General features: G+C 36.9%; 10 protein-coding genes and 1 non-coding gene across 27 annotated transcripts; 5 read left to right on the top strand and 6 right to left on the bottom strand.

Annotated features, from left to right (window-relative positions):
* Positions 1 to 21,821: 21,821 nt before the first annotated feature.
* LOC120632859 (brachyurin-like) lies at positions 21,822 to 28,503 on the bottom strand (the record flags this gene model as incomplete). Its single annotated transcript, XM_039902897.1, has 5 exons — positions 21,822 to 22,181; positions 23,316 to 23,512; positions 24,257 to 24,355; positions 25,147 to 25,414; positions 28,267 to 28,503. Coding segments are annotated over 5 exons (915 nt in total), but the record flags the coding sequence as incomplete, so codon positions are not given.
* A 68,746-nt stretch (positions 28,504 to 97,249) lies between these two features.
* Positions 97,250 to 117,149, bottom strand: LOC120632553 (MATH and LRR domain-containing protein PFE0570w-like). 9 transcript variants are annotated; one of them, XM_039902420.1, is made up of 4 exons: positions 116,883 to 117,144; positions 108,531 to 108,644; positions 101,541 to 103,163; positions 97,250 to 100,382 (listed from the first exon to the last, which is right to left on the bottom strand). In XM_039902420.1, exons 2-4 carry the CDS (start codon positions 108,640 to 108,642, stop codon positions 100,057 to 100,059), a joined length of 2,061 nt encoding a protein of 686 aa, XP_039758354.1. In that variant the 5' UTR covers positions 108,643 to 108,644; positions 116,883 to 117,144; the 3' UTR covers positions 97,250 to 100,056. The 9 variants fall into 9 exon arrangements, with proteins under 9 accessions (XP_039758354.1, XP_039758355.1, XP_039758356.1 ...); XM_039902421.1 differs by having other exon boundaries at positions 101,715 to 103,163; positions 116,883 to 117,143; XM_039902422.1 differs by having other exon boundaries at positions 101,901 to 103,163; positions 116,883 to 117,142.
* A 9,998-nt stretch (positions 117,150 to 127,147) lies between these two features.
* On the bottom strand, positions 127,148 to 148,325 carry LOC120632800 (cytochrome P450 6j1-like). 2 transcript variants are annotated; one of them, XM_039902809.1, is made up of 9 exons: positions 147,892 to 148,325; positions 144,221 to 144,419; positions 140,950 to 141,585; positions 139,998 to 140,116; positions 138,683 to 138,778; positions 135,052 to 135,267; positions 133,751 to 133,890; positions 132,745 to 132,853; positions 127,148 to 128,312 (listed from the first exon to the last, which is right to left on the bottom strand). In XM_039902809.1, the coding sequence occupies exons 1-9, from the start codon at positions 148,181 to 148,183 to the stop codon at positions 128,143 to 128,145; spliced, it is 1,977 nt and encodes a 658-aa protein (XP_039758743.1). In that variant the 5' UTR covers positions 148,184 to 148,325; the 3' UTR covers positions 127,148 to 128,142. The 2 variants fall into 2 exon arrangements, with proteins under 2 accessions (XP_039758743.1, XP_039758745.1); XM_039902811.1 differs by lacking the exon at positions 147,892 to 148,325 and adding an exon at positions 145,694 to 145,784.
* Positions 148,326 to 158,430: 10,105 nt separating this feature from the next.
* Positions 158,431 to 167,461, bottom strand: LOC120632704 (trypsin-like). The gene is made up of 8 exons (XM_039902677.1): positions 167,405 to 167,461; positions 165,732 to 165,753; positions 164,355 to 164,505; positions 163,553 to 163,710; positions 160,881 to 160,967; positions 159,676 to 159,767; positions 159,299 to 159,374; positions 158,431 to 158,571 (listed from the first exon to the last, which is right to left on the bottom strand). Exons 1-8 carry the CDS (start codon positions 167,450 to 167,452, stop codon positions 158,510 to 158,512), a joined length of 696 nt encoding a protein of 231 aa, XP_039758611.1. The 5' UTR covers positions 167,453 to 167,461; the 3' UTR covers positions 158,431 to 158,509.
* A 1,867-nt stretch (positions 167,462 to 169,328) lies between these two features.
* On the top strand, positions 169,329 to 185,570 carry LOC120632681 (A-kinase anchor protein 17A-like). 4 transcript variants are annotated; one of them, XM_039902643.1, is made up of 9 exons: positions 169,329 to 169,353; positions 169,639 to 170,453; positions 171,363 to 171,570; positions 172,999 to 173,152; positions 174,639 to 174,788; positions 176,527 to 176,607; positions 179,596 to 179,740; positions 182,694 to 182,909; positions 185,298 to 185,570. In XM_039902643.1, the coding sequence occupies exons 2-9, from the start codon at positions 169,687 to 169,689 to the stop codon at positions 185,551 to 185,553; spliced, it is 1,977 nt and encodes a 658-aa protein (XP_039758577.1). In that variant the 5' UTR covers positions 169,329 to 169,353; positions 169,639 to 169,686; the 3' UTR covers positions 185,554 to 185,570. The 4 variants fall into 4 exon arrangements, with proteins under 4 accessions (XP_039758577.1, XP_039758575.1, XP_039758574.1 ...); XM_039902642.1 differs by having other exon boundaries at positions 169,337 to 169,362; XM_039902641.1 differs by having other exon boundaries at positions 169,329 to 170,453; positions 182,694 to 182,903.
* On the top strand, positions 175,535 to 175,653 carry LOC120632928. The gene has a single exon (XR_005659161.1). It is a non-coding gene; the product is annotated as a 5S ribosomal RNA (ribosomal RNA).
* Positions 185,571 to 187,634: 2,064 nt separating the features above from the next.
* Positions 187,635 to 219,309, bottom strand: LOC120632482. Of its 2 annotated transcripts, XM_039902268.1 has the most exons (7): positions 217,796 to 219,309; positions 207,801 to 208,069; positions 206,113 to 206,217; positions 203,184 to 203,269; positions 200,803 to 200,923; positions 194,298 to 194,476; positions 187,635 to 193,725 (listed from the first exon to the last, which is right to left on the bottom strand). In XM_039902268.1, the coding sequence occupies exons 1-7, from the start codon at positions 218,748 to 218,750 to the stop codon at positions 193,500 to 193,502; spliced, it is 1,941 nt and encodes a 646-aa protein (XP_039758202.1). In that variant the 5' UTR covers positions 218,751 to 219,309; the 3' UTR covers positions 187,635 to 193,499. The 2 variants fall into 2 exon arrangements, with proteins under 2 accessions (XP_039758202.1, XP_039758200.1); XM_039902266.1 differs by lacking the exons at positions 187,635 to 193,725; positions 194,298 to 194,476 and adding an exon at positions 199,086 to 200,237.
* Positions 219,310 to 222,553: 3,244 nt separating this feature from the next.
* LOC120632629 (zinc finger protein 26-like) lies at positions 222,554 to 236,614 on the top strand. The gene is made up of 13 exons (XM_039902573.1): positions 222,554 to 222,893; positions 223,920 to 224,054; positions 224,373 to 224,717; positions 224,898 to 225,083; positions 226,543 to 226,680; positions 227,512 to 227,639; positions 228,121 to 228,195; positions 229,267 to 229,399; positions 230,730 to 230,863; positions 231,883 to 232,024; positions 233,541 to 233,660; positions 234,661 to 234,858; positions 236,027 to 236,614. The coding sequence occupies exons 1-13, from the start codon at positions 222,786 to 222,788 to the stop codon at positions 236,219 to 236,221; spliced, it is 2,037 nt and encodes a 678-aa protein (XP_039758507.1). The 5' UTR covers positions 222,554 to 222,785; the 3' UTR covers positions 236,222 to 236,614.
* A 1,641-nt stretch (positions 236,615 to 238,255) lies between these two features.
* On the top strand, positions 238,256 to 250,562 carry LOC120632492 (omega-amidase NIT2). 3 transcript variants are annotated; one of them, XM_039902299.1, is made up of 6 exons: positions 238,256 to 238,523; positions 245,798 to 245,944; positions 246,412 to 246,584; positions 248,157 to 248,325; positions 248,635 to 248,868; positions 249,299 to 250,562. In XM_039902299.1, exons 1-6 carry the CDS (start codon positions 238,457 to 238,459, stop codon positions 249,391 to 249,393), a joined length of 885 nt encoding a protein of 294 aa, XP_039758233.1. In that variant the 5' UTR covers positions 238,256 to 238,456; the 3' UTR covers positions 249,394 to 250,562. The 3 variants fall into 3 exon arrangements, with proteins under 3 accessions (XP_039758233.1, XP_039758232.1, XP_039758234.1); XM_039902298.1 differs by having other exon boundaries at positions 238,257 to 238,523; positions 246,400 to 246,584; XM_039902300.1 differs by having other exon boundaries at positions 238,258 to 238,416; positions 246,400 to 246,584.
* Positions 250,563 to 250,651: 89 nt separating this feature from the next.
* Positions 250,652 to 261,962, bottom strand: LOC120632491 (D-amino-acid oxidase). Of its 2 annotated transcripts, XM_039902296.1 has the most exons (8): positions 261,792 to 261,962; positions 259,549 to 259,652; positions 258,281 to 258,484; positions 257,041 to 257,266; positions 256,311 to 256,375; positions 254,200 to 254,317; positions 252,162 to 252,270; positions 250,652 to 250,825 (listed from the first exon to the last, which is right to left on the bottom strand). In XM_039902296.1, exons 1-8 carry the CDS (start codon positions 261,873 to 261,875, stop codon positions 250,725 to 250,727), a joined length of 1,011 nt encoding a protein of 336 aa, XP_039758230.1. In that variant the 5' UTR covers positions 261,876 to 261,962; the 3' UTR covers positions 250,652 to 250,724. The 2 variants fall into 2 exon arrangements, with proteins under 2 accessions (XP_039758230.1, XP_039758231.1); XM_039902297.1 differs by lacking the exon at positions 252,162 to 252,270 and having other exon boundaries at positions 250,682 to 250,825.
* Positions 261,963 to 263,020: 1,058 nt separating this feature from the next.
* Positions 263,021 to 283,208, top strand: LOC120632490 (general transcription and DNA repair factor IIH helicase subunit XPD). The gene is made up of 19 exons (XM_039902295.1): positions 263,021 to 263,103; positions 263,180 to 263,279; positions 265,043 to 265,140; positions 265,814 to 265,970; positions 266,641 to 266,743; positions 267,344 to 267,474; positions 267,848 to 268,068; positions 268,910 to 269,043; positions 269,818 to 269,934; positions 270,557 to 270,797; positions 272,765 to 272,832; positions 273,504 to 273,607; positions 274,723 to 274,821; positions 276,093 to 276,180; positions 276,905 to 276,996; positions 278,212 to 278,388; positions 279,786 to 279,856; positions 280,216 to 280,354; positions 281,363 to 283,208. Exons 1-19 carry the CDS (start codon positions 263,099 to 263,101, stop codon positions 281,498 to 281,500), a joined length of 2,283 nt encoding a protein of 760 aa, XP_039758229.1. The 5' UTR covers positions 263,021 to 263,098; the 3' UTR covers positions 281,501 to 283,208.
* The last annotated feature ends 5,150 nt before the right edge of the window (positions 283,209 to 288,358 follow it).

Below are 288,358 nucleotides of genomic sequence, written 5' to 3'. Positions count from 1 at the left end.
GGCGGTCTTATCGCTTTAAGCGATCTCCTCCAGACAACCCTTTATGGTAGAGAATTAAGTTAGGGAGAACGCGATAGATAACAGGTAAATAATTTACTACTTAGAAGCCGATAATGTCTACTATCTATCGTAGTTATATTAAACCCATACACCTATGGATTCTACACTACATCGTACCGGAACGCTAAAACGCTTAGCGGCACGTCAAGGGTACTAGCCACGGCTACAGCCACCATACCTGAGAATCAAAAATAACCGGGACCTCCCACTTATAAAACAGCACTTACCCCTTCGCCAGAGGTTGTCAAAAAATGCCAAAATAAAATAACCACTCTTCGATATTGAAGAATACACGTCATGTTTGGGACGAAGCTTCATAACATGGGGAGAGGATAAACAAGCAGAACACGACTGGTTCAAGTACACTTGCACCGTGTGGAGCCGGCCTAGACGATTCCTCACTCGTTGTCCTTGGCATGATGGATTGTTAGGCACAGTGACAAATTCCAACGAGCCTCGGCTTTACGACCGAGGGGTTTTTTGTCGTAATTTGTGATCGGTATTATGTTGACAACAATGTAATAAATGTCCATGCCCTACCGCGAATAAAAAAGATGTCTGCTGAGATATTTCAGAAGATTTTGGGGCGGGCATTTCTTATAATTTATGTACTCTATGGTAAGTAAGATGTTAAATAAAATGGCTTGGCAAGAAAGATCACATTAATCAATTTGGTAAAAGGATAACTATGCAGATTTAAATGTTGCTTGATCGATGTATCCTCCCGATGGTTAATCATAAGATCTATAAGACTGATAAGGCATATACTAATTTCGGCATCGAAAGTAGGAGAGCCGTAGTTTAATTGGTTAAAGCGCTCAGACCACGGTCTCTGGCAACCGCGCTCTGTCATATCAGGGGGAGAGGACGCGGGACCCTGCTTCTACGACTTCTCCATGTCACTTCTTAAGGTAGCCAGCTCCTCCCGAAGGCTGGCCATTTCAGCTTGCAGGCGGGCATTGTCCGCCTGCAATTGCCATGTTTCCTCCGATATGGTGCGTGAACTCAAGACCTCTATTGCCTCTTTGACGGAAGATGCCGCGTTCTTGATTTCGCGCACAAATGTCCCCTTCAAGTTTGTGGACTTGGTGGCGATCGATGTTATCAGCGCCACTGCATCCAACGTTTTTTTTTGTATTTGGGCCGCTGACATATCTTCCGTCATATAATATCATTAAAAAAAACCTTAGAATGCTGCTGAGCTTCGCCGGACAAGCTCTGTCACAAAATGCTCTACTACTTTACTCTACTCGGATTATATAAGCTGTATTCCGGAAACACAGTTGGCCTTCTATACTCCTAATTACAAAATGAAATATGTCTTACGCCAAATGTCATCTCATCTCATACAAGTTGAGAACATATATATGGACGTTTTCGCTTAATGCGTTGCAAGTTTAACGAGCGGCTGTATTTGGCGTGCTATGTTAAACTATTGACATTGCATATAGATGTCATATATTATAGCTTTATTATGTATTTTGACCGCATCAAAATTAAAGATATAATAAAGTAGCCAGTTATGGGACTGCAAATAGAAGTGAAATCTTTATGCAATCTAAATTCAAATTCAAAAATAACCAATTCATCAGAAGTTCTTATGAATCGATGAACATATAATATGTTACCATTGCTGTGTGATGATGGTGACAGCTACATAGGTTAAAATAAAACTATAGCTAGGAGGGTTCCACAAGCTCCGAAAGAAGAGCCCATAACAAACTTATCCAAAATATGTATTAGGTTAGGTTAGTTATAAGTTAATATATATAGTTATTTATTGATGTGAAACATTTATAGGCGAGGGTAAACCTGATTGTTGGCGTGGCGTCACAGGCCGTGGAGACGCATCGCCACGCTATATGATTAATTGTATTTCGTATGTAACAATAAAAATGAATATTAATTTTGTAAAAAAAACAGTCATTATTAACCGACTTACAAAAAGGAGTGGTCATCCATTTGGTTGTATTTTTTTTATTTGTGAAACAAATTTGTAATGCTTTATCTTTTCATTTTGCAATAACCTACAGAAAACAATTTCGATGTTTCACATCTGCCAGCGTCCCGTGACGGCTCACACATTTTTTTTATTTAGCTATTAGTTAGTTAGTAGTCTATATAATATAAAAATGTTATGTTGCCGAATGCGAGAAAAAGCACTCGCTGACATATGTAATGTATTCTTTGTTTTGTTTGTCATTTCTCAACGATCCATAAAAATGTGCCACAGCGAAGCGTGGCAGTGTACAACTGATGAGTTATAAAAATTAATATCTAAGCTTTTTTATCGTTCATTTGATCCTTAATCGGATGTTGGTGACGCCAACCCATAAGTCTACAACCTTAAATCGCTCCTGACGGCTAAAGTTTTCATTAAAAAAATATGCAGTATATCATTTTATCTTCTCATAATACACTCTGGACTCAAGTGGAGTCTTATATATGGTTCTTTGATTTCGTTTGGATACACACCAACGATCAATCAATCTAAACTGATTGAAAACTGCTGAGTTTCTTGCGGCTTCTTCTCGGTAGAATCTGCCTTCCGAAACGATGGTAGAGTCACTACACACAGACAGACTTGACGTTACAAAAGTGCTTATATTAATATAAGCACTTTTGAAAAAAAATTAATTTTGAATTTTTAATTTAAAATTATTTTTTTAATTTGAATTAATAGTCTATAACAGTCCAACGCTGGGCTCAAGGCCTCTCCCAGCCGATGGTTATGCCGATGATGGTTATGTATTCACCAAACTGGGCAGACGGGTTGTTGGTCGCAGTAGACGTTAGTGGTAGCACAGAGAAGGCTGCTGCCGGGTCTGCGTTATATTTCCTTAGTCGCCTCGTACGACACCGATAGGAAGAGGAAGGGTTCAGACAACTGTGTTCTGATCTGCCGTCACTACATAGCGTACACCCCAACTCTATATTATTTTGCAATCTAGACAGATTGTTTCTTTCAAAGTCACTGTCAATGTACAGATGTGAGATAACCTTAAACTAACTAGATCTATAAACTTTAACGTGTGACACGGCCGTTGACTTCAGCTTTACAACTATTTTTACTATTGTCAAACTGGGCAATGACCTTTTTATTGGACACTAAAGCTTTTATTAGTTGTCGGGGTACTAAATACTATAGAAAACTTTAATAAAACTACAGAGGTGAAGTAAGTGTCTGCTAACGTCTGCATATGGACAAAATTTATTTCTAGGAGCTTTAACCAATTAGCCTGGAGAAATGCAGCGATGCAGTTTGAGCTTCATATTATCTTAATTATTTTCTCCTGAGATATACACTCTTACTAATTGTTTAATTAAACTTTAAACTAGGTAAGTATTTAATATCAAAAGCCTCCAAGATTATAAACTAAGATTTTCGTAGTTAAACATCATTTCTTAAAATAGTTCATCGGCTACATACCAAGATAATATTATGGAATTTGTCGATGCATCGTACGTCGATAAGATCTAACTCAGTCCCGTTGTAAGCACGATCCATGCAACTGAGTCGAAATATCCACAAATCCCATAATATTATCGTGGTATGTACCTCCAAATTGTATACGCTGTGTCGCTAATAGGAGGAGCGTTATTTATTATATACTTGACGGCGCGTCATAGTTTAGAGTGAATACGGCCTGTCAAAGTCACTCTAGCGGAGCGTCGCGTTTATGGTAGCGGGGAAAAGGATCGCCATCTTGGTTTTTATCGAGAGGCGGGAAGAACCAGCGCGCCGTTTTTGCGACGAATCGCTGTTTGTTAACTTAAACAAATTACTTTATACAAGTCTTTATTGAAATACTGATAAGTAGTAATAAAGATTGGAATAATTATTATTGTGATATAATACTTACTAGAGAAATATAGTAATTTTGTGTTTGTACTGACACGCGTTGTTATTTTAAAAGAAGAGTTGTTAATTTACAATGAGTTTAGAAGAAGGCCCTTCTGCGCTTCTACTTATACTTAAAAAAATAAAAATTCATTAATATAACAAATTAAGCCAGCGTTGCGTTCCATTTTTGTTTACTTAAGAATTACAAGTATCCTATTGACTGCGCCAGTTTGTAATTCTGGATAGCCCATATATACCATCACTGTCATTACTGTCACAGCTACATAACACAACATGTGTTTTGTAGCTTCGGTGTATATTAAATTACGTTAAAAACCATGAAATGTTGTTTTTCTGGAAACTAAGGTTTAATAATGCAAAATAATTATTTTACAGTTATTTAATGTCATCTGTTCTAAGTTTCTAAATGATTTGTGCGCCAGAAAAAAACCCACAAAACCCAGGTGGGTACCTCTGTTAATAGAATCTAACAATGTCGCATAGACCTATATACCGTGTTAAGTGAAGCCCATAAATTCATGGGAATCGCTGTACAATCCAAGAGGGTGTTTCGAATATTTTTTGCGTCCCGTTCGGAGCGCGCCCCAGATGCGTTTTATTCTTGTTTGACTTTTTGCACAATTGTATACCGTCGATACAGCTTTATGGTCGGTTTTATGAGAGAAGTTTGGTAATAATATACATGGCAATTTTTTATACCATGGGGGTAATGGAATGGATCCGGGTAGAAGCGCAAGTAGTATACTATTTGCATGCACTATATTATCTCTTCCCTTTTTCTTTGACTTGACAATTTGATATACTCCACACCAAACAGATGAAGAATTGAAACTTAACAATTGTTAACTTAACAGTTTGCTCAATATCTCATTGTCAATGTACCCTACATTGCAGAAGATCTACGCACATTTTGCTCCGATATCAGAGCATCCTCGGGTGATGTTGAATTAACAATGAGGTATTGAGTAAACTGTTAAGTTAACAATTGTTAAGTTCGACGAAGATTTGTCAAATTATTTAACGTTCCGTTACGATACCATGTAGAAACGGACTAAGGTCAAACCCCTTAAAGATTGCTCCGCTACCACCTTACACTACATTATCACTTAGGTAACACTAGGAGAGATTGCATTCAAGTTTTTTTGTATTCTACTACAAATTAGCCCTTGACTGCAATCTCACTGATGGTGAGTAATGATGCAGATAAAGATGATTAGGGGCCAACCTGTTAGTTAACCATACGTTATTCAACATCTTAAGGGAACGTTAAATCGCTTAGCCTACCCGCCTAATCGCTAACTAGCTACGGCCGCAGCCTCCCACCAGAAAGACCAGAGCAAAACACAGAAAATATAAATTCCCAAATTGCCCCTGCCGGAAATCGAACTCGGAACCACCGGTTTAAAACCACAGCGCTCATCACCAAAAAAAAAGTCTGCTGAAAGTTGTTCTACTAGTCCATTGAATAAAATCCCTCGCAAGCTCTTACATATCCTACACAGCTAGCATGTGTGGGAAAAGACAAAACAATTCTTCTGCCACAGTTTTATTATGTGTGTATATAATATCCAATTAGTATACGAGTTGGAGTATTACAGGTGTATATAATATCCAATTAGTATACGAGTTGGAACGTTCATAGCCCAGTGGGTTTGACTCCGACTTCACTTTCGGGGGGCCGAGTTCGAAATCTAGCACACACCTGTAATTTTTCTAAGTTATGAGCGTTTTAAGCAATTAAAATATCACTTGCTTTGACGGTGAAGCAAAACATCTTGAGGAAACCTGCATGGAGTTCTCCACAATTTAAGGAGAGCACTGTCGCCTGTAATACAGGTTTTTACCTAAATCAGGGACAGTAGATTTTAAATGGCACCAATACATACATTTATTGAGTGTGAGGCACGCATTTGTTTGTATAAATATTATAATAACTACTTTACATTTTAAAAACTGTATGTACCTACATTCTTGTGAATAAATTATTATTATTATTATTATTATAATGTTCTCGATGGTGTGTGAAGTTCACCAATCCTCACGGGGCCAGCGTGGTGGACTGCCTTAACCCCTTCGTATTATGGGAAGAGACTAGTGCCTTATAGTGGGTCGGTAATCGGTTGATATAAACTTATTAGGGTAAACTTTTCCCTTCCCCTGTCGCCGTGCTGTCAGTGGATATAATCGGGGAATACGTTTTTATCTCCAGCACGACTAACATGGGCAGGAGACAATTTATTTACAGCCTTATCAACTCTCAGAGCACTGGCGCACAAATGAAAATAACATCCAAATAATATATATGTAATAATAAACGTGGGTAAACTTCTCCTATTCCTGAGAGTTGGAGGCCGACATGTTACTTATATCCCCTGTCAGGGGATATAATCGGGGGATATAATTTTTGTCTGCTGCCTAAGCTAACCTAGCTGGGGACTTTACCCGTAACGTTTACACACCCTCAAAAAACCCTTTCTCGGCCGTTTACCAATGAATTTTTCATGAACTCAATTTAAAGCAACAAGTATAATAAATAAGGGGACATTCCGAAAAATAAAATAAACGTGCATTTAATATTTACGATCAATCCCGGGCCCGCGACGCGCTATTTGTTTTGCTTAGTTATCCCGCAGGCATTCTGATTAACTTACCATCATCCTATTAATATAACGATGTATAGGCTCTTTGTCATAGTTGAGCAGTTTCTAGAGCATAGATACACGCAGCTACTCATATTCGGGTTTGTGGGCTTTAACGATTTTATCGAATTGTGTTATACTCAACTACCGGAGAGCGATGATAGCCTAGAGGGTAGTACTTCGATTTCACTTTTGGGGTCCGAGTTCGAATCTCAGCACGTTTCTAACTTTTCTGAGTAAAGTACGTTTTAAGGAATTAAAATATAACTTGCTTCAGCAGTGAAGGAAAACAGCGTGAGGAAACCTGCATGCCTGAGAGTTCTCCAAAATGTTCTCAAAGGTGTGTGGAGTACACCAAACCACACTGGGCCAGCGTGGCGGACTACGGCCTTCCCCTTCTCATTGTGGGGGGAGATCCGTACCATATAATGGGACGATATGATTTACTGAATTCGTCGTTTTATATGTGACGGAGTTCAAAGGTAACTGAATTAACAACACAAAATCCTCATTCAGCTTTTATTTTATGCAGCGCACATCTCACTTTACACCCGCGGAATGTTGCTTGCTCACACACTTTTTCCCATTTTATGGTGAATGTTTAGAACCCTAAAGGTAAAATTATTGCTGTCAACTGCTAAATGATATGTTGGTTCAAGAAACCATTCTAAAGTGAAGTGGTTTTTGATGCTTCAATATAAGTCGTGTACACGGATTCTGTATGTTATTAATTCTGTGGTAACTAGTATAAAAATAACTTGGTAACATCCTCCTTTTTCGATTGAGATGTGATTAAAAATATAACCTACGCACTACGGACTTTCAGATCGAAGCATACGCATAAAAATGGGTCTATTTCAAACTAATTTGATAAACCAGTAGGTTCTTGCTCTCCGAGGACCGGGCATACTTCTATATTACAATGAAATGCTTCTTTGGTCACATATTATTTTCAACTACAGATCACGAGGCCCTGGGTTCGATTCCCGAGGCCGGAAAAAAAATGTTAGGTATTTCTTTTCTGTTTAAAATTCTCAGTACCAGCCATGATTTAAGCCATAACCCCATCTAACATCACTAAAATGTGATAATAATCGGTAAACCCACCAACCCACATTTAAGCAACGTGGTGGGTCTATACCCTAAAACGTTATTTTCTAGGCCTATGCTATTACAATAGGCTAATAATGATTGTATAAGATTTTGGAAATATTATGATAGTATTTTCGCAAGGAAAATAAGAACTTGCATAAACCACGAGATACTTCTGTTTATGAGCAATCAAAATTAACTGGTTCGTTACTCTTTACTGCTGCTCCGAGCGACCGAGATAAAGTGGCCATAAATTAAGCAAAACATTAGTAAACCCAGTACTTTATTTTTTTATTTCTTAGCTTGCTTTACTGGCTTCTTAGTAAGTTTTTAGCTTTTCATGTTGCACCGTATCACCGTATTTTATTTCTGGCTAACATAGCACAATCTATCATATTCATTATCACCTCGAAAGCTTTTTTTAGAATAGAAAATCAAAATTCAAAAATTCTTTATCGCATTCATACGTTCTTACGTATTTACGTTCATATATGTCCACTACAGTTGCATTAACAGTCAGGCAAATCCTTTGAAATCAATTAGGTACATTGATTGCAAAGGATTAATGACTGGTAAATAATAAAAGTACGCAAGCAATATACGAATACAATACTTTGATTTTGATACTAAATTGCCACTGATTAGGACTTCGGCTTCACTTCCGCGTTCAAATCCCAACATGTACATTTTATTTTTATTTATTTAAACATCTTTATTGCGTAATAAAGGAGAAATTACAAATATACTTTTAAAAAAAATTTAAAGCATAATCCTTATCACTAAAAGTGATCTCTGCCAGGTAACCTTAACGATAGTACACAATAATACATGAGAGACGGGAAATCGCAATTAAAATAAACAATACATACATTTACACACTTAAGTACATACTACTAATAACTAATATAATAAATTATTAAAAGAGAAAAATAAAATAAGATATAAACACAAAGACAATAATAAATGTTTATTATAATATATATTATTTAATATAGATACATAAGTACACATATACGAACAACAAATTTTTCTAAGTAATATGTATTTATCACTTGCGTTTTTGCAACGGTGAAGGAAAACATCGCTAGGAAACCCGAGAGTTCTCTATAATGTTCCCAAAGGCGCGTGAAGTCCACCCATCTATATCTGGCCCAGTGCCAGCGTGGCTTATTACGGCCTAAACCCTTCTCATAGTGGAAGCAGACCCGCGCCCTGTAGTGGGCTAGTAATCGGTTGATATGATAACGATGATACTCTGTATTTACACGCTGTAAAAACTTTAACCCCGCAAAAGCCGCACGCTAGCTAAGCTACCGCGCGATTGGTGAAAAACTGAATTTCACGTCGATGAGCTAGAACTGTAGCTTTAGTTTGCCATAACAACAAATTTCTATATTAAGTTGTTAACATTATAACGTAGTCGGTCACGTAAACCTTCCACAAGTCCGCAGTATAAACTACAAGATAATGCTAACTGTTTACGAGCAATCAAAATGAATTGTTTCGTTACTATACCTGCTGTTTCACACGGCCGAGATATTCTCTGTTTACTGCTATTCTAACTAGTGTAGTTTAACAGAGATAAAGCGACGTTAAATTTGGCGCCTAAGTTAAACCCACGATTTTTATGCTCCACTGTAACTTCAGTTTGGAGAGGTGGTGTGACCAAATTTCCTACAAGCTTTCAAATTCGAAATTCAAATTCAAAATTATTTTATTTCAACTAGGCCTAGTTTATAAGCACTTTTGTAACGTCAAGTCAGTCTGTTTGTAGTGGTTTATACCACCGGTTCGGAAGGCAGATTAAAAATACATAAATACAAGTGGATTATAAAATATGTCTTAAAATATTTTACAAACTTATTAATAAGGTTATAATGTTTAAAATAAAATTAAAATTTTAAACATGAAAGTCCAAAAGATTAGTTTGAAGGGCCCAATTATTCGGTAATATAACATTAAATTGATAAGTCATTTGAAAAGCAGATGTTAAACGATTATAATAATGAGCCTTTATTAAGATGTGGTTTGATTTTAGTTGGTGGTTGGATTATTACTAAGTTCACTTTATTTAAAACAATTGATTTAAAATATTTAATTTTCCTTTATCAAACTGCCTCGGCAACCCCATCTGTTTGCCCTTTAACGTAGGATTATTACGGGATTATAAAAAAAACGTAAGCTCATCCGAATTTGCGTGTAAAAGCTACGAGGTATACAAATGAGTTTTAACACCCACAACACGTACAAGAAGTCAAACGGCTAGCCGTTCCAAAGCCACGTGGCGACATGTTCTCCCGGAAGAAACATCGATAGAGAATGTGTATGGGATTTTAAAATTAGTTATTCATTCAAGGGAAACTGTATTTTTAACAAATTACTGAATGTCTCTCAACAAGTTCAAACAAAAATGTAAGCTTATGAAAAAGCCTATTATATTATTAAGGATTACTTATCTGATGAAAAAGCTTGGGTGTGAAATGTCATAGATTCTTTAAATATAAACTGACTCTGATATAGTGATAACAAAATAAAATAACCTGGCTAGGTTGTTGTGGTTGTGGGCTCTTCTTAGACCAGGGCGCGTTTGGGACCCTCCTAGCTATAGTTTTAAGTTAACTAATGCAGCTATCACTATCAGTAACATTAGAGGTAACATGTGAAATGTATGAACGCTTCTTAAGTGCCTGTAATAGGCCTACACGAATAAAAAATATGTGAATTTGTATTTCTTATATTTAATTAAAATTATATCTCAATTAATATCTATTATTATGAATTCATTTGTAAAAAAAAATATATTTTGTAAAGTACGAAAAAAAAAATTATATTATTATATATTAAAAAGCAGGAATAATGACTAAGGTATTTGCTTGTAATAGGTGTAAATGAAAACCGAAATAATACTTCACAGGATTTAGAGGTACATTATGTACTGTCTGTGACTCATCTGTGAAACCGAAAACCTAATAGTTTTTGAGTACATCACTGCCATAGTTTCTACTGAAAGAAATCATATACAGCCACACGGAAAATTAAAACCATGTAACTCTTTTCTCTTTAAAAGGTACGCGTCGCGTAACGTAGGTACTATGCGCGTGTCGGTCTTTTATCTACAATAGGTTTGTCATAAGTAAACACTTCGAATGTTTTGGTGGTTCGTTATGGTGTAAACTTATGCATCCTTTAATATTATTTCGTAATTCTGTTACACGTTGTATAAACAAGCTTTGTCAACCGCAGCACGTAACAGCTGTCAGATGTTACGGAACAGCCATTCTAAGCCACGCGGCGACATGTTCGCCGGGAGGAAACGTCAATATTGCAGTTCGTTGACGGCTTTATCTCCATTGTTCTACGTCCACACGTCGCTGATCGAACAAGGAAACAGAGATATATTGTTCGCGTTTGTTGTCGCGATGCATTATCTGGCAATATAAAATATGAATCAAATGGCTTTCTATTCAAAGCTGCTTGCACATTGCCGCGAGAAATGCAAACGCCGCAAGAGTTATACTTCTTAAGACCTTGTCCTCTGTAACGACAGGTGGAACGACAATATGTAACATAACTGGTAGCCTTTATGCTTGCAAAATTGATGGGATAAGTTAAATGTCGTGTTCTAACCGCCGCCATTTTAACATTTTATGATAATAACTAAGAAAACCCGCATTTTATATCACAATAAAGTGGCGTGAAAGGTCTCATCTCTGAATCTAAATGTCTTATGGAACAGCTTGCTGCCGAGTACATGGCATCCGAGGACAGCGACGTGAACGTAGTGTGAAAAAGCTAGTATGTTTATGTAAAAGCTTTGCCGACCGCAGCACGTAACAGCTTTCCCAGGTAACGGAATAACCATTCTAAGCTACGCAACGAGAATGGGTTAAGGTCGCAACACCTAGTTGTTACAATAATTTGGTCGCCACTTGCGGCTCTTGCAAGTGGCGAGAAGCTTTCGCTTGGTTGTTGGATCAAGGGTCGGATACAGACAGTAGTCCTTGAAACAGCGCGTATTGTGAGGAGGTTCCTCACTCTGGAGCCCTGAACGCCGGTTGCTTGGACATTCAAAAGCCCCGAAAGCGGAGGGTGGATGTTTTTCTTATAAATTTTTAATAGTGTTTTTTAAGCATTGTTAAGAATTAAAAAAAAAGAAAATCTATAAATGATGGGAAATAAAAAATTTGGTCGCCACTTGCGGCTCTTGCGGCAGTCTGCGTTCAGCTCACTATAGTTGAAAGGCAAATACTATTGACAGCTTTATAAATTGCGATTTCCCAGGAGGAGAATAACGATGCAGTTCAAAATGGTAAATCGGAAATAAAAATAATCTGACCTTATAAACAAAAGGTTCAGTATTCGGTTCCCAAGGGACTGACATTTTTGATGCATTCTTGGAGTCATCATAAATTAAATTTTGTACTTTTTTCTCTATGGTAGGTACCAACACTTGGAGAAAAAAAAATTAAAAACACCAATACACCCAGTAATGTAATAAATAACTAAGATAAAAGTACGTAAGTTTTGACGACCTCCCTGGCGCAACGGTGAGCGTTGTGAATTTAAGTAGGAGGTCCCGTATTCGATTCCTGGCAATCCGCAATTTGGGAATTTCTGAATTTCTCTGGTCTGGTCTGGTGGCCGTACCACCCTACTGACAAAGACGTGCCGCTAAGCGATTTAGTATTCCGGTGCGATGTTGCTTAAAAACCGGTTAGGGGTATGACTACCATACTCCCTAACAGGTTAGTTAGCCAGCTACTATATTAGACTGCATCGTCACTTACCACCAGGTAAGATTGCAGTCAAGAGCTAACTTTTAATGGATAAAAAAAAAACTTTAAATTTACGTTAGGAGTAACTTTTACATTATTCTCTTTCGAGAATCAATAATCTCACACTAATATTATTTTTTCGCTTATAAGAACAACATCCTTACTAATGTTATAAATGAGAAAGTGTGTTTTATTTGTTTGTTTGTCCTTCCTTCACGCCCAAACCAAATAATTTGATTTTTGGCATAGAGTTAGTTGAAAGGACAGATAGTAACATAGGCTACTTTTTATCCCACAGGAAAAAAAACGAAATAAGCGGGAGAAGAATGCGGGCAACAATTATTAGATAATAATCTACAATGAGGTCAGGTAACGGGTCGAACAAAATTTAAAAAAATAACTAGTTCGAGTAATAAAAGAATTTTTTTTCCATTTGATTTTACTAGCTGTTGCCCGCGACTTCGTCTGCGTTTGATTTTGTTTTTCTTGTGGCATTAAATTTAGTAGTATCGCTAAGCCTTAAATGAAGAGTTCTGTCCTCTATCTCCTACCACATTCAGATCTACACAAAGTTTGGAGAAAATTAAACACATTATAACCACCATAGTACAAAAATTATTATTTAAATCGTTTATAATTTGTAGGAGTTATGGTGTAAAATGTTCAAACACTTTCAGACTTTAACTTTTTTTGACTTGATAGTATTATTATAGTAAGTAGGAATTAGTGTACGATCATATATATTTTTTGCATGCCATCTAAGGCGGATTGTTTGTCCCTATATTTTGTGTACCTACCAACAATTTAATACCAATCTGCAAATAAAAGATTTGATTTGATTTTTTCATCCCCTCTCCCAAAGGAACCGAACTTAATGTCGGGATAAAAAGTCCTATATTATTTCTGACACTTCCAAGAATATGTGTACAAAGTTTCATGAGGATCGGTTGAGTAGTTTTTGCGTGTACGCGTAACAAACAAACTTACATTCACATTTATAATATTAGTAGGGATTGATATTCTAAGCACACAAGTGACTTGAGTGACTAAAATAGATTAAAAATTCGATATAAGTTACTGTGTGACAAAAAAGAGTTAGAATTTTGTAGACCAGTGTAATAGATAGTTCGATTTCTCAGTACTCAGCCCCTTAAATACAAAATTGACAAGGCATTTCGCTATTCAGTTTAATAAGTATACTAAAGGAGTTTCCCTCAGAAATGTAAAAGGAAACCGCGAGAGTTACAAAGCAACTGAGTGTGGCCGGCAGCTTTGATTGTATCTTATTTGTATTCCCGGGCAGGCGGCGCGGTGCGCTGCAAGAGTTTGCAAACTGTTTCTTTTACACTAATAAAATGCTATACCTACCAATTTAAATGTGAATGAATGTATAAGTACAATATAATGTTGCTTACGGGCTATTTTATTGCACAGTTATAATGTGGGGACTGATGCTTTACCTAGGTAGAACCTGTATCTCAAGCCACCGGGCCCTTTCTCCAGGATAATGTTTATGACATTGTTTGATTCTGTAGCTAAAAAGCGTGTTGGAAAGGCATGTCTATATTTTATTAAGCCGCGGGATAGATAGCAGAAAAAATATCAAATGCGGCCTTACGAAATTGAGGTCGAAGTTCTAAAAAAAAAATCAAAAATACTTTATTGCACACAAGAAAAAATAAATAAAAGATACAAAAACAACAAAGGTATAAGTCAATTAAATTTGTGTAACAAAGGCGGCCTTATCACTTGTAGTGATTTCTTCCAGGCAACCATTATGAGGAATTGGCTCACATATGAATCCTTATAGCAGTGCGCAAAACTCTAAGAATATACATACATATTAATAATTACAAAAACAGTACATATATAAAATAAAATAAAATACTATATGGTAAAATAAATAATACTAAAACTATATATAATAATGTTATCGGTACAGAGAGTAAATGTGGAATATAATAATCGTACTTACAGTGTTATATAATAATTCTTTAGACGAGTCTTAATAATACTGTGTTATTTAGCGTAACGAATGTCACGTGGAAGATCATTCCACAATTTAACTGCCTTGATAGTAAATGACTCATTGTAACAGTGCGTACGGCTGATTGGCACTTCCAGCTTATTGTCACTCTGAGAACGGAGAGTAAGTGAAAGAATTGAAATAGCACCAAGAAATGTAAAGTACTAGGATAACAAAAACTACTAGGATAACACCGCATTTAGCAGTTATCATTACCGGCCCACTACAGCGCGCAACTCTCCTCTTAGAATGAGAAGGGTTTAGGCCGTAGTCCACGCTGGTGGTTATTAGTCCGCTTTTTAGCTACAGAATTAAACAATGTCATAAATATTGGAGTTGTCTCCGAAAAAGTTCAAAGTTTGTATTAAACGTAAGCTTATAGAAGAGTCCTATTATAGTCAACGATAAAAATGCTTAGGTGTAAATTATTGCTCTAACCAGGTTCTTTAATAATTTTTAAAGGACAATGTGAGATAGTGATAACAAAAAAAAATAACAGCCGGCTAAGTTTGTTGTGGGCTTCTTCTTAGACCAGGGCGCGTTTGGAACCCTCGTGGCTTTAGTTTTAAGTTGACGAATTTATTTATCGCCATCAACACACTCCTATGTCATATTTCAGGTAATGTACGCATCAAAAGTGCCATCTATGTGCCTATTTGAATAAGGAAATATTTGACTTTGACTATTTGGTATACTTCACACACCTTTGAGAACGTTATGTAGAAATCTCAGGGATGCAGGTTTCCTCGCGATGTTTTCCTTCACCGTTGAAGCAAGTGATATTTTAATTACTTAAAGCGCACAAAACTTCATAAAGTTAGACGTGCGTGTTGCGATTCGAACTCAGATCCCCGAAAGTGAAGTCGAGCTCCTACCCAATGCGCTATCGGGATTACAATTTGGAAATTTATAATTTTTTCTCTGGTTTGGCCTGGTGGGAGGTTTCTGCCGTGGTTAGTTACCACTCTACCGACAAAGACTTACAAGACAGAGTGAACCAGTTATTGTTTCAGTCACGGGCTTACTTACTTGTAGTGGAATAAAAAAATTAGCATGTTTAAATTAAAAAGTAAATATAGTACGACAATACACACATCGCCATCTAGCCCCAAAGCTATGGCTAAGATGACTAATATTTTTTAAATAATATTACAGATAAACACCAAGGCACTGAAAAACAGACATGTTCATCACACAAAGATTTTCCAGTTATGGGAATCGAACCTACAGCGTTGGACTCAGAAAGCAGGCTGCCCATTGCGCCAATCGGCCGTCGGTTTTAAGTTCGTTGAGAACAAAAATATCGGCAACATATCCGATATACATTTTTAATTCGTGGCAGTACAAAGAAAGTTCTAGAAGCGCGGAGTACTAACTAACGAGCTATAACTCTGAGCAAGTTGTACAGAACAACTATATCTATTTGGAAGCATTCCAAACGAAGGATATTCATCAATTAAGCTTTAGGGGATCCGCAACTATCTTCAAAAAGGCCTCTGCGCACTACTAATTTTGCTTTATGGTTCGCACCAAAAGCAGAATAAATAAATAAATATACTACGACAATACACACATCGCCATCTAGCCCCAAAGTAAGCGTAGCTTGTGTTATGGGTACTAAGATAGCTGATTAATATATTTTTTATGAATATAATACACCAAAAGCAGAATACACACATCGCCATCTAGCCCCAAAGTAAGCGCGGCTTGTGTTATGGGTACTAAGATAGCTGATAAATATTTTTTTTATGAATATAATACATCAAAAGCAGAATACACACATCGCCATCTAGCCCCAAAGTAAGCGTAGCTTGTGTTATGGGTACTAAGATAGCTGATAAATATTTTTTTTATGAATATAATACATCAAAAGCAGAATACACACATCGCCATCTAGTCCCAAAGTAAGCGTAGCTTGTGTTATGGGTACTAAGATAGATGATTAATATTTTTTTTATGAATATAATACACCAAAAGCAGAATACACACATCGCCATCTAGCCCCCAAAGTAAGCGCGGCTTGTGTTATGGATACGTATATGGATTAATATTTTATATGAATATGATACACATTCATAATCATCACACATACAATGTGTGAAAGGATAATCCAGCGTCGGAGCGAAACTTGCGTAGAGACATACATGTACATTTCTGAAGAATTGTTTGATTTAGAGTGTAACTATTAAAGAAATTTTAAAATGTGCAAATTCAAAATTAATTTATTTCAAGTAGGCCTAGTTATAGGCACTTTTGAAACGTCAGCGCTGTACAGAGTTTCCTGGTGTTCTGGGATTAGACGAAATTAAGTATTTTGTATGTGCTTTATTAACGGTATTTGCCCCTTGATAACCTCTTTTACTGGTATAGGTATAACCTTTCACTAATTTTATAATCTGCATAATGCATTTAAAAAATTTCGGAACTGACCGGATTTGCACCTGCGACTCCCTGGCAATCGCGGCCTGAGCGCTTTAACCACTAACATACCGCTTTTCTACTACCGATCGATACCGAAATAAATGTAGACCTTTTTTATATCAGTCTTATTGCGACTGTAGCGCCATCTTGTAGGAAAGTTAAAGATCTCTCCGTAAGGTTTCATAATTTCTTAAATAATACTGGCACATGATCATCCAGAGGCTAAGACCCCTCCTTGTTGGGGCATAATAACTCAAGACTTTAAGAGCGTCAGAAGCGACGAGTTCAACCAGTCTAGCCCAGTGAGGATTGGTTTTTTTGATTTGAGAACATTTCTTACAGGCATGCAGGTTTCCTTCACCTTTGAAGCAATTGATAATTCAATTGATTAAACGCACAAGAGGTACGTGCTGGGATTCGAACCCGGTCCCCCGAAAGTGAAACCGAAGTCCTAACCATTGGGCTATCACCGCTCTTCTGTTAATTCAGATCGTAGAAATAGCGAATAGTAGTGCGCGCTTATCCTAAACGGTTGAACGATCACGTTTTTAGAATAACTATTACTCAATCAAGTTAAATGGCCCATCCGAAGGGATGTCGATGTTTTAGGCTTCGATAGTTATATAAGTGAGTACATACTTGATGATATTCATAACATGCCCATTCTTAGATCAGTAACAAGATAACAAGAAAATGAGTAGAATTATTAACATCGATATTTGCATTTTTTTAATTGTAGTACTGCTATTTGTGACAACTCGTCCGGGGAAGTACCGTACCGTAATGCATATTTCTGCATATTGGATAGAAGCATACGATACTTTGCGGAAATCCATAATATATTATGAAAATTTAGCTTAATTTTCATAATAGCCTATTTCAGCAGCCAGATGTAGTGGACTGGGATCGCGAGTGCCGCCCAGCTGTTTAGCCTCGCGAGAGAAAAGGAAAATGATCAAAAACTGACGGCCAACATTCACTAGTTGGAGAGGCACCTAAAGAAGAAGAAGTTCCGGTTGAAAGAGCGTGGTTGCCGGCGTAATCAAATGTCACATGAGGCTGCCCCTCTGGTTTAACGACACGGAGCGGCACTTTGTGGGGCGTGGTCTTTTTTATCGTAGTGAACATAGTTACATAATTGTAAGGTGATAACTACGTTTACAGTGTGTGCGTGTAACCTTTATGCGCGATTGAAGTAAAACTTTTATTATTATTTATTGGTGAAAGAGTAAAAATGTTCCTGGGACTTCGCCATTTCATTTAATATTCACTATTTAATTTTATATTCAATTCAAAATTCATTAATAACACTTTCACATTTTATAAATATTTTCATTCGTTAAATAGAATAATTGAGAGTAGAAAATTGAAGGTTAGATCAGCACATGTCAAAATAACCTTGTCATTGGGTATAATAGAATGTCACAATCGTAAGAAAATTTATTAATAATTTATTTATTACAAAAGTAATAAATAAACGAGTATATTTAAAGATTTTCAAAAAACATTGCAATTTAATTTTTTTTTAAATTGTTGAATTTTTATTCACCTTGCTATACACAATTGATTCTTTTGATAATATTGCAAATAAATAATCCTTATTGATTATGATATCGACCACTGGTGGCGTATAAGTCAAGAAGCGTCGAGTATATTATGGCTTTTATCTGTGCCAACTGGGCACAAGGTACTTCGCCAATGTCTTGTAGATGGAGAAGGCACGAAGGAGTGATCGGTGAAACGAATAAAAAGTTAATTATGAATATGTACTAAGAAAGAAATAGTTGTTATTAGCTTGTTAGTTCTTAACCTAAGATATCACAGACAACACAAATATGAATATGCTATAGCACGGAACTTTATATTAGTAATAAGATTAAAGTATAATGATACTTTAATTTTATAACTTACATTAAGGACTGAAAACAAACGTTAACAAACATTTAAAACTCAAGGGACTTTGGAAGGAAGGACGTCATATAGAGGATAGGTAAGTTTGGGGCACGATCAATCCAAATTATTATTTTCAAATAGCGCAAACTACACAGACGTCTGATATAACCGTTACTTCCGTCAGAAAAAATCTTAGTTCCTCCCTAGTCGCGCCTAAAGAAGTTTTACTTCAAAATATATGTATGAACGCTTCGTAAGTGCCTGTGATATGAATAAAGAATTTATGAATTTCAATTCGAATTTGCAACACTGACTCTTACACTACAATGTATCTAGCGGGCTATTCCTTTGTTCCCGCAAGACTGCAGTTACTTTAACTGCCCGCCATTATTTACTACACGGCAAACTAGTCGATCTAGTACCCACTACGTTGGTGTTTCAGAGAACAGTTTCGTAGTGTTTTACACTTTATATTATGACCTTAAAGTGATATCCCGGTTTCGATACCTAACGCTCATAAAGGGGGGCACAGATATTTGTTATCCTTACACACACACACACACAAACTAATGAACGGTTTACAGAAACCCCATTCAGCCATTATTGCATGCAGCGCATTGTGTCCAAACATCGTTCCAACCCGCATTATCGTAGTGGATTATGCTCTAAAATCCGGTGTACTAAGAGAAAGAAGATGATCTTGAGAGAAGGGGCCTGTATCCAGCTGTAGGACTTATAGCCAAAGTTCAAACAAAAGGTTAGTATGACTCTACCACTATGATCCAGAGAAGAAGCCTTATGAAAATTAAACTTCATTTACTATACTCCGCGAAAAGCAGGAGAATCTGTATGGAGTTATTTATAATTTCTGCAATCCTTATACTCCACACCAAACAGATCTTCGGCAATATTATAAATTATGCCATACAGATTCTCCTGTTTAACGCGGAGTACAGCAAATTAAGCTTTATTTTCATAATATATCATGGAATTCCGCAAAGTAACGCCAGTTTCTATCCAATATACAGAAGGAGCCGTCAAAACGCAGTCAGTCTGGTTCTTCGTTTTAAATAATGAGCAGATGAAAGCAGTTTAATTTTCTTCTATGCGACTTAATCAGTAAGATCCAAAAATGTAATCCACCCATCCATATAAACCACACTGAATTCTTGTGCTTATCCTTTTTTAAAGATTGTATAGATTGTTGTATGGTATAATGTGTTACTTCACAAACCTTTTGTTTTCTAAAATAATATAAATAATGATATATCTCGAATATAATTAGTATCATAATATGCGCATTCGTCCACCCTTTGTCCGGGTACAACAACAAAACGACAGCAGTTATCCCAACTATTATATATAATTCCTTCGAGCATTCACAAAAGCCACGACGATTATGTTCCATCGTTTCAGAACATTTGACCTGGCTTTGTTAGTTGATACCAAATGTAATACACCTAATAAGATTTTTAATACGATTATCTATTTCGAGTTTTCTGTATCGAAATGTTTCGATTATGAAATTGACAGCTATATCGAAAGCGTCATTTCCACAGGGTACTAAGATAACTGATGAATATTTTTATTTAATAATACATAATTTTTTTTTATCCTATACAGATAAACACCCAGAAACTGAAAAACATTCATGTTCATCACACATGCATCTGTCTTTGAGTTGTCTGAACATGGAATTAAAAATTATGATTATTGGTCAAATTTGAGCATCAGATTTTCAAAAGTATTTCTATGTATGTCTATGTATGTATGTATGTATGTCATTGATTTTACGAAAAAAATCATTGCTCTTGAGGCATTCTCTTGGGACATCTCCCAAATAGGGAAATATTTTTGTATGGAGAATCTAAATAAAAGAAGTGATAAAAATATTTATTTTAATGAGAATTAACTTGATAATATAAAATGTGCATTATAAATATAGTATCCAGTTTATACCGATGTGCAAGTTGTGTGTGATAACACTGTAAAGTTTAATCAAAATTCGTTCAGTAGTTCTCGCATTTATAATTTTTAGTTGGGATAGAATGGAAAATACGATCGAGACTTTATGTATCTATTCTTCGCTTTCTATTTTCCACAGTTTCCATTCCACAACCGTTAATTGATGACAAACCCAAATAACAGAAACTGCCAAAGCCAGTGTGGACCATACAACAAAACTTACTCAATAGTAATTAACAAATAAATCACAGCCGACCCTCTATTCCTAATTACCGGTCAAGGGCCATTAAGGATACCAAATTGTTTACTTTACTAACGATACTTTAATTCACTTACGAATATTTCGTCGTATCCTACGAAACAACGCGTAAAATAGTTTTCAAAAGCGACGTTTTTATACCTATCTTAAAATAAAATCTGGTGACTTGAGCTGGCACTTATTTCGCCCAACGGCTAAGTCTTGCAATTCAAAGAGGCAATAGCGCCAGCATTTTGGGTACCATGCCCATAAGTGAAAACTTAGACGGCTTAATTTTTTTTAATGTTAAGGTTAGTTTTAATTATGATTATTTTTAGCAAATCATTCTTCACACAGTGGTATTATAATAAATAATTGTAGATACAAATAAAGAAAAATTAAAAATGAAAAGATTTTATTGAATACAATTCAAGATATAATAAAAAAATACGTTAATGACAGTCAAGGCTATGCCTAACTAAGTAACTGATTTCCAAAGAAGATTCCAGGCATACATTTACCTTTCACCAATCAATCTTCACTATTCAACTTATATAACCTAACTTGTCTATGGTTCTTGCTGCAAGGTGTTTGTATTATCATATTTTTATTTTTCGTAAGGATGAATGGTTATAAAAAAAACCGAATTCATATTTTTTTCAACTACCAAGTGTCAGTTTACGAGTCCCCTAAACTTTACGATTCGACGAATCGATGTCGTAACTTTATGATGACTAACGTCTATAGTCATAACATAAGAGTTCGTGAAGCGTTTTTTTTCTCTAGGAATCACTGAAATCATTAGGTATCCGATTGAGGCTTTTCCTAGGTTTAGTAAAAATGGACATTCGACATGGATAAAGTGCATTTAATTTAACAAATCGTTATCAACAACCAAATATTCCCGCTCTTCTCCCTAGCCTTAGAACAAGATTCATTCGCTCGCAATCGAGAAATCATTTTTTAGTACGGAAATTTGTTACTTTAAAAGGGCATAGATTTAGTTTCTTTCTCGCACGCAAAAACAATTCCTGAAATGATGTAGAACTGTGTAGAGTAAAACAGAATATAATGTTTAAAAATGCAGTAGTAGTTATTTGGTTAAGAGATTGGACTGTATCCAGGTTAGGAACGATGTCACCCGGGTATACACCGACGGGTATCCGGATTGGCAAGCGTCTGCTAAACCAAACGACACTATGCCGACCTGAAACAAAAAATAGTTATCAACTTACATTATAACATATAACTGCAAGAGATGTGCATAATCTCTTTGGTCACTATACAACTGTAATAGCAGCTATAGAGATCACCCATGAGATGGACGGACCAAGTGAAGGCCTCAGTCGAGGCCCCCTACATGAATGCGCAAGAAAGAACCGTTAGGGAAGAGTGGCGACGGATTGTAAAGCGAGCCGCAACACCCAGATGACGACCTCGACCAGTCTGTCAAGACTGTAACGACTAAAAAGAAGAATAGCAGCTAAAAATATTCAGGTTGTTAAAATTTAACTAAAACTGTTATAAAATTTGACTTTGCACAAGAGCATAAAAGAAGGCCTCTAAATTAAAATAAATTAAATTTGTAAAAAAAAAGGTGATGTATTTTATAACTTTAAAATGCATATAAATTATTGGAACCGGAAAAACCCGTGTCGTGTCGGTAATCGCGACCAGAGGATCAAGCCAAGAGTGATCAAGAGATCTCGGGTCGGATTAAGTTGTCGGTCTGTGCACCTGCAACTATGTTTGCACACTCAATAACGCACTATGATATCTCCCGCGTAGTTGAAAGTCTCTCTGGTGATCGACCACCGTGGCGTGGTCAGGGAAACAATTTTGTTTTTATTTGGTTTAAATTATTTGCTGGTAATATCTAAATTATCTTTTAATTCCTTCAATGTAGGTCTCTTACAGGCGCACCTAAAAGAGTCGAATTGTATTCGTATTGATGTTGAATTTTTTTTTTTTCCTTTACTCTTTTTTGTGTTAGTTTAGCTAGTTTTGTTCTATAGTATATATTGTCAACATCTTTAATATTATTTTATATATATTTTAAGTATTTGTTTTTAATTTATTCTAAATGTATGTTTTTGTTCGCGGTGCTAGATTCGTCAAGTTACGTCACAACTTGATGGATCTTACAGCTTATAAGTACTCTCATGTCTCTCTTAATCGTTTTTTCTTCTTCTAACCGACAATATGGTTTTGTATTCGTAAGTTGTGGCAGTCTTTAAGTGGGTCTACAATATTACATTTATATGTTTTTTCATTTTTAGTTTTTTAAGAGTTGTTGTTGTAACCTGTGGATTGTCCCTTAAATAAATAAATAAATACTCACCAAAGTTCGTTTATTTTTCCTCATTACAGTCAGTGGGCCTCCGGAGTCACCATCACAAGTACCGACTTTACCAGCGCCATTGGTGCACATATGGCTCGCATGTAGAGGAATATCGAAGCTCTTCTGGCAGGCGGTATTCGAGATGATATTCAGGTTTATGTGATGCAAAGATGTTGTGCTCGGAAAACCGTTTTGCGCTAAAAAAAAAACAAATAATTATATAGTAATTTACGTAAAATGCATCAATTATAAAACTTTCCATTCATACAATGAATATATTACATCACAGGAGTTACAATATATTGCATCTTTGCAGGAGACTGTGATGTACATAATTTGTACGTCACAGTCTCCTGCAAAGTTGGTACTTTCTACTAAAACTAAAACCTTCTACTAAAACTATTGACTGTTTTTTATGTGTGTAGCAAGAACTTACTATTAAAATAACTGGAATGGCATCAAGACCGGTCTTAGATATGATCTTAGTATTTTATCATTTTACTTAAGTACATTTTGTCAGATTGTCGTTAATTGAAAATGATCTTTTCAAAGAGGCGCAACATAGTAGCCCACTAAAGGTGTCCATGAATCCCTGCCATCTCAGGAACATCGTCAACAAACCTAAGTTGAGTGATCTACTCGCCATTGGATTTGATGACGGGTCTGTTCCCATCCATAATAATATGAATTGAAGTAGGAGGTCCTGGGTTCGATTCCCGATAGGGGCAATTTTGGAATTTTCTATTTTCTCTGTTCTGGTCTGGTGAGTTTGGTCGTGGCTAGTTACCACCCTACCGGCAGTCAAGGTCAAATAAAGGTGAGATTGTAGTGAAAAAAAACAACACTATACCTTCAAACAGTACTGTAACCACACAGAGGTCAGTGTTCCATAATCCTATTATAATGTAAAGTATAATTAATTAAAACACAAATATACATACCATCTCTCGTCTTGCCGTACCCTGTGGCCACAGCTTGCAATCCAGCAAAATTCTCATTCGCGTCAGCAGTTGTTGGCAGTGAAACTGCTTGGATGCTACCTGCGTGATAAAAATGATGAAAAATTCAAAATGTTCTATGCCAAAGAGAAATAATGATGCAGTGTACCGTACGTATTGAAAGGTGATGGGGAAATGAAAAGCTGAACGGTCATTCCAGGCAAACAAAGAAATTATTCGATCAAAATGTAATTAAACACAAAAAAAAATTGTGTCGATACCCTAGCTGCACATTCAGGGCACCTCGTCAATGGTGGGTGCGGCTGCTACCTGTGCCGAGCCGCGCAGTTTTATTTATGCGCCTTTTGGAATAGAGACTTTGGGACCGTGGAACTGAGGGCTTGAGTTATTTTTTAAAGAATTGTCAAAAAGTGTTGACTAGTCTACCGGTGATCCTAGAGCAGGTAGTTATCTTGACCAAAGAATAAGTTTGGCCTTATCATGAAAACTAAGCTTAATTTGTTATACTCTTTATGGAAATATACCCTCTAAGCACATTTCATTGTACATGTACGGTAAATTGCCGAAGATCTGTTTGGTGTGTAGAATAAGGATTGAAAAAAATATAAATTACACCATACAGATTCTCCTGCTTTTCGCGGAGTATAGCAAATTAAGCTTAATTTTCATAATATATCATGGAATTCCGCAAAGTAACGCCTGCGTCTGTCCAATATTAGTTTGGCCATTAAAAGGCCAATGCTGCCAGCATCTTAGACACTATGTTTCGCTGCAGAGATTTCGAGTACGTTTTAAATTTTATCTAGTTTTATTTTTGTATATTAAACACCAAAACTTTCTTATAGTTAAAATTCTAGTTAACTAATACTTACTGCTATAAGTGACTTTGGATATCTTAACCATAGCAATATCATTGGTAATGTCCTTCGTGTTCCAGTTAGGGTGGACGGTAACATCGTTGGTGATGATCCTGGTACCACCAGTGAATATCTTGACAGAGCCCAGAACTATGGTGAACTGCTTAGCCTTGGTCTGGCCATCCCACCAACAATGGGCTGCTGTTACGACTTTCGTGTTGGAGATGAGGGCTCCTCCACATAGCGATGTTTGGCCAGTAGCGAGGGTTATAACAATGCCAGCCTGGGGGAGGAAGAGTTTTTGGGTATGATTATGGCAGATTCACAATATAATATTTGTAAGACAGAACATTACTCTTTATAAACGAAAAGTAGATATAATCAACTACCTAACTTGAAATGGACATAAGTAAGTGACATCTGGCATAGCGAAAGGTACAGAAGTCATTATTCAGAAGTCATTGGAATGGATTACGGCCAGACCCCTCCTATTCTATTATTTGACGGATTGGCTCAATGGGCAGCGTTAGTCCAAGGCTGTGGGTTAGATTCCCACAATTGGAAAATGTTTGTGTGATGAATATGAGTCTATCATAGTCTGATGTTTATCAGTCTCTGGGTGTTTATCATTGTATTATAAGTATCTATGTACATTCATAAAAATATTCATCATTTTTTAATATTGGATAGAAGCAGACGCGGCGCTACTTGGCGGAATTCCATGTTATAAAGTAAAATCTGAATTGTATAATTTATAATTTCTTCAATCTTTATACTCCACACCAAACAGATCTTCGACAATGTACCATCTACGCAAGTTTTGCTCCGAAACCGGAGCATCCTCAGAAGATGTTGACTTAACAATGAATAATTGTTAAGTGAAAAATCCCGGCAACTGGGTTTCGTGCCACGTATAATTTGGGTACCTTCAAGGCGAGAGTGAATGAATAGGCTTTTTCTAGGCAAGCGTGCCCCAACCTAGATCTCATCATTGCTTACGAGCATGATTGACGTCAAGCGCTGGCCTATCGTTAATAATAAAAAAAAAACCGCCAAGTGTATCACCTTTTAGACCTTTCCTTCACCCACCTTATCTATCTAAATTACACCATACAGATTCTCCTACTTTTCGCGGAATAGGTATAGCAAATTAAGCTTCATTTTCATAATAAATATTCATCAGTTATCTTAGTACCCATAACACAAGCTACGCTTACTTTGGGGCTAAGTGGCGATGTGTGTATTGTCATAGTATATTTATTTATTTATCTAAGAGGAGACCCGTACTCTGTAGTGGGCGGGTAATGAATTGATACTGATGATGAATTAATTATAGCATTACAACCTGTAACTACTCGCTCCTCGTCACAGGCATACTGCACAGTTGTCGATTACCGCCCATTAATTATCTCAAATTAATTGAGATTAGATGTGAACCGCTTATGTATAACTAGATTATCTTAAGTCAATATTGCCACGCCTCATTAAGTGAAAATTAATAGGGGCCGCACATATAACTTATCGAATGCAGTTAAGCAGACAAAATACAGTACAGCATTTGTAATTACAGGCAGACAACTTAACACTTACGCCTGAGGTTGATGGACACAGGACGGCATGTTAATAATATAATAATAATTCATTTATTGCATAACCTGTGTACATATAATGGTCTTATGAGCGAAAAGTCTGGGGCTTACAGTTTGCCATTTCAGCCGTGCAATATTATTTAAGCAGTGAGCTTTCAAATAGTTACAAATTAAAAAATTAAAATAGAATCGTGTTAAAGCATAAGTCATATTTTAACTAAAACAGAAAATTATATATAGTATATAGTTTAAATATTGTCAGTTGTTATAATAAATCTAATTTTCAAAACGTTTTGTTGCAGAACGTGTTCTTTGCATGTCCTGCGTGTGTTCTCTCTCTCTCGCTCTCTCTGTCTCTACAAATGTTGCTCTGATTACAGTCGATGGTTTTCTACTAAACATCAGGTGTGTGTTATGTTATTACTATAAAAAAAATCTATAGTTTAACCGTTCGTGAGTAAAATTCGTTAATTAACTTAATATAAGGTACTATTTTCTATACCTATGAGAACGTGTTTGCTTAAAATTCTCAGAACTCCAAAAAGAAAGATGAGCGTGCCGGGGAAAAAACCCTATCAGTGCACTTTTTTCTAAAAATTCTTATTAAATAAATAAACTACAACAATACACACACCGCCATGTAGCCGCAAAGTAAGCGTAGTTTGCGGTATGGGTACTAAGATGACTGACGAATATTTTTAGTATAATATACAATATACATAAATACTTATAGTACAGATAAACACCCAGACACTGAAAAACATACATGCTCATCACACAAAAATTTTTCTGTGGGAATCGAACCCACGGCCTTGGACTCCGAAAGCAGGGTCGTTGCCCACTGCGCCAGTCAGTATTTTTCTTTTTTCGAATGAGTTTAAATCTTATTCTGTAGCATCAGAAAAGATTTGCACACTGTCGTTGACAGTAGATTGTGTAGGAGTGCATTTAATTATTGTAAAACAACTTATTCTGACCCACAATTATAGCAAATAAATTATTAATATTACTAATTTTGTCTTGATTCAGCGCAGATAAAACATTTATTTATCCTATTATTATACTTTTGTCAACGAAGTCCACTACTGCACTTTTGGCTTAATTCGGCACAGAGATGTTATTTAAAGGCACATCATTTAACCAATAATAAACATGATATGATTCCTAAGGTAGTTTTGGACCTACTAATGCATAAGTTTAAAAAATATGTCAAAACACTTACAGCGAGGTTAATATACAATTGATGAATTTCTTAATGACAAGGTTGCTTGGAAGAATCCGGCTCCGCTTTCATATCTCCCAATATAGAAAAATGAATGTTAAAATGTAAAATGTAAATTGTTGATGTTGGAAAAGAGCAACCGCTGAGTTTCTTGCCGGCTTCTTCTCGGTAGAATCTGCCTTGTAGAATCGGTGGTAGAGTCACTACAAACAGACAGATTTGACTTTTCAAAAGTGCTTATATTAGGCCTACTTGAAATAAATAAATTTGGAATTTACATAATTTTTTTTCAATAATGAATCTGAAATCAACTAGAAAACTTACTTGGTACGGGTACAAAGTTGTAGAAGTTACTTCTTTGCCCCCTACAATTCTTGTAATGTATCCTTCCTCACTCATTAGCTTGTAAGCCCTGGATATCCCAACAGCTTTGTGGTAACCCTGATCGTTATATATGTCGCCATTAATTACCACAACGAATATAAAATTTATTAGAAACCAAATTATCCAACGCATTGCAATAATAGCTCTTATAATGTACTGGATTATATTAGTGTGTAGTATTTATTTATAAACACAGTTTATTTGATTTTAATAAGTTAATTTAATGAATCATAGATAAAACGGTGATCGCGATTAGATATCGTGATTGTTGGAAAATATTATAAGTTTTTTACACACTGCTATTTTCAGTGCTAAGTACTTATTAATCATAATCATTTATTTGCAAAAAACATGCAAATTTTAACTTAAAAATAATTATAAATATTCAGAATTACATTACGGGAATTATATAACTTAATTCAATTACAATGCCTATTTATTTATAGATGTTTTATAAATATAACCTAAAATAAACTATTTAAAACTAAATAAAATGTCCGAAACTATATAATAACAATTCATTTAATTTAGGCCTTAAGTACCAGCAAAGTAGGTACTCATCTACGGAATAATAAAATGTTTCAATAAGATATTGTTGATCAGTCAGCTCTTCCGGTAATTTATTGTAAATCTTAGGTGCAATTTTAAAAATACTTTTGCCAAACTGCGCAGATGAATGTTAAAAAAAAAATCCTGTGCAATTTATTCACACACGGCGGAAGTGTAACTTCTGAAAAGTAGGCTTTGAGAGATTGAGGTGGATGTAGAGTATCAGAACTATTAGGATAAATGTAAGGTTTATTATTTAGTTTCCATGGTAACTAGTATAGGTAAAGAAATGTATAATGTTTTCTATCTCACTCTGTCCTATACATTTATGTGTTTGTTTGAAAAACACAGATAAAATAGTATGTATATTTCTGTCTCATTCTTTGCCGGCTTTATCGTGCACATTTTTGTATTTGTGTCTCTTACCTGTCGTTTTTTCCGTTGCATCCGGTTTGAAATCACAACGATTCTAAAGAAGTTTCACTTCAAAAATTTCGCCTCCTTACACTCTCAGAGAACCTTAAAGTGTTATAAGTATTATAAGTGTGCCGTGTGATGATAGCAGATCAGAATGCAGTTGTCACTTCCCCTCCTTTTAACGTGGGTCTCGTACGAGGCGACTAAGGGAATATAACAGAGAACGGACACCATAGTCTTCGGTGTTTCTACTATGTGCAATCACCAACCCATCTGCCCAGCGTGGTGATTATTGGCAAACCCTTTAATTGGAGAAAGGCCTTTGGCGCAGTGGGCAGCGACCCTGCTCTCCGAATCCAAGGTTGTGGGTTCGATTCCCACTACTGGAAAATACTTGTGTGATGAACAAGAATTCAATGTCTGGATGTTTATTATATTATAAGTATTTATGTATAATATTAAAAAAAAAAATCATCAGTCATCTTAGTTTCTACCCATAATGCAAGCTAAGCTATGTGTGTTGTATGTATTGTCGTAATACATTTATTTATTGATTATGCACACTGCCCATAACAAGCTGCTATGAATAAGAAATATCCTGCCAAAACTAGTTAGTATTTTTTTTTTATAATCTTTGAATGAAAATAATTAAGTCCCATTAACACTAAACGGCTAAAAAGTGGTCGCTTATGCCGTTTACACCTTCCGGCTTTTCCGAGATAACGCCCCGTCAGCTTGTTAATACCTTTTATGCCGACCCCTAAAAAAATCGTGAGCATCTGACCACGATAATGTCTATTTAGATAGGCGAAATGCGAGGTCGGTTCCGCTTCGTAATAGAAAGAGTGAATGGGAAGGCTTTTAGGAGTAAAAGGCTCCACTAAATAGGAATGGAAAAGAGGAGAAATTGGAAGTAATTTGTTACATCGTTTTGCTTTTGTGTCTACAAGCTAAATAACCATTATACAGTTCTCAAAGTGTACATACTAATGGCAAAATATTGAACATATCCTTACTGTTATATTATATCATCAATAAATAAGCCTATAAGAGTCTACTAGTGGTATATAAGAATCTACTGGAGTCACTGAGCAGACGGGTTTGGTGATCGTGTGAAGAGGCCTGTTGACATCGGGAGTCTGATCTGCCATTCTATATATACAACGTGTAACCGAATTACGAAATAATATGCATGCATAAGCAAATTTCTGAAGGAATCACCTTGTAAAAATATTAAATCAAAAGAAGCATTTTTCCACACAATAGAATTCGAAACATTCTAAGTGTTTACTTATGACAACCCTATTGATAATAAAAGACTGACACAAGCATAGTACATACGCCTAAAAGCCTACCCAATAAAGTGACACGCGTCACATGATTTTATTTTTGCATTTGATGACATGGCTGTATCAGATTTCTTTCAGTAGAAACTATGGCCGTGCTTTACTCAAAAACTATAAGTTTTCGGTGACACAGATAATTCGACAGCGACAGTACATAATGTACCTTCAAAGTCTGTGAATTATTATTTCGGTTTTCATTTACATGTTAATAGGTTAGATTATATAGTGTATGCTTACATATATAGGTTACAGTTAATAAAACATATAAGCGTAGTACGTGGCCTCTAATTTATTTATGATAAATGCCCAGACAAAAAAAAACATATTCATCACACAAACATTTTCCAGTTGTGGGAATCGAACCCACGGCCTTGGACTCAGAAAGCAGGGTCGCTGCCCACTGCACAAATCGGCCGCCAAACTAAATTTTTAAATCAATATTATATTAAAAATTAACATTAAGTAAGCTGTGATAGCACAGTGAGTAGGAGCTTTACTTCACTTTCGGGGGGCCGGATTCGAATCCCAGCTTATCTAACTTTTCTAAGTTATGTGCGTTTTAAGTAATTAAAATAATACTTGCTTCAACGGTGAAGGAAAACATCGTGAGGAAACCTGCATGCCTTAGAGTTCTACATAATGTTCTCAAAGTGTTTTCTTAATGACAAGGTTGCTTGGAAGCATCCGGCTCCGCTTGAAAAATGTAAAATGTAAATTGTTGATGTTGGAAAAGAGCAACTGCTGAGTTTCTTGCCGGCTTCTTCTCGGTAGAATCTGCCTTCCGAACCGGTGGTAGAGTCACTACAAACAGACAGACTTGACGTTTTAAAAGTGCTTATATTAGGCCTACTTGAAATAAATGAATTTTGAATTTTAAGAGGTGTGTAGAGTCCACCAATCCGCACTGGGCCAGCGTGGTGGACTACGGCTTTAACCCCTTTTCATTGTGGGAGGAGACCCGTGCCCTGTAATGGGTTGATATGAAGATGATTATTTTAAAGTCAAACAACTTAGACGTAACGTATGGTATTCTATACGAAATGCCTTTGTTAAAACTACAATTATCTCATGCAAAAAGCTAAATTAGTAAGCTACATAGTTAAGTAGAGTTATACAGATAGTAATACTTCCCAGGAGCTAGGTATTGGCTGCAATTATTCGAGGGCACGTAAAACTTAACCCATCTTTTCCCGCATATCTCCGCAACTGCAATCGAAGTCCCATTATTGGAGTGGTAATTGCAAAAAGTTTTCCCCGGACCGTGGGACGAAGCATTTCTTTGCGGCTTGATTAATTTGTCGCACGAGCGAAAGTTAATGTGAAAAAACCGCCTTGTAGACTAATAGCTTATTTACAAAACTAATTAGAAAAAGACGTATTTTAAAAGTACTAGGATTTCACCAAAAAATAGTAATATGATCATGGATCTTCACTGACACGTTATCAATAACGGTAAATAAATTAAAGCTTCAAACTTTGATTGGTAGAAACATTAATACATCATCCGCAGCATACGAACATCCCACTGATGGGCACAGGCCATTTTACTCATGACAAAGCATAGACCCATAACGCTGCTCCAACGCGGGTTGGTGAGTTTTAACGGCTAATACCACTAACTGATAATAACCGGCACCGACGGCTTTACGTCCTCCCCGAGGCACGGGGGCTGACACCGCCAACTAACTCTTTAATAGGAAATACACAACATCTTATAATCTGGCTCGACCCGGGATTCCAACCCAGGACCTCGCGATCCGTAGTTAAACATGCTAATCACCAGACCAACGAGGTCTAAATAAATAATAATAAATAAATAAATAAATATATTACGACAATTCACACATCGTCATCTAGCCCCAAAGTAAGCGTGGCTTGTGTTATGGATAATTAGATGACTGATGAATATTTTTATGAATAATATACATAAATACTTATAATATACATATAAACACCCAGAAACTGAAAAACATTCATGCTCATCACACAAACATTTTCCAGTTGTGGGAATCGAACCCACGGCCTTGGACTCAGAAGAGCACGGTCGCTGCCCACTGCGCCAATTGGCCGTCAACTCATACTCGTACGATAGAAATTTCTCAAGGCAATTTCTCTCCTGTCTCCTGCATATTTTTTAATTCAAGAGCGATCTAAAGACAAGTGTTTTTAAATGATATTCTATTCAGAAGCTACGCTTACTTTGGGGCGAAATGGCGATGTGTGCATTGTAGTAGTACAGTAATTTATTATTTATTTATTTAAATATCACTAATACGAGTGAAATCTATAGAGATATACCAAAGTAAAAAATAGTAGATTAAAAGAAAAATAGATATTTCATGTATATTTAAGTATTTGCATAACATCAAGATCATGACAACCAATGGAGATCCACTGCTGGACCTAGGTATTTTGTAGGGAGTTTTAAATACCACAGTCCTGTGCCAGCGGCTTCTTACGGTCATTAGGCTTCCTACGACTTGTTTGATGACAGCTGTCAACTTCGGTTGGTCAAAGCTGCGTTTACCGGTGCGAGGCCGCCATTCCAGCACCTTTGCTCCAAACGTCAATTGGTCCTCCGAACTAAGCTTTGAATTTCGAAAGATATTTTGACTTCTATTTGCTTTCAGTTTGTAGCTTTTAGTTGCGCCTGTAGCTTTTTAGAAATGGGCATAGGCACCGCGGGAAAATTTCCAATCTCACGGGATATCAGAAATTCTACGTAGACGAAGTTTCTGGCCTCCGCAGGCATTCTTAGTACCAATCGCTATAGTAAAAGTAAAAATTGCTATTCTCAAAATAAAACGAACATTTCATCAAAGCGTAGCTATCAAACTAAAAACAGGGTTTTATAATCTTAGTATTTTTACCCACACTTAAATAAATATAAAAGTTCTAGCGATTTAACAGTCGCTATAAGACTGATTATAAATGCATATATATCGGCATCTACGGAACCGTAGCTTAGTGGTAAAAGCGCTCAGGCAATTACCAAAGAGTCGCAGGTTCGAATCCGGTCGGTTCCGATTTTTTTTATATGCAATTTAAATGTATAAAATTAAAAACAGGATGTTAGAATACCTACTCATTACAATGCTAGCACAAGAAACAATGATTTCTGGAATTCATAATAAATTCCAAAAGGAATAATGGCCGCAAGCAATACCTTTGCACCATTTATTTGTAAACCATTTGTTCGTTTAATGAAGTACTTCGTTCCCCTCGGACCCTTTGAAATGGCCATCAAAGGGAGACCTTTAATACAAATCACTAATAGAGTCCAAAACTTGAAATTACCTTCATCGTACCTTTGACACGAACACTTTGGATTTCATTTATTTTGACAAGCTGGGCGGCGCAGCTGTATTTTTAAGGGGTAGTATTAAGGGGTAACCAGCGAATATGAATGTATATTAATGGTATCGTAATTAGTGAAAAGGGCTTATTTCTTTGGCCGTTATAAAAAACGACAATAAACGCGGGCCACAGCTAGTGGTACGCATTTTTTGAAAAATAAACCCTAATAAGTGTTTAATAGTGGTGATTTTACTTATCAAATATATACTCGCTAAGTCGCTACGTAAGCGCTAACGCCCCGACGCTATATAATATATATGTAATGATATAGACATTTAGACGTACCTGTGTGTCTGTTTGTGTATGTGCGTGTTTGTGTGAATGTGTGTAAATGTGAGTGCGCGGAATCGGAATCGGAATCGCATATCCCGAACGGATGAAGCGATTCCGATTTTGTTTTTTTTTTGGTTTGAAAGGTGTACCGGGAGTATTTCTAACTATAATTTTTGAAAAATCGTTCCAAGATGGCCGCCACAACAAAACGGCGGTTTCACAACTACCTTAATATGGGTATCAAATGCAAGGCTTGACTAGTAAAATACTATACAATATGATGAATTTTATTTTGTTTTCACAACTCCCTCAAATTGGTATCAAATGAAAGGGCTAGTAGAATAGTGTACACTATATTTAAAGCAGGGTTTTTTTTTATTAATTTCTAAGTTGTATATTATTTTAAATAAATCATTCAGCTGCCTTAGTCTCATATTAGGCCTCAAAGACCCTCTCGAAATAGTTTTCAAAGCTAAACCTTTGAAACAAATAAATTGGGACAAAGGTATCCATGGAAATAGAAACAAATTAACTTCATCGCTTATACGACACGAAAACTTGAAATTCAATTTGAATTTGTTAGTGATCTCTATTTTACAAATGGAAATAAACTAGAACTGGGGATGGATGTTTTCTAAACCTCCTGCAAAAAAACGTGGTGTTATACGTTTGAACGCTTTGTTATTAGTGTGATTTTTAATAAGAAAACCATAGAATTATTTAAACATAGATGTATAATAGCGGATATAGCCTAGTGGTTAGATGGTGTGGATGACGTTGGACCCCGGACTCTAAATTTACGTAATTAAATTTAACTTGCTTTAAGGGTGAAGGCAAACATCAATAGGAAACCTGCATGTCCGGGAGGTCTCCATAGCGTACGTAGATCAGTTTTTGAAGTATGTACTTCAAAAATTGATTGATTGATTGAGTATCAACTCCATTTAACTACTCGCCTATAGGGACACATTCAAATAAATTCCAAGGCTTACCAAAACAAAGTGCAAAAATAAACTCTCATCAGATAAGTAACCCAATACTAAACCATCAACATGCCGGCAACGAGATAGCGAAGCCCGTGCCCGGACGGGTCTGAATTGCTTTTATTTACCGGTTTCTGATAACAGAGATTTTGTTACCCAAATGTTACTGCAGTATTTAGGAACTTTTTACTCAATTTTTGTACGGTAATCTGTCGGTTAATAGCGGTTTTTTGTGTGATCGTTTATTGGGTTCATTGACCGCTCGTGCTTGATCAAGAGACGACCTTCCTGGCGCAGCAGTATGCTCTGTGGTTTTAAGTGGGAGGTCCCTGGTTTAATCCCGGGCTGGGACAATTTAGGAATTTATATGTTCTGAAATTTTATCTGGTTTGGTCCGTTGGGAGGCTTCAGCCGAAACTTGTTACCAGCCTACCAAGAAAGACTTGGTGCTAAACGATTCAGCTTTCCGGACCGATGCCGCGTACAAACCGTTTAGGTTTATAAGGGATTTAATGTAGTATATTTTAAAAATAGATAATAGGAAATAATAAATGTATACTAATACTATGTTATATAATATTTAATAATCGCCTTATTTCAATTTATTTTCATGACATACCACAGTAATTTTTAACATAATTATATGAAAAAACAATTGGCTTAGCAATTATTTAATATTAAAATAGATTTATTAACATGACGATCTTTAATAGTAACTAATTATTCTGACACCTGATGTATATTTCTACTAACACTAATTAGAATCCTGAAATGACAGACATGTATATATCGTGACAGGACTATGTAAAGGCATGGATGCAAAAAAAATAATAATAATAAAACTACCATACCCCTGACAGCTTAGCCCGTTACCATCTTAGATTGCATCATCACTTACCGACCAGTATTTGGGATTTCTTGATTGATTGATTCTAAGTTACAAAAGAAAGTTTAGGATTCGATGACAAAATCAACAAAACTAATTCCGAGTGAAATAAGAAAAATGGTTGGTTGCAATTTTGGATCAAAGTAATCGGTCAAATTATTTCCGGCGTTCCGAATTTCAATTTCGCATTAATTCCAATTTTCGCGCTCCATCAATCGTGATCCGGACTAAGGAGGTAATTTTTCTTTTGACGACCTACTTAGGAAATTCTTAATGGAATTATAAATATCTTCTCGTTGTAATAAAATGAGGACATTTTTTAATTCCCTTCGACAACGCTGCAAAATAATTAAGGACTTCAAAAGTAAATATATATCAGGATTTCCATCTAGATTGCGTAGAATTTAGTCGCCTTAGGCCGTAGTTCGGCTTCGACCCGCCCCATCATGTCATATGCAAGCATGGCATTCGCCCTCTCTCTCTGCATAAAAGACATTCCAGATACTCCAAAACGACTTAATGCGCAACGCCACCAGGTGCCGTTCGTGTGCAACGTCAATATCCACAAAGTTCTCAAACTCCCAACTATCGCTCAATACTTCCAAAAACTCTCGAAAACTTATTTAGAGAAGTCTATCGGACATCCCAACCCTCTCATGGTTGCGGCTTCTTTTTACTCACTCTACCTTAGCGCCACTGACAACAAGAGGATGCCAAAACATATCCTTTACTATCCTGATGATCAGATCAGCACGTACCACTGACTTACAACGCTAACGCTCCGGACACACAATCAACTTCTGCACTCCATCTTCACCGGCGACGACGAGGTCCCAGACTTCTGACGTCATCAGGACGTGGGCTCGCACCACGGCCTCAGAGGCGTGTGGAGTAATCACCGTCTGAAATCCCGTCACTCCAATCCTCGCCTAGCCTCAGGTGAAGCTCACATGAGGCGCCCACAGGCCGACAATACCTTCGCTTCTTCGCCCTAGGCTTAAAACTCTTCCTGGCAGAGCCCGTGTTACACTGTTAAAATCATAGTTTATTTTTTATTTTATTTATTTATTAGGGACACTAACAATGAATGTAAGAATGAATATACTTTTATTGCACACCACAAAAAGTACATAGAAAAAAATAGAAAAGTATAACAAAACAACATATATAATTTGGCGGCCTTACAATATACAATATAGATATATACCATTTACAGTAATAAATCTTCAATTTCAAGGTTAATCAGCTACACACAATCAGAAAAAAAGGCTTCGGCTTTCCTTTCGTGAGGACCGAGTTCGATCCCCGGCACGCAACACTGACTTTTCGGAGTTATGTGCGTTTTTAATTTCAGTAATTTAATTATCAAATCCTTAAACGGTGATGGACATCGTGAGGAAACCTGCGTGCTTGAAAGTTTCTCCATAATGTTATCAACGGTGTGTGAGGTCTACCAATCAGCACTTGGCCAGCGAGGTAGACTACAGTTTCCCTTCTCTTTCTGAGAGGAGAGCTATGCCAAGTAGTGGGCCGGTAATGAGCTGATGATGATGACGACCTTAGTTTACTACGCTGGCCAAGTGTTGGTAGGATTCACACGCTTTTCCAAACATTACCGAGAACTCTCAAGCTTACAAGATTCCTCAGTATATAAGTTACACTTTTCAGAGCATATTGTCAAACATTTTATACGTGCAGCTTGTGGGTGTCATATACACAGAGGGCTTATAACGACCTACATACGTAGGTACAATACAATAATGACTTCAGATTATTATTGGGGCTGCCGCGCTTCTGCAGTGAATCACAAACGTTTGCGGAGAATCACGTTGATGACTTCTACGCAATCATGAGAAAAAGATCTGCATCAATGATGAGCAGAATACGTGGAAGCTCCAACAATATTTTAAAAATATTAACCAATAAATGGGAAAATCCCTTTATGGAGCACCGGGTTGGTACACACTCACACACCAGGTGCTCAAGAGGGTATTTACCTTAGTTAGGGGATTCTAATTTTTTATTATTTATATGTTTGGCCAATTTTAGTTTATAATATTGTAAATAAGATAATTGTTGTTGTTGTAGCTATGGATTTTTATCTGAACTAATTGTATTATTATTATTATTTTTATTTTATTTTCGTAAAGTGTAATAAAGCCACTGATAATGCTAAAAACAAACACTAAAAAGTTAAAATTTAACTCACTTTTCGCATAAGAAAAGGCCGAAGTACAAACCACTAAGCTATGAACTCACCGCACTTACACACCAAAGAAATGTAAGAAAAAAAACACTCAAAGCGTTTCAAAGCACCATAGAAATGAATTTTACAAAATGAAAATGAAATCCTAAAAAACAATCTAACCAAGCACGCGGGGAAATGTAAATGAGTGGTCATAAACTTGCTTTGAGTTGCCTGCACTGACGAGAGTGCTTCGCGAATGAGCAGTTGAAAAACGACACTTCTGTGCTAATAAGGATATAGAATAACCAGAAGCAACTTTAATAATCTTCAACCTGCAATGCCCGGTAATGGCCAAATGCAGGGCACGGGACTCCTCCCACAATAAATACAACGGACGGTTCCGGCCAGCCCAGTACTGAGAAAGGCCCAGGAACAGAAGAAGAAGAAGAACCCTTCTTCCTCATTCTGAGAGGAGATTATGATGAATTGATATGGATGCGATGATAGCCCAATGGGTAGGACTTCTTCTTCACTTTCGAGGGGCCGAGTTCCCAGGACACACCTCTAACTTTTCAAAGTTATGTGCGTTTTAAGTAATTAAAATATCACTTGTTTTAACGGTGCTGGAAACCATTGCGAGGAAACATGCATGCCTGAGAGTTCTACATAGTGTTCTCAAAGGTGTGTGGAGTCCACCAATCCGCACTGGGCCAGCGTGGTGGATTACGGCCCTCACCTCTTCTCATTGTGAGAGGAGATCTGTGTCCTGTAGTGGGCCGGTAATTTGTTGTTGATGATGATGATGAAGCGAGTAAAAGGCAATTTACATGTTGACACATCCAGATTCCTTAGTGTCTGGTTCCCAGTTTTTTAATAAGGCAACACCACGCCCCCCGCGCGTGTGACGTCTACAAAAGCCGCGTGTGCGTTTCGTCTTTCCGACAACTAATTAAAATTTAGGGTCGAATCCTTTTCGTAAACAAAACATATTTCTACCAGAAATGTAAGAAATTTTGTTCCAAAAGTCGAAAATATGTTTTGCAGTCCTGAATGAAATACATGTATGTTTTCTATCTTTATAAGTAAAAGTAGGTTTAAAAAAAGGAAGGAGGTTTAAAAAGAGGAGGAGGTTTTCAATTCGACTCTATATTCTTGTTTTTTTTTTTATATACTAGGGAAACGATAACACCGCGAATTATAATCCGATTTAGATGATCATCGACTTAAAAATGTTGTAGAAAATATTTTTTTAGCTAAAAAACTATCGGTATATATTTTTTTAGTTGTTCAACAGAGTCGGTTAGTTATGTCTAAAACTTTTTTTCCACGCTTTTTGTTGAATCACACCGATTAGCTGAATAAGCAGTTAGAGGCTAGTGGTTAGGGCTTCGGGCTTTCCTTCTGTCGAAGGGCCGTGGAAGGAAGGAAACCCTCCCAACAGATCAGACCAGAGAAAATTCAGAAATAGTAAATTCCCAAATTGCCCCTGCCTAGAATCTAACCTGGAACCTCCAGCTTAAAACCACAGCGCTCACCACTACGCCTGGGTGAATGATCATGACTATAAATATATATATATATATATTATAGCTGTTTATGTTCACGCGGCTGCACAAAGGATCGTAACGTTGTATTGTTAAAACATATTATGAGGTTTAGACACCTTACTCATACACGTATGTAATTTTTTAATTTCCTACGTATTTTAATTTCTTGTTATGAGCATGGTTTATGCATATAGGATTATTCCACTATAGCCTTGGACTGCAATCCCACCTGCTGTTCAGTGACGGTACAATCCAAAGGAGGACGAGCTAACCTGTACAGCTATATCAAACGTAATATAACGTAATCTGTTTTAACGCGACATCGTAGTATTATTTTAATGGGCAGTTTATTTGGCAACCTTTAATGTTCTTACAATAAGGATTATAATACTGAGACAAAATGTCATATTATTAAAATAACAAACACTACTTTAAGCGACGGCAGTCAGGTGGCTGACCAGAGAAACTTAGAAAAAAATCAATTTTCAAACTGCCTCAGCAGCGAATCACGGCCCTCCCTTTATTTACAAGACCTTAGACCAAAGTGTTATCTGCACACTTTAACCATTCTTTTTTTGTTTTTTTCTGATTGTGTGTAGCTGATCAAGCCTAATGATTTTAACAGCCTAACGCTGGTTTGTTGGCGTTCCTTGGAATGGGGCTCTGCGAGGAACCGTTTGAACCCTAGAAGAAGAAGAGAAGGGATCGTCGGCCTGAGGACGTCGATTGGGGTGAAAGTTTTTCGAACGGTGATTAGTCCGCACGCCTCCGAGGCCGTGGTGTGAGCCCACGTCCGGATGACGTCAGAAGTCAGGGACTTCGTCTTCGCCGGCGAAGACGCTGTGCAGAGGTTTATTGTGTGTCCTGATAGGAAACATTGTTAGTAGTAATCTAATCTGAACATCAGGGTCGTGAAGGATATGTTTAGGGCTCCTCTTGTTGAGAGTTGGGCTAAGGTTGGGTGAGTAAAAGGAAGCCGCAACTATGAGAGGATGTCGGAGAGTCTTCTCAAAGTAAATATTCGACAGTTTTTTTTAAATTTTGAGTGATAGTGGGGAGTTTAGATCTCTGAGGTTTTAAGTGATAGTGGGGAATTTGAGATCTCTGAGGTAGCGTTGCGCATGAAGCGGTTTTGGAGTGTCCGGAATCTTATATGCGGAGGGAGGACGAAACACGAAGGCGACGCTCGCATATGGCGTGATTGGGATAACTGCACCAGTGAGGTCAACATCATCAATAGCTTATAACTAACTTACTATCACTGCTGGCCAAAACGCCTCTCCCAGCGGAAAGGTTTGCTCATAATCACCACAGTGTTCAGACGGGTTGGCGATCCCAGTAGATGGCAAAATGATGAGAAAAACCCTAAAAAAAAAAAAGAAAAATCCTTATATAATATTAAGGATTACTTAAACGATGGGCGTGAATTTCTCTAGCTTCATAGCTAAATAAATTTACTGTGAAATGGTGATAAAAAAAAATTTACCCGGCTAAGTTTGTTGTGGGCTCTTCTTAGACCAGGGCGCGTTTGGAACCCTCGTAGCTTTAGGTTTAAGTTGGCGAACGAAGTAATCACCATCACCCTTACAATTATGTTAACATGTATGCATAAACGCTTCATAAGTGCCTGTGATAGGCCTACGTGAATAAAGAAATTTTGAATTTGAATTTGAATTCGGTAGTAGTAGCAAAGACAACGCTGCTACCCGTTCTACGCTACTTTTTAGTCACCTCGTACAACACCCGCGGAAAGAGGGTGGTGACTTGTCTGATGTCGGTATAAATAAAGTTAAATATAACGATAAATCATGTTATGTATACCATAATAATCCACCCTCAATGCGTACGTACCCAGAGGGTATACCCCTTTAGGTTAGATTCTAATGATGTCATGTTATAATTTAATAAGAAAATTACGTGAACAAAATCCTTATCTTATTATATTATATCTATGTTCGATGTTATATTCTCTGATAACAATATACCTAGAGGATAAATTCTACTATCTCAAATTGCAAATCTAATCTGTAATCTTTTCTATTTAATCTAAAATTTAATCTCTATTACTAGTAGTGAAGCAGTAGGTACCCGCGAGATCGTCAGCGCAATTTTTTTCATCAACCACGAGAAACTATAGTATACTATATATATAATAGTGAAAGCTCAGAAGGGTAATTTGGAATAATACTCTGATAAAATTTCATTAAATCATTTTATTATTTATCTCCTATTTATCACACATTAATCACATTAATTATTCACAGTAATATATTTTATGTCCACGTCCGAACGTGATCACAGCCGAGAATAGACTGCCGTCCACCACCATCATTCAATGCCAACAAGTCTCATCAGTATGTACCTATACATAAATCGGTATCACTACCTGTCAATGTACGTCATGAAACGTATGCAACAAGGGTATATTGACATGGCTACACTTATTATTTCAGGAGGTACATTGACAGACATTAATCATATTTGAAATTGCTAACTGTCAATGCACGTCATGAAACGTATGCAACAAGGGTATATTGACATGGTTACACTTATTATTTCATAGGTACATTGACAGACACTAATTATATTTGAAATAGCTAACAGTCGGCCTTTCCTGACCGTATTCACGTCTCGTGAAACAACCGGGTAGGTATCACATTTACAATTTAAAATAACTTCTACTCTAACTAGATTTCATTACATTTAAATTATTCAACTGGTCTTTTCATATTTCCAGTAAATCAGTTTAGTGACCCCTTCATGTTCACATCAACTGCATTATTACTTGAGTGACCCTTTAATGTTCACATCAGCTACACAATTACTTGAGTGACCCCTTCATGTTCACATCAAGGACATCATTACTTGAGTGACCCCTTCATGTTCACATCAAGGACATCATTACTTGAGTGACCCCTTCATGTTCACATCAACAACATCATTACTTGAGTGACCCCTTCATGTTCACATCAGCTACACAATTACTTGAGTGACCCCTTCATGTTCACAACAAGTAAAATGAAACTTGAGGTATAATTAATAAATAAGTTATTCCAGGATAATCAATCACTTATCTCAAATTATATTATACCACTTAATGGATAACCATTATATTCTAATGGAAACCAACCTCGTTGATATGATACTATCAATCAAAACCTTTATAATCAGTAACTCATTATTAGTTCTTAACTCATAAGTCACAAGTTTACAATCAAAGTAGATTAAACAGACATTGGTTACATCTATAATCTGATAATTATATAATTCATAATACACAGTCTTTACATAATCATACTATTTGATTAATTACAACACCACTAAATTCAATCGCCTTAACTAACAATTATTAACCTAACAACAATATAAAGAGTAATAATGTATAATCTTAATCGTAGGGAGGGAAGACATTCAAAGATGTTTTTTTTTTTTTTTTTTGTATAAAGACTCAATTATCAGACATATTCGAGTGATCAGTAGAATCTTCACTGTTTCTATTAAAAACTAACCAAGTGTGAATTTTATCCACAGGGAATGTGCCTTTAAAACTCCTGTTACCTTTTCGAGATAGCGGGGTGTCTTCTACTATATACCTATCGTTTGGGAGGACTTCAGTTATTCGATAAGGACCACGGATTTTAGAAATTAAATTTCTACTTCCACCAGTTGATGGAACATCCCTTTCGACTCTTACTAAATCACCTAAATTAAACTGAGCTTTAGTTCTTTTCTTGTCATAACGTTCCTTTTGCTTACATTGATTTTTAGTGACATATTCAGATATCTCGTCCCTAACGGTTTTTAAACTATCGGTTCGTACATTTCTCAAACCATCGATTCGATCGTTATTGTTATGTATTTCATCCACGCTAATCGTGCCCTCATCAAGAATATTTAGCAAAGAGTCAGAAGTTCCTACAAGGTTTGTTCCAAAAAGTGCTTGAGCTGGCGTTTTCCCTATACCTTTGTTAAGCGTATTATTTAGGCCCCATTGTATTTCAGACACGCATTCATCCCACAGAGATTCAGATTTACCGTGATTGCTAGCTGAGAGAGCCGCTAACACTGTCCTGTTATACCGCTCAACCTGGCCATTGGCACGAGGTGTCGCAATTGCATTTAAAATGTGTTTTACACCAAGCTGTCTCAAGAATTCTTGAAAACGTTTAGATGTGAAAGAAGTACCTCGATCTGATATTAATCGTTTTGGAACACCAAAAGTGTGGAAATAAGTTTTGATGGCCCTAATGGAATGACCTGACTTAGTACTTTTAACGGGAAATAACATAATAAATTTGGTGTAAGCATCAATGATTAGTAGTAAATAAGAATTTCTTTTTTTACTACGTACAAATGGACCTAAGTGGTCAACGTGTACAGTATGGAAAGGACACTCAACCTTTTGTATTGGATGTAATTCGCCAGCCTTTTTACCGGACGGTATTTTATGGTGCGCGCATTCTAAGCACGAGTCTATGTATTTTTTTATAAACCGTCTCATTTTAGCAAACCAATACTGTCTCCGAATTTTATCAAACGTTTTATCAAAACCGAAATGCCCTATGTTGTCATGGTTGGCTTTAAGGATTTGCCAGCGAACCCCTTTGGGAACTACCCAACGTTCTCCGTCGCTAGTGTTCCTATATAGTAACCCACGTTTTACGATAAAGTTATTTTTCAGTTCTGCAAGATTTTTAGTTTCGGGGTCATTTAAAATATTTACGATACGCTGTAATTCCGGATCACTTTGCTGCACTGTTACTATCCAATTTGAATCTATGTTCAAAATATCCAAAACTTCTTTATCTGCTATGGGATTCCGACTGAGAGCATCGACGTGACCCATAGTAGCACCTGGTTTGTAAATAATATTAAAATCATATTCTTGCATTGTTCCCCACCATCTAGCAACCCTAGGTAACATATCCTTTTTCTCAAACGTAGCGCGGAGAGAATTGCAGTCTGTAACAACCGTGAATGGTACCCCTAACAAATACACCCTAAAGCGTTGCATCGAAGCTACCACAGCTAACGTTTCCAAATCATAGGAAGTGAAGCGACTCTCTTCTGGGGATGTCTGTCTGCTATAATAAGCGACAGCACTGAAAGGGGACTCTTTATTTGGTCTCTGAAGTAATATACCCGCTATTCCATTCTTTGATGCATCCGTATGCAATTGGGTTTCATATTCAGGATTGTAGAATGTTAGTACCGGTCGTTGAACTAATTCTCGTTTTAATGTTTGAAACGCGTTTGATTCACTATCACCCCATTGCCACTTAACATCTTTTTTTAGAAGTCTAGTTAAAGGTTGGGCAATCATTGAAAACCCTCTGATAAACCTCCTGAAAAAGCTAGCAAGCCCGAGAAACTGTCTTAGTTTATGTTGATCGGTTGGTACAGGGAAATTCTCTACGGCTGCAATTTTATTTTTGCCTGGTCTAATACCATTTTCACAAACTTCAAAACCTAAGTAATCTATGGACTCTTTAAAGAAATTACATTTTGAAAGTTTGAGTGTTAACCCAGCTTTACGAAATAGTTCTAATGTACTAATTAAACGCTGAAAACCTTCCTCTATAGTTTTTGATGGAATAATAACATCATCCATATATGCGAAGGCTTCTTTAAACCTAGCGTTTCCTAAAATGTTATTAATTGCTCTTTGAAAGGTAGACGGCGCATTGGCTAAACCGAATGGCATTCTGTTAAATTCAAAATGCCCATCAGGCGTAATGAAAGCGGTAAGATACTTTGAGGTTTCGGACATAGGGATCTGATAATAACCAGAGGCAAGATCTAATGTAGTATAGTACTTATAACCGGACAAATTGTCTAATTGATCGTCTATTCGCGGTAAAGGATAATGCTCTTTAATGGTTTTCTTATTTAAATTCCTAAAATCAACGCATAGCCGATAATCTCCAGTTTTCTTTTTAACTAATAAAATAGGGGAAGCATATTCTGATTTAGAGTCTCTTATGATTCCAGACTCTTTTAGATCATTAACCATATCCCGGACTACTTCTCGCTCCGAATAAGATAGGCGGTAAGGTCGGTATACTACTGGTGTAAAGTCTTTTAGATTAATGTTCATTTCCACCCCTGCTACACAACCTAGTTCTTTAACTTGGAAAGCGAAACAATCCCTATATTGATTCAACAGACTAGCTAATTCTTCTGTCTTATCAAAACTTTCACTGGTATTAATCATTTTCTTTGTAATAATAGCTGGGGGAGATTTAGTGTCAGTTCCGATTCTATTTATTAGTAAAGTTTTAATTTCTTTACATGGTTGAGCTCGAACCAATAAGGTGTTTTTTTGTAACTCAACGCCTGATTGGTCAAGGCTCTTTACAATCAATTTACCCTTACCGTTTTGCAGTTTAGTAATGCACTCTATTAATTGATATTTTTTTTGCTGATTAACGCTTGACTCCACCAATATGTCCCCATTATGCACAGGTACAGAATGAACATTAATCTCTGTAAGATCTTTGACTGTCACCAATTCGGAAACAAATACCAGAATTTTATCTTTTAGTTGTGTACATTTATCTAACAATTTCAATTCATTTTTAGTTTTGTATACTACGACGTGATCTTGTTCCGTAAATGTTTGTCCGATTAATAAGGATTCGCGCAAATAACTGTCAGGTACGATGAGCACATCTACTTGAGCACTAACAGAATCTACTTTTATAGAAAGTGAGCATTTACCTAAACAATTTACTAGAGAGTTACCGAACCCTCTCAAAACTGGCAAATCATTAGTCGACCAAGTTGTACCTAAACATTTAGCAACGGATTCTTTGAGCATCGTACACTGGCTTCCAAAGTCAATAAAGCAATTTAAATCACGACCCTCAACAACAGCGTTTTTATAGTACTTTTCGTCACTGTTTTGATTTTGATATACACACGAAACAGATTTATTATTCGTGGTATCAGAGCGAGTTGAACTACCCTTAGTTTTGATAGCACAGTTGCTACCTACATGACCTATCCTGTGACAAATTTCACACTTTTTAATGGGTTGTTTACATCTAAAATATGGATGGCCTTCCTCCCCACAATTATAACACCTAGGAACACTACTCTGACCTATTTGCTTAACACGTTTATCTGAAGTACTCGCTTGCAAGGTTATGTTTGATTTTTCTAGTCGTTTATTAGCTTTGACATTTCTTAAATATACTAACAATTTATCAGGTTCTCTGAACTGAGCTGCTTCTGCGCTAGTTCGGACGGACCTGTCTTCAATTCCAAATAAGATACAGTCAATTGCATCTTTTCCACTTATTTTACATCTATTTAATAGAACCATTTTATCGTAAAAATATTCTTCTAATGAATCATTAAAACGTGCCTTGCAAGCAAGCATTTCCGTTAACAACTGTCCGAAGTTTTCTTCACTTGGGAATGCTAAAGCTAATTTATTTTCCCATTCTGACCATGAAAATTTTACACTTGGTAACCCTTGATACCATCGTTGAGCCAATCCTACTAACTTGGGTAACGCATAGTAAGCTATTTGTTTGTCTGTCCATCCATAAATGGAAGCGCATTCGTTAACTTTTGAGATCCACGTGTGAATTGTTTGATTTCGTTTGGATGGATCAAACTCAGGAATCGCATTCATCACGGGAAAGCGTTCACTATTATTGTCCCTTTTTAGACTTTGCATAAACTCAAGAAGTGTAGAAATAATTGCATTCTCTGACGTACCTGCTGTACCAGAAGTACCGTCATTGGAGCGACTAATTGACGGCGACGGCGTCAGACTTGCGTTCAATGTGTGTGTGCCACCCCGAACCCTTCGGCGGCAACTATTCTCTTGAAATCTTCCGCTCCGTCGCGATCGCTTACGCGGCGTTGCTCTCCTGTGACGCCTCGACCGGCTGCTCGATCTGCTACGCGAGCGCGAAGACTCTGAACTGGTCTCGGGGATGACCAGGCGTTTGCGAGACCTTGACTTGTTTTCCATATTTCACTGTTATTTGGGCGTAGTCCTTAACCAGGATGACGATAAACGTATCTTCCCGGCAATCCCACTTCTGAGCTGAAAGCTCAGAAGGGTAATTTGGAATAATACTCTGATAAAATTTCATTAAATCATTTTATTATTTATCTCCTATTTATCACACATTAATCACATTAATTATTCACAGTAATATATTTTATGTCCACGTCCGAACGTGATCACAGCCGAGAATAGACTGCCGTCCACCACCATCATTCAATGCCAACAAGTCTCATCAGTATGTACCTATACATAAATCGGTATCACTACCTGTCAATGTACGTCATGAAACGTATGCAACAAGGGTATATTGACATGGCTACACTTATTATTTCATGAGGTACATTGACAGACATTAATCATATTTGAAATTGCTAACTGTCAATGCACGTCATGAAACGTATGCAACAAGGGTATATTGACATGGTTACACTTATTATTTCATAGGTACATTGACAGACACTAATTATATTTGAAATATCTAACAATAGCATAGACTTTTTTTACAAAAAAAAAACGAGTTCTGATACTACTAAACTATGTGTTTACAATAAGCTTCCAGTCGCGAAAATATATGCAACTTATGTCCATACAAACTTTGACACAAAAAAAACCGACGTTGATAGTACAACTGTACAGCAAGAAATAAACCAACATTTTAAAGTAAAATGTAGAAAGTTACTAAATACATTTTGTAAACCTTTCTATATAGAAGTAAGGAAAGTACCAATAGTTTGTTAATAATAATAAATGCAACCGGATTACTGAAAACCTCCTCCTTTTTTGTAAGACGGTTAAAAATTAGGGTCTTAACCATTGTTTTGATGACCGATAGGCGCAGTGGGAATTGACCCTGCTTTCAGAGTCTAAGGCTGTGGGTTCGATTCCCACAACTGAAAATATTTGAACATGAATGATATACAATCTCTGGGTGTATCCGTATATTATAATTTTTTATGTATATTATTTATAAAAATATTTATCAGTCACGTGAGTACGGATAACACAACCTACGCTTACTTTGGGGATAGATGGCGATGTTTGTATTGTGGATATATATATATTTATTTACGCGCTAAATACAACTGCGTTATTAATTACGAGTGTATAGACGTGATGTTAACTTTATTCTGAGAGTAATTAAAATAACTGTTTCAATCCGATAACTGGTTGAAAATGATGAAGATAGTGAGATGACGTTTATATAATATAAAATGTAAATTACGTAACAGCAGATGAGTACCACTGAAAGTTTTGATGTAAGTATTTTCGTGTATAGCTTCGCAAATGAATCGTAAAAAGCAACAGTGGATCAGCATCCGGAGCAGACAGCCAACGATCTTGTAACTGCGGCGCTTTTGATATTTGTTCAGGCCACTGATATAGCGTGAAATACGCTCTTAACACCGCTCGCTCGATAATCATAACAAATATTAAAAATGCTTTTTGCTTACACTTATTTGAAAAGACGATATCGGTGACCAACATGTATTATATTATTATATGAAAATTAATCTTAATTTACTATGCAAAAAGCAGGAGAATCTGTATTGTGTAATTTATAATTTCTTCAATCGTTACACTGCACATCAAACTGATCTTCGGTTACGGATCTCTACGCACTTTTCTCTCCGAAACCGGAACATCCTCAGGAGATGTTGACTTAACAGTAAAAAATTGTTAATACAATGATTACGTAATTTAAAACGGTATTTAATGCAATTAAATATTATCAAACATAATTTCTGATTTGATCACGTAACATTGCTCTTTCCATCTAATGAGTGACTCTGAATTCGTAAGTCATTACTCTAAACACGCGTTATTAAAAGACTCTGTCTGTTGAAAACAGCTAGTAAAAAAAAAAAAGGTCTTAAGCCGCTATAAAGTAACATTTCATGGCCCCAACGAGTCCTTCGGAACACGTTTCTGATAGTGTATATACAAATATACAGCTTCAGCTCCAGATAAGAGATGTTCTATAACCATTTGTATAGTATACTAGCTGTTTACTGCGGTTTCACCTGTTTTCTGAAGTTCATAGCATAATACTATATTGGCCACGCGAGTACCTTACTCATAGACGTAAAACACCTACCCCTACGCCTCGTAATATTCACTTTGCATTATCTCCTAAGCCATGTAACCGAATACCATACTGCAAAAGGGCATGTTTCATCTACATAAGTTTGTTTTGACAGTAAACTTTTTTTTGTAAGGATTAATATATCAAGACTAAAAAGACGATTGAATATTTAGATATTTTTATAACATAGGTATATGGTTTTCCGTACTTATTTTAAAGCTACTTATTTTCGTAGAGCATAAAATTTCTGTATTTTATTCCGTCATTTAGGCAGATCCAGCAGATCGCAAATGTTTTTCCTTCTGGCTTGATTGACAAATATTTCAAGTAATGTATGTTACTCTTGTCAAAATAGCTTTCTCGTGGTAAAGGATTTTTTATGTACGGTTCAGTAGTTTCATAGTTCATCGCATATAAATAAACGGATAGACAAACAACTCTTTCCTCTTAATAATATCAGTTAGTCAAGAGAAAGTTGCCCGGACTCGAACGACTATAGAATGGACCCGTTAATGGTAAATTCACAACCAGTCTAGACTTTACTACTTTGATATCGATATCAGAGTTATAAATATGATGGACGGAAGGAAAACACTTTACACATTTGGAAATACAGTCAAGTGCAAAAGTTTTGTTACATAAAATTTCCAATGCTCCCGTGGAAAACGATTTGATTTCGGAAAATTTTAATGGAGGAAGCGGTCCCCATTGGGTAGGACTTCGACTTCACATTCGTAAGGCAGAGTTCGAATCCCAGTACATACCTTTAACTTTTCTAAGTTATGTGCGTTTTATGGAATTACAATATCACATCGAAGCAATGGTGAAGGAAAACTTGCTAAGAAAACTTGCTTTCCTAAGAGTTCTCCATGAAATTCTCAAAGGCGTTTGATGTCTACCAATCTGCATTTGGCCAGCATTGTTGACTACGGCCACAGCGCTGGCCAAATGGCCCATCTCATTCTGACATTGGACCCGTGCTTTGTAGTTGGCCAAAAACTATAATCACTTTTAACCAATGAGAAATTATAACCAACCCCCTTCAGAAAATATGAAATACATAACAGTTTCGTTACTTTTTCTTCCTGCTGAAAGTTGCCTCTTATCGCCTGTGCCCGCATACATTATCGCGCTTAATCCACGAGGCGTGCGTTCAATCCAAGAAGCTGCAGCCCAACGAGGCATCCACGTCTCCCTCGCTGCGTCCTTGCACACGCCGCGCGGTATGCTAATGTCATGCATTTTTATTCATTGGGAAAATTTTAATATTGCGAAATAATGATACGCTACCATCTCGCCGATATATACGAGGCTCCCGGTTTCATATATCAGATGAATATGGTCTAACATTATGACAATATTTGGTATCAACTTTGAGCTCTTTTGTGAACTTTTACGTCTTACAGCAATATTTCTTTTAATCTTTCATCAGTCTTTAATGTCATGAATCAAAAATCAACCACCAGTTAAGTTAAGACAAATAGTACAACTGAATCAAGACGGAGATCTCCAAGGGCCGGACGTTGGAGATGAACCTATGAAAGCGCGAACTCACAACGCTGAAACAACAAACAAACAGTTTCCTTTACCGATTTTATTTGTTAATCTCTAGAGAGTATTTTCAACTTTACGGGGACTTAGATAACGAAACCTGATTTTTATAGTAACGAATTTTATCATGCGCTATTGACACTGATTGTGTCTGACAGGTAAAGGACAAATTCGAACCTGAACTGTCGGTCAACTCCAGTTACCGAATCGGATAAAAGTTCTTTAACCTCGTTTTACCTACACTTGGAGGAAATATTACATATTTACCTATTTTAAAATAAATATCCGATTTTTTTTTTCCGATATAGCTTTACATCAAACCTGTATTATAGTGCAAAAGTGTGTGCGCAAACATACTCGTAGGTGAACTCTTTATTCCGTAACTCTCATAACCAGATGGGACGGCAGCTCCGACAAGACCAGTAAGGAGTTAAGCGTACGACCGACAGCTTAACGTACTAAATACTATTCATTGACCCGACCGGTGAAACGAACCCGAACATGCTAAACACTAGTCGAACGAGGCAGGCATAGAAAAAACAACAACAACAATAACAACAGTACATAGAAAATGTAGAGGCTCTGTATTCCTAATTTACAATCTTTAAAAATGTTTATTATTATTATTAAATTCTTTATTGCACACACAAAAACAAAATACAAAGAAACACATATACAAATAAAAAATTATAAAAAACTAGTTTAGGTGTGCAAAGGCGGTCTTATCGCTAAAACGATCTCTCCCAGACAACCTTTGGCGATAGTAGTTTTGTAAGGAAAGTTTATTAGTTGGATGCAAAGGAATTTCCCTTCAGTAAATTGCCTGTAACCGCACGTGAGGCATACATTATCGCACTCATTGCGCGAGGCGAGCTCTGTACACGTTGAGCTCCAACCGAGCGAGGCATTCGCGTCTCCCTTGCCGCGTCCCTGCGCACGGTGCGCCGCATGCTAATGTGCATGCATTTTTATTCCTTGGGGAATTTTAATATTGCGAAATAATCTTACCTACTAACCATGCTTGGTCCCGGAATTCTTATATCTTGTGAATAAGGCTCTCGATTTCGCTTACATTTAATATAACTTTTTACATCCATAATCTCACTCTTATTAAATAAATAAATATACTACGACAATACACACATCGCCATCTAGCCCCAAAGTAAGCATAGCTTGTGTTATGGGTACTAAGACTGATGAATATTTTTATGAATAATATACATAAATACTTAGAATAAACATATAAACACCCACCCACTGAAAAACATTAATGCTCATCACACAAAACATTTTCCAGTAGTGGGAATCGAACCCACGGCCTTGGGCTCAGAAAGCAGGGTCGCTACAAACTGCGCCAATCGGCCGTCAAATCATGCATTCTAATATAAATTTCGGTTCGATTCGGATGGAAATTGAAAATCAGAGACACTCAATTAAAAGATGTTTGGAGAATAAAAGTAAAGATAAGAGAAGGTCAATTATAAAAATTCGAAAATAGTGAATCCAAAACTGTCGTTTGATAGATACGCTAGGTATCTTCCGCCAACGACAATTTTACTATTAGTTATACTATAACCTTGAGGCGGACTCTTGGATGTTGGAGTCCCAAAGTGTATTTATTTATTTATTCGTAATCAACAACAGGCTGGTGGAAACTGTCCAAACAGTCGGGTCCAAATTCTACAAGGCCCACCGTAGAAACAAGGCCAATAGGTTCTCAACCAATACACTCAAGCTTATGACGGAGAGGCAAGAGATGAGACTACAGTCTATAGCAGACGCGTCCGCTTACCGGCGGATTAATAGGCAGATCTCTAAATCACAGACTCGTGATATGCGGCACTTCAATACAGAGCGTATTAAAAATGCCATCGAGCAAAACAGAGGCTCTAAAGTGTTCGCTAGAGATCTGTCTATCGGTCAGAGCCAGTTGATGCGACTGAAGACCAATAATGGTAGTCTTGTCTCTTCCAAACCTGAGATCTTGGGTGAGGTTGAGAACTTTTATGGACAGTTGTACACCACAGTACAGACGCCTGTTGAAGATTTGGCTAAGGATCCTAGAGCCAAATTAACTCGACATTATACCGAAGATATCCCAGACGTCAGCCTATACGAGATTAGTGTGGCTCTCAAGCAGCTTAAAAATGGCAAGGCGCCGGGTGATGACGGAATAACGGCAGAACTCCTGAAGGCAGGTGGAAAACCGATACTGAAAGTCCTTCAGCGATTGTTTGATTCCGTTATTCACCAAGGCACAACGCCAGAGGCATGGCACAGGAGTGTGGTGGTTCTGTTCTTCAAAAAAGGTGATAATACCTTGTTGAAGAATTACAGACCCATCTCGCTGCTGAGTCATATCTACAAGCTGTTTTCGAGAGTCATTACGAATCGTCTCGCTCGTAGGTTTGATGACTTCCAGCCTCCCGAACAAGCCGGTTTCCGTAAGGGCTTTAGTACCATAGACCACATTCATACGCTGCGGCAGGTTATACAGAAGACTGAAGAGTATAACCGGCCACTTTGCTTAGCGTTTGTGGACTATGAAAAAGCCTTTGATTCGGTGGAAACTTGGGCTGTGTTTAGGTCACTGCAGAGATGCCGAATTGACTACCGGTATATCCAAGTGTTGCAGTGTTTGTACAAAAACGCCACTATGTCAGTTCGTATACAGGATCAGACTACGAGACCAATCCAATTGCAGCGAGGCGTGCGACAGGGAGATGTTATCTCCCCGAAACTATTTACCGCTGCGTTGGAGGACGTCTTTAAGCTTCTGGAATGGAACGGACTTGGCATCAACATTAACGGCGAGTACATCACTCAACTTCGGTTTGCCGACGATGTAGTCATAATGGCAGAGACTCTGGGAGACCTAAATACGATGCTCGATGGCCTCAGCAGAGCTTCTCAACAGGTTAGCCTACGAATGAACATGAGCAAGACGAAGATTATGTCTAATGCTCATGTTCCGCTTCAACCAGTAATCGTTGAGAACACTGCACTCGAAATTGTTGACGAATACGTATACCTAGGACACACGATCCAGTTAGGTAGGTCCAATTTCGAGAAGGAGGTGAACCGCCGAATCCAACTCGGATGGGCAGCGTTCGGGAAACTCCGTGCCATCTTTTCGTCAGAAATCCCTCAGTGCCTGAAGACGAAAGTCTTCGAACAGTGCGTGTTGCCAGTGATGACCTATGGCTCTGAAACATGGTCGTTAACTATGGGCCTCATAAGAAGGCTTAGAGTCACTCAGCGGGCGATGGAGAGAGCTATGCTCGGAGTATCTCTACGCGATCGAATCAGAAATGTGGAGATTCGTAGAAGAACCAAAGTTACCGACATAGCTCAACGAGTCGCGAAGCTTAAGTGGCAATGGGCCGGGCACATAGTTCGGAGAAAGGATGGACGTTGGGGTCCCAAGGTGCTGGAATGGCAGCCCCGTACTGGTAAGCGCAGCGTTGGTCGACCCCCAACGAGGTGGACAGACGACATTAAGCGCGTCGCAGGTAGCCGTTGGATCCAAGCGGCTCAGAATCGTGGAACTTGGAACTCCCTACAAAAGACCTATGTCCAGCAGTGGACGTCTATCGGTTGATGTGATGAATCAACAGCGTTACAATAAAAATATATTTATAAATACTTTTACTTAAATCTAAGGCCACAAAGATTACATAAACATAGCATTTTGAAATAGTCTCGGATTTAACATAAAAATAATTAAGTATTTGAATTAATACATATTTAAAAGAGTTAATAACATAAAAGTGTGAACACAAGGCGTAAAGAAACAAAGAAAACTATTAAGGCTAATCTAATAATAAACTAATAAAAATTTATTCGTCGCAGCATTTGAAAAAGCACATATTTGTGTGTGCGTGCGTACTTGCGTGCGTGCGTGCGTGTGTGTGAATGTGTGTCTGTGTGTGTACACGGAGAGTAAGTTATATAACAAGAGCACACTTGAGTTCATAGCGATAATTTTATAGTATTTAGAATATAGAGAAGAAAATATCATCCTAAAAAAGATAGAAAAAATAGAAAGTATGTCACTTAACATATTAGCAACTGATATCTTCCAGATTTCTTTCTCGTTAGCTGGATGCAAACCATCACCTGCAGAAAATTGCCACTTGCCGCATGTCCTGCATACATTATCGCGAACATTCTGCGAGGCGAGCCGCGAGTCGCTACAGCGAGGCGAGGCATCCGTGTCTCTTTCGCCGCGGGCTCGCACGTCTCGCATAACACAATGACATGAATTTGTTTCCTTTAGAAGGTGTACAGGTCCACTACAGGGCACGGGTCAATTCTCAGAATAAAAAAGGCTTAGGCCGTAGTTTACCACGTACAGATCGGTAGACTTCACACGCTGTTGAGAACATTATGGAGAACACTCAGGCATGCAGGAATCATCACCGTTTAAAGTGACATTTTAAATTTATCATCATATCAACCCATTACCGGCCCACACGGCACGGGTCTCCTCCCACAATGGGAAGGGGTTAAGGCCATAGTCCACCACGCTGGCGCAGTGCGGATTGGTGGACTCCACGCACCCTTAGGAACATTATGGAGAACTATCAGGCATGCAGGTTTCCTCACGATGTTTTCCTTCACTGTCGAAGCTAGAGATATTTTAATTGCTTAAAACGCACATAACTTAGAAGAGTTATATGCGCGTGCTGGGATTCGAACTCGGTCCCACGAAAGTGAAATCGAAGTCCTACACACTGGGCTATCACCGATTCACTTTTGTATTTACAAATATAATATTTGTCCGGATTATTTTGTATGTAACAGTCGCAAAACTCAAAAGTAGTTGATGAAATGTCTCTTTTAGCTGTTTTGGTCCAGAAGCCTCTATCCTTTATATGAAGCCAAACCTCAGATGCAATGGTTGGGATTGCAAGAGAGTCAGAACTGTGTTGTACCGAAGACGGGCTTCACAGAGTTGTACGTATGAGTATTTCACAATATTAGAATTCCCCAAGGAATAAAAATGCATTACATTAGCATGCGGTCCGTCTGCGACTATCCCTACTGTGATAAGATACGACATGAGCGCATCTCTTATTTTATAGCAGAACTAGCTGTTACCCGTGGCTTCGTGCGTGTTTTTTTTGTTCGTCTTTCTTCTCCTCAGAGTGTACTAGTAAACTTCAGAAGCCTTTGATTTATGGAGAACTCTCAAACAGGTTTATATATGCAGCAGTGGAGCTTTTTGACGTGACAACGTCTTATAATTCGATGGAGCCGGCTGCACGCACAAAAAACCATGACGTATGCGGCGTTACCTCGCTCTGAGGCGTTCCATTCAAAGCTTGAAGTGCAAGCGAGAGCGCGGAACGAGCGACAAAGAGGCACAGTCGGCCTCCGCGTTCGACATGTGTCTCTCTCCTACTTGAGTGAGCGATGCGTCCGCGTGGACAGCTTGACCGCGTGGACAGGATGAAGTGCAGTGAAAAGTGAATGTGGTGTCAATTGTTTATAGCAACGATAATATCTATCAAACAAATAAAATTAAAATTTTCTTTTGAAAAATGCAACCATTCCATCAGTATTTTCTTACGACGTTGTCACGTTCAACTATCATCAGTAAGCCGACTTTACAGACAACCAATTTTTTTGGAGCAGAGCTCATTCTGTAAAGTACTACCACCATGTTTAATTCGGTAATGAAGTAGCACAGCTGTGATCCGGCGTGAAGGGCGTGGTCGGTGTAATTAAAAGCTTATGAGGCTCAATACCAACGCCTCAGGTTTGTGGACATGGCGGCATATTATTGGACGTGTTCCTTGCATGCCCTGCGCTGCTGGAAAACCATCGTCTATAAACAGAGCTGTTTATAGACGATGGTTTTCCACTCACCATCAGTTGTTCCATCTGCTTGGTCTGTCAATTGCAATAAACGGTAACCTTTTCGCTACATAAGAGAAGGGAAAACGCAATTAGGTACAACAAAACAATACATAAATTTTACACTCAAAAGTACAAACTATAAATAAATAATTAAGATAATGCATATTACTTGACGGACGATTGGCGCGGTGGGCAGCGATCTTGCTTTCTGAGTCGAAGGTTGTGCGTTCGATTTCCACAACTGGAAAATCTTTGTGTGATGAACATGAATATTTTTCAGTATCTGAGTGTTAATTTTATTATAAGTATTTATTTAAAATATTCATAATGAAAATTATCAGTCATCTTAGTATCCATAACACAAGCTACGCTTACTTTGGGGCTAGATGTGTTGTGTGTATTGTCGTTGTATAATAATTTTTATTTATTTGTGTATAAAGTTAAATATATATGTTAATATAATAATATATATAATAACATATTTATAATGACAAATAGTTATACCTAACCTGATTTAGAGCGACGAATATCATCAGTTTGTGTATACTACGGCGTTTTTATGATACTAGTAACCAATGAAAAATAAAATCATCTATAAATAATAAATAATATATTATATTTATATTTATATTTACATATATATATATATATTATTTATATATTTGTATAATTTTAAATATTATTTATTGCACCACCTACCTCTTTTTATGTTTTTTCCTTTTACGCCATTGGTTGCCAGGAAGAAATCGCTATGTAGCGATAAGGCCACCAAATTGTACTCTCTTGATATGTATTTATATCTCTGTAACTACTTTTTTTCTTTGGTGTACAATAAAAGTGTATTTATTCATTCAGTGTATTCATTCAATATTAATGACCGTTTATTCATTGGCGATGTATGTATAGGCGCTGAGCGATGTCCTCTAGACGAGTCTATAGCTTTGGTATTAAAAAACTTTATATGGGGCCTCATGTTTTCTGAAATATAAAGGGTAGCGTAAAAAATAGTTACTAATATATCAAAGTATAAACGATGTTTCAAGAAAACGTGATCGTACATCACCCATCAGCGCTGCACACGACGTAAGAGCTGCTTCACACGAAACCTTAGTTACTACACGTTTTTTTAAATAAAGATAACAATTTAATCTGGTACTGGTAGCCTAAGTAGTTTTTAGGGGATAGCAGTTACATAAAACCATTCCCCGCTATCGGTTATTCGTGGCATCGTAGAACTCTTATATTTATAAGCAAACAACTCGCAAAGGCGCTACCAGTATATCATCTTCATTCTTCGACCCTGCTTTCTGAGTCCAAGGCCTTGGGTTAGATTCCCACAGCTGGAAAATGTTTGTTTGGTGAAAATTAATGTTTGTCAGTGTATGTGTGTTTATATGAATATTATAAGTATTTATGTATATTATTGATTAAAATATTCATCAGTCATCTAAGTGCACAAGCTACGTTATGGGCTAGATGGCGATGTGTGCATTTTCGTACTATATCATACAACGGGTAAAAGAGCCGACAATGAATATTTATAGTTGCCAACAAAATTGGGTTGTGACCATTTCCACATTAGCGTTAAGGCCGCCAAATTGTACGTTCTACCTTATTGTGCTGTTGTATCTCTGTAAATGTTCTCTGTGGTGTACAATAAAATTGTATTCATTCATTCCACATTACCAAACTAGATGGCACCACAAGAATATCATATTCATATTTATATCATACCTTGGAGGCTTGGAAGGTCACTTCTGTGGGATGCAACTTGTGTTGATACTCTAGCTGCATCTCACATGCAGGCCACTTCGTCAATGGTAGGTGCGGCTGCTTCCAGTGCCGAGCAGGCCAAGAGGCGTAAATATGAAAACCTGGATAGCAGCTTCATTTTTGTGCCTTTTGGAGTAGAGACTTTGGGACCGTGGGGTCCGGAGGCAAGAGCCCTTTTCAAAGAATTATCGAAAAGGGTTATCGAGTCTACCGGTGATCCTAGAGCGGGCAGTTACCTTGGCCAACGAATTAGTTTGGCCATCCAAAGGGGCAATGCTGCCAGCATCTTAGGAACTGTGCCTCGCTGCGGTGGTTTCAAGGACGTTTTAGATTTTATTTAGTTTTTAAATAGTTTATTTTAGGTTATAGTTATGTATTAATAAAAATTATATTTTAGAGTTAAAAGAAATACAAACATAATTAAATAATTTATTCACTAAAAATAAATAAACTATTTGCCTTCGTAAATATGACCACATTTCAGAATTTCGCGACAAACTAGAGTGGCTTTCAATTCGCCTTCACAGGAATACTCATATTCTGTCTCTCTCATATTGTGTTATGTTCGATCCAGCTACTCCTCCATATCAGAAATAACGGTTTGAGTTTCTCAGTGATTCTAACTGTCGCTCTCTCCGTTCTGAAGATAACCTTATCCTAAAATTCCTACCCATAGTACTTCTTTCTATTCTAAATCCGTTTCAGTTGAAGCTGTTCTGCTATGGAACTTTCTCCCCTTTCAAATTAGGCGCGCGCAGTCACTAAAAATTTTCAAGAGACGTCTTAAAAAGTATTTTATGCCACCCTAATTAGTATTTTTTTTTTGCTTCTGAGTCATTCTTGGAGATGTCTCTTATAAAGTTCAAAGTTTGTATTAAACGATAAGCTTATAGAAAAGTCCTATTATAGTATAAATGACTACGTAATCGATAAAAAAGTTTGGGTGTGAATTATTGCTCTAACCTAGTTAGCTCTTCTAATAATTTTAAATGACATTGTGAGATGGTGATAAAAAAAATATCCGGCTAAGTTCGTTGTGGGCTTCTTCTTAGACCAGGACGCATTTGGAACCCTCGTAGCTTTAGTTTTAAGTTAACGAATGTCGTTATCGCCATCATGTCACTACCGTGTAATTCTTATGTACGCATCAAAAGTGCCACCTATGGGCCTACTTGAATAAAGATATTTTTGACTTTCACTTTGACATTTTCCCCGGTTGCCTGTTAGAGATCGCTTTTAGCGATAAGGCCGCCCATTGATTGTACCTGTGTGTTATATTTAGTGTTTGTTTTGTTTATTACTTCATTCTGTCAGTTTAGGTAGGTCAGGTACAATAAAGTGTATTTTCATTTCATTTCAAGAATCTACATCTACACGCTATCGAAGTTTTCACAAATGAGGGATAAATCGAAACGTCTAAAGATAAATAGTTGGACCTCAACACAAGCTTGGAAGAGGATCTTCCTATTGTTTATAGTCGAGCGCATCACATAATGCCTGCGCTGTCGCTTCCATACTCAAATATAGTTAAATCAAATAAAAGTCCATACTTGAAACTTTTCTTTGAACAAAACTACTAATATATTCCGCTTGAACTTCAGCGGGTTTCAGCCAGTCTGAAACGGCTCTAACCGGATAAGCCCCGAGATTAATGACGGAGCATTTATCCGGCGGCTTGCGGGAAAATTTCTGTTTACGCAAACTCCGCTAAAGTCGGATAACCCGTTTTATTGATTCATCCAACCGCCGATGTTGCCTTGATTTACGTTACTTGCAGTCTATTTATTTAGTCCGAGGGAAAATATTTGTAAATATACCATTGACTTAGGCTGGCCTCAGACAGCCGGAATGTCTCTCGGAATTCATAATCCGAATTCATATTTTGAAAGCCCGGAATTCCAAAGAATGTTTTTTTTTGTGTTTTTGAAGTAAAACTTCTTTAGGCGCGACTAGGGAGTAACTTAGATTTTTTTCTGACGGAAGTAACACTTAAATCAGACGTCTGTGTAGTTTCCGATGGCCGATATCATAATCCATTAGGATTATTTATTTCCAATATTTTCAAACGGATCTACTTTGAATTGCAAAGTTTTTTGAAAATCTCTAAATATACTTGTTTATCTATTACTTTTTTAATAAATAAATTATTAATAAATTGTCTGACGATTTTGACATTCTATAATATTCAATGATAAGGTTATATTGACATGTGCTGATCTAATCTTCAATTTTCTACTCTCAATTATTCTATTTAACAAATGAAAATATTTATAAAGTGTGAAATAGAATATAAAATGAAATAGTAAATATTAAATTAAATAACGGAGTCCCGGAACATTTTACTCTTTCATTAATAAATAATAATAAAAGTTTTACTTCAATCGCGCGTAAAGGTAACACGCGCACACTTTTTTGTTTTGTTGTTAAGTAGATTATACTATACTATAAACGAACTATATTCAATTAGTATAAAAACTTTGTTCTGACGTTCGAATCCGAAATTTTAACGTGTATTCCTCTATTTTCGACCGAAAGCTTAAGGACTTTAAGGACTTTTGTAGAAACATTTATGCTTTTTTTTTGTTGTTATTGACGGACCTAGCAGATGGTCCAACTGATGATCCTAGATGATCCTCACGTGTCTGATATAACACCAACACAACACAGCATTGCAACAATGCTGCTTAAAGGCAGAAAGCATGGCGATTGTACTTCCCCGGACGAGCTCTGTCACAAAAAAACTAACTACTAAAACGAAGAAGTATTGCTGTGAGGTATATATATAAGCGATGGCTTTCCACTTATCATCAAGGTTATCTACTTGCTCCTTTAGTTATATAAAAAAAGCATGACCTTAAATTTTCAAACAATTCGTGTTTTCTATTTCGGTTAAAAATAGAAAAGTCGCCTGAAAATCAATAAAAAGCCTATCCTTAAGTTTTTTTAACTCGTACTAGAGATTTTATTCATTTTATATCATTAGAAATATGAGTGGGGCCGACTGCCGCTGTGGGCAACGACCCTGCTTTCTGAGTCCATGCCGTGGGTTCAATTCCCACATAAATAAATGTTTGTGTGTTGATAATAAACGTTTTTCAGTTTCTGGGTTTTTATCTGTATATTATAAGCATTTCTGTATATTTTTCATCTGTCATCTTAGTACCCATAACACAAGCTATGCTTACTTTGGAGCTAGATGGCGATGTGTGTATTGTCATAGTATATTTATTAATTTAAAAAAAAATTGCACTTTATGCTCGCTCGTAGTCACTACCCGGTAGTTTGACACCAATAGGGAGAATGATGAAGAATTGCCACCGTATTCTGAGATGGGAAAGTATTGTCAAACAATGCAAATTTTATTTTTATTGTTACAGAGACGCTGTAAGCTAAAAGTGGAGGCTTTCTTATTACTTTTTTCCTCATATTTCCATTCCGGAAAAGGGGCGAGACAAAAGTATGAAAATTTCGCCTTTGGAAATTCAGTGGATTATTTCCGATTGTATCCGCGTCCTCATGAATGCGTAACGAACTTATTCCGACAAACAAGACGTGGTGAAATGTAGTCTAATCATTTAGATTTTTCCAATTATGTAAACAATTGTTAGGAGGAAATTTTCTCTTTTGTGAAAGCTCAGGACTGAAAAATCCTTAATTCAAATAGGCTTGTTTTGTACACTTCTACCTCAAACGTTACATATAAAACGTGTAACCGAATATCGTAATATTGTTGAAGATTGCATAAGTATATTTCATAAGGAATCACCCTGTAAAAATGCGGCGTATATTTAAGACTCAGTGCCCAGGGCCGGTAAGATTGACCGTCCCAGAATCATCATCATGATATCAACCCATTACCGGACCACGACAGGGCACAAGGTCTCCTCCCACAATTAGAAGGGGTTAATGCTGTAGTCCACCACACTGGCCCATTGTGGATTGGTGGACTCCACACACCTTTAAGAAAATTATGGAGCTCTGAGGCATTCAATCACGATGCTTTCCTTCGCCATTGAAGCAAGTGTTATTTTAAACTTAGAAATGTTAGTGGTGCGTGCTGGGATTCGAACTCGGTCTCTCGAAAGTGAAGTCGAAGTCCTACCCACTAGGCTATCACCGCTTCATAATTTCCCATAAATTAATGAAAAAAAAAAATCCAACAGTTTTTTATATGATGATAATGAAAGAAGGAACCAAATAGGCAAAATATAAAGAAAGAAACTGAAACATCATTTAAACATATTATTATATACTAGAAGTGCTTCGTCCTCAGTATTTTTCGCTATACCCTATATCCCTATTTCTCCACTAATATTATAAATGCAAAAGTATCTAGTAATATATAATCACACCCCCACCACACTGTGTATATACACATACACACATGCACACACTCATATTAAATCGTTTAAGTACAATCAGTTATATTTAAAAAAAAAAATCTTTTGGATGTTTTTATGTAAGTGTGTAATGTAAGAAAAAAAAACTAGAGCATTCAATTGAATTTAATTGAAAAGGTTTTTAGGTTTTTATTTTATTCATCTCAGTAGTTTTAATTTCACTCAACTCAGTCTTGCACTATAGCAGTATTATCGAATTTGGGTTTCACGACACATTACCTTATGTTCGCCTTATTTTGTACTATTTATAATTTACTGTGTTAATGTTAATTTAAATGAACTTATTATAATTATTTAAAAAAAAAGTGTAGTGCAGAGGTTATAGTTACAACAGAATTACTCTTTAGCTCTAGCCGAAAGAGATCGCTGTATGGTCTCACAAATTGTACCTTCCTTCTTTTGTATTTGCATTTTTTTCCTGTGTTTTGTATAATAAAAGTATATTCATTCACTCATTCCCCGGGCGAGCTACTTCAAAATAATTAACATTAATTCTTAATGAAGAAATATATTAGATTTTCAAACGCTACTCGATATCATGTTATAAATTAAGTTTATTGCATGTCCCGTACGGTGTAGATTAATGTAAATAAATGTGCAGTTAACTATAAACTACTAACTCTATTGCGTTTTAATGCCTGCATTTCCTAGAGGAAATTAGAAATTGTCTTGTTACAGCCTTGATGCTACTTAAAAATAAAACAAGTTAATTATATGTTCGGTACAAAGTACATGAGAAAGCGGTTTTTATGTTGTTGTGCTAGTAAATGTATTTATTTTAAATAAAAATACATTAATGTTTACATCTCGCTTACATTATGCTAATCTTAATTATTGAAGATTTTTGCGCTCGAGATCGTTCCACTAGCTAGCTACCAATGGCGTGCATAGAAGGTATGCACAGGGTATGCAGATGATGTAAAATGAAGAAAATCTCCAGTACGAGTTATAAATACCTAAGGGTAGGCTTTTTATAGCTCTTACAATGCCTATGCTTTAGTTTTTTTAAACTCCTACTGGAGATTTTCTTGATTTTATATCATCTGCATATCCGGTGCATACCCTCTATGCATGCCACTCCTAGCTACTTAAAGTTCGAAAAAAAGGAAGACTATATTCTATAATGGTAATGGAACTTATACGTATGTATTGTTTCGGTATTGCAACTTACTACGAAAATGGACTTAACGTTACGTTTAATGTATTTAATGTTTTTTTAGTCCGTTATAGCACCGGTATAAACAGTATGTTTTTCTCAAATCTTATTTCTATCACTCTTATTATATTCTGTATAAAATAAAACACTGATAAGAAATATTCGATTTTAGAACAGAATAGAAAATTATAGGTTTATTTTCCAGAACAACACAAACAGACTTACGTACGGAGTAACTTAAAATTTAATGTTCAATTATTATTAATAGGCTTAAGTCTATGTGTCGTGAAGAGGTTCTGACTAAGCTTAATATTGCGGATACGAATGTAGCCACAACGTTCTGTCAGTACCTACTGAATTAAAGAAAAATTAGATATTAGAAGAAAAACAAATAGAAAGAAATTTTTGTAATGGAGTCGTCTAGTTCATCATAAATTTTATTTTTTTATTAATGTGTTTTAACCTACACTTCGAGGAAATACAGTATAAATCAGTAAAGTAAAAACTTTAAAACAACCAAAATACTTAGCCATGTTCATTTAAATATTTATGTTTTTTTATCGCTAATTTTTAATGATAAACTTACTTCGAATTTTCGCGACCACCATTTTGTTATGGTTAAGAATAAAAAGATATGTATGTTATCCTTTTATTGGTGTGAAGAACTAAATAAATTAATTATTGTTCAAAGTCTTACTTCTTGTCTAGTCTTATTGTAAAAAATCCGGAACCTCAGCTAAATGATGTCCATTTTTTTACTAATCCCTACGCCAACTTGGTTATGCTACTCTTGGGCGAACCATGTTGAAAGCAATCCTGCGCGTAGGCTTCCCGCTTCTCACTTAGACCAAACACCAAAGCATCAGCCCTCACCATGAAATAAGGCGTATAAATTAAGGAAGGGCTGATGATTTAAGACTGCTTAAAGTCGTTTCCTTAATGAAGTAAAATTTTTGGTACTTATCATTGATATACTTAAGTCAGGATAATCTTTTAGATACTTATTCTGTTTCCAGCGGTTCCCCGTAAACTTTTTCATGGATAACGTTTAAGCTAATAGAAACTTCCATGTAATGTTGTACCCAATGTACCCCTTCGCACCGTGTCTGTCGCCGCCCGCGCCATTACTTCATTTGCTCGGCATCTGAGAATCGTGGCTACTATTATGAAAATTAAGCTTAATTTGCTATACTCCGCAAACAGCAGGAGACTCTGTATGGTGTAATTTATAATTTCTTCAATCTTCATACTCTGTGCCATGTACCCTTTACGCACGTTTCGCCCCGAAACCGGAGCGTCCTCATGAGACTGACTTTACAATGATAATTGTTCATTATAAAGTCAACATCTCCTTAGGATGCTCATGGAATTCCGTAAAGTAACGCCTGCTTATATCCAATTTATATGGCTACTCTATGGCTAAGCCAAAATTATGCTATTTGACTTTGACTTTTAATTCACCGAAATGTGACCCGAAATATTAAACTTTAAGAAACTACATTTCCAGAAAACCGTGTATCTTCGTTCGTTTCAAAATCACGTTGCTGATTAATCGTTTATTTAGACGTCGCGTCGACTGTAATGATTTACTTAAAATTTTACGTGTATATCGCTTATTTATTTTTAATTAGACTGTTTCGAGCTAACGTCCCACGAAACACGCTCTCGACGCTTTTGCTTCTTACCTCTGGATTAATATTGTTAACATTTAAATGGCGAATCAAATAAAAATAAATAAAAATAATCATAGGGGAGTTTTCGTCCTTTCTTACATGAATTTGCCCATACGCTATCCAGCAGAATCGGTATGCCTTCGTTTTCACCAGTTCACGAGCAAGAAAATAAAGTAATAAAAATCCTTTATTTCTATACACTATTGGTAATACAAGATTTTTAACTAAATGTTTATCAATTAATATTAACAATATGGCAAATGGCCGCAAACTCAGCCGCTGATTTTCAGTCTGCACCAGTATCAAACAACAACCGCGACGCCCGTTGTGTTATTACTATAAGAGCTCGTTCCCACTTGTCGGGTGTCGGATCCGTATATTAATCGGAGATTCCAGTGGCAGACTATTTTATATGAAGCTATTCATACCTGTCGGAAACCGATTTTGTGTCGGCGCCGACAAGAAATGTCGGGTGTTTTGCCAGCCCTCTACGCCCTGAAAACAATCGTGTCGGATCTCGCCCGCCTATGAGTACGAATGTCGCTATTCACATTTGTCAGCATTATATTTTTGTTTATGTTAACGTTGTGGTATACAATTTATTACTAAATAAATAAATAAAGCGTCCCTGCACTACCTGTTTCATATGCCCAGCCTCAATACCAAGTGCTTCTGTCAGCACTTGGTATTACATTGGTTATTGGTATACACGCAGTGGCGTGGACTTCATGCATGCACAAAAGCACTGTATACCCTAATATTAATATAAAACGGACGGAACGAACGGACGGACGGACGGAAAGAGGCGGATTTTTGCCATTTGATGCAATCTTCCTGCTGTATGCATACCCTAGTAAATAAATCAGTGCACGCCACTGTATTTATTTATAGGTCTCCTCTCCACGAAGTGATTTAAGAATATTAGTTTATTCTATCTGTATTCTGTTTATTTTAGTAACTTCTAATACAAGGTTCCAGTAAGTCGCAGTATGTTATTATCAAAGCTGTTTAGTAAAGCGTGAGTTGCCGCCTGTTGCCGCAATGCACACATTTCCTGGGAGCCCTTCGAGTGGAAAATACAGAGCGTTTACTATAGCGCTTCCGCTAAATTGGCGTCTTTATCTGCAAATGTTCTAGCACTTTATGAAACCTCGTAACCTAAGCTCTTTAGAGGATTTTGTATGTAAGTAAAAATAAAAAAAGTAATAGCAGAGGTTTTTGTGACAAAGCTCGTCCGGGGAAACAATATCGCCAGACTTATTTCTGCCGCTAAGCCGCATGACGACCGATTGGCGCAGTTTGCAGCGACGCTTGCTTTCTGAGCCCAAGGCCGTGGGTTCGAGTTTGCTACTGGAAAAGGTTTGTGTGATGAGCATGAATGTTTTTCAGTGTGTGGATGTTTATATGTATATTCTAAGTATTTATGTATATAATTCATTCATAAAAATATTCATCAACTATCTCAGTACCCATAACACACGCTTACTTTGGGGCTAGATGGCGATGTGTGTATTGTCGTAGTATATTAATTTATTATTTTATATATTGTGTCAATGTTGTGTTCCGGTCTGAAGGGCGTGGTTGCTGGCAGTGGCGTGCACTGGGTTTCTTGCCAGGGTATGCATGCAGCAGGAAAATTGCATAAAACGACAAAAATCCACCTGTTTATACGAGTTATATGTAAATTTTTGGGTAGGCAGTGCTTTTGTACATGTATGAGTACACGCCACTGGTTGCTGGGGTAATTACAGGCACATGAGGCTTAACACCTACGCCTCATATTGATAGACACAGGGCGGCATGTTGCATTACGCGCTCTTGCATGCCCTGTGAAGTGTTGCCCTGATTAAAGGCGGTGGTTTTCCACTTACCATCAGGTGGGCCATCGGCTTGGTCCGTCAATCATTGCTATAAAAAAAGTTTAGTTTAGTATCCATTTAGCTAAATTTTTATTAGCATCCTACATCTATAATTAAGGCTTTTGTCCATCAATCTGAGAAGTCCGTGTTAAGCCTCTAAGTACATTAAACCAATACCCCGAATCGGTTTCTACACGGCATCGTACCGGAACGCTATGCATCGTACCGAAACGCTTAAATGCTTTGCAGTACGTATTGGTTCGTAGGATTGTAAAAAAATATTACTTATCTATGTAATTGAGTATTATGTAAGTGCATAATATATATCATAAATATCTATTATAAATTTATATCGGTGTTTCTGTAGTTAATATGTAAATTTATGTGTGTTCATGTAAGTTTATTTTATTTTTTGTAAAATCCTTTATGCACTTCCACTTTCCACTTTTTTATCTGCTTCGTACGCTCAGGTTGCCTTTAAAAGATCACTTTTAGTGGTAAGGCCGCCTTTGCACCTAGCACTGTGTACTATTACTGTTTTCCTTGTATTTTTCCTATTGTGTATTGTTGCAAGTTTTTCTATTTTATTCTATTCTATTCTATTGTGTTATCAGACACAGCCGAAGCTTCTTATCAGACCAGATGACAAAAAAAACGAACTTATAATTTCCTTTCTTGTCTCTACAGATGGTCGAATACTGGACCTCCACCCATTAGGCGACACTCACGTCGTCAAAACTGCTAATAGCTTAACATAGTATATGCTAAATATAATTCTGCCCAGCTCATATGAAATACAACTACATTCCAATTTGATCCGGGGACGGTTCAAATACCAGCCCTTAACTTGAATTGGTTACTCCGCCACACATATACGCTTACCAATTAAAATTCACGCACATTCTCATTACGATCGAAATCGAGGCCGTTTCGCCGTCTATTTGTATAACATTTCTAGAACAAATACCTACGTACTGTATTACGTGGTTCTACCGCGGTGTGAGTATCATACAGTTTGGAAACAGTCACGCTTCGCAGACCACTGGTGACCTTTTTAGTTTCATCGAGCCCTAAGCCTTAAACCCTTTATTTATTCCCCCATTGATGACGGTATAGTTTTGATTTTATGGTATAACTATTCAGCTGCAATAAACATACTATACTTTGATTTGCCGTCTATTTGTATAACATTTCTAGAACAAATACCTACGTACTGTATTGAGTGGTTCTACAGCGGTGTGGGTATCATACAGTTTAGAGTCATGGTTCGCAAACAACTGGTGACCCGTGTCGTTGCATCGGGCCCTTAGGCTTAAACCCTGTATTCATCCCCCCATTGATGACGGTATAATTATGATTTGAAAGTATAACTAAGCTGAAATTAACAAATACACTTTGATCTTAGCCAAAAGGCCGAGAAGCGGTAAATAAATATACTACGACAATACACACATCGCCATCTAGCCCCAAAGAAAGCTTAGCTTGTGTTATGTGTAATAAGATGACAAATGAATACTTTTATGAATATACATAAAATACTTATTATTTACAGATAAACAACCAGACACTGAAAAAACCTTTATGTTTTATCACACAAACATTTTCCAGCTTTGGGAATCGAACCCATAGCCTTGGACTGAGAAAGCAGGGTCGCTGCCCACTGCACCAATCGGCTGTCTTAATCGTCAGCAATACACGATCACAAAAAAAACCGATGCATCCTTGAAATCTAAAAAAAAATTGCCTCGCCTCTCCAAAACGAGTTAGTTAAAACGTCACAACTGACAAGATTTATCCATCCATTATAAACGAAATACCACTATACTCTAATCGAAATCACGAATAGCAATAAAGCCCGCCATTAACCCAACCAACTCCACCATAGAATATCAATTAAAATCTAAGTATCATTACGATCGGAATTGTGGTCATTCAGATGTCTATTTGAATACAATTGTAGAACACATACCTAATGTATGTAAGGGTAGTATTACAAGAAAATGCCGCGATTTAATAATCATACCGTTGTGAAATACATCTCGAAGCTTGTATCTCTTGACTGGCGAATAGCATTCAGTCTGGTGAGATCTAGATCTGAAATTTCCAGCGAACGAAAAAACATAGAAGCATAACTACTGCGTAAATAGCCCAACGAAAACATAGCCTCGGTGGGAGTGGCTTATGAAGTGTTCCCCGCGTGCGTTTATTTAACTAGTCACAATGCTGACAGATTAACTGAGGGCCAATGACGGTTGATCCCGTGCTGCATAAAATACAGTATAACCAATCATGTATTATGCAATTTAAGTCATTGAGCGTGCGCCTATGGACTGATTGGTACTCATTTCGAATGACAATTTGTTAGAAAAAGTGATATTTATATTTTTTTCGTTCGCTTGAAATTTCTAGTTTTGAAATTATTTCTTTTTTTTTTCTTTATTTCAACTTGTTAACACTAGCCCCAATAATTTCGCATCCCAAATTAGTACCTTCCCTACCGTCTTAACTGGAACTTTTTGTCTTGAAATAAAAACAAATTTTGGAATGAATGATGGATGAAAACGCTCTCGTTGTGGCACAATAAAATATGATTTGGAGTTGTTCTAAAGAGTGGATGAACAGATTCCTCAAAATCTGGCAACACATTGATTGAAGTCACTTAAAGGTTGGATAATTAATTATTTAGCATTCATTTTTCTATATTGTGAAAGATGAAAATCGAGATGAATGCATTTCATTAAGTAGTAACCACCCTTTCGACAATGTCATGACGCCAAGCGATGTAACTTCTGCATTATCCCTAACAGGTTAGCCTGCTACCATTATCACTTACCACCACGTGAGATTGTAGTTAAGGACTAACTTGTGGAATTAAAAAATAAGTCGATTGTACTGTACGATAGCCAGACCGTTAATGTTAATACATACTCGTGAACAAATACAAATACCTATCCGACAGAATCCACAAATTTGCAATGTAATTCACTATTGATTACAAAACGAGGAATTTCATGTAATTGAGTCATTATTTGACGTTAATGCTATAGGTGATAATATTATGTCATTTGGAGTACATTGGACGTTAATTAAAGCCGATAACCAACCAAACGTGTCAAGTATAAACTTATATTTGCTATACTTTGACAATTTAGCCGCTCCGCTTTCATCTCAGACAAGATAAAACAATGATTGTTACATTTTAAAATGATGTTGGTAAAGAGCAACTGCTGAGTGTTACGCCCGCTTCTTCTCGGTAGAATCTGCCTTCTCGGTAGAAACAGACATCCTTGACGTTTCAAAAGTTTTCATATAAGGTCTACTTGAAATAAATGAATATTGAATTATGAATTTCGTTTCAAATTCTATTTGAATAAAGGAAGGACGTTTATTCGACCATGTTTCACACAGCTGCTGTTTTGGTTGTCACTGCGTATTTTGAAGTAGAAACTTATTTAGGCGCGCTGAAAACATACTGGACGAACAAAATACATGGAAACTGTGTCGACATCACCGAACGCTTTACATGATTTTTATTTGTACATATATTGTAGGCTGAGTTCGAAAAACCACGGTCCTGGGCCGCTTGCCTCCAGCGGCTCCCAGCGACTCGCCTGATGTCATTTGTCCACCTCGTTGGGGGCCGACCTACGCTGCGTTTACTGGTGTGGGGTCGCCATTCCAGCACCTTAAGACCACAACTACCATCGGTTCTCCGAGCTATGTGCCCTGCCTATTGCCACTTCAGCGTCGCGACTCGCTGAGCTATGTTGGTAAATCTAGTTCTCCTACGGATCTCCTCATTTTTGATTTGATAACATAGAGATACTCCTAGCATAGCACTCTCCATCGCTGTTTCTTATGAGGCTCATAGTTCCGTCGTCCCAAGTATTTGTATTTAATCCAATAAAACAAAGCAGTAACACAGGTAGAGGCCGCACTTGAGATTTTAATCGGAACGTGGTCGAATTTTTTGGCACCGCTTCTTAAAAAGTTGTTGGAGTGTTTCCAATTTAACTAAAGTTTTCTCTAAGGCAAATACAAATTTTATGTAGTTTCGCCTACTCTCAGAGTTCGGTATGGGAGATAAATGTCCGCTCCTCTGATTGAATGCGGGGGACTCTGCCAAGTGCCTCGTAAATATGGATGTATCTCCAGATTAATACGGATAAACCGCAATGCTACAGATAAACCCTATTATAAAATGCCTTTAAACGAGCAGTAAAAACGCAAAGCAAGGCTTACAGACCTGCACGCCAGGATGAATTAGAGTCTCCGAAAATTATTGCTTTTATTTATTTAATTTATAATAGTGTAAAAGGGTATAACAGTCCAATTATAGATAGATAAATAAAATATCCAATAATAATAGATAAAAGTACAATTTCCCCGCATGCCTAAATGACCTAACTCATAGTTATTCGGAACTGGACATATTTCACACCCCGCCGCTTCAGCTCCAAATGCAAATTAAAATGCTATGAGAGAGTAGGTAATCTAATATATTAATTATATGTTCGAATGTTTTGTTTTTTTTTTTAATTATTATTGAATTTTCTGTTATTTTTATTATTATTTTTTTTTTATTCTTAATTTAAATAGCTTATTTTTGTTTTAATTTAATTAAATTTTTTGTAATTATTACTTGTTGTTACATTCTTTTAATATCCCCGGAGAGACGAATTGGGGAACTGTAATGTCTTAACGGGGTGCGTTGCTAAATAAATAAATAAATAAAATAAATAAATATTGATAAAGCTAGAATTTACAATGACTGGAAATAATTAAAAAAGAACTAACTGAGTTTGCAGGTCCTAAAACAGTTCAAATCGCTGAGCATCCACTGATATAGTCAAACCGTTATTTGCTGGCGATCATTGTTTGTTCAATTATTGAAATGAGCGGCAAAACGATAGCGACGGCCTTTAAGTTTTCACGTGTGTATGCGGCCTAAATTGGCAAACACGCTGTATTCGGCTTTAGAAATATCAATTTGACATAGATTTTAATTGAAATACATTTTTAAAATTGTTTTTATTGATCAAGCAAGCAACACTGGAAGGGTTTCTTTTCTATACGCCGATCTTCTATCCTTTTTTGATGATTAATAAATTCCAAATCAAGTTTAAAAAAATGGTATGGATCACTTTTTTTAGATAGTTTCTTCTTAGTCGTTACAGTCTTGACAGACTGGTCGTGGTCGACGGTCGTCATCTGGGTGTTGCGGCTCGCTTGACGGTTGCCTTTCTTCGTTCATGTAGAGGAGCTTCGATTGTGGCGTTCACTTGGTCCGTCCATCTCATCGGTGATCTACCGCGTGCTCTGGTACCTTCTACTTTCCCTTAAACCACAAGACGCTCAATGGACACGTCATTACGCCTGGATACGTGACCGACGAAACTAAGAATTCGCGCTTTAACTGCAGAAGATAGGCGCTGTTTGATGTTGAGTTCGTCAAGAATTGATTCATTAGTACGGAACATGTTCCACGTCACTCACAACACTCTCCTTCAGCACCACATCTCAAGAGCATCTATTCTTTTCTTCTCAGTGTCCCTCAGGGTCCACGTCTCCGAAGCCTAGAAAAATATGGGGAATACCAGTGCTTTAACTAGCCGGATCTTTGTGGGTTTTGTTATATTACGATTCCTTCATATTCTTTGCAACTTGCCCATAACTGATCTAAACATTGCCATTCGTCGCTTGATCTCGTCAATGCAGCCACCATTATTGGAGATCTGCGCACCTAAATAGAAGTACGATTGAACTACATCACAGTTCGCAATTTGTGTTACTTCCGGCGTGTTGTTGTTGTTGTTGTTGTTAGATAGAAATTAATGTTAATTAATATTTACAAAAAATATGTTTTGTAACTTTGCTAAACTATCTAAAACAAATGGTTTCAAATAAGCAAATCCTAACTTATATTATAAATGAGAATTTAAGTTAAAAATGCTTATAGCCTAGTCGTAAGACTTTTTAGTTCGTTCCCCAACATTTAACTATTCGAAATTCAAAATTTAATTTCAAGTAGGCCTAATTTAAACGTCAAGTATGTCAGTTTGTAGTGACTCTACAACCTATATTATAAGTATTTATGTATATTATTCATAAATATTCATCCGTTATCTTAGCACCCATAACACAAGGTACGCTTACTTTGATGTTAAATAGTTATGTCGTTAAAATGTATATATAATATATATATATATATATCTTTAAGTTAAAGTCCTTTTGGCAGTCGGAATAAAGGTGAATGTTACAATTGTTTAACAAAAGCGTAGTTAAAAGTTCAGCATTGCATTACAGAGTTTTTGGAGAGTATCCAATTGGGCTGGGTTTTCTGTAACAAAGATACAAAATGTAGTTTGTAGCTGCGCCCACCCGTAAAACACAGAGGTAATGTGGAAATTTAAGATTAAATCATTTTTATTTATATATGATTTATTTCCAACTATGAACCAAGAAACCATTGAAATTTACATACAAAGTTTCATCAAGATCTTACTTGTTGTTAAGTGACAAACACGTTAACACGAATTTAATGTATAACGGTCGGTTTTAGTATTATTCTTAACATTTAAACGTACCCACAAAATTTTCGAGACCAAAATTAGCCAAATCGGTCGAGTCGTTCTCGAGTTTAAGCGACCCTAACGCAAAAGCAATTCTTTTTTTTTTTGTACAGGATTATATATATATTTAAATACAGGTTTTTTCCAAACTTAAATGGAGGTCTTAGCCTATTGCTTTGTAATGAAATTTAGATAACAAATAAATATTTTTTTCATATATTATTCTACCAAGTGGTGACGGCAGCGTCCTCCGTGCTACTAGGTACCATCTACTGCTATCAGTAACCCGTCCGTTTTACAGGACACATTATGTGCTGTCTCTGAGACTTATCTGTGAAAACGAAAAGGAGTTTTTGAGTAAACCACTGCATTAGTTTTTTCTGATAGAAATCAAATACAGCCCTTTCATCACATGCAAAATTAAAATCATGTGACTCTTGTCACTTTTTTGGGTACGCGTCGCGTAGCGTAGGTATTATGCTCGTGTCGGTATTTCATTTTCAATAGAGTTGTCATAAGTAAATTGAAATGTTTTATATGGAAAAATAAATGCTTCTTTTTATTTAAAACTAGCTGTTGCCCGCGACTTCGTCTGCGTTTGATTTAGTTTTTTTGATGTGGCGTGAAATTTAGTTATAGATCTAAATAAAATTAAAGTATGTAGTATCGCTAAGCCTTAAATGAGGGGTTTGCTGCTGTCCGCTGAGGAGTTCTGTCTTGTATGTCCAACCACAGTTTGGGCAAAATTAAACACATATTATAACCTCTATAGTACAAAAGTAATTATTTAAATCGGTTATAATTTGTCGGAGTTATGGTGTAAAATCGTCAAACACTCATACCCTCTCCCAAAGGCACCGAGCTTAATGTCGGGATAAAAAGTATCCTGCATTACTTCTAGCAGTTCCAAAAATATGTGTACAAAGTTTCATGAGGATCGGTTAAGTAGTTTTTGCGTGCAAGCGTAACAAACAAACTTACATTTACATTTATAATATTAGTAGGGATTTTTACAGGGTGATTCCTTTTGAAATATACTCATGCATCCTTCAATTTTATTTCGTAAATCTTTTACACGTTATAGACTATAACATATTCATAACATCTGTATAAAATGCTTCCCAGACGTGACGCCAACCGAGGCCTGAAAAACTTGCTGCAGTAGTCGAATAGATACTGCTGATCATGCTGAGGTAGCAACCATTTCGGCTGAAGCAGCTTTTAGCTAATGCATTTAGTTTGTAACACACGTAATTAGTTTTAGTTTGATTTGCTTTAGTTTTAGCAAATAAAGTGTAGTAGCTGAATAGAGTATATTATTGTATTATATACTAAGACTAGCGTACCCTCGCGACTTCGTTCGCGTATGAGTCAATCGAGAAGCTAGAATAGATCAACATCATAAACATCGTGGCTATGTACATACATACTATTATACTGAGTTAGTGAGTTGGCGTTATTTTAGTAGATTCATACATACATACATCGATCCTCATAAACTTTCGTATTTATATTATTAGAAGAACGGTACACATGTATTCGATGGTTGTCCCATATGTGCGACTTGCTGTTATTTGTGAAGAGTTATATCCTTTATCTCCGAAAATAATAATAATAATAATAATAATAATATTTATTTCCAAAAATCTTAAGTCTAAACAATATAGTAAAAACATTTCTTATTTTATAGGATGGGGCATCCATGAAATCTTAAAAAATTATATTACTACAAGCTTCTAAAGCTAAACTAAGAAACCTTGTATTTCAGCTTCAGTGCCTTCACCCCCTAGGGTTTTTGATTATTTTTAGCTCAAATATCAAACATGCAGTTATAATTACTTAATAATAATAGGAATATACTAACGGGCTAATTGATTTATAATTTTTGTAAAAGGTTGATTATAAATATGTTATATACTACTTGTTCCTCTCTATAAAAAATTAATAAATATAAAGGTGTATGTCTGTTGTTTGTGTGTGTGTGTGTGATGTAGTGAAGAGAGGGTGTGTATTGCTGTATTCATTGATGAGAATGAATGTGTGTAAAGGGTAAATAAAGTTGTTAGTAAATAAATTAAATTTTAACAGAAAATGGGTGCCCTTTTTAAATATTTATCAGATCCTTATTAAAATACGACAATACATGCTTGGCAGTATACACTTTGAAACAATTATTAAAATCGGTGCAAATTTCACGGAGCTATGAAGTAAAAGTGATGAAAATGTTCATCCCATTTCCCGGAGGAAACTTATTGTTTATCGGGATAAAATGTATCCTATATGTTGACCCGGAATATCAGCTACCACTATAACAAATTTTATTTAAATCCGTTCAGTAGTTTTCACGTGATGCCAGGACAGACAGACAGACAAAAATTAAATTAAAATCTGTTTTAGACTCAGTATCGATTATAAAGCATCCCCCGATCAAAATTTTCAAAATATATTGAATGTACAGAAATCTTCCAGTTACAGTTTATCTCCCAGTTACAGTTTTATATTATTAGTATAGATATACTCGTAGATATATAAACTTAGATCACGCGAATCCCTTCGTACCAAATTTAAAGAAATAGGTATACTTACTTACAGTAGCCTCGCAATATATTTATTTATAATAATATTATCTTTTTTAAACAAAACATAAGTAATTATAAACAAAAAGTCGATATAAACAGTCGACTAATTAGAAACGGACATAAATTAGTGATATCTGCATATCGTCTGAGAAAAGTACAGAAACCCTTTGTGGGGATTGGTATATGCTTTTATAACATGATACGGAAGGTAATATTAGATCTACCTTTACTTAAGTTTAAACAATTTATTAAAACACATTTAATAAATCGTGGTTACTTCACGATTGATGAATTCCTTAACGACAAGGCTGCTTGGAAGCAGGCCACTCCGCTCTCATCTCTCACAAAACAGAAAAATTCTAAAGATTGTTAAACTTTAAAACGATGTTGGAAAAGAGCAATCTGCTGAGTTTCTTGCCGGCTCTTCTCAGTGGGATCTGCCTTCCGAACCGGTGGTAGAGTCACTACAAACAGACTTGACGTTTCATAAGTGCTTATTAATTAGGCCTACTTGAAATAAATGAATTTTGAATTTTTTTTTTGATCACAGTACTAATACAAATTTTAGCTCAACGAGTCGCAAAGCACAAGTGGTAATGGGCGGGCATATAGCTCGGAGAAACGGTGACCGTTGGGGTAAACGCAGAGTTGTTCACAGGTCAGCCCCCAACGAGGTGGGCGCTCGGCAACGAGTCACTGGGAGCCGTTGGAAACAAGCGGCCCAGGACCATGGATTGTTGAACTCCCTACAAAAGACCTATGTCCAGCTGTGGACGTCAATCGGTTGAAGTGATGATGATGCTGAAGATAATTAATATTGTTTTAACAGTTTGTTTTGCTAAACGCGCTAATCACAGGAACTACTGGTTTGTATTACAAAATATTTTTGTTTTAGACAGTCCATTCACCGAGAAAGGTTATTATTGGCTATATCACGCTAGGAGCGGAGCATCAGAAATGTTACAAAAAGGGCAAAATATTATATTTATATTATATTAATTTTGTATTATTATATATATATTTATATTATATTCCCTTTGCGAGCTTCCAATGCGTTTTATGCGTAAATAGTCAATATTACACCAAAATAATACATGACGGAATTGTTCCTCTTTAAATAAAATATAACAAAATTTGAAAAGAAAATGGACTGTAGCAATATTAATATTAGAAGCAAAAATAAACTCTTTGTGCAGTTTACTAGGGTACATAAAATTGCTAATTCATTCAAGGGCAATTGTGTATTATTTCATAACAAATTAACGAATGAAATCTTGGAGATGTAGCTCAATAAGTTCATTGTTTATATAAAACGTAAGCTTACAGAAAAATCTACTATAATGTTAAGAATTACTCAAACTATAAAAAATTACCCGTTACTAAGTTGTTAAATTAATTAAATTACTAAGTTTGTTGTGGGCTCTTCTTAGATGCGGGCGCGTTTGGAACCCTCGTAGCTTTAGGTTAAGTTGGCGAACGAAGTTATCACCATCCTGTTACAATTATGTAAACATATATGTATGAAGGCTTCATAAGTGCCTGTAATAGGCCTACATGAATAAAGAAATTTTGAATTTGAATTTAAAAATTCTTTAAAAAAAGTCCATGACTATCTTTTAAGGTGGACTGAAACGCGGAAGTCGCGGGCAACCGCTAGTTATTTATAAGACAGTAACAAACTTAAGGATAGGCGTTATTTTAGGGACAAGAATGTCACACGCTGTGAAGGGTCAAGTGTTCTTCGTATAAGGGTCTTCTTGTAAGATGAACCTTCGAGCACGAAATAACCGGCATAGAGTTAAAATAGTTGCCACCCCACTCCAAGGTGAGGGATATCTGCCTTAACTTGGATATAAAATTACAGTAGGAACTTGTGAGAACCTGAATCATATAACCGGTAAAAGTAACATACAAATTCTTATTTTTAATCCGATATCAATATATAGGCACAAAACCGTAGCAGTTAATCCCGATAATAAATAAAATAAATATACTACGACAATACACACACCGCCATCTAGTCCCAAAGTGTTATGGGTTAAGAAAACTGATGAATATTTTTATGAATAGTATACATAAATACTTATAATATACATATAAACACCCAGACACTGAAAAACATTCATGTACTTGGACTTAGAAAGCAGGGTCGCTGCCCACTGCGCCAATCGGCCGTCACTATAAAATATCCTGCGGTCAATAATAATATTTATTTGAAAATAAAATTTCAAATTTTATTAGTAACAATATAAATGTACACCTACGTTAGTTCCTATAACGAGTCCTTAAAACTATCATAAATAACGACTTGCGTCCCCTAGCACTAAAATGAGCATGGTACCAAGCTCTCCAGAGAGGACAGTCTAGCCTACAAGCAATAAGAAAACATTTTGTGCTGTACATTTAAATATTTCACAGCTGAAAAGCTGTTTTACATTTTAAGTATGCGGTTAGGAAGGAGTAATTACGCTGAATTAGCACAAAAAGCGGTTACATATAAAACGGCGACAACACGTGTAAGGTAATTTGAGTGCAGCATTTAAATTAATCACATTTACAGACTTGCAAGTCGGCTGTGATAAAGGTATTCAACCATTCAACCGTTGCATGTCGTCCGCTGGATGCACTCTGCTCTCTTAAGCCACTTGTGTCCATAAAAAGCCAAAAGTGGCATAAAAACATAGAATTGAACATAAATAATACGACCATCGGTCCATATTATGATTTAAATATATTGAATAACGTTCTGCATATCGTTTGCGAAAGGTGTATAAGTCATTTGTGGGATTGGGTATATGCTTTTATAGTTTGACTAGCGGACCCTCGCGACTTCGTCTGCGTATGAGTCAATCAAAAATCGAGAATAGATTTAATACTAACTTTATAATTATCGTGGCTAGCTATGTACCTACTCTCTATTATTTTAAGTTGTCATAATTTTAGTTGATACATCCATACTCACAAACTTTCGCATTTATAATATTAGTAGGATGATGCAACGCATTCGATCGCTGTCCCATATGCCTTGCGACTTCTGTTATTTATGAAGAGTTATGTCCTTTATCTCCGACAATATTTATCAGATAATTATTGAAATAAGACGATGCATGCTTTATAGTATGCACTTTCGAATAAAAAAAGAATTGTTAAAATCGGTTCAAATTTAACGGAGCTATGAAGTAAAATTGATAAAAAATTATATCCCATTTCCCGGAGGAAAGTTATTGTTTATAAGGATAAAAACTATCCTGTACGTTGACCCGGAATATCAGCTACCACTATACCAAATTTTATTTAAATCCGTTAAGTAGTTTTCACGTGATGCTCGGACAGACAGAGAGACAGACAGACAGACAGACAAACAAAAATTAAATAAAAATCTTTTTTGGACTCAGTATTGATTATAAAGCATCCCCCGGTCAACATTTTCAAAATATATTAAATGTACAGAAATCGTTCAGTTACAGTTTTATTATAAGTAAAAAGATATAGTAACTTAAGAAAAGTGTGTGGTGCGTGCTGGGCTCCGAACTCGGCCCCCCGAAAGTGAAGCCAAAGTCACTGGGTCATCATCGCTTCAAATTCAGTCCTAAATAAAATCTGTTAGAGCTTTAAAAAATCTTAAAACAAAACTAAAGCTCTGGCACATTGGCTACAATGGGCTCAAACAATGGTAAGATAGTTGGTTCGAATCCAAGTCATTCGCCCGTGAAGGGGAAATCCGGGGAAGATAACGCGTATTTGCACGATTAAACATGGAATCATGAGTAATTGAGATACCCTAAATTGCAAAATCTATCCATTGTTTTATGTCCAGGGATAAACTGCTTTGAGTAAATACGAAAATAGAATCACACAACGTACCAACCCTTATCAAGCGTTATTTAGAAACCACATTAAGTACTATCTATTCACAGTAATTTATTTATCACCTTACGATTTATTAATTTATTTATCAACAGACACTTTAACAAACCAACTTGAACTAACTATAGTATAGCTTGAAATATAATATGTGCTACGTCGGTGACAAAAAATAAAACATTAATTTTAGCATTCAGAAAGTACTGAGGTGAAATCTGATTCGAATAAAATTTTAGTATTTAAAGTATCTGTATTTTATCAAGTACAGCTGAAATTTTTAAATCTACGTACATAACATAATAATTATGAAAACCTAATAATATTGACTAATTATTTACTCATTAATTCATTTTTTTTTTCGGGAGGTGGGAGGCTTTGGCTGTGGTTACTTACCACCCTTACAACAAAGTCATGCCGCTAAGCGATTTATTGTTCCGGAGCGATGTCGCGTAGAAACTGATTAGGGTTATGACTAACGTACCGACGTCCCTAACAGGTTAGCCCGCTACCATCTTAGAGTGCATCATCACTTTCCACCAGGTGAGATTGCAGTCAAGGGCTAACTTTAATGGAACAAAAAAAGGTCCATTAACTAAAGGCCTCTCCCGACGGGAGGGTTGGCCCTAATCGCCACACTGGGCAGACGGGTTGGTGACCGCAGTAGGTAGTAGAAGCACAGAGGACGCTGCTCCCCATCCTCCGTTATATATAACGGAGGATGGGCAGCAGCGTCCTTAGTCGCCTCGTACGACACCCGGGAAGAAAAAGGTTGGTGACAACTGTATTCTCATCTGCCGTCACCACAAGGCAAAATGAAGATACTTGCTGCTAAAGTTATTTTTCATATCTGATGTTCACAAAATTGGCGTTCTTTTTTAACCGGAAAATTCGTATTTTCATACCAAATACTTCGAAGTCTTTACGCGACCTAACAAAGCAACCGAATGACTTTTTCACCGAGGGTAACACCACGGGCCGCGGCTTAAAAAAAAGAATGCAAACTAAAAAGAACATGAACATTTAAACTGTCAGTACAACTATTGTGAACACGCGAAACCATTTCGCGTTTGAAATCCTTTTGGAATTACTCAGCAATTTGTAAATCCATCCGTTCACAGCGAGTTATTTGTGTTTAACCACGTCACATTGCTTACACCTATTATGTTAATGGCGGCGAAGCGGACACGGGTGTATTCGAAATATAATTATAGCCGCTCTTGTAATTATCAAGCCATGCTTATTTCTACCGCTAAGCAGCATTTTTACCATGCTGTGTTGTCCTTCAATTTTCTACTCCCATTTATTGTATTTAACAAATGAAAATATATTTGTTTTTAATGAAATTACATGAGGCTTTGTCAATGCTATGTATACTTGTAATTTAATATCAGTGCACATCATTGTGTGTGTGCTATATTTAAAAAAAAATATGTGTGTCGTTAGTGCTCTTAATAAATAAATAAATGATTTATTGGACGCGCGGTGGTCATCGAACGGTAGGTAGCCATCTGTAATGTGATGAATAATTGAATCGTAAAATTGGCTAAAACAACCGGTTGGGAGTGGGGTGACCACACTATCTTATACCTCGTTCCTTGGAGTATAAAGGGTGTAGTTGACGGTGTAATTACAGACCTACGATGAAGTTATGGACTTAAATTGATGGATTCAGGGCGGCATCTTGCAGGACATACCCAGTGGCGTGCACTTCATACATGCACAAAAGCACTGCATACCCAAATTAGTTTATATAACTCGTATTGGAGGGGAATTTTTCTATTTTGTGCCATGTACCTGCTTTATGCATACCCTGGTCAGAAACCCTGTGCACGCCACTGGACATACCCTGCGAAGTGTTCACAGTTTATAGGCTAAAAAAAAATTTACTCATTACTTTAATAATTTATTTTATTATTAAATTCTTTATTGTTCAATTACCGGCCCACTACAGAGCACGGGTTTCCTCCCACAACGAGAAGGGTCTAAGGCTGTAGTCCTTGTGTAACTTAGTTTGTCCGTCCTGTACCTTGGTTTTGCGCTTTTAAAAAAAAATTGAATAAAATATGTAGTAGGTACCTACATAAATACACTTCTATATAATAGCCCACAAACCCTCATTGGATCAGCGTGGTGGGTCTTGTGGGGTGAATGTTAACAGTCTGAGGGTGATTAACATTAATAACCCTCGAACATTTCCAATTGGAAATTGGCATTCAATAAAACACAAATATCAAACGGCAAACTGCCCATGTTATTCCTAGTTTCATCATCTTCATCACTAACTCATTACCTACCATCCATAGGGCTCGGGTCTCCTCTGAAAGTGAGAAGGGGTTAAGGCCGTAGTCCACCACGCTGGCCCAGTTATTGGTGGACTTCACACACCTTTGCGAACGTTATAGAGAACTATCAGGTATGCAGGTTTCCTCACGATGAAGTCCTTCACCGTTGAAGATAATTGAAATGCTTAAAACGCACATAATTTAGAAAAGTTAGCAGTGCGTTCCGGGATTCGAACTCGCCCCCACCGAAAGTAAAGTCTAGTCCCACCCACTGGTCTTTAACCGCTCAAAGCGGTGGCGTAACGGTGATAGCCCGTGACAGTAAGGCAGTATTATTTTTGTGTAAATAATCTTAATATATATAAATCTCCTGTCACGATGTTTGTCCGCGATGGACTCCTAAACTACTTAACCGATTTTAAATTAAATTGGCACACCGTAAGCATTCTGGTCCAACTTAAGAGATAGGATAGCTTAGGTCTTTAATTATAGTCGCAATTTTATTTTATTGTAAATTATTTGTCTATGATTAATTGACAGTCACAACTCACATGTTATATATATATATATACTACTATACTCATTTAAGGCTTAGCGATACTGAATACTTTAAAAACAAAATCAAACGCAGACGAAGTCGCGGGCAACAGCTAGTAAATAATAAATATACTACGACAAGTATTGTCGCCATCGCCATTAAAGCCCCAAAGAAGGCATAGCTTGTGTTACGGATACTAAGATAGCTTATTAATATTTTTATGAATAAAATAGACATAAAAACGTATAGTATACAGAAAAATATCATTTTTGAGAGATTCTGATCCGTGCGATGCGTGAACGGTAAACGTTACGCCAAACGACGGAAGCATGTAGTAAGTATATCGGAATTGTCGGAATTGTTGTTTCTTTAAATAAATAATAAAACAGTCCGCGACAAAATACGACTATTTTTCGAAGTCGACATAAAAATATATAAATATAAGGTAATGCTTAAGTCATAGTTCTTATACTACAGATGCCGAAATTCTCATATGCCTTTCTGACTGGGAACCGTGAATAGCATCAAAGTCTGGTGGGATGGAGAGATATTAGCAGCACGGTGGGTTTCAGCTCTATATACCTCCCTCCTAAAATAGAGAAGGGCTTGGCCCAGCTGTGGGCGTTAATAAGCTGATAATCATGAGTAATCCTCAAATGTTAAGCAACCTCAAAATTAAACCTAGGCACTGAAAAGTAGCTGAACAGTTTGTTAGTTCAAGGGATATTCCGGAATGCTATCCGGTGCTTTTGAACTCTTACTATATTCGTATACTTCACAGCAATATAGTCCTTATTTTTGTAAATGTAAGGAGATATTTTGTATACAACCAGTGCTGATATATTATGACGCTAAGCTGCTTTAGAAAAGTTATTTCACATGAAATACATTTTCCTACGTTGGTATAAAGTTTTAAGGCCGTGAAGGATGAGTGGTTTAGGATTTCCAGAGTGGTATACTTCGGGATAACGCCTTCTACTCTATTATTTTTATTTACCCCCTTACGTTAGTGGCTAAACCTAAATAGTTACATTTTTAAATGATAGTTAGGCCTTCAGTTACTCACAAACGTCAAATAAGTATATTTTTTGAAATAAGCAAAACTTGTTTTGTATGTTTGAATACTTTATTACAAACACAAATTCAATACAAAGTAAACACATATAATACGATAAAACAGTAGAAAATCTTGTTTTTGTTTTTTTTTTCGCGTTTACTGTAACCATCCTTGCTGCTCCTATTAAAGTCAAAGACAAAGTCAAAAATAACTTTATTCAATTATAAAGTAAGGCCAGTAAGTAGGCCCATAGGTGGCACTTTGGATGCGTACATAAGAATTACACGGTAGTGACATGATGGCGATAACCACATTCGTTAACTTAAAACTAAAGCTACGAGGGTTCCAAACGCGTCCTGGTCTAAGGAGAAGCCCTCAACAAACTTAGCCAAGTGTTTTTTTTATCACCATCTCACATTGTCATTTAAAATTATTAGAAGAGCAACCTGGTTAGAGCAATAATTCACACCCAAGCTTTTTTATCGATTACGTAGTCCTTTATACTATAATACGACTTTTCTAATACAAACTTTGAACTTTTTAAGAGAATGGGTAGTTTATTGGATATCTTATAGGATACTGAGAACTAGAGCTCAGAGCCACCACGCTGATACAATGCGGATTGGTGGATTTTAAAGAATATTATAATGATAATCTTATATATTCCAAGGTCAGGTTTTTTAAAGAGGCGTCTTAGGGGAAGCCCTTTTATAAATTTAGATTTGAAGGCATCGTGACTAAACCTAAATTGACAAGTGCTTGACTGCAATCACACCTGATGGTAAGTGATGATACAGCCTAAGATGAGGCGCGCTTGCCTAGAAGATGCCTATTCACTCTTGATTTGAAGGTACTCATATTGTAGCCACTGGGAAAAATGGCATTCCAGATCCTAGCGGTGCGGATCAGAAAGGAATAAGGAAAACGCTTCGTACGTGTTGATGGTATTTCAACAATGGTGCAGTTTCGGTACCTCGCAGTTCGATGGAAGGAGATGGTTTAACCGAATCGAATAGCTCCTGAGCACACTCTCCTAAGTCTCCACACTTGACTAGCGTGGTGGACAGAGACCTAAACCCCTCATTCTGGAGACCCATGCCCTTTAGTAGACCGGTAATGGGTCAATATTGATGATCGTTAAATAATAGACTGATTATAGGTAAAGAAGGTATTATGAGCTCGACCCAATTCGAAACGTAAACTTAAGGGTACAATAACGCATAAGAGCCGTCATGCTCTCCGAATGCCGGCAGCAGTGCTCACATTAACACTACACAACCTAATTAGCTAATTAACGGCACTAATGCACGCTGCGAACATTCTGCTCACTAACTGTTAGTGTTTCTACTATATATACTATTTTATAATATATACTATTCCTAAGGTGATTTTGGACCTGCCAATGCACAAGTTTAAAAAATTTGTTAAAACACTTTTATTACAGCGAGGTTACTATACAATTGATGAATTTTTTAATGACAAGGTTGCTTGGAAGCCTCCGGCTCCGCTTTCAGCTCTCACAAGATAGAAAAATGAATGTTAAAATGCAAAATGTAAATTGTTGATGTTGGAAAAGAGCAACTGCTGAGTTTCTTGCCGGCTTCTTCTCGGTAGAATCTGCCTTCCGAACCGGTGGTAGAATCACTACAAACAGACAGACTTGACGTTTCAAAAGTGCTTATATTAGGCCTACTTGAAATAAATGAATTTTGAATTTTTATATTTTTGACTTTACAAGAAATTCATACACACTCATTCATTCGTCATGGGAAAGTTGCCCAGCGCTCTTTAAGAAATTAGGTATTCCACCACTGTCTTTGCCTGCCAGGGATTTTTTTAAAGAGACTGGGAACTTTTCATTCTCTCTATATTTTTGTGAATATTCTTTACACAAGGCAGCATTTGAATCTTTACAAGAAGAATTATGACGTTAACAATATGACCACTAGAAATGAATATAAGCTCCGATCGAGTTCCTTCAGATTAGCAAAAATCCGTAAATCTTTCGTCGGGCACTACATCTGTTTTTATAACAAAATCCCTCTTAACATCACTGATCTTTCGGATAGTAAATTTAAGGCACACGTTAAAATCGTTTTGATAAGGAAAGCCTACTATTGTGTTAAAGACTATTTAAATGATAAAGAATTTTGGACATAGGTTATTGATGGTGGAGTAAATGCATAATATTAATAAATTTCGAAACCCAAACATAAATTTATAAATGATTGCTATAATGGTGATATAACAATTAATGAATGAATGAATGAATGAATACACTTTTATTGTACACCACATAAACATAACAAATTAAAAGTAAAAATTTAAAAAAAGGTATACAATTAATGCTTTAGAATAAAATTTTATTAAACATCTCTTATATATTTTAAGGCTGTAACATAAACTATACTTAATTTTAATTATTAATTATTGATATTTTTTACATTAATATTTATAAAACAAAAAAATGTATGACGTTCATAAGTGCTGCAACTATAGCCTAAATTTATTATAGATTTATTTATTGATTGATTGCCTTTTATGTATATAAGAGAGTATGTGTTGGTTAAAGACACGTGCCGGGGCTCGAACTCGGTCTTCACGGAAAGAAAGCAGAAGCCGATATCCACTACAGTAATGCTAAATCGCTTAACGGCACGACTTTGCCGGTAGAATGGTAACTAGCAACGGCCGAAGCCTCCCACCAGAGCAGACCGGAGCAAAATTCAGAAACTTTTAAACTTTCGAACAGGGAACATCCTACTTAAGGCGCCACAAAGGTCGTCAAACGCTGTAAAACTTCATTGATGCATTCGTTTAAAACAATCCAGGCAGACGTTAAATCAAAGCAGCGGAGTTCCACCCGACCATTCCGAAGTTTCGACGGAGAAATTTGTATCTTTGTGAAAATGCCTTTCAGTTGGATATTTTCCAAATAGTTACTAAAAGTTCGCGAGCTCAGTATAAATGTAAATGTTATACCGAATTATTAATTTAAATTGGAACAACAAGATAAAAAGATCAAAAATATGGTAATAAAATAAGTTTCATATCATCATTATTGTTATTATCGACCGATTACCGACCGGAGTGTAGCCGTAGTCCACCACGCTGGCCATGTACAGATTGGTAGACTTCGAACTCTCTGGCACGCAGGTTACCGTACTACGTTTTTCTTCAACGTTAAGTCAAAAAATGGCTTAGATAATACCAGAGTAACAATGTAGTCGTCTGCAATGGCGGCGGTTGCATACGAATACATTGGCGGTTTCCCGCAACCAAATCTGGGTTTCATCAGCTTTCTGATATATATATTTTTTTAAATAGACTACGACAATACACACATCGTCTCCAAAGTAAGCGTAACTAGGGTACTAAGATAACTGATGAATAATTTTATGCATAATATACATAAATACTTATAATATACATATAAACACCCAGACACTGAAAAACATTCATGTTCATCACACAAACATTTTCCAGTGGTGGGAATCGAACTCACGGCCTTGGACTCGGAAAGTAGTCGGCCAATCGGCCGTCATATTCAGTTTCATTCGTTTTTTGCCTGTGACGAAAGTATCTTGTGTTTGTATTCATAATATTTTTGCTAAGTTTCTAAATTATAGAAACTTCGTGTAAATCGTGTAAATGAAAAATTCTCTAACAGTTCTCTATTAGACTTAGTACTTAATTACAGATTCACCGGAAATATGTAATAGTATGTCAGACTCCTGTCACAATCCTGATCCGGATGCTGAAGGATATTCATAAATAAATAAAAAAATAAATACTCCCTAACATGTTAGCCCGCTACCATTTTAGACTGCATCATCCCTTACCACCAGGAGACATTGCAGTCAAGGGCTAACTTTTTTTATTTTCAATCCACTGCAAGTTAGCTCTTGACTGCGGCACGTCTTTGTAGATAGGGTGGTAACTAGCCCAGACCAGAGAAAATTCAGAAATTATAAATTCCCAAATTCCCCTGCCGGGAATCGAACCCGGGACCTAGTTAAATTCACAGCTTGTAGGGGAACAACACAAACAGACTTACATACTAAGTTTTTTTTTTTTATTTATTTATCAAATAAAGCAATTACAATAAAATGGTTAGTATAAAAACACCGAAAAAACCGCAGAGGTTTGTTCTCGGTGCCTATCTGCAACGATTACCTAAGATGTTAATTAGAAGAATAAAACCAACTGTGGGAAAAACATACTGCTACATTGTAGAACGATAGGAACCAAGTAAGACTGTCAATTTAAATTTTTAATAGTAGTAAGTACCAAAATAATATAAACTATACGAGATACAAAAGAGTCAGCCAACTAACTTCGCTAAAAAAACTTATAATTTAATACTTAATTATTAATAGTCAAAGTCGTACAATAAAAATAAATAAAATGTGTCATAAAATAGTTCTGACTCCACTTTATGTTCCGGATACCAATGTACCCACAACGCTGATATTCTGTCAGTACCTACCGAGTTGAGGGAAGTGCTGTTAAGAAATTACATATTAGAAAAAAGAAAGTAAACTTTATAATGGTAAAGAGAAGAAAACTCATTCTTATTCCATAGAAAAGTTAGTCAGTTCAACATTTATAGGTTTTGGTAATTATTGTAAGGTATTTCCACATAAGATGTTTGGATGTTCATTATAGTGATATAATTTTTTAAAGCAAACTCTGTATTGGCATTTCGTACCGGTGGTGGGATGTCGTTCCAGGATCTGCACGGCTAGCATGGCCAGGAGTCAAGTATCTCCCCGGGGAAACTATAAAAATTGATCTCCTCTCACAGCTTTATCAACTCTCAGAGCACTGGCGCACAAATGAAAATATTAGCCAAATATTATTTGTTTTATAAATATAACCTAAAACAAACTGTGTAAAACTAAGTAAAATCTAAAACGTCTTCGAAACCACCGCAGCGAGGCACAGTTCCTAAGATGCTGGCAGCTTTGCCCCTTTGGATGGCCAAACTAATTCGTTGGCCAAGTTAACTGCCCGCTCTAGGAGCACCGGTAGACTCGATAGCCCATTTCGAAAATTCTTTTATGAAATAAATAAATAAAACCATACACAAATAATATTTGTGTAATAATAAACGGGTTAAAAGTTCTAATATTCCCTGTTCCCGTGCTTTAACAGGTGGACACGTTTATTACATCCCTTATCAGGGAATATAATCAGGGGATATAATTTTTGTCACCTATGCTAGCCCTGTTGGTGGGAAAGATATTTTAAACTGCCGCAAAATGCTGCAAACCTGTGGAGATGCATCGATAGTTGTGGCGCTATAGTTCTTTTACAATAGGCATTCGATTTAGGCGATTCCGAAGATTAATGAGAACGGGCATAAGAGTTGCCTTGGAGAGCACAGTAAGACGTGGGTGCCATTGCAATATACAAAAGCAAAGCTGCGAGCTCAGCAAACAGTACGTAATTCTCAAACATCTAGGCCAGGCCCCGACCTAATATCAGCATGTCACAGCCTAAATATCTGAAAACTAAGCTAGAATTTAATATAAAATTTATGACAGGCGCAACGAAGTGGCTGGCATTCATATTTTGTGATATTAACCCGCGCTCGGATGCGGAGCCGTGCTTTGGTGAAAAGGGAGGAATTCCAGTTAAACTGTGCTGTAATAAAACCAATAAAGGTCTATACACATTCAATCATATACCATGCCTACCTTCTCAACTATGCTAGGAGTTTCTCTACGTGATCTGAAATTCTGATCTGAAATGAGGTGCTCTGCAGAAGAACTAGAGTGACCGACATAGCTCAGCAAGTCGCGAAGCTGAAGTGGCAATGGGCGGAGCACAAAGCTCGGAGAACCGATTGACGTTGGGTTCTTAAGGCGCTGGAATGGCGACCCCGCACCGGTAAATGCAGCGTAAGTCGACCCAACGAAGTGGACAGACGACATCGGGCGAGTAGCTGGGGGCCGCTGGAGCCAGCCAGCCCAGGATTGTGGATTGTGGACCTATGTCCAGCAGTGAACGTTAATTGGTTGAATTGATGATGATGGACCATTACGCAAAGCGGAATCGCGAAAATTTTAGATGGCGCCTAACTTCGGTAGTCATTATCTAAGAGTTACTGAACGTTTCTGTACGCATCACCCTAAAACTTAAGAAACCTGTTAAGTTCTTTTTTGGTTATACTTAGACACTTTGTGATCAACACAGTGTCTAAGGATTACCAAAAAAGTCATTCTTCATAGTATCGTAGCACACTACACCATCACTATTCACTAACTCGAAACGGTTCTGACCTTTACTCCCCATTAACCTCGTTAACTAGGACCATGTATGATGATATTGGAGGAGTTTTAGTTTCTAATAGTGTGGAATGTCTTAATAACGAAGAATCTAAACCTCCTGGATAGTATGCGTCCGCGTCGGGAAGCTGCACTAGAATGTGTTAAAAAAATTGGTTGTCTATAAAGTCGGCTTACTGACGATAGTTGAACGTGACAACGTCGTAAGAAAATACTGATGCAATGGTTGCATTTTTCAAAAGAAAATTTTAAATTTATTTGTTTGATAGATATTATCGTTGCTATAAACAATTGACACCACATTCACTTTTCACTGCCCTTCATCATTGCCGAAAACATGTGTGTGTATTATTGTATAGAAGCTGTCCACGCGGACGCATCGCTCACTCAAGTAGGAGAGAGACATGTCGAACGCGGAGGCCGACTGTGCCTCTTTGTCGCTCGTTACGCGCTCTCGCTTGCACTTTAAGCCTTGAATGGAACGCCTCAGAGTGAGGTAACGCCGCATACGTCATGTTTTTTCGTGCGTGCAGCCGGCTCCATCGAATTATAAGACGTTGTCACGTCAAAAGCTTAAAAGTAACATCTATTATGTTATTATAATGTCTAGTATATTGTGATAGAAATCTAATTGTGTTATTTGTATACCTATTGCGTATTGTGTACCGTATTACTAATTAAATTATGTGTATCTAATAAAAATAATGTTAGTCTAAATAATAGATCACGTATAATATTTATATAAGACTAGCGGACCCCAGCGACATCTGTCGGGCTGATTTGTGAATCTAAACCATACAGGGTGACACCCAAACGCATACCGAAAAATTCATTCAAATCGGTCCGGCCGTTTAGGAGGAGTTCAGTGACATACACACGCACACAAGAAATATATATATAAAGATGGGGACAATGATGTGTATGAAAAATGTAGGTAGTTTTGTAATGACTGCACCATGTGGGTATGTTGGTATAAGTGACCAATAAATGAGTTCAGTATCTGGATCTCGTGGTTTTAATACACAACAGTAATAAAATGTGATAAAATGTTCAGGCGGGGTTGCCTGAACATTTTATCACATATTCATACAAATAAATTCATTTCATTACAATAAGTTCCACGTTACGAGAAAGTCTGCTGAAAGAAATTAAACGACTTTTTATTTGGACAATTTACTTTATTGGATAAATGAGGACGGCACCGCCCCACAATCCGACCATATAGATATTGTCCTAGCACAACATTTATGTTTAGTGGAGGGAAAAAGGGCAATACTTATTACACAATATCAGTCATACTTAAAAAATAAATATTCTTTTAAAAAAATAATTAAAATTACAGTATACAATGTATATTAGTTTTTTTTTCAAACCCTTATTTATTTATGACTTTTTCCTCATGCTCCTACTGAGTTTTTTTTTCTGGTTCCTCAACCTTACCGAGACCTTAGGTCCACTAAAGTCCTTACAGTCCCACAGCAGGGCTTAGGTCTCCTATCACAATGAGAAAGGTTTAGACCATAGTCCACCACGCCAGCCAAGTGCGGATTGGTGACTCCACACACCATTTTTATGCAGAACATTCAGGCATGCATTCCTCAAGATGTTTTCCACAAGTGATATTTTAATTCCTTTAAACGCACATCACTTAGAAAAGTTAGAGGTGCGTTCTGAGATTCGATCTTGGCCCACCGAAAGTGAAGTCCAAGTCCTACCCACGCCATCACCGCTTCATATTTCTTTTTTTAATATTAATAAACATTGAAAAAAAAGTCTTGAGCTTTCATATATAATGCGAAGGAACTTTTTCCCTGACCCATAATTCATTCACCCGATTTTATAGTATTTGTCAAATGAAACAACAGGCAATTAGTTTACAAAAACCACACACACAATAGGGTGTCTCTTAAGTTTAACATAATAGGTATTATCTAAGTATAATGGAAATGTATCCTTATAAAATAATATAATAAGTCTTAGAAAAATATTATAATCATTAGGTTAACCGAACAAACTTCTTAGAATTGATAGGCGGACAAGCACACTTAAATCAATTATATATATAATACCCTTTATCCTTGAATAATAAATTTTAAATTACTAACACTTAGAAAGTACAATATGATATTTTTTTTTTTTTCTACAATTAATACGCTACAATTTTTTAAAACAAAATCCCGCGTAACCCTCTCAGTTGCTCTATGGGCACCGCGGAAAGAAAAAAGAAAGGCTGTGGTGATAAGGTGAAATTCATTCAAGGGCATAACAAATTACCAAATGGAATCTGTGAGATGTCTCTCAATAAGTTCAAAGTTTATATTAAGCTTACAGAAAAATCCTATAATAATATTAAGGATTACTTAATCAATAAAAAAGTTTGGGTGTGAATTGCTCTAGCTTCATAGCTTAGTATAAATTAACTGTGAGATGGTGATAACAAAATAAATTACCCGGCTAAGTTTGTTGTGGGCTCTTCTTAGACCAGGGCGCGTTTAGGACCCTCGTAGCTTTAGGTTTAAGTTGGCGAACGAAGTTATCACCATTACCTTACAATTATGTAAACATATTATATTTATGATCTTATATCGAATAAAGAAATTTAGAATTTTTGAATTTGAATTTAACAAAAATAATAACCCGGGTATGTTTGTTGTGGGCTCTTAGACCAGGGCGCGTTTGGAACTCTCCTAGCTTTAGGGTTAAGTTAACGAATATATATTATGTATGAAACCGCTATTTTGGGTCACTATGTAAGCTAGACTCGATGCTAGATATATTAAATCCATACTAACAAATATAAATAATAATAAATATACTACGACAATACACACATCGCCACCTAGCCCCAAAGTAAGCGTAGCTTGTGTTATGGGTACTAAGATGACTGAGGTATATTTTTTGAATAATATACATAAATACTTAGAATATACATATAAACACCCAGACACTGAAAAACATTCATGCTCAACACACAAACATTTTTCAATATTGGGAATCGAACCCACGGCCTTGGGCTCAGCAAAGCAGGCTCACTGCAAACTGCACCCCATCGGCCGTCAAACTAATATTATAAATGTGAAAGTGTGTTTGTTTGTCCCCACTTTACGCCCTAACTAAGCAACCAATCGACATGTATTTCCGGAATAGAGTTAGTTGAAAGGACGTAGAGTAACATAGGCTACTATTTAACTCAGGTGAACAAACGGTCCCCATGGGATTTGTTAAAAAAATAAACGCGGGCAACAGATAGTATTTAAATAAAAATTCTAATTCTAAAATACTTAATTCATGTAGGTCTGTCGCAGGCCCTTATGCGCTTCATAAGTGCCTGTGATATTAAATATATCTATAGTCTATTATCAAAATTAAGCTTAATTTGCTATACTCCGCGAAAAGCAGGAGAATCTGTGTGGTGTAATTTATAATTTCTTCAATCCTTATACCCCACACCAAACAGATCTTCGGCAATATGCCGAATGACTTAACAACAATATTGATATCGTACATAAAGTCATCATCTCCTGATGATGCTCCGGTTTCGGAGCGAAACGTGCGTAGAGGGTATATTGCCGAAGATCTGTTTGGTGTGGGGTATAAGGATTGAAGAAATTATAAATTACACCACACAGATTCTCCTGCTTTTCGCAGAGTATAGCAAATTAAGCTTAATTTTGATAATATATCATGGATTTCCGCAAAGTAACGCCTGCTTCTATCCAATATCTATAGTCGTAAAAATGTAATAGGCCCGTTTTGACATTTGTGCAAGACCATAGAATGTAACTTGGAACGAAACTGAAAGAAACAATAAAAAAAAATCAATTACATACAGTGTACAATACAGTTTAAAAAATACGTAAATTTTTTTGGGACGTTAAATAATATGAAATAATATATCGCGAGTATTCTTTTTGCGATTACTTTATAGTAGCTTGCAATTTATAATTCTTGCGAAACGTTCCGAAAACAGTTACGTTCTCAGTCTTTTTTTTTTATACTAGAGCTGTAACCATTTTTTTACTGAATATCGAAATTAAATATTGTGTAGTTATCTTTACTGCAAAGAATCAGCTTGGTTCTCAAAATGGGTTCAAAATAATGAGTCTGAGTTGATGTGTCTGACCAAGCGGCATATGACTGAAGCGTCCCCGCGCGCACTGCGCAGTTTTTCGTTCCTCATCTTGTAAAGTTGACTGTGCGCTCGTTTAAGTTTGATATATATTGTTTACTATTACGTTAACTATGGCTCTTCTATTTTGGACATTATTTTAAACATAGTGATTTGACTCGATTTTTGTGTTTGTTGTTATATAGTACTAACTCTGTTTCAACATGTTGAAAAGTGGACGTATAATCAACAGCCAGTCACGCGTATTGGTTGTGAAGTTAAAGGAATACTTTGAACGAACGAACAATTTACAATACATAATAATATCAATCAAGTACTGATACAAACTTGAATTGATTTATCGTGAGTATCGAGTCCCGAGTCTTATGGTTCCATAACTAGTTACGTCGCGATGACAAATGTCAAAACGGGCCTATTACATTTTTACGACTATAGTATCGAGTCTTACATAGTGACCGCCTTATTTCCAAAATACATGATGTATAAAGAACGAAGTTACATTGAAGAAAAGTTGCATATTAAAAAAAAAAAAATTTGTCCTGCAACGGAATTATTAATATTAAATGTTTAATTTTTTTTTTAAATAAATTTATAATTATTTCGTCATGACCCGCGGTTTGTGTACCAGGGCACCATATTTGCGACTTTCTTCCGTGACTTCCTAAGACCAACTTGGCGGGAGTTACAGCTCATTTTTGGGTAAGATATGTACTACAGACAACAACAAGATCTTCTAAAATATACTGATATAAAACATCGATGTAACACTACGTGCAAACATTTATAAAACGTGAAATCGATTAACGCACAATTTTTTTTTTTACTAATACATTAATCCAGTGCGCACTGCCGGTTATTCGCCGAAGACCATCCCACGGCTTCTCATTTCTATAACTTTACGATTTACTGATAAGAGATTGATTGCAGGTGTAAGAATATAGTGAAAGTAACCATTTGACGTAAAGCGGTGATAGCACTATGGGTAGGAGATCGGCTTCACTTTCGGGAGGCCGAGTTCGAATCCCAGCACGCACCTCTAACTTTTCTAAGTTACGTGCGTTTTAAGTAATTAAAATATCACTTGTTTCAACGGTGCAGGAAAACATTGCGAGGAAACCTGCATTCCTGAGAGTTCTACGTAGTGCTCTCAAAGGTGCGTGCCCAATCCGCATTGGGCCAGCGTGGTGGACTACGGCCTTAACCCCTTCTCACTGTGGGAGGAGACCCGTGCCCGTGCATCATAAAGCACCCTCATGCGTGCAAGTTTCCTCACGATGTTTTCCTACACCGTTAAATCAAGTGAAATTTATTTATTTATTTATTTATTTATTTATTTATTTAAGGGACAATCAACAGGTTACAACAACAACTCTTAAAAACTAAACAAAAAATGAAATAACATATAAATGTAATATTGTAGACCCACTTAGAGACTGCCACAACTTGCAAATAAAAACTATATTGTTAGTTAAATTTAATTGTAACAATTTAAAACGCACATCAAAGCATAAAACGAATATCAAATAAAAAGTATTATGATTATCGAGATTCTCTCTCACGCCCACGCTCAAAATAAATATATACAGTGAGCCAAAACAAAATTAATATACTTACTTAGATACATAGAGATTAATACACTAAAATATACATTACATAAATACATATTTGCACCGGGCGGAGTTATTATGATTATTAATATATAGCCCTAACCAATAGGCTATCACCGCTTCTTCTTTTAAAGTATATGTTATGTTAAAATATTAACATAAGTATAATATAGCTAAACGCAGCGATATCGCTTTAAAACTGCCGTTCACACACGAGCAATTGGTCGCAGCGATCGATCGCTATGCCTCGTTTGGACGGGGCGTTCGCTCAAGTAGAATGCCACGGTAACTAGTGCAAAAAGCATGATCAAATAGTACCACATACTTACACGACGGTTCTTGCAGGGGAAAATGCACCAGATTGCTTGCAATTTCCCAAGTTGCTGACGTTTGAGGTATATGGACTTCCACATGAAATCTATCACATTGTCTCGTATATGGAGATCTACAGTGTTTGCGTACGAGCGTCAAGTGACTCAATTATTTTGAATCGCCAAGAATGCAACCTGGAACTAGCGACAGAGCGCAAAGGATTCAAACAGCTGTCCAATCGCCATTCACAGTCTCCAAAATACACATAGCTACTTCACATCTTAATTAAGAGTACAATATTATAGCAAATATTAAACTATTCCAAAAAAAATAATTCGTTTCTTTCCAAAACTAATACGAGCTTATAGTTCTAATTATTTTTTTAGCCTATAAATTGTGGCTTGGCGGCCCAAGACAATAATACATGTCTGACATATTCCAAAAAAGTAGGGCATACGATAAAATCTTTGTGCGCGCACATAGGGCACTTACAAATTAAAGTTCTGTAAAGTTATATTCCATCCTTTATAAAATCAAAAGCAAGATGCATCTACATAATACTACTAACTTCTAATAACTTAACTGAAAATATTAGAAGTGTGCGTGCGAGCTTGAGATTAATATAATAAGTTTACGTTTGTTTACCAAAAAGTCAAGTTCCCCATTTACAGGCAGTCCTTTGCAGCGATCGATTGCACTTAGATATCAGCGATCCAGCGCTTCGAAACTTCCGTCCACTGTTCCACACACATGCAATCAGTCGCTGCGATCGATCGCTAAGACTCATTTGCATCGTGACGTGGCATCGTAGAGCTCATGCAAGTAGAATGCCATATCAGAAACTTGTGAAAATAAAACGCATTACGCTTCTGGCTGACGATATGTAAACAGTATAGCAAAAGAGTAAAACGCAAGACTTACGCGAGTGAACTAACTGGTGAAAGCGCTCGAGCTTGCATACGATCTCCGAGATCGCCAGGAAAGTCTCAGACATATTTGTGCAAGGCATCGCTTACGCTACCACTTTGCCTTGCCACGGATTGCCCGTTGTACGGACCCCGCCTTAATACAAAAGCAATCTTACTACCGTGATTTTGAACTCGTCTAAAGCCAGCTCCACATTCACGTGACATTTCTTGTCGAGGATCAAAATAAGAACTGTCACGTTGCTACTCTCGCCAACGTTTATCTCTATTTTATACGAGCCTTTTGTCGCATGCAAAAGCCGATAAAAACTGGGCAAAAATGCATAAACGCGATGTGAAGCGCGCAAAATATATGAAACGGTTCTAAACCTTACAGCAAGAGTTTCTATACTGGTATTATAAATTATTCTTATGAATATATAATATCTTACAAAACGTCTTATACATTTTCGCATAAACCCCTTTTGTCCAATTTTTTACATAAACTCCCTTTTATATTTTATTTTTAAATATTAGAATATATTTTAGATAAACAATGTAACGAACAACTAAATTGAAATCATTTTATAACAAATTACCGGATGAAATCTATGAGATGTCACTTAATAATAGCTCTAACTTCATAACTTAATATTAATTGACTGTTAGATGGTGATAATAATAAAGAAACCTGCTAAATTTCTTATTGGTTCTCTTTACGCCAGCCCGCGTTTGGAACTCTGCTAGCTTTAGCTTTAATTTAACAACAACGTAGTTATCGCCACCACCTTACAATAATGGTAACATGTAAGTTGGACCGCTTCATAAGTGTCTTTGATAGGTCAACATGAATAAAAAAAAAATTAAATTTAGAATTTTTAAGTTAACGAATGTAGCTATCGCCATCACCTTACAATAATGGTAACATATATATGTTAGTAGGAACGCTTCATAAGTACATGTGATAGGTTTTGATTTTAAATTTGTATTTTAATTTGTAAACTTATCAAAAAATTCACACGCTTATAACTTCTTTTATTAGCGCTTAGTTTTAGAAGAAGAAGAGATTTATATTTTTACTATTAATTAATATGGCTTTCAATATTTCGGCTAAGCTACTAGTCCGCCATATTTTTACGGAATAGCTACGTGACGGTTACCACCGGTAAAACACACACTTTTGGAAGATTTTGTCTAACAAAATATGTGTTTGTATTGATGCCAGAAAACAAAATGGCGGACTGTGAAAAAAATGTATTCTTATACATTTTATTCCAAGATTCAAATGTAAGTAATGTAAATTGTATATTTTATCTTAATGGGCCCTCTTAAAAAACAGAGATTCAAAAAATACTCAGACAATATTAACAATAATATGATTACTTTACTATCGATAAGCATATAAAATATATCCGTCCGATAACAAAAAAACATAGAGAATTCAGTTATTGTAGGCGCTTTTAATATTTTATTGGCCGTTATTTATTTTTTCATGTAATTTTTTATATAACAATAAATAATTTTTAGTTCGTAGTCGAATACACTAAGAATATTTTAAAGTATGTTTGTGGACTCGACTGGTTCGTAATTGTTTCGACATTGAGCATCAGCTTTATGTGTGTTCCTTTTAGATGCTTCGAGAGAATTTCGCCAACGTTTTTTAAAATGTATTTATTCTTTCCGCTTCTAGGTGTTCCAAAGATTCATCGGACCGCTCGCTTAGAAGCGAAAAATCATTTTCTGTACAATTATCTGGCTGCTTGCTTAGAAGCGGGAAATCATAGTCTGTAGTGTTTAATATGTCTAATATAGATGAATGAGACAGTATGGGCGCAATCGGTGAAGAATATTCTTTAATGGGTAATTTAATCACATTACTATTTGTTACACCCGAACTATGAGCAGAAGATGTTTTTTCAACAGAATTTCCGGCTGGACATTCATTACTAATATTATTAATTTCACCAATGTTCGTTTCATCATCATCTGAAACAGATGTTATATTTGTATTAAAAATATTCAATTGAAGTGGTGATATAACTTGTCCAACAATATTTGATGAAGGTTGAGTCGGCGTCCTACATGGATTCCGTTCGAATACCCCTGCATTCTTTAATCTATTAAAAATTGGATATCGATCAAAGTAACGAAAAGTAGTAGGAGTGCGCCATGGAAGTATTCGTGGCGGATTTCTATGAGGTATCCTAGGCATTAAAAAAAAATGTTTAAGTTCTTGTGATGGTCGATTGGATACAACAGTTTGTATTGGAGATATCGGTGGGTTATAACTTCCTCGACTGGGGTGTAGGGATTTGTCCAATAATGAAGGAATACCTCCACTAGATATTGGGTTACAGCCTCTTATCTCTTGGGCTGTTTTAAGAACGTCAATACCTTTATTTATAGTATGTGATAAATTTACATTAATATTTGAATAATTTTCTTGAAATGGTTCAAGCTGAGGTATCGCTTTAGGTCGAGAATTATTGATATGTTTTATTGGTTCGATCCTTGAGGGTAAATTTGACTGAGAAAAAGGCTGTAAATTGATGACGTCTGACGTCCGTTCCGAGATTTCTTCTATTTTATTATAAAGTAGTACCGGTTTAGGTTTAGCAGTATTTTTTAACATGATTGGTTCTATAGCTCCGTTATTTTTATTTTTTAAAGAAAAATTTGTCTCGGAGAAAGATTTTGTATTTGTGTCATCTTTACGAATTTCATTAATATGTTTGTTCTTTTTGACGAGTGTTTGTGCTACTCCTTGTGATGGATTATGTAGGGACACTGCCTGAAGTGAAGGAATTTCATTTAATGGTATTGATACTTTCACGCCAATATGTTCATTTGTAGGTACTGTCATTAATGGTGAATTCAATTTAGAATGAGGTTTCGTATTAATGTCATCTTTATGAGTTTTTTTTATATTTTTCTTATTACTGATGTGTGTTTGTGCTATTTTCGAGATCACTTGTGATGGATTATGCGGGAACACTGCCCGAAGTGAAGGAATATCATTTAATGGTATTGATACCTTGACACCATTATTTTGATTTGTAGGTACCGTTATTAATGGTAATTTTGACTGGGAAGGAGATCGCGAATTATTGTCATCTTTAGGAGTTTTATTTATATTTTTCTTACCAATAATTTGTGTGTGTGCTACTTCCGACTGTATTTGTGGTGGATTATGCACATGCACTACTTGAAGTGGAGAAATATTTAATTTTAAGGATTCTTTGACACCACTATTTTCATTTATAGGTACTGGTATTAATGGTAAATTTGATTGTGAAAAAGAGCGCGTTTTAATGTTACCTTCGCCAGTTTTATTTATGTTTTTGTCGTTTTTCCTGTGTGTTTCTGGTTTATTCAAAGGAATCGACTTTGGTGATGAATCATTATTACAAAGGTTAATTGGTTGTATGGTACTGCTATTATAATTTGTAATTAATCTCATTTTAGGTAAATGTGGTTGAGAAGGAGATTGTGTATTAAGGTCACCTTTTTGATTTTCATATAAATCTTTGTCTCTTCTATTGTTTTTTTGTAACGTTTCCTGATTAACCAGTGAATGTGTTTTAGATGAATCTAATGATGTTCTTCTTTTGTCTACATTTGTTTGTTTTCCTTTTATTTTTTCTATTTTATTATCAAATGATAATCTATGATAGTGTGGAATAACAGATTCACATCCAAATACTTTTTTATCACAAATTTTAAGTGCAGAAGTGATTTTATCTTCAGTTTTACATGCAGATATTGTGTTGCGGCGTTTTTTAGCAACCGATAAAGGTACTTTAGATACAGTTAAATGAGACTCTGTAACTTTAGTACTTAAATTTGTATTAGTGTGTTTTATTTTGGTTTCATTTGATTTATGTTTTTCTTTGCTACATGATTTGGTGACATCATTAGTTATGACTTTCTTAGTTTGAATAACGGCCGCAATACTTTTACTTTTTACAATTTTTGCATGCTTAATCCTATTGCTAGTATTTATATCAACATTCTCAGCCTTTTTTATACCTTCAGCTGCTACGAAATTTCGTAACGTACATTTTGTCAAACTATCAGAAGAAGAAATGTGTAAAGATTTGCTTCTACGTATCTTTTTAGGCACTATACTATCTCTAATCTGGCACATATTTGCTTCTTCTAATTGTTTGCGACCGTCATTTAACTTTTTTATTACGTTATTAGTATTTACACTCGCACTTGCTTTCTTGATAATATTAAAATGCATTGCATTATTTTTTTCTCTTTGATATGCCTTGCTAATAATCCTTTCATAAACATCGTCATAATTTTTTTTTTCAACCTTAGAATCATAAGCTTTTCGTTTCAGGGTTTTACTAGACTCACATTGATTGTCATCCGATTCATCATCAACTATGATATCCTTTTGCACAATTTTCATACCGGTTAGTCCTATATTTTTTTTAAAGTTAATTTCACGTGCCGGTTGAGCTTTGTGAATATCATAAGATCTTTTGGCCATTATTGAAGTTTCCAATTGTTTTTCCACGTGTGCAGTATTTGCAGAAATATTAATATTTTGATTTTCCAAATTTGTCGCTTCTCCGCCAGTTGGTACTATTATTTCCGAGTTCTGTCCTTTTGTATTACTATTACTATACTCCTCTAAAGGCTTAGCATCACAGTTGAGTCTCTTCTGAACTAGTTGTTTGTCTTTATCAAAATGCAGACAGTTTACTGGGTGGATATCAAACTCTTCGACGTAACCAAAATCTTCAATAGTGAAACCTGAAAAATAATTAAATGCATTCGCAAAATTTCGCAACAACATTTTTCGTGCTAAATATGATTTCGCATATTAATAAATTATTATTACCATTGATTCCGACGTATACATTGTGCCCCACATTTTAATACTTTCTTTACTGGATTTTTTTTATTCTACTACAAGTTAGCACTGACTGCAATCTCACCTGGTAAGTGATGATGCAGTATAGGATTGTAGCCGGCAAACCTGTTAGGGAGTTTCGGTTTGGTTTGGTTAATGGTAGTCATATCCCTAACCGGCAGGGTGATTACGTATCTCGCGACAGGCTTGCGACAGGCGTAAATCACGCAATCACTGCTGTCAAACGGCATTTTTGTTTATTTATTGTATGGAAAAGTGACGTTTGACAGCAGTGATCGCAAGATTTACGCCTGTTGCAAGCCTTTCGCGAGATAGATAATACCTCTGCAGTTTCTACTCGTCATCGCACCGGAACACTAAATCGCTTAGCGGCACGTCTTTATCGGTAGGGTGGTAACTAGCCAAGCCACCAGACAAAATTTGATGATGATTTAAGTGGGATCTCCGACAAAGTCGATTTTATAATTTCTGAATCATTGCTGGTCTGGTCTGGTCACTACCCTACCGACAAACAAGTGCCGCTAAGCGATTTAGCGTCATGTGGAAACCGATTAGGGATATGACTAACGTATTCCCTAACAGGTTAGCGCTCTACCATCTTAAACTGCATCATCACTTAACAGCAGGGGATATTGCAGTCAACGTCTAACTTACAAGTTTACATTAAATACATTTGAATAGAAAAAATATTAAAAATTGTTGTCGAAACTTTGTATCATTGTTAATATTAATCTTTGTCTTTACAAACAAAGTTGTAAGCAATACTAGTCTCTCTATTGTTGTAAAAAAATAAATAAATTGGATTTGTGGATTGGAACGTTTTCGCTTAGTTAGCTAAGCAAAAACGTTCCAATCCACAAAAGCTACAAAGTTGAATTTAGACGTGGGGCTTTTTTAAATTGGTTTTGCTTTTTGTTATATTACCAACTTGTGGCTTGTGAATACCTATGAAAATCCTCGTGCGCGAGTCGCACTCGCATTTGACCGATTTTTTGTGACTTATAGGTTAAATGTTTACAGTTGAACTACGTCAAATAATACCGAAGACATGTCTGTACGGTAATATACCTTTGCCATTTCCCTATGAGAAGGAATAAAGAAATAAAGAAAAATTAACAACGTCAAGTTGTAGTAAAGGACATAATAATTTGAAGCTTTGATCTACAGCCTAGCGACTTAGCACACCTCCAGTGGAAATATAGCCATTCCACCAACGACGTTCGGGGATGAGTTTTTGTTTGCTCACTGTTTATTAAGGGAACAAGCAGATGGCGAATCGTAAATGATCGGCTATAAACAGAGCAACACTTCGCATGGCATGCAACGAACACATCCTGCAACCTACCGACCTGTGTTTGGAACCGATAGACCGCTTCATTTCATGGCTTTGCTTACCTCAATCTTTACAACTACCACCTAATCTTAAGACACTTTCAATAAACATCTTACGCACTAGTTAAACAAATTGATACCAACTCAATAACTCTAATACTTAGTTGAAAATTCCGATATGGTAAAAACGCTGTTATTTTTCTTCTTTGTTCTATTCATTTTATTATTTATTAATTATGTATTAAAGTCTACTTATATATATTTTGTATATTTTATATTTATATATTACGAATATTTATTTAAATTATCTATTCATTTTGTTATTTATGTTTATATATCAAAACTCTTGCTGGAATCCCTGTCTACAAAGGTTGCCTGTAAGAGATTGTTTGCAGCGATAAGGCTGCCTTTGCATGTCAACATTGTGTACTGTAAACTCCTTACTGTTTCTTTTCCTGTATGTTATATGTGCAATAAAGTGTTTCTTCTTCTTCTTAATTTTAAACCCGTTTATATGATTTTTTTAAACAATTTTTATCTCTATCATTTTTTTTTTCTTTTTTTTTTTTTAATTATTAACAATGCTTAAAAATAAAATAAAAAAACACTATTAAAAATTTATAAAAAAAAAACTCCCACCCTCCGCTTGCGGGGCTTTTGAATGCCCAAGCAACCGTTGGTCAGGGCTCCGGAGTGAGGAACCTCCTCACAATACGCGCCGTTTCAAGGACTACTGGCTTATGCATCCGACCCTTGATTCAATAATCAAGCGAAAGCTTCTTAAGATGTTGGTCGAAGCTTTTCCCGAGAAGACCATTTACTGAAAAGACGATCGGAACAACAACGTTCGACTCAACATTCCACATGGCGGTAATCTCGTGAGCAAGGTCCAACTATTTAGATACTTTTTCCTCTTCAGCTTTTAGCAGATTATCGAATAAAAAACTAAAAAAATAAAATACTTTTAAAAACGCTAAGTTCGTTTTTCAATAATTATATTATTCACATATTTGTTTATTCTTTCAATTACTAGTGATTGAACCACTTTTATAATTTAGTTATACGACTATGCGATCTCCAGTTATGAGGTTTCTGGTATCTGTGGTCGCGGTTCAACAGGCATGATGACAGTAACAAAGAATCGCTTAAATATATTAGCGCAATATTTTAGCGATTCCTTATCTATGTAAAATATTTAATATTTCGCAAACTATCAAGTTAAAAAAAAAAGCCGTACAAAAAAAGTTGTTTGTTGTTGTTGTTTTTTATTTAACCATCCATGTCTCAACATAATTTTGAACGCTTGAAAATCTTTGCACTTGGGATTTTTCGTATATCATTATATATATTTAGTTATTTCAAAATATTAGTCGCTAGGTTTTTTTTCTTATCAATACCAAAATAATCTTTGGCTATAGAACAAGGACTTATTGAGGCAGATATCTCTAATTTGCCTATGAAGTCGCGAATGCGGCCATGACACCCGGAGAGCGTTTTCGCGAGAGATAATTATCACAAAAACCTATAATTTCTGCAAAAATAAGATATTTTTTGGATTAAGAATATACTGCCGAACATCATAGGGCAGTTTTTCAAAATTAATCTGTATGCATATTTTGAACTGGATCATCACACTTGCATGAAGAGATTGGGATAAATATTTTAATTGGCATAAAGTAGCGGTTTTATTTATGACCGATTAATGTCCTGGGATCAGTGCCGGATTAACCACGTAGCAAGAGTAGCAATTGCTACGGCCTCCGTGCGTAAGAGGGCTCCGCATATTTAAAACCACTCATCTCTGTCTGACTGACTGACTGACAGGCACGCACACGCACACAGACATCGTCTATAATAATTTACTACACTATTAATTAGCCTCAAAATTGTAGCAAATACGTGTTGTATTTAAGATACGTTTATTGAGTACCAGCGTACCTAGCCCGCTTCGCCAGGCTAGATTTTGCTTTATTTTATTTAAACAATAAACTTACATCATTAAATTTTTAATTTAAGTCTCATAATATATTAAATCATTTATTTCTCTCCGTATTCATTCTCTTCTTTTCTCTTCTCGAGCGGGTGAAGATCGTTATCTACACCCATGTACACCCAACAATAGAATATCATCATAGTAAATAAAAGCTGTATTTGACAGTTTGACAGTTCAAAAATAGGAGTGCTCCGATCGTCACCAAACTTTACAGGATTATTCGCCAGGTCAATCCGGTGATTCTCTGAAAGTTTCATTGAAATCGGTCCAGCCGTATCGGAGCCTATGTGGAACATACCCACACACTTTCTCTTTAATATATATAGAGAAGATAGTTTTTTTTTTTTAGTTAAAATGTATTTATTTAATATAAATGTTTTATAAATATAACCTAAGAAGATAGATTGAATTTTATTTTTAATACTTTATACTTAAAAACCCATAGCAGATCAAGGGCTCTTTTAAAGAATTTGCTACGGGCCCCGCGCTCGCTTAATCAGGCACTGCATGGGATATGAGAATATACACTAAAGAGTTACGAGACATTTGTTTATTTTGCAGGACAAGGAAGCCATGAAATGAACTGATACTTTGGTTGTTTTCAACGCTGTACAAACTTCTTAGACAGTTCGCACATCTCTTCCGCTCTGTTACAGCGCTAAGCTTTAGAATACGCACAGCTTTTTCAAGAAAACTTCGCACACCATATCGTTGTATAAGGCTCCCCGTACACAGTCGATATTATTGTTCAGTAAAAATATTGATAATATTTTTTATTATGTGGTGTGCAATAAAAGTGTATTCATTCATTCATTATATTGCCAATAATATTGACGTGTGTTCGGGACCTAAAATAGGAACCTAGAAAGGTATTGTAGTCAAATTGATCTATACCCCTACTTGGTTTCTACACGGTGTCTTAAAAGCCACCTCCACGTGCGATAAAATCGCGTCTGTTTCTTCCAAAGTCGTGATGTTATCACGTGCAATACATTGAGCTATATTGAGCATAGTAACACTATAAGGTGTTCACAAACCACTATGAGTCAGTGAGACATGACAGTATATCACCGTGATATACTCGCATACAAGGCTGGCCGCGTTGCACAAGTTTATATAGTTAATATATTTAAGAAGTATGGATACTAGGAACAAATGTGCGAAACAGCACTTTCACACAAACTAGGCCTTTACGATGCCCCAAATCTAGTATCGAAGTATTTTAGTCGGGGCTATTGTAAGTAATAATTTTATCAATCGGGTCTAGTTTCCATACTCCTTTTGCTTATATTTACTGTTGGACTTCCAACTAGTATCTGACCAATCACAGTAGCGCGCTCGTGAAATAGGTTTGTGATTGGACGTAACCGGGACGCGGTGTAGCCTCGGGCATACTAAATCGCTTGGCAGTACAGTACGTCGCGATAGCGAAGTTGTTAAAACAAAAGGGAGTTAACGTAAAATACAGAAAATCGGATATATTGTATCACAGGATACGTGTTTATTACTATTAAATATTTTAGTGACAGAAGTAACACCATTTTGCTTATTTCTGCCGCTGAGCGGCATTGTTGTGATTTGTGCGTGCTGGTGTAGTTACCAGCACATAAGGCTTAACGCCTACGTCTCAGGTGAATATACACAGGGCGGCACGTTGCAGATTGTACTCCTTGCATTCAAATCCATTCAAGGCCATCTGCAGTGGCGTGCACAGCATACCATGCACTTATGTATACCATGGTCAAAAACCATGAAAAACCTATGGAAATAAGAAGCCATAAAATCGAAAAAAAAAAATTAGGGTAGGCAGAGCTTTTGTGCATGTATGAAGTGCACACCACTGACCATCTGCTCGGTCCGTCAATTATTAAGATTAAAAAAAGTGTTAAAAAAATCTTCGTATATCTGTAGAGAAACTTACTGTTTATTTCTGAATGTTTTAGCACTCTGTTTTGTTCATAGTGAAACAGCCGTATAGGATCTTGCAGACCATCGTCCTCATCGTCTGACAGAGTAGCCATGGCATTTGACATATCTGAAAAATAAAAGATAAAACTTTAAAGTCATCATTTACTTAATGTATGTTCACAAAAATATTTCCAAATTACAAAAAAAAAAGTGCCGGCATTAATTTTAACATTATATAAAGTTAAAAATAACCTTGGCAGTGCAATATGCTTTGTATTCATAACACAAGCTACGCTTACTTTGGGAATAGATGGCGATGTGTGTATTGTCGTATTATATATTATTATTATAATTATATTATATACTAACTAGGCTATAAAAAATTAGTAATTCGTTCAAAGGGGGATAGTATAAAATTTTTCATTAAAGAAGCTGTTGACATCTTTGAGATGTCTCTTATAAAGTAAAGAGACATCTCCAAATAAGAATAAAAGAGAAAGTATGATATAGTAAGGATTATCTAAATCATAAAAAAAGCTTAGGTATGAAGTATTGCTATAAACAGGTTATAATAATAAACAATATATATATATACACACAACGCCATCTAGCCCCAAAAGTAGCGTAGCTTGTGTTATGGGTACTAAGACGAATGATGAATATTTTAACAAAGTTATTTTTATGTTTTAATTTTATTTTATTTTAATTTTTTGTATTAATTACTTGATGTTAAATTCTCTTAATAACCCCGGGGAGACGAATTGTGTTGTTGCAACTGTAATGTCTTCACGGGGTGCTTTGCTAAATAAATACGTATATGCCACGTCTTTTCGTCCTGATTCTATGAAATGAGACGAGAAAATGCGTAAACATTATTATATCGCGGCGCAGGGAATTATATGCTGCTATTTAAAAAATAGCGTTATGTTTCAAAGGTTAAACTAATATCTCGACACTATAAGAGCATTCCTTTGCTTAAACAAAATCTATAATATGATAAACATTCTAAGACACCGGGAGGTATCTTTGCATCGTTCGAGTCCATGTAGGAACGCGGTGCATCGCTTATACAGTCGTATTTATATCAAAATACCCACCAACTCAAAGTCATGAACATAAATATCTGGCAAATATGAATTTCTAGTTATCAAAAGTATAATTATTTACCCACTATAAATTTACTGTAACAAATATTTGGCTCATAATCCACTTTTAATAGCAATCGCAATAAACGCAGAAACTTAAAAATGTAAAAAAAATCGATTTCGGATAACTAATTAAGCAATTCCAAAAGAGCAACGGTTCCTTAATTTGACCCATTGAATAACCAACATCACACCTGATTAAAATGATTCCGATACCAGGGTTAATGACCGAAACCAGCTCTGAGTTATTTTGAAATAAAGCTGGCAGGTTCGAAACTTCTCTCCACGACACAAATCGCATATTAAGCCAACCTTCTAAATTTAACTTTGACAGTTCCAGCCACGTAATGCGCATGCCCAGTAAACCATAGATTAAAGCTTCGTTGCATTGGATCCTGAATTTGATGGTATAAAAAGATATCTAGATATTATTTTTCTTACGTTTTTTTAATCCACTACTAGTTTTTTTTTTTTTGTCATAATAGTAATAAAAGTTGACTGTAAGTGATGATGTCTAAGATGGTAACGAGATAACCTGTTGGAAGTGGCATTATATTAAACTGATAATTCAATATAATCGGTTACTACGAGAAATCCTACCAGAACACTCGGGTAACAACATTTGCGGCCAAGTCTTTGTCGGTATGGTAACTAGGGCTTCTGGAAGAAATATCTTCAGAGATGAGTTGGTCCTTGTGCATCTCCTGTCCTTTTTCATGTTAATTTTAAAAGTTTGTACTAAATAAATAAAACCGGACCATAGAAAATTCAGAAATAATATATAATTTCCTGAATTGCCCCTGTCGGGATCCGAATCCCGGACCTCCCACTTAAAACCTATCGCTCACCGCTGCGCCACGGAGGTCTTCACTAGAAGAGCTAGAATAATGGATGCACTTGTACAAGAACCTAAATAAAATATATCTGATAGATAGATAAATCGTGAAACATCAAATGGGAAAATGTAACACAGGACTGTTAATAAAATTCATATCAATGTCTTTAATAGGTATTTTATTAGAAAAAATATTTAAAAATTAATTAACAGAGCTCGCTGCTAAACGATAAGGCCGCCTTTTGTATTCCGCTTCTGTCTTTGTTTTTCTATTCTTCTTTCGTTTCTTCAACTTGTAGTGGTGCGCCAATAATGAGTACAAATAAAGAAAATAAAATTCAAATTATTAAAAATACTCTCACATTCACACATTATAACACTTGCTCTTTCGTAATTTATTCATTCATGTATTTTATCAACATATTTGTTTATATTAATTTTCCTCAAAATTTTAGCATGGCATGCAGAATGTTTTTTTTTTTCAGAAAAAGGAAACAAAAAAAATGTAAACACCTTACCTTTAAAGCTGTCCACGTCGTATTACCATATTCAGCGACTAGAGAAATCAGTGCAGGGTAGGTACATTTTTTTTTAATATATTTGATGTGATTATACACCACTAATTATTTTTTTTAATATCCATAAATCACGACGCAGAAACAGAAGTTACAGCCACGTGAAAAAGCAAACCACTACATTCCTATATAAAGCGTAAAAAAATATATTACACCACTAGTTTTTTAAATAATCCTGCGAACTTTAATATAAAAGTGAAATGCATTAGCAAAAACTAAGCGTTACACCATTTCTGACGCTCATGGACTGTATTACAAAGTTCTTCTTCTTTTTGGTTTATTGGTAATTTATTACAAAGTTACCACATTGATTTGTTCTGTGCCCACAGATTATAGTTATACGTCCAGCGGTCACAGATTATATGTTTAATTTTGCATTAGACATGGCGTTAATTTCAGGTGACGTAGGTTTTAAGATGCTGCGTGATTTTACCGTTTCCTGCTGCGCGCAAATATTGATCCGGAAGGTACCTAACTTAAGATGGCCGCTAGCGCAGAAGTCGCTAGCTACTCCTTTTATAAACTGCCACTGCTATGTGTACAAAACTGTTTGAATAATTCGTCCACATGCCTTTGTTCTATGTACGAAACATCCTAATAGTAGACACACATGTGGCTGAAGTCATGTATAACCATTTTATAATATATAAGCTAAGCCCGGCCACACTACTCTATAGCTCAGTCATATATTAGTCCCATAAGCAATGTTTCCATGAGAATTAAGGAATATAAGCTTATATACAAACATTGTGTAAAAAATTTTAGTTAATCCATTAACCGCGTTTTAGGTTTTGCAGACACAAACATAAAGAAACCAAAATATGTTTATAACTCAATTTAAATCGCAAGTGCACTATACCTGCATCTTTCTAAAAGAAGCTTCATATTCTTGCATAGCGTGACCTGGTGCAGCAATCAGCTAGCAAACTACTTCACAGGATAATATTATCACAATAGGTTTTTCTTCAGTCTTACACAACCAGGGATTAGCACAAAAACCTTTTTTTTTTTTTTTGGTTACTTTTAAGTCAAATAGGTTGTTAATATGTTGATTTTGGGCGAAAATGGACTGCGGTGATGAATGTTTCAATATTTTACACTGCACTTTGCGGCTCAAATAACGATCGTTGTTAAAATGGTTTCAAGGTCATATTGAGACTAACTCCCGGTAATAAAGCAGTGCAATCGCAGAGCTATCAATGTGTGCGTGGCAAGGGTCCTGCAGGGAATGCGCAGGTCTGTAGTGTAAACAGGGTTGGCAAACGTCTCTATCAATTCTAGAATGATCCTAAAGTCCACGTCACTAGAAGCTACCAATTTTGTAAACAAACTGATATAACCCGACCAAGTGTAAATGCCAGTTTCGTGTTACTTTGATTTGATTGAATTTGTTGTTGATTGAATCGTCAACGTAACTTAGTAGGAGTTCTTTCTTTACAAAATTCATAGCTTCTAGTGTTTTTTATTAAAGTTAATGCTGGCTTTGGCGTTCCCAAAGAAATTTGTTATTTAAGAACCTAAACTTTTCAACAGAAACTTTAAACTAATTTTCCAGAAAATTCACAGTTTATTAATAGGGACTCTTCGAAAAATCTCCAGAAGAAAAAGTATTGACGTAAAACGACAATATTATAAGCTTAGGAAACTATGTTGGAAACTTCGGTCTAAATGTGAAGTTTAGTTTTTGTTATCATGTTCATTCAATATAAATAAAACAATAGCTAACCTAACGTAATTAACAAAACCCCTTTTTGAATGAACCGCAAAACACACTCTCGTTGAGGTTAATTGCAGATATCTTAAAAACTACGTTGGTTTTATTTTTCCTGTAAAGTAGATAATTCTGTTTAGTGAGAAGCAATATAGAAAGCCTGCGATTTGGCAACCCTAAATGCAGGTGGAATCATAGGTAATTTACGTTAGATAGTTATTATTCGTTCTTGAGAATGATTATGTTACATCGTTATACTTAAACGTCATGCTAGATTATAGTTTAACACTATCATTATATTGTTAATTTCACAATATTTTGATGGCTAACACTATATCATTTATACAGTAAGTAATAATAGGGCTGCCGCGCTTCTGCAGTGCATCACAAATGTTTGCGGAGAATCACGTTGATGACTTCTGCAATCATGAGTCAAAGATCTGCACCAATGATGAGCAGAATGCGCGGAAGCTCCAGCAAAATTTTGAAAATATTAATCAATAAATGGGAAAATCCCTTTATGGAGCACTGGGTTGGTACACACTCACACACAAAGTGCTCAAGAGGGTGCTTACCTTAGGAGATTCCTAATAATTTATAGGTTTGGCCAATTTTAGTTTATAATATAGTAAATAAGATAATTGTTATTGTTGTAGCTATGGATTTTTATCTGAATGAAATGTTATTTTTTTTGTTATTATTATTATTAATAATAAACCATCGCATAAGATTAACGGCGCAGACGTAAAGACACTGTTTACTTACCTGAAGGGCGCTCAGCGGCGCGCTGAATTCTAATGATTAAATTATTTATTTCATGCAAGCATAGCCGCGACGTAGAAGGAAAATAGATCCTTTAAGTCTTAAAAAAAACGCTTTTAAAAGCATTTTTTTTTCGATTGACTTATTCTTATTTCGACTGTATGTTTTTTTTTTGTACATTTGTTAAGCGATAACATTGATTTTGGTTTTTTTTTTTTTTTTGGTATGGCACACCTCAGAGGTTTTATTTTAATTTGGTGAAAGGATATCAGGAGACGGAAGGAAAGGATCGATATAGCGATTTGAGTAATGTTTTAATGTAACTTGAGCGTTTTCTATTTGAATTATTTGAATGCCCTAATTAAGACATTATACAACTTTCATCTCTGCAGAACCCAATTTCACTACTTTTGGAGTAGATTAAAGACACCATGACACATTATTATTATTTATGTAAGATTACTCTCAATAGGTGCTGAATACTCCTTAATATGGTTGAAAGAAATAAAAACGATCAAACCTACGGACCTACCGATCGGATTAATAAGTTTTTGCATATGTTTCCCAGTTTTTTGAGGAATGCTATATGCTACATATAAGTTTTCAATTAGGTATAGGTATAGTTTATTTGAAACACCATAATTTTTTAAGTTACATCGATTAAATTCGGTATATAATATAGTAAAATACATAATTATTTTTAAAGATTTAATAGGGGGTCAAAGTATATTTGTCCGAACGCTCAAAACTCGGGAGATATAAGTTTGATTTCAAAATCTTTCTTTGCATTTGATAACCCAACTCTTGGGGCACGCAGGCGAGTTAGTCAGGGTGTTTATTTAGGATAAAGGACGAAAGTTATCATGGCCAACTTATCGAAAGCCGCAGTGCACCACTTGTCATCAGTAGGCAACGTAAACATGGCAGCGCACTTTTTACCTGACCCCACTCTTAATTTCTATTTATACATAATACACGTTCATTTAAATTCGAAATTAAGATAAATTCACACCATTTTTCTACAACATGGAGCAGTTTCAAGCTCTTTTTTATCTATTCATAAAGTGAATGCCGGTTTAAAGTTATTTTATTTTGAAAACACCACCGTTTTAAATGTTTTAAGTATACGGGTATTTAGTAACTGAAATTATACTATGGTGAAGAATATCTTGCGATATTTGTTGTGGGCTTCTTCTTGCGTCCCCTTAAAAAAATCCATTTCATTTTTTTTTAGCTTTAGCTAGTTACGTTTATGTTAATGAATATCCATATAATCATTTACATACAATAATAAGTAAACCCCGACGGAAAACAACGGTGTGTTATTAGCTTGACGTGTTTGTGTGTGGTGTGTGTGTGTGTGTGCATGGCTGTGGCATCGTATTTCCCGAACGGATGAACCGATTCTGAATTAGTTTTGTTCAACTCTTTATTTGTACACCACAATGAAGTTAGGAGCAAAAAAAAAAAACAATAGAAATACAAAGATAGAAGTAGAATACAAAAGGCGGCCTTATCGCTTAGTAGCGATCTCTGCCAGGCAACCTTTTGATTAGGACAAGATGTGCGAGGAGGTCACTGTGGGAGGAGACCCGTGCCCTGTAGTGGGCCGGTAATGGGTTGATATGATTATGATGAACTCATCATGAGTTGGTAAATACCTCCCGAACGATAGAAACTTCCTTTTGAATCATCGTCAACCCGTTACGGGCCCGCCACAGGGCACGAGTCTCCTCCCGAATGGGAAGGGTTCAGACTTCAGGCTGTAGTTCCACTACTCTGCTGGCCAAGTACGGATCCAATCTAATCTTACATTGGAGAAAGGGGATCTCGGAAAATATCACGCAATTTTTAATCTGATTGAAACAAAAAAAATGTTCTATTTTGGTCCACTTAATCCAGCTTGTACATGATTAAGCGTAATCGAACTGCGGTTAAGATCAAAAACTAATTCGTTTGAAAGAAAAAAGTTACTTCGACGTTATACGAGTATATCTATTGACTTTCAAACCCTCATATTTGTTTTATACCAAATAGCTCAATTTCGAAACCCACATTTTGAAAAATATCACGTGAGTTTGGGGGATGGGGGGGGGGATTCCCCATCAAAGGAAGTAAAATTAAATTGCTTAAATTAAAAAATGGCCTTTTTATTTTAAATTAGTTTTGCGTACTGATTCTTGAAAAGAAAAAAAAAAGAATATGTGTACTAGTATTCCGGATAATTATCAATTACTATTAAAGATGAAATTTTCGATTTAAATCGATTATAAGATTTCCTTCTAACATGTTTGTTTCTTTTTTGTATTTTGGTTGAAATTGTTGCAACAATGTTTTATAGGGTTTTGATTACGCCCACTTAACAAAATTTTCTCGTAACATGTAGCTAATATAGTTGACGCCGAAGTGAGTATTTGTGTTATGTATACCATTATGTAATGTGATACTGTGTTACAAACCCAAATAAAAAAAAAAAAACTACTCCAGAAAGTTAAAAGTGACGGAGATCCATTATTTCCCTCTAAAGGCAAACCGAAGCCTTACCCACGGAGCTATAGCCGCTTGCAATATTAATATAAAATACAACAACACAACAATAAAATAAAAACTACAACCTTAAGGGGTTGTTTTGTAAAAAATGGTATTAGTTGTATCAGATTAATGCTCAACTTTGAAAAGTTCCAGAAACCGTTTTAGCGCTTTACATTGGATTTATACAAATTTAAGTATATAAACAGCATAATGAAACAACACCTTAAAAGCTCCCTTCTAAATTTGAATATCACTAACTTTGGAAAACAAGGTATGCTCATAGTCTTCCCACCTTCTTTCGCCCCAGCACGACAAACATGGGTAGGTGTTAATTATCTCCCTGGAGAAAGGATAAAAATTTATCTTCTCCCACAGCTTTATATAACTACCAGAGCATCGGCGCACAAGTGGAAATAATATCCAAATAATATATGTGTAATAATAAAAGGGGGTAAACTTCTCCTATTCAATGTTTTTGTGCTTTAGTAGGTGCACACGTTAATTATATCCCATGTCTGTGCCTGTGGATATAATTTTTGTCTCCTGCCTGTGCTAACACTGCTGTAGAAGTTTTCTGTACCTATTAAAAAATAGCCAATGTTACTTCCCATGAAATCTTAAACCTGCGAGTTAAGATCCCGTCAAAAATTGTTCACATCCCCTTTTTTGTTCAACAAAAAAATAAATCCTCAAACATTTAATAATTAAACACTTTTTTTGGTCCCTACTTTAAATATACATTAAATTGTATTTTATTAAAATGAATAGTATAAACATCAAAATAATCAAAATTACAGAAACTTACATGATGTGAATTTCGACGATCTTCCCGAACAATAGTGAGTAAACGAATACCAAAGAGGACGTAATCACTTCGAATAACCATGATGAAATGGTCAAGTTGGGCCGTAGCGTTGATGTCTGTATGATGACATTTGACACCCGCGTTTAAAATAAATGCTAAGCCAATCATTTTTTTTAAATAAAGAACATAGCTTACGTTCGATGTTTAAAAAGCTGATGCTTGTCGAAAATATATCGTAGCTTTAAAACGTACTCAATAGTTTATACCTTTGAATATCTTTTAATTAGATATTTTTGCAGTGGGTATCTTAAAGGAGTGTAGTTTAATTTAAACGAATAGGGTTTCGGGTAAACACCAAAAAAACAATAAATTATCTATAAACTACCCTCCGAATAAAGCTCAATGACAGATTGGGTCTATATGTAACGTAGGTATAAGTTATATTTACTAATGTAAACCGTGTTAATCTTTAGGATGACAATGACTCATATAGTAACAAAAAAAACGTGTGTGAACTTATGTACACGCGTTAGAAGATACAGTTCTTCGACGTAACAAGACAACATTATTTAAAAAATGTATCTTTTGCCTTATTCTAAAACGCCTTCGCCTTCGCCTTTGTAAAAAAGCGACACTAACTATAGCAAAAAGGTAATAATAATACATTGATAGTTTTGTTATAACGCATTATCTAGTCTCTCATTATCGGACAACCAACTTTCACTGCACATTATAATTTGAGATTTTTGAACAATTGAATCAATTCAATCACCGGAATGAGCCCGCAGACTTTGACAATTGAAAGTGTCACTGTCAAACTTTATAGCTAACTTCAGGGTGTCGGTTTTTTGTGACGGTGTGCGCGCGCATCGTAAAAAATTACTCTCATCATTTTTCCCCAACGCGTCAAAAGAATAACTTCAAAAAGAGAACAAATATATGTTCTTTTGAAGTGAAAACCACTTTAGCCAAGTTGAGCGATCTTGGTAAGGGAAAAACTTATACTAGACATGCTCGTGAGTCGTGACGTATTGCGCGAGACTAGCGACGCGTAGTATAGCGGTCTGTGCATCTGTATGATTGGGGGAACTTGGCATCACGCAGCATCTATCCTCCTTTGAACAGCATTCTCACTTTCTTCGGTCACGTATCAAGAAGAGACAATAATTCTATTGAACGTCTAGTTGTCCAAAGAATTGTCGCGGGCACCAGAGCACGCGAAAATCGTCCAAGAGATGGGACGGCCAAATAAAGGCTGCAGTAGCTGCGTGTAGTGGCGACAGATAGCCGAGCGTGCCACAACCATAGAATTAAGAACGTACAGAAGCCACATTCATCCATTATTGCATGAATTCATTGTGTCCAAGAACAGTAATCATGTCTCACTTCACACCCGCGGAATTTTGCTAGCTCAAGAACTTTCATTTCCCCATTTTATGGTAAACGTTTAGAACATTAGAGGTAAAATAATTACTGTCAACTGCTAAATAAATTAAAGTGACTGACCGCCTGTTCGAGAAACACTACTAAAGTGAAGTTGTTTTGATGCTTCAATATTAGTCGTGTACACGGTTTCTGTATATAAATAAGCGGTAATAGCCAATAGGTAGGAGCTTAACTTACTTTTCGGGGATCCGAGTTCGATTCCAAGCATTCGACTCTAACTTATGTGCGTTTTAAGTAATTAAATGTAGTAAGTGAAGGAAATAATAATTTATTCACAAGAATGTAGGTACATTGAGGTTATTAAAGATTAAAAATAATCCAGTACATTCTACCAGTCGTTAGGAAACCTGCATGCCTGAGAGTTCTCCCATTGTTTTGAGTTATCATTTATTTTATAGTTTGTATAATTATTTATGTATCATAAATTGTGATAAAAAACATTGATGTAGATAGGTATATAAAAGCTACATATGTATATAAATATGTATTTTCTCCTTCCTTCTGTGTTTTAAGTTTTTTTTTTTTATTTAGATGTTATACCTCTTTGGTCTAGTGGTTAGCTTGTCAAACTAAGGACCACGAGGGCCTGGGTTCGAATCGCGGGTCGGACCAAATTATATAAGGTATTGTGTATTCAAAAATTATAAGTACCAAACAGGAGTTAGGAATCTTTCGGTGGAAGCCTCCGAGCCACGGAGAGGACATAAAGCCGTCAGTTTAGTTATTATCAATTAATTTACCATCCGTGGTCATCATCACCTCATCCAATTGACGTCCACTGCTGGACATAGGTCTTTTGTAGGGAGTTCCACAATACACGGTCCTGGGCCGCTGGCCTCCAGCGGCTCCCCGTTTCTCGCCTGATGTCATCTGTCCACCTCGTTGGGGGCCGACCTACGCTGCGTATACCGGTGCGGGGTCGCCATTCCAGCACCTTAAGACCCCAACGTCCATCGGTTCTCCGAGCTATGTGCCCCGCCTATTGCCACATCAGCTTCGCGACTCGCTGAGATATGTCCGTAACTCTAATTCTTCGACGGATCTCCTCATTTCTGATTTCTGATTAATTGTGGTAAAAGTCTTTAAAGCCCGCCAACCTGCATTGGAGTACGCTGCTCCAATGCAGGTTGGTGGGTCTTTTTTATTTATTTACTTGCATCCATGCCTTTACATAGTCATGAGGCCCTGTCAGGGCGCAGCAATAAGAAACAGTTTGTTCCTTATCATTATTACAAATACACGATTTCAGTATTCTAATTAGTGTAAGTAGAAATATATATGTATTTCTATGCTATAAAACCGGCTATCCTATAAGAGACGAGGCCCATCAGTGGGATGTTTATAGTCTGCGGATGAAGACTTTACACGAAAAGTAATGAAAAATCGTTTATAAAATAAAACACCTAAGGAAAAATAGACTATAAATCTAAACATACATAGTGAGTATCATCGTCATACATAGTATGAAACACAAGCATAATGTACGTAGCCTCTTTCCGTCCTTTCACAGCAGATCGTAATTACGATAGGATACTTGCGGTAACTGACGTGAAAGGAATGAGAACCAGCTTCTTAGCGGGCCCCGATTGTGACGAAGGGCTTTTTGAATGGCTTCAAAGAACCCTGCCGGTGACATTTTGTTTTTACATCTGTCGCGGGCGAAGCACGCGAATCGGGAAACGGTGATATTGCCTGAAATTCCTCCCAGGCGCCGTCAACATATTATGGTTATATTTTTTTCCGTTATGACGCTGTTTATTGAACAAAAAAAACGTATGTGTAGTTATTTACACGCGTTATACTTCTTTGGCGTTCCAAGACAAAAATCTTTTCAAAAATTTTATCTTACGCCTTATTCTATGTTTGTAGCGAAAACGACAATAACAATTGAAAAAAGGTATTTAATACATTGCAAGTTTTATTGTAACGCATTATGTAGCTATATCATTATCGGGCCACCAAGTTTCACTGAACATTAAAATTCAAGATTTTTGGACGATTGAATTAATTTAAACCAGAATGAGGCCGCAGACTTTGGCAATTGAAAGCGTACACTGTCAAACTTTAATGCTACGTTCAGGGTGTCGGTTTTTTTTGACGGTATGAGCGCGCATCGTAAAGAGCAAGAGGGGTGTGTGTGGTGTGAGTGGCTCACTCGGTTTCGCAACTACCTTCATCCTGTCTGTCAATCGTGTAACCATGTGCGCGCGCAATTCGTTACATCATTTAATTTCACTCCCATGAAATCGTCCCTCTACCGTCCGCAGTAACAATTAATTTATTAACAATTATTCATTGTAAAGTCAACATCTCCTGAGGATGCTCCGGTTTCGGAGCGAAACGTGAGGGTACATTGCCGAGGATCTGTTTGGTGTGGAGTATACGGATTGAAGAAATTATAAATTAAACCGTAAAGATTCTCCTGCTGTTTGCGGAGTATAGCAAATTAAGCTTAATTTTCATAATATATTATGAATTTCCGCAAAGTAACGCCTGCTTCCATCCAATATTTAAAAATGATGTCCGGACGAAATCATGATTGCACTCTACATTCACTTGAACCGTAACATATCCACTAGCTAAGTATCTCTTTTTTCCTGGGCTTTTTCTTTTAATCTCCAACGTCCAATTCTTCCGGGATTTTTCGACCTACAATTTTAGCCCGTTTTTTTAAACGGCAGTTGGCTCTTCTACAGTTTGATAAGAACTCACATAGATTTTTAAACTTATTTATGGAGGTTTTGAATGTACATTTTGTGAATTAATATGAAATTATTTGAAAATAGTATAGGAATATAATTACCTACTAGTAATAATAATAATAATAATAAATATACTACGACAATACACACATCGTCATCCAGCCCCAAAGCGTAACTTGTGTTATGGGTACTAAGATGACTGATGAATATTTTTATGAATAATATACACAAATACTTAGAATATACATATAAACACCCAGACACTGAAAAACATTCATGCTCATCACACAAGCATTTTCCAGTTGTGGGAATCTAACCCACGACCTTGGACTCAGAAAGCAGGGTCGCTGCAAACTGCGCCAATCGGCCGTCACTAGTAGAAGGTAGGTAATTTTATTTGCCAGTAAAAGAACTATTAACAGGCAAATAAAATACCTGGTCTAAAAACCAGCTTTGCCAGAATTATGATCCCTATTTGCTACGTCATCATCACCTCATCCAATGGACGTCTACTGCTGGACATAGGTCTTTTGTAGGTAGTTCCACAATCTACGGTCCTGGGCCGCTTGTTTCCAGCGGCTCCCAATGTCTCGCTCGATGTCCTTTGTCCACCTCGTTGGGGGCCGACCAACGCTGCGTTACGGGTGCCGGGTCGCCATTCCAGCACCTATAGATACTTCTGCGATACACTTCAGCTTCGCGACTCGCTGAGCTATGTGTTTAACTCTTGTTGATTGCGTAAGAAAAAATATTTTTTCATCCATCATTGATCACTTTCAGAGTTTTGGGGACAAAAACATACTAATCTAATATTGATTAAGTTTTATAGCAAATAAAATAAGAAGCGGTGATAGCGCAGTGGGTAGGAAGCTCGAATTCACTTTCGGGAGGCTGAGTTCGAATCCCAGCACCTCTAACCTTTCTAAGTTATGTGCGTTTTAAGTAATTATCATTTGCTTCAACAATGAAGGAACATCGTGAGGAAACCTGCATGCCTGAGAGTTCGACTTAATGTTCTCAAAGGTATGTGGAGTCCACCAAACCGCACTGGACCAGTGTGGTGGACTACGCCCTTAACCCCTTCTCACTTTCAGAGGAGACCCGAGCTCTATGGATGGCCGGTAATGAGTTGGTGATGAAGATGACGAAACTAGGAATAACATGGGCAGTTTGCCGTTTGATATTTGTGTTTTATTGATTGCCAATTTCCAATTGGAAATGTTCGAGGGTTATTACTGCCCATCACCCTCAGACTGTTAACATTCACCCCACAAGACCCACCACGCTGATCCAATGAGAGTTTGTAGGCAATTTTAAAGAAGTGTATTTATGTAGGTACCTACTACATATTTTATTCACTTTTTTTTTAAAAGCGCAAAAACTCGGCGACGGCCGAGTGGCGCAATGGGCAGTCGTCCCTGCTTTTCGAGTCCAAGGCCGTGGGTTCGATTCCCACAACTGGAAAATGTTTGTGTGATGAACATAAATGTTTTTCAGTGTCTGGGTGTTTATCTGTATATTATAAGTATTTATGTGTATTATATTCATAAAAAAATATTCATCAGCTATCTCAGTACCCATAACACAAGCTACGCTTACTTTGGGGCTAAGATGGCGATGTGTGTATTGTCGTAGTATATTTATTTATTTATTTATTATTTCATTAAGGTACAATTTTTCAAAATTTTTTTCTTCATCCGGTGAAACTTACGGCAGTGCATAAAATACGGGATAAGGCCGCCTCTGGTACCACCGTCTAATGCGAACACCAACCCGTCCGCCAATGTGGTCAATATTGGCAAACCCTCCGTTGAGAGAGTTTCGCCTTTAGTCCACCAGTGAACTGTTATAGGCTATTAATGAATTTGTTGTCGACTTCGTAAATTAATGATAAACCAATAATCACAGCCTATCAAACAATTAGAACTCGCTTTTCTCATTGCTCGGTTGAAATATGACACGTTGTTATTCGAAATAACAGTCAGTCAGCATAATTGAATACTTAAACAAGCACGTGAACAAGTGTTATGAAATATTCAACTCTGTAAATTCTATAAAATATCAATCTATTGAATTAATAAGTTCTGGCTTAAACACCAATTCATAACATTTCTGCTGATATAGCTTAATTATGTATGAGGTCATTTTATTTCTGCCGGGGTAATACACTTTTTCTAAAGTCCATAATGTTTTTGATTTCCAAATACACTTGTTTATTAGTTCTATAAAGTGTCGGCCTGAGCAAAACACTAATTCATAAGTTCGAAAAGTTTTTGCCTGACTAAAATACTAAATTCGGGATAATAATGTTTCTGCCCGGGTAATACATTTATATATGAATTCATAACGTTCTTGCTTATCCAACACACTTAATTACTAGTTGTAATGTTTCGGCCTGAGCAATAGGTAGGTACATTTATTCATAACTTTATGATTTTTTCCCTCGTAGCTGTAGTTTTAAGTTAATGTACACATCAAAAGTTCCACCTATAGGCCTACTTGAATAAAGATATTTTTGACGTTGACTTTGGAAAATTTATGAGTATTTAATGGCATAGCTAATCTTATAATAAAAGCTCATTATAATTGATGAACTAATGCGCAACGAGCAGGCAATTCGAAACTTAAAATTTCTGCTTTTTGCTTTCTTGGCACATTAATTCAGGCCTGCCTCGCAAAAACACACTAACTTATAAAAAAAAATCGCAATATTCCAGCTTATGCATAGCTAGCACATTAAATCACAAAATACACTCTGAGTTCCAATGATAATCACACAATTTATTAATGTGGTAGCGGTTCGAAAACTACAGTGTAAACTTCCTGCCTATTTGACAAACTAATTCCTAAGTTCGCCTGCCTGGCTAGCACACTGAATTATTATCCGTGACCGCAATATTCCAGCTACGTAAAAAGTTTAAACTTGGCTAACACATTCACAAAATTCCTAGATCACTAGCACTGGGTGGTTTTTCCTGTCTGATGATCACATTATTACCCATACCTAAGCGGTAATTTTTTAACTTATAAGTTTCGTATCACGAAATAAAGATAGATAGATAAAGTCATTATTGTACAAATAAATATAGTTCCAATTAGAATAAACACATATTAATAATTTCAAGCTAACATTAATGTTAACAAAAAATATAAGTGCGAAATGGTGGACTCATTATATATTTAATAAAAAACATAAAAGTATATAAAGTTTATTCCATGGTACGCAGAAAAAAGTTTTACATCATAAATGCGAGAGCTCTGACCCTAGAAACGTTCATAGCCAGTGCGAACTAAAAAGGTTCATGTTTATGGCACCCATATGTTCCAATTACTTCCTGCTGTGATTGCCTGGTTTTTGTTTGCAACTAGAGTTGCCAACTGCAAATATGTTTTTTATTGCTAACAATATTTGGGTAAAGAATATATTTATTTAACTCTTTATTTGTACACCACAATGAAGTTAGGAAAAAAAGCAATAGAAATACAAAGACAGAAGTAGAATACAAAAAGCGGCCTTATCGTTTAGTAGCGATCTCTGTCGGGCAACCTTTAGATTAGGAGAAGATGAGCGAGAGCGGACAGGTGGTGTAAAATTATTATAAACCTACATTCAAATAGCTAAATACAAATACATAAACAAAATTGCACAAATAAGAAAAATATAATAAATAAATTTAAAATAATAAACTAATATATACTCAATCATAAATAAATACTTATGAACATATAGATAATAAAAATAAACATAATCAAGGTATAATAAATGTCGTCATTATTCTGCAAGTTAGTTAGTTAGTTAGTTAATATGCTTTCACCGCATTTTTAAATGTTTCAAGCGATTTTGCCTCACGTATATTTAGTGGGAGCGCATTCCACAATTCAATAGCTTGCACTGTAAACGAGAGTTTATAGAACTTCGTCTTGTGAAAAAGCATGTGAAGTGTCAGCATACGACATGATCTTAAATCAGCAGGCAATCGTACAAAATCAAATTTTTCCTTCAAGTATGAAGGTGTTTTAGGATTAAATAACACACAGTACAGAAGTGAAAGGACATGCATATCTCGGCGACGGCGAATAGGGAGCCACTGGAGCTTTTGTCGAAATTCAGATACGTGGTCATACTTGCGTAGGCCAAATATGAACCGAATAGCAAGATTTTGGAGACGCTCAAGATGTATTTTTTTTTTTTTAAATAAATAAATATACTACGACAATACACACATCGCCATCTAGCCCCAAACTAAGCGTAGCTTGTGCTATGGGTACTAAGATGACTGATGAATATTTTTAAGAATAACATACATAAATACTTATAATATACATGTAAACACCCAGACACTGAAAAACATTCATGTTCATCACTCATACATTTTCCAGTTGTGGGAATCCAACCCACGGCCTTGGACTCAGAAATCTGCCCACTGCGCCAATCGGCCGCCGTATGGAGAGTTAGTTATTCAGTAACGTCACGTAACTAGAAAGAGTAGTGAATATTTATTTCTCTCATTTATTTCATCACTATCAGAATGTTAACGTCGCACCGGGCACAGCTGCCCGATTCACTAACACACTGTACCTACCCAACAATCTTCGGCATTTTTACCAACAAACAAACAAAATAACACACTCACACATTTGTTATACTAGTAGTGAGAATTTTTACAATACTTGGAAACAGTACTGACAATATTGTTACCAAGATACACGGTGGTTAAAAAAAGTGTTTGCCTTTAAGCGCGATTGAAATTTTTATTATTTTTTATTGATGAAAGAGTAAAATGTTCCTGGGACTCCGCCATTTCATATATTTATTTATTTTCATCATATTCACTACTTTATTTCATACTAGCTGTTGCCCACGACTTCGTCTGCGTTTGATTTTGTTTTTTTATGTGGCATTCAATTTAGTTGTAGTTTAAAAAAAAATTAAAGTATTCAGTATAGCTAAGCCTCAAATGAGGGGTTTGCTGCTGTCCGCTGAGGAGTTCTGTCCTCTATCTCCAACCACAGTTTGGGCAAAATAAATACTTATTATCTTTATATATATATATTTCTTGTGTGCGTGTGTATGTCACTGAACTCCTCCTAAACGGCTGAAACGATTCAAATGATTTTTTTGGTATGTGTTTGGGTGGCACCCTGAATGGTTTAGATTCAGAAATCAGCCCGACAGATGGCGGTGGGGTCCGCTAGTATACCTATATAGTACAAAAATAATTATTTAAATCGATTATAATTTGTCGGAGTTATGGTGTAAAATCGTGAAACATTTTCATCCCCCAAAGTAACCGAACTCTGTGTGTCCGATAAAAAGTATCCTATATTACTTCTAACACTTACAAGAATATGTGTACAAAGTTTCATGAGGATCGGTTGCGTAGTTTTTGCGTGAAAGCGTAACAAACAAACTTACATTGACATTTATGATATTAGTAGTGATGGGGATTCTATTTAAAACTCATTAATATCACTTTCACATTTAAAACATATTTTCATTTGTTTAATAGAATAATTGAGAGTAGAATATTGAAGGTTAGATCAGCACATATCAATATAACCTTGTCATTGAAAATTGTAGAATGTCGCAACCGTCAGAAAATTTATTAATAATTTATTTTATAAAACTTTGCAATTTAAAATATTTTTTTTTAAACATGTTGAATTTTTATTCACTTTGCTATTCACAATTGATCCGTTTGAAAATCTTGGAAATAAATAATTCTTATTGATTTATATGACATTTGCCACGAGCTGGGGTATAAGTAAAGAAGCGTGGAGTATATGACATATACTCACGACCAATTCAAATTATTATTTTTAAATAGCGGAAACTATACAGACGTCTGACGTGAGCGTTACTTCCGTCAGAAAAATCTGAGTTACTCCCTAGTCTAAAGAAGTTTTACTTCAAAAATTAGGTAACCTCCAAAAGGTAAGTATAGAGTAATTTAACTTATTCGTTACTTTATGGTGCTCGCACACCATGTACCGTCCCAAAATGCAGCTAATGTTAAGAGTGTACATTTGTTTTTAAAGGTTTTGACGGGTAGCACAAAAATGAAAGCGGTATTAATATTTTGTAAAGTTTATTATTTTCATTCTCTAAAATACAAAACAGTTATCACAACAATACCTTAATTGCAAAAATATGTCTAACGTTCTTATCCATTTAAAATGATTTGGAGTCTTTTTTATTAATGTAACAACCTTTATGATACATTTACTTTAATTATATATCAATAGTTTGGCGTATGTATTAATTATTAAACTATTCCCAATAATAGTAGTTAGTTTTGCATCAAAAAGTATTTAATGTTTATCTGCTTTATACATACCTACACCGTACAAACATTGTTGACTTCGACATCAATAAAACGTTTTTGTTAATTATTTCATTAGTTTAAAATATTTATGGTGACTTTGAACATATTTTCCACAGTAGGAATAAGTTTAAAATATTAAAATAGATTAACCTTACATCTTCTGACAAATGTAAACCTTAAACCATATTTTAACTATTCTGTACGTGTGTTTGACGCCTATTTTAATCTAAAAGGCTGGACCGAACTGGATCAATCTTGTGTGTTTGGTTCAATGGTTTGAAAACACAATTGAACCTGGTAGTTTACTAGTTTATTATATATGTATATATAAGTAAAAGTGAAGACAAATGTTAAGTAAAACACTATTTTTAACACTCATGATATTTTCAAATCTCTTTTTATTATTTAAACTTATTAAAAAATTGTTTACAAAGTTCTGTCTTAGACGTCCGTGTGTCTCTATGTGCGGATCGCGTAACTTTTGGTTACGATAACGAGCGAAATACTTCACTTATCGAGTTGGTTTTTATTTTATAGGCTTCAGTATTTAGAGGAATAGAAGCCTATTACTTTTCACGGTATAATTAGATGTAGTTTAATTATTATTTACAAATAATCTCAATTTTATTGTAATGAATGAGATTATGAGGCGTGCACTTTTGGATTTTCCAACTATTTTTTAACGTTTCTATAGTTCTCGAATTACCTAAAGATCCTGCAAATGGGTTCGTAGGTAACTAAATTCTACGACATCGGTTTGCTCGGTTAGTTAGTATACCTCATCTATCATAATAAACTGATTCTGACTCTAGAATCGGCCGGATGTAAGGTCATCGGCGTGCGCAGGTCGACCGCGAACGGTTGCGTGCGCGCCGCAGTCGACGCGGGACTGATGCGCAAGTGTGGCAGCAGCTTTACCAGGCAGGTCTTCATTTGAATTATGGCGAATCTTTTACCTGGAACACAAAAGTTTATTATTAAAAGTACTTACATAATAAAAACCACCGATTTTCAATATTATATATACCCATATATACCATATCGTACCAGTATATAGTATATATTATAAATACCCAAATTGAGAAATTTGAGATAATATTTGTATTTTCTCAAATTTCTCAATATTTCATTTATCACCAACACACCACACACACACATACACACACACAAACACGCATATAAACTCACACACAGAGACAGTGACACACATAGTGTTTGTGTATGTATGTGTCAGACACAATTGAAATGAGGCGTACGTGTCCTTCAGACCGGAAAACGGCGTATGGAATAAGCATGGCGGATAGTACTTCCTCGGACGAGTTGTCAAACTGGTGCACAATGCAAGCCATTTTATAACCGCGTTGTTTTTTAACTTTGTCACTTCACATAAAGTAAGAAAGCGACAAAACTTACGTCCTCCAACACTGAACGACAAGAGACTATTATCTCCCCGGGAAAGGATAAAAATATATCTTCTCCCATAGCTTTATCAACAATCAGAGCGTACAAGTGAAAATAATATTCAAATAATATAAGTCTAATAATAAACGGGGGTAAACTTCTCATATTCCATGTTCCAGTGATTTAGCAGTTGGACACGATTATATCCCCTATAAGGGGAACTAATCGGGGGATATAATTTTTCTCCTCCTGCCAAATTATTTAAAAGCTACGCTTACTTTGGGGCTAGATGGCGATGTTTGCGTTGTCGTAGTACCTATATATATAAATACCTATGGCCTGTGCTACTCCTGCAGGACATCACAATTTTTTGTCAGTCAGCTGTCAAAGAACTATGAATAAAATGGACAGACTGTGCGTAATGTTTGATGTCAACTTTCAACTTTCTTTATGACGACCTCACTGGCGCAAAGGTGAGCGCTGTGTGTTATAAGTGGGAGGCATCAGGTTCGATGACCAAATCAATTTGGAAATTAGCATTGTTTTTTTCTGATCTGGTCTGAAGCGTGGCTTCGGTTGTGGATAGTTACCATCTTCCGTTAAAGAGGTGTCAAGCGATTTAGCGTTTTGATACGATACCGCGTCGAAAGTCCGCAGTATGAGGTTTGTATAATTGCTTTTATAATAATAAAAATAATAGCTTTACTGTTCCTTACAACGGTTAACATACAATTTTAAATGGATTCTAAATTTGCATAATTAAATTCTAAATACAACAAATGTTTAGGTTAGTAATTTTACTTAAAAGTATGTTAGATTTATATTGGTTTTACACCACCTTTGGCGGTGAAAGCCTCGCCCATGAGTAGCCAGGACTTTCTGTCAATAGCTGCTCTTGCGCATGTTTTTCCTGCTATCTGTGTTATATCATCAGACCACCTTCTTAATGGTCGGCCTCGTCTGCGCTTAGAGTCTCGTGGGTACCTATTCGTAACCATAGGTCCAATAACCAAGAAAACGTTAGACAAAGTGGGTAAATGCCAGAGAGGAATAGAGCAGAGCTTCTTGAATATAAAAATGAAGCATAGAGTGAGAAATGTCTTTATTAGGAAGAAAACAAAGGCTACTGATGCCATAAAACATGTACTCGTTCCGTAATGGAAAATGGACAGGACATCTACAAAGAGTCAAAGACGAGCGGTGGTCACACATAGTTACGAATTGGTATGATTGCCGTACCCCTGGGCAGCGACCCTGCTTTCTGAGTCCAAGGCCGTGGGTTCGATTCCCACAACTGGAAAATGTTCGTGTGATGAGCATGAATATTTTTCAGTGTCTGTGTGTTAATATGTATATTCTAATTATTTATGTATATTATTTATAAAAATATTCAGCAGTCTTCTTAGTACCCATAAAACAAGCTACGCTTATTTTGGGGCTAGATGGCGATGTGTGTATTGTCGTAATATATTTATTTATTCATTTAAACCTATTGCAAACTCGAGTAGGTAATGCAAGCTTGATTTCACAATAAAGTTGGGATATTAAATTACAATACTATTCCCACCGTCAAATGAAATTAGAATTATGTACACTAGCACACAGTGATAAGAACTATCTTTGCTTATAACAATCGCTTATAAGTGTCAGCTTAAATGACATCTGCACGGGGGTCCAATTTAGCTTACTCCTAATCTGTTCTACTTATGTATGCAATGGTAAACAAGAACCTTTAAGGCTTTTTTTTATTCGACTACAAGTTAGCCCTTGACTGCAATCTCACATGGTGGTAAGTGATGATGCAGTGTTGCGGGCTAACCTGTTAGGGAGTATGGTAGGCATACCCCTAATAGTTTTCTACGTGACATCGCACCGGAACACTAAATCGCTTAGCAGTGCGTCTTTGTCGGTAGGGTGGTAACTAGCCACGGCGAAAGCCTCCCACGAGAGCAGACCAGAGAAAATCCAGAAATAATAAATTCCCAATCCCCTGTCGGGAATCGAACCTGGCACCTCCGATCTAAATTCACAGCGCTTACCGTTGCGCTAGGGAGGTTTTTAAAAAATATAATGATTTTTCTCAACAGCTCAATCCAAAGGTAACCTTAACCCTAAGGAACCCTTAATTAAGGAATCGCCATCTTCAATGAAAGACTAGTTAGAAGTTTAGAAATTATTAGCTCAAAGATATATAACGCGTGATAAGCAAGTTTGACGATCTTCCTGGCGTAACGGTGAGCCTTGTGAATTTAAGTGGGAGGTCCCGAAATCATATCATAAATAAACAAGTATATTTAGAGTTTTTAAAAAAACTTTGCAATTTAAAATATTCTTTTTAAAACTGTTGAATTTTCTTTCACTATGCTATTCACAATTAATCCGTTTGAAAATATTGGAGTGGAGTATATGACATATCTTTACCAACAATCCAAATTGTTATTTTTGAATAGCGGAAACTACACAGACGTCTGATGTAGGTGTTACTTCCGTCAGAAAAAAATCAGAGTTACTAAAGAAGTTTTACTTCAAAAATAGTAATTACATCTAGTACAGCGAGGTTACTATACATTTGATGAATTCCTCAATGACAAGGTAGAATGGAAGCAGCCAGCCTCGCTCTCATCTCCCGCAAGATAGCAAAATGATTGTAAATGTTGATGTTGGAAAAGAGCAACTACTGAGTTTCTTGCCGGCTCTTCTCGGTAGAATCTGCTTTCCGAACCGGTGGTAGAGTCACACAAACATACATACTTGATGTTTCAAAAGTGCTTATAAAGTAGGCCTACTTGAAATAAATGAATTTGAATTTGAATTTAATAAAAAATAAATGTTCGACTACGAACATTTCTGTGTGTGGATAGATTAGCATGAAACTATATGATGGGAACGTGCGCGCCAATTTGAATAAACACACAGCCGGGAACTAATGTTGGCCAAACTTGAATTGCTGTATCCAAGTTTCTGAAACTAAACTGCGAGGATTGCAACAATCATTGTAAAGGCTTGCGCACACCGGGACGGAACGTAATCATATCACCATCGACATTACCCGGCACATTTTCACCCGGCTAAGTTTGTTGTGGGCTTCTTCTTAGACCAGGGCGCGATTGGAACCCTCGTAGCTTTAGTTTTAAGTTTACGATTTTAGTTATCGCCATCACTACTCACTGCTATGTACACATTTTGTATACAATAACGCATCAAAAGTGCCATTTATGTGCCTATTTGAATAAAGGAATATTTGACTTTGATTAAAACCCCACTGGTGGGCACTGGCCTTGGTATGGGAAGGATTAAATTCAAAATTCACCAATTTCTATTAGACGTTATTAATAAGGAGTTCTGGAACGTCAAGTATGTGTGTCAGTAGTGTCTCACCACCGGATAAGGTAGTAAAATGCTACCGAAAAGAAGAGAAAGTGATAATTTAAGATGCAGTCTATAAGGTAGCCGGCTAAGCGGTTAGGAAGTATGGTAGTCATACCGCTAATCGGTTTCAACGCGACCTCGCATCCGAACAATCGCTTTAGCTTAGCGGCACGTCTTTGTCGTTAGGTTGGTAACTAGCCACGGACAAAGCGTCACACCAAACCAGAACAGAGAAAATTCAGAAATTATAAATTCCCGAAATGCCCCTGCCTCCCTACCTCCCTCCTCCTACCTTAAATTCACGGCGCTCACCGTTGCCCCAAGGAGGTCGTCAAAATAGTTCTACAATCAAAGTTTCATGGACCTTGAAAAATAAATTGATAAATTAAGGATTTTATACAAAACTTCATCCCCCATTTAGCCCTCTTAGGGTTGGAATTTTCAAAAATACTCTCGTAGCGGATGCGTGCGTTGTAATAACAATGTGTGTGCAAAATTTCAGCCCGATCCGTCAAGTATTTAGAGCTGTGCGTTGGTAGATCAGTCAGTCAATCAGTCACCTTCGCCTTATATATATATATATATATACATGTATATGAATATTATAAAGAATCATACCAATACAATATCTGGGTCCGTCGCCAAAGGGCGCGTACACACCCGGCGGCGGCGGCGCGTTTGTTGACCGCCAGCGCTCGGGCACAAAGCTGGACGCGTTCTCGAAATACTAAAAAAAAATATCACAATAAGCTCTATTTCAATCCACACAAAGTTGCTAAAAATCATTAAATCATACTACCACAGTAATTTTATAAATAATTTATATTATAACTCCATAATAATTTTGTAATTTTCACTATTGTTTAACTATTTATTTATTCTGTAAAATAATTGTTTTATAAATATAACCTAGAATAAACTATTTAAAACTAAATAAAATCTAAAACTTCCTCGAAACCACCGCAGCGAGGCACAGTTCTTAAAATGCTGGCAGCATTCCCCCTTTGGATGGCCAAACTAATTCGTTGGCTAAGATAACTGCCCGCTCTGGAATCACCGGTAGACTCGATAACCCTTTTCGATAATTCTTTGAAAAGAGACTATATTTAAGAAATTAATGGAATGTTGTTATAATCTTAGCAGTAATGAGGTAAAATGAAATAATAGTATTATTTGTATTCAAGTCATGATAATAAAAGCCTTTTGTTAAACTTTATCTAATTTAAATGTATTTAACAAATTTATGTAAAGTTCAAAAAATAAGGTCATAAAGAAGTTTCACTTACGTATGTACACTAGGACACGCAGACATTTTTTTTATTGGTCAACTTATGAGTAAAACAATTAACGACAACTAGGTAACTTTTAGGTACGTAATTTGAACCTGCGACTCTCTGGCAATCACGCCTGAACGCTTTGACCACTAAATCAAGGCACTCCTAACTCCGGGGCCGTATTTCAATATGATTTCGTTTTAACGGTGAAATTAAGAATCTTGAAGAAACTTTTGTCCTTCTCCGTAACGTTCTGAAAGGCGTGTGGAAGTCCACCAATCCGCATTTGGCTAGCGTGGTGGAATACGGTCTAACACTTCTCATAACGATGAACCATAAATTGAACTCACCAGTTCATCTCTCTGCAGCCCCATGGTTGGGAACACCACGATGGTACCACTTTGCACCACCACTTTCGTCCCCGGGATGGTGTAGTCTCTGGTGCACATACGCTGTATGGTAGGAAATGGCGGATATAGGCGAAGTGTCTCTGAAACAAATCATATTATTCCGATCGTCGTTTCAGTCAATGGTCTTCTCGCGAAAAGCTTCGACCAAAATCTTAAGAAGCTTTCGCTTGGTTGTTGGATCAAGGGTCGGATACAGAAGGCAGTAGGCCTTGAAACGGCGCGTATTGTGAGGAGGTTCCTCACTCTGGAGCCCTGACCGCCCCAAACCATTCAAAAGCCCCGCAAGCGGAAGCTGAAGGTTTTTATAATTATATTTCATAGTGTTTTTTTTTAATTAAGCAATTTAAAAAGAATTTATATAAAAAAAGGAAGGATCCATCTTTAAAAGCATGTTCAGTACCCCCCTTTAAAGAATAGACTTTTAAAAGGCGGCCAATATAACCGTAAAAACACTAGTTTGACAATAGCTTAACTTGCTCGTAACGAGAACCTTATTCCATCTATATAAGGCTCATAATCCAAGATACGTTACACACACACACGCGTGTGTTATTTGAAAATTACCGCACTTATGCTTTGTTTATGATGACCCAAGTATGTTTAGTTTGTAGCTCACTGCAAGTTATATGTATTAAAATGGGCCACTTTTAATTTAGCCGGGTAATACAGTGTTTTTTTTTATAACCAACAAAGAGGTTTTATGCGGGTATTTTTACCCTTTCAATTATGATAAATGAACGTTTAATTTTGTTTGTTTGTTTGAAAACTTCATTGCACACACACATTTTATACAAAGTAAATACATATACAGATGAAACTTAGAAAAGAAAATGGGGCGTGCAAAGGCGGTCTTATCGCTGAAGCGATCTCTTCTAGAAAACCTTTCACGTTAGGAAAGACGAAGGAACGGATTGGTGCAGCAATTTAATTTTAAAATATATATATATATAATATTTAATATAATGTATCAAATATATATTTTATCGATCACGACCAATGCATCTCGGTTGAAATATCGACAAATCTAAAAATATTATCGTATTATGTACCCGTTGAACTGTATTTAAGAAATGTTGATTAGCTACGAAATCTTAGTTTTTAATCTTTATTTTATAAATTGTGAGTATCAAATTATTTACAATTTATTACTAATTTGTTATATTAAAACAATATTAAAATAAATAATCCAGACAAAGTCGTGATTAAAGCTATAGCAAGTTAAAGATATATGTAGTTCTTACCTTGGATTACCATGTCCATGTAGCTCAGATCCTGCAGCGCTTCAGAGCTCACTCTCCCTTCGTGCTTCTCCAACACTTGTACGATCTCTTTCCTCATCTTCTCCTGCACTTCCGGGTGCGCTGCCAGCTCCAGGAAAAGGAAAGCCAGGGTCGAGGAAGTTGTTTCGTAACCACCGAGGAATATAATGAACGCGTTGGCTGCTATTATCATGTCCGCTGTGAAAAGGAGATGAAAATGAAACTAGCCAATGGCCAAGTAAGTTTCGGATAACGCACAATGTAGGAATCTATAGTGGTAGATCTATCCCGGTATATAACCTGGCAACCTTTCCTTTTGAAACTGAATTATCTCAATAACTTCACGACATAATGATATTTGTGGTCTTACTCATACCAATCTTATTTTTGTTTGGTATTTTGTATGGTCCGCTGTAAAGAGTAAAAATTAAAACTGACTGTTGCCAAGTAAGTTTTTGATAACGCACAGTCTAAGAGTTCCGGCCCAAGGCATCAGGATGCTCCGGCCTAGGCAATTAAGATGCTGCGGCCCATTGGAAACACCAATTCTTAGTTTAGTGCACATTGCAGTGTATTTCATAATAATAATAATTTATTTGCAAGAACGTTTGTACAATATTAAGATGTTGGTAAACAATATAGTTAGTTTAGAGAGCATTCTACTAAATTAATAGTGTGCAAATTTGGTTCACGGATATTAAAAAATATAAAAAGATCAACCTTAATTAAATTTCAAATTAAATTAAAATAGACACTACAAACACATGATAAAATTAAAAATTCGAAATGAAACAGTAAATAAATAAATGAATAACCAAATAGAAATAAATGTTCCATAATTTATATTTCAAAATATTTAGTTTATGATAATTATTCTTTTAAATCATAATAACATTTCTCGAGAAGCATTTTACTTAATTGATTCTTAAACATATTAAGATTCATGTTTTCGAAATCGGCGTTTTTCCGTCAGGCGTTGACTTATTTTTCGTAAGGTTCACTTGCAGCTGACAGTTTGCAAATGTCATTGCACCAATCAACACTGTTAAAGTAACTAATGTCACAAGTTATTCTCTTATTTGCCCCAATGTATGCCTAAACATACACTAAGATTTCATAGCAGAGAAACTAAAACATTTGGAAAATATCCCGGTATGTATAATGTAACCTGGCAACTTTTCTTTCCTTTTGATACTAAGCTATCTCAAAAACTTATTATAATATCGTCTTATACCAATCATATTTTTGTTTGGTATTTTGTAAGTTCCGCTGTAAGAAGTAAAATTAAAACCTATAGCCAAGTAAGTTAAGGATGACGTTTGGATTCTTTCTTTTTGATACTAAACTATCTCAAATTTACGACATAAATATATCATATCTTTCTCAAACTATTTAGTTCGCAGCGCCATATTTATTCATTTATATGCTAATGCTCCGTTATCCAAGGGCGGCGTACATCTAAAGAGATTTCATAAAAATTTAACAGGTAAATACTGAGTAAGTACTAAAAGGAATGACTGATTTATACCGTGCAGTAAACATGTTGTAGTGTTTAGTAATAGTGAATGATCTGCTTTGTATACTCATTGAAAGTACAGGCGCGCAAGCAAAACCGAGCAGGCCTACCGCAAGCGTCTGGAGCAGAAAAGGGATTACAAACTGCTCCAAACTGCACCTACTCATCAGTCGGCTGAGTTGACTCACTAATAATAACGAATAAAATAAATATAAATATACTACGACAATACACACATCGCCAACTAGCTTCAAAGTAAGCGTAGCTTGTGTTATGGGTACTAAGATGACTGATAAATATTTTTATGAATAATATATATTATTACCTAGAATATACATATAAACAACCGGACACTGAAAAACATTCATGCTCATCAACAAACGTTTTCCAGTAGTGGGAATCGAACCCACGGCCTTGGACTCAGAAAGCAGGGTCGCTGCAAACTGCGTAAATCGGCCGCAAAAAATCATCTTACTCATTGTAAAACTAAGAACAATGTGTGTTGCCAGTGATGACTTACGGATCCGAAACGTGGTCGCTTACTATGGGCCTCATGAGAAGGCTCAGAGTCACTCAGCGGGCGATGGAGAGAGCTATGCTACGAGTTCCTCTACGTGATCAAATCAGAAATGAGGCCGTAGATCAAAATTCAAAATTCATTTATTTCAAGTAGGCCTAATATAAGCACTTTTGAAACGTCAAATCTGCCTGTTTGTAGTGATTCTACCACCGGTTCGGAAGGCAGATTCTACCGAGAAGAAGCCGGCAAGAAACTCAATCTATCATCACATTAACATTTTCCACTTGTGGGAATCGAACCCACGGATATTGACTCGGAAAGCAGGATCGCTGCCCGCTGCGCCAATCGGCCATTTTACTATTCATTATTAGATGTGTCATACACACTATTCACAGCCTAACAAATATAATATTCACGCATAGCGCCAAGACGGTGTAACATAGTGTAGATTTTGTCAGTAATCTAGACAGAAACATGATTCAGTTGCCCTCGGGCGTATAGGACTGTACGTATAACGTGTGGCAGCTGTTGGAAATCCAATAGCGAGTTGTACGCTCGCGGGCAAACGCACACTTACAAGATACGTGCAGTGCCAGTTAGACTTATGCTGGTGACACATTTGACACATGCTACTTCACTAGGTCTTGGAACCGGTTACGAAATCCTTACTAATATTATAAATTAAGCGGTGAACTATGGGCCTCATAAGAAGGTTCAGAGTTACTCAGCGGGCGATGGAGAGAGCTATGCTAGGATCTCTACGTGATCAAATCAGAAATGAGGAGATCCGTAGAAGAACTAGCGAGTCGCGAAGCTAAAGTGGCAATGGGCGGGGCACATAGCTCGGAGAACCCGATGGACGTTGGGGTCTTAAGGTGCTGCAATGGCGACCCCGACCCCAACGAGGTGGACAGATACAAAAGGCCTATGTCTAGCATTGGACGTCTATTGATCGAAATGAATGAAGTGGTGATAGCCCGGTAGTGGGCTTAACCAGGGAGTATGGTAGTCTAACCCCTAATCGATTTCTACGCGACATCGCACCGGTATACTAAATCGCTTAGCTGCACGTCTTTGTCGGTAGGGTGGTAACTAGCCACGGCCAAACTCTTCCACCAGACCAGATCAGAGAAAATTCAGAAATTATAAATTCCCAATCCCCTGTCGGGAATCGAGCCCGGAACCTCCTACTTAAATTCACATCGCTCACCGTTGCGCCAGGGAGATCGTCAAAAGAATGTGAAAAGCAGGAGAATCTGTATGGTGTAATTTATAATTTCTTTAATATTTATTTATGATCCAAGTCGGTCGAAATAAATTAATTTTATTTATATATACTGATTAGAGAAAGTTCAGAAAAAAAAATTCAAAAATTGCCTCTGCTAGGATCAAACCCGGGACCTCTTAACATTCACAGCGCTCACCGTTGCGCCAGAGAGGTCTTCAAAAATTTTCTTTGCCAGCTTAAAAATTACCCTATGAGTAGTGAGTAACTAACTAACTAACTAACTAGTGAGTAATGTGAGTAGAGTCTAGAAACACACTCAATAACATTCCCGCCTATATTTAAAACTTACTGATCATAAAGTCGTTTTCCTTGTCAGTAACATTTTTGTCTTCGCTCTGCAACGCCATCATCATGTCTATGAAGTCGCCTCGCTTTTCCTGCGCACCTGAAATAATATTAAAAACTATTTAAAACGCCAAAACATTTTCATCGCTTGAATCCTTCTATAGGACTTAATCAATGAGTCATCACATCACCGGCCCACATCAGAGCACGGGTCTCCCCCCACAATGAGAAGGTGTTAAGGCCGTAGTCCACCACGCTGGCCCAGTGGATTGGTGGAAGCGGATTGGTGGACTCCACACACCCTTTTGAACCTTCTGGAGATGTCTCTTAAAAATTTCAAAGATTGTATTAAACGTAAGCTTATAGAAAAGTCCTATTAAAGTATAAAGGACTACGTAATCGATAAAAAAGCTTGTATGTGAATTATTGCTCTACCCTGGGTTGCTCTTCTAATAATTTTAAATCACAACGTGAGATGGTGATAGCAAAAAAAACACCCGGCTAAGTTGGTAGTGGGCTTCTTCTTAGACCAGGACGCATTTGGAACCCTCGTAGCTTTAGTTTTAAGTTTACGAATATGGTTATCACCATCATCTCACTACCGTGTAATTCTCATGTAATGTACGCATCAAAAGTGCCACCTGTGGGCCGCCTACTTGAATAAAAATAATTTTGACTTTGACTTTGAACATTATGTAGAACTCTCATGCATGCAGGTTGCCTCACGATGTTTTCCTTCACCGTTGAAGCAAGTGACATTTAATTCCTTAAAACTCACATACTCGTAACTTAGAAAAGTTAGAGGTGCGTGCTCGGATTCGAAATCGGACCCCCGAAAGTAAAGTCGAGCTCCTACTCATACAGATCCTACTCTTCGCGGAGTATAGCATATAAAGCTTAATTTTCATAATAAACAGTAATGTCACTAGATGGCGCTATTTTGATTCCATACAAATCTTATTTAACTTTTATGCGATTGAATCCGTCGGCGTACCTAGGTAGAAAACCTCACACTAGGCAGTGTCACCCTGGACCCCGATTCACTAACTCTTCCAACAAATTGCCAACCCGTCGTCTCGTGTATAAAACAAGTGGCCAACTATTCGCAACTGTTAAACTGAAAAAGAAAGTAAATCGGGCAACTGGTGAGCTCACTTGTAAAAAATATAAATGAAATGAAACAAGATGAACTAAAAATGAAATGAAATTACACTTTATCGTACACCAAAATATAACAAAATAGATAACAGTAATTAGAATCAATAAATATTACTCAGGTACTAGGCGACCTTATCGCTAAATATGATGTAACTGCTCACCATTTTGTCTCTCCTTAATGACATTGCAGACAATGTTGTAGAAGAAGTCGTGAGTCTTTTTGGGAATGATGCGTATTTTGAAGAACAGCACGAACGCTGGCCACAAGTGCCGCATGGTTCTGAAACATATGAAGAACTTAATTAATGTATCCTCTACGCACGTTTCGCTCCGAAACCGGAGCATCCTCAAAAGAGGTTGACTTTACAATGATTTGATAGGTACTAATGATAGAAGCACATTCGCAACAAGCTACTCAAACGTGTCGTCACCCTACATGTACGCAAACCTCGCCAGCGAGCAGCAAGTATCTAAAGACGCTATACCTAGTTATCAAAAATGTTATTGACAAGAAAAAGTGAAGTGTGTGTTTAAAGCACACACTTCACTTTTTCTTGGATTATTAATAAGAAAAAGTCCAGTAGCTTCACACTGATTAGATCTAGCAATCAATAGCAATGCAGACAGGTTAAGCCTTGAACTAAGACCGCCATACTACTAGGCAAAAATCTATGTCTGAAATCTTAACTCAAAATCTGCTATAAAACTAACACTAGACTAGAAAGGGTGTATGGATAATCTGACCCAAAACAAGTGAAACGGAAGATAAGACCTACTATCGAGTCTACCGGTGATCCTAGAGCGGGCAGTTAGCTTGGCCAAAGAATCAGTTTGGCCATCCAAAGGGGCAATGCTGCCAGCATCTTAGGAAGTTTCGAAGAAGTTTTAGATTTTATTTAGTTTTACTTAGTTTATTTTAGGTTATATTAATAAAACAAATGTGAAAGTTATATTATAGGAAATATTTTTTTTTATTTAATATGTTAATATAGTATTGAGGGACGAAAAGATTCTTTATCAGGTGTACTTATTATTAACTCGCTATCAAGTTGGATATCCTTATTCACTTGTGAAATACATCGTCAGTTTAAGTAAATGTATTGACCTACTTACTTTTCAAAAATATTGGCAAACGTCAATTCATAGAATGCTCGCAGCGCTACCGCGAAGGGATCTTGGGGGTTATCCATCACGTGACTTTTGACACCAAACGCACACGGCACTATCGCATCAGCAGTATAACCACCCACTAGTTCATCTGAGTCCACTATTCTAGAAAATTCTTTATTACTATCTACTAAGTTATATTCTTGGCTTGACTCAATTTGTTCCTCTTTACAACAGCCTCCTTGTTTATTATTCTTTAAATAATACGTATCTTCTTGAGTTAATCCATTTATATTCTCTCCATTTAGCTTTTGATTGCAATTGCTCTTTACATATGAATCTTCTTTATAATTCTCATCAATTTTATTATGTTCTGCTGGACTTATATTATCTGATTTTATTATAAGAAACTTTCCGTTTCTAATTTTGTCTCCTTTACGTAACTCAGTGCCATATTCTTGATTATTATTAACTTCTTCATGTCTATTATTCCTTTTTTTATCATTTGATATAACTCTATTACACTCTTCACTCTCTCGTTTATAAGATACGTTGGATTCGCTTACAAGTTTCTTTATTCGTAATACGAACTCATTCGCTGTGTTTTCAATTAGAGGTAACATTCCTTTTAATTTGATAGGTCTGGAAAAAAAGCAAGAGATAAGACATCAAATCAAAAGATGTTTATCATATCAATGATATAAAAGAACATTTATTTTATGCATATATTATATATAAACATATATTAGCACCAGCGCACCTGTTAGCCCTACTTGCATGCCACGCGATAATAGCTCGTATTTTTTCAATAGCGATAGACGAAACAATGGGTAGAGATAATTTTGGTTCTCGTGGTGCGCATGCTAGCCCTACAGAGCGCGTTAAGAACTCCCACAATATATTGTATTGTGTTAATGTTAACACTTCATAGTAATGGAGAAAAAAGGTGACGACTAAGAGTAAGTTAATAATATTTATGATTATTATTGCTTTCAATATGATCAAAATTGGTTGCATTGCCATAGTCCAATTGTATTTAAGTAAAAATTTCAAGCCTGTAATGGCGACACATGCGTTGGTCACATTAATTACTAATACATATGGTTTCCCTGTACTTTAAGGGTACTCCTTTAAGTACCACAACTTGTAACTAAATTAATTACTATACATTTCACGCTAGTACACTTGGTACTCACGTGAAATGTTGTCAGGAATGCAGGCTGCATTTCTATGTCTAACAGCCAGGCTGATCCCTTACGCAAAAGTTATAATAACTTATATTGACAAACACAAAATATCGTTAATTAAAAACACCTGTTTTAAGATCATTTTCATTTTTTTTTTAAATAATTGTAGAATAATTTTAAATTAATTTCGAACATATTGCAATGCGCTGAAAGGGCTTCATTCACATGCCTATTGCCTATGTACTTACATACAATATTGTTTACTATATGTATACATGAAATCCCTATCCCTATCCCTATCCCTACTAATATTATAAATGTCAATGTAAGTTTCTTTGTTACGCTTTCACGCAAAAACTACAAAACCGATCCTCATGAAACTTCGTACGCATATTCTTGAAAGTGTTAGAAGTAATATAGGATACTTTTTATCCCGACATTACACACCATTTTACACCATAACTCCGATAAATTATAACCGATTTAAATAATTATTTTTGTACTATAGAGGTTATAATAGATGTTTAATTTTACCCAAACTTTGTGCGGATCTGATGAATGTTGTTGGAGATAGAGGACAGAACTCCTCAGCGGACAGCAGCAAACCCCTTATTTAAGGCTTAGCGATAATGAATACTTTTTTTTTTTTTTGAAATATAACTAAATTGAATGCCACATCAAAAAACAAAATCAAACGCAGACGAAGTCACGGGCAAAACAGCTAGTATAAAAATAAAAATTTTACCCGAAGGAATATGTGTCAAAATATACGACAAGGTTGTATCACCCCTCCTCTCCACCTCTTTTGTATTTAGGGGGTTAAACATTCCGGCGACCGGTCCGGAGCTACATTAGACAGAGTCTGATTAAACGCCGGAAAATGCATAATGCAAGGTCAACAGTGAACAGCGCGTGAACCCGTGCGTTGACGTAACTACCGGGAAATAGCAGTGTTTTACAAATAGTTACCAAAGTGGATGGAAAGTTTATAAATCTTTACATAGTACAAGTCACTCCCGCTGTTGTGTTCCCGCTTCGTCATCATTATATACTACGAATATACTACGACATTACACACCGCCACCTTGTCCCAAAGTAAGCGTATCTTGTGTTATGGCTACTAAGATAGCTGATGAATATGTTTATAAATATAATACACGTATATTTATTTCAGTAATGAAATATTTATTTTATGGGTATTATATATATTCACCACCTAACTATTTTCTGTATTTTATATCTTCGCCAATGGTTGCCAGGAAGAAATCGCTATGAAGCGATAAGGCCGGCCAATTTGTATACGTTGTTTTGTTATACTTTTCTTTTTTATGTACTTGAAGTAGTGTGCAATAAAAGTATATTCATTCATTAATACATTCATAAATACATATAATATACAGATAAACACATCCAGACACTGAGAACATCTGTGTTCATCACACAAACATTTTCCGGTTGTGGGAATCGAACCGACGGCCTTGGACAGCAGCAAGCAGGGTCGCTGAACACTGCGCTAACCGGCTGTCACTATCCCATTACCTACCATTATTAATGAGAAGGGTTGAGGCTGCCTTCTGGGTCTAAAGCCGTTGGTTCGACTCCCACAACTGGAAAATATTTGGATGATGAACATGTACGTTTTTCAATGTCTGGGTGTTTATGTCTATATTATAAGTATTTATGTAGATTATTCATAAAAATATTCATCAGTCATCTTAGTACCCATAACACAAGCTAAGCTTACTTTTTGGCTAGATGGCTATGTATGTATTATCGTAGTATATTTATTTAGTTTTATTAATTTTCTATTAGAGTTTCAACTGATACAACCAGCGATCAAAAGCGTTGGCAGAATCCGTGCCCGACAAGTCGGTTTCGAATTGACACTGTTACTTTAAGTTTTGCTTTGAAGTATCAATGAAATAGTACATTATGACACTAGTGTGATAATTGATCCGTACGCTTTCAAACCCACTGTAAATATGCCAACAAAAATTGTTTAAAAATTACCTATTTTTAACCTATTAGAGCAATGCGTTTAACTGTCAGTGCAATATATCATGTTTTACTAAATTTGTCTCTGCACTTACGAGAAAATTGGAGATATTTTCGCCCGTAGCCTCTTCCATTCGTTGCCTCGTAGGTACAGCACTGACTCAGCCAGAGGGTCAAGCTTCTTGTCGAAGAAGAATCCTCGGTCAGTGAAATGCATGAAGTCGTTGACGCACACCCGTCTGATCAGCTCGGGGTCGCACACGACGAGCGTGCGTCTGTAGAACTGGTGGATACCTGGAATACGTAAAAACAGCTATTTATGCAACTATTTAGTTTTTTTTTTAATTTCACTACAAGTTAGCCCTTGACTGCTACTTGCCTGGTGTTAAGTGATGATGCAGTCTAAGATGGACTCGGGCTAACCTGTTAGTGAGTATAGCAGTTATATTACCTACCCCAATCGGTCTCTACGATACATCTTAGCGTGGTAACTAACCACGGCGAAAGTCGCCCACCAGACCAGACCAGAATATAAGAAAGAATAGAAGAAGATATGAAAAAGTTAGGGGTGCAATTTGTTTTTTAAATTTGCAAGAGTTTCCTTTGTATAAAATAGCTTTGAAATCGTAAAAGAAATATTAAACACACAAACATTCTCTAATATAAAAATTTATGGTATATATACAGGTTTATTTATTAATAATAACAATATATTAAATTTTGCACGCCTCATAAGCGAAGCTTTGTGGTTAGGTTTTGGTCTGGTTTTTTATAGGCTTCAGTATTTTGAGGAAGTTAGAGTTTATAATAAGCCTATTACTTTTCACGGTATACTTAGTTATATGTACATTAATTATTATTTACAAATAATCTCATATTTATTGTAATGAAAGAGATTATGAGGCTCGCACTTTTGGACTTTCCAACTATTTTATTAGTTTCTACAGGCAGTTGGCGCAATGGCCAGCGATTCTGCTTTCTCAGCCCAAGGCCGTGGGTTCGATTCCCACAACTGGAAAATGTGCGATGAACATGAATGTTATTCAGTGTCTGGGTATTAGAATCTGTATATTAGAAGTATTTATGTGTATTATATTCATTAAAATAATCATCAGCTATCTTAGTACCCATAACACAAGCTACGCTTACTTTTGGGCTAGATGGCGATTTGTGTATTGTCGTAGTATTTTTTTTTAAGTTATACTTTTTTTGGCGCGTTAGGGAAAAATGGTGAGAGTAATTTTTTACAATAAAAAACACAGCACAAAAAACCGATACCATGAAGTTAGCTATAGACGACATTTTAGTTTTTCTAAAAAAGGGTTGACAGTTGACATTCAATAATTAAAACAATACCTTTTTTCTATTGATAGTGTCGCTTTCTCTGCAAACGTAGAATAAGGCGTAAGATACAATTTTTCAAAACATTTTTATCTTATTACGCCAAAGACATAACTTCTAACGCGTGTACATAAGGACACATGCGTTTTTTTTTTATTTCAAGTGAAATTGTAAGTAGGTACCTTTTTTAACATGACCTTGATAATAGATAAAAATCAAAGACTAACCTGTAGTGGAATAAGTGAATGAAAAAGCCCGTATGTTTATTTCCTTTTCTCATTACAAACATAAAACGATTACCATCGGAAACCGCACCAGTTACGTCAATTAAACAACAATGACTCAAGCTTGTAATACGATCGGTGAAACTTGATGGAAGGTTATTCTAACCTGCACTTATTATGTTACGAGAAATCGTAGCGGGAAACTCGTAAAAGACATAGCTGGACGACTTGCATATCCTAAGTACCTATTTCATAGCTGGGTCGCGGATGTTTTTGTCTGGTGGGAGGCCTCCGCCGTGGCTAGTTATCACCCATATCACTTCAGTGGCATCCCTAACACATCCCAAAAAAAGAGGCTAAAATAAACGTAGCATAGTTTTGTCACGCTCTGACATAAGAAATGTGGTTATACTTCTTTTGAATTTGAATTTACTCTCATCAAAAACTTAAATTTATACGATGCGCGTGCACACCGTCACAAAAAAACCGACACCCTGAAGTTGGCTATAAGGTTTGACAGTGTACACTTTCAATTGTTAAAGTCTGCGGGCTCATTCAGTTGATATAATTGATACATTTGTACAAAAATTTCATTTTTTAATGTCGAGTGCAACTTAGTTGTCCGATAATGAGTCTATTAGTATTCCAAATTTAATATGTTTATTATGTCCATTTCTTTAAGAAACCTTAGTGATATTTAAATAAACTTTATTTATCGCGTGATAATAAAACTTTCAAGAATGTAGTTTTTTCTACAAACGTAGAATAAGGCAATAGATAAAAAAAATCTGTTTACGCCAAAGAAGTGTAACTTCAAACGCGTGTACATAAGTACACACACGTTTATTTATTCCACTACAAGATAGACTTTACTAAAATCTCTAATAATTATGCAGCCTCAGATAGTACAGGCTAACCTGTCAGGGATCTGGCCGCTATTACACCTATACCTCTATCAGTTTCTACGCTACACCGTATCGGACACTATATCTCTTGACGGCACGTCTTTATTGGTAGGATCCCACCAAACAAAACTCCGGTAACTGCATACAGTCTTTGAATTCTGAATAACAACTTTATTGCACGTTTGGACCACGAAGCTTAGAGCAACTGCTGAGTTTCTTCTTATTAGAATCTGCCTTCCGAACCGGTAGTAGAATCACTACAAACAGACTAACTTGACGTTTCAAAAGTGCTAAATAATAAAAATTATTGTTTTTTTTTTCGAAACGCTAGAAAACTCTTAGCTAAGAAAATTCTACTGTTCCTGGAACCCTACTTCTTGAGAAGTACAACTTAGCTATCTAAATATTTATATTTTTTTAATAGCGGTTGCCCACGTTCATCGATCTTTGCAAATCCATCCCGAGGGAACAAATTGTTTTCCTGGTACAAAAAGTATCCTATGTTACTCTCCGTCCATAACTAACTCTATAAATAAATAAATATACACAACAATACACACATCGCCACCTAGCCCCAAAGTCAGCGTAGCTTGTGTTATGGGTACTGAGTTAACTCATGAATATTTTTTTATAAATAATATACATAGATACTTATATAACATACAGATAAACATGCAGTCATTGAAAAACATTAATGTTCCAAACACACATTTTCCAGTTGTGAGAATCGAACCCACAGGCTTGGACTCAGAAAGCAGGGTCGTTACCCACTGCGTCAATTTGATTGATTGCTTGAGAAGGGCGTAAAGAAAGGATATACAAACAAACAGACTTTCGCATTTATTAGTAAGGATTCCACTGCGACTGATTTTCGAGATTGGTAACGAATGGTAACGAACTGACCTTTCAGAGGTAAGTATGACACATTCATAAAACCGTACCTCTAATCTTTACATCTATAAGTGTATTTTTTTTCATTCTTTAATCGGTTTCGTACCTATTCGCTAAATTGGCGTCACGACTTCATTGTAGTCACTAGGCCGTTCTTAGAAAGGCCTTAAGGACGTGAATGCATGGCCGTGAAATAATTAAAAAAAAACGAACTTACAGCCGAAGCCTGCAACCAGCCCACAAAACAATTAAAAATAGAATTTATAAATGCGCTAGTGCTCTGCCAAGGTTTGAACCCCAGATCTTCAACTTTACCAGCTCCCACCACAATATCATAGTTTGTTTTTTAATTTTCCAGGTAGAGGCCTAATTAACTCATATATAGTCGAAAATGTAAGTACTTACCAAAAAACTTTTTATCCTTATAAGCATTATAAATCCTTTGGAAACATACGCCTCCTTGCTCTTTCCCCGCCACCACAGATCCGATGTGACCAACTATCGGCAAAGCAGGGGGCGAAAACACCCCTCTGTTCGCCCAATAGTCATAATCGTACATCAGCACAGATAACAACACATTTGCACATAGCGCAATCACCAAAATATTACTCAGAAAAACACTTCCAAATGTGTAGCTGTCCAAAATCCATGCAATTATTATAACTGTTTGCACCAAAGACTTTTTAAAGCCAAACATTTTTAGTTTTTAGTATCACCGTTATTTTTTTAAATATACCACCGCCATTACATTTTTGTGTTTTTTTAATTTAACTACGGAGGCAAACGATTTCGTTCCACTCCCAAATCACGAATTTAATTTGAATAGAGCGCGCAAAGTATTCATTTATTCAACCTACATTTAACGTTCGCTTAATTTTTATGTAATTAAAAAAACTTTTAAATTTCGCCTAATATTTGAAATTTTCGTTAAAAATCCACTCGTTCAGTAGGGTAATTTAATCAAACAAAAGAATAATATTCGTTCTAAAATTAAAAAATACTAACACGCAAATCATGTATTTAAAATTTTAGGTTAATAATTTTGTATCCTGTTATTAATGAAAATTGCCTCAATATTTATGTTTAATACACAGCAGTGAAGTTATTTTATTTAATAACATCAAGATATGCCGGCGCTACAGAGTACAGATTAAACCTGTAATTAAAAAGTTACGGAGACCAAAATGGCGGTATTTGTAAACGTCAAAGTTTAAATTCCCGCGCAAACCGCCACGCCCGCGCACGCGCACTGGCCGAGTGGTAGCGAAGCGCGCACGAAGACGTAACAGTGAAAGTTTCGGACCGCAATTGTCAGGCATGATGAGATTTTTGGCGAACTAGTTTTAAGGTCTTGCCACATTTTACCCAGTGACGTACGTACATGGTATTAACAGGGTATACACGAATTGAGCAGATAATATAATGCCTCGTAAGAATTATGAAAAGCATTAGGTCAGCTACAGTATTTTATATCATCTGCCAGCTTAGTCCATATCCTCAGTGGGTATTACCAGAAACGTCTTCCAAAAGCAACTTTGGTGTTTTAACTTTTTGGTGAAGTCTTCATTATTGATCAGGATTTGCTGCTTAATTAAATTATGATGAAGTTATAGAACTGAGAATCTCAGTGGACAACAGCAAATAACACGGGATAAATTTAGTTTACAAAGAGTAGACAAGAAGGATAATACATTAACAATTATTATTGGTTTCGGTTAAATTTCCAAATCAAGTAAACGAACGTTAGTTTGTCGAATCAGCTGTCACTTTCTTTCAGTGGTATGAACTATTTTTTAATTTTTATCACAGTGGAACTCTTGTATAACAAGGGCACTCAGTTTATCAACCATTCCTTTCTACTCGTAAGTCAGCAGTCTTCGTCATCTAATTAACCGAATAAAGTAATGCACGTATTATTAATAAACAGTTATCGAGCTAAGATCTGGTCCCAAAACATCGATCAATTGATGCTTAAAGCCGAAGTTGACAACTTATGCTTAGCTCTATGTTACTTTCTCACCCCCTTTTTAATATGAATGGCGTAATAGTAATATTATAAATGTGAAAGTAATAGTAATCCTACTAATATTATAAATGTGCAAGTGTGGATGTTTGTTACTCAATCACGCAAAAACGACTGAACGGATTTGAATGAAATTTGGCATGCATGTAGCCTTTGACATGGAAAAGAACATAGGCTACCTTTTATCCTGATTCCTTAAGTTGTTCCCGAAGGAAAATTTAAAATTGTTTACGAGCCAAGCCGCGGGCTTTGAAATTTGGTATGCATGTCAGACACGAGCGAAGCTTTAGACCCAATTGTAAAAGTCCACGCATACGAAGTCGCGGGCAGAAGCTATGTCAGAATATTTACGCAATGCTTTGTCACACTTCAACTGACGGCGCCTTTCGAATATCAGGACGTGACAAAATACACAACTATTCTTACATTTATTAACACAACTTAAGCAATTTTCTAAGCGGTGATAGCTTAGTGGCTAGGGTTCGAATTCCCTTTAGGTTGGAAGGAGTTCTACCTCGGCACGCACTTTTTGGAATTATGTGCGTTTTTAATTTAAGCAATTTAAATATCACTTACTGTAATGGTGAAGGAAAAACATCGTGAGGAAACGTGCATGCCTTAGAGTTTTCCATAACGTTTTCCCAGGTGTGTGAAGTCTACCAATCTGCTATTGGCTAGCGTGGTGAACTACGGCCTCTACCCTTCTTATTCCAAAGAGCAGACCCTTGTAGAGGCAGTGGCGTGCACTTCATACATGCACAAAAACACTGCATACCCTAGAATTTAAATAAAGCCCGTATAAGAGGAGGATTTTTTCCATTTTATGCAATTTTCCTGCTTTATGCATACCCTGGTAAGAAACCCAGTGCACACCACTGTGTAGAGGTTATGCCGCTAATGTGTTGATCATGATGAAGCAAAATTGTCATATGTATTTCTATGTCCGTCAGAGCACTACATAATATAAAAGGAACATAGATACTTCACATACACGTTCTTCAAATCTGTGTTCCAAAGCAGAAAATGCAATTGAAAAACAAATAAAAAATGCAAATTTTTATATAAGTCGTGTGTTCATTCAACTGTACTAACATATTTCTCTTTTTGGATAAATATTGTTAAGGTTTCATTCAGTAAAAGAGCATCAACTCTCCGTCAAACTGGCTTTCCAGTTCGATGAGCTGTTCATACATCTATAAATAAAAATAAAACTAAAATCATATAAAACGTTTACTAAGAATTGACAAAACTTGCATCTTTTATTATAACACCTCATAATTATTCTATTCGACATTAATATTAGCGCACATTCGTATGTGGCACGACCCCTAAACCTATATCGTTCAATCGGTCAGTAGTTTACGGTAATAATCTTTAGCTATCCAAATAAGGCCCAGATATCCGAAAATATAAACTGTTGGATAACTCCATTAGCAAATATTGCTACTCTTATGCATAATTAATTTATTGTACACACAATAAATATTAACGATTATGTTGAAAACTTCTACGTTGACCACAGAAGAAAGAATGCGGAATGTTCGACCGCTTCTAAACAGAATCTGCATTCCGAGCTGCGCATTAGAGTTACACATAGATTTGACGTTTCAAGAGAGTTATTTCGTCTTTAAAGAATGAGAATACCGAAACCTCTACCAGTAAGTATAGCGGAAGATATTTTGGTAGCAGCTTTTGGGAATATAACTTTCTGGTTTTTTTTATTTAATCCAGTATAATCAAGTTTAATTATGTTGTTTAAAATAAATATATAAATAAATATACTTCGACAATACATCGCCATCTAACCCCAAAGTAAGCGTAGCTTGTATTATGGGTACTAAGATGACTGATGAATATTATAATATTTTTATGAATAATATAATTATAATATACAGATAAACACCCAGACACTGAAAAACACTTATGTTCATCACACAAACATTTTCCAGTTGTGGGAATCGAACCCACGGCCTTGGACTCAGAAAGCAGGGTCGCTGCCCACTGCACCACTCCGCCGTCAGATGTTGCTAGCCTAGTGGTTGAGACTCCGGCCTACTTTTCAGAGGATCCGAGTTTGATCCCCAGCAGGCACCTCCTACTTTTCAGAGCTATGTGTGTTCCAAACAACAACCTAAATATCACTTAGTTTAACGAACTTGAGGAAACCGGCATACATCTTCGCGATCTTCGCAAAGGCGTATGCGCGATCCGCATTTGGCCAGCTAACGTGGTGGACTAAGTCCTATACACTTCTCATTCTGTGAGAAAAGCCTGTAGTGGACCGGTAATGGATTACAACGATTAAAGTAAGACAAGTACCTAGTAGAAGATAAGCCATCTATTTACTATAAGTCTGAAAAGATGAACTTCTCCAAAAGGCTATCATGCGGATGCTCACCGACACTGAGTCCACTGTTCCGTTTTTGAATAACTTCACAACCCACGGGGCAATAATGAGGTGTTTTCCATTCGTAGTTTAGATAAAGAATCCCATTTTTCTAAACATGATATAAGAAAAAGAGGACAACCTTATATGCCCATTAGGGCTAACACAAGCAGGAGACAAAAATAATAATCCCCGATTATATCATCTGACAATGGATATAATTAACGTGTCCACATGCTAAAGCACGGCAGCATGGAATAGGAGAAGTTTACCCCCGTTTATTATTACACATAATATGTTATTTCCACTTTTGCGCCAGTGCTCTGAGAGTTGATACAGCTGTGGAAGAAGATAAATTTGTATCCTTTCCCCGGAGAGATAATTGTCTCCTGCCCATGGTAGCCCAGCTGGAGCCCAATTGACGTCAAGAGGCGATCGGTCTTAAGAACTACAACTTTGAAGAAATCGTGTCCAATATGAGTAAAAAAGGTCAAACTAGTAAGAAATGGTCTTAAACACGATAATAGCTTCCGTTTATTTGATAAATTAGTTTTCTGCCCCCCTGGAAAATTAGCAAAAGAAGGTACTTATTTCACGGTATTGAGTATAATATTATGTTAAACACAGTAACAAGATATTATGTTCTCGAATGTGTTGCAAAAACTTCGTTAACAGATTAAATATTTAACGCTTTACGTCGACTTACGTAAGGCGCTCGGTGTCACGCTGAAATAGCTTCATAACTTCAACATTGACCTAGCTTTCATCTTAACGTGCTGGGTGCTTAAATGAGGTTGAAAGAATTTAAACTATTAATATATATATATATATATATCATATCATCGGCCGTCAAATCGTTTTATTGCATGTTTCTGGAAATAAAGGCTATTTTATTTTATATATATATATACATATATATATATATATATATACATATATATATATATACATATATATATATATATATATACATTTCCAGAAACATGCAATAACACGATTTGACGGCCGATTCGCGCCGTGGGTTCGATTCCCACAACTGGAAAATGTTTGTGTGATGAACATGATTGTTTTTCAGTGTCTGGTTTTTTAATGTATATTATAAGTATTTTTGTATATTATTCACTAAAAATATTCATCAGTCGTCTTAATACCTATAACACAAGCTACGCTTACTTTGGGGCTAGATGGCGATGTGTGTTTTGTCGTCTTTATTAATAATATTAATGTAAATTATTTAAGTTTATAAAAACATTTACAATACCTTACATTATCAAAAAAATTTGTTGATATCATTATTAGAATACTTAAAAAAATATAATTTAGTAACTATATAATATGAGCTTGCTTATATTATAAATGCAAAAGTAAGTAAGTTTGTAAGAATGGACGGATGGATGGATGGATGGATGGATGTTCGTTACTCATTCACGCGAAAACTACTGAACCAATTTGTCTAAATTTTGGAATGGAGATAGATTATACCCTGGATTACCACATAAGCTGCTTTTCATCCCGGGAAAATGTACGGTTCCCGCAGGATTTATGAAAAACCAAAGAACCGTGTACGAAGCCGCGGGCAACAGCTGGTGATCTATGTTTTTTTCGCTATAAAGTATCACAAGGCCTATTTTAAATATATTCAACTACACTAATTTTATTCCGTTATTAATCTTAATTTAGTTAAGACAAAACGTCTGTTTACTATTTTAATTGACTAAACGAAGGTCTTATAGTTTACTCGATTTAAAGGCATTATATCCGACCTTGAACTTCTTAACTAAGGAACTTAGTAGCCAGTAGGTACCTAGCTCCAAAATTCACAAAAAAAAGAGGTGTATTGATCTCTTAATAAAGATAGATTCAGACGAAGCAGAGAGCTATGCTGTGATAAAATTAGAAAATCCGTAACAAGACGACACGTTACATGTGGCCTTGTATTTCGGATTCCCGACCCAAAATTGTTGAAACTCCTCTAATTCAAGCAAATTTCGGATCATTAATTTCTGAATTCTCTCTTCTCCACTTGACTACATATGTAACTCATTTTTTTTTTTAAATGGAAACGGAAAGACAAAAAATCGGGTGGAGTTCCTAGAAAAGTCAGGAGCTCAGTTTCAGCTTAATGTTTATAGTATTGTGATTTGGACAGGATGATACCACTTAGTTTTGGTAGCTATTTGATTGGCACTGTAAGTTATGAAGCTGTGATGTGAGTAACCAGAGAACTGAATAACTAGTTAAGTACCTAGTAGCAATGACGTGTAGGTACTCAGTGGCGTGCATAGAGGGTATGCACAGGGTATGCAGATGACATAAAATGAAGAAAACCTCCAGTACGAGTTATAAAAAACTTAAGATTAGGCTTTGTAAGAGTTATAAAAAAAAAAATCCCTTAATTTATAACTCGTACTGGAGATTTTCTTCATTTTGTATCATTTGCATACCCTGAGCATACCCTCTATGCACGCCACTGCGTGTAATTCATATATAAACAAAAGCACTGTCTACCCAAATTGTTTTATATATCTCGTTTTGGAGGGAGGATTCTTCCATTTTATGCTATGTTCCTGTTTTATACATTACCCTGGTCGAAGACCCTGTACACGCCACTGCCTAGTAGTTGTAGGGATTCTTGTGACAGAGTTCATTCGGGCAAGTACTACCGCCTGCCGCCAAGAAGAACTGTTGCAATGCTGTGAAACATGTGGCTTAACATCTGTTCCTCAGGGTGATGGATACAGACGTGGTCAGCGGCGTGCGCTGGGTTTCTAGCCAGGGTATGCGTACAGCAGGAATATTGCATAAAATAGCAAAAATCCTCCTCTTATACGAGTTATAAATAAATTTTAGGGTAGGCAGTGCTTTTGTGCATGTATGAAGTGCACGCCTATGGACGTGGTGTACCTTGGAAGTGTTCCTAGCATGTCCTGCGAATTGTTGATCTGTTTATAGGCGATGTTTATCCAGTAAAAATCAGCTAGGCTAAAAGGTCTCGTGCCCATGCATGAGACATTCTTCTCCCCGGGAAAGGACTAAATTAGCTTCCCCCACAGTTTTATCAACTCTCCGAGCATTCGGGCACGTGTGGAATTTATATACAAATAATATAACTGTAGTCTTAAGAAGCTTTCGCTTGTTTTTGAATCAACGGTAGTATAAAATCGTTCTTGAAACGGCGCGTATTGTGAGGTTCCACAATCGCCGGTTGCTTGGGTTAGCAAAAGCCCAGCAAGCAAGGTGTTATATTTTTTTATAGTGTTTTATTTTTTTTACGAACTTGTTGAACAACTTTGTTGAAAATTTAAATAAAATGATATCAATAAATGACAGATAAAAAACGGGGGTAAACTTCTCCTATTCCGTATATTGGCGCGGATAAAAACAAAGACGTAAAATAGGCAGGGGGATGCATATAAACCTACATATACCAAAAATATTTCCTACTATATATACCTACAACAATATTTGTAACGAAATACAAATAAGAGACAAATAAGGGGAATGTAACTCTTATCTCCTGCTAGCCGTTCAGATGGGTCCGTAAAGCGTTACTAACTAAAATTATAAATGCAAAAGTGAGTTTATTTGTTTGTTCGCCCTTCCTTTACGCACTTACTAACCAACCAATCAAATTGATTATTGGCACAGAGTTAGTTAAAATTACGGAGAGGAACATAGCCTTTTTTGCGAATTTTTTTTTTTAATCCTTTACCTTTACTTTTTTTCTAATCGAACAAAGCGGGCAACATAGTTAATACAAAAAAAATACAATTTAATTCCCACGGCGCAATAGAGGTCGGTGACTGAGTATACGTATCCTAATGTTTCGCGTGCGCCACAGAACACGCGTCACCGCAGTCGGTTGAGAGCGCGGCCGTTGAGGCGTGAGGCTTACATAATGCGGCAGTGGGTCACCGCCTCGGCACTTTCAAGTTTACTGGTTATACCTACTTAGCATTTAGGCGTAATAATAATAACTATAGCGGTAGGCTGGAAACTCGTGAGCGATTATTGCGATATCATATTTATTTTTATTAGGACTACCAACAAAATTACATGTATTATAGTTATAAATAAAGCTAGCCTTAGGTTACTAATGACGCATAATTTCTCTTATAGGTAGTCACAGTATGCACTGGTTAGTATGTACGATAGCTCAGTTTTATACAAGCATTATTAAAAGATATGTATATTTATAATAATAAAATTTAAACAGAAAGCTTCTTAAGTGCCTGTGATAGGCCTACATGAATAAAGAAATTTTGAATTTGAATTAGAAATAGAATATATATATTATTCTATTCCATAACTTTATAAGTGGCGAGCACTTCATGAATGCACAAATGCAATTCCTACCCTTTTCATTTCATATAATTCGAATAGGAAAAGGAGTTTTTCATTTTATGCAATTTTCCAACGTTATACCTACCCTGGTCTATAATCTTTAATGCGTAACAAAGCATCGTCTTATCTACAACGTTTACGTACCAGGACCCTATGTGCTCACAGACTCCATCATCATCATATCAACCCATTATCGGCCCACTTCGGCCCATTATCGGTCTCCTCCCACAATGAGAAGGGGTTGAGGCCGTCCACCACGCTGGCCCAGTGCGAATTGGTGGACTCCTCATACCTTTGTGAACATTATCTAAAACCCTCAGGTTTTCCTTCACCGTTGAAGCAAGTGATATTTTAATTACTTAAAACGCATATAAATTAGAAAAGTTCGAGGTGCGTGCTGGGATTCGAACTCGGACCCCCGAAAGTGAAGTCGAGCTCATACGCAATTACAGAGACAATTTACAGAGCTAAACTAAAAAAGCAAACTAACAAATTTGCCAGTGTCCATGATTACGTTAGATACGTTCTCTGTGTATTCCACTAGAAACATAGTACAGAACTAAAGTATACATACTCGTGAGTATACATGTAACTTAGAGTATACACACACACTCACATTATACGGAAAAATAGATAGTTAAAGTAATTATATGAATAGCCTTATCTGTGTGTTATAAGCATTTATTTATATTATTTACGGCCGATTGGCACAGTGGGCAGCGACCCTGCTTTCTGAGTCCAAGGCCGTGGGTTAGATTCCCAAAACTGGAAATATTTCTGTGATGAGCATGAGTGTTATTCAGTGTCTGGGTGTTTATCTGTATTTTATAAGTATTTATGAATAATCATAAAATTATTCATCAGTCGCGTTTTCAAGCATAGATTGTTAGGATGTTGTTACAATATTTCCTTAATCACGAAAATATAGTACTGATTAGTTTAAGTAATTAAAAACAATAACTTTACTAGCCCAATTGTGATAATTATGAAAAAAAATACTATGACAATACACACATGGCTTTCCAGCCCCAAAGTAAGCGTAGCTCGTGTTATGGAAACCAAGATAACTGATGAATATTTTTAGTAATAATAAATATACAGATAAACACCCAGACACTGAAAAATATTCATTTTCATCACACAAACGTTTTTCAGCTGTTGAGATCGAACCTACACAGTCTTGGACGCAATTCAGTTCTGGGCAATTTTCCTACGACACACATTTACAATTAAGTACACGTAAATTGGTTATTGCAAGTAGTTTGGATGTTATTTGCAATCGCGTTGCCACACGCACCGCTCGGCAGGGTGTGGACCAATCCCACTATTAGGTACCTACTTGAATACCAAACAATCTTTTGCCTTGTAAGGGCCAGCGAAGACGGACCGGATAACACCGTTTGCATACACATTTCGCAAGGTCAATTCGTTAAACACTCGCACTCAAAGGTTTTTCATAAAAATACGCTTGTTGTTATATAATAGATCATATCCAAAATCTCCAGATGGCAGATTGAATTTAGTATTGCACTCCTAAAATATTGTATTTAACTAATTTATGATTCATGTATTATGACAAACGTAGTTTTATTTATATTCTAATTTCTTAGAGAGAAATAAAACTACAGAATGGACTGGAATGGACAGGTGAACACCCAATTCTAAATTATGACATCATTTCTATAGAAACATAATTTCGTAACGCTCGAGCTTCGAAAAACTGCGTATATCAAAGTTTTTTGTTATGAATACCAAAATCAATAATGTTTAACAATGAAACAAGGACTTATTAAAACTCTAATTTGCCTATGTCATCACGAGTAGGGCCATGACACCCAACGAGCATTTTCGCGGGAAATAATTTTAGATAAATAAATAAATATATAGTAGATACTTCCGAACAACATAGGTTAAAAATTTATTAATTTAAATAAAACTTTTCGCATTCTTCGTTATCTCAGTCATTCCTTGACTATATTTCTCTTGTTGCTTTAAGTTCATCTTGGATTATAACCGCAGATTATAGCAGCTATATTCCGCGATAATCTTATCTCGAATTGAAGAATCATATTTAATGGTACGTTCTAGAGTAGGAACAATAAACATGCAATCGTAGTCAAACAGTCGATATGCGCTGATCCTAAAAATGTACATACATTTAAAGAAGCAAATTGAAATAAAAAAATACCAACAATGTTTAGTTAATTTATTAAATTCAATATTTATATCGTCATAATGACGTAACCAGCTGCTTCTTCAACTGTTAAACTTTACACGATTGTTCCAGTCACCTCTTGGATCCATGCGCGATATAATGATGTCTTCAAATACACTGCAACAAAAAAATATCAGTAAAGCGATCTAACTTCAAGAATGGTATACTAGTCTTGGCAATTCCGAGGGGCAATAGCGCCAGCATTTTGCGTACCATGCCCATAACTGAATAAAAATACTAGTCTAAATGTCAAGATGGCATCTCTAAGAAGAAAGGTTAGACGGACGGATACGCAGATAACGGAGTAAACCTATAAAGATAGCGCTTGACTGTAATCGCTCCTGGTGGTGTCAAAGATGGTAACGGGCTAACCCATACCCCTAGTAAAGTAGGTAAAGTGGCAGGCAGAAGTAGGCCTGGCTGGAGCAGAATATCATGGCTCAAAAACCTACGACAATGGTTTGGAAAGAGCACCAAATCATTATTTAGAGCAGCGGTGTCCAAAGTAGAGATAGCGCTAATGATTGCCAACCTTCATAAGGAGGCGGCACCCTAAGAAGAAGAAGACGTACACCTAATCGGTAGGATGGTAACTGGCCACGGCCAATGCCTCCCACCAGACTAGAGCAGGAAAAATTTAGAAATTGTTAATACCCAAATTGCGCCTAATTTGTCATTTGCGTATTGTCAAGGGCAACTACGGAATTCTACACTCCACTTGGTCCGACAAACACGTCACCGTTTTATGCAATATAACATTTGCAATCGAATTATTATCGTCGGGGTACCTACGCACAGCATAGGTTCGGCCAATCATTTTGTTTTAAAAACGAGGTTTACTCACCTGGAGCGGTTCCATCGACCGACGACAGTACTCCGTACTGAACACCGTCACTCACTAAAGGACTGCCGATGTCAAACTGCAAAACAAACAAGTTTAAATTAAATTAAAAGAGCTGATGTACCTACTCCGCTGTCAACTCTCTGCATGTCGCGCCGTATGTATAGATTAAAAAAAAGAAGACAATTTCGATCCTACACCGACGAATTAGCGTAGTTACACAACGAATCAAAAATTTTAGAAATGAAGATTTATTTGTTTAATTAAATAATGCTTTTTTTGGAATACAACAACATTTAAATTATCGGTTACGCTAATTCGATTTTTAAACGATCGAGTTGTACACGGATCACGGAGGTAAAGAATAAAATGGTACCTACCTCAGAAGGTACGCTGCCTGTACCTTTGGCGGTGATAGTTTCACCCTCAACGGTCAGGTCTGCCTCGAGGCACTGTAACCTCTCTCCAGGAACTATGGATTAAAACAATCATCATCATTCTAATCAGCTTGGCTTAGACCTCTTGTCTTATAGGCGATAGGGATAATATAACGGGGCAATGGGGTATAATAAATAATAAATAAATATACTACGTCAATACACACATCGCCGTCTAGCCCCAAATTAAGCGTAGCTTGTGCTATGGGTACTAAAATGACTGATGAATATTTATATGAATAATATACAGATAAACATACAGACACTGAAAAACGTTCATTTTCTTCCCACAAACTTTTTCCAGCTGTGGGAATCGAACCCACGGCCTCGGAGTCAGAAAGCAGGGTTGCTGCCCACTGCGCCAGTTGGCCGTCAAAGTGATCGGTATAGAAGTTTACTCCTGTTTATTATTACACTCACAGAATTAAGAACATACAAAAACCGTGTACACGACTAATATTGAAGCATCAAAGACTTTGTGATTGATGATATTTATTATTATTATTATGACACTTTCTTTGTACACCACAAAATGAAAAAAAAAACAATGAACACAACAAGAGGAAACTTAAAAAGTCAGATACAAAAGGCAAACTTAGTATTGTTTCCCGAACAGGCGGTTAGTCACTTCGTTTATTTAACAGTGACCATTATTATTTTACCTCTAATGTTCTAACCAAAAAATGGGAAAATTTTGTGACCTAGCAACATTCTGCGGCCGCGAAGTGAGACGTGCTCGAAGCGTTTTCCCCGTTTTCGGAACCACAGCACTGCATGCGGTACTGGCTAAAGGATTCTGTACGTTTTTAGTGGCGTGCACTGGATTTCTTACCAGGGTATGCATACAGTAGGAAAAATGCATGAAACGGCAAAAATACCCCTCCAATACGACATATATTTTGGGTATGCAGTGCTTTTGTGCATGTATGAAGCGCACGCCACTGTACGTTCTTAATAGTATGTGATAACAATTATATTATTTGGATATTATTTCCTGCGTGCCTGAAAGTTCTACAATGTTCTCAAATGCGTGTGGAGTCCACGCGTAGGACTATGGCCTTAACCCCTTCTCATTGTGAGGGGAGACCCGTGCCCTAAAGTGGGTCTGTAATGGGTTGATATAATGGTAATGATGATAGAGTTCTCACTGTTATTTTCGCCACCGAATCCGCACAAGCGGCCAGATGATGGAATCTCCGAGCCAGCCGCAGCCAAAGTGACAGGTTTGATATTATCTGCAATCAAACGTTATGATTAATGTTGAAATTCTCGTATCATTGTTATCATACCACCGGAGAAACACCAAACGCTAGACGGTGCGTTTTAAAAAAGAAAATGCTTACGCGTCGTAATTGCTCCGTCATTTATAAAGACTATGTTTTTACGGCACATGACTCTGGGTCGAGGGTCTTCAGACACAAAACATTTTATTGATATCGTGTCCAAAAATCTATCTTGAAATGCCATGGTCTTGTGCCCCTTGTATCTGAGTGCTGCCTAACCTCTGACCTCTAATAATGCTACTAAACTTACAGTAAGGTTTTTTTAGTTATTTAATCAAGTTTGGCATTAAATAAAACCTATTTATTATACATTCGGATTATTTTGTTCAAATTCAATTTTAAAAAGTCAAAGTCATATATTCGTATAGGCACATGTAAAATATGACATAGAAGTGAGTTGATGGTGATAACTAAATTCGTAAACTTAAAACTAAAGCTACGTGGGTTCCAAACGCGCCCTGGCTTAAGAAGAAGCGTTTTCTTTTAGACAACAGTAAACACTTTACGTTTTCACTTTTATTAAGACAACAGTAAACTACTGAAAATTGCAAAATAATGGTAATGTAAAAGTGATGTTATCGTTTGCAATTTGCATATTTTCATCTGCAACGTTCTGAAACTGAATCTGGTCGAGTCAGTTTCTTAAGAAGCTTCGCTTTCATAAAATCATACATCGTGCACTTTCAAACGTAATAAAACTTACAGAAATTCGATCAACGCGTTATAAACTACAATTTTACAAAGCGATATCCAGCATGCAAATCAAAACTTTCCACATTTATTCGTGACAAAAATCAGGAACAATAGTTTTCCAACTACCTACTACTTTTCCCAAAAAAAAAAAGGTCAAACAACAGCGAAAAAGCAGACGGAAAATAGGCCAAAAATAAAAACTAAACATAAAATTGGTTATCCGAAACTGGAGCGAAGTTCGCGCCAACTCTGAACGGCTCTTTAATTAATGGAGCAGTCGGTCTGCTACGGATTTTAATTGTCGACCTACCCTCTGTTGGGTAGGAGTACTTTTGTATTTTTTTTGGGTACTTAAGTGCTAAGGACCGCCGGACTTTTTCATTTTAAGAGCTTGTCCAGATAAAACGTTTGCGATTGCACGACGCTACGTGCGAAACGAGTCGCGAGTAGCAATCGCGCGATTACGAGTTTCATACATTCCACACAGATGCTGGCTGACTGGCGATTCTTTACTCACGCGTGAATCGCGAGCAGTAAATAACCTTAAATATTAGTACAAGATTTGCCCGCTCGCAATCGAAGAGTTTTTTTCGAGTATGGAAGTACTTTTGTTTTTTGGGTAGGTACTTGAGTGCTAAGAGAGTAATAGTCGAAACACTGCAATCTTTTGGGCCACCCTGAACATTTCACAAAGTAATATTATGAATTTTCAAACCCACTTGGGGCTCAAGCCGGCTGGTTATTAAATATTAAAATGAACTTTGCTCGATTAGATAGTTTAAACACTAAAACGCGTACAAGCTCATTTCAGCACACCAAAAAGTTTGCATACTACTCATTTTGAACAGCCCAAAATACGAGCAGGTTCACCTCAGGCGGCCAAGAGGTTTGGAGCTAGCAACTGTAGTGTCGCAGTAATTTCTCCGTCCCGTACTCGCGTGACAGTTGCAACGAGATGACTGAATCCTCCCTGGGAAAGTCGCGCGTATAATCGCGCATACAACGCCTCATCCGAACGCAACATGAATTTACTCGCGTCAACTTGGCATGTTCTAAAGATACAAATGGTTGGCAACATTAAGGAAACCAAAGCGTAATTAGAAGAAGAAAGTCGTGGCTTAGAAACATCCTTGAATGGATTGGGATAGCCAACGTAACACGACTTTTTCGTTTGGCGACAGACCGAAAATAATGTGACGAGATGATCGTCAGCCTGTTAAAATCTCAAAGCTGCTGGGCATAGGCTTAAGTCCAATAGCCTACCAATGCGCGTTGGTGGGCTTTAACGACTACTATCCCAAGTTAACAAGTTAGTGATAAGAACTGGGACCAACGGCTTAAACAAACTTCACAAGACCGAATTTGATACTGACCTATAAAAAGCTATCATTCGCCATTTTGTGGTTATCTTGAATTTGAAATTTGTCATAGCGTATGCTACTATTCAAGCAGTTTCTTTTGATACCCATATTGAGGGAGTTTTGAAAACGATTAATCCGTCATTTTGTGGCAACGGCCATCTTTGACCGCTTTGTTATCAAGTATAACTAAGAACACTCCCGATTGCTGAAGATTGTCGAAGATCGACTGATTGAAGAAATTATAAATTAACCCATACAGATTCTCCTACTTTTCGCGAAGTATAGAAATTAAGCTTAATTTCCATGAAATATCATGGAATTCCGCAAAGTAACGCCTGCTACTATCCAATAAGAACACACCCGACTAATTTACGCATAAAAAAAAAACAGTTTAGCCGTTTAGGTTAGGTCACACACACACACACACACACACAACAAACACGCAGACACGGCAGGGATCACAAATAACATGCAAGTACTGACCGGTAGGCTGGACAATTCGGTTGATGCTGACAAGCGCAACATTGTTCTCGCCTGTGGCTGCGTTGTACTCAGGGTGGATACGCACAGTGCTGGTCTCCGTAACAAGCTCCGGCCGGATGGGGTCCACTGCACCGTAGCGGATCCAGACGAAACGGGCGCTGGGAACGAAATGTTGTCAGTATCCCAACATTAATAGTAATAGCGCTTTTCGTTGCAGAACTCGTCCGTGAGTACTACCATTATGAATATTTTTGGTTACAGGTTTTTGGACACAAGGCAGCAGTTTGTAGGACGTGCCCCTCGCAAACCCTGCAAAGTGGCCGGCCGCCTTTTGCTTCATTCTTCAAGTGTTTGTTCTTTTTCTTTTTCGTTTCTCTGAGTGGTGTAAGAATAAAGAGTTTAAATAAATAAAATAAAGTGTTGCTCTGTTTATATGTATATGCCATCAGCACGGCTAACATACCACGCCAGGGAGTTCAAGGTATGACTATAAAAAAAAGTAAATATCCTTACATTTTTTTTCGTACTACAATTAGCTGTCAACCAAAAGGATTCCGCCAGCGCAATCAGGTGGAATGGTGAGCTTCGAATAGATCTGCCAGTAGTTTGAGCCTTAGGGCTGAAAAAGGCTAAAGAAGAAATGAGATTGTGGGCCTAAGAGCACAACATGTAATACTGAACCTCAGCTTGATCGACGATTAGAAACAAGGGGAGGTCAGACGTGGGATGAGTCCACATCTGGATCAACTTCGTCATCGCCGGCGGCGATAAAAAGCTTTGCAAACGTTCCGATATTACTCACTCTTGCACGGCGCTAGCAGCAGTCAGAACCCAGGAGGAGCCGATGAGTGAGCCCACACTGGAGCTGAGGAGGCCGCCACCCGTTAACTTGGTAACCCGAAGATGCACAAGCCATGGGTTCTCGCCCAGCTGGGCCGGACTGCCGGACAGACCTGACCAAAATTTTGTTGATTTCAATGAGGCACTTTTGAAACGTCAAGTCTTTCTGTGTAGTGACTATACCAGTTCGTATCGGTCCGGAAGGCTGATTCTACCAAAAATAAATCGGCAAGAAACATATAACGGACTTCTAGACAGACCTGACAACAGATTTTAATAGGTGTTTTAAGGGCTACTTTATAAGAACTTTTGAAACGTCATGACTGTATGTTTGTAATGACTGTACCACCATTTCGAAAGTCAGATTCTACCAAAAAGAGGACAAGAAACTCAGTAGTTGCTCTTTTCTAACTTCATTTTGCAATCAAACAATCATTGTTTCCAGCCATTTCAGTTGCCAGATTCTAGTTGTTGGTTCTTACTATCAGAGGGACCGAGTTCTATGTCCACAGAGGAGACCCGTGCCGGTGGCCGGTAGTGGGTTGATGATTATGATGATGATGAGTTCTATTCCAGGCATCTAACTTTGACATTATCTAACCTTTCTATGTGCATTTTAAGCAATGAAATATCACTTGATGAAGGAAAGCATCGCGAGGAAACCTTATTGCCTGATTATCCATAATGTTCTCTAAGGCGTATGAAGTCCAGCAATCCGCACTTATTCAGTGTGCTGGACTACACCCTCAGCCCCTCTCATTCTGATATGAGGCTCGTGCGATGAAGTGGACCGTTAATGCGTGTGTGAGAATAAAACGGAGCAGCTTGCTTCAAAGCAACCTTGTCATTATAAAAGAGTGTTGGTTTTTCCTTTATTTACGCCTTAATTAAGCAACCAATCGCCTTGATTTTTGGCATAGAGTTAGTAGCAAGGACGGAGGGTAAAATAGGCTACTTTTTAGGTCAGGAAACAAACTTTTCCTACTGGATTCGTATAAACCTATATTAAAAGCGGACGAAGAATGTACGTAATAGCTAGTATTGTAAAAAGATTTACAGAGAACACCTGGCAACACGTCAACACGGAGTACACGCTGGGTCGAGGTTTCAAGTGTGCTAATCACTGCCTCGAGAGCTGGATACAATTTTGCGATTAGATGATGAGAATTTGGAATGCGGAAAAAGCTACGCTATCGTTAGCTATCTCACGACACCTGAACTTTTTATTCTTTACCGGCCCTCTTGAATTCCGTCGGTAATAAACTTTTTAATTTTAATAAATCCACGACTGGGAATCTTCCTTTCTTTTATTGAATCGTAAAAAGTTTCGGATACTTACCATCTACATCCAAGTTGCGGCCCTGAAAAGAATATCAAGTGTTAGAGCTAATATAATAAGGTTATAATTTTAAGTTTGTTTGACTACGGGTCACGGAACGAAACTAAACATAGCAGTATTATAAGACCTGCCGATGATTTTGTTCAGAGATATGTATACAACAGAATTAGTATATATTCTCAAAAAATATGAAAATTATCAATAATCGATGAATGATCGAATTATAGATACGGCGGTATTACAATCATAGATTTAAACTTAATTAGGCGTGTAGTTTATCAAAATTATTACTAATTTTGTGTATTTACATCTAACATCAACTGATTAAAGATTAGATTGATGCTAGAACGCACCGAAAATTCATATCTATGAATTTTCGGTTTTCCCAATACCTTTCAAGGCTTGAAGGGTAGGTATCTTCCTATACCTACTCATATAATTTACTAGCTGTGCCCTGCGGTTTCCCCGACATAAACAAAGGGACGCGCATTCTTCTTGAAAATCTTCAGTAAATTAGCAACCCAACGTTCTTACAGTAGTACGAATATTAAAGATCTGATCCTAAAACGACTAATCTGTGCGCAAATAATCCCTACATTCTTGCTCGCACATGACCGTCCCGGGTTTTATCTTACCCATTATTCTTTTAATCCCTATCACATATTACTACAAATAATATGTGGCATAGTATTGGTGAGGAACATTGAACCAATCCAGTAGACGGATGCGTGCGCGCGGACTTTGGAAATTTGAAAGATAATTATTTATCCGTCAGTTCACAAGCAAAAAATAGCAAACGTCGAAGTGGCATAATAAGTTACGAGTCGACTTCCAGAAAGAAAGTTAAAAATTTCTAACATTTTTTATTCAGCCCTAGCGGTAAAGCCATTAAATATGTTGCAGCACTGTGTTTTGATTATAATTATGCCTTTAGTGAGTGATGCTGAGGAGTTCTGCTCCTTTATCTCCAACATATTTACGAGATCTGCACGAAATTTAAGCAAAACAAAACCTTTCAAATGCAAAAAGAATTATTATAAAATAAAATCACTTTACGGAGTTATGACTTAAAATCATCAAACACTGAAACTGTGCTGAATTTCGGGATTTTGCCAACTTGCATTTAAATTCATTCAATAGTTTCGGCGTTATGCAGACACACAGACAGAGAAAAATTAAAAAAAATTACAAGTGTGGTTTCAGTATTGATTATAGAAAAAAAAACTAAGTATCTTCTATGCACAGAATTCGACACGTTTAAGTTTTATTAGTTCCGAGCTTCCTCTTACGAATTTTGATACTGAATATTATGTAGTAGGAATCAAACAAAAAATTCTGCTGTGCGCATTTCAGTTACCAACTGAGTCGACGCCACAGATACTGTATTTCGGTCCAGTTTCTAACATAGTTTAATACATCATCATCTTATTTTGGTGAAATATTGTCTGGGGCACCTACGGAAAAGTGAAACCTACCTTCCATGCTGAAAAAAGTCCCTACTATTCCAAAGTATGAAAAAATTGCATTTGGCAAAGGACAACCCCAACCACTTCGATTATAGACAACCTTAAGTTTTGATTGCTTGATTAGTTTGACCTACGCTTGTTACAATCTTACAAGGAATTCAAAAGAGTTTTTTTTTTATTCTGGCTGTTTATGAAAGTGCTTCTTACCTGAACAGCCACAACAAGGCAAAAAAGAGCAACGCCAAATCCCTTCATACTGTTGTAGTGACACGAGACGACTATTATTTTTTGGCTAATTACAAATATAGTAATTAATTCCTTATCTGTATGCTAAGTCACCTTTCTAGGACAACCATAATAAATAAAAATCTAGAATAAAACCCGTTGCTTGTATCTATGTCCTTTAGTTGACTAGAAGAAATACCTATCTAGCGATACGGTCTTACATATATAATATAGTGTATTAAATGTATTATGGTTGTACGTTAAATACTTTTCTGTCCGTCGAAATATCTATATTCATACCAATAATAAAGCAAAATGAAATAAGAATTTTAATAAAATCATTTTATTTCAGGTCGGGGACCCATATACAAAATCAGATTGGTAGTACCAGAAAACACGCTTTTACTGTACGGGAACTAACATTATATAAAAAAGAGGAAAGATCTGCAAACTCTGAAACTACTGGACCGAATAATTAATGAATCTAACTACAGTGGTCACATTTTTTATTTAATATATGCATCAAAAGTTCCATCTATAAGCCCTTTCGAATAAAGAAATATTAGATTTTGAATTAAATAGTTCTTCTATAATTAGAACGCTCAAATTCAGTAGTAAAATATATGTAATATATATCATAATATATATATTTTACATGCGAATGAATTTCAGCTAGTTATTTATATAGATACAATAATAAGAAAAGGTTAATGTGATAGGAAGGAACTCTAACTAAGTCGTGCCTTTGTCGCGACTGACACACGTCCTTTCCTGAAAGATTTTTACGCACGCTTCACCAAGACTCGTCCAAATGCCTTGTCCGCCGAGGAAGTTTCCGGGAAAACTTGCATAATTAGCTACCCTACATCTTCATATCTAAGAAGGAGCGATTAAAATTTAATCGAGCTTAAAATTACTTATCTATAGATATAAATCATTATTTTATTTCGTTAAGCCAAAAACATTTGTTTTATAACTATCTTCATTTAGTTCAGATTATAGATTTGATCTAATTAAAGTACCAATAAAATACCTAACTACTAAGGAAAAAATAAATTATTTGACGTGGAAATCTACCATGAATTTTACTGGTATATTATGTACTTTGAATAATGTTTCCTGCATGGTGAACCGATGGACAACGTGGTCCGAAGGTACTGAAATGGCAACTCAGTACCAGTTTAACCAGCTATAGGAAACTCTAACTAGGTGGAAAGATGCAATATCAAGAGAGTCTCAGAATCCGCTAGATGGATGCCGCACAAGACCGTGGTATTTTAAAATCTCTACAAAAGACTTATGTTGACGTGCCAACAGTGAACGTGCATCGGTTCATATTATGATCATTGTCACCATCATCCTCAGCCCATTTTTAATGTTTCTATGCTGGACATAAGCTCTTATAGCAGAGAGGGATTAAAGCTTAGACCCACGCAACCGCTTCAATGTGGATTTTTGCTGGTTCTGAGATATTAAATTTAGGACTCGAAGCGTCGAAGAATAAAAAACCAAAGTCATTGAGTCTAAAATTTATCTTTTGAATATATTAAAATATAATCGGGAATGTTGTATAACTCGCGATATTCGCTTCGCACTATATTTTTTTTATTAAATCACTACGGCTCTCAGTTCAAGCCATGAAAGCCCATAAATGCGAAAATATTAGAGCGTATTTAATGTATATGTAGTCGAATAAATGTCTTGGCAACATAGAAAACCTTAATTTTTCTATTTTCGCCTGACTCAAAAAAGCTCCACTAGATCCACTAGATCCAATCTTTATAAAATATTGTCTGTGGTTTTAAATTAATCGTCTGTCCCTGCGATTTGACGTTTTGTCTATTGTATTTCTAAGCAATCGGCGAGAAAACTAAATTTTTCAATATTTTCTTTTGTGGCGGCGGCGCAAACGATGGCAGCTGGCCCCGGACGTAGATTTGGTCTTTTCCTTACTAATATCATGACAGTTTTCACAGCGAATTTTTAAAACTTTGTTTCTTGCACTATTTGTATTGTATAATTGTAGTTACTCTTATTTCACTGTACAATTTTTTAATTTTAACTCTTATCTCACTGTACAATTATATATCTAATTTATAATCTTAGTCTTTAAGATGAGTATTCAAGTCTGTAGGGATATTTCGGACGCTGTGGCGCTGTATCTTCCGCAGCGTTTGTATCTAAAATCGTTTGCAAAGCTAAACATTTCTGTCCAGCTCCCCTCCCACAAGGTGCACGGCAAGTCTATATCCAACTGGGAATTAATGGAGAAGTTACGGAAAATGATCCTACCTGATAGCTTCTCCGTATTGAAAGTGTCAAAACATAGTTTGGAAGTGATAAGATTCGATGCAGAACTCGAGAATAGGACGAAGTTGGAACGTGTGATAGCGCGTTTGGAAGACAGGATAATACAGTTAAATGAATATCCAGACCCATTAAAGGTAAAAGTTTGTGAATGCAAATCTGATTTCCCCATTCGTCATTCTTGGGATTCGTTCTTCCGTGATGCCACTGATATGGACGAAATGAAGCCAGGGGAACGACCTGATACGATACATATAAAAAACTTGCCCATACGGTGGTTTATTCATGAACGAGATCGCGACGAAGATGCCCCTCCATCGGAAAGTTTATTCAAAAAAGTATTTGATAAATATGGTCCAATAAGGCAAGTTGACATCCCAGCTGCAGATCCATTCCGTATGCAAATGAAGGCTCCCATGAGAGGCATCACCATCCCTCCCCAGGATTCGGCTTTGTACTTTGAAGGCTACATACAATTTAGCGAGTACACTGGATTTGTGAGATGCATGGATGCATTAAGAGGTTGTAAATTACTTAGGCGAGGCGATGACATTGCTGAATGGTGTACAATATATGTGGATTTTGATAAAACCAAGCACATGACGGATGCGTCGGTGAAGAGAAGATCTATTGTAAGGGAAAGGCTCACTGCTCGACAAAGAGCCAAGACTGAGGAGGAGAAACAGGAGAAAGAAAAAATTTCCAAGCGGGAAGCTAGAGAGCGGTAAGCTATTTTATTCATATTTTGTAGTCATTATCTTCCTCGAGCCTCTTAGTGACCTACTCCTGGGCACATGTCTATTATATAAGAGACTAAGGACTTAAATAAGTGTTGCTTAGTGTTCTCAGACAGACTCGGTTATTTTGTTGTGATTTGTATTCACTCATTGCGAGATGAAACCGCATCATCTTTATCAACCAATTACTGGCCCACTTTGGAGCACAGGTCTCCTGCCAGAATGATAAAGCTCATGCTGTAGTCCATCACTCTGGCCAAGAAGTCTACCAATCTGCATGGTAGACTTCATACACCTCTTGGAAAAGTTATAGAGAGGCTCGAGTATTCAGGTGTCCGTGTCTGAAATATAGATGTGAGACTCTTCATACTCCTCCAAGTGCGTCAGCTGCTAATTATTATTATATCTTATGGCGAGCCGAGTGGCGCAGTGGGCAGCGACCCTGCTTTCTGAGTCCAAGGTTGTGGGTTCAATTCCCACAACTGGAAAATGTTTGTGTGATTATCATGGAACTGGAAAATGTTTGTGTGATCATGAATGTTTTTCATTGTCTGGATGTTTATCTGTGTATTATCATAAAAAAAAATTCATCAGCTATCTTAATACCCATAACACAAGCTATGCTTACTTTGGGGCTTGATGGCGATGTGTGTTTTGTAGTATATATATATAAATATATATTTTTTATTTATCTTATGAGTTATGATAATAAATAAACATAGTAGCTTTACATGCCGCAAAGAGCAAAACCTCAATATAAAATAAATGCTACTTAGCCATTATACATCTTGAAATAATTATCTCAGCCTTTATCTTAGGTGGTCAAATATTAGCCCACTTATATTACACACAAAGAGAATCAGTAAAACATATAATTGTTCAATCATAAATTTAAGTCAAAAGATCGAGCATCGCGAACAAGAGAAGTTGGCAAAAATGAGGGAGCGAGAGGAGAAAAGAAAAAAGAAGCAGCTGGCTAAGCTGATGGAGAGAGATGATGTGGATCTGAACAAGAGGATTGCGGAGGAACAACGAAAGCTGCTGAAGACTCAGAAACGGTTGCAGGCTATCAGACTAATCGAGGAACTGTTTAGAAGAGTGGAGGTGAGTGAGTAGTTTGTTAAAAGTTTACAAGAACTTGATTTAAATAAAAAACATAGGATGAATAGTTATAATAATAATAATAATAATAACGTTTAATTCAGATAAAAATCCATAGCTTCAACAATAACAATTATCTTATTTACTATATTATAAACTAAAATTGGCCAAACATATAAATAATAAAAAATTAGGAATCTCCTAACTAAGGTAAATACCCTCTTGACCACCTGGTGTGTGAGTGTGCACCAACCCAGTGCTCCATAAAGGGATTTTCCCATTTATTGGTTAATATTTTCAAAATATTGTTGGAGCTTCCACACATTCTGCTCATCATTGATGCAGATCTTTTTCTCATGATTGCTTAGAAGTCATCAACATGATTCTCCGCAAACATTTGTGATGCACTGCAAAATTGCGGCAGCCCCAACAATACTCTGAAGATATATTATACATCTGTATAATTAATTGTTAAAGAATTTTATAAATGCATCATTGAATGATTTCACTACTAAACAGCTTTGGCTGATCATTATTGCTATATCATTTCTTGTGCTCATTGACTTTTTGATGTTCGTCCAGTCTATTCTTAAACTGATTCAGTGATACTGCAGTCACTACAGCTTGCCTGTATTTCGCATTTTACATTTGTATAACTCTTTTGCTGATAAAGTGCTTGCAAGGATTACATTTTTATAACAAATATTAATAATGTTTATTAAATTTTTTTTCATGTCTCATAACAGTTTGTTTTTCGGGAATAAAAAGTAGCCTATGTTTTAACTTAAATTTTTAGACGGCCGATTGGCGCAGTGGGCAAGTGACCCTGCTTTCGGATTCTAAGGCCATGGGTTCGATTCCCACGTCTGGAAAATGTTTATGTGAAGAACTTGAATGTTTTTCAGTGTCAAGGTGTTTTTTATTCCTAAATATTTATCAGTTATCCTAATACCCATAATGCGAGCTACGCTTACTTTGGAGCTAGGTGGCAATGAGTACTGTTGTGATATATTTATTTATTTAACTCTATGCCTAAAATCTATATATATGATTGGTTACGTAATTAAGATGTGCCCAAACAAACAAATGCACAGAAGTAAAGTAGTAAAAGTAGATCGAAACTGCAACGTTTCCTACTAGATGACGCTACGGTCGCTATAGATGATCGCTATAGATGTGAAAGGCATATACTAATTTTCGGCAGGGACGACGGTAGGAGAGCCGTAGCTTAATTGTTGAAAGCGCTCAGGCCGCGATTGCCCGAGGGTCGCAGGTTCAAATCCTGTCGGTTCCGAAAATTTTCATATGCATTTTAAATTAATAAAATTGATAATTCCTCCAAGTGTAGGTAAAAAACACTTATAAAAAATTATAAAAAACAAACGCAATTTCACATTTACAATATAAGTAAGGATGATATAATTTTTTCAGCTGCGACCCGAACTTCAACGGAATGGTGGCAATCCCGAACGTTACTACAAAGGTGGTGATCGCATGGCCCGACAACGGATAGTGGACAAATACAAGAGACAACAGGAAAAGGCTCTCGATGAGCAGCAGGAGAGGCTGAGACATGCCCTCGATGGTTAGTACTTTATTCATCACTAGCTGACGAGGAGGAGTAGTTCTGTCTGCTGAGGAGTTCTGTCCTCTATCTCCAACCACAGTTTGGGCAAAATTAAACGCATATTATAACCTCCATAGTACAAAAATAATTATTTAAATCGGTTATAATTTGTCGGAGTTATCGTGTAAAATCTTCAAACACTCATACCCTCTCCCAAAGGAACCGAGCTTAATGTCGGGATAACAAGTACTCTATATTACTTCTAACACTTCTAAGAATATGTGTACAAAGTTTCATGAGGATCGTTTAAGCGTAAAAGCGTAACAAACAAACTTGCATTCACATTTATCATATTAGTAGGGATTATAGCAAAGTCCAATGCTGGACTAACTAAACATTTGACTTCTGCTTTCTGAGTCCAAGGCCGTGGGTTCGATTCCCACAATTAGAAAATGTTTGTGTGATAAACATGAATGTTTTTTAGTGTCTCTGTGTTTATATATATATATATGACTAGCTGTTGCCCGCGACTTCGTCTGCGTTTGATTTTGTTTTTTGATGTGGCGTTAAATTTAGCTTAGTTCTAAAATTAATGTATTGAGTATCGCTAAGCCTTAAATGTGGGGTTTGCTGCTGTCCGCAGAAGGAGTTCTGTCCTCTATCTCCAACAACAGTTTGGGCAAAATTAAATACACATAACCTCTATAGTACAAAAATAATTCTTTAAATAGGTTATAATTTGTCGGAATTATGGTGTTAAATCGTTCCGTGCAGACCTGGGAGATAGAGGGGGTGCAAATGGAACATGCCTACCATGAGGCAGAAATCCGAAGGGTTTTTTTCCTCATGAAACAAGAAAAAAAAAAGGAGATAAATAAATAAATATACTACGACAATACACACATCGCCATCTAGTTCCCAAAGTAAGCGTAGCTTGTGTTATCGGTACTAAGATGACTGATGAATAATATACATAAATACTTATTATAAGTATTTATGTATATTATTCATCATCATATATAGTATAGATAAACACCCAGACACTGAAAACATTCATGTTCATCACACAAATATTGTCCAGTTGTGGGAATCGAACCCACGGCTTGGGACCCAGAAAGCAGGGTCGCTGCCCACTGCGCCAATCAGCCGTCAAGATGGTAGCTGCTTTTTTGTGCTTTTGATTTGAAGAGGGCAGTGAACCTGCTTTCTGAGTCCAAAGCCGTGTGTATATCAAATACCGCATTTTATCAGTGTGGGTTTTTATATGTAACTTAGAAAGGAGGTGCGTGCTGGGATTCGAACTCGGTCCCCGTGAAGCTGAAGTCTTACCCGCTGGGCTATCACCGCTAATGCCGCACGTATTACACGTGAACCGGTGTAAATATCTCCTATTCCGTCCCGTCTTGCTTCGGCAGCGGGACACATGAATTTTATCTTTAGTCTAGCCTTGCGGAACGCCGGAGCCCTAGCCACTAGTTCATCATCACTACTGTGTTGATTCCAGGTCGTATAATAATACGCTCGGCGCTGGAGACGAAAAAGCCCCGGCGAGACTCCTCGCTCAGCTCGGCGTCGGACATCGAGGCTCAGCACAAACGAGTCAAGACAGAGAGACTTTGCACGCCGGAAAGGGACGGGTATAACAAGACTCCAGGTATTAATGAATTCACTTTTGTACACACATAGAAAAACAAATAATAATAAATAAAAAACGTGTGTGTACTTATGTAAAAGCGTTAGAAGTTATACTTCTTTGGCGTCACAAGATATAAGTCTTTTCAAAAATTTTATCTTTCGCCTCTACAAAACGACACTGACAATAGAAAAAAGGTATTGTTCAAATTATTGAAAGTAAACTGTCAAACCTTTTTTAGAAAAACTAAAATGTTGACTCTGACTTCATGGTGTCGGTTTTTTGTGACGCGCCAAAAATAAACTACGTGTATTGTACAAACATCAGCATCTAGCCCCAAAGTAAAAAAGTTATGCTATGGGTACTAAGATGAGTGATGAATATTTTCATGAATGATACATACTTATAATATACAGATTAACATACAATCACCGAAAAACGTTCATGTCCATCACACAAATATTTTCCAGTTATGGGAATCGAATCCACAGCCTTGGACTCAGAAAGCAGGGTCGCTGCCCACTACGCCAATCACTGTGTTAGATGTGAAGTCCTAACCACTAAGTTATCACCGTTTATAAGTACTAATAATTCTCTCCTCATATTTTTCTATAAAAATAATACTCTACTATAATAATTATAGCTATTCTACTATTATAATTCTGAATCTCAATATTCAGTAATTTGATTGGAATGTTAATGTTCTATTATAATTTGTAAATGGAAACTGATATAATATTATGAACTCTTATTTCGGTCCTTTATCCGCCAACGTCCATACCATGTTGAATACACCGGTTCTCGTCCGATCACCGAAGTTAAGCAACATCGGGCGCAGTCAGTACTTGGATGGGTGACCGCCTGGGAACACCGCGTGATGTTGGCTTTTTGCTATATATTTTTTATTTTTCTTATTTTAAAAAGCTTCGTTCCCATATCAGCACAACATGTTTTCTTAAAACCAGGAGACAGAGTTGTATATTTTATATTGGCATATTTTGTCCTCGCCATTCTGTCGTCAATTATTGTTATTATTTATTTATTTTACATCTTGGTAGTACGGCAAAAATACGGTCTTGGTAATTCTCTCCTAATATTTTTCTATAATACCAAAACTCTCCTATAATAATTATAACTATTCTACTAATATTAGTCTTTACTATTATTATTATTATTATTTATTTTATATCTTGTTAGTACTGCAGGGCCATTTGCACTAACTAGATGGAACTAAATTATTTATGGATAACTATAAGACAAATGGAAGCGGTGATAGCCGAGTGAGTAGAAGCTCGACTTCACTTTCGGGGGGGGCGAGCTCGAATCCCAGCACGCATCTCTAACTTTTGTAAGTTATGTGCGTTTTAAGTAATTAGAATATCACTTGATTTACTTTTTGAAAACTGCATGCCTGAGAGTTTTATATAATGTTCTCAAAGGTGTGTGGAGTCCACCAATTTGCACTGGGCCAGCGCGGTGGACTATGGCCTTAACCCTTCTCATTGTGAGACCAGTGCCCTGTGGTGGGCCCGCAATGGGTTGACATGATGACAATCAGACAAATGAATGGAAGATTACATTAAACTTTATAAAAGACATGATATTACTATAGTGGTACTCTGCGAATATTGAAGTAAAGCTCATTCAATATTCCCAGAGTATCTCAACAATTCACGGAACAATGCTGTCCATCCGAATCAGCATCGTTTTACCGATAAAATAATTATAGATTCTTAAGCTGAACGTGTGCTGTCCGCAGGAATGTACGGGTACCCGAATCCGTACGGCTTTGGCTACCCCTTCCCCGCGCCGACGCCGCATGGATACGCCTTCCCGCAAAGTATGAGTATCGTTCCACACGTTATTGGTGACTATTGGCTTCTATTTAGTGCCCAATTGAAGGTTTCATGTTAATATCTTTTATTGCCGGCTGTTGTGCTTCGTCTAGCGTTGCAGAACGCCGGAGCCCTAGCCACTAGTTCATCACCACTATTGTGTTATGTTGTTATCTCTAGTTCTATTATTTTATTCGATCGCGTGAAAGTTTGTACGATTTATATGGAATCGCAAGAGCGCCATCTAGTGGTGGTCGAAACTAGGCGACGCTCGTTCATGAACAAAAATTGCTCGAAATCATTACTATTAATATCGTGTGTAATTTTTAGGGTTCCGTACCCATAGTGGCGTGCACTTCATACAAGCTCAAAAGCACTGCCCACCCTAGAGTTTTTGTATGTTTCATAAAGATGAAGATTTTTTTCATTTCATGCCATCTTCCTTCTTTAGGCATACCCTGGTCAAAAACCCTGTGCACGCCACTGCGTACCCAAAGGGGTATAACGGGGCATAACAGACGACGTCAAGCGAGTCGTCTTGGACCGTGGATTGTGGTACTCCTACAAAAGACCTATGTCCAGCAGTGGACGTCAATCGGTTTAAGTGATTATAATTAATAAAGTACAATATATAAAGTGGGCCCAAGAGAGTCTTTAAAAGGAGCTAAAATAATGACGGTGAATAATCTATACATATTTGAAAATTTAATTTATGTACATAAAAATATAACATAATTTAAAAAGAAAGTGTACTGTAACAATATTTATATTAAAAGTAAGAATAAACTTGTAGTGCAGGTTACTAGGCTTCATAAAATTAGTAATTCTTTGAAGGGTAGTTGTATATCATTGTATAACAAATTACTAGATGAAATGATTGAGATGTCACTTAATAAAGTTTCAAAGTTTATATAAAACGTAAGCTTATAGGAAAAACCTATTATAATATTAAGGACTACGTCTATGATAAAAAAGCTTGGGTACGATCCACTCTATCTTTATTGCTTAATATTAATTCGTCTGTGAGATGGTGATAAAAAAAAATCTGGCTAAGTTTATTGTGGGCTCTTATTAGACCAGGGCGCGTTTGGAAACCTCCTAGCTTTAGTTTTAAGTTAACGAATGCCGTTATCACCATCACCTAACATTAGTGGTAACCAGTGGCGTGCATCGCCCTTGGACCCAGGGTATGCACAAGGTGTTCAGCACAAACATAAAGTAAAATTTATATTTTAGATATGTCAAATTACTTTACGAAAGTTATATTTTTGATTGATTTAATACTATCGTCTATCTACTGCTAATTGAATAAAAGTACATACCCTGATTTACGTCACAAAATTATGACTCACCATTCGGCAGCATTTTCTAAGAACACTGATGATGATAATATTTTTTTCGAACATATGTTTTTAGCGTCTTGATGAAAATTATTAATATCACAATATCCTTTATCATTCCACACTTTACGTATATTGGACAATAAAACAAAAGGAAAGCAAAATAATCGATTGGTGTGTACAAAGCCGCGTAGTCAAGAATAGTTTTCGTAATATTTATTATTAAACATACGTGTTATTTTATCACCTTTTTTTGTGGATATTTGTAACATTGGTACACACCTTCCTTTGCGAATGATTTCAAATTTTACGATATAGGTATAGAAATTAAAGTTGTCTCTAAGTACTTTTTCCAGGCACACTGAACCCAAACAAAGACCGCACGAATATGCTTTCATTATAAAATGAATGAATAAACTATAAAATAACATTAACACATTAAACTATCACTACTCAAACTTTTATAAGTTGCTGAATTTATGCACTTGAACCGTTTATTTATCACCAACGCCATAGAGCATTGTTCGAAGGTAAACAATAATGGCGATTGAATATGCTAATGATAATATTGCAATCGAATTTTCAAAATACCTATGTCTTTAATTTTTCTGTAAGTATGGGTACGAACGCTATTTTATTTTGATATGTCAACAATAAATAGAAACAATATTTATTGTTAACTTTCTCACTTTCCAATAATTCCTGGAATACTTTTCATAAAAAAATCAAACACGTAATTGATTATCCACTTCCGTAAGCAGTGCTTATAGACACCCATACATAGAGAATTTATGAATGAAACTGTTCTTGTGTGAACCGATGCTAATCTTGTAAGTACAAGCGCACGATTATAACATTACACGACACACACTACTAACTTGCACGCACACATCTAGCAGAACGATTCTTTCTTTGGGCGTGCTTATTTTATTTGATATTTCTATGCAACAGTAGAGGGCGTCATATGTCGAGTGATTCATAATAATTGATTTACCCTGCAATCGATAACATGAGATTTAAATAATAATATAGGTATTTTTACATGTTTTAAAAGGTAAATGTTTAGCATTTACGGTTAAAAATTAAAATACGAAGTAGAAGATTTTATTTTAAACGCTATACCTATTATTTATAAATAAATAAAAATAAATATACCTACGCCTCGCGCGCGCTGATTGCGCTGTCGCCTGTCTAGCGACAATTGACCTAGAAGTTTGGCCGCTCATTACTAGATGGCGTTTTCATATATTTTTTACTTAGTGTTTTTTAATTACAAAACTTTAATGGTCCTATCTGAAGGTTCTTTAAGACCCTGAGGGTAGGGTATGCACTGCTTATTTACATATATGCAATGCACGCCACTGGTGGTAACATGTTAAATGTATGAAGGCTTCATAAGTGCCTGTGATAAGGTCTAGATGAATGAAATAATAAACAATAAATATACTACGACAATACACACATCGCCATCTAGCCTCAAAGTAAGCGTAGCTTGTATTATGGGTACTGAGATAGCTGATGAATATTTTTTTATGAATATAATACACATAAATACTTATGATATACAGATAAACACCCAGACACTGAAAAACATTCATGCTCATTTTTGAATTTGAATTTTTGATAATTTATCGTCCCGTTCGCGTGTTACAGCGTCGATGTACTACCCCGTGCGCGGCGCGTTCTACCCGCCCCCGGACGCGTACGGGCGACGCCCCTTCCGCGGGAGGGGGCGCGGCCGTGGAAGGGGGCGGCTACCTTACTTCGAGGGTCCGGACGCCACTCAGCAATACTACCAGTATGTTACTGTTTTATTAGTTACTAGCGATCCGCCCCGGCTTCACACGAATAAATGTACATTGTAAAATATATTAATTTTTTTTTAAACAAAAAACTACTTTTTGTGACTTAAATATAAAAGTTAGACATATGCTATCGCTGTCATTTAGTTATGTAGCTACTTCCAAGCTCTACAACTTTTCCCTAGTACTCAATCATATATCCCTCATCGTTAAAACAGCGTCTGTAAAAAGTCATTCGCTCATCTTTTTCAGTCTTATTTTACGAACCTGACTACCACAAAAGAGTCTTAAATTCTACGGCTAATATATAGCATTTGACACTCACAAATAAAAGTATATTCAAAATCAATTCAATAGATCCAGATAATACGCCCCTACGATTTCACAAACTTTACTTCTAAATAATAGTCAGCAAGTTATGGCGTTAATATTTTCACTTCCCAATATTATTAATAATTAAGTAATAAGAATTAACATTCTTTTAAATAGTTTTAGCTCGTCGTCATAAAAAAAAAAACAGTTTTGAATAAATCAGTTTCAATTATTTTATTCTATAATAAAATTTGGGATTTTGTTGCAAATCATATTTTCATGGTTTTATTGTATGTATCACTATTAGAAGCGGTGATAGCCCAGTGGGTAGGACTTTGACTTCACTTTCTGGAGGAGGAGTTCGAATCCGAGCACGCACCTCTAACCTTTCTGAGTTATGTGCGTTTTAAGTGTGATAGAGTAGACCTGTGTGATAGAGTAGACAAGTTTGTGTTTGCTATTAAAAGATTAAGACAAGTGTCTAGCAGAGAGGCAGTTTTATGTGCTTACCATGGATATGTATCTTCTGTGCTCAGCTATGGTATAGTCATATGGGGAAATTCTGTAGATGTAGGCAATATTTTCAAAGTTCAAATAAAAATGCGTTCGTGCCATAAGTAAGGCTCATTTTATGGACAGCTGCAAACCTTTATTCAAGGAATTAAAAATATTACCTCTACCTTGCATATATATAAAAGAAGTTTGTCTGTTTGTGAAAAGGTATCCCGAGTACTTTAAAACTCGAGAACAGCATTTTGACAACGAACCAAGGCATAAGGATCGTCTTCTTGTACCTAGGATTAAACTAGCCTTATATAGAGAAAATGCATTTTGTATGGCTATTCGAGTATATAACAAGTTGCCAGACTCCATAAAAGGAATGAATCTTCCTTTATTTAAGAGGAAACTGCATGAGTGGCTATTATTTAAGTGTTTTTACTCAATTAATGAATTTTTTGACTTTACTTAATATTATTATTCTCGATAATTTTTGTATGCATGTACTATCAACAATACAATGTATATTACTCAAGAGTGACAAATTGTAGTTGTAATTTCTTTTGTAACGTTTTCCTTGTATGTTTTTATTACATATAATATGATTGTAAGTTGCACACCATATTAATGGTAATACACTGTTTCAACAACAAAAGCTAAATTTGTAACATCTGATTATCTACGTGTATTTATGCAAAAAATCTAATTATTATTATTATTATTATTAAGCAATTGAAATATCACGAGAGTGAACGGTTTTATACCCCAACAAAAAATCGTATCTCAATAACATTGTAATACCGCTAACGAATTCGCATCTCGCAACGGATATCGAAGTTTCTGAGGGTAGATTTTTAATAATTTATATGTAATATTTTATAAATATTAATAATTTATAAAAGCCTAACATGATTGCTAATCAAATAATATTATCTGTTGAGAAAATTAAGCTTAATTTGCTATACTCCGCGATAAGCAGGAGAATCTGTATGGTGTTATTAATAATTTCTTTAATCCTTATACCGTCTACGCACGTTTCGCTCCGAAACCGGAGCATCCTCAGATGTTGACTTTACAATGCATAATTGTTAAGTAACAATTTTTTTTAAATTATTACTCTCCAATGAATAATTGTTTTCGCGGAGTATAGCAAAATAAGCTTAATTTTCATAATATATCATGGAATTCCGCACAGTAACGCCTGCTTCTATCCAATACAAATAATATAAGACCAATATGATTTCTCTGTAAGTGAATATGTAGAATAATCTTTAAGAGAAATTAATGATTCTTTAACCTGAGGTGTGTGGAGCCCACCAATCCGCACTGGGTCAACGTGGTGAACTGCAAACTAAACCCCTTCTCATTGTGGCAGGAGACACGTGCTCTGTAGACTCAGTGGCTTGCATATAGGGTATGCACAGGGTATGCAGATGATAAAAAATAAAGAAAATCTCCAGTAAGAGATATAAAAAACATAAGGATAGTCATTATAAGAGTTATAAAAAGCTCTTCATTTTTTTTCACGAACACTCACACACACACACACACAAATAAAGTAAATCAGTTAATTAAGAATGCACTGATTTTATTATTTTTGTACTTAATCAATATTAAGGAGGGTCGGTTGCTGATGCCTATAGCATAAGGTTACCTAAATTAGGCAGCAGAGACCGTCCATACTTTTTGTTTGTGTATTACTAAACACAATAAATATTTTTTTCATTTTATATCATCTGCATACCCTGTGCACTGTGTTTGTAACACTTCCATAAATCACAAAAAAACACTGGTCCCATTTTTGATTACACCTACCATTGAAACCGTATCTGCAATGTGCTTGTCTGGACCAGGTAGTTAAAGGAATGGCCTAAACTTAGGTAAATTTATCCGTAAGGGATAAATTGGGAGTATGAAAAATATTAAGGGGATATGCCAATATTAAAACCTAGCCACTAAAAAAGCATATAAAAAGAGACATCTCTTTTTAAAACATGGTAAATACAAACAAAGCATTGTATATTATTTTGTTCCCTCTATGCACGCCACTGACCTTAAAGATAGATATTCCGTACGTAACACTTATTCCATCCTAAGCGGTGAGCTATGATGATGACGATCAATCATTATTGATGGCAGGTACTTCAAGAAGCTGTCGCAGGCGGAGCAACGCAACGAGCACGACAACCGCAGCTCGCGATCGCGCTCGCGGCGCCGCTCGTACTCGCGCTCGCACTCGCGCCGCCGCTCCTACAGCCGTAGCCGCAGCCGCAACCGCAGCCGCAGTAGGAGCCGCAGCCGCAGTAGGAGCCGCAGTAGGAATCGCCGCTCGCGCAGTAGGAGCAGGAGGTCAAGGTTAATAATAATAAATAATATGAATGAATGATTGAATGTATACACTATGGAGGCTAGAGGTAAGGAGGATCATCTGTGTATATGAAAAAGTGTCGTCAAAATGTATTAAATTAGGATGGCGCCACATTTGCATCAAGGTAACTCTTAAAAGAAGCGCCAAATATAAATATTGTTAGAGTAGGCTTGAAAAATAAACAAGGAAGTAAGGTTATATTTACCACAATATTTTGTACAACGTAAGTTGTTGAAATTCTCAATAATTAACTACTTTAGTCGATAATGACATTAAATTTTTTAACTCGGCATACTTCAATTCATCTACGATTGCTACATTCATATCATACCCTGTGCATCCACCAGCGCCATTGTGGAGGATTTTTGAACTGTTATTTAGCGCATACAACTGGACACTTTTTCAACTTTTCTCCCATATAAAATGACTCTCCTTACCTCTACCCTCCATAGTATACACTTTCATTGTACACCACAGAGAAAATTTACAGAGATACAAATACAACAGCACAATAAGGTAGAACGTACAATTCGGCGGCCTTATCGCTAAATAGCGATCTCTTCCAGGCAACCAAAGGCATACAAGAAAATGCTATACGAAATTATTAGGTGGTACAACAAACATAATAGTTTTTAAATGACAATGTGATATGGTGATAACGAAAAAAAAAATAACAACCGGCTAAGTTTGTTGTGGGCTTCTTCTTAGACCAGGGCGCGTTAGGAACCCTCGTAGCTTAAGTTTTAAGTTGACGAATTTAATTATTGCCATCAACTCACTCCTATGTCATATTTTACATGTAATGTACGCATCAAAAGTGCCATCTATGTGCCGATTTGAATAAAGAAATATTTGACTTTGACTTTGACTTTGAATAATAACTGGATCAGAGGCTGCCGTACTACGAGTACACACCGGTGCCGGTACTCGAGCGCGACAGTGTCCGGCCAGATATTGTGATAATGGACCGGGCGCAGTCTAGGGTGTTTTTGGTGGACATCACGATTCCGTATGACGAGAACCTCGTGGGAGCCGAGACCGAGAAAAAATGTAAGTAGCTTGATCTAAATCGCGAGGTTATCGCCATGTGGTACGTTGGGTCCGCTGAAATCATCCCTATAAAATCAAAATAAAATTCAAAATTCAAAATTCATTTATTTCAAGTAGGCCTAATTAATAAGCATTTATGAAACGTCAAGTCTGTTTGTAGTGACTCTACCACCGGTATAGTTATTTATATCTGCGAATGGTTTAATCCCAGTTAGCCTAGCACACCATCTAAGGCGACTGGGGTTCCGTGGCAGCTCACTGGCAGCAATGATGCAGAAAGTGGTGTTGCTGGACTCGGCTAGGATAGTCCGCCTATTTCTTAGCCTGTCGCTCTGACCCCCGGCCGTCTGGCCTCCCCTGCGGTTGTAATCCTCCGCCCGGTGCAAATATGTATTTATATAATGTATATTTAAGTGTATTAAACTCTATGTATCTAAGTAAGTATATTAATGTTGTTTTGTCTAACTGTATGTATTTATTTTGTACACGGGCGTGAGAGTGAATCTCAAATAATAATAATTTATTTACAAGAATGTAGTTACATAGAGTTTTTATAATATAAAATAAAATCCAGTACATTCTACCAGTTAGTGTATGAATATTTCACAATATCAAAAATGTTACTGTAAATTAAATTAATTATTAAAATTCAATAGATTCATAATAACATTTATTTAGCAATAATTCGTGTATGCGTTTTCTGAAAATATTAATACTACTTATGTTTATATACTTGTCAGGTAGCTTATTAAATATAGCAATTGCCGTACAATGGCAACTCTTGGAGAGCACTCGTAATTTTTGGGGTAAAACAACCAGCTTATTTTACCTCCTAGCTCTCTTCTCCCCTAACTTTTCGTATCTTCTAAATAGATAGGGATATTTTCTCACTACTAGAAGTGCTTCATAAATATAGAGGCAAGGTAGGGGAGAACATTATACTTTTTAAATAAAGGTCTGCAAGTCTTTAATGATCGCATTCCGCATACTGCTCCGAGACAGCCTTTTTGTTTAATAAATACTTTACTCCTTTTTTTTTTCAAAACTCTATTGTATTTTGGAGCAGACACTTGTCTTCCAACATGATGGTCGGAAACATCTCGTAACCAGTTTCTATGAATTATCCTATTTTATTTGTGTTTGTGCGTGCGTGTTATGTAGGTGTGTGTGTGTGTTTGGGAGTGTGTATGTATATGATTTTAACTTAGAATGCTACATCGTACGTTCTCCTGTAATACTCATTTGTTACTTTTCCAACTTATCATTTTATATAGTGAGCCGCTATATTGGGTTCTTAATGATAAATTCAACTTTTTTAATTTCAGATCTCACAGTCACAACTCAAGGTCACGCCGAAGATCTCGGTCAAGAAGCAGGCGATCGAAGACACGTTCCAAGTCAAAATCGAAGCACCGCACTCCCAGCCCCAGGCCCACGGATGGGAAGCGCGCAAGTGTGGACAGCACCAAGTTCGTGTCCCCAGGAACCCTGCGGCGACAGCGATCGAAGAGCTGGTCGCTTCCCAAAGAAGTGGAGTCCAGAAAATCCTGGTCCAAGAGCCCCGAGAAGAAGAATGAATAAATTATTATTTTATCAAATAAGTTGCTTCATTTTCTATCGATTTCCACAAGATTATACGTCTGGTCGTCTATAATCGTGAATCTGGGTTATATAAATAGTTAAATGCACCCATTTTAGTGTGACTCTGACTAAACAACAACTCTGACAACTTCATCACCCATCCCTACCAGCACGGCTAGCATCGACAGGAGACAATTATCTCCCCGGGGAAAGGATAAAAATTGACCTGCTCCCTTATTCTCATTTAGCTTTATCAACTCTCAGAGCACTGGCGCAGATGTGGAATTAATATCCAAATAACATGTGTTTTATGAATTTAATATGCATGTAAAACGAAACAAATCTGCAACGTTTCCTACTAGATGACTCTACAGTCGCTAGAAGACTGATATAAAAGGCATATACTAATTTTCGGCATCGATGGTAGGAGAGCCGTAGCTTAACTGGCAAAAGCGCTCAGGCCGCAATTGCCAGCGAGTCGCAGGTTCCAATTCTGTCGTTTCCGAAAACTTATATGCATATTAAATTTATAAAATTGATAATTCCTTTAAGTGAAGGTAAAAGCACTAATAAAAAATTATAACATATTTGTATTAAAAACGGTGGGTAAACTTCTCCTTTTCCATGTACCAGTGATTTAGCAGGTGGACACGTTATATCCCTTGTCAGGAGATATAATTTTAATCTCCCGGCCATGCTAGCCCTGCTGATAGGTGTAAAAAATTCTCTCCCACCAGCAAGGCTAGCCTGGTTAGGAGACATTCTCTCCGTGGGGAAAGGTCAAGGTCACGGAATTAGAACAAACAGAATCCTCATTCAGCCATTATTTATTGTATGCAGGGCATTGTGTCCAAAACCCGCCCACGCCTTACTTTACACCCGCGGAATGTTGCTAGCTCAAAAACTTTCCCTTTCTCCTTTTTCGCATTTTATGGTAAACATTTAGTTTGTTCGAGAAACTCTTAAAGTAGAGTGGTTTTTTGATACTTCTATATGTTCTTAATTCTGTGGACAAAATATAATCTTCTCCCACAGCTGTGTCAACTCTTAGAGCATTGGCGCAAGTGAAAATAATATAAGAGTTAAATAATAAACGGAGGTAAACTTCTGTTCCCCGTGGGCTTTTTATCCATTGATATATAAAATATATACTATAAATAAGTATATATACTGCGACAATACACTACGCCATCTAGCCCCAAAGTAAGTGTAGATTTTGTTATGGGAACTAGGATGACTGATGAATATTTTTAATGAATAATCTACATAAATACTTATAATATACAGATAAACACCCAGACAAACATTCATGTTCATCCCACAAACATTTTCCAAATGTGGGAATCGAACCCATAGTCTTCAGAAAGGAGGGTCGCTGCCCACTGCACCAATCGGCCGTAATATTTTTGCCTCCTGCCTCGTGTAGCCCTGAGCAGAGGGTTGCGACACGCTTGTCGATTGTGGAACAACCTGCTGATTTAACCAAGATTACAATAGGTAACTGGAAATTTAAATTCCCGTTAATCAGATTAGTGTAACCGGCAATCTGACCCTTGTTTTTATTCAGCGACACAAATAACCCCAAGCATTTGTTATTGATCAGAGCAGCGCAGAATTTATCACCTTGGTCTGCATCAACGGATTGAATAACTCTGGAATTTTTGAGGCACAGTTGTCCAGAGTATCTGATATAAAAACTTGAGTATCGAATAGCAAACTCAAAACAAACCCTAGTTCTACTTTTACTACTTTTTCAAAATCCTTTCTTTTGGTGCTACCAGCTATAAGTGCTGTAACCCATTTTGCTCAACAAAACTGGGCTCACGAACAGAATCTTACATGTACCCATCAACTTTATAGCCCAAACATATGGGCTTTTAAATTAAAATGTGTATTGTTTAACTTTTTTGTCAATTAGTTAATTTTATTACACAAATTTTTCAATAAATAAATAAACTTAACTGCCAATAATAAAAACCTGTCAAAATGTTAATAACTTAACGTCGATTGGCGATTAAAAATTCGTGTTACTTATTAGGTATTCGTTAAATTTCAAGGTCACACAGAAATAAAACAGAAAATATTTTTAGATAAAGAATCCCTTTATTTCGCAAATACAAGAGTCATCGACTCCACAAAGGGTTGCAATAATTAGAAGAGCTATTGCGATTTTAATGTGATAAACATATCAAATACTTTATATGTTACTTAACTACACCATAAATAATTTAGTATTAGCATATCATTTACACTGCTCACTGTATACGCATAAAGATAGCTTCTCTCTTTCACTCTTAACAAGCATCCTTACATTTAACCTAACACCTAAAATACACCGAAAATAAATAATGAATTGTGAAGATACCAAACTTATTTCAGACATTGCCTGAATATGGCTAATCAAGACTTCATTATAGGTTAAAAATTTCTAGGCCTCGATTTACTGTGTGATATTTAGTATTTACCATGTACTAAAATATTTTGTTATGGGCCGAATACCAATTTAGCCATGTCCATGAATCAAGTGTTATTTAGAAATAACCTTACGCATTTTTACCACTATCGTTGAGTGAATAACACATTAAAATTTTATCAGTAAATATTCATAAAATTCGAAAACACCGAGGTCTATTTGAATTGTGGCAAAACTGGTGTTGACTTTTGTGTTGATTTGTGTATACACTCAAATCACATGTTTTAAATTAGTGACAAGGAAGGATAGCTCTACTTTTACACCTGGCTATTTAGTGTAGATTTGTGTCATGTAAACAACATTATATATGATATTGAGGTATTTTTTATTATTTCAATTTTGAAGATAAATTGTTTACCAAACACTGTCAAACATCTGCACTGCATTAATTCTTAGTCTTAATGTTACATTTGTTTATTAAAGTATTGTTATAAATATACAAGGGCATTGGGAGTTTAGCTTCTTGATTTTAATAGCGCAAATAGTACGATTATTTTGGGATATCTGCAAGATTTTTAATTGAATTATTACAAAACCGACCCAAAACGTAAACTAGAGTTGTTCATTTTACCACACGGTTTTTTGTAGGCGGACTGGAAATTAATTATTCGCAATCGTTTTTATGAGTATTTTAAAATGAGCGACATAAGTGCCACTTTGCTAGCATATTTTCTAATTCAGCATCAACTCAAATAAACAATTAATCTTGTTGTATCTCATAATGAAATCTCGATCTGGCCGCACTAGCTACCTATAGGAACCAGAGCACTAACATTCTCTAAAACTCGTGACCTTAAAAATATTAAACATATACATCTAGCCAATACTAAGTCACTGGAAAGATCAGGTAGTTTTCGATACAATAACAAATTCTCACTCCAGGCGGATTTAGTGAGAAAGTGGTGCCAATTTTGGTGCACACAAATATGTCAACTTAATTTGCAGGTCTAAACATAGCGTTTAGTTGACCTAACGTTGCAAAAACGATAGGACTACTTTAACAGTAAGACCTGTCAATTTCGTGATTAAGGTTGTACAGTATCTCTTATCTAAATTTAAAATCTAAAATTAGTATTATTTTTGTCAACTTAATTCACAATTCACAACACTAATTTAAGACCTGTTAAGTTTAGAGATTCGTGTGTGCATCCAAGTTAGCACCACTGCTTTCATCTAAATCCGGCTTAAAGCTTATCGCACATTAGTGCACGTCAGACGCAACGAGTTCTGTGCGACACTTATATTAATCGGTGCGATCAGCTTCATACAACCAACCATATTTATATAATAATAATAATGCTAAATAATATAATTATTACACTCTCATACTAATTTTATATGTGATAAAGCCATTAATCATAAATTTTGATCCTGATCAATAAATTTATACTTGGCGTAAGGGACAGTGTACAAAATAATAAAAAGAAGGATACTAATATTCAATTTAACAGATTGTAATATACTGTTTATTTTATTAATTATTTTCCTTCAATATGCAATTAGGCACAAATGAAATAACAAAGAAATAAGCCATGGTTGAAATACTACATTGAAATAAACAATAGTGCTTTTGTTTGCGAAAGAAAACACTGTCACAAGAGCTTAGCACTAGTTTTATATCTGTCTATCACTAGCACCACTGTTTAAAATATATGCTGGTGTCAAAGAACATTTTTAACAAGTCACTTTAAATACAAGAGTTTGTTTTTAAATATTTACAAAAATGTTAAGTATAAACTCCATGAGAATACTACTAAAAACAACGTCTGATTTTGAGGTTAAAATCATTTTCATTGTTTTTAGGTAATATTAAAACATTATTTTAATACACTGTACCTACCCCACACTAAAAAAAAACAGGTCCAAATTATTGCTTTTTCAACAGACAGCATTTTGTAATGAAATTATTTTTAACCTGTTAGTTTAGTGTTAAGATTTCAGTAAGCCAAACTCCAAATTATCAATAATATGCAAATGGCGGAATGGAATCATCTAAAATGGTCTGTGTTACAATAATACACTAAATATTATTTATTATATGTTGTGACATGGGATGTAATTTTAACTTATAAAACCCATTTAACGAAAATACACATAACTGCTTTTTATTATTTAAATGAAACCAGATAGAAACATTTCTTACTTATTATTCCTGCTTTATATTTTTGTATCAAAGACCATTAAATGCTCCATCGCCTTAAAGTTATTTTATCGTTTTAGTTACATAATATTTTAGCAACCAAAATACAAAAATGTTGTGAATTTGAAATTGTGATGAAGAAAATATTTTTCTTAATGCATAATATATTTAGTCACATATTAATGACGCTTTACAAAACATTTATTAATATTTACATCTATATCTTCCATATATTTTTATATATTAGTGTCTTTTCTCGATAAACACAATGCATACAATATTATGACATTTAATTTATAAGAGCATTGCAGGGGGGGCCCCTACTAACGTTTTATTGGTAGTGTAGTGTAACAAGATAGAACTATTTTCATTGGTCGATAGTAATTATTGCAAAATAGGCAATGCACTTTTGTACATCGCCGTTTTACAGCGAAAATCACTTAATCGAAAAAACCCTCTGTTTTTTTGCATAACTAAATAGGATCCAATTTTTTGGTTGCATTAATGTTGAAATGGATATTTCATGGTTTTGAAGGAATTCTTTAGTTTTTAAACTTTCAATTGCATTTGTTTCCATTATGTTTGTGCGTCCGGGTTTCGTTATTTATCAAAGATTAAAAACAAACTGCCAAAAAAGGTTAAGTTTCTCAACAAGCTGTACAAACTTTTTGGAATTAAAATATTTCCATTCATAACGTTTTTCTCAACCAGCAATTATAGGTAACGAGTCTGTGATTAGTAGGGACCCTGACACACTCTATGGATGTTACTCAGTAAATATTTACACAATATAATAATATATTGTACATAAAATATTTAAACACGTACAGATATAACACGCAAACTAATTGCACAGCCACATTAGCAAAGCGCCCCGGAAAGTCAAGCGTGTTGTCTCAAATAAAATCATAATATTTTGTGAGAGATTGTAAGTGAGAGTTGATTTGACTCAACACGTGTGACTTCGAAAATTTGTGGTTACGTGGCACCAATGTGTTGCCGGCTTAAACCCAACTAAAAAGTAAATCTCATAACAATAGCCTTCGATCTAAGAAACAATTTAAAAAATAAAATTCTCAGTCTTCTATTATAATATTATAGATCATTTAACATTAGATCCTGGATTTACAAAATGTATTTATACAATTTGTACAATATAATCAGTATATATGTTTATTATAGAAATTGACCTGACCTAAGCTACAATAATATTTTGTTATCAACAAACTTATTTCTTTTAACTATTTATATTATATTCTATACATATAAGTTTTGTGATGATAATATTGATTTGATCGTACCAAATCAAAGTGCAACTGCCTGTACTGTAATCGCAGTTGTTTTATAAATGTTACAAATTAAAGTAACATTTGTTTGCCGCGCAACAATTGATTCAACCATTCCTATTGTCTGATTATACTCCACAATATTACCCGATAGTATTACAGTCCAAGACAATAATGTACTATGTACAAGACTTTGCAAAGCAAGTTGCACTAAATTATGGTGAGAGGACACCTGCCATTGCCAGACGCGTGATCAGTCCTCTGTCAGGACTATTCCACCCTATTCCCCATGTTTGAGACACAGGTTTACTGGTGTCCCGGCAGCCTGAAACCTACCAGTCTCTTTTGTGAACCTCACGATATCCCCTATAGAGAGGTTTGCCAGGTCTTCTACACTTATACTGTCCTTACCTTGTAGTTCCCATCTTACCAGCGCATACATGGGGTACTCAGCTATGAAATGAAAACTGGTATCCACCTCACCACACTCTGGACAGGATGGATCTTCTGCACTAAATTATGGTACAATGTGGTACAAAGTGCTACAAGGGGCGAGTGTATATTGACTTTAAAATTTTTATGTATCAAGACACATCAATTAGTAAAGTTAAATTTCAGAATGCCTTCCTAGCAAATCACTGAAAGAAACGACAATAACTATGTATTTACATACCTAAAAAACCATACCAAATGAAAGTGATACTTGGGCAATTGTAAGTGTCTGACAAGGCATAGAAACCTGTTTAATGGAAGGTCTTACCATGCATATCTGATGTAAAATTGTTAAAAAGTAAATTTCTTCTTTGAATAAAATCACTTGTTATTATTAGATAAATTATTTGCTTTACAAACATTGGAGTTTCCCTGACCACCCCAATTCGGGTCCAGAATGATTTTCCAAATTGAAAATCAGCGCATGTACAGGGAGTTAGACATTATTGATAAAGTACATAGTACATTACTACTCAAGAGAACTGCACACTCAAAAGGTATTAACATCACATAGTTCATCTGTTCAAATGCGTCTGCAGTACACCCACAGGCTATTTTGGAAACAGTGTGAAAATAAATAATTATTTATTACCATTCAGAAACACATTTACAAGAACGGGAAATAAAAATATAAAGTATTAATTGAATCCTCCAAATTAATATATTCTGCAGTTGTACAGTACGTGCAGAGTCTTTGAAGTAGCCGACGCCCTTTCTTTCGCCTTTATCTTTCATACAAATTTGAACAGACAAAGTATACTTCGTATAGCCTTCATATATTCTCTCACGGGAAGTTAAGTCTTTCCGAATGTCCCTGACTCTTACCTTACATAAATTAGTTTTCCAAAAAGCACTAACCATATAATTTCAATCTAAGTAATAAAAACTAAACAACTACCAGTGTAAGGTAGATCTACGTTATCGAGACCAATCTTATCCAATTAAGACAGATTCTACAGAAATCTCAAATATGCTGATCGCAAATTACAAGGTTTGCCTGCACTCAACGAATTAATCATTGTTAGACACCGCTTTCGCGTGGCTAGCTATCCGTACAGGGTGGTTTAAACGCAAAAAAATTATTTTATATTATAATGCATTTTGTTTTAATTTATATTAAAACAAAATGCATTATATCAATTGTCCAAATACAAATTCAGACCAAGTACTAGGCTCGCGATTTGTAAAGTGCGTTCAGCTTACAAAGCCAGGCATTACGGCAGCCTCATCTGTTACAACACAAATTGTTTACAATATTGCTTTTTACAATCTTAATATATACATTGTTGGACTTAACATTTTGTCCGTTACCTTAACTGCTTAGAGTCACTTGACAGCACTTTTCATATAAAACGTCAACGTGTAACTTCACTCGACTGTAACTCTATTTGTGTCACTCCTCATAACTATCCTTCGATTTGACCACTTTTCAGTTGTTGTTGAGGTTTGACATTTCATACAAAACACTTTCACCGGTCCACGGTCACCGTCCCCACCACTAGTCGCTCTCACTGTCGCTATAGCCGTGGTGGACAGCCATGCCGTACTGCGACAGCTAGTTGGCGCGCGCCCGCTTGGCGTGCGACGACGGCGGCGCGTGCGCCGGCCGCGGGGACTGGTGCGCCTGGTGCGGCGCCTCGTCCGCCAGGCCGGAGCGCATCATGTACTTGAACTGCGGCATGTGCTGTATGACGTCACGGATCTGCACTAAAGCCATGCCGTTCTCGCCGGCCGCCGCGGACTTGCACTTGCCACACATGCGCAGAACTTGCAGCTGGGTTCTGAAAAATATATGTAACGTTAGTGAAATGCTGCTTTTGTCTGGTGGGAGGCATGAACCCACATTGGAGCAGCGTGGTGGGTCTATGATCTAAAACCGTATCACCTATGAGAGGGGAGGCACATGCCCATTCATCATCATGTAAAGGGGTAAGACAGTAGTCCACCACGCTATCCTAGTGCGGATTGGTGGACTCCACACACTAGAACATTTACGGAGTAATTTGTGATTTATAATTTTTTTAATACTTATACTCCACACCAAACAGATCTTCGGCAATGTGCCCTCTACGCACGTTATGCTCCGAAACCGGAGCATCCTCAGGAGATGTTGACTTTACAATGAATAATTGTTAAGTTGTCTTAACGAAACGTACGTGTCAAACGTGCAGGGTACATTGCCGAAGTATTCGGTGTGGAGTATAAGTATTGAGGAAATTATAAATTCCACCATAAAGATTATCCTGCGTTTCGCGGAGTGTAGCAAATGAAGCTTTATTTTCAAAATCTACCTACGTTTTTTTTTCTTTATCGTCGGTTGTTTGTTTGTTTGTTTGTGTGTATATACACTCACGTGTTGGGCTTGTAGAGCGTGAGGCCGAGCGCGTCCAGCATGGCGCGGCAGGTGCCGAGCGGCACGCGCGGGAAGAAGTGACTCGCCAGGTCGGGCAGAGTCATCAGCTGTTCCGTGTACTGGTAGGGCTTGGCGTTGATGCACGGCACCATCGTGTTCTCCACCACCGCCTTCTGGACCTGTCGACAATAGCTGCCATGAGTCACCTTTGCCAGAACAGCGCATCTAGCTACCTGTCGACAAAAGCTGCCATGAGTCACCTTTGCCAGAACAGCGCATCTAGCTACCTAATGCTAGAATATATGTACTTCTATTGGAAACCACAAAAAGTACATGAAACACAAAAACAATATCCAAATAGCGTTTACAGTATAGCAACCTTATCCGCTCCATAGCGATCTCTTCCAGGCAACCTATCCTATTATTAAATTAAATCAAATAAAGAAAAATTTGGTGGTGTGTAATAACTTTAGAGGTACATTATTTACTGTCTCTGTGTGGAATTGAAATCCTAATAGTTTCTGAGTAAGCAGCTGCCATTGTTATTAATGAAATAAATCAGATACATAGCCACACGCCGCGTAGCTTAGGTACTAAGCGCGTGTCGGTCTTTTATCTTCATAGGGTTGTCATTAGTGAACACAATGTTTTAAATTCGTTTGTATGGAAAAATAAATATGCTTCTATTGATACAATATTTTCACAGGGTGATTCCTTATGAAATATACTTATGCATACTTCAAAATTATTTCGTAATTCTTCTACACGTTGTATATCTTTATTTAAATATATAATTAAATATTTTATAAAACTTATCGAGTAATCCAATTTAAGTTTGGGGTAGCTTAAGTCAATATTGTATGCAGTTATAAAAATTGGACGTTTGGTCACCGACAGAGCTAGTCTGACCAAAGGCATTTAACAAGTAACATCAAAAATTGTACTACCAACATTTGTTTTACTCGTTTTAATGCTTTCTTTGTATCTGGCATCACAATGAATGACGTGACGTGACAGATATTCTAAAGGAAATGTCAAAAAAAAAAACACATTTTATTATTTAGCTAGCGAAACGCCCCAGTTTTTCATGTGTGCAATGTAGTTACTAATGTGGATCAGTTTGCAGTAAATTAATTAAGGTTTAGCAAGCGATTTCACTGGTAGTGTAAATCTTTGAATTTCTTTGCTTTTTTCTACTATTATATGCATATTTAGTAAATATAAACCTTCTCCTTGAATCACTGTATCTATTGCTGCAAACTGCATTAAAATCTGTTGCGTAGCTAAAAGCCACGTGCACAAAAACCGAGAACGACTTTTGTTACGGTATTTTACCATTTTAGTTAGTATTTTACACACCTTTACCTGCCAAAGCCAAGATAACCCACACTTTATGATTGTCCAATGCTCGTAACTGTGTTGAGAGCAACACTGAGAAAAGTTCGATATTTATAAAACAACGAAGGTCTGAGCTTCACTCGCAATAGCTAACGGAAAATATTTATATACGAAAGTTTCACAGATATTGGAAGAAAGGCATATTTCTACATATGGCGTATTTTTTTTTTTTTAATTAAATATACTACGACAATACACACATCGCCATCTAGTCCCAAAGTAAGCGCAGCTTGTGTTATGGGTACTGAGATAACTGATGAATATTTTTTATGAAAAATATACATCAATTCTTATAATTATAAATAAACACCCAGACACTGAAAAACATTCATGTTGATCACACAAATATTGTCAAGTTGTGGGAATCGAACCCACGGCCTTGGACTCAGAAAGAAGGGTCGCTGCCCACTGCGCCAATCGGCCGTATTCAAATAGTTTACCTTCTTCTAGTGCAATCACCTGCCAGAAGTTGGCAGCTAATAGACCTAACTGAGCTATACCACTACGTGTTTGAGTGGTTCGTACTTTGGATTGCGCATAATATATCACAGATATTCACCCTTTCTCCCTTTCTATGTTATTTTTAGTAATCAAAATTCTTTGAACAATAAAAATGTTATACAAGTGCAATTTTATTTTCACGCTTTCATAACCTCATAAGTTCCCAGTTTACTACAAATAAAACATGTGTTTACTTTATAGCGAAATATAGGTATTTATTGAAAAAGTTTTTCCTCTTTATACATACATGCTATAGCATTTAACATAATCAACATAATATTCGTATATATAACGATTTGGTAACATTTAAACTAACAAATATAATACACTTTCATCACAGCTTCTGTTAAACAAAAACGTAGGGCAAACTTATCCAAAAGCATATTATTTATTAATTTACTAAATTATTTTGTGCAATTTTCTAGGAGACCCTGTACATTTTGTCCACAACGTTTTCATATGCCCGAAATTAGAGTAATCCAAAACCTTCTGATGATACATAGAATTTAGTATGTATTTCTAAATATTTGATAGAAACAGGAGTTACGGGTGGAGTAGAGAGTACTTTGCGGAATTCCACGATATACAATGAAAATTAGGCTCAATTTGCTATACTCCGCGAAAAACAGGAGAATCTGTATGGTGTGATTTATAATTTCTTCAAACCTTATACTCCACACCAAACAGATCTTCGGGTCCCTCTACGCACGTTTCGCTCCGACACCGGAGCATGTCCAGGAGATGTTGACATTACAATGAACAATTGTAAAGTTTTTAACAATAAATAATTAAATAAAATAAACAATAAAAAAATAATAGCAAATTAAGGTTACTGTTCATTGTATAGTAGTGCTATCCTTTTCCCCTAAAACCCTATCATATCAACATCATCAAAGCGATTCAGCGTTCCGGTACGAAGCCACCATAGAAACCGATTAGGGGTTAATATAAAGCTTAGCCCGCTACCATCAGGTGAGGTTGCAGTCAAGGTTGTATGTCAGTATGCTTGGTCCCTGAACTATCAAAATTAGCCTAGAAAATTAATTCTGATACTAAATTGGTATAAACATAATTTTATGCCACTATTAATACAAATAACATTCTAGAATAACCAAAAATTAACATAGATTTCTTTCATAACAAAAAAAATGGCCCCTATCATAAATTTGTTATACATTTATATCATTTATCGCTACTTAGCGATAAGTCCACCTTTTGTGTTCTACTATTTCAAGTTTACGCTTTGCATTTTGATGTTCTTAATGTGTGTAAAAAATAAAGAGTTTATAGATATATACATTTATCAGCAAATCTTCATCAGCATGCATTTCATTAAACAGACAGACAAACAAAAAAAAAAGTACGTTTATCGATTATAAAGTGCCCAAAAAAAAACAGACAAAACAGCGAAGCGTTTGCAATAGGATCCCGTATGGAATCCTAAAAACAAAGCCTTGGCATTATTAGTATCAAATCATAAATCATTTAAAATAATTGATTTTACAAAAAAAAAAATTGAGAGATTGTTTCGAATTGCTGCTATAAACATTTGTTTTCAATATTATGTAGGAAAAAAACGTTTCTATAAAAATTAAGAAAATCTCAGATCATTTACACTCACTTCCATGATCATGGAGAAATTATGGTTAAATTAAATTTACAAAATTGTATGAATTCATCACATTCATCTCATAAACATCAGCCTAGTCAATGTCCTATGGATAAATAAAATAGACATCCTAAATTAAAATATTCATATCATCTTTATACCAAATTAAACAATCAGCAAAAGCTTTTTAGACTGGGAAACAAATCTGGCCAAAAAACACAGATCGGTAGAACGTGTAATGAGTGTTCGAATGCCAGATGAAACATCATAGTAATGTTTATAAATATGCGAACTAACTAAATAATATATAATAACCTTTTCTTTCTAACTTGTCTTTCTATGCCATCTACTCATCGTATTCATGTTTGATATATTTTAAAAATAATTTAAAAAATAGAGAAATAACAGCGCAAAAATCATTATTTATTGAAGAATCAAATTTCTTTTTAGACTAGTAACCACTAAGAAGTAATGCAAATATTGTATACATAATAAGACATGCTAGAAAAAATTAATATAACATTTTAATCTTTCAATTATTTCACTAAGGCTTTAATTTTTTTAGAGGTCCCATAGAGATTCTCTTATAATATAAACACTTATAGGTCGTTTGTTAAAAGGCCATCTCTTTTCAGTTTAATCATAATATAAATCACGTTTAGTAGGAACTCTCGTAATTATTTTCAACAATTAAATTAATTTTCCATCCCGTGACATGAAGTGTTTGCGCCAGTTATACTAACAAACACAACACACAAACTTATACTCATATTATAACAAAGCCATATCTCTAGCTTCGAGATAACAATTTACAATATCAAACTTTCTTCATGATCATATTTTCTGAAGAAGGTTTAATAAAAGAGCCATTTTAACTGGTCCCGTTTTTTGTACATTTTATTTGATTTAAAATTAATTTTTTTGGATAATATTTCTTTTTTGATGTACATCCTTAAACAAAAATAACACTTTTCACGTAAGACAGACACAAGTTAGCCACGTAATGCTCGTAGTTTTAAGACTTTTATGAACTTTAGACCGGTCATTATTTTTTTTTTTTTTATACTACGACAATACATACATCGCGATCTAGCCCCAAAGTAGGCGTTAACTTGTGTTATGGGTACTAAGATAGCTGATTAATATATATTTTTTTATGAATATAATACACATAAATACTTATAATATACAGATAAACACCCAGACACTGAAAAACATTCATGTTGATCACACAAACATTTTCCAGTTGTGGGTATCAAACCCTCGACCTTGGACTCAGAAAGCAGGGTCGCTGCCCACTGCGCCACTCGACCGTCTTAAATTAATTGTGACGTTCTTTGGTAAATGTTACGTGCGATTATCAAATATAAACAGTTTCCCTGACCGATTTCGGTCAAGGTGGTCCATCCATCTCTAGAGAGTTTTTTCCAACTACGCGGGAGGTATTATCGTGCTCAAGTGAGTGCAGATGCAATCAGTTTCTCTCGCTCTCGTAGTCCAATATAATTGTAGCTCTGACACGGACGGACAGAGATCAGGCGTGCGATCGACACCTTGAAGTGAACTCTGGGCAAGTGAACCCAATACTATATCTTTTCACCCGACCCCGGGGCCTCGTGATCTGCAGTAAAAAATGCTCACCTCTACACCAACGAGGTAGTATCAGATATATCCTTGTCGGAGTTCGAAGTAGAGTAGCAAGTCACAATGTAAAGGACATAATGATATAGTAGGTCAGGACATTAATGGTTACCCCGCCTGGATTGCTCGGGGTTGTATCGGCTGTCCCTCCCCTGCATGCGGTTCCGATCGTGCTCCTGCTTTGTCTTTTCTCTTCTTCGTTTCTTCTCCTCGTCCCGCAGAGCCCGGAGGTTCTCCTCATTTCTGCGCTCTTTCTCCTGCCGGCGGCGTCGGTCGTGGTGCAAGCGCAACTGATTCTCCTGATGGCGTCTCTGTTGCTCTTGCAACTGGCGACGCGCGTCTTGTTGCCACGCGTCGCTTGCTGCCAGCCTCCGCTTCTGTTCTTCTCGGTGTCTTTGTTGCTCTTGCAAGTTGGGCAATGCCGGTCCATGGCGCGCGTTACTCGTTGAAACCATACTCCTATGTTGCTCCTCTCTGCGCTGTTGCTCTTGCAATGTGCATACCGCGCCTTGTACCCGCGCGCAGTTTATCGCCGCAAAATTCTTATGTTGCTCCTCATTGCGCCTTTGTTGGTCCCGAAAGTTCCGCAACGCGTCTTGTTGCCGCGCGTTAGTCGTCGACGTTTGTCGCTTCTGTTGCTCGTTGCGCGTGACGTCCTGTTGCCGCGTGCTAGTTGCTGGAGTTTTTCGCTTCCGTTGCTCTTGCAAGTTGCTCAACTCGCGCTGTTGCCGCGAGTAAGTTGCAGCCGTTGATTGCTTCTCTTTGCTTTGGCCTTGTCCTTCCGAAAGTATCTGGGAAGTAGGAATCCGTAGCTTTTTAACTTTAAATTTTATTCTTTCTTTTTGGGGTAGTTTTTTTGGCACTTTTGTAACGGTTTAGTTTATCTAAACTAACCATTTTAAATAAAACATCCATATCACGGACTTATTTCACGGACTTATTTGGTATACCGATAAGCAGACTCGGTAAACGGTAAACCAATTCTAATGAGGTGGTTGTTTGCTCGCAGTCTATCTCGGCGAAAAACCAGTTCTTACCGGTTGCAACTGGATATAATGTTGTATCCATACAAGGAAAGTCGTAGACAAGATAAAAATTACAATACTCTCTTGTAATTAATGTACCTTGAATTATATCATGCAGTTTGTGTTTTAACCAAATTAAGCCGAGAGGTACATGGTGGCCTCGACCACTGTTATACGGCGTTGTAGAGGTTAGAGCCACTTCGATTTTCAAGGAACACCGAATCGACTAACTACTGGTTTTTAATTATTTTTTTATCATAACGTTAGTAGTAAAATGGACGTCAGAAATATGATTGTTACAGTACAGTTAAGTATCGTATAAGTCACTCACCTTATAGGGCGTGTGGTTGCCAGTGATGTTCACGTCCGGGATGGGCGTGAGTCGCTTGCGCGAGTCCGACGTGTGCGTTCCCGAATGCCCATTCATTGAGCCAGTCACTTGCGGTTGAACACTGTTGGGACAATCGCATATGTTTAACTTAGCTATAGCACCATGCACTAGTTAAAACAGGTTTCCACTTGTGCGCCATTCCCCGTAATAGAAAAATTTGTAAATTTTATAGACATAAGTAAAGCTGTTTGTTCGACAGAAACTCAGCAACCAATCTGATGACATTATACAGAAAGTTCTATTTAGATAAAGGCTAGTTTTTATCCCAGGAAAACTTTGTGGGATAACTGTTTGGAGTTGAGTGGAATGTTGAACAAGTAATAAATCACACCGTACATATTCTTCTGCTTTTCGAAGAGTATAATGAATTAAGTTAATTATTGATTGAGTAACATTAGTTGTATGTTAGTGTTTCAAAGCGAAAGTCAAAGTCAAACATTTCTTTATTCATGTAGGCACATAGTTTATGTGTTCATTACATACAAATATGTACATAGCAGTGAGAAGTGATGGCGATAACTACATTCGGTAACCTAAAACTAAATCTACGAGGGTTTCTTTATGTTATCACCATCTCACATTGCCATTGAGACAAAAATATTTTTAGAAGCAACCTGCTTAAAGGAACAATTCACACCTAAGTTTTTTTTATCGTTTAAGTAATCCTTTATAGTGTAATAGGTCTGTTCAATAAGCTTTCAGTTAGTACAAACTTTGAACTTTGTTAAAGGTCTAAGATATGAACCGCTAATTTTTGATTGAAAGCGACTCGTTTGCGAAAGCATGCAAATCTTAAACTATATAATCTACCGACTGGCGCAGTGGGCACTGACCCTGCTTTCTGGGTCCAAGGCCGTGGGTTCGATTCCCACAACTGGAAGGTAAGAAGACTGGTTCGGAAGGCAGATTCTTCCGAGTCTTAGTCCGGCGAGAAATTCAACAGTTGCTCTTAAACAATTTACAATATATATAACTTTTTCCTATTATATTACTTAAACGATAAAAAAGCTTGGGTGTGAATTGCTCTAACTTCATATTAATTTACTGTGTGATGGTAAAAACAAAAAAAAAAAATACCCGACTATGTTTGTTGTGGGCTCTTCTTAGACCAGGGCGCTTTGGAACCCACGTAGCTTTAGGTTTAAATTAGCTAACGAATATATCACCATCCCCTTACAATTATGTAAACATATATGCATGAACGCTTCATAGGTGCCTGTGACAGGCATACATGAATATAGAATTTTGAATTTGAATTAGAATTTACATTTTACATTTTGACATTCATTTTTCTATCTTGTAAGAGATGAAAGCGGAGCCGGATGTCTTCCAAGCAACCTTGTCATTACCTCGCTGTAATGAATGTGTTATAAAATATTCTTTAAGTTAAGCCGTCAAGGAAATATATAAACATATTATGAAAATTAAGCTTAGTTTGCTATACTCCGCGAAAAGCAGGAAAATCTGTATGGTCATATTTATAATTTCTTCAATCTTTACACTCCACACCAAACAGATCTTCGGCTATGTACGCTCTACGCACGTAACGCTCGGAAACCGGAGCATCAGCTGATGTCTTAACAATTATTCATTGTTAAGTTAACATCTAATCATTCATTGTTAAGAAAAAGTAGACATAAACAGTCGACTCACAAGAAATGGTCATAAATTAGTGTCATCTGCATATCGTCTGCGAAAGGTACAGGGATCATTTGTGGGATTGAGTATACGCTTTTATAATATGATTCCTAAGGTGATTTTGGACCTGCCAATGCACAAGTTTAAAGAATTTGTTAAAACACATTTATTACAGCGAGGTTACTATACAATTGATGATTTTTTTAATGACAAGGTTGCTTGGAAGCATCCGGCTCCGCTTTCAGCTCTCACAAGATAGAAAAATGAATGTTAAAATGCAAAATGTAAATTGTTGATGTTGGAAAAGAGCAACTGCTGAGTTTCTTGCCGGCTTCTTCTCGGTAGAATCTGCCTTCCGAACCGCTGGTAGAATCACTACAAACAGACAGACTTGACGTTTCAAAAGTGCTTATATTAGGCCTACTTGAAATAAATGACTTTTGAATTTTTTTTTGAATCTCCTGAGGACGCATCGGTATCGGAGCGAAACGTGCGTAGAGGGTACTATGCCGAGGATCTGTTTGGTGTGGAGTGTAAGGATTGAAGAAATTACAAATCACACAATACAGATTCTTCTTATTTTCGCGGAGTATATATAGCAAATTGAGCTTAATTTCCATAACATATCATGGATTTCCGCAAAGTAACGCCTGCATGTATCCAAATATATGAACGCGGCTCACTTCATGGTGGAGGTGTTGTTGGTGCTGCGCACGAGCGGCGGCGGCGGCTGCTGGCCCATCGCCATCGTGATCGCGTTGTTGGGGAACTGGAAACAACACCACACTACACTGACCACCGTTAGCACCACAGCGCGGCTGGCACGTCCCCGGGGAAGGCATACAAATGTATCTTCACCAACAGCTTTATCAACTGTCAGAGCACTGGCGCACAAGTGGAAGTAATATTCAAGTAATATATGTGCTCAGCTAGCATGGTCAGACGACAATATTTCTTTTTTTTTTTTTTTATTAATAGCGGGCAAACGAGCATGTGGGTCACCTGATGGTAAGTGATCACCGCCGCCAATAAACATCTACAGCACCAGAGGAGCCACCGATGCGTTGCCGGCTTTTAAGGAGTTTGTTTATCCGCCCCTTGAATAACCCTAGATTGTATTTTTGAGGAAACACATCAGATGGGAGATTGTTCCATAATTTGCAAGTGCGCGGACAATCATCTATATCAGCCGTAGAACTTCCACGGACGAGCTCAGTCACAAGCTCTACTCAGTAGCGTGCACTTCATATATGCACAAAAGCACTGCCTACCCTAAAATGTATATATAACTCGTATAGGAGGAGAATTTTTTGCCGTTTTATGCAATTTTCCTGCTGTATGCATACCCCGGTAAAGAATCCAGTGCCTCCCCACAAAGTTTGAAACTATCGGAGGTAGAAAATTTTAAACAAAATCGGACACTTATAAATTCCTTATCAAACCTAGCCAAGTCAGAGGACTCAGTCTTATAAAGAACATTTAGGAAGCTCTAAGTCCAAACTGTCTTATGCCAGCTTTCACTAACGACAAACAAGGTAATGCCTAAGTTTGTTTGTTCGTATTGTTTTTGTATCACACTAAACTAGATAATATATTACCACTTCTTTATGTTAATTTTTAATTTCTCATTAAGTGAAACTGTTTCTTTTGAGAACAAAAATGTCTTTAAATGTCTTTAAATCTAAGAAGATTGATGATTCCCAGGCATAAATTTACATAACGGCAGAGAACCTTTTTTTTTTAAACTATAATAGACTAGCGCTTGACCACAATCTCACCTGTCTCAATGGAAAGTTTAGATGTGGCCTAAGATGGGACGCGTTTGCCTAGGAGATGCCTATTCACTCTTGTTTTTAAAGTTACCCAGGTTGTAAGAACTAGGAAACACAGAACTCGGGGTGTTCCGAACCCCAGCCATGTGTATAAGAAAAGATACTTTGAGAAAGAGTTTTTGGGATATTAACAACATAGGGGTGAAACCCCGCCCGGTGCCTTGCAGTGCAATGGTAGAAAGGTGAGGAGGGGATGAGATAGAATAGTTCCCGAGCACACTCCAAAGTATATCCTATAAAACACCGAAATACTGGCTAGCTGTTATCTGATGAACTTGAATGTTTTTCAGTACTTACAAGAAAAACATATCTACTGTCCGTGGGACTCTGCTAGATACCTAGGTTTTACTACTAAAGTGCCTTAGTTTTCAAATTCATCAGCCCGAGAGTTTATTTGTACGCTTGTCCTTCACAATGGGAAAACCGAAAAGTTATTTATTTAAAGAATTTTCCTCAATCCGACAGAGTTGAAGGTATTATTCTTTATATTAATTTTACTCATCATTTAAACTTATAGACGTTGGTATTTTGTAGGATACCTCACATTCTAATCTTCTCTGCTTAGAAGAACGTCTAGTGCATAATGGATTATCTACCACGAGGGAAGACAACAACGCGAGCCTGGCGGCGAAGACAGCCAAAAAAATAAGTTTCATGAGGACATGTAAATCGGGGACAACAGGATAAAATTTAACCAGGTGGTAAATGTTATGGGGGGTATACTTAGACCCAAACGTCTATTGGTCCTTCGAGCTACGTAGCACAAAACTTCTCTATTAGCTTCGCAACATAAGCTATGTCGGTAACTCTCGCTCTTCTACATATCTCCTCATATAGAGAAAATGATAGCGTAGCTGTTTCTTTCGTTTAAAGCTAAAAATATTTTATGCCTACAGTAGGCACTTTGACTATAACTTGACCCACGTTGCTTCAACCGATGAACAATGAATGACCGAAGCAGTAATAAAAACCTCCTTACCGCCGCATCAAATCGCTAACATTTGATATAGGGCGCTTCTAATTTAACAAAATTATAATTTTACTTGCTTCCGTGTCTTAAACGATGATAAGAAGACATTGGATATTTTAAAGAGTTCGACGTTATTAGATGATAAATAAGTTACAGAGTGTGAACCTAGTACGCGCATCTAAGTTGGCAGGATCGAAGTAAAGCACGATTGATGTTTGTAAGAATTCAATAGCAGTCTATGGACGGGGCATATGCTAGTCGGACTCGGGTCCCGTTTTACCCTATGGGTACGAAACAACAAAAAAACATAATCTCAGCAAATATCAGGTTTCTCTTAAAAAATATGGCACAAAAATATTTTTTAACGATGAGATTTTTATTTGATCATTGGGGATCAGTCGTTTACTCTTACAACTCACGTTATTCTCTCAGACACCCCCCTCACTCTACCCTTTCGAGGTTTTGAGTATCGAAATACTTTAACATCAGATTAAAATTGTATTAAAGCAAAAATTTGTAAAATTAAAATCAGAAATACAGGTTACTGAATCCCAAATAATGTGGGCAGACGACATCAAACGCATCGCAGGTAGCCAATGGATGCTTCCAGTCAAGTGCCACAAGAAAGTGGAAATTTGAATACCCTTGAAAGACCCTAACCTAGTTTCACCAGCAGTGGACGCCCATCGGTTGATATAATGAAAGCTGTCTGAGCTGATATTTGTACATATTGTGGCACACGCGCCAACTTCAGCCAAGCCCAGCCAAGTGAGACCGTGCGGACTGCGTGCGTCGGTGTCTGCAAGTTACCTGCACGTTCCGGTTGTGCTGTGAGCGGTGCTGCGGCATAGTTGCGGCGATGGCCGCGTTGTTGTAGCGCGCCGCCGCCACCTGCGCCTGCGCCGCCACTTGCGCCTGCGCAACAAAACAAACCATTTATATATTTTAGAACGCGCCTTCTCTTCCCGCTGGTTCATACGAGCCGACCGTCCTGTAGCACACACACAAACCCAGCCTGGTCTGCTCAGCGTGGTGATAATGGGCAAATCCTACCTTAATAATATTATAAAACTTAATATGATCAGCTGTTTCCATATTTCTGAATGCAGTAAGTAGTGTAGTTAAATTCAATTATTTTGAACTAGTGACCCGTCGTGGTGGCGGTACATCAGAATAACGTTGTAACCAACCGACATGAAGGGGCATATAACTACGTACGTGGGGGGGGTTTATAACTAAGTACGGGCAGCCACCTAAACCAATCCTCTAAGAATTAGAAAGGTCTAAGCCGTAGTCCACCACGCTGGACTTCACACGCCATTGAGAACGTTGTGGGTTCGTATGTCATTGGCTCAGGCTTGCAGATCTCCTCACGATGATTTTACCTTCATCGTTAAAGCAAGTGATATTAAATTAAAGCACCCATAACTCCGAAAAGTAGTACATGTGTGCCAGGGATCGAATTCTGTTCATCTCAAAGGAGAGCCGACCCCTAAACCACTGGCGTATCACTGGTTCAACCTACCAGTGTATGTGAAAAACCACCGCCTATAATCAGAGCAACACTTCTGGGCAGAGGTGCGTGCCGGGGTTAGAGCACCCGATAGTGAGCCGAAGTCCAAATCACTACTTTTTTACATCACTATCCGCACCCTATTAAAGTCCCACTGATGAGCACACGCGTCGTCTCTCACAGGAGAGACGGTTTAAGAGCATAGACCCATCACGCTGCTCCAATGCGGGTTGGTGTGCTTTGACGACTATTACTACAATTAACGGATAATATCGTTACAAGAAGAGGTGATAGCGCATTTGGTAGGACACTTGCATTCACTTTAGAAGGACCGAGTTCAAATCCCACACCTCTAACTTTTCTAATGTGCGTTTTAAGCAATTAAAATATCATTAACTTCAACGGTGAAGGAAAACATTGTGAGGAAACCTGCATGCCTGAGAGTTCTCCATAATGTTACTACGGCCTTAACCTCTTCTCATTGGAAGGAGACCCGTGCCCTGTAGCGGGCCGGTAATGGGTTGATGTGATGAACCGTACAATGGACAACTGAATTCAAAATTCAAATTCAAAATTTCTTTATTCATGTAGGCCTGTCACAGGCACTTATGAAGCGTTGATAAATATATGTTTACATATTTGTAACGGGAAGGTGATCTAAAACTACGAGGATTCCAAACGCGCCCACAGCAAACTTAGCCGGGTAATTTTTTTTTTGTTATCACCATCTCACAGTAAATTTATATTAAGCTATGAAGCTAGAGCAATTCACACCCAAGCTTTTTTAACGTTTAAGTAATCCTTAATATTATAATAGGAGTTCTGTAAGCTTACGTTTTATATGCTTCCAATGAGTGCCATCTCTGGTCACTAGATGGCGCTTATTCGACGCAATACAAATCATCGTTAACTTGTACGCGATCGAATAGATAAAAAAATCTCGCACTCAGCACTCGGTTGCCGCCGTACTACTGTAAGTACTAACCTGAGCGAGCCTGAGCACCTGTTGCGTCTGCGCCTGGGTCAGCGTGCCGGGCAGGTTCCAGCCGTTCGCCAGCGCCTGCACGGTGGCCGCCGAGATGCCCCCGTGCGGCATCTGCATGGCGTTCGCCGCCGCGGAGTGCCGCTGCGTGGGCCGGCGCCCGCGAGCCGCGCCCACGTTGGCCATGCTCACGCCGCTGCCCACGCCGCCCACGACGCCAGGGGGCGGCGCGGGCGGCGCGCGCGTCCACTGCCCGCCGCCGGACACTGAGCCTGGAACACAGTCGCTCTGTTAAACTCCTTGATTGAACACTCACACGCAATACGTTGAAAATATTAAACCGTAACCACAATTATAACGATACAGTATTTGTAAGACAAACCAAAAGTGGATATAAACAACCGCCTTACTCGAAATAGACATAAGTTAGTGGCACATGCATATCGTTTGCGAAAGGTGCATAAGTCATTTGTGGCATTGAGTATATGCTTTTATAATATGATTCCCAGGGTAATTTTGGACCTGCCAATGCATAAGTTCAAACACTGTGTTAAAACACATTTAATAAGTCGTGGTTACTATACGATTGATAATATTCTTTACGACAAGGCTGCTTGGAAGCAGGCTCAGCTCTCATCTCTCACAAGATAGTGAATTTAAAAGATTGTAAACTGTAAAATCATGTTGAAAAAGAGGTATCTGCTGAGTTTCCTGGCGGCTCTTCCAGTTGGAATCTGGCTTCCGAACCGGTAGTAGAGTCACTACAAACAGGCTGATTTGACGTTTCAAAAGTGCTTATAAACTGGGACTAATTGAAATAAATGAATTTTGATTTTGTTTAAACTAGCTATTTACACAAGTTTATACCTAACTTAGGGACGGTTGATTTCTGTGTGTCAAAGTAAATTATAATCCCTACTAATCCCTACTAATATTATAAATGTCAATGTAAGTTTGTTTGTTACGCTTTCACGCAAAAACTACTTAACCTATCCTCATGAAACTTTGTACACATATTTTTGGAACTGTTAGAAGTAATAAAGGATACTCTTTATTCCGACATTAAGCTCGGTTTCTTTGGGAGAGGGGATGAAAGTGTTTGACGATTTTAAACCATAACTCCCGACATATATAACCGATTTAAATACTTATTTTTGTACTATAGATATAATATGTGTTTAATTTTCCCAAAACTTTGTGCAGATCTGATGAATGTAGTTGGAGATAGAGGACATGGAGGAGGGGTTTGCTGCTGTCCGCTGAGGAGTTCAGCGGACAGCAGCAAACCCCTCATTTAAGGCTTAGCGATACTGAATACTTGAATGCCAATTGAATACCACATAAAAGAAAAATTAAACGCAGACGACACGCGGGCAACAGCTAGTAATAATATAAGTTATACCTATTATATGATTTAACTTCTCATATAATGAAAAGTAGTCAGATCATTTAGTCTACCATCTCTGTCTCCTCATTTGAAAATCATAGACATTTCATATGATCCGCACAGGGATGGGTTTTCGGAACTCTCTGTTTCTCGACTGCACCATCTCTTACCACCAGGTGAGATTGCAGTCGAGGGCTAACATGTATTGGAATAAAAAAAATTCTGTGAAAGCCAATTCAAACTCCCAAGATTTACCTTAAAAAACAAAAGTATTAGAAACCTAAATTTCTGCAACTAAAATAGACAGAACCGCGAGCGCAAACCAGTAAACCATTAAAACAAACTATACACAATGTAAAAAGAAACTTGTACACTGGCGTTTAATGCAAATCTCTTGAATAGTGTCAAGGATTAGTTGAAGGTCCTCCCCTCAATACCAAACGAGAAAACGACGCAGTTATAAAATATCTTAAAGAGAAGGCATGTCAACTTAAAAAAACCGGTAAAGCGCGAGTCGGACTCGCGTCGCGCGTGTATAGTGTTCCATACCATCCTTACTAATAAACGCAAAGGCAAATGTGTGTTTGTCCTTTCTTCCAGTGGCGTGCACATCATACATGCACAAAAGCACTGCCTACCTTATAATTATCATTTTACTCATATAGTTGGAGGGTTTTATTTAATTTTCTGCCATCTTCTGTCTCTATGCCTACCCTGGTAAAAAGCCCTGCGTACGCCACTGCTTCCTTTACGCGCTTACTAAACCGCCAATAAACTAGATTTTTGGCATAGAGCTATTTGGATAGAAGAAGGCGTTACTTTGCGGAAATCCATGAAAATTGTTAACAATTATTCACTGTACGGTCAACATATACCGAGGATGCTCGGTGTTCGGAGCGAAACGTCCGTAGAGGGTACATTGCCGAAGATCTTTTTGGTGTGGAGTATAAGGATTGAAGAAATTATAAATTACACCATAAAGATTCTCCTGCTTTTTGCGGAGTAGGTATAGCAAATTAAGCTTAATTTTCAGAAGTGAGTTATTCGAAAGGACAGAGAGTAACATTTTTATCCCTGGAAAACAAACGGCTCCCACGGGATTAGTGAAAAGCCATAAACTGGTTGCTGGTTAAGTCTGAAAACGGGAAAAAAATGTCTGTTTTAAGGGAGCTGCCCTTAAATATTACTTTTATTCTGATTTTAGTATTTGTTGTTATAGCGGAAACAGAAATATATCATTTGTAAAAATTCTTCTTAATTTGTATGGTTCAGATACAGCCTGGTGACAGACAAACACACGTACGGATGGACAGCGGAATCTTAGTAACCGGCTCCCGTTTTACCCTTTGGGTAGGGCACCCAAAATCCGGGCAAGTGGGAGCCATGCACAAACAACGAGGGTTCCGTACAGTACCGCATTTGAGACAACAAAACAAAATATCCCTTTTGTTTGGAACCGCTTTGAGAGTTTGTAAAGGGCAATTGCATATTTCTAAAGTGCCAGTTAAATAAATCCTTAGAAATTTTTCACTTCGTGCAGATAAGAGGGGGAACATGGTATTTTACCATTTATATGTGGAAGCTACACATCTTTTAAATGATTTAAAAAAGCTTTTTTTAATTTAAAGAATACTTGACTATGTTACCTTACTTCTAAGACTAAACCCCACTTTAAAATTTCAACACACCAGATTTCGGACCCTTTTGCAATGTAAATGATAATAAAAATTGAAAAAAAAAATCGTAGTTTTATGCCTTTACGTTGTTCATAACTGAATATTCCAGTGTCTCAATATTAAAAAAGCTGAACGTGCCAACTCGACTATCCACATCCGTCTGCGGAAAACACTCGAGTACTTCGGCCACATAGCCAAGACTCGAGCAGTATAGAAAATCTTATGCTGGAAGGAAAGAGGCCGCGCGGAAGTAGCCCAAGACGTTGGACGGACCAGTAGGGCTAGGATGCACACCACGAGAGAGTAGTGTCTAGCCATTATCTCGTCAATCTCTATGGAAAAAATACGAGTCACAGGTAGAGGCCTCGTGGTGCGCATGCTAGCCCTACTGGTGAAGGAAGTATCCGACTGCTCCGACAACAGTGCGTGTCATAAGGCAGAATATCAGCGGAGATTCAAACATAATACGGTGAAGCACTCAATATCGATTAGGAGCCACAATCCTCAGTAGGAAGCGACTCGAGAAGAAGAAGATTCCAATGTAATTTTTTTTCAAGCATTACTTACTAAAATGATTTGTGACATACACGCGAAGACTAGGAGATACTTTTTCACCATTTTAGTATGAAATTCAAAAAAACCCAATAGCACTTTATTATTCCTAAACCTTGCGTATATCTTCTTTTTTTTTTTGTAAGTTTTAATAGGCGGACCGAGTCGATAGCCCACCAGATTGCAATGTGAAAACCTCGCCTATGAACACTTTGTAGATATGCAAATAACACGTCCTATAAAGTGTGCCCACCCTGTGTCCAACAACCTGAGGCGTAGGTGTTAGGGCTTATGTGCCTGTAGCGACAACAACCACGCACTTCATATTAGAACACAGCAATTCTGCCTGGTTTCAGAAATAGGGATGGCGGTAGTCTGTACGTCTTCGGACGAGCTCTGACACAAAAAGGTCTAATAATCCTAAAGGACTTCCTTAGTATGTTGTGAACTTCCGTAACGATTAAGGAAAAACTTTTAAAATAGGAGATATCGTGGAATGGACATACTCCGTTTTTCATTCCAATTTCATACAAAATAAATTGAAATAAAACCTATGAATATTAAGCTTAATATGCTACACTCCGCGAAAAGCAAGAGAATCTGTATGGTGTAATTTCTTCAATTCTTATACTCCACACCAAACTGATCTTCGGCAATGTACCCTCTACGCATGTTTCGATCCGAAACCGGAGCATCCTCAGGAGATGTTGACTTTACAATTAATTGTTCTTAACAATTATTCATATCGTAAAAGTCATGCGAAACCACGGGCACAGCTAATCGAAGATGAGAACTATACAACCCAAAGGTCGTAAATGAGTGCTAGAAATAAGTCCAAGGTTAGGGAAATAAACTTAGGACTGATTACAGCAGATAATAATAGATCGAAGTCTTTTAATCCACTAAAAATAAATAACGGTGCAATATATGAGAAAATACACAATATTGGCATTATTAAGATTATAAATTAAAAGTTTAAAAACAACAACCCTAAGACGGAAACAACTACTACGGAAATATAAAAAACTCTGAAAAAAGTATAGTTTAGCCCTGAAAGTTGTAGTCGGTGGCCACCGCTGCAGTGATGTTGATTATTCCAATTGCTACCATCGTTTGAGTTTAATGCAATACGTGGCCATTGACCACGCCTATTTGTTAAATACATATTAGATCTTTGTTATTTTAAAATAGTTACTAGCTACGAGTTGCGACCCCTAAAAGAAAACGGAAATAATAGCGTGAGTTGGCGATGGGACGCCGGGGTCAGTGTATATATATTGTGACGTAAAACGTACTTTTTATTTAGGATCACATGTTTTGCCGAAACATTTATAACTATTTGGAAAGCTGATTAAGTATGCAAGTTTATATGGAAGTAGCTTTGTGTAATAGTATTTTTCTTAGCTAAGCAATATCTTATAAGACATAGAAAGTAATTTGGTTGCATTTTAGCACCCCTATCATGTCCTACACACACACATTCACACACATTTTATACAAAGTAAACACATATAATACAGAAGAAACAAAATAGAAAATGGCGGTAGAACAGGCAGTCTTATCGCTAAAGCGATGTCTTCCAGACAACCTTTGACGTTAGGAAAGACTTTTGTAACGCTAGTAAACTGATACTAGGTTATTAGTGGATAGGGGAGAGCATGAATCTGGATTGCTTATGGCATCAAGTAGTCTTAATCTGCTTAGAGTAAAACTAAACGTATCAGTAAAGCAACATACAAATTGGTTGTTAAATGAGGGAGATATAAATAGATAGTTATTTTAAAATTGAGGGTGCCTGAAAGAATGGGGGTGTACTGGGAACTTCGTGTTCCCTCCCTCCCCCGCCCGCAACATTTGGCAATGAGTCAGTGACGTCTCGAAATCCATCACACTGTTCCTTTAGAAAAAAAAAAAATCCTGAAATCAGAGAAAAAACTGTGATTTGAGTAGTAACGATACCAAAATTAGTAAAAGGAAATCTTGGATAGAAGGAGACATTTCTTCGCTGTACGGCATACTTTACACCATACACTGACATACAACCGTGACTTCAATCTCACCTTATGGTATCGGGCTAACGTGTTAGGTGTATGGCATTTATATTAACATCAGTTTATATGGGGCATCGTGCCGGAACGCATCGTGCCGTGCCGGAACGGAAAGCGATTTGCTTTGATGATGATGAAAGGTTTTTAAAGGAAAAGGATAGTACTTCCATACAATGAACACTAACTTTAATATGCTATTATTTTTTTACTGTTTATTTTATTTATTTATTGATAAGAACTTAACAATTGTTCATTTTAAAGTCAACATCTCCTGACGATGCTCAGATGTCGGAGGATCTGTTTGGTGTGGTTTAGAAAGGTTAGAGAGATTCTTCTACTTTTCGCAGAGTATAGCAAATGAAACTTAACATTCATTGTATAAAAGGAAACCTTTCTTGAAAAAAAACCATCAAAATTAGTTGTTATATCAATTAACATTTTAAAAACGTATACCCTTATGAAGGAAAGAGAGGGGTACTAGTAGAAACATCTTGCTCACTTGCACTCCCGTACCAATAGGCCGTTACGCCCCGATCTACGAGCTACGTCGTGAAACCCCTTTTCCTGAGTACTGTCGCCTTCATGACGTTGTGGTAAGTTCTGCAGTCTTATAAATGGGAGTTCCCGGTATCGATTCCCAGCCGAGGTAATGAAGCATTTTTACGATCTAAATTTGTCTGGTTTTGACGGATATGTTTAATATTTAAACTGCTTTAAATAACAAGTTAGCCCGCTACAATCTTAAACTGCACCTACCAGGTAAGATTGCAGTCAAGGGCGAGCATTTGTGGTGGATTAACTTTGAGTCTTGGGTACTAGGCAGCTATTCTCTAGGCAGCCTAAAAATGGATATTTATTGGGGTTTACAGTGCCAAACCCTGAGTTGGGAAATCAGCGGTGTCAACCAACCTACGAGAATCGGAGAACACAGGATGCCTTTGGTCTCGGTTACATATGTATAATATTTAAAGCCCGTCAACACGCATTGGACTAGCGTGGTGGGTCAAACCTGTCCATCCCTCTCTCATATAACCGGAGGCGTTGATGTTTGTAGACTTTTTACCCCAAATGGAATTGTATGGGTAGAACTCAGAAGGTTTTACGCTTTATTGTAGAGACATAATACCTACTGAATTATTATTTTTCCATTGCAAAGCTTTTTTTATCCAGGACTAAAGCACGGTTTACACGAATCCAGTGTACTGGCGCCAGTTTATCAGTTGACAACTGGCTTGTTAAGTAGGTGGACGCTCTATTCCCCAGGGCTTTTGACTTGAAAAACTTGGTTTTATTGAAGTCGCAACACCAGCTAAAGCTTTTGCTGCCACTTTCACCGATTCGTATAAGCTCTGCTTAACATAGGCTTTATTTAGTATTAATAAGATTTCAGTCTAAATTAATGGTATACATTTGTAAGCAAAGATAGCAGGAACAGCGTTCACGATCTGTTTTATCCGCGTACGCTGTTCTAATGGCCAGTCATACAGAATTACTATGTTCTACAAAAATATGTACTCGTTTTTGAAACAATGAAATACGGAATTGTTTTGCATGGCACGCATTAAAAAAAACTCAAAAGAATATTTTTTCCCGTTTTTGCCACAATTTTCTTTGATGATCCGCTTCTATTGGTCTTAGCGTGATGATACATTACAGCCTATATTCCTCGATGAATGGTAGTTTTTGAGATAAGCGCGTTCAACTAAACAAACTTTTTAGCTTTATAATATTTGTATATATATTTATAGTAGCATCAAAATGATCATTTCTATTACGGGACGTACCTACGTATGTTCCGTAAGTTTGGACGGGTAAGTGGTACGTTCCGTAGGTGAGCAAGGTACCTAATCGCGTGGCTAATATAACCAACTGTGCGACCTTAAGATAACCCACGTGAAACCGCGAGAAACAACTAATACAAAATATATACATACCTAAGAAGTTAGATTAGAAATAAATTCCATCATAGTCAATGTCAGCCTTCAGAGAGCAAGCTACAGGCCAATGCCAAATTTTCTCAAGATTTGTTTCATGATTTATAACGTCAGAAGGTCACAAACAGACAGTAGAAACTAACGCATTTATAACATAAGTGTTGACTTGTGTAGTGGGCGATACTCACCTCGAGCTTTCGGGACGCAAAATGGTTTTAATATTTCAGTATGGAGTCTGGCAGTGGCGGACGGACGGACAGTTTACGGTCTTGGTCACCCTAGGGCAGCCCCAAGAGCTTTTAGAATATTTAGGTACTGAGAGCTATTTCTTATTATTAGTGATATTTTGTCATAATTCGCCTAATGTCTGGCTACCAAGGCCTGGACCTACTGAGCCTTAGGGCCAATACGCCATGAAGCAGGCTCCATATTTTATAAATCCATTTTTATAAAAAAAAATATAGAAGACAAGCCAGAGCTTCTAATTTATTTTACAACATTTGCAAATACGCAAGACTCCAAGCTCCAAAATCATTTTACGAAACTGAACATCAATAGACACAAATTACTGAACATAGAGTGCCACAACATAAATTAAGATAAAAAAAACTATGCCAGGTCAGACGAGGAAAAAGCTTTAGCACTTGCCAAACCCTAATTAAAGTATTTCAGTCATTTACTAGTAGTTACATGAACAAGTAATGTAATAAAATAGTAATTACAAATAGCTGCTTCATATGTGTCCACCATGGAAATGTGTCACTCCACTTGAGTTAAAAAAGGACATAAAAGACTGACAGCAGGTAAAATCCGCTGGATACAATTTCATTGATGCCAACAATAGTGTCATTTTCATAGTATCTCTATTGAACACTTAGGATCGCCACCCAATTCAATATTAAATAGCATGAGTGGTTGTGATCCCAAAACCAAGCAAAACCACCAAAAAAGTCTGATTAACTGGCTTCCTCGTTTGACAAAGCTGCTAGAAAAATAATCTTCAATAGTATGAAACCTTGCCTTAATCATCAGTTTGAGTTTGGGGAAAGACTACAGAACGAGCCCACCCTCTGCACATCATGTTAGTCACATGCAACAAATAATAACTATATATTGCTCAGCTATTTTCTTACACAACAGATAGGCCTTTGATATAGAATGGCATCAGTGTCTGCTTTACAAAGTAAAATAGTCAACCACATTTTTCTATAATATACTACAGTCATACCTCAATAAAGAAGTTTCAAAGAGAACTTCAATGAGAAATAATCAGAATTACATGAAAATATTTCATCAGGAGGCCTCAGGGTAGTATCCTGGGCACATTCCTCTACCTAATATTCACAGCAGATCTACCTGATAAAGATAAAACCACCACAGCCACATATATGCCAACCTGACCTGCTGTCAGTACATGTCATACCATCTGCAAATTTGCAGAAACACTTTGCCAATGTTGAGAAACGGTTGAATCTGTGGAGAATAATGGCAAACCAGAGAAAATTGTCCCATATCATACCCACTTCCACTAAGCAGTGAGACATTACAGAAGCAGATAAAACTCAATATTTACCAAAGACTAATGTGGAAAAAACATCTCAGGAGACAAAACAGCAAGATGCCAAAATGAGGAAGTTTGAACATGGCTTATAGGAAAACACAAAATCAAAAGAATGAAGTGATAGAATGTCACATAATATCAAAAGTGCAGTTTACAAAATTATCTTGAAACAAGTATAGACATGTGGGGTCCTGCTTTGGGTTCTAGCCAGCAGCAATAATGTGAAAATAATGGAGAGCTACCAATGCAAAACCCTGGGAAACATGTTACTGTGGCACAAAAGAAACAACTATATACATAAAGACCTTACTATCAAGACAGTAAAGCAGGAAAAGTTGTTCAGTAGCATATGCTACCAAACCAAAATACCAGGCCACCATAAGCATGCAACCTACAGTTTTCATAGCTAAAAAGACCTCAGACCTTTCATGAACATGGAATGAGCGACTAGTCAATTCGCCCAAGTAAAATTAAGGAATTTCAATCAGCCTAGTGCAAAAAATAAATTGCAAAGCTGCAGAATAGAGAAAAAATTGTTGTAAAGACAATCTTTCATCATGCTATTTAAACATGAGGTTTAGGATCATAATATAAAATTAAAATACTGTATAGAAGTTTTCATCTATAAATAAGGTACCATACAGAATACAGCTAAAACTGCACAAATAACATTGGAGCCAAAATTATAATCTAAAAAGCTTGTTAAGAAAACTTATATTATAACAATGTTAGTGTATGATTTAAACTTGCTGTATTTTACTAGTTAGTACCAGAAAGCTTTTATGGGAAATAATTTCTTATTAGATGTTTCATTAAAATTAAGTTTCAAATAAAGCTCACCCTTAGCTGAGATCAGGAGCTGCGAGTCCACAACTTTGTTGGGCCAGTACTCCTCAAACTCAGTGCCCGGCGGGAAATAACTCTTGATGTCTGTCAAACTAATCACAGAGCATGTCTCACTGGCAAACAGTTCGTTCCTAATCCCCTGCACTTTACAACAGAACTTTAAATATGATAAGTCCCACCCCTTCAGCTGGTCCGCTTTTAACTTCAAGTTGTCTGTTTCACCTTCAAAGTAGAATAACGGCACAAACTTCTGACAGTCCCGCACTGTGTATGGAACCACAGATTCCTTATTAATCCTAATAAAACCACACTTGTCTTTATTGTTCGTTGTACCACGGAGTAACTTGTTGTAGCACACGTCCAGGAAGTTGTAAAACTCCCCAGCATCAGATAACCTCACAACCAAGTCCTTCTGTGTGAATGGCTCGCGACCAAACTGACCGTCACAATGCCTGTTGTTAATTTCGTTAAGGAGTCTGGACTCAACCTCTGTGATGTAGTAACTCCGTATGCATGTGCAGGAGTAGATGTCTGCGTGCAGGTAGTTCAGGTACTTGTTAAGGAGCTTGATCTCCACCATCCGGACGGCAACGTACTTCTCGCTGGACCGGTAGATGTAGGGGATGTGACACTTCCCAAGCTGGTCCCAGCCGAAGTGGCCTTTCCAACTCGCTTCGTCGGGTGCTGGGGTCTTCTTGTCGTCACTGACCGGTCGCTGATCAGTAGTCTGCGGGGCACCTGGTTTCCTAGAGAGGAAGTTGAGGATCCCCATCTGCCCACCGACCGTGGGGGGTCCCGCGCCCAGCATGGCACCGGGCTGCGGTCGCGCCGCCGCCACCGACGCCGCCAAAGCCTTCGCCTTGTTGGCTTCCACCATTTTCGCCGCCAACTCCCTGATCTCGGCCTCATCAGGCCGCTCGGTTTTCACCGTAACTAAACCGTCAGTCATTTTGACGAGTCTATGAATTCCGTAAATTAAACCTTTGCACAGTTTTATCCGATCATAATCACTATAAATTCCGGCTACATCGTGTCCCTTGGAACTTGGCACTCACGGGTCACACAGTTTGCGTTCAAATATTCAGCAGTATTCACCAATCGTAAACATTGTAATTTGTACACATCGAATTATCACCGCACTATTTGACAGATTACCGATGCACAGCGCGCACTATGGGTTATTTAATTGTTATCAGTTAATATTAAAATCACACACAAGACGAGTGAACTTGATAGGCTTACGCGTGTATGCCCGACCTGAGGGTCTCACGGCTAATTTGTTTATATCCGTCTTGACGTTTGCAACTTTTAATTTCTCACTTTACCCGGCAGATCTAAATTCATTTGAATCAAATTAATATGCAAAGTTTCCTCTGGTTTTCTCAAAAAAAATATTTTTGTTACCACGCTGCGGTCGAGGGAACATGAAACCCAAATTTTGTGTTCACGAGGGAAATGCCCAATACCGTTGTGTAGTCTCGTGGGGAGTGCGGTTCGTGTACATTTTTCACCTTTTGGTGACTCAGCATCGAACAAAATGGCCGCCGACAAGGCTTTTGTTGGCCAATCGAGCCATTCCTAGCGATATACATACCTACAAAAATCCCGTCTGTGACGTAGCCGCACTCCCCACGAGACTATTTCTCAAGGACTTTTCATTTTTAGTTCTGAAACTATTCATCTACTTTTGGACAACCCTAAATACCACCACCACCCCAAAAGAAGAGAAATATTTTGAACCATAAGGGACCATAAAAAGTGCCAATAAGGTCTTTTCTTATTTTAATTTGATAAAAACTAAATAATAAATGAGATTTATGAATGTACCTACTGTTACAAAGTAGGTAGTCACTATGGATAGTCTCGTGAAATCGTTTTCTATGGAGGTAAGGAAGGTCTCGATAGTTTTTCTATTCTAAATTCAACCTTATGCACACGAGTATAGAGACTAAACGTGCAGCAGTAGGAATAATAATTTCAACCTTAACGACATGCGTACCGAGACTATCCGACGCGCGCATTCCACGAACATTAATCCCCTGCGAGAGTGAGCGAGAGGACGATAAGTAAAAAGTAGATGTCAAATGTTTAGGTATTTTACTATGAACGTAAAGAGAACGTAGGTAGGTACAAAATGCAATTACGAGCTTACGTAAGCACCTCTAACCTACTTTGAATCGAAGTAGGTACATACAACATAGCGGTTTTTTTTGATGAATTTATCTTTGCCTACTTCAGGAACAAAATTGATACCCATTCATTATATTTTGCTGTCAACTTTCATAAACATAAATTAACATTTTAATTGCTTACTTCCGTATTAGTATGACGATAATATGCTTATCTGTTTTCTAAAATGCCTACAACCATATTATGTGGCAGTTGATTTGAGAAATTAAAAACAACAATATTCAAGGATTACTTAATTGATCAATTTGCTTATTTTTCATATGTAGTGTAAGGATACCATAACTTTAGCTTGACTAAGGACAAATCGCCCTCCGGTATAACTAATATACAATATATTAGTTATACCGTAAAGATGCTGTTGAAGTGTAAGTACCTAAGTAATACCAAAAACCGTTACCATAAGGTATGTATACATAATTCGATCTATAGTGGATAAAACATAATAGCACAGTGGCAATCACTTCATTGCACGAAGCAATGCCAACTTTTCTAAAATGCAAACGATGTTTTTATCTCCTGCATACTTAGTATGACAGAGAGGCATATTAAACCTTCAGATGATAATGTTTTTTTTATTTATATATGCAACATTCCTTTGAAATATTCTTGCTACGCTTTGGATCAAGGTTTCACAAGTAAGTAAGTTTGCAAACATGCCACGATGGAGCAGCGAAAACAATCACATCTTGAATGCGCTCCAAAATTCGGAGAGGTGGAAAGGCGTAAGAGACGCGCAATGTGCAAAGATAATTAATTTATGATAAAAATAGGACATAAGTGGCTGCCTGGAATCTGGCTATTTATCAGAAAGGAAACAAAATGTGTAATATATTCTATTTCATTATCATTCTCCCAAACATTTATGTGTTTCTTTCTTTATCGTAACGCATTTTCGTTTTATCGAATTAAGTGCATGTCTATGATTTCGCAATTATATCCTTTAACCACCAATCCTCACTGGGCCTCGCCGCGGAAACGTAAAAAAAAAGAAAATCGCTTGCGAGGTTGCGGGTAAGCTAGTAAGTGTAAGTACCTACAAGGTACAAAATATTTTACCAATGTCCGTTTTTCAATATCAAAAATATGGTTACCTACGAGTAAAAAAAACTCTAAATTTTTTTCTTTTTTTTAAAGGCTCATTTTTTAATAAAGATAAATATAAAGTTAATTAAATGTGAGAAAAGACATGAAAAATTTTGAAAAAATAGGCCTTGGCTCAATTTTTTTCATTCTTTCTAATAAGAGCCTTTAGTAAGTAAAATAAATAAAGTTTCTGAAAGAAATACACAACAATGTATGTAAATACTAGAACGAACACATTTTATTGGAAAAATATTGAGATTAGAATCCAGTCCCTTCGGATTCAGTCTCCACTCTTCGAGTTAAATTATAAGTTTTATCGATATAAAAGACTGCTAGCGACATCTAGTAGTACATTTGCAACTACGAGGGATCAAAGTATTGCTAGTTCCCTACGAAATATTAACGGTGTAACCCACTGTAATTTATCTTTGTTTTATAAGATTTGTTATTTTTTAAAATAAAGATAGGTGTAATTTAAATTAGCTTAGATTGAAATTTCAGCATCCCTGTATTAGTTGTGTTAGATAGTTGTAATTATAAACTCATTAACTCACTATATGATTAGATCACAAATTTGAAGGATAAACATATTTACCATGTTCTTTGACGTAAAAAATAAAAGTTTCGTGTTATAAGTGTTCGGAAGAAATATAATTTACAAAACTTAATTTATTATTACAGGGTTAACCTACTGCGATGAATAAGCCAATTCTAAAAACAAAGAAAACTGAAAATTTAAATGACTTAATAAAAACGTAGTTGCCTTTATGAACTCGCCCAATAAACAACTGAATAGATCGAGTTGTTTAGCAACCGTGTTGTTAATATACTCTTTCATTTATAATATTTGTGAATCTGAAATGATACAATTTGTTTTCGAACTACATGGCTTTACATAACCGGTTAGGGAGAGTGGTAGTCATACAGGCCCTAATCGGTGTATACGCGACATCGCACCGGAACACTAAATCGCTTAGCACAGCAATTGAATTGTGGAACTTAACCTTATTTCATAATTTTATTGTAAATTCACCCCAAAATTCCTTTAGTTATATATTACTCGAGTTGTTCAATTATTAAAGTATTTGATAGATTTTTTACTAATGATTCTGCCGATTAGACTACACAATCAATGTGGGCACTAAATGAAAACCTAACTAGTGCTAAAGAAATGGTATTCAGTGTAATCTGCACTAACTGCAATTACACTACTATTTTGGGCCCTAACTAACTGATTTAGTGCTCTTTATATCGTGTAATCGGCACTTATTTCAAAAGCTTTTCTCGCAAAAAAGCTTACTCGCCATAATTTTTGAATTATCTATTTAAATTTACCGTTACTTTAGGTAATCATCAGATTAAGGCAACATTTTATACGTCAAATGTAACTGACATTTCAACATGTCAACAAGAAAAATGGCAGCTTGGCGTCTTGTGTAGAATTAGACATTCTTGTTGCATTTTTTGTAAAAATATTCAATGCAATAATCTAACTTGTGATTTTAATTATTTAACTTGTATTTATTATTTTTTTCCAATAATTTGGATGCATCATATGCCACCTGGAAGCTTATGTTTGTGATATTTCCAGAAGCGAGTGTGATGTAGAAGCTCTAATTATTTTCTAAGTCTACTTGTGTTTACAAACCGCGAACATATGATTTTAAATTGTTTTATTCAAGTTTTATGAATCAAAACTATTGTTTATACAATGGGAGACGTTAAGGTGTGTAGGATATGTCTTGCGCAGGATGTAAACATGCATAACCTTTATACTTACCCATTGGAAACTTGTTATAAACTTTTAGTTGGGGATAATGTGAGTATGACTTATTTTTATTTCTGACTATCGGACACCCACCCGGAGCTACGAATCGTCTAATATATGAAACAATAAAAAACACTCTTAAAATACAATTCAACATTGTGTAAAAAATTCCAGTCAATCCATAAATTACTGTTTCAGTTATGCAAACACAAACATACAAACGCAAAGTTTTGATATTTGTTGATTAAGTCAAGTTCCAACATATTATGGCTGTTGATTGGAACTCATAAAAACCCCTAAAATGTGCACAGTTAAAGCAATAAAAATGTATTCTATTTTATTTTATTCTATTCTGTTTTAAACATGTACACATTGATTTGCTTGTCAGTACATCTTTACCGATAGATTGAAAAATATACTCATCAATATTATCTGTTATTAAAATCTTTGAAGCCCACCAACCTGCAATGTAGCATTGTGGTGGGTTATTTCTCTTGATAGTCCTATATGTGTAAGCTTTATATTTACCTGTGTGATTTATCTATTCAACCCTTAGTCACTAAGCCACATATAAGCTTATATCATTTACGCATATTGATGAAATCCACTTGGCTTGCTGCGCCCATTCATCACATTTTAAAAGCCTAGCTGGCTGCCAAGGTTGGTAGGGGCATCTGGGTATGAGGCTATGAAATGCCATTACCTTCTTATTGTTGTTGTTGGAAACAGCCATGATTATCTCCCCATGATTTAAACAGAAATGAGGAGAACTGTAGAAGAAGCAGAGTTACTGTCATAGCTCAGCGAGTTTCCAAGTTGAAATAGTGATGGCTAAGGTACATAGCTCGGAGAACCAATGAATGTCCCTAGCTGCTGGAGAGGCAACACACAACAGGGTTGGTCAGTCCCCAACAAGGTGGACAGATAACATCAAAAGAGTTGCTGGGAGACCCTGGAAATAAGTAGCCCTGAACTCCTTACAAAAGCCCTATATCCACGTCAATCGGCTGATGTAATGATGTCGCCAAATGAGCGATTGGTTTCTATACTGTCCTTAATCATATTTCTATGTTCCAGGCACTTACAGCATCATATTTGCCAGTGTCCGCCTGCTACATGTGCGCTGCACAGTTACGAAAACTGCATTTCTTCAAGGGAAAATGCTTGAGAGCGCAAGCGGCTTTGACCGGTGTACTGAATTCTTGTGGAGAGGTAACAGTGATTCATAAAATTTGGAAGAAAGATTGGTACATTGTAGCTTCTCTAGAGATCAACTGTCAACCATTTTTGGAACTCAATTTAACGGTTTTATCTTCTTCTTGACTAATGGTACAATAAGTGCTCAGTCCAAAGACCATGGCATCAACACTCACCAGTGATATAATGACTTTTTTTGATGCCGGAATTGGTCTTTCTTATTCTGCTCAAGGGAGCATGCCATTTTTTTTTCTTATTCTGTTCAAGGGTAGTCAAGGGACTAAGAGTCAAGGGACAATGTAAACATTAATTCGTTATTAATTTTGTCCACAGATAACAATTGACAATATAAAACAGATCAACGTACATAATTATCACTTAAGCAATAACATAGGCATTGGTGAAATCCCTTGTATTAATATAGCACCAGAAATATCCGTCAAAGAAGAACCTTTTGAGATCTCAGACAATTATTTTGATGACAAAGAAAGTATTAAACTTGAAGATGGATTTGATGATATGACACCGCTGTCAACTGACGAGGACGAGCCTTTATCTGTACATAAGGAGAAGAAACAAGAGAGTGGGAAAAAAGGAAGAAAGAGCAAAAAGAGAAAAGATTTACCAGACCAGAAGTTTGACAGTGAAGAGCAGTTCAAGTATGATGTGGAAGTTGAAGTGAGTCCCTTTTATAAACTTACCAACGGCCAGCACTTGACTTATATTAAGTAAAACATACTTTTAAAGCTTACTTAGCTAATTTACTTAGCTTTATGTGGTATAAAACATTTTATTTATTGAAATAAACTTTCAAGATGTCTTGTTTCGTGAACTGAATAACTTATAAGTCATTTACAGATTGCAGCGGAAAGCTCAATTCTCCAAGACGTACCAGAGGTTTTGGTTAAGCGGAAACGTGGGAGACCTAGAAAGAATGACGAAACTTTGAAGAATGTGGAGAAGACGCGGAGAACTAAGAACACTGGTGGAGTACTCACCGATGACATTGATCTGGAGAACTATTGCACTATTATCAAGTTATCGGTGAGTAAAGACATTTTTTACTAATTTTCTTTTCGGGTCAACTTTGCACACACAATTTTCCTCAATACGAAATCACTCGCACGAATTTTATTTTTTCGTAATTATAATTTAATTGACCAAGTATTCTTTAAAATAATTGTTTTATAAATATAACCTAAAATAAACTATTTAAAACTAAATAAAATCTAAAACGTCTTCGAAACCACCGCAGCGAGGCACAGTTCCTAAGATGCTGGCAGCATTGCCCCTTTGGATGGCCAAACTAATTCGTTGGCCAAGGTAACTGCCCGCTCTAGGATCACCGGTAGACTCGATAACCCTTTTCGATAGTTCTTTGAAAAGAGCTCGTGCCTCCGGACCCCACGGTCCAAGCAGATATACCACCTGATGGTAAGTGAAAAACCATCTATAAACAGAGCAACAATCATGCAAGGAACACATCCAGCAAAGTTTTGCCCTGTGTCCAACAACCCGAGGCGTAGGTGTTAAGCCTCATGTGTCTGTAATTAAACCGGCACCGGAAATATTATATTAGTAGAAACTCTTTTACTTTCTTCTTTAATTGTGTCAGACTCGGAATTGCGTAACGTTTTTAAAAGTCGTTTGAAAAACTATTTTTCATGTGTGTAACATTAAAGAGTGGTTAATTATTGTTATATTTATAAACCTGGTAACAAACGCACAGGATTATCTGAAGTCCGTAAAGAGGGTGAGGACTTGATAATCTTGAAATCCGGCAACTTGTTTTACTACCGGTAGGGCGACCAACAGTCCCAAGGTGGTGTCGGATTTTTCGTCCACAAATCTCTGGTCAAAAGCATTGTCGCCGCACCAACCCGTTCCTTAGGAATTAGTTCAAAGAAGGTTGTCTAGTGGAGATCACTTTAGCGATAAGACCGTCTTTAAGTTTATTTATAGTTTCTTTTTGTTTTTGTGTGCGCAATAAATAATTGAAACAAACAAACAAGGCAAACAGAATCGATAGACGTTTTGGTAACACCGAAAAGACGGTAAGGACTTGATAGTCTTGAAATCCGGCAACTTGTTTTACTACCGGTAGGGCGAGCAACACTCCCAAGGAGGTGTCGGATTTATAGTACACAAATTTCTCGTCAACAGCATTGTCTCCGCACCAATTTGTTCCTTAGGAATTAGTTCACCAAAGGTTGTCTGGTAGAGATCACTTTAGCGATAAAACCGTCTTTAAGTTTCTTTATAGTTTCTTTTTGTTTTTGTGTGCGCAATAAATAATTCAAAAGGCAAACAGAATCGATAGACGTTTTGGTAACACGGTTTTCAGCGCTAGCAAACTTGATGGACATAGAACTATCGCAGGTTGCTTGCCAGAAAGTATAAGAAGATGGTTTTCGAAGACCTATGCCGTATGCTGAAGTTTTAATCACTAAGCTATCACCGCTTCTCGACTATACCCAGCGTCTTAGCTCACATGTTTCTTCAGGAAGAAGATCAAAAAGAGGAGATCAGCAAGCGTCAGCAGTCTTCCAACTACCTCAACGCGTTGCACCAGTGCAACCTGTGCTTCAAGGGTTTCATAGACGCAGACGCGTGGAAGCACCACATTGGCAAACACGATCCCGTGAGTTAAAAGTGTATTTATTTATGACTAGCTGTTGCCCGCGACTTCGTCTGCGTTTGATTTTGTTTTTTGATGTGGCATTCAAGTATTCAGTATCGCTAAGCCTTAAATGAGGGGTTTGCTGCTGTCCGCTGAGGAGTTCTGTCCTCTATCTCCAACTACATTCATCAGATCTGCACAAAATTTTGGCAAAATTGAACACATATTATAACCTCTATAGTACAAAAATAATTATCTAAATCGGTTATAATTTGTCGGAGTTATGGTGTAAAATCGTCAAACACTTTCATCCCCTCTCCCAAAGGAACCGAGCTTAATGTAGGGATAAAAAGTATCCTATATTACTCCTAACACTTCCAAAAATATGTGTTCAAAGTTTCATGAGGATCGGTTAAGCAGTTTTGGCGTGAAAGCGTAACAAACAAACTCACATTGACATTTATAATATTAGTAGGGATACGGATTTATGTACCAGGAATTGTGATACAAACATAACTATATGAAGTAAAAAAAACAAAAGCCTATCTTTACAAGAGATCTGTTCCTGCCACCCCACGATGTAAGTAAGATGATTTTATATTGTTTGTAATAATAATAATAAAATAAATAATAGTCGACCATTGACTGAAACGACAATCATTGACTGAATTGACTGACAGGTAATCTCGTGAGCAAGGTCCAAGTACTGATAGCCTTTAGCATCCCTTTTGGTGTGACCAAGTTCAGTCCGGGCATCGAACTCAGTCACCCCACATGGGAGACTGAAGTCCCAACCACAAGGCTAGGCAATACATGCCGTTATGGCCTTGTGAATAGTTTGTTTTAATCCAGAGCGCAGGCGACATCGAGTGCCCGATCTGCAAGTTCCGCTTCAAGACGAAACGGACGCTGCAAAAGCATTCCGCCAACCACGAGAAGAAATACGCCTGCAAATCCTGCACTTACGTGTCCAAGACTACGTAAGACCTTTTGAAGTCATAGAATTAAGAACACACAGAACCCTCATTCAGTCATTTATATAAATTCAAAATTCAAATACAAAGACTGAAGGACTACTACTTCTCTTTGTGTGAAGGCATTTAAAATGGATTCTTTATTATTGTTTTAAATTATATATTAAAATCTACTTATTTATATATATTATGTATACATTTTGGTGTTTATGTATATCTATCAACACTCTTGGCACTATCCTGTTCTCTTGCTCTTAGTCCTGTCTACAAAGGTTGCCTGTAAGAGATTGCTCGCAGCAATAAGGCCGCCTTTGCATGTCTAATGAAGACACCGTATACTCCTGTTTCTTTTCCTGTATGTTATACGTGCAATACTTATATAAATTTTAGGGTAGGCAGTGCTTTTGTGCATGTATGAAGTGCACGCCACTGCCCACTAACCCCCTTCCATGGTATCAAAACTTTGCAAGTTTTTTTTAAATTGCAGAACCCAAGCGAAGCAACATCAGAGATGGCACAAGGGCGTTACATACAAATGTCAGCATTGCGACGAGATTTCAACGTAAGTTTATTTATATTTTTATGTTTATTAAGTTTATTATTATTATTATAATAAATAATAATAATCATTTAATTCAGACGTTTCCATCCATAGATTGTTAGTATATTAGTCACAATTTTTCCTTAACCACTAAATTAGTGTAACTTAATAGCCGGGAACACATAAAAGAGTTTTATGTAGCACACAATCAACAATGACTTTTATTTTATGTTATCTGTGTGTTACTTAATCACCACAAAAACTAAAACTCAACAAACTCTCTCTCCGCCGCGCGAGCGCCTGCCGCCATATTATTGTTCCCCCCGCAGCTCCCCCTCGTCCCCACCTCCTCTCCTCTCCTCGTCTCACGCTACGCACTCGTTACATTAGTATTGATTAGTTTAAATAATAAAAATAAATAAAGAAATAAACAAAATTACACTCGCCCGATTGCTACTCTCACACAGTGCCACAGTATAGGGCAGTCGAATCTGGCAGCAAATACCAATTATTGCTACGTTCTCGGATTCGTGGATTAGGAGTAAGAACTGTTGATGACTAAAGATATTATACTAAAATTTTCGTTGTCAATCAACATTTCTTAAATATAGTTCAACGGGTACATACCACGATAATATTTTTGTATTTGTCGATATTTCGACCCAGTTGCATGTATAGTGGTCACGACGGTACTATTGTAATACTATTGTAATATAATCAGTTGATAAACCACTAATACACCGGGAGGTATCTTTACATCGTTCGAGTCCATGTTGGACTGGAGTATATCTATAATGCAGTCGTATTTATATCAAAATACCCACCAATTTAATGTCACGAACATTGGTTAGTAATCAAATGTTTAATTATTTACCCACTTTATAAAATTACTGTAACGCAGTTTTATAAAGTTAAAATGCGTATAAAACATAAAAATTATACAAAAGCAATGTTTTATCTCTTGATTCAAATGTGTCTCATTGTAATATGGTCCTTTGAAAAAGTAGATCGAAACAATTTTTCCTACTAGATGGCGCTACAGTCGCTATAAGACTGATTTAAAAGGCATTTACTTTTTATGTATAACTTCAGGAAATGGACTTCGTACCTCAGCCACGTTCGCATCAAACACCCCTCGGAGTTCATCTGCGGCGTCTGCGGATACTCGTTCGTCAGCAAGCTTGGGCTCAACATGCACAAAACTATGATGCACAAGGATGTGGTTGTGAGTACATTGATACTTTTTTTTATATACCGTAAAACATCAATAGGCGAGGGTAAACCTTAATATAATAATAATAATTTATTTATTCACAAGAATGTAGGTACATACAGTTTTTAAAATGTAAAGTAAATATTATAATATTTATACAAACAAATGCGTGCCTCACAAATTATATTGGTGTGTATGTAAATAAATGTATGTAATGGTGCCATTTAACATCTACTGTCCCTGATTTAGGTAAAAACCTGTATTACAGACGACAGTGCTCTCCTTAAATAGTTGTTTCGATGATTGAGTGTATGTGAGTTTGCGTCGCATAGGTAATTGTGCTCGCGTATATGTTTGCTTATACAAGATAGTTATTATATTAAGTTATATATACATATATAAATTTGTTTTGCAGGTGTATGTGTGTGTTTGTATGTATGTATGTATGTATTTATATTTGTGTGTGTTTTTATGTGCGTGTGTGTGTGTGTGAACCTGATTGTTGGCGTTGCGATACAGGCCGTGGCGACGCATCGCAATGCTATTGATAAACGACTAAGACACCGGGAGGTATCTTTGCATCGTTCGAGTCTATGTAGGACTGGAGTATATCGATAATGCAGTCGTATTTATAGCAAAATACCCACCAACTCAATGTCATGTACATTGGTTATTAATGAAATTTTTAATTATTTCATAAAATTATATCTGTTTATATTAACGGCCGATTGGCGCAGTGGGCAGCGACCCTGATTTCTGAGTCCAATGCCGTGGGTTCGATTCCCACAACTGGAAAATGTTTGTGTGATGAACTGTTTGCAGAGTCTGGGTTTTTATATGTATAGTATAAGTATTTATGTATGTTATTTATAAAAATATTTACCAGTCATCTCAGTACCCATAACACAAGCTACGCTTACTTTGGGGCTAGATGGCGATGTGTGTATTGTCGTAGTATATTTATTTATTTATTTATTTATATGTAATATACGTGTACGGGAGCTATGGTGATACGCTCGTTCGTAACAATAAGAAGATCTTCCTCCGAGCGGGTGGTCGTGCTCGGGGTCCGAGGTCCGAACACATACTTTTGGAAGTGGTATATATATTTAGTAAATTTTTGTGAACACTTCGCTAGTGCGATGCAGGATTTTTGTGGCGCCATCTAGTTCGGTAATGTGGAGACCGCTACTTTCGCAAGTAGTCCATACTGCAGTATTGTGCAAAATTCCATTTTGCTCTAACTTTCCGGCGTTTCAAATTAATTCAATGCCTTATAACAGTCCCCTGTTGAACAAAAGGCGCCTTAGTCGCGTGTTTGACAAAATGTTATTTATGACAGGAGAAAGAAGGTTTCGAGGGAGAGAAAGATACCGCGCCGTATTGCGAGCAGTGTGACGTCAAATTCGTATCAGTAGAAGCTTTCAAGAGACACATGGTCACTTCTGTCAAACACACGCAAAGTATGGACTTCAAGTAAGTATACAACGTGTAAATGAAAACTGAAATAATACTTCACAGGCTTTAGAGATACATTATTTACAGTCTCTGAGATTTATCAGTAAAACGAAAACGCTAATAGTTTTTGAGTAAACCACTGCCATAGTTTTAACTGACAGAAGTCAGATACAGCGCCACATGCAAAATTAAAAGACTCCTTTCATTTTATTATGTACGCGTCGCGTGGTGTAGGTACTATGCGCGTGTCAGTCTTTTATCTTCAATAGGGTTGTCATAAGTAAACACTTTTAATGTTTTTAATTACTTTGTATGGAAAAATAAATATGCTTCTTTAGATTTAAGCAGGATTGGATAGAAGCAGGGGTTACTTTGCGGAAATCCATGATATATTATTTAAATTAAGCTTAATTTGCTGTACTCCGCGAAAAGCAGGAGAATCTGTATCGTGTAATTTATAATTCCTTCAATCCTTATACTCCACACCAAACAGATCTTCGGCAATGTACACTCTACGCACGTTTCGCTCCGAAACCGGAGCATCCTCAGGAGATGTTTACTTCACAATGAATAATTATTAAGTGATGTTCGATTTGATTTTTGGATGGACTCTTGTCGAGAACCACCTGAGGGGTTGCTACGGCGTAACCGGGGGAGTGGGGCGAGCGCGAAAGCTCGCCATGAGAAGAGCTCTAGGGCTCGACGACATCGGGGGGAGATTGGGAGAATTCGACCCGAGGGTGCCTCCTGCGAGAGCTCGGATCTCGGCTCGGTTCGACGTTAATCTGACTGTTGTTGGACTTTTGGACTAATCATTGTTTAGTCCGAACGCCCCCGTGAACGTGGCAAGGATCCACGTCCGGATGACGTCAGAAATCGGGCACTCGTCTTCGCCGGCGAAGACGCTGTGAAAAATTCGCCAAATGTGCCTTTTATACCTTTCTTACCCCAAGAAGGTAAGCAAGTTGAGCCTAATTTTCTCAATCGTAAACAAACTTTTTCATGATACATGTAACCAGTAATTGTTTGGTCCCCAGCAAGGGTTGCAGGATGTGCGGGGAGTCGTTCCCGGACGCGGAGTCGCTGCGGGTGCACCACCGACGCTCGCACGCCAAGAAACGGCCCAAGAACTACGGCAAGAAACCCACGTCGCTCTCCTGGCCCACCAACTGCGAACATGTATGCCTGTTTATGTCATTCACGAGCGGACCAGATTCAACCAGAAACCTATTGAATACACAAAATATTATGCACGCAAAATTTCATCAAGATCGGTCTAGCTTTTTATTTATTTATTTATTGGGTCCACCAGCGATTTCACATAAATAAAAATCATATATACATAACACAGAGTATGCAAAACCGTTTAAAGGTAAACACTAAATGCAATTTCGCTTATGAACTAATAATTTTCAAAATGAATCAATAAAAACGAATAAATAAATTAACAACAAAAGCCGAAACAGAAACAAACGGAAAAAAACTAAATTACTATTATAAAAGAAGTTATAAAAATAAATATAAATAAATATACTAAGACAAAACACATCGAATTCTAGCCCCAAAGTAAGCGTAGCTTGTGTTATGGGTACTAAGAGGACTGATGAATATTTTAATACGCGACGTCGCGTAAAAACCGATTAGGTTAGCCCGCTACTATCTTGGACTGCATCATCACTTACCACCAGGTGAGATTGCAGTCGAAAGCTAACTTGTAGAGGAATAAAAAAAAAACCTGCATGCCATTTTTATGATTATATAGTTAAATCATTATATCTTACTTATACATATGTTGTACTGTTGCCTATAGCATTTTCTCGTATGTCTTTGGTAGCCTGGAAGAGATCGCTATATATAGCGATAAAACCTCCAAATTGTACCTTCTACCTTAATGCTCTATGCTCTATTGCATCTGTATCTCTGTGAATTTTGTCTGTGGTGTGCAATAAAAGTGTATGTACATTCATTCATTCATGCCTGAGAGTTCGTAATAACGTTCTCAAAGGTGCGTGGAGTCCACCAATCAGCACTTGACCAGCGTGGTCGACTACGGCCTTAACTATTAGATAGAAGCAGGCTTTACTTTGCGGAAATCCATGATATGTTATGAAAATTAAGCTTCATTTGCTATAAAAATTCCGCGAAAAGCAGGAGAATCTGTGTGGTGTAATTTATAATTTCTTCAATCCTTCTACTCCACACCAAACAGATCTTCGGCAATGTACCCTCTACGCACGTTTCGCTCCGCAACCGGAGCATCCTCAGATGTTGACTTTACAATGAATAAATGTTAAGATTAACAATTAGAGACTAAACAATTATTCATTGTGAAGTCAACATCTGAAAATCGGAAGATCAGTTTTGTGTGGAGTATAAGGATTGAAGAAATTATAAATTACACAATACAGATTCCCCTGCTTTTCGCCGAGTATAGCAAATTAAGCTTAATTTTCATAATATATCATGGATACTTTGCGGAACCCACTTTTCGCATGCTTCTATCCAATATATCTATTGGATAGAAGCAGGCCGTAATCGCTGTTCGCGGAGTATAGCAAATTAATCTTAATTTTCTTAATACGGCCTTAACCCCATCTCATAGTGGGAGGAGACCCGTGCCCTGTAGAGAGCCCGTAATGGGTTGATAATATCAACCCATATATCTTGATACGATGATGATGAATATGTCTCTCAGTGTGCGGAAGAGATACCCAACGCGCGCGAGTACTGGTCGCACTTCCGGCGAGCACACCCCGACAAGAACTACCCCATACAGAAGAACTACGTGTGCGACATTTGCGGGAAGAGCTTCCGGGTGAGTTACTGACTTTTTTATTCATTTTTAAAATGCATATAACAATAATTTAGGAAATTACAGGATTTAAATAAATAAATATTCTACGATAGTACACACATAGTCATCTAGCCCCGAAGTAAGCGTAGCTTGTGTTATAAAAATAAAAAAATAAAAATTGTTTATTTGGGTAAATAAAATTACTGTAACCGCTAATGGCTGGAGCCTTCTTTTAAGGGTTACTACCCCTGTGTCAGAAGATGCCGCTATTCCACAACAAGAAATAAACATAAAAACGAGGGTAGGTATACAATAAAAAAAAAAAAAATATTTGTGTTGATATTAGAAATAATAAAGTCATGGGTACTAAGATGCCTGACGAATATTTTTATTAATAATATACATAAATAATATATACTATGCACATAAACACCCAGGCATTGAAAAACATTTATGTACATCACACAAACATTTTCAAGTAGTAGGAATCGAACTCACGGCCTCGGACTCAGAAAGCAGGGTCGCTACCCACTGCGCCAATCAGCTGTCGAATCTGCGACTTTCTTCTGAGGCTGTAAATCGCGGCAAACGACTATCTTACGGCTCTCATACCGCCAATGCGATGCCGAAAATAATTCATGCTTTTTTTAACCATCGACTGATATAAGTTGACGTTTGACGGCCGATTGGCGCAGTGGGAAGCGACCCTGTTTTCTGAGTCCAAGGCCGTGGGTTCGATTCCCACAACTGGAAAATGTTTCTGTGATGAACGTGAATTTTTTTCAGTGTCTGGATGTTTATCTGTATTTTATAAGTATTTATGTTTATAAGTCTTAAAAGTATTCATCAGTCATCTTAGTACCCATAACACAAGCTACGCTTACTTTGATGCTATATGACGATGTGTGTATTGTCGTAGTATATTTATTTATTTATTTATGAGTTTGATGTTTCTCTGTGTGTGTCTGTTTGTGACATCGTAGCGTCCGAAAGGATGAACCCATTTTGTATTTGTTTGCAGGGTAACGCTTTCCTTGTGTACCACAAACGCACGCACTTCGAGGAGCGCGCGTTCAAGTGTCAGCAGTGCCCCAAGGCGTTCTTCAACCGCACCAATCTCCAGATGCACGAAAAGACCCACTCCGACCACCGGCCGCACGCCTGCTCCGTGTGCGCAAAGGCCTTCAAATGCAAAGGAGCCCTGGACAGGCACTTCCGGGTGAGCATACGATATGTAGTTTACTTTGCAATATTCTTATGTGAGTAGAATTTTTTATTGCCGCACCAACCCGTTCCTTATAAGAACTACTTTCGCCAAAGGTTGTCTGGGAGAGCCATTTGCACACCTAAACTAGTTTTTTATTATTTTCTATTTGTAAATGTGTTTTTCTTTGTATTTTGTTTTTGTGTATGCAATAAATTTAATAATAATAATAAATTTAATAATCTGGTGAAAGCTGAAAAGGAAAAAGTATCTAAACTCTGGGACCTTGCTCATGAGATTACCGCCATGTGGAATGTTAAGTCGACAGTTATTGTTCCGATCGTCGTTTCAGTCAATGGTCTTCTCGCAAAAAGCTTCGACCAGCATCTGAAGAAGCTTTCGCTTGGTTGTTGGATCAAGGGTCGGATACAGAAGGCAGTAGTCGTTGAACCGGCGCGTATTGTGAGGAGGTTCCTCACTCTGGAGCCCTGACCGCCGGTTGCTTGGGCATTCAAAAGCCCCGCAAGCGGATTGGTGGATTTTTTTTCTTATAAATTTTTAATTGTGTTTTTTGTTTTTGTATGCATTGTTAAGAATAAAAAAAAAATAAAAAATCAATAATAAGAAAAATCCGTGTGCGGTGCGCCAAAAGAAGTTTTCACCCTACAAAATGTAATAAACGCGTTCGAAAAACGCGGGATACAGCTGTTTTTTGAAGTTATACTTCTTTTGGCGCGTTATGGAAAAATGATGAGAGTAAATTTTTACGATGCGCCGTCACAAAAACCGTCACCCTGAAGTTAGCTATAGTCAACAACTTTGTTTTTCAATCAAAGTTTTGATACTGTACACTTTGAATTGTTGAAATCTGCGGGCTCATTCGGCGATTTAATTGATTCATTTGTACAAACAAAAATCTCAAATTTTAAAGTGGAAACTTGGTTTTCCGATAATGAGATAACTAGATAATGCGTTATAATAAATCTTTCAATGTATTAAATACATTTTTCTATTGTTAGAGTAGTTTTTTCTACGAACGCAGAATAAGGTGAATGATAAAATTTTTGAAAAGTTTTGTATCCATCTACGCCAAAGAAGTATAACATCTATCGCGTATACATAAGTACACACACGTTTTTTTTTTTTTTTTTTTTTAATAAAGTGGTATATTTTTTGCTTCCAGAGCCACACAGGCGTGAAACCGTATGAATGTGAGGTCTGCGGCAAGGCATTCGCTCAGTCTAACAGCAGAAAACTGCACGTGGCGACTGTACATCTCAAGCAACCTTCTCCCTACATCAGCCGCTCAAGACTAGAGCGAAGAAACAAGACACAAGCGCACAAAGACCAGCATAGTGTTCCGCAGTTCTTATACTAAAGTGCTGCCAACTTATCCGCGGACCAAATGCAATAGTTATTTATGCAACTGTTTTATAATTAGGGGTGTTTTAATACCTAATTATAAACATTTACAAAAAAGACTTTATCTACGTCCATAAAATGAAACCGCTATAGACGATTCTAAAACAGTTAGCTTATTGGTAACCAAGTCAAAATCAAAAATATCTTTATTCAAGTAGGCCCATAGATGGCACTTTTGATGCGTACATTACATGAGACATGTGAACACGGTAGTGCGATGAAGGCGATAACCATATTCGTAAACTTGAAACTAAAGCTACGAGGGTTTCAAGTTTCCTTGCAATGCCTTCCTTTATATTTGTAAGACATGTTAGTCTTTATAAACAAAAATAGGACATAAACAGTCGACTCACAAGAAATGGTCATAAATTAGTGTCATCTGCATATCGTCTGCAAAAGGTACAGAGGTAATTTGTGGGATTGAGTATACGCTTTTATAATATTATGATTCCTAAGGTGATTTTGGACCTACCAATGCATAAGTTTAAAGAATATGTTAAAACACATTTATTACAGCGAGGTTACTATACAATTGATACGGCTCCGCTTTCATCTCTCACAAGATAGAATAATGAATGTTAAAATGTAAAATGTAAATTGTTGATGTTGGAAAAGAGCAACTGCTGAGTTTCTTGCCGGCTTCTTCTCGGTAGAATCTGCCTTCCGAACCGGTGGTAGAGTCTCTACAGACAGACTTGACGTTTCAAAAGTACTTATATTAGGCCTACATGAAATACTTAATGAATTTAAATTTTTTTGAATTTTACCGTTAAAGCGAGTGATATTTAATTGCAGAACCGTCCAATACCAAATAAAGGGCCCCGACAACTAGGCTATCACCGCATTTATAAAAATATAATCATTGTAAATGAATTTGCAACCAGTATTAAATAAGACACGCAATATTTGCGACTTGAGATTTTAGTTTTCCATAAAACCTTTATATTTAAACACTCTAATAGCAATAGGAATGGATTTTTGTACATAGTGTATTAACGTGTGCTTTGTGAATTAAGATCTGATTAAAGTTCATGAGGTTTTGTAAATGGTCAAGTTTTATTTTCTTTCCTTGACGCCCTACATTAGAAGACCGGAGTTTGAAAAATGTGTTCCTGAAATCCTGACGTATCCCGCGTGTCGTAAAAGGCGACTAAGGAAATATATCTGACAACGGGCAGCAGCGTTCTCTGTCACACTACTACCATCTACTGAGATCACAAAATCGTGTACACTGATTATGGGCAAACACTGCCGTTTGGAGAGGCCTCTAGGGTAGCTGTGGACTGTTATAGGCTATTGATTGAAAAGTGCATATAATACTGATAGCGTAGTTTCGTAATTGCGTAGTTTGTGGTGTTTATATCCTCTTTGACTTAAGCAATAAAAGTCGTCGAATACTACGAATAATTCGCATTGGAGTTATACTGTCTTATGTCTGTGCGGGTTTCACTTAGTAAAGTTGCTTCACATCTGATAAGCACAACACACCAAAAGATACTACTCACTCTCTGCTACTCATTTTATGTCTGAAAGACTTTACGCCACCTTAAGGGGGACTCCTGCACTTACAAGCTAATTCCATGAGGATATAAACATATATACATGCCATACGCGGCAATTTTAAACTAAGATTTTCAACATTTATTTAATATAGTTCAACGAGTACATAATACGATAATAATTTGGGATTTGTCGATATTTCGACCCAGTTGCATGGATCGTGGTCACGACGGGACTGCTGAGGTACGAGATATCAAGTCGGATGTCACAAAGTGTTTTGGGTACATTGAAAAATAAAAATATTTTGTATAGATATATTTAAGCACTATTATTAATTTAAAACACATTCTGATTTGTCAGCTGTTGTCACGCATCAACACTGAAGACATGGCTGTACGGTGATATACCTTTGCCTTTACCCTACGGGAAAGAATAAAGATAAAAAAATGTCAAGCATCAACGACACAATATCACCCATGTCAAACTTGTCAATACAAAGTTTCAATTCAAATTCAAATTGTCAATTCTCTGGGACTTTCTGAAGTTTCTTTTGTATTAATAACTATTTAAAAAGCACTTCAAGTTAGAATTGAACATATATAAGTGTGAATTGTTTACAAACTTCAACCAGTTCGAATATGTTGAAACGAGGTAATCGCTCTTAATTAAAACTATACAAAATATTAGTAAAATGTGTGAAAGTGCTATCGATGCAGTTCATCCGCGGTTCTCTAAGAAACCGGCTTCGTTTTATAAGGGTAGAGTATTGTTATCTTTATAACTATGTAATTTACTCACAGATATTCATAAGTCTTCTGATATCGTATTATCACGAATATAAATTTTATGACCTCAAAGGTTATACTAATACAATAGATAAGTAAATTTTACTTAGATAAAAGGCAAATTGCGGCTAAGACGTCCTCACCGCGAACAAACAACGAAACTGCATTTAATCAATAAACAAAACTGCCACTTGCCTATTAATGTTCGACAGCCCATTGGCTCAGTTTGCAGCGACCCTGCTTTCTGAGTCAAAGTATTTTATGTATATTATTCATAAAAATATTCATCAGTCATTGTAGTACCCATAACACAAGCTACGCTTACTTTGGGGCTAGATGGCAATGTGTGTATTGTTGTAATATATTTATTATTTATTATTAATGTCCCAAAGCTGGGCTTAGACCTCCTCTGTCATAGGATAGAGGTATTCAGAGATTAATTAGCACAATTGCTGTTGCTGACTGAGTACATGTGCTTTTGTTTTGGGTTTTTAAAAATCCTGCAGGTTCTCTTATCCCAGGATATTTTCCTCCACTTTGGTTCAAAGGTTAAATTGAACATAGCACCCCATGTACATGCTGGTAAGATGGGAACTACAAGGTACGGATAGAATCAGTGAAGAAGACCTAGCAAATCTCTCCTAGGGGATATTGTTAGTTTCACCAAAGAGACTGGTAGGTTTCACAGGGGGATGCTGCAGGGACACCAGTAAACCTGTGTCTCAACCATTGGGATTGATCTGGCACTGGCAGGTGTCCCCTTATTAAATATATATTTAAATATTATATTACTGTATATATATACAGTCAAAACCGTTTATGGCAACATCGTTTAGAACAACATACCGGTTAAATTGACCAAAATCAAAGGTCCTGGCTGAATGCTATATCAGAAAACATTGGTTTTACAACATTGTTTACTATGACATACTGCATTAAGCATCCGCATTTGGTTAATGTTTTTGGAGAATTATATCTGTAGAATGACCGGTTCAGTTGTATTGTATACAATTTGAATAGGTAACAGTATCCACATCTCGCACAGTGTAATAGTCAATGGCTATTATCTTAAAAGTAAACAAAGTTTAGGGTCTTTTATAATTCTTAGAAACAGAACACATGCATGCTGTAGCCTCAAGGCCAGCTTCCTCATATCTCTTAAGTCAGTTTGTTACTTATCTTTACGCACCAAAACATATTGTTGAGTTAACTGTGAAAATTGTAACATGTTGCAAAAAAGAAAAAAAATCATTATAGAAAAATCTCGTATTACGTATTAGGTATACGTGTATTATCTTTCTTATTAATACCTGTCACGGGTTGTTACAACTATTGGTTTTTTTTTTTTTTTTTTCATGTATTATTATTTATTTTATTTTATTTTATTTTATTATTAACTCATTACACATAATATACATCACAGGTCTTAATTTAAAGGTGTAAGCATAAACTCAAAAGAATTTTTCCGTACACCTAGCCGTTGACAAATTTTTGCTTTGTTAGTCTAATCTATATATATAAAAGAAAGTCGTGTTAGTTACTTCACTTATAACTCAAGAACGGCTGAACCGATTTAGCTGAAAATTGGCAGGGAGGTAGTTTAGAGCCAGGAGAAGGACATAGGATACTTTTTATCCCGTTCGACATCATTCCCGTGTGACTTGACATGTAACGTCAGTCACTATAAAACGTGGTATAACAAAAAAGAATCAGACTTGGAATAACAAAATTGACGTATAATGACAGCTATGTAATGACGTATGGATGACTATTTGATATTTGTAAGAAATCAATAATATAACTATTTCTATTAAATAAATAATTAACATTATTGCCCAATTGCCCATTCGTATAAACAGTGAAGTGAACTATAAAACTCGGTATGGTTAAAAATTTAAGTTTTTAGGTGAAGTGAAGTTTAATTAATAATGCCGCGACCAAGACGATCGAATCTTTCCCGACAAAGCCGTGATGCAAGAAGAATACGAAATACTGCAAATGAAAGGACTGAAGAAGAACAAGAAATTGCACGTGAACAGCGCCGCGATAGTATGGCTCGACTTCGTGCTTCTCAATCACGAGAGCAAAGTGAAGCAGCCCGTGAAACAGCTCGGTTGGCAATGCAGAATCGTCGAGCGAACAACAGAGGTCAACAAATAGATAATTTGCGACGCAGAACAAGATATTTATCAAGTGCTGATTTGAATCGAGCAGCGTTTCAATACGATTGCAGCAATGATTACAGCTTGCATCCTAGCGTTTGCATTGGGCAAATGGACGTAGTTTGCGAGTATTGTGGTGCATTAAAGTTTTCCGGAGAAACGCCTGGATTATGCTGCCTTAATGGTAAAGTGAAATTGCCATTGTTGACTCCGCCACCTGAGCCATTGTATTCATTGCTTTGTGGCGAAACACAAGAATCACGCCACTTTCTTGCAAATACTCAAAAATACAATGGTTGTTTCCAGATGACGTCATTTGGGGCAGATATTATCGAAGAACGGGGATTTAATCCGACATTTAAGGTATTTATTTTTGTACTTATATAGAATGTAGTTAAAGAATAACTTACTTTATCTATTGGTACCTATGTAGTATATTTGCTAATTCTGAACTCTACTCTCCCACCGAAAAAAGTGTTTATAACCCAGTTAATACTGTCTGGTTTTTATTTTGTAGATACAAGGACAGATTCATCATCGAATTGGATCATTACTACCTTTCGAAGATACACAGAATAAATTTTTACAAATATATTTCATGGGCAACATGGAAGAACAACTTGATCGACGCCTAGAGATCAATGCAGGAATGAAGCGAGCAATTCTTCAAGACTTGCAGTGTCTGCTTCATGAACATCATGCGTTGGTCAGGTTGTTTAAGAGTGCTTTAGAGCGCATGCCAAGTGATGACTATAAAGTTGTTATCAAAGCAGATAAACGACCATCTGGAACACACGAAAGGACATTTAATGCTCCAACAGTAGACGAAGTTGCCATCCTGATTGTTGGTGAACAATTGGAAAAACGCGATATTGTGCTTACACGTCGCGATACTGGGCAACTGCAACAAATATCTGAAACTCATCGATCATATGACACATTGCAATACCCGCTGATGTTTTGGCAAGGAGAAGATGGATATTATTTTAATATTAAAATGAAAAATCCATTGAATGGTGAGTATCAGTATCATAATTTATTTCATTTATTTGTGAAAGACACTGATTTAAAATAATGCTTATTAAAAAAATGGTTAATGTCTGTATTGTTTGCCTTTAAAATTTGCCTTTGAAATGGTTAATTATCAAATTTTTAATTTCAGGTGAAGAAACTACAAAGAAAGTTAGCTCAATGAATTATTACGCATATCGTTTGATGATTCGTCAAAATGCTGACAACTATTTGCTGCGGTTTCGTCGATTGTTTCAGCAGTATTGCGTTGACATGTATGTAAAAATAGAAACGGAACGTTTAACATTCATTAGGTTGAACCAAGCCAAACTGCGTTCTGAGGAGTACATCCATTTACGTGATGCAGTTAATACTGAAGGAAATGCAGCTAATATTGGTCGATTAACTATTCTGCCGGCGACATACATTGGTAGTCCACGTCATATGCATGAATATGCACAAGATGCAATGACATATGTTCGTCATTACGGTCGGCCCGATCTCTTTATTACTTTTACCTGTAATCCAAAATGGATAGAAATTACTCAATTGCTGCTTCCCGGACAAACATCAAGTGATAGACACGACATCACAGCACGTATATTCAGGCAAAAAATTCGGTCCCTGATGAACTTTATTGTTAAACAACGCGTCTTTGGAGATACTCGATGCTGGATGTATTCAATCGAATGGCAAAAGCGAGGCCTGCCGCACGCACACATTCTTATTTGGTTAGTGGAAAGAATTCAGCCTGACCAAATAGATGATATCATATGTGCTGAGATTCCTGATTATGAAGTCGATCCAGACCTACATGATGTTGTTACTACTAATATGATTCATGGACCGTGTGGTGCCATCAATCCCCAATCACCTTGCATGGTCGATGGAAAGTGCTCTAAACGATATCCACGGAAATTAACGGCGGAGACTGTCACTGGCAATGATGGTTATCCGCTGTATCGGCGTCGATCACCAGATGACAACGGTCGAACTGTCACAACGAAAGTGAAAAGAATGGATTTCGTTGTCGACAACAGTTGGATTGTTCCATATTCGCCACTTATTTCTAAATCGTTCAAGACACATTGCAACGTTGAATACTGCAATTCAGTTAAGTCCATAAAATATATTTGCAAATATGTCACGAAAGGCAGTGATATGGCGGTTTTTGGATTGCAATCCTCGAATACCAACGATGAAATTTCACGCTATCAAGTTGGTCGTTATGTGAACTGTAATGAAGCGATTTGGCGTATATTCGCATTTCCCATTCACGAACGTCATCCTACTGTTACGCATTTGGCGGTGCATCTGGAGAATGGTCAACGAGTATATTTCACGGCTTCGAATGCTACGCAACGTGCTGAAACACCTCCAGCAACTACATTGACCAGTTTTTTTGCAATCTGCCAAAGCGATCAGTTTGCACGAACTTTGCTTTACTCGGAGATGCCACGTTATTATACTTGGAATGCTTCATCGAAGAATTTTCAAAGACGGAAGCAAGGCGATGCGGTTCCTGGGTATCCAGATGTGCGTTCTACTGATGCTCTTGGTCGTATGTATACAGTTCATCCAAAGAATAATGAATGTTTCTATTTGCGGTTGTTGCTGGTAAATGTGCGTGGGCCAACGTCATTTGAGTCACTACGAACTGTTAATGGTGTAATATTCCCAACATATCGTGCTGCATGTGAAGAATTGAAGTTATTAGAAAACGATAGTCATTGGGATACGACAATCGCTGAAGCCATTATCTGTGCATCTCCAAGTCAGATACGCACATTATTCGCTATCATAATTTCGACATGTTTTCCATCAAACCCATGTAACCTGTGGCACAAATACAAGGATAATATGTCAGAAGATATTTTACATCAAATTCGTGTCAGTTCCAGAAATCACGATATTGAGATGAATGAGGAGATACATAATCGTGCTTTACTCTTGATCGAAGATATGTGTTACCTCATGTGCGGTAATTTATTAATCAGGTTAGGAATGCCAGCACCATATCGTGAAATGAATGACGCATTTAATCGAGAATTGGAACGGGAACGTGAATATGATCACCAGGAATTAGATTTAGTAGTTCAAACGAATGTACCCCTGTTGAATTACCAACAAAAGAAAGTTTATGATACTTTAATGAAGGCAATCGATGATGAAAATGGTGGTTTATATTTCCTAGATGCCCCTGGTGGAACTGGCAAGACATTCCTCATGTCATTAGTTTTAGCAACTGTTCGGGCGAGATCTAACATAGCGGTTGCAGTTGCTTCTTCTGGAATAGCAGCCACATTGTTAGAAGGATGCCGTACGGCTCATTCAGCATTCAAATTACCGTTAAATCTTCAAACTATTGAAGAACCAACGTGTAATATTGCAAAACACTCAGCAATGGCCAAAGTTTTAGCGGTATCGAAAATCATCATCTGGGACGAATGCACAATGGCGCATAAACGTGCATTAGAAGCACTTAACCGAACATTAAAAGATTTACGCAATGACTCGAGATGTTTTGGAGGAGCAATGATTTTACTTTCTGGTGATTTCCGCCAAATACTGCCAGTAATTCCAAGATCTACGGCTGCCGACGAAATAAACGCTTGCCTCAAATCGTCAAATCTATGGCGCCATGTGAAGAAACTGCAACTGACAACAAACATGAGAGTTGCATTGCTTAATGATACATCTGCTGAAGATTTCTCGGAGCAATTGCTGACTATCGGTAATGGTCAAGTACCTGTCGATGAATCGAGCGGATTAATATCATTTCCAAATAATTTCTGTAATTTTGTCTCATCAAAAGACGAACTTATCAACAATGTATTTCCAGAAATTATTTCTAACTACAAAAATTATGAATGGATGAGTGAGCGAGCAATTTTAGCGGCTAAGAATAAAGATGTAGATGACCTAAACAACATAATTCAAAATAAGATCATTGGAACAATGCATTCATTCAAATCTATTGACTGCGTCACAAATGAAGATGAAGCCACCAACTATCCAATTGAATTTTTAAACTCTTTGGACGTGCCTGGCTTACCACCGCACAATTTACGCCTAAAGGTTGGCTCCGTAGTAATCATGCTTCGAAACATAAACCAACCAAAACTGTGCAACGGTACGCGTTTGGTGGTTAGAAAATTGATGAACAATGTAATTTACGCTACGATAATGATAGGAAAATTCAAAGGTGAGCAAGTTCTCATTCCGAGGATACCGATGATCCCAACCGATATGCCGTTTGAATTTAAAAGACTTCAATTTCCGATACGTCTTGCATTTGCCATGACCATCAACAAATCACAAGGCCAATCCTTAAAAGTTTGTGGTTTAAATCTAGAACATTCATGTTTTTCCCATGGTCAATTATACGTGGCATGTTCACGGGTCGGAAGACCATCTGCGTTGTTTGTTTTTGCGCCTGATAATAAAACAAAAAATGTCGTGTATCACAAGGTACTTAAATGAAGAGCAACCTATGTACTAAAATACAGAAATAATTATGAATGATTGATGTAGAAATTTAATTTTTTTTGTATTTTTTCCAATAAAAAAAAAATCTGCTTATTTATTGACATTAAGGCGGAACAAAGTTCGCCGGGTCAGCTAGTAGATTAATATATTAACATTCACAATTAATGCTACAAAATCGTTACTTATTCACATTACCATTTAGAATGTGGGTAGGTAGACAATGATAAATGTAAAAACATTTTGTTTACGTTCCATAATTTATAGAACTCATTATAGGTAGGAACGAAGTGCGTTCATATTCCTACATGTACAGGATGTTTTTAATTTTTCCTCATATTTTGTCATTAAATATATTTGTTTGTTATAAGTTCTATATAATGTTGTTACGACTAAACATGAGTAGTCCCTTCCATGTTGTTATAACAGATTTTGACTTGACTTGATTTTGACTGTATATATATATATATAGCCTATATATATATTATGTATATAGGCTTAGCTAGGGGACACTGGTTATGATATTAGTGTAAGCTCAGCAAGAGATGCTTGAGATGAATGATCTTCATGAATGGTTTTTTTTTCTAGGCTTCAAAATAGCCCTGGTTCAGATGATGGTGGGCGCAGACAAGGCTCAAAACATAGAGACTGCGGTGCGTGAGATTCACAAGGCCAAGTCACAGGGGGCTCATATTGTGGCCCTGCCCGAGTGCTTCAACTCTCCATATGGCACTAGTAAGTATCCATAATCATCCCGAACCTTTTAATGTACCTTTGTTGAGTACAAGCCTCCTCGCCAAATGGAATTGTTAAAGATTGCTATAACAACCTTTAACAATTACTATACTGTTACGTTGTGTGTGTGTGTGTGTGTTCTTGACAATTATTGAACACTCTGTGTAGTCATTTTCTGGTCTGAATAAGTGGCTGAAAATTTTTGGTATACAAGTGATAGGACTTAATGTCGAATGGAAATGTTGATGCAACATTCGGTCAATGAGACTTCCAGTTTCAGCCCAGCTTTTTGAGAGCGCCCATTCCATAACGTATTTTATATTATTTATTATAAGTAGCACAGCGCCATCCTTACTTGACATACATATTAAAGAGAAGCCCGTTTATTCGGTATTAAACACTCCCCCTATGTAATTCGGTAAAGTCGTCGCCATCAGTAACCCCCCATGCCGCAGAATGGTTCCCAGAGTACGCGGAGGAGGTGCCGTCGGGCGCCACGAGCCGGGCGCTGTCCCGCGCGGCGGCGGAGGCGCGCGTGTGTGTGGTGGGCGGCACGGTGCCCGAGCGGTGCGGCGGCGCGCTCTACAACACGTGCACGGTGTGGGACGGCAGCGGCAAACTGCTGGCGCAGCACAGGAAGGTGAGCCGGGCAGGTGCGGGTGAGCGGCACGGTGCCCGAGCGGTGCGGGGGCTCGCTCTACAACACGTGCACGGTGTGGGACGGCAGCGGCAAACTGCTGGCGCAGCACAGGAAGGTGAGCCGGGCAGGTGCGGGTGAGCGGCACGGTGCCCGAGCGGTGCGGCGGCGCGCTCTACAACACGTGCACGGTGTGGGACGGCAGCGGCAAACTGCTGGCGCAGCACAGGAAGGTGAGCCGGGCAGGTGCGGGTGAGCGGCACGGTGCCCGAGCGGTGCGGCGGCGCGCTCTACAACACGTGCACGGTGTGGGACGGCAGCGGCAAACTGCTGGCGCAGCACAGGAAGGTGAGCCGGGCAGGTGCGGGTGAGCGGCACGGTGCCCGAGCGGTGCGGGGGCTCGCTCTACAACACGTGCACGGTGTGGGACGGCAGCGGCAAACTGCTGGCGCAGCACAGGAAGGTGAGCCGGGCAGGTGCGGGTGAGCGGCACGGTGCCCGAGCGGTGCGGCGGCGCGCTCTACAACACGTGCACGGTGTGGGACGGCAGCGGCAAACTGCTGGCGCAGCACAGGAAGGTGAGCCGGGCAGGTGCGGGTGAGCGGCACGGTGCCCGAGCGGTGCGGCGGCGCGCTCTACAACACGTGCACGGTGTGGGACGGCAGCGGCAAACTGCTGGCGCAGCACAGGAAGGTGAGCCGGGCAGGTGCGGGTGAGCGGCACGGTGCCCGAGCGGTGCGGGGGCTCGCTCTACAACACGTGCACGGTGTGGGACGGCAGCGGCAAACTGCTGGCGCAGCACAGGAAGGTGAGCCGGGCAGGTGCGGGTGAGCGGCACGGTGCCCGAGCGGTGCGGCGGCGCGCTCTACAACACGTGCACGGTGTGGGACGGCAGCGGCAAACTGCTGGCGCAGCACAGGAAGGTGAGCCGGGCAGGTGCGGGTGAGCGGCACGGTGCCCGAGCGGTGCGGCGGCGCGCTCTACAACACGTGCACGGTGTGGGACGGCAGCGGCAAACTGCTGGCGCAGCACAGGAAGGTGAGCCGGGCAGGTGCGGGTGAGCGGCACGGTGCCCGAGCGGTGCGGGGGCTCGCTCTACAACACGTGCACGGTGTGGGACGGCAGCGGCAAACTGCTGGCGCAGCACAGGAAGGTGAGCCGGGCAGGTGCGGGTGAGCGGCACGGTGCCCGAGCGGTGCGGGGGCTCGCTCTACAACACGTGCACGGTGTGGGACGGCAGCGGCAAACTGCTGGAGCAGCACAGGAAGGTGAGCCGGGCAGGTGCGGGTGAGCGGCACGGTGCCCAAAAATAAAAGAGGTACTCACAGCATCTTTGTATCAGGGAAACCGCCGACAAGAGTTGATATCAGAAATATGTGGGTAAAACATTTCTTGCCAGTTGCATGATTTAATACGCTTTGCTACAACACAGAAAAAAAACCCTTTAGTGGGCTTATCGCTACAAATCGATTTCTTTCACGCAACTATAAGCCTTTATAACTATTACCGTAAGCGTTAATTAGACGCCAACCATTCATTTTATGATAATGCGATCGAACATGTTGTCTTCCACAGATGCATCTGTTCGACATAGACATTCCCGATAAGATAACCTTCAGAGAATCCGAAGTGCTGAGCGCGGGGGACCAGATAACTACCTTCGAGTACCAGGGCGTCAAGATCGGTGTGGGGATCTGCTACGACTTGCGGTTTTCTGAAATGGCACACCTAATGGCTAAGCAAGGTGGGAAGGACCTAATTACCCTAACTCTTTAGAATCCAACTTAGTTTAATTGGCTTCGTGATATCCTACGCGAGATGAAACTTTGCGAAACTCACAGATTTAACGTCTTGTGAGCTTATTAATGTGAAGCTCGAATCCTAGAACACACCTCCAACTTTTCTAAGTTATGTGCGTATCGGTGAAGGAAAACATCGTGACCCCTCCTCATTGTGGGAGAACAGGGCCGGTTATGGGTTGATATGATGATGACGTTGATATTACTGACATTACTTTGTACTGCAGGAAAAATAATTACATTATTCTTCCCAGGTTGCTCAGTCCTCATATATCCAGCTGCCTTCAATATGACAACTGGGCCCAAACATTGGGAACTGTTGGCCAAGGCCCGGGCCAATGACGAACAGTTATGGGTAGCGCTGGTCAGCCCTGCAAGAGATACCGAAGCTGGTTACGTGGCCTGGGGACATTCGACGTTAGTGGATCCTTGGGCCAATGTTGTGGCCAAGCTGGATGAAAAGCCTGGAACCTTGTTGGCTGATGTCGGTAAGTTCAGTTAAGGACGTCAAATATATAGGCTAACGTACTGTTTCCTTTTTTTTTTTCTGGCTTATTACATTGTTATAATATCATTATATTATAACGTATTGTTACATGCTAGGGTACCAGGATTTAGAATTAGAACTCCTGATGAACAGAAAACAAATCTGAATTCAAAATTTAAAATTTATTTATTTCCTCTTCAATATTTTGGCTGTAACCATTGGCATTTAAAATGTATATTGGTCAACCTGCGTATTGCAGTCCTGCATTAAAAATTTGTATGAATTTAAAAGCCACGCTACTGTATTGCTACATTCGTGCGTTACGAATTTGTATGAATTTAGAAGCCGCTTTGCAGTGAATACGCGAATTTGTATGAATTTGATATCGCGTTTATTTTCCTCTTTTCCGAAAAAAATATTTTATATTCCAGATTTAAGCATCGTTGAAGAAGTTAGGAGTCAGATACCAGTGCGGGTCCAGAGAAGAACGGACGTATACGATACTGTACTTAAGACCAAATGTTAACTATGCCAAATATTTTTTTTTATTTTCCATACATGTTTTATATAATCTAATTAGTATTTATATATCGCGGGGCGATATATTTCTTATTACAAAGAATTTAAAGTTAATTTTGTATTTGGTGGGAAAATAACGCTGGTTTGGTCGGTACACCCGACAAGCTATTCGGGGTACCTAATCACGAGATTGTTCGCGTGACACGATGCGAAGCAATCTGTTGGCACGTCACTCTTTTAAGATGCCCCGACGGGCCGTCATGTAATATAATAACGCTTGGAAAGCAATAGGTAAGCAATAAAATCTTGAATCGTGAAACTCGTGTTTACACACGCTAAAAATAAATTATTTTTCAGTTTTACAATTTTTTTTTAAGGCTTATCGTAAAATGGATTTTATTCCGTGGTAATTGTTGATGTAAGATTAGGGCCATTGCAGACCGTGCGCACGTTCAAATATTTTATAGCCTAGATTTCCTTTACCTATATCATATTAAAAGCTGAGTTCACTTAACATCATGATTTTGTATTCAATCTTATTCTGATTTTGCATTATAGTAAATTATTTATTGACATCGGACGATACTTAGGCCTTTATATTGAGTTCAAACGGTGTATGTCGCAATATGCCTGTAATGTCGCCCGTTGAGACATCGTGCATTTTACATCCATAGTTTTTGACGACCTTTGCGGCGCAGTGGTGAGCGCTTTGCATAAGCGGAGGTCCCAGGTTCCATTCCCGGCAGATTGTGAAATTATAATTTTTGAATTTTCTTTGTGTGACCAAAAAGTTGAGTTCCGACTACCGACTACCGATTAGGGTATGGGTTTAATATTACTCCCTAACAGTTTAGTCCGCTACCATCTTAGACTGCATCATCACTAACCACCAGGTGAGATTGCAGTCAAGGGCTAACTCTTAATGCAATAAAAAAATCACAATAATCCATATGCGTATAATATATGCGTGCAAAACCCTTAAATCGTAATTAATAAGTAATATGCATTCTTTTTTTTTTTTATTACTTTACATCGCCATCGGTCTGCGTTGGCCGTTATACGCGGGTTATATTACACTTTAACGTCAGTTTTATATATTCAGCATGTCTATAATCTGTTGATAAGTTGCTTAGCAAAGTTTTAAGTTTGTTAAAAATTGTGTGGATATTTTTTAAGTATAACAACGTTGCTAAATAGAATAAACATAAATCAATACACAATAATATAACTTAAAATTTTATTATAGAAAATAATTTTTACTTGTCAATTGTTATAAAATAATGTTATAATGCGCAAATGTGTTATATATTTTGATATGACGTTTAATATACACTGTACTTAAAGTTTGGCGTTTTGTTTCCGCCCCTCGGTCAAGTGTTTGTCGAATATTTCCAAAACGTCAGCAGCGCAGCCCCAGAAGAGAGTCAATCCACTGCCACCTAAAAAATGTTTTTATTTATTTATTTATATTCCTATTCTAACACTATCATTACAGAATTCTAAAACCTAATGCGATAGTGTAGCTTTTTAAAAAAAAAATCTTATATTTAATTATCTAGTCCTGTAAATAATAACCCACATTGCGATCCTTGTTAATTCACTCAGAGCGCAACAATACAAATCTCATTGCTATTATATGACATTGAGGATGCGGAGAGCACGCGTCATTGGTGCCTCTTTGCCGCGACTAGCGCAGTGGGCAGCGAACCTGTCCGTGGTCCATGGCCGTAGGTTTTATTCCCACATCTGGAGCATGTTTGTGTGATAAACATGAATGTGTTTCAGTGTCTGGGTGTTTATCTATATATAATAATTGACGGCCGATTGGCGCAGTGGGCAGCGATCCTGCTTTCTGAGCCCAACGCCGTGGGGTTGATTCCCACTACTGGAAAATGTTTGTGTGATGAGCATGAATGTTTTTCAGTGCCTGTGTGTTTATATGTGTATTCTAAGTATTTATGTATGTTATTCATCAGGCATCTTAGTAACCATAACACAAACTACGCTTACTTTCGGGCTAGATGGCGATGTGTGTATTGTCGTAGTATATTTGTTTATTATTATTCCCTTAATCGCCTCGTACGACACCCGCGGGAACTGCAGGGGTGGTACCACTGTATTGCAATCTGCCGTCACCACACAACATATCGGTTTTTCATATTGTCATCATATCAACCCATTTCCGGCCCAATACAGGGCACGGGTCTCCCACAGTGTGAAGGGTTAAGGCCGTAGTCCACCACGCTTGGCAAGTGTGGTCTGGTGGACTCCACACGCCTTTCAGAACATTATAGACAACTCCCAGGCATGCGGGTTTCCTTCCGATATTTTTTTCTAATTGCTTAAAATGCACATAACTTGAAAAGTTAGTGGTGCGTGCTAGGATTCGAACTCGGCTATCATGCTTCGCTAATCATACCATCATATCAATCCATGACCGGCCAACTACAGGGCACGCGTCTCCTCCCACAATCAGAAGGGGTTAAGGCCGTAGTTCTCTACGCTGGACCAGTGCGGATTGGTGGACTCCACACGTCTTTGAGGACATTATAGAGATCTCTCAGGCATGCAGGTTTCCTCACGACCGTTGAAGCAAGTGATATTTTAATTACTTAAACGCACATAGCTGAGAAAAGATAGAGGTGGGATTCGAACTCGGCCGGAAATTGAAGCCTCCTAACCACTGGGCTGCAATGAAAGCGTTATTATCGCCAAAAAAAAAAGTAGGCAGTGCTTTTATGAATGTATGGAGTGCACGCCACTGTCGAAGCGTACCGTGCCCGTAGTTGTGTATGTAGAGTTTGCCGTCTCTTTGTTCTGCTTCCAGCCTCACGCTCTCTCTGCCGGGCCGCAAGCCCGCCCACTGGGTGATAAGTTCGGCATTCTGTAACCAAAGTGCTGGTGATCATCACTTGGTAGTAGCTTTTTGTGACAGAGCTCGTCCGGGGACGTACTACCGCAATGCTTATTTTTGACCCCAATCAGCATTGCCGTGTCAGAAGGAGGTAGTGGTCGGCAGTGCCGGATTGACCACGTAGCAAGACTGTAGCAATTGCTACGGGCGCCGCATATTTAATACCGCTCTTTTCTTACGTTTTATATAAACTTTGAACTTATTGAGAGACATCTCAAAGATTTCATTTGTTATAAAATAGTGTACAATTGCCCTTGAATGAATTTGCAATTTTGTGTAGCCTAGTAAACTGCACAACGATTTTATTTTCGCTTTTAATATCAATATTGTTACAGTCCATTTTCTTTTTAAACTTTATTATATTTTTATGGACATAAATTAAATTTTCAAATATGTACTGATACCACCGTCATTATTTTTTTTTTAAATACGTTTTTTTATTGTATTTAAGATACGTTTCTACGTATTCAATATACGTATTGAGTATTAATATATATACTACGACAATGCACACATCGCCATCTAGCCCCAAAGTAAGCGTAGCTTGTGTTATGGGTACTAAGATGACTGTTGAATATTTTTATGATTAATATACTTAAATACTTATAATATACAGATAAACACCCAGACAGTGAAAAACACTCATGTTCATCACACAAACTTTTTTCTGTCGTGGGAATCGAACCCACTGCCTTGGACTCAGAGAGCAGGATCGCTGCCCACTGCGCCACTCGACCGAGTATTGAATTGTATATTTACCACTTTATACTTAAGAACCCATAGCAGATCGACGGCTCTCAAAGAATTTGCTACGGGCCCCGCGCTTGCTTAACCGGGCACTGGTGGCCGGTGTGTTTACTGGCTCATGAGGCTTAACCTACTCCTCAGGTTGATGTCACAGGGCGGCATAGTTTATGAGTGATGGTTTTTTTACTTATCAGTAAAACCACCTGTTTGGTCCGTTTATCCCTACTTCCCTACTAATATTATAAATGTCAATGTAAGTTTGTTTGTTACGCATTCACGCAAAAACTACTACACAGATCCTCATGAAACTTTGTACACATATTCTTGGCAGTGTTGGAAGTAATATAGGATACTTTTTATCCCGACATTAAGCTCGCTTCCTTTGGGAGAGGGGATGAGTGTTTGGCGATTTTGCACCATAACTAAGACAAATTATAACCGATTTAAATAATTACTTTTGTACTATAGAGATTATAATAAGTATTTAATTTTGCCCAAACTGTGGTTGGAGATAGAGGACAGAACTCCTCAGCGGACAGCAGCAAACCCCTCATTTAAGGATTAGCGATACTGAATACTTAATTTTTTTTTTTAGAACAACAACTAAATTTGAAGCTGTTAATAGGCGATTGTTTTCGACTTATCATCAGGTGGGCCATCTGCTTGGTCTGTCAATTATTACCACATTTATACTTATAAAAAAACAAATTTATACTTATAAGTGTAACAAGATTACGCAATAATATTGAAAAATAAATAAGTTATTCTCATATTTATCTTTCGAAATCAACACGGTCTAAGTTTTTACTTATGACAACCATATTGAAGGTAAAAGACCGACACGCGCACAGTTCCTGCGCTACGGCGCGTGGTATAGTGGCAGGAGTCACATGAATATAATTTTGCATGTTAGGGCTGTATCTGCTTTCTTTCAGTAAAAATAAGTCAGTGGTTCACTCAAAAACTATGCTTCAGTGTGTAAAATGTGTAAATGTGACGCTGTTGGAACCTATAAGGTTAGGTTAGGTTAGCCGCTACGAATCCACACAAAAAAATTCGTGCGACCATTGCTAACAAACCAGTTTCCAAACCGAATGTACACGGTAAGTAATGTCCATTACACGATGGTGCAGTTTACACTTCAGTAGGTACCTTTAGCCCTGGTATTAGTTGGCTGCATCCGTTGAGAACAAAATCGGTGTCCTCGCCGACAATGCTTCTATTGAAATCGTTGGTTTGGTGAGTGCCGCCCAAAACGCAGTTGTGGACACTAGAAAAAGACACAATGAAATAAAAATAGGTACTAATAAATAAAATTTACAGTCTGTTTGTATTGTCAAAATAAAAGCTTTTTCTACATATGCAACATGAAAGTATAAATTTGAACAGTAAAAATTAATTCAATTCTACCAGCCCACTTCAGGGCATTTTATTACTTTAGCTACTCCCATGCTTTAAACCCTGTATAAAAGATTCCGAAACAGTTTGCTTATTGCCAACATTATAACAAACCAAGGCCATAATAACCAATACATCATCCAAACGGATGATATTTCATGTTAAACTGAAATCTGAATTTCCATACAACAATAATAAACACTCCTTTGTTTTTTTTTCAATCCCTTTTGCGCAAAGGGTTTCAAACCGACAACCAATTTCTTACTGCACTATGCCTGTGTAATCTGTAGGAATTTGAACATTGTCTTCTTCTTCTTCTTTTGATTTATGGCTTTTCGTAGTGCCAAAACAGCACAATGTACTTTGCCAGTGTCAAGTAGCTTGGAAAAGGCAAGAACTAGAGTGGTCAGTAAAGAAAAAGAAATGTCTATTTCATAACTTCGACCTGCAATAGTAGTTGTTAGTGAAATGAACTAAGTACGCATGAATTTAACAATCATTTGAAGATAAAATAGAATTCAAATTTTATATCCAAAATATAAAAATCATAGTTTTAATTTGTTAATTTTAGTAAATTTGCATAGATATTTAACATACCGACTATACACTGACATTAACACACACTCGACATTTAAGGGACGAGGAATTTCAGAAGGATTGAACATTGTCATTCAAGCGCGTGCCCCGTAGACAGTCTCTGTCTACGGCGTGCCCGGCTGAACACCGAGCGCCGAAAAAAATAAGGTAGTTTATGTATAATTTAAGTCGTTGAGTTTATTTAATTCCCCGCAGTTCTTCTTCGATATTTGTTTAAAAAGCGATTCAAGTTTTGCCAGCACCCGTTAGATATTTTAAATATATTATATTTTTTAATGCAATATAAAATAAAAATAGCGAAATGGTAAATATTCCGCCTAGTACATAGGGATCCGGACCTTCCAATGTTAAAGAACATACAATGAATTTTAATAATTGCAATATACAAAACGTGTAATTACTACTAAAATAAATAATTCTTTCATTAATAGTTAATTGGTACTTATTTTATTTGTATATACTCAGTAATGGTTGATCACTGGGACTGACTGTTTTAATGTTAAAAGTAAGCTGACTTAGTAAGTTTCAGAATCTTTTAGAGGTTTCATGGTATGGGAGTAGATAAAGTCTTTTATGCAACTGATAATTACGGGATACTATTATCCCACACTCGCGATTTAATACCCTTATTGACAACTTTTACAAAAATAACTGAAAAAATAATCGTTACAATGTAATAAATTTTATCGCTTAAATTTTTTTATGGGCTTGCATGAACGCGTTATTGTTTTTTTTTTCTTTAATATTATCAGGAATTTTAATATAAATTCTGATGCACGATGAGGTATATTATGCATTACTTTTGTAGGAGTAAGATAGGTTTACCATATGGCCGCATTTCAAGACTACACGGATTGTTTTGGAATACTGCTGCTTTCGCAAGAATTTAGCTAGTTTGATATTGCCCGCGTTCTTTCGCACATATGACGGTTTTTACAAATCCCGTGGGAACCGTTTGTTTTGCTTGGATAAAAATAAGCCTATGTAGTATATAGTACTCCCCGTTTTCCAACTAGCTTTTTGCCAAAAATCAAGTCGATTGGAATAAAGATATTTTTGACGTTGACTTTGACATCTATTTTACCATTCAGAGGAGAAAAAAAAATGTCTTTAAAAAAAAAAAAAGGATAAGTAAAATTCAAATTAAATTTTTTTTTATTCATGTAGACCTTATCACAGGCACTTATGAAGCGTTCAAGTTACAATAATCCTAGTGATGGTAATAACTGCATTCGTTATCTTAAAACTAAAGCTAGCTACCTACTTACTTTGGCAAAATGTAGTTTCCGGAGTCCTCATCCATTACAGCATTGGTTACCCACGGTGCTATCACCTAAAAAAGTAATTCGCATTAACTCTTCAGCAGACAGTAGCAAAGCCTTAAGCATCATCACTTACCAGCAAGTGAGATTGAAGACGGGCTAACATGTAGAGTAATAAAAAAAAATTAAGGCTTAACCATACTGAATACATAATGTGTTCCTTATATCATCTTCACCTCTAGGACTAAAGTACGTACCTACGTGTACGATTATTTTTGGGTTGAATCAATTGGCAATTTAATATAGCGAATGATAAAACACCAGCCCGACCTGCAGTTTTAGTGTCAAGTGATCATGAACGTACGTTATTATTTTCTTGTCGTCGCTGTCATTTATTTAGTAATTTGATTATTGGAAACATCAAGGAATAAATGAATATTTACTAGAAATGGACGAAAAATGTTTTGTAAACTAGAAAACCAAACAGCGTAGTGTTTATATACTCTTTGCATCAGTAAAAAAAAGGTAAAGGTTAGGTATGCCATAATATGATCAACGATACTCGAACCTAGAGCCAGAAGGTAAATTATAACTATTAACTATAGTGCATAACATAAGCCAATGCATCAAATGTAAATAAAACAGAGATACTTACTCAGACGAGCTCTGACACAAAAAGATCTACTATTACTTTTGTATTAGTATAGTTATAAATAAAGATTTTTTATATACAAACCCGTGATATCTGTCCTCTTATTGGAACGACTTTGTCATCAGGTACCACTTCCCTCGCACCAAGTCCCAAGCAATTGATCACCACGTCATAATCATCGAGTTTTTTGTCATCTAGCGAGTTTATCCTATACTGTAGGGTTTGTCCGTTGGCTGCCTCGAAACGTCGGTGCAAATGTGCTAGTATCGTTGGCGGGTACGCTATGAAAGACGTAAACGTGCGGCCGGACCTGAAAATCACGTTTTTTCAAGTTATGCTTCTTTTGGCGCGTTAGACATAAATCACGAGTAAATTTTTAGGATGGGCGCACAAACCAACACCCTGAAGTTAGCTATAATCAACATTTTAGGTTTTCAAAAAAAGATTTGACAGTGTAAACTTTCAAGGCTGCGGGCTCATTCCGGTGATTCAATTGTACAAAAATATTATATTTTGATGTTGAGTGAAACTTGGTTGGCCGATAACGAGATAACTAGATAATGCGTTATAATAAAATTTTCGACGTTAGAGTCGGTTTTTTACGACGAAAGAAGTATCTATCAAGAAGTTCATAAGTGCACATAGATTTCGCAGGACATACAAGGACCACGTCCTGCGACGTCCCTGTATCCATCAATCTGAGGCGTAGGTGCCAGTATTACACCGGAAACCACGCTCTGCAGACCGGAACACAGCGTTGTAACAATGCTGCATAGCGTCAGAAATAAGCATGTTAATATTACTCCCTCGGACGAGCTCTGTCACATAAACCTCTACTGCTACTAAAACTTAGAGCTGTATATACTTAGGGCTCTAGATAGACACAAAAGTACATCCGATTGGCGCTGTGGAACCTGCAGTGATACTACTTTCTGCGTCCAAGGCTGCGGGTTCATTTCCGGAACTGGAAAATTATTGTTTGATGAACATGAAGTATGGGTGTTTATCTGTAGGTATATTATATGGATTTATGTATATTAATATACATATAAAATGTTATGTTGGTTAGTGTACGCTTCAAAAACTCAAAAAGTTCTGCACCGATCGGGCTGAAAATTTAGCATGTTATATAATACGCATCAAGGATTGTTTATCTATTTTTCTCAACCATACAAACACAGCAAAGCGTGGCAGGGTACAACTAGTTATTCATAAAGATATTCATCAGTCATCTTAGTACCCATAACACAAGCTACGCATACTTTGGGGCTAGATGTGTGTGTTGTCAAAGTATATTTATTTACTATTTTATTTAGTTACTTACACATATTTGACAGAGTAAAGTCCACTCAAGTAAGACAGCTGCTTCTCGTCGAGTATCCTGTAGCCGAGCACATCTTTAGCCCAGCTGTGGGTGACCAGTTCGCGCTTCTCTCGGTACAGCTCAAACATGGGCAGCAGGCAAAGGTCGTGACCGCCCTCCCTCCACAGCCCGTACAGGTACTTGTACGTTTCGCTTCCCCATTTGCTGGAAAATATATGGCTTCACATAGATAGCAATTTTTTTTTGTTTTTTAAAGTATTAATTGACGGACCATGCTGGTGGCTCACCTGATGTTAAGTGGAAAACTATCGCCTATAAACAGTACAACACTACATAGGGCATACAAGGAACACGTCCTGCAACATGCCGCCCTTTGTCCATCATTTTGAAGCTCATCAACGCATTACCTGCCCACTACAGGGCTCCTCCCACAATGAGAAGGGGTAAAGGCCGTATTCCACCACACTGGCCCAGTGCAGTTTGGTGGACTCCATACACCTTTGAGAACATTATGTAGTAATCTCAGGCATGCAGGTTTCCTAACGATGTTTTCCTTCACCGGTGAAGCAAGTGGTATTTGAATTGCTTAGAACGCACATAAGTTATAAAAGTTGGAGGTAAGTGCTGCGATTCAAACTCGGTCCCCCGAAAGTAAAGTCAAAGTTCTACCCATGGATTCTACTGAAACAGTAGAATCCATACTTCCATACTATTATACTAGTAATATAAATACGAAAGTGTGATAATAATAAATATACTATGACAATACACACATCGCCATCTAGTCCCAAAGTAAGCGTAGCTTCTGTAATGGGTGCTAAGATAAGTGATGAATATTTTTTATGAATAATATACATAAATAAGTACTTATAATATATAGATAAACACCCAGACACTGAAAAACATTCATGTTCATCACACAAATATTTTCCAGAAAGCAGGGTCGCTGCCCACTGCGCCAATCGGCTTCCAAGTGATGGTTTGTTGATTTGTCATTACTTGGGCCAGCGTGGCGGACTATGGCCTTAACCCTTTCTCATTGTGGGAGGAGACCCGTGCCCTGTAGTGGGCAGGTAATGGGTTGATATGATGATGATGGATTCTACTTGAAGATGAAACTTTTTAGTGGTTTAAACACTTTCGAGTTTTGAAAAGAAAAAACTTAATATCACGATACCTATTCTTGACTTAAAGCGGTTATAGCCTAGGTCAGGACTTCGGCTTCGGTTTCTATACTGGTTTGTTAATGATGGATGTTAATGTCTTACCATAAAAGATCCTGGGAAGTGATCCCGCAGAGGTAAGGATACCAGAAACCTCCAGAACCATCGCCCGTCGTGTTCGGTGTGAACTCGCTTGCTATTATCACTACCTATGAAAAAACAAAACAAACATGAACAAACAGATCAGAATACAGCTCTCACAGAATACACTCTCAAATAAATTCAAAGTATATATAAAACGCAAGCAATAAGTTCAAAGTTTATATAAAACTATGGAGGGTAGAGGTAAGGAGGATCATCTGTGTATATGAAAAAGTGTCGTCAAAATGTATTAAATTAGGATGGCGCCACATTTGCATCAAGGTAACTCTTAAAAGAAGCGCCAAATATAAATATTGTTAGAGTAGGCTTGAAAAATAAACAAGGAAGTAAGGTTATATTTACCACAATATTTTGTACAACGTAAGTTGTTGAAATTCTCAATAATTAACTACTTTAGTCGATAATGACATTAAATTTTTTAACTCGGCATACTTCAATTCATCTACGATTGCTACATTCATACCATACCCTGTGCATCCACCAGCGCCATTGTGGAGGATTTTCGAACTGTTATTTAGCGCATACAACTGGACACTTTTTCAACTTTTCTCCCATATAAGATGACTCTCCTTACCTCTACCCTCCATATATAAAACGCAAGCAATAAGTTTACAGTTTATATAAAACGTAAGCTTGCAGAAAAAATCCCATTATAATGTTAAGGATTACTCAACCGATTAAAAAGCTTGGGTGTGAATTGCTCTATCTTTTTAGCTTAATATTAATTTACTGTGAGATGGTGATAACAAAAAAAATACCCGGCTAAGTTTGTCGTGGGCGCTTCTTAGACCAGAGCGCGTTTAAAACCACCGTTGCTTTAGGTTTAAGTTTGAGAACGAAGTTATTAGCATCCCCTTATTGAAACAGATATGTATGAACGTGAACACACTTATGAAGTGCCTGTGATAGGCCTGCGTGAATAAATAAATTTTGGATTTGAATTTAAACTACTACAATTCACACATCGCCATCTAGCCTCAAAGTAAGCGTAGCTTGTGTAATGAGTATTGGGTCCATAGATGACATGAACATTTTTATAAATAACTAGCGGATCTGGCAGAAGTTGCCCTACCGGGTAAAGTAGCGCCACCTACCGGGTCCAATCGCATTTTTAAACCAACAAGAAATATACACACAAACCCATTGGTATATATATACTAGCTAGTTACTTAGCCGATAGCCTTCCACGATAAATGGTCTATCCAACGTAAAATATCTTTCCTGCATGGTGCTCCATGAGATTGCAGACCTGTACAAGATTTCCTTGCTCGCAATCGAGTATCGAAATACTTCAACATCAGAGTAAAATGAATCTTATCTTATTGTATTGAAGCTCAAATTTGCCTACAATTATTCAGCTAGAGCTTTTGGCAGAACGTTTGTAAATCATATTAAATAAATAAATCAGAAGTACAGGTCTTTGACGGCCGATTGGGCAGTTTGCAGCGACCCTGCTTTGTGAGTCCAAGGCCGTGGGTTCGATTCCCACTAATGGAAAATGTTTGTGTGATGAGAATTAATGTTTTTCAGTGTCTGGGTGTTTATATTAATATTGCTATTTATTTATGCATATTATTCATAAAAATATTCATCAGTCATCTTAGTACGTATAACACAAGCTACGCTTACTTGGGGCTAGATGGCGATGTGTGTATCGTCGAAGTGTAAATACACTTATTTATATATTTATATTACATTTATTTATATATACATTTATTTATTTATATATACAATTATTTATTTTCGACTCTATCCCTTCTTAAAATCTTATTTTCAAAATCTTATTACTCCAAACCTTAAACATACTCGTATATTAGTTTGAACTGCATGAGTCCGGACAGCAGACATCGAAGTGAGCCTATAATCCTTACTAGTCCTTACTAATATTATAAATGCGAAAGTGAGTTTGTATGTTTGTTCTTCAGCACGCCTTCACTAATTAACCAAACAACTTGATTTTTTATATAGAATTAGTTGAAAGGACGGAGTACAGTAACAGTGGCTACTTTTTATTCCAGGGAAACAAAAAGTTCCAACAATATCCTATATAAGAAGCCGTAATAATCGCGAACGAAGAACGCGGGCACAAGTAAGTTAAAAATAATTATAAATAACTGCCCATTAATTTTCATATAAAAGTTCATTGTAAGGTACCATCAGAATAACTGTATTTCGCTTAAACTTACGTGAATATTTGGATATTTTTCTTTAACTCTCACAGCACACGCTAAACCGTTTATCCCGGCGCCTAAAACAGCAACTTTAGTCATTATTATTGCGGAATGTCTATGTTTTGATTTATTCCAGATCACATTACATTGCAAACTGTGCAGGAATAAGATTAAGTGAATTTGTATTAAACATCTGTGCATTCCTTATCAAAGTTTGTGCACTAAAGGTCATGTAAATAATATTAATTATATTCAAACACTAGCAGTGTGCTAGCGGCCGCCCGCGGCTTCGTTTTCAGAGTCAACCTTAAAAGATAAACAGTAAATATGTACACACAGGACTCATTATATACACTAAAGCAATATGTAAACTACGAACACAAGTTCGAAACGGCTAACAAAAACGGATGCACGCACCGACGATGCCCCTAAGCTATTATCGCAGGATTTTAGTCGGGTTACTAGGCTTTAGGGCCTCATTGGTGCGTGTGCGAGTGTTATGGTTGTTTGTAGTTTCCATACTGCTTTGATATATTATGTGTGCATATAGTGTCGCGGACTTCTTGTTAGAACAGTCCATCGTACATTGATTTGGTATAACTTTAACCACTTACGCATCGGAAGCTCTCAATAGGAATATTTTTTCCCGTTTTTGTAACATTTTTCCTTGTTGCTCCACGCCTATTAATTATAGCATGATGTTACATAGCTGATAGGCTTCCTCGATAGATATTCCTGAGTTCTTCATAATGAAGACGTTTGAAGTCCACCAATCCGCATTTGTTCAGCATGGTGGACAACGGCCTAGACCCTTCTCATTCTGAGATGAAACCCGTGCCCTGCAGCGGACCGGTGATGGGTAAGCGAGCATGCTGTAAAATTTCGTCTCCTCTCTTGCCTCTATTTCATGAGCTTGAGTGTTTTGCAGAATTTTTTGGTATAATTTTACGAGGGTTGCATAAAATATAAACTTGAACTCGACCGTAATTGAGAATTTCCATCTCGTAAAGAAGGATATTAATATAGTCGGTTAAAATAAAATATAAAATTATCGGCACTAATGCAGATAGAACACCTTCCGGCCTATCCTGAATGTTAGACATCTATAGGCTATATTAAGATGCTGCTGCTCTTGTCAATTATGGCTGTACGGTGATTTACCTCTGCCTTTAAAGAATTAAGAAAAAAAATGACAATTGTCATTGTTGAACTAGCTGTCAAAATTGATGCCAAAATAACAAATTCTGCTTGTTCCCGGCTCTTTCAAGTCAAGATATTTAGTTTACAATTTCATTAGAGATTTATATTTAAACAAATAAAAGATGAAGTAGGAGGATATATTAATTTAATAAGCATAATATGTGTGTTATTTGTGTACATTTCTTATTTGCTATGTGTTTTAGGTTAACGGTGGACGGCCTGCTTGTTTATTTCCCCTACGATTATATTTACCCGGAACAATATGCCTATATGTTGGAGTTGAAGCGAGCACTGGATGCTAAGGTTAGTAAGAATGTTCACCAGTTCCCAAAATTTTATAGGACCTGTTGTTCCCCGCGGTTTCAGCCGTTTTTATTATACATTGTACTATAGTCGTAAAAATGTAATAGGCCCGTTTTGACATTTGTGCAAGACCATAAAATGTAACTTGGAACGAAACTGAAAGAAACAAAAAAATAAAAATCAATTACATACAGTGTTTTAAAAATACGTAAATTTTTTTGGGACGTTAAATAATATGAAAGAATATATCGCGAGTATTCTTTTTGCGCTTACTTCATAGTAGCATGCAATTTATAATTGTTGCGAAACGTTCCGAAAACAGTTACGTTCTCAGTCTTTTTTTTTATACTAGAGCTGTAACCATTTTTTTACTGAATATCGAAATTAAATATTGTGTAGTTATCTTTACTGCAAAGAATGAGCTTGGTTCTCAAAATGGGTTCTAAATAATGAGTCTGAGTTGATGTATCTGACCAAGCGGCACATGACTGAAGCATCCCCGCACAGTTTTTCGTTCCTCATCTTGTAAAGTTGCCTGTGCGCTTGTTTAAGTTTGATATATATTGTTTACTATTACGTTAACTATGGCTCTTCTATTTTGGACATTAATTTAAACATAGTGATTTGACTCGATTTTTGTGTTTGTTGTTATATAGTACTAACTCTGTTTCAACATGTTGAAAAGTGGACGTATAATCAACAGCCAGTCACGCGTATTGGTTGTGAAGTTAAAGGAATACTTTGAACAAACGAACACTTTACAATACATAATAATATCAATCAAGTACTGATACAAACTTGAATTGATTTATCGTGAGTATCGAGTACAGAGTCTTATGGTTCCATAACTAGTTACGTTGCGATGACAAATGTCAAAACGGGCCTATTACATTTTTACGACTATAGAGGCATTCATTATAACATGTTCAATTTCAATTTTATAACTTAATATTTTTGTTTAGTTTTTCCTATCGTAATATTAATTCAGTTTATTTTTTTTGTATTTTTATTATAGTTTGTAGTGTTAATATTGCTCATTTTGTAGTAAATGCTGTGTGGTGTGCACTAATTGGCTAGTCACATTGATTAGAAACAAAATATTTGTAATTGTGCTTTAATAGGTATTGAGAACAAGCTGTTGGTGTTACTTTAATAAAATAAAATAAGACATAACATTGTAAAGTTCTAATTTTAATACTTCAAAATAGAGAATTTATTTATTGTTGTTTGCTTATTGTGGTTATGGCTTTATGTATTTGCAGTAAGTAGTGTATTCACAAACTTCACATTGACTATATGACTTTGTGATTAACAATTATTTTGCTAAGTTACATTGTACAGGACTATCAATATTGTGGGCTATGAAAATAAATACCACAGAAGAGTTTGATTGTTTATTTGTTGAAATAAGCAAGGGTTATTTAAAGGATAAAAAAGCTTGGGTGTGAATTGCTGTAACTTCATAGCTTAATATTAATTTACTGTGAGATGGCGATAGCAAAAAGAAATACCTGGCTAAGTTTTTTGTGCGCTCTTCTCAGGGCGCATTTGGAACCCTTGGAGCTTTAGGTTTATGTTGGTGAACGAAATTATCACCATCCGCTTACAAATATAAATATATTTGTGCCTATCGCAGGCACTTATGCTTCATAAGTGCCTACGTAGGCCAACATGAATAAATATTTTTTATTTGAATTCATAATGTTAGATGGTTACATGAATTTTTACCCATTTTTTCATCGTCACTGATAAATTTTCTGCAGGGTCATGGCCTACTGGAGATGCCCTCTGGAACTGGCAAGACTATATCTCTGCTGTCTCTCATTGTGGCCTACATGATACAGAACCCACACCACATTAGGTATGTGTCTTTCCTATGGGGCATCAATTAATTACGTAGGATTTAATTTTTCCCCCTCCCTCTTCCCCTGGTGAGATGTGAGCTCTAGTGTGTTTGTTGCAACTCATCCACCATACCTGGTGCCCAATTTCGTTGTCTACATTTTTTTGAATCCAGTTTTGTGTGGTAAAAAGTAGCCTATGTTACTCTTCGTTCCGTCAACTAAGTTTATGGCAAAAATCAAGTTTTTTTGTTACTTGTTTAGGGCGTAAAGTGAGCACAAAAAAACAAACACAATTCCGCATTTATAATATTAGTAAGGATAACCTACCATCTGCATGACTTCACCTTGATAAAATTACCACCACCTTTCACTTTAAAAGGTTCTAATTTCCTTTAAATCACAAATTCAGTCAGTCAGAGACTCAGATCATCTGTAGGATATCAATTTTACCCATACAAGAAGATCCTTTTCGTGTCACTCTTATCCGTTATAGCAATTAACTGATATCTACTTTTTAATTTAGTGTTAATCATTACGAAATTGGGAACATCTCAGACCAGGGGTAGAACAATGTCAATTGCCTGGCTCTGGGACTGTACTGAGGATATACTAACAAAACAACCCAAAACTTGAGTTGATGGCGTACACAGTAAGACAGCTTAATAGTACATAGTTATAAATTTCTTTTAGAAAGCTGATTTACTGTTCGCGTACACTACCCGAGATTGAGAAAGTATTGGAGGAATTGAAAAATCTGATAAATTACTATGAGAAGAGTCAAGGGGAGAAGCCTAGTCTAACTGGTGTTGTTCTCAGTTCAAGGAAGAATCTTTGCATACATCCTGAGGTAATAATTCCTACATCTAGTTGCGAATGTAACAGGCAAAGCGATGCACATACCTCATACATGTTAATTCTAGATAAAGCCCTAAAAAGCTATGGCTCATCCATAGCTTATTCGATTTGGGATGATATCTAGAAAAATGTAACAATAATATATACAAAACAAAACACATGCACATACCAATTGCAATTGTTATTAACAAAATAAGATGAAAAAGATAGCAGTTTGTTTTTTTTGTTAATAACTCTTAAACTACTTACAGCCGCACCCATTGGCCTACCCGTAGCCACACCCTCAGCCACACCCACTCCGACTTCTTCTCCCCAGCCACACACACTCACAGTGGCACACTCACACCCACTTCAACGAACACACACACAAACACACACTCACCCACGAACACACACACACACCCAAGCTCACGGCAAGATCCACTCCCACAGCCATGCCTACAGCCACACATAAAATATTTTTTTAAATTAAGCTTTAATTTTATATTAGTTATTAATATTAATTTTTTTAAATGCCGTGTGGTGACGGCAAATCAGAATATAGATGTCACCACCACTTTTCTTCCCGCGGGTGTCGTACGATGCGACCAAGAGTGAATATAACGGGGAACGGACAGCAGCTTCCTTTGTGCTACTACTACCATACTACTGTCTGTTAACAGGTGTCGCGTGAAAGAGAGGGCAAGTTAGTGGACGGCAGATGTCACTCGCTGACCGCTAGCTACATTAGGGATCGGCACGAGAGGGATACTTCTGTCCCGGTTTGTAAGTATCTTCTTAAGATCTATGTTCCCGGGCCGGTTTTCGTACTTTTTTATCTTTGTCTTTAAATAGTATAAAAAGCTTTGATGTTTCAAACATCGCAACTTATTTAAATGCATTTTTACCGCTTGTTTACCCATAGAGAAAAATAAATATGTCATCATTCTATCAGACGGTTGCTACCGAGTAACGTACTGCTTGTATACTCAGTGTCCATACATTATTGAGCAAAACTTGTGTTTATTTTCTCATTGTTATCAAGTTTGTTGTCCCGGCGAACTTTGTTACCGCGGGTATTTGTTTTTTTATAAATGTTATATTTTAACACTTATTAACCTATTCCGGTCTAAGAGGAATCCAAAAAATCAAATATCTTAAAAATTGGTCCAGCCGTTCTTGAGTGTAACTACCACAACTTTATTTAATGTATGTAGATTAATTATTTTGTTAATTGCATTTCGGAATTGTCGAGCAAAATTTAAAAGAGATATTTATTGTTACGCAAACCTTGTCGGCTTCTATGGTAGTACCGCCACTGACCTCTGGATGGCCAAGTGGAGGTACGGGCCTCGAGGCTGACAAACTGACATTTTGCGTGACTAGGTCAGTTCTACGAGGGCTTCAACCGAGAAGGCAAGGAGTCGATGCTACCTTACGGTGTATACACCATGGACGATCTGAAACAGTACGGCGCTGACAGGAACTGGTGTCCGTACTTCTTGTCCAGATTTGCTGTGAGTAACTTATTTTACTAACTACCTGCTACCCACGATATCGGGTGGGTGGGTACTTATCGACACTATCCATAGTGCATTATACCGGAAAAAAAATACGAAACTTCATGCTTGAACTGCCAAAATTAACGTTTAAGAATCCGATTAGGGTTATGGTTACCATACTCCCTCATAACTTACTACCACGTGAGAATGCAGTCACGGGATAACTTGTGGTATAAAAAATAAAATTCATAACAACCAAGAGCGAGAAAATTTTTGACTATATATGCGATAAGGTCGTCAAATTGAGTACTCTATGGTTTGTGCTGTTTTTATAGCTGAATTTATGTGGCGTATAATATAAGAATATTCGTTCTTTATATGTCATTAGATAATTCACGCCGAAATCGTGGTATATTCCTACCACTACCTCCTAGACCCGAAGATCGCGGAAGTTGTGTCCAAGGAGCTGAACAAGGAAGCCGTAGTGGTTTTCGACGAAGCGCACAACATAGACAATGTTTGCATAGATTCCTTAAGTGTCAAACTCACTAGACGGACCATAGACAAGAGCACACAGGCGTTGCAGTCTCTGGAAAAAGCGGTTACACTGTAAGTTATATTTTTTAGATGACATATTAACCGTTAGATGTGACCAGAGAATTAAATTTTTAATAGCAGTTAAGAAATTTGCTTTAAACATTTATTCCGAAACGGTATCGGTTTCATTATAATATAACAATTTAATTTTAAGTGCTATGTTAGATCAGTGGTTAGGAGCTCGACTTCACTTTCGGGGAGCCGAGTTTCGTATCCCAGCACGCACTTAACTTTTCTAAGTTATGTGCGTTTTAAGTAATTAAAACATAACTTGCTTCAATGGTGAAGGAAAACATCGTGAGGAAACCTTCATGTGCCCAAGGTGTGTGGAGTCCACCAATCCGCACTGGGCCAGCGTGGTGGACTACGGCCTTAATCCCTTCTCATTGTGGAGACCCTAGCACTGTAATGACCCGGTAATGGGTTGATATGATGAATTTTATTAAATCCATAATGGTGATAACATTACAAATACCAATATTGTATTAATTACCTTAAATACATTTTTCTTTATCATTATCATTGAATTAAAATATAATAAATTAATTTAAAATGGTTGGACCAAAAACTTAGCTTAAATCATAGTTAAATTAAAAAAATCAATTTTACTGACCGTACATGTGCCAGCACAGGGGCGGTGTGTGTTTGCGTTCCATATTTCTAAGGTACTTAGCCGCATAAACACGTGCGAAGATCAGTTTAAAGAGCGGTTTGATATATTTCTTCCAAATCTAGTAGGATTACGGCCTTAATCTTTCTCATTCGAAAAGGCGACCCGTGCCGGAGTGGACCTGTAATGTGTTGATAACGATGTTCTTAGTAGAAATACATTAGTTTCATCCATTTATCCTAGATTAAAGCAAGAGGACGCTGAACGCCTTACGTTGGAGTACGAGCAAATGGTAGAAGGTCTTCGAGAAGCAGCGGTAGCACGCGATACGGATATGATACTCGCGAACCCCGTACTGCCTGATGAAGTTTTAAACGGTAAAAGTGTCATATCATAAAAGTCAAAGTCAAAAATTTCCTTATTCGAATACACTGATATCTTTACATATTATAAAGCAAAGTTCCCCGCCGCGTCAGTCTGTCAGTCTGGGCGCAAAAAACTGAAAAACTACTGAATTCATTTCACTAATGAACAGTGTGAATCATCTGGAAGGTTTTAATGTATATTTATATATTAATCATAGTTTTCTCTAAATTTCCTGAAATATAACGATGTTTGTTAAAGATGTCATACCAACTAGGAGCTTTACTGGCGTACGCCGCCTAAAATCATACATTAAATAAGACCTCAATGACAGCCCTCTTCTAGAAGTAACGTTAAAATCAAAGTTGACCGCTCAAAACAAGAACTTAAAGATTGAGAGATGGTTTCTTAGTTTTTCAGGCAGACAGACAGATGTCAGACCAGTTCGACAGACACTCAAATGTCACATGTGGCGTATTAAATGAATATTAAGGCAATAATTTGGGCTGTCTATGTATAAGGAATATGTTAATATAAGTTGGCACTATGGAATGTTTCGATGTTAAGATTCGCATTAGTTTTTCCAGAAATTTTATTTATTTTTATTAAACTCTTCATTTGTACACCACATCATTCAGAAAAACAAACACTTCAAGAATGTAGTACGATACAAAAGGCGGCCTTATCGCTAAGTAGCGATCTCTACTGGCAATTTTAGGATTAGGAAAACTAATAAGAAACACCCTTCACGCACAGACTTACCAATCAATTTTGTTTTCGTTTAACAGAGGTAGTTCCGGGCAACATAAGGAACGCTGAGCATTTCCTAGGGTTTTTAAAACGTTTCATCGAGTATTTGAAAACCAGATTACGAATACAGCACGTGGTGCAAGAATCTCCGGCAGGTAAGCACTTTACCTTATTTTTATAGAGTAAGTTCCTCATATCCTACGATGTGGTGATGGCCCAATGATTAGGACTTCGGCCTTACTTCCGGGGGGGCCTGACTTCGAACCCCGCCACCTCTAACTTTTGAAGTGAGGTGAGTTTTAAAGGTGAATGAATACACTATTATTGTACACCAAAGAAAAAAAGTAGTTACAGAGATATAAATACATAGCAATAGAGTACAATCTGTTGGCCTTATCGCTATATAGCTATTTCTTCTGGGCAACCAATGGCGTAAAAGGAAAAAACGTAGACGGGTGGTGCAATAAATAAGATTTAAAATTTTTATATTTTATTTATATAATAAAGGTGCTTAAAAGTAAATAAAATTATTTTAAGGAAATAAAATTATTTGACTTGTTTTTTATTATTATTGTTATTTTTATCTTTTGTATTTTATTTTTGTGTGTGCAATAAATAATTTCAGAATGGTAATAATAAAATTATTTTGAGTGTACATTGCCGAAGATTTGTTTGGTGTGGAATATAAAGTATATAAACTACACCATACAGATTCTCCTGCTTTTCGCAGAGTATAGCAAGTTAGGCTTAATTTTTAATAACTTTTGTCCCGCCCAGGTTTCCTCAAAGACGTCGCCGCCCGCGTGTGCATAGAACGCAAGCCGCTCCGGTTCTGCTCCAGCCGCCTTCAGTCCCTCATGCGGACCCTGGAGATCCCGGACCCTTCCAACTTCGGGGCCCTGACCCTCGTCGCCAACCTCGCGACCCTGGTGTCCACTTACACCAAGGGTTTCGTCATCATCGTCGAACCATTCGACGACAGGACGCCCACTGTCTCGAACCCTATTCTGCACTTCTCGTAAGTACCAACTACCTACTCTTGTCTATTACAAAATACCTGTTCGAATATCTATCTGTGTATCTTTAATAATAACTAGTATACTATACTATGCCCGTGACTGCGTCCGCGTTTGTTTTTGTTTTTAGAGCATATTTTTAAGTTGTAGATCCGCTGCCGAATAATAATAATAATAATAAAATCATTTATTCACACGATTATTAAATTGTGACAGAAATCATAGCTTAGTACTATGTATGGTTGAATCACTGGTACCTAAACTGAGTAAAAACTCGTACTATAGATATCAGTGCACTCCCCTATATAATTTTTGATACAACAACATAAGACTACGACAAGTATATTTTATTTTGGATATAGATTTAACATGCAACATGCAAAAATATTAAAGAAAAATAAATAAAATGTTTATTTTTGGAGATTGGGTAATTAAATGGTGATTTAAATGTGTATGAGTGTGTGCATGAGTGTATGTGTGTGTGTGTGTGAACGTATGTGCGTGCGTGTAGGTGCTGCGTGCGTGTTCTTGAGGCAAATAAAGTGTATGTGTGTGTGGGTGGATGTGTGGGGGAAGTGTCATGGATTTATGTAGTACAAGGTACATGTGAGATAATGTCATTTTTGAATGGATAGTAGATTCTCTGTGCTATCATAATCCAGCGCAAGAAGCCAGTCATGGACCTGCTTTTTACATCTATAGGATGATAGTGAGTGAATGGAAAGAATTTTATTGGCCTTATTGTATATGATGCTACCAAGGAAACAGAAAATTTTTTGTGAAAAGGAAGTGCAGAATTTGGGAATATTACATAAGCTGTTTTTGCGACGTTTATCTTTAAATTTCATAATTGACTCCTGATTAATGAATTTGTGTTGTTTTAAAATTATTTTTAAAAGAAAAAGCTGTCTTACAGTAAGTACCCCACTTTCCTTATACAAAGATGAAGTAGGATATCTGTAAGGAAGAAAGGAGCTAACTTTTAGAACGGCTCAAATGCTCCGTAAATAATCCGCTTTTTGCGGCGCTTGCGTTTGAGACTTTGGGTCCATGGTCTTCAGACACGAGAAACTTTATTAACATTATACAACATTATAAATGTGTCCCAAAAAATTGGTCTGGAAGTCTGGTGTCCCCAGAGCTGGCGCTTATTTAGCCCAACGGCTAAGTCTAACAATTCAAAGGGGCAATAGCGCCAGCATTTTGGGTGCCATGGCTATTTAGCGATAAGGCCGCCAAATTGTACGTTCTACCTTATTGTGCTGTTGTATATGTATCTCTGTAAATTTTCTCTGTGGTGTACAATAAAAGTGTATTCATTTATTCATTCATACCATGCCCATAAGTGAACAGTTAGACGGCTTTTAGGTTTTTTTTGATATTATAGTATATATGTTAGTCTGTAATCATTACTATTATTGTCTTGACATTAGTCATCTAGCCCCAAAGTAAGCGTAGCTTGTGTTATGGGTACTAAGATGACTGATGAATAGTTTTATGACTAATATACATAAATATTTATAATATACATATAAACACCCAGACACTGAGAAACATTCATGTTCATCACACAAACATTTTCCAGTTGTTGGCGCCGGTTTGACGGCCGGTTGGCGCAGTTGTCAATGACGCTGTTTTCCGCGTCCAAGGCCGTGGGTTCGATTCCCACAATTGGTAAAAATGTTTGTGTGATGAACGTGAATGTTTTTCAGTGTCTGAGTATTTATCTGTATATTATAAGTATTTATGTATTATATTCATAAAACGTATTCATCAGCTATCTTAGTCCCCATAACACAAGCTACGCTTACTTTGGGGCTAGATAGCGATGTGTGTATTGTCGTAGTATATTTATTTATTTTTTATTTAGTTGTGGGAATCGAACCCACGGCCTTGAACACAGAAAGCAGGGTCGCTGCCCGCTGCGCCAATCGGCCGTCGAATTATTGGTTACATTTTTTCATTTCAGATGTATGGACTCGTCAATCGCGATGCGACCCGTGTTCAGCAGATTCCAGTCTGTCATCATTACTTCTGGTAAGAAGTAGAAGCAGTGATTCTAATACAAGTGGAGCTTTTTGTCTCCGCTCTCGTCCGTGGAAGTACTGTCGCCATGCTTATTTCTGCTGTCAAGCAATGCTGTGTTCCGGTTTGAACGGCGTGGTTACCGGTGTGACACAGACACAATGAGGTTTAACACCTACGCATAAGGTTTACGGATACGGGGCGGCACTTTGTAGGACTTGTTCCTTGCTTGCCCTGCTTATTGTTTTTTGTTATCACCATCATCATCCGCAGCCTATTCGCGTCCAACTACAAGGCGCAGGCCTCCCCTCTCAGGCAGTTTCAGAGCATATACCCACCGTGCTGCTTCAGTGTGGATTGGTGGGTTTTAACGATAGCAACCGGGACCGGCGGCTTAAAGTAGTCTCTGGGGCACGGGAGTTGACACCGCTATATTTGTTTTATGAAAATGAATCTTAATTTGCTGTACTCCAGTTACTCCGCTAAAAGCAGGAGAATCTGTATGGTATAGTGTTATAATGCAGGTTTCCTTACAATGTTTTCCTATACCGTTGTAGCAAGTGATTTTAATTGCTTAAAACGCATGTAACTTAGAAAAGTTAGAAGTTAAGTATCACCGTTTTTTTTTTTTTTTTTAGAAAAAACGTTATTTTTCTTAGCCTTGCAACTTATACTTTTTGCAGGAACTTTATCACCGCTGGACATGTACCCTAAAATCTTGGACTTCAACCCGGTCATTATGAGCTCCTTCACCATGACGTTAGCGAGGCCCTGCATTTTACCTATGGTATGTAATACTAATTAAATAACCTATTTAGCGAAACTTCTTAGCGCATGACCGTATGTATGAGACAAAACTCGACAAAAGTGAAACAAGCGAGCGAGCCAATTTTTTAATATAACATAAACAAAATGTTTTTTGTATGCGCGTGGTGATAAAGTCAAATTTAAGAATACTACACAAAGTCCCAACTTAAGAACTAAGTAGTGGAACTATGGCATGAATTAGAAATTCTAAGGTGGAATTGATAACTTCAACTCAATTTAAAAGGTCTTTTTTTTCATATACTTTAGTTTATTGATGTTTTTTTTTAATTCCAAATAAATAAGTTATAATTTAAAGATTATAAGATTATTGATCGGACTACAACTTGGCTCGTGGATATAGAATTTTCCCGGAAATTTATATTTAACTCTGCCAGTTTGGCGTGGGCGTCTTAGACCAGTGCTTTATGTGAGTTTTTCTACCTACGTCTAACTTCTGAAGATATTGTTTCCCAGTATTGTCAGTAGATGTCGCTCTTTCGATTCCATAAAAACCGTTGTTTCACTTGATCGAACATAGACAATCTCACACTAGGCTCTGAGAGCGCGTTTGAAACCCTCGTACCTTAGTTTTAAGTTTAAGACTGTAGTCACCAAGAACATATCGAGCCTTTAGCCCCGAATTATAAAATGTATTCCAAATGAAGGTTTATTTAAATATACAAATAAAGCTTCTTTTGTACAATTTTAGTGTTTTTGCAGTTAGCGCAACAAAAGTGTTTTTAAAAACCTTTTTATTGGCACTACACATCATAGACTTTTAATAATTAAGTACAAAATTTTAAGTTACTCCGTATGTAAGTATGTAAGTCTGTTTGTGTTGTTCTGGTAAATAAACAAATTCTATTCTATTCTAAAAGTTCTATAGGTCTTGCTGAATAAAGAAAGCTGTAACTATAACTATAGTTCATAGTATACAATAGGTTGCTTCTAAAATTCTCAACTTCAGCAAAGCGAAATAAGCCAATCAAGTGATGGATAGATGGCGTGATAGTTATCACGTCGTTTCCCAATAACCTGATTGGCAGATTGCAAGTGTCCGATTCTCGCTCGCACACTAAGACGCAAATGTTCCAGATAGTATCCAAAGGCAGCGACCAGGTGACGATATCCTCGAAGTACGAGACCAGGGAAGACGTCGCAGTCATCCGGAACTACGGACAGTTGTTAGTCGAGGTTAGTTCAGATTTTACCAGAGCACTTCTTCTTAATACTATTTCCTGGGGTTGTATCCATACTTAGTTGACAGGAACCATCCGTTGCACGTAGAACGGGTTACTCTAGCCAGTTGAGCTCACTCCGGAAGCCGAGTACTTCAGGTTGTGATGCTAAGGAGCCAAGTTGTGTGTGGTGGTTATACCTTGAACAAAAAGAAGAAGAAGAAGAAACACTTTATTGCACGTATAGCATACTGAATAAGAAACAGTAAGGAGTATACAGTACACAATGTAGACACGCAAAGGCACCGTATTTTTCGAAAAATGATCTACTATATGCAACTTTACAGAAATTGGTTAAATAAAGTTAAATTAGATAAAGTTTAAAAAGGTCTTTTATTATCACATACATTAATACAAATAATACAATTATTTAATTTTTTTTTAAACCGTGGTAACGACAAGAATAAGATGGCGTGTAACAGAAAAAAGTGACGCGTAACGGAAAAATGTGACGGTATTTTTTTTTCCGACGCCGATAAAGAAGTTTCACTTCAATAAACATAAACAACGCTGGCCCAGTGCGGATTAGTAGAGTTCACACGCCGCTAAGAGAAAACTCAGGCATGCAGGTTTCGTCACTGTTAAATAAATAAATAAACTACGAAAATACACATCGCCATCTAGCCCCAAAGTAAGCGTAGCTTGTGTTATGGGTACTAAGATAACTGATGAATATTTTTATGAATAATATACATAAATCACTATAATATACATATAAACAATTTGCTGAGCAACTATTTAATATTAAAACAGATTTATTAACTTGACGATCTTTGATAGTAACTAATTATTCTGACATCTGATATATATTTCTACTAACACTAATTAGAATCCAGAAATCGTGTATTTGTACTAGTTATAAGGGTCAAACTGTTTGTTATTGCTATGCCCTAACAGGGCCTCATGACATGGCATGAAAGGCATGGATGCAAAATAAATAAATAAATAAACACCCAGACACTGAAAAACATTTCTGTTCATCACACAAACATTTGCCAGTTGTGGGAACGTTGTCGAACGCATCGTCTTGGACTCAGAAAGCAGGGTTGCTGCCCACTGCGCCAATCGGCCGTCAAGTTGCTAAAGCAAATTGCTTGGTCAATAAATAACGCGGACTACTCTGAAAAGTTAGAAGTTAGTTAGTTTTTATGTATGGGTTATTTTTATGTAGAGGTTATTTTTATGTTCTAATTCTGTGAAATGTATTTTAATGGAGATCATTTTCAGATATCGGCGTGCGTGCCGGACGGGGTGGTGTGTTTCTTCACGTCGTACCTTTACCTTGAGAGCGTCGTCGGCGCTTGGTACGATCAAGGTAATGACGTCACCGTAAAGGAGAACGCCGGAATACGGTTTCGTTTGGTGCCTCATTCAAATTGGTATCAAAAATTAAGTTTTTATTTTTAAAGAAAAACCTCTAAAATCCCAAGCCTTAACTTCGACGGATAAAAAATCTTTTTATGAAATAAATTAGTGGTTCTTTTATTTCCGTCATCGTGTTTAAATCTACACACAAAAAAATCAAAAGAGGTACGTCACTTGTGTACGTAAAAACAATAAAAAGTACCATAACATTTTAAACAGTAGGTAGGTACAACAATCGTGTCAAAAATAACCTTAATTCACCAACTTCATTTGCTTTTAACTCTGAAATCTGAATGTTTTTGGTAATGTACTGTAATTATTAAACCCTATAAAATGAGATAAATTCCATGAAGGCACCTTATAAGTACTATGTGAAACCAAACCCCATACTACGTCCGGCATTCTCCTTTAATTTGCAATGATTTGTTGACCGAGTGGCGCAGTGTGCAGTGCCCCTGCTTTCTTTGTCCAAGCTTGCTTTTTGCATTTTTTTAAAATTTATTTAGCACACAAAAGATCATGACAAAACATAAACATAAGAACAACAATCAATAAATTAAAACTTGCCACTCTCCACCACATGTGTTTATAAATGCAGCCAATAGATGTGACGGACTTGCGTTCTTGGATAAAAATATTTGATGTAATCGTTCGATATTTTGTATTTTTTTCAGGAGTGGTGGCTTCTCTACAGAGGCACAAGTTACTGTTCATCGAAACCCAAGACTCTGCCGAGACAAGTTTCGCACTAATCAATTATATCAAGGTAACATTTTCACGAAATCCTAACTTTTTTTACGAATTGACACAATTGTCCACAATCACATGTATTTATTATTTATTTATTTAATTGCATTCTTCTCTTGCACCATTCCACTTATGGCTAATTTTATTGTGAGCACAACAACTTCTGTCTTTGCAATAAGACATTTAATTAAGAAAAAAGAGAATTATGCTCACGGAATAGCCGTTTATTACTCTTCAACATTCAAAACACAATAGTCTCTAGATAGTTCGTTATCGATGTATAAACAAACACAATTTCGCATTTATAATAGAAGTATGGACGCTTCGGAGAAAATTCTAGATGCAGGTTTTCTCACGATGTTTTCCTTCACCGTTAAATCAAGTGATTCATAAGTTATAGATGCGTGCGAGAGTTCGAACTCGCGCCATAAAGTGAAGCACAAACAAACAGTTGAGTAGTTGAGAGGACGGAGAGTAACATGAGCTACTTTTGATACTGAAAAACATCTTATTCCAAATTCCATCTAATTAAAAAAACTATAAAGTTGACCTTGAAATAATACACTGTTCTGTATTCATGATCGGCAGTGGCGTGCACCTCATTCCTACACAAAAGCTCTGCCTACCCTAAATTTTTTGTAAAACTTATAAATGCAAATGAGTGTTCCATTTTATGGAATCTTCCGTCTTTATGCATCATCATCATATCAACCGATAGACGTCCACTGCTGGACATAGGTCTTTTGTAGGGAGTTCTAAATTACACGGTTCTGTGCCGCTTGTATCCAGCGGCTACCTGTGTCGCGCTTAATGTCGCCTGTTCACCTCGCTGGAGATCGACCAACGCTACGCTTACCAGTTCGGGGCTGCCATTCCAGCAGCTTGGGAACCCAACGTCCAGCCTTTCTCCGAACTATGTACCCATTGCAACTTCAGCTTCGCGACTCGTTGAGCTATGTCGGTAACTCTGGTAGAAGGTAGATATTCGTAGAACTTGCTGAGTTTCTTGCCGGCTTCTCGGTAGAATCTGTCTTCCGCACCGGTGGTAGAGTCACTACAAACAGACAGACTTGACGTTTCAAAAACTCTTATATTAGGCCTGCTTGAAACAAATGAATATTGAATTTTGAAGAATCTACGAATATCTACATTTCTGATTCGATCGCGTAGAGATACTGCGAGCATAGCTCTCTCCATCGCCGCGTGTAGTGGAGGGTTGTAGCGTGGCTTGCAGGCGTGCGAGAGCGGGCGCGGCGCCGTGCTGTTGTCGGTGGCGCGGGGGAAGGTGTCGGAGGGGGTGGACTTCGACCACCACCTGGGCCGCGCCGTGCTGATGTTCGGCATCCCCTACGTGTTCACGCAGAGCCGCATCCTCAAGGCGCGCCTGGACTACCTGCGCGACCAGTTCCAGGTGACTAGCATTCTCAATTTCAGTGGCGTGCACTTAATACATGCCCAAAAGCACTGCATACCCTAAAATTTATATATATATCTCGCAGAGCAGGAGGACTTTTGCCATCTTCCTGCTGTATGCGTATATAAAGCAATTATTACTTAATTATTTTTTAAGTAAACTATAGTTTGTCTATCCCAACCTGAGAACGATGAATAGTCATTGTTCCTTATTTATAGGATCTCATTTATACACAAAAAACAATATAAAAAAAAATTGGATAGCATACAAATTTTCGTGGGGCTACAGTATGAGCTAAAAGTAAAGTCTTATTTTTTAAACCCTGACACTAAAACGAAAGTTATGCGTGTCTGCCCGTGGCATCGTAGCACCGTGACAGATGAACCAATTTTCATGAAGGTGTGTTTTTAATTTTTTTCATAACAATTTGAAACTAAAACAAAGTAAGAAAAAATCTCGCACATTTTCACGCGCAATTTATTTCAATAGACATATTGTCTCTAGAATTAGCATACAAATTCTAGTGGGGGTAAAAAATTTTGTTACTATTATTTGACGGCCGATTGGTGTAGTTTGCAGCGACCCTGCTTTCTGATTCCGAGGTCGTGGGTTCGATTCCCACTACTGGAAAATGTTTGTGTGATTAGCATGAATGGTTTTCAGTATCTGGCTGTTTATCTGTACATAATAAGTATTTATGTATATTATACATAAAGATAGTCATCAGTAATCTTAGTACCCATAATACAAGCTACGCTTACTTTGGGGCTAGGTGGCGATGTGTGTATTGTCTTAGTATATTTATTTATTTATATTTACTTACTGATGAATGTTGTCATGAATAATATACATAAATAATTATAATATACAGATAAACACCTAGACACTGGAAAACATTTATGTTCATCACACAAACATTGTCCAGTTGTGGGAATCGAACCCCCGGCCTTGGACTCAGAAAGCAGGGTCGCTGCCCACTGTGCCAGTCGGCCGTCGCGAATTTAGCGGTTATTCAACCGTGCCTCGGAGAGCCTGATCTCTTGCCAGTAGTGTCTGAGCTGCCGTCGCATCGGACTATGGGGAGGGAATATAGAAATATAGAGTGTAACTTTGTACCACACTTTTGCAGTATAATAATTTTTTTTTTTAGTACTGTAGGGCCACTTATACTAACTAGATAGAAATATATGATTTATGGATAACTATAAGACAAATGAATGAAAGATGACATTAAACTTTATAAAAGACATGTTATTAATATTGTACACTATAATCTCAGAGTATCTCAACAATTCACTAAACAATGCTGTCAACCCGTCATGGAATAGATCCCATTGAGTATTGCAGTCAAATATATCCCGCGTAGTTGATATATCACTGTATTTATGTTTCAGATCCGCGAGAACGATTTCCTGACCTTCGACGCCATGCGGCACGCGGCTCAGTGCGTGGGCCGAGTGCTGCGGTGATTTGTTGTTCTTATTACTTCTATATTATGAAAATTAAGCTTAATTTGCTATACTCCGCATATATAATTTCTTTAATCTTTATACTCCACACCAAACAGATCTTCGCCAATGTACCCTCTACGCACGTTTCGCTCCGAAACCGGAGCATCCTCAGGAGATGTTTACAATGAATAATTATTGACTTAGCGTGTTTGTGTTTTTTTTTTAAACAAACGGTGTTCCTACCAGTCGCCTGGCGGCTGGGCCACGGGAACGCTTCCGCACACATTCGCGGCCCAGCTAAAGTCAGTCAGGGCTTTGGGGAACAGTTTCAGTAGTAGTACGCCGTAACATAAAATGTCTGTCGTTGTGCCAGGGGCAAGACGGACTACGGCATCATGATTTTCGCGGACAAGCGCTTCAGCCGCGCCGACAAGCGCACCAAACTGCCGCGCTGGATCCAGGAACACTTGCGCGACTCGCTCTGCAACCTCAGCACCGAAGAGGCCGTGCAGGTGAGTCGCCCGCAGCCCGGCTGACACTGCCCACAAAACTGAACCCTTCACCTACTCCAGACATTCCACTACAAGTTAGCCCTCGACTGCAATCTCACCTGGTAAACGATGATGCAGTCTGAGATGGTAGCGGGCTGACCTGGGAGTATTTATGTATACTCTTTATTTGTACACCACATCATGTTCAGGAAAACAAACACTTCAAGTATGTAGTAGGATACAAAAGGCGGCCTTATCGCTAAGTAACGATCTCTATAGTATAGGAGTATGGTAGTCATACCCCTAATAGGTTTCTACGTGACATCGCACCGGAACACTAAGTCTCTGTCGGTAGGGTGGTAACTAGCCACGGCCAAAGCCTCCCACCAGACCAGTGAAAATTTAGAAATTATAAATTCCCAAATTGCGCCTGCTTGAATTTACAGCGCTCAACGCTGCGCCATAAAGTGCGCCTGCACTCTGTAGTTGTTTACATTAAAACTAAAAACTTTCATTCTACGACTTTGTTTTATGAACTCGATAGTTCGTAAAATTTCTAAATATTCAATATCTTACATGGGTACTCTCCTAAATGTAAAAAATAAATCACTTTTTCACTTTTATTTACATATTATTTTCTCCAAAATCGAAATAAGAAACAATGCTAAGATTTTTTCGTTCTCATAAATATTGACTTACCTGACTCGAGGATCGATCCCTTTTCTCGCAATCAGAGTAACTCGGGCATGAAACCCCTTTTTATCCGAGATGGCTATATAGATAATAGAGGGAGGTATATGTAAACATATATATATGAATGCTTCATATGTGCCTGTGATAGGTCTTCATGAATAAAGAATATTTGAATTTGTTTTTTTTTTTTAATATCTAAGTCGAGGATGAAATGGGTTTCATGACCGTTTAGACACAATTTACTAATTTATTCGATTTACGAATTATAATACGTACCTAAAACTCGGTTAAATTGTATTACTTGCATATAAATATGTCGTTCCAATAACTCCACAGATCAGCAAGCGTTGGCTCCGGCAGATGGCGCAGCCGTTCACGCGGGAAGACCAGCTCGGAGTTTCCCTGCTCACCCTCGCGCAGCTACAGTCCCAGGAGCAACAGGACAAGATCGAGAAACAGGTCATACAGAAGTGAACCTTATGGCGAACGACTTACGGAGCATACGTGAGCGAAGGGAATGCCTCCAGTTCCTTGAATATGAGGGAAGCAAAGGAACAAAACAAATGGTTTCAAGTCCATTATTCAAATCTCACTCTTCTATAAAAGTCGCTGCAAAACTGATATCCAGCGACGGCTCGTCTAAACATCCTTATTATATTCAAAATTCATTTATTTCTTTTTCATGCACCTTAAAACCATACCATGCTACTATGATGTGTTAATTTAATTCAAATTTCATTTATTTCGAGTAGGCCTAGTTTATGAGCACTTTTGGAATTTCAAGTCAGTCTGTTTGTAGTGACTCTACCGCCAGTTCGGAAGGCAGATTCCACAGAGAAAGCTCCTTTACAATATCATGTACAGTTTGACAATCTCTAGAATTCTTCTATATTGTGAGAGACGAAAGCATACTGGCCGGCTTCTAAGCAGCCTTGTCGTTAAGAATGAATATTTTTTTTTTAAACTTATAAAGTAAAATGCAATATAACCTCGGTATCATGTAAAAAGGCCATATTAAGGTATCATGTATAACGGTCATAGAAGTTTTATTACTTAACCGAAATTCAATGCGCCTTCCTTAGCAATTCATTCAAAACGCAACAGTTAACGTAGGTATAGCGAGTTAAAAAAAAGTTAGAACTTCAAACACTAATATATCGAGAAATATAACCGGATTGGATGCATAATTATAACAGGATTTTTTTAAACTCGCGCGACTGACTCGTGCAACAGTTTTGGGTAGCATATTTTTTTTATTTTTCTTTGATTTTTGGTTCTCTCGAATTTTGCAAGTGATAATCCGAAGTGGTTTCTAAATCGAGTATTTTTGATATTGTTTATGGGTGGTACCACCTATCCAAATAGCCTTTTATAGTTATGGCTAAATGTGGTACGCAACACTATTGCCTGGTAGCCTCCTACTTTAACGTCAATATTTTTAATAGAATTTTTATATGTTTAGGAATATGTCTGAAGCAGAACAGACGATATTTGAATTTATTTTATTACCAACTAGCGGACCCGGCAGACGTCGTCTTGCCCGGTAAAGCAACGCAACCTACCGGTTCCAATTTAATTTTCATCCCTTCCAGGAACCTATTGAAACACACAAAATTTCATCAAAATCAGTCCAGGTGTGTATGAGGAATTGGCAGATCAAACACTCGTACAGAAGAATTATGTACATTGCTGTCGTTTTTAATATTTTTCTCACCGTTTAAACCTTCTACGAATAAAACAAGGCCTAAATTTGCCAAATCGGCTTTTTTAGTGTCGAGATTTAGTGAGACTAACGAACAACTTTTTAATTTTTTTTATATATAGATTGGTTCAGTCATCCGGCCTCACTAAACTAAACTTTCTCCATAGATGATTTAAAACAGGAGGCATGTCTTTTAAAGTAAACGCGTCATATCACTATCACAAGTTTCGACTCTTGATACCAATTTAACATTGCCATAATTTTTAATAGACATAAATTACTGACAACTTGGTTTCAAGGTTCCGTTTAAAATAGGAAAAACGCAACTCCGATAGGATCGATTTGTTATTATTGATTCAGGTGATAAATTTGGAATAAACCAAATGTTATGTAAAATAAAGCTAGTGACTTTGTATAATGTTAAGTTAAGTACATATTTCTAAATAAATGCGATTTGACATGAAAACTGAATTTCATTTTTTATAATGATAAATACTTTGTAAGACCTTTGTTGAATATGTCATAAGGAATGTCTTATACATAAGATAATATGATTGACTTATATTATTTATTACTAAAAATATAATATAAATAAAAAAACGTTTTTCTTTATAAACCTTTTGTTTATTTCACACTTTATTTAAAATCATAAAACACTGTTATACATCGAAAGTAACCAGGGCAAGTGTTCTCTATTACATTATATTCATAACAAATAACGCAGGCTTAAGATTATAATGTCACAGAAAATCTGATCCCTGTATAACGTGAAATTAAATTTAATATCTTAAAATAGTGCAACTTAGCTCAACACTATCTTAGAGCTGTTTTGTTTAGATATTTAGTAATATAACTATTAGCACCATTGTGTGCATCTCACAGACATATAACGATGTAAGCATTCCTTTCTCTACACATATTTTTCTAAATCAATACTTCTTGGTGAATAACTACTAAGTTTCCATAAGAAATACGCTGTGACAGCCATAATATCAGCTGTTTATTATAAACTGTTAAATGCGGTCAAGGGTTTTTTTTTATTCCACTACTAGCTAGCCCTTAAATGCTATCTCAAGGCAGGCATTGATATTACACTCATACTCCTAATCGGTTGCTACGCGACATCGTACTGGAAAGCTGGATCGCTTAGCGGCACGCGTTTGCCAGTAGAGTAATAAGGCGCGGCCGGAACCGCCCGCCAGATCAAACCAGAGGGAATTCAGAAAACATAATTTCCCAAATACTTCCGACTCCTACTTTAAACCACAGCGCCCACCGCTGCGCCAGGAAATCGTCAAGTTATGATGGCAACAGGTAAAGCATTAAAATCCAGGTTAATGTCATAACAATAACTGGCACACACCCAACTTCTTCCTGAATAATTCTTTTTTATAAAATAACTAATTCCATAAACTTAAATACACATTACGCGAATTTTATTTATTATTTAGTAGCATGTATCGTGGTCACGATGTCAATATTTCGTGTCGTGTATACTAATATATACGTATATAATATTTACGTGTCAATATAATATTGAAAAATCCAAAAATATTATCATGTACCCGTCGAACTATATTGAAGAAATGTTGATCGAACGAAACCACGAAAATCTTAGTTTAAAATCTTTAATTATTTGTTCCTGATCAAATAATATTCGATACGTTCTAAAGACGATATTCTAATAAACGTATAATAGAGAATCGCATCTATAATTTCTAAAACCTTACGGCGCGTATTAATAAATGGGCATAACGTCGCAATACTTGCACCATTTATTGTCACTCTTTAACTGTTCCGACGTTAGGCCAGGTTTATTTAATTAGGCCCTACAATAACCTCAGGCTAGTTGTGTTGTAACCTGATATGTCAACCATCTTAATACTACTATATACCATACCTACAAACATAAGCTACCATCAGGTGAGATTTGTTTCTCAATACAGGGCTAACATGTAGTGGAGTTTAAAAAAAAAGTTAGACCTCACTGTTGCCATTCATCATTATCCTATTAAATTAATTAAAACGTGCCTCTCTCATAGCGGGGAGGGATTACAGCACATACCCACCAAGCTGCTCCAAAACAGGTTGGTAGGCAATAAGCTTTTATCTTTTGATGCTAATATAGCTTTTTTTATATATTCTAAAGCCTAACAAAGATATTATTAAATATATATTAAACACTATGAATCTGCAAGCTAACATCGTATTCACTTGCGATTCCAACAAACGATTGTCATTAAAAACTATATAATTAGGTCAACTTACAAAAATTTCTCTAAATTACAAATTTTTTAAACAATATTATTTACTACCCATACTACGCTGTAACTGGGTTATGCCAACTGTTTATTACTGGTTCCACTGACCTCTTTTATTATATCTCTAATTTCAGTTTTCACTAATGACAAATAAGGCCTTATTTAATTTTTATTAGTGTTTTACCTACACTTGGAGGAATTATCAATTTTATAAATTTAAAATGCATGTGAAAATTTATTTTTTTTCGGAACCGACAGGATTTGAACCTGCTACTCTCTGGCAATCGCGGCCTGAGCGCTTTATCCAATTAAGCTACGGCTCTCCTACCGTCGATGCCGAAATTAGTATATATATACCTTTCACATCAGTTTGTAGCGACTGTAGCGACATCTAGTACCTTTGAAAAAGTAGATCTGCAACGTTTCCTACTGGAAACGTTGCAGATCTACTTTTTCAAAGGTCCATATTACAATGAGACTCGTTTCAAACAAGAGATGACACATTGCTTTTTTATAATGTTCATTAGTGTTTTTACCTACTCTTGGAGGAATTATCAATTTTATAAATCCTGTCGGTTCCGAAAAATTATTATTTGCATTTTAAATTTTTTAAAAAGGCCTTATTTGTAAGGAGTTTTCACCAATAATTATTAACTGATAGTTGGTGAAACATTTTTTGCTATAGACTGCTATCGACTAAATCGTTAGACATTCGATTTAGACGATTCCTTTGAGACAATGTAACATTAGTGTAACCAAATACCCGCAGATCTGCATCCGGCCACAACTAAGATTGCGTAACAACACTTCGACAGGATAACGGTTTTAATTAACGTCACTATATTTTGCTAGAAACAACAAACAATAAATATACATTGATAAAGATAAACTCAAAAGCATTAAAATTAGTTTCTACAATAATGTTTAAAGTTTCAACAAGTTTTATTTCACTTGTAAATATTGGTTTAAAATTAGCTATCTATTATACAAGCATTTGTGTTAACAATAGCATATTACTGCTGGGCACAGAGATCTTCTCTAAAAGGAGGAGATATACAGTTTATACCCACCTAGCTGCCCCAATCCGAGTTGGCAGGCTCAAATAACATTATTGTAACTATCTTAATCACGACCAACGTTTTTTTAAACTACAAACACCTAAAAATAACTTCTCGAATAAAAAAAACTGAGGTACACTTGCCATAAACAGTACAACTAAGAATAAGAGAGATACTCTCAAATCTGAGTGGTTTTCGAACATCAAAAACATTACAACGTCCAGAGTCAAATGACACTTATGCTTAATTTTATAGCGCAAATTCGTAGAAACTTTTTGCGCTGGCAATGGCAGAATGTTAGAAACATTCATTTTTCCTACTAGATGGCGCTAAAAGTCCCTTTAGAGTCAGTTCAGTCGAAACGAAAAAGCAATAAACTGGTTTCATTGAAATTAGTACAGTCATTGAAAGTAGAACACATATGAATATCGACTCTTTCATCTCGGGACTCCGTCAGAGGCCAGTTATGACTAGCACGAGGGTTTACCGCTCTATCTGAACTGACCCTAACGGAAATCTGAATGTGAGCATCAGTTAGGTGGACCGAGGCCTAATTAGCAATGCCCTCAGGCCGCAATAGCTCAAGAGATGACGATCCAAAGACCGCATGGTCCTTAATATTAATTTATGTTTGAAAAAATTACTCTCGTGACTTATATAGACAGTATAGTCCGAATCAAACTTCATGTTGTCTCAAACTTTATGCGTTTATACGCGCAAATTCAATATTCGGCATCAGCCAATCAGGGGGACGGTTTAGTTGACGTTTGAAGCTACACTCGCACTAACTTCCGCGAAGTCATAAAGTTCGAATCGAACCATACTGTACGATGGTTTAAAAAGCACACGAGTCGTACGAGCGTATATTAATATTACAAATGCGAAAGTTGACTTTGACTTTGTCCTTCCTCAAAGCCCTAACTAAGCAGCCAATGGACTAGGTTTTTGTCTTAGTTAAGTGAAAGGAAATATTGTTAAAAAAGGTTTTTTTCCTCCCTGGAAAAACATCGTGTGGCCAAGGGAGTGGTTTACCTTTGGATTTTTACACTAAATATCGCAATCGAAGCAGGTAATACCGCGGTGCGCGGCTAGTCTAACTATGTGTTCGCGCAATACCTATGCCAAACGTGTGACAATCATCAATGACCGCGGCCACGCAGTGCGCGAGTTCCCTAATGCCACTTGTACACATATTTTATCTGTCATTAATAAAACTAAAATTGATTCGCCGTGTGGTTTGCTGTGTCATAAATTAGTAACATCTCCACATCGTCTGAAGGTACAGAAATCCTTTTGGGATTGAATATGTTATGGTTTTACAATATGATTCTAGGGTAGTTAGGGCCCTAACCAACCTACCAATGCATAAGGTTTACTAATGTGTTAAATCACATTTAATGATAAGGTCGGAAGCGTCCGGTTCCGCTTTCATCTATCACAAGATATAATGTTTACACGATTATTCTACGGCGTGACTAATAAACCGTACTGTTTAGAAACCGTGCCGTGTACAAGAGGCTTTATTTTTTTCTTAAGCACCTTAATAAAAATTAAAAAAAAAGAACATAAAATATCGCGTAAAGCGATTAAATAGTTCATTGAAAATAATTAATTTCTAAAAGTGTAGAATATAATTTATAATTTTTTTTCTCTTATAATATCGAAAATATTTCTCTTTAAATCTGCTAACAAAATTTATTAAAGCGTATTTAATAACCATTTATTGTTATATACTTGAAGACAATGATGTTATAAGTAAAAAGTGGTAAGACAGTGGTGTTTTCTCTAATAACCATTTATTCTATGTTATGAATTGTCGTGCAAGAAAAAACACATAAGAAATTCAAAAATGTGTTTTGCGTTCTCGTTTGTGCTTCTGCAATGTGGATCAACGGGGTTAACGTTCAGATTTTTGAAAAGACGCGGTTAGGTTACTATTTACCATAGGAAAACGGCTAAAATCTAACGATAAGTAATATTGTAACTTCTCACACCTCAAGGAACCAAAGGGAATTTCCCGGTCGATCTCTTAATCATTGGGATCTGTATCTTATTTCCACTAGTTACGTATGAATTTACATTGGGTAAAGATAATATTATCGTGCCTACCGTGCCCGGTGTATGCATATATGTGCCGGGAATTTATTAAAACACTGACATGTCTTTCTATGGAAAGTAAAAGAAACGAGAACAGTTAAACTACATGTGTATAGCTTAACTACAGGTAGGCTAATTAGCCAAGTTTTGATATGCCGTATCTACTTAACTTTATTTATAACATCATTAATTTTAATTCGGTAAATTAGAATAT

The sequence above is a fragment of the Pararge aegeria genome, chromosome 20 (genome assembly GCF_905163445.1).
Source record: "Pararge aegeria chromosome 20, ilParAegt1.1, whole genome shotgun sequence".
NCBI classification, from domain to species: domain Eukaryota; kingdom Metazoa; phylum Arthropoda; class Insecta; order Lepidoptera; family Nymphalidae; genus Pararge; species Pararge aegeria.
The sequence above is the reverse complement of the archived record's forward strand: the minus strand, read 5'-3'. Positions and strand labels throughout refer to the sequence as shown.

Coding starts and splice junctions, on each gene's coding strand:
- LOC120632553 (XM_039902414.1), bottom strand. CDS start 108,642: ATGTCAAATGCCATGGCTACTCTGTCAGACGATGAGGACGATGGTCTG. Junction 103,164..108,530: donor AAAACATTCAGAAATAAACA/GTAAGTTTCTCT, acceptor ATTATTTTTCAG/GTTTCACTATTGAAGATTTT.
- LOC120632800 (XM_039902809.1), bottom strand. CDS start 148,183: ATGTTTGGCTTTAAAAAGTCTTTGGTGCAAACAGTTATAATAATTGCA. Junction 135,268..138,682: donor GGAAAACGACTTTATGATCA/GTAAGTTTTAAA, acceptor TCCTTTTCACAG/CGGACATGATAATAGCAGCC. Junction 133,891..135,051: donor CATGGACATGGTAATCCAAG/GTAAGAACTACA, acceptor GATTTGTTTCAG/AGACACTTCGCCTATATCCG.
- LOC120632704 (XM_039902677.1), bottom strand. CDS start 167,452: ATGAAGGGATTTGGCGTTGCTCTTTTTTGCCTTGTTGTGGCTGTTCAG. Junction 160,968..163,552: donor CCGAATTGTCCAGCCTACCG/GTCAGTACTTGC, acceptor GTTTGATTGCAG/ATAATATCAAACCTGTCACT. Junction 159,768..160,880: donor ATTCGGTGGCGAAAATAACA/GTGAGAACTCTA, acceptor TTTAATCCATAG/TTCCTGGAGAGAGGTTACAG.
- LOC120632681 (XM_039902640.1), top strand. CDS start 169,537: ATGAGTATTCAAGTCTGTAGGGATATTTCGGACGCTGTGGCGCTGTAT. Junction 179,741..182,693: donor GCCACTCAGCAATACTACCA/GTATGTTACTGT, acceptor TATTGATGGCAG/GTACTTCAAGAAGCTGTCGC. Junction 182,910..185,297: donor AGTAGGAGCAGGAGGTCAAG/GTTAATAATAAT, acceptor TTTTAATTTCAG/ATCTCACAGTCACAACTCAA.
- LOC120632482 (XM_039902266.1), bottom strand. CDS start 218,750: ATGACTGACGGTTTAGTTACGGTGAAAACCGAGCGGCCTGATGAGGCC. Junction 208,070..217,795: donor GCTCCTGATCTCAGCTAAGG/GTGAGCTTTATT, acceptor ACTGTGTTCCAG/GCTCAGTGTCCGGCGGCGGG. Junction 200,924..203,183: donor AACAACACCTCCACCATGAA/GTGAGCCGCGTT, acceptor TTGTCCCAACAG/TGTTCAACCGCAAGTGACTG.
- LOC120632629 (XM_039902573.1), top strand. CDS start 222,786: ATGGGAGACGTTAAGGTGTGTAGGATATGTCTTGCGCAGGATGTAAAC. Junction 232,025..233,540: donor GGCCCACCAACTGCGAACAT/GTATGCCTGTTT, acceptor TATGTCTCTCAG/TGTGCGGAAGAGATACCCAA. Junction 234,859..236,026: donor CCCTGGACAGGCACTTCCGG/GTGAGCATACGA, acceptor TTTTGCTTCCAG/AGCCACACAGGCGTGAAACC.
- LOC120632492 (XM_039902298.1), top strand. CDS start 238,457: ATGTGTGAAAGTGCTATCGATGCAGTTCATCCGCGGTTCTCTAAGAAA. Junction 238,524..245,797: donor ACCGGCTTCGTTTTATAAGG/GTAGAGTATTGT, acceptor TTTTTTTTCTAG/GCTTCAAAATAGCCCTGGTT. Junction 248,326..248,634: donor ACACCTAATGGCTAAGCAAG/GTGGGAAGGACC, acceptor TATTCTTCCCAG/GTTGCTCAGTCCTCATATAT.
- LOC120632491 (XM_039902296.1), bottom strand. CDS start 261,875: ATGACTAAAGTTGCTGTTTTAGGCGCCGGGATAAACGGTTTAGCGTGT. Junction 257,267..258,280: donor CTTTACTCTGTCAAATATGT/GTAAGTAACTAA, acceptor CGTGATTTTCAG/GTCCGGCCGCACGTTTACGT. Junction 252,271..254,199: donor AACTAATACCAGGGCTAAAG/GTACCTACTGAA, acceptor CTTTGGTTACAG/AATGCCGAACTTATCACCCA.
- LOC120632490 (XM_039902295.1), top strand. Junction 267,475..267,847: donor ACTTCTTGTCCAGATTTGCT/GTGAGTAACTTA, acceptor ATATGTCATTAG/ATAATTCACGCCGAAATCGT. Junction 269,044..269,817: donor GCCTGATGAAGTTTTAAACG/GTAAAAGTGTCA, acceptor TTCGTTTAACAG/AGGTAGTTCCGGGCAACATA.